A 252,496-nucleotide genomic window follows, 5' to 3' on the forward strand; every position below is an offset into this window, starting at 1 on the left:
CACAGCACTTCATGCTTCTTGGAGGAAATAAAGGTAAAGGTAAAGGGACCCCTGACCATTAGGTCCAGTCGTGGCCAACTGGGGTTGCGGCGCTCATCTCGCTTTATTGGCCGAGGGAGCCGGCATACAGCTTCTGGGTCATGTGGCCAGCATGACTAAGCCAGTTCTGGCGAACCAGAGCAGTGCACGGAAATGCCGTTTACCTTCCCGCTGGAGCGGTATCTATTTATCTACTTGCACTTTGACGTGCTTTCGAACTGCTAGGTTGGCAGGAGCAGGGACCGAGCAACGGGAGCTTACCCCGTCGTGGGGATTCGAACCGCCGACCTTCTGATCAGCAAGTCCTAGGCTCTGTGGTTTAACCCACAGCGCCACCCGTGTCCCTTGGAGGAAAGAGTGGGGTAAAAATTCAATAAAGCATGCAAGAGTTCTGCTGGATCAGGCCAGTGGCCCACCTAGTCAAACATTGTGTTCTCACAGTGGCTAAGCAGATACGTGTAGGAAACCAGCAAGCAGGATCCAAGCCCCAGAGCAGCTCTCTCCCCTCCTGTGGTTCCCAGGAAGTGCTATTCAGAAGCATTACTGCCTCTGACCATGGAGACAGAGCCGAGCCATCCTGGGTAGCAGCTGCAATACAAGCTCTATTTTAAATATAAGCTCTGTTTTTAAAAGGTAAAATGGAGAGAAAGGATAAAATGAATTACCGGGGTTGGATTCCAGGAAATCAGGGCAGATCCCCTGATAAACGTGTCCCGGGGGGACACCTGCCAAGCCCCCACTACATGACAGTGCCTTTTCACTTCAAGCCATCACCTGCAGGGTGAAGGGAATTAAGTTCTCGAAGAAAAGCAGAGAGCCAAATGGGAAGTGACGCAGTCAACCCTCAGAACCAGCCCGGCGTGAAAGCGCTGACATGACAGGCCCCTCAGGCCAGCCTCGTCAAGGAGGCAAGAGTTAAATGAGCATCTTGGCAGCCAAGGATGAGCCAGAGACAACCAAACCTCACGCCCGCCTTTTGCAAAATTAAAAACCAGCCACAGCCTGGCACCAGAACACAGAGAGACAGCATCCAGTAATTAAGCTTGTCTGCTTCACCTCCAAGGGGGGAAAAGAGGCCACGGGATGAAGAAGGGGGAAATGACAAAGGCTCACGAGCAAGCGAGACACACCAATGCCTTGCTCATGCGCATGATCACACAAGCCACGGATCTGGCATCTGAAGTGCTCGGCTTGCTGCCTTCAAAAGCATAAGAATGAGCAGACTTGGTATCCTGATGGTATTCGCCCTCCAGTTAATTGCACAATGCGGCATCTTGAAATATCAGCTTGCAAAAACAAGGCGTCAGTACTTATGCTAACAGAAGAACGCTCGAGTCCATTGCAGGCACTGTCCAAAAAGTGATTAGCAAGGGGCGTGTTCCTGGGCAAACACGGACACAGGAAACCAAGAAATATCAAATTGCAACTACCGGTTCATGGAATATGTATCATTGATCTACTTTCCTCTCAAAACAGGGAAGTCAGGGTGTACGTATTAGGTGCCTGAGATTTGGAAACTACAATAACTGGAAGTGAAAACATTTCTGTATCACATTACAGTGGTACCTCAGGTTACATACGCTTCAGGTTACAGACTCCGCTAACCCAGAAATACTGCTTCAGGTTAAGAACTTTGCTTCAGGATGAGAACAGAAATTGTGCTGTGGCGGCGCGGCGGCAGCAGGAGGCCCCATTAGCTAAAGTGGTGCTTCAGGTTAAGAACAGTTTCATGTTAAGAATGGACCTCCAGAATGAATTAAGTACTTAACCCGAGGTACCACTGTACATTACGTTACATTACGAGACGATATTATATTATGATTAAGTTAATTACCTGCCCTTCACCAACAGGTCCCAGGGAATCTTACAATATGAAATTTAGGATTAAAAACAGTTGAAGTATATTAGATTTGAAAGAGCAGGGTGGGTCCTAAAACACACATCTCAGCTGTCAAAGGCTGGGACAGAACGGTGACATTTGCCCAAAGCTGTATAGTGAAGATACCAGACTCAGCTCTGCAGGGAGTTCCACAACTCAGGGGCCACCACAGAGAATGCCCCCTCCTGGGCTACCCTCTCCATCCTCTGAGTTAGGTGGGATGACCAAGAGGAAGTATTGTACACACAGAGAGAGAATTCATTATTGCCCTCCCAACAGTATCTCCTACTTTGGCCTTATGGGTTCTGTATATGCTGTTAGATCAAGCTCCTTTCTGATATTAAGAGCTGTGTGACAGAAGAAGGGACTCTCTCAGAAGGTGGTGGGCTCTCCTTCACTGAAGGTTTTTAAACTGAGGTTGGATAGCTGTCTGTCAGGGATCATTTGGCTGTGATTCCTGCGTGGCAGTGGGTCAAACAAGCTGGCCCATGTGGTGCCTCCCATTTCTACAATTTTATGATTCTTCTTTTGAGGATTCCACAATCTCTGTCTACAGCAGGGAAAGTGAACCTGGTGCTCCCACTGGAGATTGCTGGAGTCTGGCTCTCAGCAGCCAGTATGATCAATAGTCAGCAATGATAAACATGTACGCGACAACAGCCGCACAGACGCTACTAGCTCAGAGATGGAAGGAAGAGACAACCCCAACCAGGGAAGAATGGCAAACCAAGTTAATGGACTGTGCCGAAATGGCAAAATTAACTGGGAAGCTCAGGAACCAAGAAGACAAGAACTTCAAAAAAGAAGGAGAGATGTTTATAATTTATATACAAGATCATTGTAAGCAGGTTAAAACATTGGCAGGATTTCAAACACACTTGTAATGTAACAGAATGTACAGATAATTTAGAAAGATAAAAAAATTGGAGAAGTATTGATATGCAGTGGAAAATAGGAGCAATAGGACCCATGGAAGGGATGGGGGGAAGTCAGGAGATTCAGAGTAATCTTGATACTTGGATTTGGAATTGGTTTTGTTGTATGTTTATATTCCTGAAAATCAAATTAAAATTTATTCCCAAAATAAAATAGCAATGATGGGAGTTGTAGTCCAGCAACACTTAGCGGAAACCACAGTTTCCCCCCTCCCCACCTGGGCCTTGGAGTTAGGTCACTGTCTTTCTAAATGAAGTGGATTCCCAGCACTACATACAGTGGCTGGGAACAATTCCACACCAAATATTTTATTTATTCAATTTCTACCCCATCTTTTCCTCCAAGGAGCTCAAGGTGCTGGCCCTGGTCCCCCCCCCCACTCCTCACTTAATCCCCACAACCCTGTGAGATAGGCTAGGCTGAGAGATAGTGACAGGCCTAAGGTCACCCAGCGAGCTTCATAGCTCAATGGAGATTTGAATCCCTGGTCTTTCAGGTCCTAGTCCAATGCTCTAACCATTACACCACACTAGCTTTCAAAATATCCTTCTAGCCAGCCTGGAGTTCACATATACTGTACTAGGATTCATTTTGCATGAGGGAGCAGTCCAGACATGCTCTGTGCCATGAAGCAGACCAGTCCAGGACGATAATTTTTTTATCACCTCATTTGCACTTCATGAGAACCAGGATAATGTTTGGAATGAATTTCCAGGAACCCAAATGTGGAAGGACCCCTATTCCTCTGTCCTGGGTTTCAACACACTTGAGCTGGAGACTCTTGCCTGAATCACGAGAGCTGCTGCCAGTCAGTGTGGACAAAACTGAGTTAGATGGACCAGTGCCTGTCCAGAGAGTGCCTTGGTGCATGGAAAGATATTGCCACCAACATGATGCTAAGTGGGTGGAGTTCCTTGATCCATGCACCTCTTCCCCCATAGCTGCAACGCAGTGTGGATCTTCCTGATCTGTCACCAGTCCAGAGGATGCTCCAGGGAATACAGTGGTACCTTGGTACTCGAATGGCTTGGCTCCTGAACAAATTGGCTCTGGTTTACGAACGTTTTTCGGAAGCCGAACATCCAACGTGGCTTTCGATTGAGTGCAGGAAGCTCCTGCAGCCTATCGGGCCGCACCTTGGTTTTCAAACTGTTTCGGGAGTCGAATGGACGCCCAGAATGGATTAAGTTCAAGAACCAAGGTACCACTGTATATCCATGTCTCAATTCCTTTCCCCCTCTTCTCTTTTTAAGCAGAAGTGGGCAATGCTGCTGGACTCCCATCAGCCTCAGTCACTATGACCAATGGCCAGGCATGATGGAAGCTGGGGTTCAGCAACATCTGAGACCTCGCTGAATCACCAGGGTAGATTAAGTGCTTGGACTGAGAGAGAATAGGGGCAAGAAAAGGCTCCAGAGCTCAGGAGGACCAATTTGAGGACACCAGTGGGGAAAAGGGTGCATGATCGTAAGAGCCAGGGTTCAAGGTCCAAGTCCCACCTCCCCACAGACTTGTATTCCTCAATACCTCACGGATGGCCTGAACCCCTCATACCCCAGAGCTTGATCATTCAGATTATCTGCAGGAGCATCATTGCCTATTTCCTGTGTTGGTGAGGCTCATTTGACAGTAACAAGGAACTGAGCCTTTGGTGTCATTGGTCCAGTCCTGTGGAACACACTGCGAACAAAGATTCGGCAGGTGCCTTCTGTGCCAACTTTTTAAACACTTGATGAAAACTTCTCTTTCCTCCAGGCATCAGCAGGCAATTAAGAATACACCTTTCCGCAATAATTAACTGATGTGCGTTTTCAACTCTTTTTAAGGGTTTATTGTACGGCTTATTGGATTTTAATGTTGTAAACCACTTTGATATATATTTTTCATGGCATACCAGTACTGTATATAAGTACTGTATTTTTCGCCCTATAGGACGCACCGTCCCATAAGGCGCACCTAGTTTTTTTGGGGGGAAATAAAGGGGGGGAAATTATTTTTCCCCCCCAGGCCCGAGCTTCCCCCGACCCCAGCCCCCATAACAGGCAACTCTCCGCATGCCGTGGGAGCCCAGCGCTGGGCTCCCGCGCCTTGGAGGAGAGCTGTGCGAAGCCTGGGCATGCTGAGCTCAGCGCACCCAGCCTTCGGCATGCAGGCAAGTCTCTGCAAGCCGCGAGAGCCCGGTGCGGGCTCCCGCGGCTTGCGGAGATCTGCGCGAAGCCTGGAGAGCGAGAGGGGTCGGTGTGCACCGACCCCTCTCACTCTCCAGGCTTCAGTGAAAGCCTGCATTCGCCCCATAGGACGCACACACATTTCCCCTTCATTTTTGGAGGGGGAAAAGTGCGTCCTATGGGGCGAAAAATACGGTATTTTTAGAAATAAATGAAACTCTGTGGCCTTGGTCAAGTCTCACTTACAGCTGAATACCTGCCCCAAGTGGCTACAAAGGGAAAGGGGGAAAAGTTATGAAATACTGTGTCAAAGAGAAGTTCTATGGCAGATGTGGGGAACATCTGGGGCCCTCTAGATGTTGCTGGACTACAACTCCCATCATTCCTGACAATGCTGGCTGAAGGGGCTGGTGGGAGTTTGAGTCTGGTAACTGCTGGAGGGCCGCAATACTCCCCACTCCTGTTCCACAGATATGGCTGGAAGTTGTGTGATGTAATGACCGTAATCACTTCTTCAAAAACCAGAAGAATTCAAGAGCCAAGGGTCACTGTGGGTGATAAAGATATAAAATCGGTTTATGGTTGGAAGGCTACAGATCATGGGTAGGCAAACTAAGGCCCGGGGACCCAATCGCCTTCTAAATCCAGCCCTTGGACGGTCCGGGAATCAGCGTGTTTTTACATGAGTAGAATGTGTGCTTTTATTTAAAATGCATCTCTGGGTTATTTGTTGGGCATAGGAATTCATTCATCCCACACACAAAAAAATAGTCCGGCCCCCACAAGGTCTGAGGGACAGTGGACCGGCCCCCTGCTGAAAAAGTTTGCTGACCCCTGCTATAGACAGTTGCTCCAAGGAACAGTCCTGTACTGCCTCCTAGTGGCCATCATTAGAAATACAGTGCTGGTCATGCATCCATTTCTTCCCAAACTATTTCAATTTATGCTCATTCCCAATGTCTTTTGCCATGTTCAAGATTTCTAAAACATTATCATCATCCCCAATTGATTTATCACCTTCTATAAGTAACTGTCTTACGGCAATTTGCACACTAAGTAACTAAAAACACAAAACAGCAAATACATTTAAAACAAGACGAAAACCTTGGAATCATGGAATTGCAGAGTTGGAATTGTAGACTTAGAAGGGACCGAGTTGGAAGGGACCCCCAGGGGTCATCTAGTCCAGCCCCCTACAATGCAGGAATCACAGCTAAAGAATCTTTTAACATGTGGACATCCAATCTCCGTTTAAAAACTTCTAATGAAGCAGATTCCACCACCTTCTGAGGTGGTCCTGTTCCACTGTCATGCAGCTCCCTCAGAAAGTTCTTCCTAATGTTTCATCGGAATCTCCTTTCTTGTCATTTGAACCCACTGGTTTGGGTTCTCCCCTCTGGGACAGCAGTAACGTGACACCCTCTTCCTCTCACCTCTTCCCCAGGCTAAACATACACAGCTCCCTCAACCCTGCCTCACAAGGCTTGGTCTCCAGGCCCTTAATTATCGTTGGTAACCCTCCCCAGCACACCTTAACTAAGTAGAGGCTCTTTGTGCTGCTGGACAACACCTCATTCTCTGGGACCATGGGCCATCCTGCCTGCAGCTGATGGGAGTGCAGTCCAGCAATCTAGAGGGCCACTTTCCACACAAAAAATAGCACATCCATATCAGAACAAAACCTGCAGCCTAAGTCCATGCTTAACAGAAGTCCCCCCCCCCACTTTCAGCGCTATATGTTTTGCAGATGGCAAGGGAAACAGCAAACGTCAGGATGTGAATTTCTGACACCATAACTAAATTTATTAGGAATATTTACAGAAATCGTCAATACTTAAACTTCCGTCACTCCTACTTACAGCCTCTCAGGAAGGCCCCTCTCTAGCTCAGCTAGCAGGGAGGAGGATGGTGCAGTCAGTCCACTCTTGATCCCCAGACAAAGACCCCACACCCACAAAGAGATCTTTGTTTCTTAACATTAGGCAAGTTCTGAGCAGGAATGGAGGCCTGTGTGGGCATCAATTGAGGGGTGGGAACGCCTCCTCCTTAGGTCTTTATGGCTGTGTCCCGAGACTTGTAGGCCACACCGCGACTCTTCAGTTCCCGGACGATGCCTGCAGCAATAAAAAAGCATGATGTATGTTTAAGGGGTGGGGAGAAGAGGCAAGGAAGGAAAAGGAAAAGGTGTGTAGCATTAGCAACCCTGCAGCTAGCTAATTAGCAAAATTCAAGAAAAAGATTATTCCCAAAGCTTTGTCATAGTGGGTTTTATCTACATCTCTGTGTGCAAGCATCATGTCCTGAAACTGCAAATTTCCTAACCAGCTGCAAGGTTAATCATGGTGACCGATTATACTCTTTCTGTGAGCCTAGTTCTTCCTTTCCCACCCCCATTATGTACATAAAATAAGATAAGAAGAGCCTGCTGGATTAGGCCAATGGCCCATAGAGATCAGTATCCTGTTCGCACAATGCCAAGCAGACACATTTTCTGGGAAACCCTCAGGCAGGATTTGAGCACCAGAGCACTCCTGCAGTTTCCAGTAACTGGTAGCATTGCTGCCCCCAACTGTGAAATCAGAGTATAGCCATCATGGATGGTAGACACTGATTTCCCTTTCCTCAATGCTTTTTTAAAAGCCATCCAATTGCTGGCCATCGTTACCTCCTGTGGGAGTGAGTTCCATAGTTTAACTATGCACTGCACGAGGAGTTTCTTTTGTCTGTCCTGAAACTTCTAAAATTCAGCTTCGTTAGATGTCTGTGAGTTCTAGTGATATTATGCAAGCTCTTCTCCTCAAGACAGAAATGCCCAGATGAGCACAGGCTCAACAGCAAAAAAGGTGGAAATGTCTGAGGTTATCAACCCAGGTTGACCTCATGTCCAGCTTTTTGGCTTCTCATTAGGGGATCTAGGTGGCCTGAAGAGGATGCTGTACTAAAAGGCCCTTGGGCCTGACTGAGCAGCTTAGCCTTGTGAGCAAGGAAAGACTTTTAATTCTTACTATAAGCCTGGCAAGTTACCTTGGGGTAGGCGGCCAGTCACAGACACTGCATACACACCGGGCTTGAAGTTACCTGGGAGAAGAGAACACGTTCTGGTTATGACTCCTTAAACCAACAACTTTATGAAAAGGGAGCCTGGGCCATCCTGAACAGCAATGAAGAAACACGGACAAAAACACTCTTACTCCCCACCTTGGTAAGCCTGCAGGGTTGCTGTGAGGAAAACTGAGAATCAAACCACTGCAAAAAGGGTTTAAAGAAAGTAATAATAGGATGGGGGGTGGAAGGTCCCCAGGTATGTGGGGCAAAACAATGGAAGAGGTTATAAAAAGCTGCTTCAACTGCAAATGGTAGCAGACCAAGAGGGAAACACAGAGGAAACAGCAAACAGCTTGAAGATTTACAGCCAGTTCCAGAGAAATTGGGTTGATCTGACTTTTCATTTGCCATAATTATGCTGAAGGCGGAGCGCGAAAGGACACAAAGGAGTGGACTTACTGATTCTCTGCCACTTGGAGACCCAGCTGTCCTCAGGGCTCATCATGGCAATAATGCTGCAAGAGGACAAGGAGAGTTAGAACTGCAGGAACACGTCACATCAACCTACGCTTACTCTGAGGACGATGCACTCTTGGGTTTCAGCCTGAAGGGGTCCCTCACCTCACTCATCCACTGAGAACACTGCTTGTTCACCTGGAACGTACAAGGCTGCTTTACTATGGGCCCATCTAACCCAGCACTGTTTATTTTGGCTGGCAGCAACTTCAGAAGGTCTTAAACAAAAGTAATTTCCTGCTCATTATCTGGAGATTTTCATAGCACATGCTTTGCCAATGAATGCCCCGTTCTCTCCTCACTGCATACATCCAATGCCCACAAAGGCACCAAGAATGATCAAAAGCAACCAGTATTCCAGCATTCTTGGGAACTTGCCTTCTTGGGGCATATTAATATACTAACAGGGCTACTACTATATTATGTGCCTAAAGCAGGTGTGAGGAATCTTTGGCCCCCCAGGTATTGCTGAACTCTAACTCCCATCCGCCCTGGAAAGTATGGCCATTGCCCTGGGAAGATGGGTGGTGTAGTTCAGCATCAAAATCTCTTTCCTGACTTGGAAACCATCATTGGATTTTGAAAACAGTAGCATCATCTTTTCATACCTAAATTCACTGGTTTCCTGAACTTGTCCATTATTTCTAGGCAGAGGAGAGGGCAACTCTTTGATTCTTTTCCTGTTCCACACAAGAGGCCACGGGACTCAGTTACACAATCCACAGGTGGGGAGAATTATTAGGCTGAGAGGCAGGCAACTGCTCCTCTTTGCCTGTGTCAGTTGCCTTCCCTTGCACATGAGCCCAGCTCATTCCAACATCTTGCATCTCTAAGGAACTCGGCTTCCTACTTAACACTGCATACCATGGATAATTGCCCTGCTATCATTTCCATGGTCATTCAGCTGGATGAGGGGACACCAGTCAAAAAACCCTTGGTCTTGTCATTGGCTGCTTACACTCAAATGACCAAAAAACCTTACCAGAAAAATGGCTGTGGGTGCCACACCACAGCCAAGCATACATTGCAACCTAGTGTGTTTAATGCTTGCCCCAAGCCTAATATCAGCAAGGGGTGAGTAGGGTGGTAGAAAAAGGTATTGATAGATAGCCTAAGATGTAAAGGCAGTGTGAAGAGGATATTGGGTGAAAGGATGTTGTAAGAGCCAAGATGTCTGTGAAGAAGTATGAAGGAATTTGCTAATAGATGAATCTATGACCTTGTTCTGCAATGTTACTTTTGCTCTTTTGATAGGGTTGTTAGCTAACTGCAACCTCTGCTTATTACATGACTTAATTTCTACACATGTGTAAACATAATACCTCTATATAAACCCATGTAACTTATAGGCCTATGGACCCCACTTCTTTGGGTTCCCAAGAAGCTGCTGTTGTTCTAACCAAGCAAAGCTGTCTTAAAGCATCACAACTAGGTGTGGTTTGGGTGTGGTTAACTGAAAAAAATCCACTGCAGTACGATGTGAATGCCAGAGATGACTGCAGGCACATGGGTGGCCCCCTGCTCTAGACAATCTTTTTTTGGGAGGGATTTCTGTAAGTTCTTTTAAGTGAGTAAATATTGCATTTTTATTCAGCCGTACCTTGGATCCCGAATGCCCTGGTACTCAGACGTTTTGGCTCCGAACACTGCAAAACCGGAAGTGATTGTTCCGGTTTGCAAACGTTCTTTTGGAACCCAAACATCCAATGGGGCTCCCATGCCTTCTGATTTGCTGAAGGCTGATTCATGCAGCCAATCAGAAGCCGCAATTTGGTTTCCAAACATTATGGAAGTCGAAGGGACTTCCAGAATGGACTCCATTTGACTTCCAAGGTACGACTGTATTGTTGTATGCTGCATTGGGACCTCCTGGTCAAGCAGGAGTAAGAAATCCAATAAATAATATTAGTAAGCAGACTCACCCATCAAAGGAAGAGCTGGTGCAATCATAAACCATCTCACGGTTCCCCTTCATCTGCAGGTAGGAGTCACAGTTGTCACAGCCATCAAACTCAAACTGGTCAATGGTCTGAAGAGCAAGATGAAATTAAATCAGGAAAAGGAACTCAAAAGGAAGCTTCTACAACTAGAGCTTGAATAAAACAAACAAAAAAACCTGCTGGAGCACAACCTTTTCAAGGAATCATTCCATCATTTCCTCACAAGGCAACCAATGAGAGTTATTATAAATAAATTCATTTATAAAATTTGTAAAAAAAACCCAAAAAATTAAGCACATGAAACCAATCCAGGCACCAACACTGTGGCCAAATCAAAAATGTATTATATGGGCACACACCTCTCATACATCTATCCACTTATTAGGTGAGTTATAAAGTCAAGTCAGGCTAAAGACCTGTCGAAATAAAATCTTTGCCCGATAGTGATAGGACATCACTATCAGAACAGGGTCCAGGTGCTGACAGGACTGGGGTACTGGCCTCCAAAGAGTCTCAAAGTCCTGCCCCAGAAGGGATCCTTCACACAGTGTTAAGTCTGAAAGCCAGTGGTGGTGTCATGGTCAGACTGTTATATTAGGGCCTTGGAGACAAGAGTTAGAATCCCTGACTCAGCCATGGAGCTCGATGGGTAATCTATGGAGGCAGTCAGTGCCTCTCACCCTAGCTCACCTCACAGGGTTGTTGTGGGGATTAAATGAGGAGGAGCAGAACCATTTGTAAATAAAAACCAAAAAATTAAGCACATGAAACCAATCCAGGCACCAACACTGTGGCCAAATCAAAAATGTATTATATGGGCACACACCTCTCATACATCTATCCACTTATTAGGTGAGTTATAAAGTCAAGTCAGGCTAAAGACCTGTCGAAATAAAATCGACAGGTCTTTAGCCTGACAGGTCTTTAGCTTGAGAACTTTGGAAGAGAAGTTGACATATACATTCAACACAATAAGTAATTAAATACTTATTAGTTGGTCTCTAAGGTGCTGGGGAAAAACTGGACAATTTTTTTTTTATTTACTTTAATTAAATACAGTACAGTAATAACTCCAGCAACTTCTACCATGAGCCACAATGGCTAAATCAGAAGCTCCATGGTCTGGAAGCACACCGTGAACAGGCAACAAGGGTAGGGGAACAGAAAGGGCTCCCCCACCCTGCTTTGTAGGGGGATCCCCGGGGCAAAGGACCCACACTGGCTCCCTCCAGGATGATTCCCCGTAATTAAAAAACAGGGACTTCCGGTTTATCCGGAAGTGGAACCGGACAACATACACGCTCACTCACCTTCACAAGCGAGCAGAGCAGGCAGGCCCGCAAGTGACGCAGATCTTTGGGCACCGTCTCCAGAGCCATGGCGGCGACCGACCGACCAGCGGCGAACGGGTCCGGCTTTAGAAAGGAAGAAATAAACAAAGGGATGGAGTGACGAAACGCGTCACTTCTGCTGCGCCAACACACGACTTCCGGCCCCTCTGCCCACCCAACAGAAACTCTATGGTTCCATCGCTTTCTCCTCCTGCACACACTCTCGCCTGCCTAATCTCTTTGTGCGCACGCGCTCAGCTCCTCGCGCGAGCTGGCGGGCTTCGCAAAATCGCTCCTCCCTTGTTGCCTTGGAGACGGCGCGCGGCAGTCGTTTAATTCGACGGCGGCTCTCGCGCGTGCGCCTTCTTGGGTGTAGCGACCGTTTTGTGGTTGTGAAGTGAGGGGGAGGCGGGGGAGGGGACAGGAGATTCGTGCCCAAATAAAATAAAAACATTTCAGGAGTGTTTCCTCAGGGAAAGTTTCCTCACAGAAACTGTATCGCCTTAAAATTGAAAGCACAGCGCTGGAACCTCTTTTTAAATTCTATTTTTTAGGTTATTCGAAATCAGTTTAAAAACAAAACAAAAAACAAAAAAAAACCAGAAATGGTCCTGATGTGAATTTGTGGGGGGAATCCTCTCATCGCCATTGCTGTATTTATTATTAAAAATAACTTCATATTGGTTTTCCCCCCACTTTTTGTATGTTGAGAAACTTAATGTTTTGAGATGAAAAAACCTTTCCCTGCATAACTCAGAAATGAAAAATATGTACATTATGCATATATAATATGCATGCATGTTATAAATGTGCATTAAGAACTCCAGACCAGCTTAATTAAAGACGTTCTGAAGCAAATTGTAAAAAAAAAAAAAAAGATGGAGAGGGGTTTTAATGCTATTTTTTAAAAAAGATTTTAATTTGTTATTGCTCCCAACTTTGTACGTTGATATTTTGTGATAAAATTGAAACCACTTTCCCCAAAAAATATTTGTCTCAGAAAACAGAAAATGGTTTGATGCATATATATACCACACACTCATAAAGAACCCCTGTACATATCACTTACTCTAAAGTAAGCTCCACAGCGTTCAGTGGTGCTTACTTCTAAGTAAGCAGACGGATTCCATGCACACACTTTCTTGGGGCTTGGAAAGATAAATAGGGGATACCTAGCTGTAATACTAAACTGAACAGAGTGGAACCTACTCCTGAATAAAGACACATGGACTAGACTGGAAGAATAAGATGGCCCAATAGCTGAGGCAGCAGAGGCAACGTTTTGGATGGAGAATAGGGCCAGATCTGACCAATGCGATTGAATGGGAAGGGGTGTAGCTCAGTGACAGAGCATCTGCTTTGTGTGCAGAAGGTCCCAAGTTCAATCCCTGGCACCTCCAGGTAGGGTTGGGAGAGATCTCCATCTGAGACCCTGAAGAGCTGCTGTCAATCAGTGCAGACAATAGTGACCTAATCCTAGATGGACCAATGGTCTGATTCAGTATAAGGCAGCTTACTATATGTAAGGTTTATGTAACCTTTATGTAAGGTTACCAGATTTTTTTTCAAAGGTTACCAGAATCTGGGGACGCTTTTTTTTTTAAGAGAGAAAAATATTATTAAAAAGAAAAGAAGTACTATCTTCTCTTCTGTGGTCTCCTCTGTCGCGCGACCTTCCTCTGGGCCCTGTCCTGCTCTCTTGGAGCGCTAGCTGCCATGGAGTAGGCTTGGGCCGGGCCTGGGTTCGGCCACATGTCCTTGCCTTCCCGGTACTCTCCTACCTCTCCTCAGCGGTGGCGCAGCAAGGTCAGGGCTCCCCTCTTTTTTCTCTTTCCTCTTCCTATTCCTTCTCCTCCTGTCCTTCTCCCTGCATCAGCTCCAGGGTTTTTACTGGCCCCGGAGCGCCACTGGGCAGTCAGCCAGGTGGCTGGGCGCTCTCGCTCCTGGCTTGATTTAGGTCACGGGGTGTGTGTCAGCAGTTCCCCCAGTTGACGCACCGGGCATCCCCAGTTCCCCCTCGGCAGCGGCAGCAGCAGTCTCAGCAACCCGGACCAACCTGGTAGTACAGTTGGCTCTGGCTGGCTTCAGAAGCTGCTCGCTGCCGTGGCGCCTGCCATTTTGCCTCAGCAGAAGTCCCCATATGATGTGTATTGTGTCATTGAACCAATCACGCAACATTCATTCCCTACTAATAAATCTACACCACTTAAAATATAAATCCAGGGACATTAAATGAAATCCGGGGACATTCCGGGGACAGATTTTGTCCAGGGATAGATTTGTAAATCTGGGGATTGTCCCGCGGAAATGGGGACATCTGGTAACTATACCTTTATGATGCAAACAGAGGTGCTCAGGAACACTGTGCAACCCTGTGCACCATGAGATTTAGCTGTGTGCTGTTTACAGAGTCATGTCTTCTGCCTCCCAGCATCCCCATTGTTGGCCTGAGGTGGACTCTGATTTAGATGATGCCCCACTTTAGGAGGAACCCTCAGCACCCGCTTCTACAGAGCATGGTGCTTCTTCCATCATCCTTGGGGTCCCTACAACTCTTCCCAGCTAGGAGGGCCCATTGGGAGCTGGCCAAGGTCCTGATGGACAGCTTCACCCTGAATGAGGCTCTGTTATCTCTGACCACTTGCCCTCCGGGCCCCAAATCCCCAGCAGAACAGGATATTTAGCAGAGGTGGGGCTGTTTCAGGGTGCTGCTAATACAGGAAGGCTTAGAAGGAATTCTTTTTGTCCCCCTGCCCTCTTCACACAAGACCAAACCAATCCCAGATCCCTTTTTAGCCCTTTACCTCATGCATATTAGAAGCCAATGTACAGAGATTAAAAATAATTTATTTCTGAGGAATGAGGAAGAGGCATCTTCTTGAACATAGGCACCCAGTGACTTTATACAGGAAAAAAATAACAGCCACATGAAGAGCGTCACATGTGGATAAATATATTAGCAAAATAAATAGGTTTGAGCATATCCCCATATTCAAACAATCTCTATCTCTTAAACATAAATATATCGTTTTGCATACTTATGTACATAAACATTATTTCTTCCTTTTTTTGGTTTACAAAAGTACCCAAGTGCCTGCAATGTAGACTCAGGAAATGTAATTAAAAAGTACAAAAATAAATTCCTCGTTCACATTTCAAAGGGTCTGAGGTTTCCAGGAGGAAGGAGCAGACTGCCAGGAGCTGAAGGCATCTTGGGGGAAGGGTGCCAACATCCAACCCCTTCGCTGGTTGCCCATTTGTAATAACTTTAACTTTGGAGCTATCGGCCCTGGACTGTATCCTGTAGTTTTATTCCCCCTTAATAACAGTGTGTGTTTGGATTTTGACTGAAACAGAACTGAAGTCAAAATAACACCCATGCTTTGCAACTCCTTCGAGAGATTACAAAACATCAGAAGGAACTCTGCCGTTTTGTATTGCCACATTTTGGCTCTGAAGATATTTTCCAGTATCAGAGCAACCCTAACAGAACGGAAAGGAAAGATGTACTCATTTTAACTTCCCTCTTACACGTGAGATAAATTGTGCTCCATTCAACAGGTACTCCTAGCATGGCAAAAATGGAAGCCACCCCATAGAACGGGCTTTGCCCAACCTGGCACCCTCTGTAGATGTTCTGGACCATGGCTCCCATCAGCCACAGCTGGAGGGCACCAGGTTGGCAACGGTTTTCAAATAACTTCACTATGAAGGCAGTGATTGATCCATAGACCACATGCCCTGTTGCTCTAGGGTGCTCCTTTGTTTTTGAAATGTTGATCAGGCCACCCTCTTCTTGTCTCCTAGCCAAGAAATTCAGATGCCCTCTGCCAAAAGCAACTCAAGGCCTTATTTCACGAGATGATGCTTTTAAATGCATCTCAGGAATGAAGAATCCAGAGAATCCAGTGAGCAAAATTGCAGAATCACAGTCCACAGTGTCAGTAACTGTTAAACTGGTTTAATTCTGTGGTGTGGACATGCTCTGAGGTGTGACCACAGATATACTACCCTTCAGGTTTCATTTCTCAGTGACGAAAATCCCATGGCTGTGCCTCTTTTTGCCACACATGAGATTATTTATAACAATGTTGTCCACATTCCCAAACATTCTGCGTGAACACAGACAATCATTTATGAACTGGTAAAATACCACAGCATTTTTGTGCCACTGAGTAAGCAGGTTGTGTCGAGATGAAAGTCTTCCAGCCAAGCAGCTGTTTGCATGGGGATGTGTTACTGCTTGCTAAATACCAGCTTGTATTCCCTCGTAGCTGCAATAAGTCCTCATGCAAAAAACATAAACATGCAAACCTTTGCTCTAACTACCAAGTTCAACTCCTTATCTTCCTCAGTTAAAGCAGAATATACTCTGCAGTGGATTGGATTTTTCACCAGTGTGTGCTTGGACATCAAGAAATAAAAGCTCCTCCCTCTGGGAAATAGTATAAGAGGGAGCTTGCATAATATTTTGGTAGGAAGGCAAAATTAACAGGATTTAAATCTTTGGTGTGGGACTACCCTGTGAAGAACTGAAATCTTGGGGCATCTGCAAAGTCAGCTAGGAAGCGTCTGGGTACCCGTGGCTCAAGCTCTGAGCGGTATATGCATCCAGCCTCCCTAAAGCTGACGCTCAGTTAGCGCATCTGATATTTGCAACTCAAATAAGCTCTGAGCAGAGACTGGCTCAGCCACAATGAGACTGATGAGAGTCCCACGTAACTCAAAAGTGTAATGCAGGTTTGAAATTCTCCTGTGCCACCATTGCACTTTCCAGAGTGTTGGCAGGGCAGCTTGTGTGAGTTTCTCCCATGCATCTGATTTGATGCAAAACTGAAAAGATGAAGAACATTCCCAAGTGGACAGGAGCAGGAGCTTAGCCAGGTTGGTGAGAGGGGATTATGTGCTTGATCCTTACAAATTACATTTGCTTTGAACCAAAACCTCATTGGGTGCCCCATCCCACACAGGATGGCAGAAAGAGGGACCAGGATGGGCTGATCTCTCTGCATGACCTCAAAACTGCACTGCATCATGCCTGATTTGTGTGGGGTGTGTATTTACCTGGGGTTTTCATTTTGGTATTCAGCAGTACACAGATTACCAAACTTGCAAAGAGCTGCAGAGTGGGGGGGACGACACCCTGTTTTTTCCTCCGCCCTTGAACTTCAGAAGGATTTGGCTCCTCCTGACACCAGGAACAAAAGGACCAAGTCTCCTCCTACCCCAGAAGATGGCAGCTTTTTTCAAAACAGGCAAGTGACCTTGGCAGCTTATGTTTGTCAAATGTTGCATACAGGTTAGGCAGGCAGGGAGCAAGCTGCATAACCATGATATTAACGTTGGGTGAAGCAGGGACTGTGTGGACAAGGAGCTTCTTATGACTGACAACCACACCGTGGACAGGAAAGGCAAGTCAGAAAGTCCATTCTCTTTGCTGAGTTTCTGCGCCGTTTTTTGAATTCTCTGCAGCTGCCTGACACAGCAAATAAGTTCACCTCGTGTCAAACCGAATGTTCATAAACATCTGGGATATCGTCTTTAGACCCTGCAATTAGAAAATTAAGGTGAGCAACCAGACTAGAATGTGCCACGTTGTTTATCTTTGATGGATCAATTTTCATTGTTGTACTGTGATGCTATCATCTTCACTGAATTTGCTCAGTTTGTATGCTAGATGGTGGTGATGGTGATTTTTTTAAAAAAATTATTATTTCTTAGCCACCCTCCAGCATGAGGTCCCAGGGCAGATTTCAACAATATTAAGACAGTTAAAATGAGATTACAGTAAAGATAAGAGTGCTTTTAATATATACTTCTCAGGTGTTCAAAGGCCAAGGTAAAGAGGTGCACCTTCAGCACCTGGCAGAAACTGCATAGTAAAGGTAGCAGACACACCTCTGTGGGGAGGGAATTCCACAACTTAGGGGTTGCCCCAGAGAATGCCCTCTCTAGGGTCACCATACCTCCCTCCCCCAAAGCTTCTGAGAGTGGAGAAACTACTAAGAATGCCTCCTCTTATCACCCAATAAGCTATGCAGGGAAGAAATTTGAGGCCCTAAACCAGTTTTATGTTGGGTCAAGTTTACAACTGCTGATGGAAGACAAGATTACAGAGGACCCTAAAGGAGGAATAGCAAACCTGTGCCCCTCCAGACATTGCTGGACTCCAACTCCCATCATTCCTGACCGATGTCTGTGCTGGCTAGGGCTGATGGGAGTTGGAGTTCAACAGGTTCCCCAGCCCAGCCCTCAGACCTGAGACTTACCCTGAAGCTCTTGCAGAATTTGGCAGCTGAGGTAAAAGCTGGCATCATTTCCCATGGTGTCCAGCCTCGGATATTCCCCAGGACACATGGCCTTGCATTCCAGCCTGTCTGCCTGCTCCTGAGGCTCTGTGGCCGAGTGTGACGAGGTTGCAGAATGATGTCCAGAGGGTCCAGTTTCTAAGAGAGGCTGGACCTCTGCAGAGGAGGAGCAGCTTCCAGAAGCAGGACCAGGAGGGTGGGGGACGCTGCAGACAGGGGACAGATTTGAGTCTTCGGGCAAAGAGGATGGGGAAGCCTTGAGGGGACATTTCCATCTCCTTCTACTGGGATGGATTTGCAAACAGCGTTTCTGAGACGTCCATGGCCCAAGGGCACCACTGTCTGCTTCTTTGAGGTTTGACCTGTCTGCTGTGGAAAACTCTGGCTGTCCTTGTGGCAAGCAAGTGGACTGTCTGGCTGAAGAGGCCTCCAGGGAGGCAGACCCACCTTCTGGCGAGGGCATTTTCTCTGTCCGTTTTTGCGCCTGGGCGCCATGAGATCCTCCCTTGGCCCTTGGAGGTTTTGCCTTCCGCGAACCGGGTTCTTGGCCATTGGCACAGTCTGGGGGGCACCGTCCGTAATGGTGGTGCCTGTGGAGGTGGTGGTGGTAATGGACATGGCTACTGGCCACTGGCGGCTGGCCTGCTGCCACTGAGTCCACCGGCGGAGGCCGTAGGTCCCTCCACGACGGAGAGGGCGCAGGGCAGCTTTCTGCAGCCGACTTCTCAGAGCCACAGAAGGCGAACGGGTCGTAATCGCTGCTCAGGGAGCTGCGGAAAGTGGAGCAGCTTCCGTGGATGGCCTGGAGGCTGACGTCCGTGCAGTTCAGCATGGAATCGCTGGAGGATCCATGGCAAGGACCTGAGCTGGAGTCACTCCCGGGTCCGTCAGGGAGGTAGCCACTGGGCTCCGTGAGGTAACTCTCCCCGGAGCCACTGCTGTGGTGGTGATGATGCCGCCCGTGGCGGATACCCCGGTGCGGAGGAATGGCACGGCTCGCTTTGGCCACGAGGGGCCCCCGGAGGCCTCGGCAGGAAGGCTGGTGCTGCAGCAGGCAGGCACGGCGGGAGGGCAGGCCCGGCTCACAGCCCAGAGAGTCCTGGCGCTGAGGAAGCAGCAGGCCTCGGGTGAGGGAGGGCTGGCGGCTACACCAAGGAGGCTCAAAGCCCACTGGCCGATAGGGCAAGTAATGCATGGTCCCCAAATCCAGCTGGGAGAGCTCCGGGGAGTGGAAGAAAGGGTGGCCATGGGGGAGCGTAGAAGAGCAGCTTCCAGGGGGCATTTGAGGGACCGTCCGCGGGAAGTGGTATAAGGCACGCCCAGGGTGTTGCCGGAAGAAGCGGGGCCTCTGCCCTGGTCCTGAGTTATGGGGGTCCTCGTGGGAATGCCTGGGCAAGGCGGAAGGATCCCGGTCTAGGGAGGGAGAGAAGGAAACCACTCCAATCAGTGATTCTAAGCGCCAACAAACCCTCTCCCTACAACTGGGTAATCCCATCAAGAAGTTCCTTCACCCAGGAAAGAAGTGATACCAGGCAGACCTACACTGGCTCCCAGTATGTTTCCGAGCACAATTCAAAGTGTTGGTGCTGACCTTTAGAGCCCTAAACAGCCTCGGTCCAGTATATCTGAAGGAGCGTCTCCACCCCCATCGTTCTACCCGGACACTGAGGTCTAGCGCCGAGGGCCTTCTGGCGGTTCCCTCACCGCGAGAAGCCAAATTACAGGGAACCAGGCAGAGGGTCTTCTCGGTAGTGGCACCCTCTCTGTGGAACGCCCTCCCACCAGATGTCAAAAGGAAAAATAACTACCAAACTTTTAGAAAACATCTCAAGGCAGCCCTGTTTAGGGAAGCTTTTAATGTTTAATAGGTTATTGTATTTTAGTGTTTTGCTGGAAGCCGCCCAGAGTGGCTGGGAAAACCCAGCCAGATGGGCGGGGTATAAATAATAATTATTATTATTATTATTATTATTATTATTATTATTATTATTATTATTATTATTATTATTATCCTCACTTCTCCATCTACTTCTCCCCAGGTGCCTGGCCATCAAGCCCTTATATACCCACAGGGAATGCCTCCGATATGCTGCAGCAGTTAGGCCATCCCATGGCCAAGCAGAAGGGGGAGGGCTGGGCAGGAATACAGGAAGTGTGCACTGTCTACCCAGTTCCCATATTGCTGTAAGGCAGTCATGGGGAAAACTGCGATTCCCCGGATGTTGTTGGGCTCCAGCTCCCACCATCCCTGGTTGGGGTTCACAGGAGTGAATACATGTGAACACGACAACATCCAAAGGACTGCATGTTCCCCATCCCTGCTCTAATGGGATTTCTTCACAAGCAAGGGCTGGGGAGGTGTTTAGGGGTTTTCGTTGCCGGTATGTGTGTGTGTTGTTGCTGTTCTCGATATCATTTTTTTGAATGTTTACTTTAGATCTTATGATTTCTGTGGAAATTGTTTAATTTGGTGGTGTACTTTTTGATGTTTGATTTATTGTTTGTGACTACTTTTGTTATGTTCGTAATTATGTGCTTTTTATGGTGTAAGCCACTTCCAGCATGGTTTTAATCATGGAAATGGTTTTTATCGTAGAGCCTTGGAGACCAGGATTCAAATCCCTGCTTTGCCGTGAAGCTCAGCTTGGTGACCTTGGGGCCAGTCATTCTCTATCAGCTTAACCTACCCCACAGGGTTCTTGTGAGGATGAAGTGGGGAGCTTTGAGCTAACTGAAGGAAAAGTAGGCTCATACATGTAAAAATACATACATGTATATATAAACTTCCTTCTCTGCCTCCATCCATATGAACCTACCCAGACCATGGTTTTAATGCATGTATGCTTTTTTGTAAGTTGTTTTGAGTTGCCGCAGCAAAAAAAAACCTAATACATTTTAATAATAACAACAACAACAACAACAACAACAACAACAACAATATCTTCTGCATAGCTGTATTTGCTTCTGGGGCTGTTATCTTTAGATATGTCTGTGTGACTCTCCTTTAAGGGAAGGGATGTGCTCTGTGCTCAGACCAAGAAGAATTTCCACCCGCTCACCCACTTGGAATTTGAGGTTTTACTATGGCAAATTTTCTTGAAGTGATTCCATGGGAATCCGTAACCAAGGGAGGGGACATCACCGCTAGTTAACTCCCCCCCCCCCATGATACATTCCAGTCCCCGGGATATACTGGGAACAGCTGATACACTTCACCCAGGCTGCACAGGGAGGTCAGGTTCTCCCCATGGAGATAGACCAGTGAAACATAGCCTTAGGCAGAAAAGCCATGTTATGGGCATAAACCAGCCTGACAAATCCAACACCCCATTTCCAGCCTAGGGACATAAGAGGAGCCTGCTGGATCAGGCCAATGGCCCATCTAGCCCAGCATCTTGTTCTCACAGTGGCCAACCAAACGCCTCTTCTGGGAAACCAGCAAGCAGGATTTGAGCCCAAGAGCCTTCTCCCTTCCTGTGGTTTCCAGCAACTGATATTTAGAAGCATTACTGTCTCCAGCCGTGGAGGCAGAACATAACCATCATGGCTCGTAGCCACCAAAAGCCTTCTCCGCCAAATATTTGTCCAATCCCCTTTAAGGCCCTCCAAGTTCCCCGCTTTCTTTTATCTGTCCTGAATGTTCTAACATTCAGCTTCATTGCATGTCCCCGAGTTCTGGTACGATGAGAGAGGGAGAAAAACTTTCCTCCATACGCTTTCTCCATGTCATGCATAATTTTACAAAATTATATCAAGTCTCTGCTTACTTGCCTTTTCTCTAGATAGAAAAGTCCAAAATGCTGCAACCTTTCCTCATAGGGGACTTGCTGCACCCCTTTGATCATTCTGGGGGCAATGTATGTGTCTGTGTATGTGTCTATGGCTGAACCAATGGCTGAGATATTGGCTCTGTGGCTGAATCAATGGCTGAGACTTTGTCTCTGTGGCTGAATCAATGGCTGAGACTTTGTCTCTGTGGCTGAATCAATGGCTGAGTCCTTGGCTCTGTGGCTGAACCAATGGCTGAGACATCTGCTGATACTGCTTTGAAAGGGCTCACTGGGCAAAACTAGAACCTCTCTGATCAGAGGCAGTATACCTCTGAATACCACTTGTTGGGGAGCATTAGTGGGCCAGTGTTGGCTCTTGCCTCCTGCTTTCCTTTTGGCCTTCCCAGACACCTCTGGTCAACCGCAGCATGCTGGGCTGCTTGGAGCTTTGGCCTGATCAGGCAAGTGTCCTTCTGTACTCTTATGTCACCAATCACAGAGGTTGCATTTCCCCTGCCCCATCTCACCAATGATGTTGAACATGCACAGTGGACACGTTTGGCGCTCGAGGAGCCAGCGGTCAACGCAGTGCCGGTGGAACTCATGGAAGCAGGTGATGATGCGGAGTTCCTGCAAAGAAAGGGAAGTCATGGAGAAATGCTGCCAGCTCAAGGGGAAATGCGGTACCAGTTGTTCTGATCTGGGCTGTACAACTGGTTTCCAGTGGAACATCTCACTGGAATTCCTTTTGGAGAAGTGATAGCCTTGCCTGGGTAGTGATGATCGGAAACCTCACACAAGAACCTAGGAAGAGCCTGCTGGATCAGGCCAATGGCCCGTCTAGCATTCTGTTCTCACAGTAGCCAACCATGGGGAACCAGCAAGCTGAATTCCTTCACAACAGAACTCTCTCCCCTCCCATGTCTCCAGCAATCTGCATTCTGAAGCATAACTGCTCCGGCCATAGAGCATAGCCATCATGGCTGGCAGTCAGCGATAGCCCTCTCCTCCAAGAATTTGCCGAATCCCCTTTTAAAGCCACCTGAGTCGGGCGCCACCACTGCAAACTGCTTAAACTGGGCCTCCCCAAGGAGATGACTGGGACCTCATCTTCCCCACGGAAAAGCTCATTTGCGAGAACGCACCGGGGCCACTGATCCCACAGAGTGAGGAAGGGTCGGTGTTTACCTGGCCCTCGGTGAACTCCTCCAGGCAGATGGCGCAGACGGGGGCCGAGCTGCAGGTGCTGACAGAGTCCCCCGTGGGGGCTTGCCGGCAGCGGGCTTGATACCTCCGCGTGGCCAGCTGGTTGATGGCTTGCAGGGTCTCTTCCTGCGCGTTAGTCTGCAGAGGCAAATTGGACAGTTGAGGGAGCGGAAATGGAAGGGAGCCAACATACGCAGGGGATCAGACTAGTCGGTCCTCAGGATTCCTTCCAACTCTACGATTTTATGACTCTACATGGTGGACAGGCGGGAAAGTGGCTCAGTTCTGGAGGTATTTGTTGAAATCCAAGTAATTGCAAGACAAACCCCCAAGAACCTCCTTCCACCGAGGTTTTTAAACAGAGGTTGGATGGCTATCTGCCAGAGATTCTTTAGCTGGGATTCCTGTATTGCAGGAGATGGGCTAAAGAACCTATGATTCTATGAGAGCTGGCTCTGCACAATCTTGTTAGGGGGAAAACACAGACCTGCTGCTCAAATCGCTAATAAGTCACCTTTTACTAGAAGCCAGACTCACAACAATGACATACTGGAAGAATTTGGAGGATGCCCTCTTTGACAAACTGGTGCCATGACATATGGCACCAGGCTAGGAGATGATGGTTCGTAACAGGGAGGGGGTAGCTGTTGCTGTCCAGATGTTGTTGGATGCTAATTCCCAGTGGCCAGCCTGGCTGGTCCTCAGCGGAGGATAATGGGAGTCCAGTGGCATCTCTAGGGCCCAATGTTTGCCATCCCTGGTATAGGCAGAATGACAACAGCAATTTCTGTCCTGTTCGCTGATGAAGTTTGCAGAAATGTATGTGCATGTTCTTGTTTCAGGTCAAAGATACATACTCCAGGAGTATTACAATAGCAAGCTACATGACTCCAAATATACAAATAGCATCTATATTATACTAATAGGACCACTGCACATTTTAAGCACATGACACCCCAGCAGTCCTGGGAACTGTACTTTTTTTTTTAAGGGTTGCTGCAAAACACCAACTCTGTGAAAGGCAAACTACATTTCCCAGGATTCCTTGGGGGAAGCCATGTACTTTAAATGTGTGTTGAATATACAGTACACAGCTAGTGTGGATCTGCCCTAAATAATGCAGAAGATTAACAACAGGAACATTTTGCAAACACAAAATCCCCATTCATTAACGCTTGCCTTGTTAAAAATATGCTGATTGATTGATTCCATTTCTTTACTGCCCTTCCTCCCATGGGAGCTCCGAGCAGGGAACAGTATTAAAATAAAACCTTTAAAAATGCGTTTCTAAAATCAAAAATACAAAGCAATACCAGCTGCAGAAATTTCAGTAAACATTCATGTCTCAAAAGCCTGGACAAACAGATACCTATTTCAACAGCAGGCGCGCAGGTGGGTCTGGGACTCTACCAGTCACTGATCTGAGCAAGGCATGAAGGATATTAGCACAGACAGATAAGGGCTCTTGAGAAGCAGTTTGGGGTGTTCAGAATAGGACTGGCATCTGTCCGAGGGCTCTTACCCGATCTCTGCTTGGCTGACAACGAGTACGGACAATGAAGATTAAAACGATCACCAGAACGGTGCTCATGACGGTGAGGAGTATCCAGACATCATAGTCGGGCTGTTGGAGAGAGAAGAGGTTAGATAAGCCCTATCTGGTTTAGCTCCAGGCTATTTGAAGGACTGTCTTCTCCCATACAAACCTGCCCAGGCTCTGGGATCTTAAGGGGACGCTCTTCTTTTGATCCTGCTACCCTCACAACCCCACTTGGTAGGGACGCGGGAGAGGGCCTTCTCGGTGGCTGCACCCAAGCTTTGGAACTCTCATGCACCTGGAGCCCACAAGAGGGCGCCACTTCTTGCAAGGCTGATTTTGGCCCAGCATAGAGAAGGGTCGAGAGAGGTGCAGCAGTGGGGCTAAGTAAGAACTCACCCAGGCCGCCATCTCCTTCACCTCAATCTTCACGTGGGCTTCTCGGTTGTTGTTCACCACGCCCATCAGCAGCTCGGCGTCGTGGCCCCAAATCAAAACAACGGGGTGACTGAGCCCTCGCGGATTTCTCAGCTGTGGAGAGACAACCTTTGAGGTGAGAGCTGCATGTCACCAGGTGCCATGGATCGATGTGTTGGGTGCTGGGAACCCCACTCCACACCCCAGTTGATAGGCTTGAGGAGAACTCCAGGAATCCCATCCAACCAACAGCCCAGGCAAGGCCTGGGTTTGAGATTCGAAGCTCTGCTGTGGCCTTGCCCAACCCAGCAAAAAAATGCTTGCATGGGTAACCTGGGAGTTTTTTGCGAGAAGCACAGCGGCCATGCATTTTGATGCCTGAGGCCGAGAATTAAGAACATAAGAAGAGCCTGCTGGATCAAGCCAAGAGGGGGCCCATTTAGTCCAGCCTCCTATTCTCACAGTGGTGAAGCAGATGTCCCACTGGGAAGCAAGCAGGCTCCGAGCAAAAAGCAGCCCTGTCTCCCCCTGCGGTTTCCAGCAACTGACATTCAGAAGCATTGCTTGCCTCAGACCATGAAGGCAGAGCATAGCCATTATGGCTAGTAGCCACCAATAGTTCTCTCCTCTTCCATAAACTTGTCCAGTTTTTGAAAGCCATCCAAGTTGGTGGCCGTCACTGCCTCCTGTGGCAGGGAGTTCCACAAGTTAAGTAAGTGTTGAGTGAAGAAGTCGGGTTTCTCTCTGTGTGTGTGTGTGTCTCGAATTTTCCACACAATCTGGATCTGGAGTGGAGATTCCCTGATGGTTATCTGAGGATATTTGAGCCCTGGCACTTATTGCAGAGCTGGAGACTGTGCTTCCCACACACCGCCAGGTTTCATTACAGGAAAAGGCCAGGCCAAAACACCAGGCCAAAACGAGGCCGCATGCCTCAGGTGGAAATATTTGGGCACTGCCATGTGGGGGCAGCACAGAGTCAGTGGTTTCATTTACATTTTCCCTGCCTGGGGGGTGAGAAAGCTGGGGATAGGGACTTCTGTGCCTCGGGCGGTGAAATGTTTTGGGCAGGTCTGCCTACCATCTTCTCTGGATCCTCATTGCTCACACAAGCAAAAGTTTAAAAGGCTGAGCTTGGCAAACCAGTCATCCATCATCCAGGAGAAACACTCCCTCTCCTTAGGAACTGGGAGTCAGTGTGATGTAGTGGTTAGTGTGTCAGACTGGGATCTTGGAGGCCAGGGTTCGAATCCTTGAAGCTTACTAGGTGATCTTGGGCCAGTCACTGCCTCTCAGCTTAACCTACCTCACAGGGTTCTTGTGGGCATTACATGAGGAGAACTCACAGAGGAAAAGGTGCGATATAAATGCAATAAATAAATAAATACACTGATAATAACAACACGGCTATCGGCTTTCCCTAGCTTACGGGATCTGTGCTTTTCTGTTCAGGGGCTGTCATGCCATTCCTTCTCATACCTATTTGTGAGTCTAGAAATCAATGCACACACTGCCCTGGGAAAGGGCAAAAAATCTCAGGGCAAAGAGACCCAGAAGCAAAGGAGCTGGGAAGGTGAGCAGCCACCTGGACAGGTAGACTGCAGTGACACAACGGAGGAGCAATGCCTGAGCTAAGGAGGATACCAGGTCCGAAGGCAGGAACAAAAGAGCTTGTGTGAAGCCAACTGGTTTGAAAAGTTGGGGCTTCTTTTGCGTCAACATGGGTAGCTCAGTTGGTTAGAGTGTGGTACAGATGACGCCGAGGTTGGGGGTTCAACCTGCATATGGGAGAGCTGTGTATTCTTGCATTGCAGGGGGTTGGATCATGGGTAGGCAAACTAAGGCCTGGGGGCCGGATCCGGCCCAACCGCCTTCTAAATCTGGCCTCCGGACGGTCCGGGAATCAGCATGTTTTTCCATGAGTAGAATGTGTCCTTCTTTTAAAATGCATCTCTGGGTTATTTGTGGGGCTTGCCTGGTGTTTTTACATGAGTAGAATGTGTGCTTTTTATTTAAAATGATCTCTGGGTTATTTGTGGGGCATAGGAATTTGTTCATCCCCCCCTGAAATATAGTCCGGCCCCCCCACAAGGTCTGAGGGACAGTGGACCAGCCCCCTGCTGAAAAATTTGCTGACCCCTGGACTAGGTGATCATCGGGGTCCCTTCCAGCTCTGAAATCCTATGGTTTATGCACATGACACCCCAACAGTCCTGGGAATTGTACTTTTTTTAGGGTTGCTGCAAAACACCAACTCTGTGAGAGGCAAACTACATTTCCCAGGATTCTTTGGGGTAAGCCATGTGCCTTAAACATGTGCTGAATATACAGTGCATAGCTAGTGTGGATCTGCCCTAAATATTACAGAAGATTAACAACAGGAACATTTTGCAAACACAAAATCTAAAATCCATTGACTCTTGCCTTGGTGAGCCGCACTGAGGGAAGGTTCATTAGGGGGAACAGGGAGCTGCTCATAAAGGATAGTCTGCTCTCATCCAGCCCTCACCCATCCTCTCATCCTCATCCTCCTCCTTAGTCTTAGTGTTGCCCCTTGTAGATCTCAGCAGAGGAGGATGGGGACAACACTGGACTTAGCTGGCTCTGCCTGCCTTTGGCTCTGGCGCCACCTGCTGTTGACCTCCTAGCAAAATTGTAAAAAAAGAGAGAGGGAGACAGCTGACTCCTTACCTGGTCGACAGCACTTTGGTCATCCGTGATGTCAAAGAGGACGGCGCGAGCTCCTCTCTCTCCTGCCAGCTTGGCCTGTCCAAAGAGAGCAAAGGGGAATCAGGGAATCATAGAACGGAAGAGTTGGAAGGGGCCCAAAGGGGCATCTAGTCCAACCCCCTGCAGTGCAGGAATCACAGGGAGGGCGCAGGTTGCCTGCTGAGTGATTGTGGTCCCCTGGGCAAGTGTATCATGGCCTGAGCAGCAGCAGTGGGGGGGGGAACGTTTCCAGCCCGAGGGCCACATTCCCTTCTTGGCAGCCTTATGGGGGCCGCATGCCAGGAATGGTTGGCGCCAGAGGCAAACGTGGGTGGAGCAGCGAATGTGAAGTTTACTTTTGTACAGCAGGTGTGTTTTTCCTCTCTCACACCCACCCACCCTCTGTGTCCTCCTTCCAAGCAAGCCAGAGTTGAAGGACACATCCCAGGCAGGCAAAAACGCTCAAGAAGGGTGTGGCCTGGAGAGATCCCTGAGGGCCGCATACAAAGTCCTGAAGGGCCTGATGATTCCTCCCACCCACAATGCTCTTCTGGGACAGCCCAAGACACTTTGTCCCCTGAGGCAGCCACATTCCCAGCTGCACTCCACGTACAGAAGCCAGCCAGACTCCAAGTTGCCTCTTCCTTCAGTGCCGGCAGCAGGTCAGCATCCCCCAGCAGGCCTGAGGGCTGCCGGTCGGCTGAAAGACGCCATCTTTGCTCAGAGTCCTTCAAGACCTGCCTCTCAGGATGCCTGCAGACCCTTGGAGCGGCGTATTGCCTAGGATTTCTTTTCTGTTGGGGTCAAGATCTAATTTTGGAGATGTTGATTTTGCTGTTACGGATATTAATTCTTGGTCTCCTCATTTGACTTATGTGGGGATGGTTTAATTTCGCCGCATACATTTTGAAGTGCTTTTATTTATCGCCCGCGGCTACTTTTGTTATAATTTGGCAGTCACGGAAAGCTTTTCGTGTTGCAAGCCTCCTTGAGCATGGTTTTAACCATGGAGGGCTCTTGACTCCCTGCCCTGCTCATGATGGGCTTCCCAGATACTGTCCTTTCCTGGGAACAAGACACTAGGCTTTGGTGTAACCCAGCAAGTCGGTTTTTTGATTCTCCCAGGCTAATAAAGTCATTTGCTTTGTTTTACATATATATAATACAACTGCAGAATTTCTCGACGGGCTAGCGAACAAGCCTCTCCATGCTAGCTGGTTTAAAAATGTTTGACATATTCCAACGATGCATTCTTCAAGGCACAGTTTATTATTCTTGTGGGGCTTTTGGGTAGAATGAAAATAATCTGATATTAGTAGGGTCATTTTTCCTTTATTCCCCTCTCTGACCCTGATTCTCTTATGACACTGGTTTAAAAATGTTCAAATAGGAAAAAGAGAGAGCCGTGGGGTCGGGGGTTGAACTTGACTCCCACCCCAGCTGTTCCCCCCCTGGGCAGAAAGCTGAACCCAGCAAACTTGGGTTGAGAGAGAGAAAGCTTTTGCTGTGATTTTCTCCTTGCAGGGGGTTGCGCTCGATGAACCTGGGGAGATCCCTTCACACTCTACAATTTTCTGGTTCTCATTTGGCAGGAGAAAGGCAGGAAAGCCACCATTCTCTGCCTCTCTGTATGCAATGCACAAAGCAGACCCCAAGAGGGAGAATGCGGTGCCCATTTCCCTGCCTCCTGGTGGGCCAGAGCTTTGCCACCCCTAGCTGAGGGCTAGCCAGGTGTGGCAACGGTGTTCCAAGGAGGGCTGTTGATGCCAGCCAGCCAGCCAGCCGACCAACCGGCCGGCCCCCTCCCCTCCGCTCCCTGCCCTGCCCTGTCTGCAGGAACAAAGGGCTGCTCTGTGCTGCTCCTGCCTTTGGTGGAGCAAAGCGCCCTCACCCTGCAAACGCCTGGCACTCCCGGGCCTACCTCAAGTCCCCTTCCGCCCTCCCTGGCCAGCCAGCTCACCTGCCTCCCTCCCCCGCCTCCCATTGGCACTGGATCCCCGCCAGGCCCCAGAGAAACCACCCGCTTGGCTCCACATCAAAGCCGGGGATTGGGAAGCGTAGGCCAGCCTTGCCGCAGCCCGGGGCAGCCTGAGCTGTTCCGTCAGGGCCTCTCGCCAGCCCTGGTGCGGAGAGGGAGCCGGGGCGGGAGACCTGCCTTCAGACGGAGGCAGCAAACAAAACAGAGGCCTGCCGCAGAGCCCCAACTCTGCCTTGCGCCTGCTTCTCAGGGCCCACCAAAGGGAACCTCTGCACGTGCTCAGAAGCACTCGCGGGTTTGTTTTTTTGCTCACTCTAGGATCTCCAGGGACAGAAAAGTCGGCTCTGGAGCAGAGCTGTGTCTCAAGGCATAGGGCACTCCGAACATGACCGGAGGCAGGGCACAGACGGCAGGTTATCGTTGTTATTGTTGTTCTTAATAGTGGTGTGGTGTAGTGGTTAGAGTGTCAGTCCATGACTCCAGAGAGACCAGGGTTTGAATCCCCGCTCAGACGGGCGCTCGCTAGGTGCTTCTCAGCCTAACCAACCTCACAAGGTTGCCGTGCAGATTAAAATGAGGAAGAGGGAGAACAGTGCGCAGGCCGCCTTGAGCGCCTTGGAGAGAAAAAGGTGGGGTATAAATGCAATAATAAATAAATTTAATGCATTTATAGCCCACTCATCTCCCAAACTGGGATTTGAGGTGCTGGCAAACTTCCGAGGCATCACCACGAAACACGAAGCAATAGAATCAGTAGTCAAAAAGGCATGAAAACCCACATTTAAATCCAGCATCAAAGTTACTTTGTCCTGATGGAAGTGCCCGGTGCTGATACTAGAGCTGATTCTCTCTGCACATGCTCAGGAGTATTGATGGAGACCATGCTGCCGCAAGGCTCAGAGCTGTTCCTTTGGGGGGGGGGATTACAGGGATGGGGTTTCAGATCAGGAATGGCGTTCCCAGGCCTTGACAACTGGTGGTTTGCACTGGGCCTTCTCTTCTGTGGGACGACACGTGGCAACTCCTCCTCTCCACTGGGGAAATTTAATGCAAAGGGCAGCCTGTAATCTACATTCTTCTGCAAATGGAAAGGGGTGGGGGTTCGGAAGGAGAGTGAGGAGGAACTGAGCAGCCCAGATCTTGTTGCTAAGAAATGCTGGCAGAGAGAGAGGGCCTCTCCTGGGCTGTGCCAGACCCATCTGAGAGGGAGACAGAGAGAGAGGCTGGCGGGTGGCACTCCTGGCTTACGCCCTCCCTGCAATTAGACACACACCGCAGCTAACCCAACAGCTCCTCTCTCTTCCCAAACCCGGGGAACTCTGAAGCCCAGAAGGGCCTCCCAATTTGTTTCCCAGAAACTTTTCTGCTGCCAGAGTTAGGAAAGAGCCAGTGGTTAGGACCTGGGAGAGACCAGGGTTCAAATCCCTTCACATACCCAGTTGACAGCTCACTGCGTGTGATTTTGGGAGCTGGCCACTGCTTCTCACCCTGACAACAGGGTTGTTGTGAGGAGGTGTTAAAGGAAGAGGTGGGAGAACAATGTATTCCACTTTGAGCTCCAGAGAGAGAAAAAGGCGAGATATGAATGCAATTTAAAAATGCAATGAATTGGGTTTTGCAGCCTGTCCAGGTGACTCTTCCAGGGCGTTGTGGAAACAAACAGCAACCTAGAAGAGGGCCCATCCACTCCAGGCAATTTATTTATTTACTTGCTGCATATAAATGGTTCTCCCCTTTCTCATTTAATACCCACAACAACAACCCTGTGAGGTAGGTTAGTTTGAGAAGCAGTGACTGGCCTCTTTCCCCCATGCCACCCATCATTTTATAAGCATCTGCCACGCCACTTCGTGCTCTCCTTTTCTCTAAACTAAAAAGTCCTGAATGCTGCAACCATTCGTCATCCCCTCATCTCTCCATCTCCTGGATGGTTTTTGCTGGCCCTTTTTGGAATCTTTTCCAACTCTGCCATATCCTCTCTGAGGCGAGGCAGCCAGAACGATGCACAGTACAGTGGTACCTCGGGTTAAGTACTTAATTCGTTCCGGAGGTCCGTTCTTAACCTGAAACTGTTCTCAACCTGAAGCACCACTTTAGCTAACGGTGCCTCCTGCTGCTACTGCGCCGCCGGAGCACGATTTCTGTTCTCAACCTGAAGCAAAGTTCTTAACCCGAGGTAATATTTCTGGGTTAGTGGAGTCTGTAACCTGAAGCATATGTAACCCGAGGTACCACTGTACAGAAAGCTTTCTCTCAGCCAGCAGAGTGTCGGTGTGTGTGTCTGTGTGAGAGAGAGCCCTCTTCACCCTTTCTAAGCTCCACACAGTCTCACGCCCAGATCCTGGCATGGAAGTAGTTAACTGCTGCCTGGTTAGGAAGGAAGAGAGGAAGTCTGATTAGCAAAGTCAGGGCCTGAACGATCTTAGCTCATGCCTCTGCCGGCTGCCTTTGATCTGGGCTTCCTTGGAGTGCGTGTGCAAGCAGGTACCTGCCAGAATAACTCCAGCAAGCTGGCTTGGCAGTTGTAGAGCCTGCCTCGAGCGAAGGGGTCGGAGGTCAGCAGCAGAGTTTCCCAGCTGGGAGATCAAAGGTGGAGGCGGCACTTTCGGGCTCCAGGGTTACCCTCGGAGAAAGAACCACACCACCCTCGTGAAAGAAAACAGAGGGCTCAAGGTTGCCATGAAGCGACCCACACGACCGCAGCCCTTTTCTACCAGCAACTAAAAATCCCCCAAAGGGTGGATTAACACTTCTCGGAAAGCCTCCACTCCCCGTCTCCACTCTTACATCCAAATTGCCGTCGCCCCAAACAGTCTTCATACAGCAACGCTTAAAGAATCACCGGCGGTGCAGGTAAATCTTCTGGCGAGCTTGCAACTGGCAAGACCTTTGAGCTGAGCTATCCTGCAGCTCCAGATTTGCGGATTCCGGCAGGTGAGGTCCTGCAGGCGTCCAAGAAACAAGCTTGCTGCTGAAAGCAGGTCTCCCACTTCTCTTCTCAAGCCGCCGGGGGCGCAACTGGCTGCCCACAGCTTCCTTTCCTGGCCACAGGATCGAACCCGTGCTCGGTTTCATAGGAGAGGAACTCTTACACTTGCTTGTGCAGGCAGAGGGGGACAGGGAAAGGGCTGCTACAAAGTGTTGCAAAGCGCAGGGTAAAAGGCCTTTCGGAGGAGCTGCGCCAAATTGCATGAAGTAGGCTGGTGAGCACATTCCCTTTGATCCACTAAGCTCCGCTCTTGGGGCTTAGCAGGAGAAGAAAGAGGCAGCATTCCTGTAGAATATTACGCAGAGCCTTTTTGCAGGTGCAAAGTTCGTAAGAGATTGTTCCACTGAATATAAGAAGAGCCCGCTGGACTGAGCCAAAGGGGCCCATCTAGGCTGGCATCCTGTTCTCACAGCGGCCAACCTGTGGGAAACCTGCAAGGAGGATCTGAGTGCAGCAGCAACTCTCCTTTTCCATAACTTCCAGCAACTGGCATTCAGAAGCATTATTCCCTCCAACCATGGAGGCAGAGCATAGCCACCGTAGTCATCAATAGCCTTATTGCCCTCCATGAATTTGTCCAGTCCTGGAACTGGAAACGAAGGACCGATCAGGGACTCCATCAGGGATGTCGCTGCAAATTGCACTGCCTTTTCGCAGCGAAATCCCAAGGAAACAGAGCCTATGAAGAATTGGAGAGCTATTTTACCTTGCTTACAGGGAAGCCGGATATACCACAAAGGGCAGTGCTGGAGGGACCCTGAGCCTCTGCCCTCTTAACTTACCCAGAGCCATCTATGCATATAAATTTAGCAGATGCAAATGGAATGCAGAATGGAGCCGCTGATTGGCAATATAGGAGTGTGGGAAGCTGATCACGAAGTTTTGCAAAGTGGGAGGAAAGGAGATTGTCAGGTCTGCTCTGATTGCAACGACATGCACACACATACCTTGTTGGCCAAGGACAGGCAGGGGTGGGGATCGCGCTCAGGCCGTTCCAGTTTGACAATGGAGACAAATCCTGGGACCGTGTGCTCATCCTCGCTGGTGTTGCACAGAGACAGGGGGTGGAACTGCAGAGAGAGAAAGGAAGGGGGAATCACCATGGAGATGCGGCAGAGAAAACTGCATCGCAGTATTAGGTGAAGCCACGAGGTATGCAGCAACACTTCAAATGCAACTAAGTATACAGTGTAACAGGCTTGACCTAGAGCTTTGTCAAAATGTCTACCATAGCTTCGTTTATATACCAGCGCCTTCTTGGGATTACAGTACTGGAATCCAACTCCCAGAAGCTCCAGCAGCTAGCTGAAGGATATGGGGTGATGAGAGTTGTAGTACAACAACATCTGGAGGGCACCAGTTAGACTTCTTTTATTTGTTTCATAAAATATATACTTCACTTGATTGGAAAAAAGCCCTCACTGTGGTTTACAAAAAAGATAAAACAATAAAATTATCAATGGGAATAATTAATAACAAATAAAGATTTGCAAAAAGTTAAAATAATTATAGACTAAAAGCAGATTAAAACTTGCGTCGACTTTCTAAACATCTGGGTAGGCTTGCCCTAACAAAAGTGGTTTTTAGCAGGCACCAAAAGGAGTACAATGAAGGCACCTGCCTGATATCAAGAAGCAGGGAGTTCCAAAGTATAAGTGCTGCCACACTAAAAGATGGATTTCTTACAAAGACAGAACGGGTAATATGTGGCACCTGCAGCAGTGCCAGTTCCGCAGATTGAAGTGGTTGACTTGGTAAGACGATCTCACAGGCAAAATGGTCCCATGTTGTTATGCACTTTACATACCAAGAGTAAAACCTTGAACTTGACCCACTAGCAAATAGGCACCCAGGGCAGATCTCTGAGCGGAGGAGCTATGTGCTGATAGGATCTCGGTCTCTTCAGCAATTGCGCTGCAGCATTCTGCACTAACTGCAGCTTCCAGATTGTGCAAGGAAGGCCTCACATAGAGTGGATTGCACTAATCCAATCTCTTGTGGCTTCCAGCAACTGGTATTCAGGAGCATTGATGCCATTAGAGCTATTAATAGCCTCCATTAATTTGTCCAGTCCTCTTTTAAAGCCATCCAAGTGTGTGGCCATCACTGCCATCTGCAGGAGAGAGTTCCACTGCTCCATCGTTCCACTATGTGCTGGAAGCAATGACTGAGGACTCAAGGTCGCTCCAAAGATTAGTTACTTTAGCCCTGGAATGCCTAGCTAGCTGGTCACAGCAGGTCCTTGGAGGCTCCAGAGGTCCCTCCCTCACAGTGGGAGTCAGTAAACCTCAAGACCGTCCAAAATAACTCTGCTGGCCAGCTACAAGAGGATGCAGTGCAAGCCACAAAATGAGCCATTTTCACAGCCTGCACTGTCACATGGCAGGCACGGTTTATGTGTGCTAATCAGTGTTTGGTCAGCTTTGGAGCACAACTTGAGCCACTTGCTTCATCGCCCAGAGCTCTCCATAATACCAAATTTGCCGCTTGGGCTTTCACCACGCTGCAGAGGGTGCTGAGGGGCAATTGTGTTGACTGCCTGTTTCACCTCTTCATTCCATAGCGAAACCAGGACTCGATCCTCAGCTTTCTCCCAGGAACAGCTCGGTTTGATATGATAAGATAGCCATCTTCAAATATTAAAATGGCTGTCCCACAGAAGATGGAGGCAGGCTGTTTCACGCTGCTCCAGAGGGGAGGGCCTGAACCAATGGGTTCAAATGACAAGAAGGGAGATTCTGACTGTTTATCAGGAAGATCTTTCTGACGGTAGGAGCCGTTCGACAGTGGAATGGGCTACCTAAGAAGGTGGTGGATACTCTTGTATTGAAGATTTTGAAGCAGTTGCATGGCTATCTGCCAGGGATTATTTAGTAGCAATTTCTGCCTTGAGGGCATCCCCTGGGGTCCCTACAATTCTATGATTCTATGGTTTCCATCCGCCTCTGAGGGCAGGGCATCCAAACCACTCTTATAGGGGGAAACTGCTGCTGCAAATCCAAACACCATCTGGTAACAGTTGGTCATCATCAAAAGCCTGAGGGAGAAAAAGAGTGAACTCACTTCCAGTTTAACTGATCCTAGTAATGGATGAAGGGCGGAACACAAATATTTTTTAATAAATGAGCAAAATAATCCAGTTTACGGGAATTTTCTTGACAGAGCCCACATAGAGAATTCTTACTGCAGATGAGGTAACTGTTTGCAAGTCACCCACCCACCCAGACGACAAGGACGACTTCATCTCATGGTTATGGTTTTGACTAAGCACCTCAGGTTAGAATCATAGAATTGTAGAATTAGCACCAAGGGTCATCTAGTCCAACCCCCTTGCAATGCAGGAATTGCAACTAAAGCACCCCTGACAGATGGCCATCCAACCTCTGCTTAGAAACCTCCAAGGAAGGAGAGTCCACAATCTCCCGAGGGAGACCATTCCACTGTCGAACAGCTCTGACTGTCAAAAAATTCTTCCTGGTGTTTAGTTGGAATCTCCTTTCTTGCAACTCGAAGCCATTGGTTGTGCAAGTTTATCCCAAGTGCTCATAATGGACACTTTGGAATTTCTTGTCCCATTCTTCCTTGGACAGAGATGGCTTTGACTAAGCACCTCAGGGCTTGCAAGTTCATCCCAAAGTGCACTTACTAATTTATTTCACAAATTTTAAGACTGATTGTAAAACAACAACCCTGAAAGTAATTTACTTGCCCTGTGGAAGGAGAGCTGGGTCCAGAATCCAAGTTGTCCGAAAGACCCAGGGCTGCTGAGATGTTGTACCATTGCACCAAAACTGCCCCCCTGATCTCTAGGGCATGGGCTACTTGGGGTGGGAGATTTGCTCCTATGATCATTACAACTCTACTCGTTTTTGGGGTGAGGGGTTGGAAATGCAAAATGTTCAGTATGTACATAGGTTGCCGAGCCCCTTCAAGGTGGAACGGATACAGGTATCCAGTAATGTAGTAATATAGGGCAGAAACTTTTCCGAAATGGAACCTCTTCCCAGCCCTTTATTTTTTTCCACGGAAAATTTTCCATTTCACAAGTTCTTTAGCAACCATTTGCAAAATGCCAGCTGCAAATTCAATCTGAGGCAAGTGTGGCCACGTTCAAAGGTTCTCCCTTTGTTTACTAAACGCAAGTAAAATAAACGCGCTAATTTAGATTGCTGGCTAGAGCAGGGGAAATCCCCCCCCCAATACAAATTCCCTGAATTTGCTTAGGGGGGTGGATCCAGAAAACCAACACCACAGCCAGTCTATCAATCAATCAATCAATCAATCAATCAATCAATGCAATCCATCGATCAGTCAATTCTGTCTTCACTAGGGTATCCGGAGTCCGGAAAGGAAACAAAACCAAGAAGAAATAGGTGGGGAGAAAGGGTGCTCCATCGGTCACCTCCCCCCAAGCCCCAAATATTTGCAGAAGATGCCAGTCTCATCAGACCTCCTCTCCCGCACCTGTCACCTGGGGGAAGTCAGTCCATCTTGCTGCCTCAGTGGGAGAGATGGGAAACAAGAGACCCACTCCATCAACTATGCTGGAGACACAGCTCCCATCAGGCACCTCCTGGCCCCCAAACTATGCCAGCTAGACATTATAGCAGCTATTTAGAAATCAGTGCCCAGGTTTTGATTTTTCCTCTTCCCTCCTTGTCCCTCTTCCCTCGTGTGCCATGTGTTTATTTATTTTTTAGATTGTAAGCCTGCAGAGTAGGGACTCTTGTTTTTACTGTACGTCAGTTGCTCTCGAAGACTTTTAGGAGCAGGGTATAAATGCTCTCAATGAATGAATGAATGAATGCAGGAGGCAGGAGCCATCTGCCTCACATCTGCTTTCCTGGGCCGCCTTGTCTGTTAGACCAAAGGTGAGCTCGCACCTGCTTCCAGGACCTTGGCAAAGGATCAAGGGATATCTCTCTTCCACTGGAAGCCTGATAGCACCGCTCTCCTCTCCCGCCTCGCTCAGTGGTTGGTTAAGGGGAAACTGGCACAAGCTTTTATAGAGGAGCTCTTCCGAGTGGACAGCTTATCTTCACTCCCAGCGGGGATGCAATCTGCGACATGAAGGGGCTGGACCCAGGCTGCGTAAACACCAAGGCAGGAGGAGGCGGCTATGGATGGCTCCACAATCAGAGGCAGCAACGCTTCTGAATTGCAGTAGCTGGAAACCGCAGAAGGGGAGAGGGCTCTGATGTTCGGATCCTGCTTGCAGGTTTCCCATAGGCATCTGGCAGGCCCAGGGGTGCCAACTATAGGGGGTGGAAGGGGCTTCAGCCCCCTCAATATTTGTGGGCAAGGGGGGTTGAGCTCCCCCCCCCCAATATTGAGGGGGCCATCATGCCCCGCCAATGCCAAGAGAGCGCTCATGCGCTGGGCAAGGGTGGCATGGAGGGTGAAGATCACGCTCCACGTTTCCTACCCCCTGCTGTTGCCGGGAGATTGCTGGTGCAGCGGGTGGGGGCAGAACCAGTCACGTGATGCCGTGCCCCCTCAATGTGGGGGGTAAGTTGGCACCCCTTGGTGGGAGAGGCAGCTATAACAGCAAGATGCTGGGGTAGATGGGCCATTGGCCTGAACCAGCAGGACTCCTTCGTATCCATTTATTTATTTATTTACTTACTGCATTTATATGCAATAAGCCTCTGATGAGATTAAGGTGGTGAACAATGTCCTCGTCCTCATGTTTAGCCTCACAACAACCCTGTGAAGCAGGCTGACTGGCCTCCAAGGTCACCCAGTGAGCTTTGTGGCTGAGGGAGGGATTTGAACCCTGGTCTCTCCCTGGTCTGGTCCAACCACTGTGCCACGCTGGCTCTCGTTTCTAAATGTGCTCATAAAAAAATTGCTCCCTCTCCTGTTCCATTTCTGCATTTTAACAAATAAAATCTGCACAGAAATCTATATTGAAATACCGTATTTTTTGCTCTATAAGACTCACTTTTTCTCTCCTAAAAAGTAAAGGGAAATGTGTGTGTGTCTTATGGAGCGAATACAGGCTACGCAGCTATCCCAGAAGCCAGAACAGCAAGAGGGATTGCTGCTTTCACTGCGCAGTGATCCCTCTTGCTGTTCTGGCTTCTGAGATTCAGATTTTTTTTTCTTGTTTTCCTCCTCCAAAAGCTAGGTGCGTCTTGTGGTCTGGTGCGTCTTATAGAGCGAAAAATACGGTATGTGTTTCAACCCATATTTATGTATTTTATCTCAGTATATGCCTTCCTAAATGTATTTCACCCTAACATACACACTTTAAATGTGTTTTAAAAGGGCATTTTCACACATGGGCTGAATAGGAATTATCCCATTTGAATAATGCAATGCAGATTCTTAATGTATATTCTACTTTTGTTTTAATGACACATTTTTTACTGCTAGCCGCCCTGGGCTCTCATGAGAGGAAGGGCTGACTGAGTAAAAGGAATTATAATAGTTTATTTTTCCTCTCCCTTCGGCTTATGTGAGGCCAGAGTGGTTAATAGTAAAAGTGCAGCATTATTACTACTAATAATAATCATAATGCCAAATTTGCAGAAGTGTGAAAAGGTAATTACAAGATACACTCATGAGAACCCAGAGCAGCTAACAGTAAAAATGCATTGTTATTACTATTATTATTACAACATTTGCAGGCGTGTGAAAAGGAAATGACATCCCGATTTTCACATTAGTCCAAATCTGATCAGATTGCATCAGAATTCACAGAGACTGAGTTTTTCGAGGTTCACCCTTCCAGATACAGAATGCACTTCGGAGCTGAGAGTGCCCATTTTCACGGAGGGGAAACTGAGGTTGAGAGGGCATGCTTGAGGCTGGACAACGGGTCGGGGGAACTATGTCAAAATCAAAATCCAGTGGTACTATGAGGGGACAAATTCCATCTGATATTTTCAGCGGCCACTTTGGCACTGAAGCCCACAGGATTGGGCCGGGGAGGTCAATCAGTAACATGTCAGTAAGTGAAAAGAATCAGGACATCAAAATGCTAAAGATGGAGGAAGGATGGCTAAAGGAGGCTGTAACCATAGGTTATTAGGCAGGGTCTGAGGCAAGCTGTTGGGCAGGTTATTAGGCAGAGTCTGAGCCATGTTATTGGGCAGGGTCTGAGGCAGGGGTCCTCACTCTGCCTCCCATGGGCACAAGGACATCATTGAGGTATTTCCCTGATGCTTGCAAGGCCTCTGAGCCCCCACCGTCACTTCCACACACTTCCTCCTTGGTGATGAAATGGTGAAGGTGGTTCCCATTTTCTTCCTTCAAGAAAATGATTATTCAAATTTGTATCCCTCCTTTCCTCCAGAAGGAGCCTAGGTTGGCAAACACACAAAAGATAAAGCGATGGCGACATATCGCAACAATCCCAGGACAGATGCGGACTGGGAAAGATCTCTCATTAAAAAGGCTTGTTAGATAAGGGCTGAAGGAGGAAATTAGAAAAGTGACGCTCTTTCTTAATCCCTCTTCCAGCTCTATAGGGTTTCCGGGGCTCCGGTCCTTTCGCAAATGGTGGAGAGCACCGTAAGCCCATGCAACGAGTCCCACTGGGGCAAGGGGTTTCCCCAATCAGCTCAAGGGCGTGGTCAGGAGAATCCCCAGAACTGTGTACAGTACTTGGGGATGGGCTGAGGGGAAGTCCTTCCACCTGGCCAGCAGAAATGTTTGCAATGCTTGAACCTGTGGAATGAGCTTAGTACGAATTTTTAGGATATTTCATTGGGGGGATTAATCAGGAAAGTAACCAAGTTCCAGGATGATTACGGTAGCAATAACTACAACAATAATAGCATACAATGGATGGAATTAACAAGAATAATGAGTTCCAGGTTTGAACATAGTCACTGAAAATAGGTGCTGGAGCTAAGTCTCAGCAGCCATTTAAGGCATGCAGTTCAAACCCTGGCAGCATCTTTTTAAAAAAAAATTATTGTGTTTATATCCCACCTTCTCTTTTTTTTTATAAGATATTTATTAAAATTTTCAAAGTATTACAAAGTAAAAATAAAAAACTAATAAGAAAATAAAAATAAAAATGGTTAAAAACAACTCATTCTTTCCATTACTTATTTTTCATTAGCTTATTTCCCGGACCTCCTCACGCCTCCCTTTTTTGTATTCCAGTTCAGTTTGTTGGTTCAGCAAATCCTTACCCTCTTTGTTTATCCTAATCATTGATCTTAAAATATTGCAACGTTAAATTTTTGCCTATTAATAATCCATTTTTCATATTCCCTTATAGTATTACAGCTGAAAACCACTTAATTTCTATCCAACATCATTCTAACATTCATTAATTTTACAATATTTCTGTAGATAGTCTTTAAATTTCTTCCAATCTTCTTCCACCGACTCTTCTCCCTGGTCTCGGATTCTGCCAGTCATTTCCGCCAGTTCCATGTAGTCCATCACCTTCATCTGCCATTCTTCCAGGGTGGGTATATATCGCACCTTCTCCTCCAAGGAGCTCAAAGGGGCATATGTGGTTCTGTCACTCCACAACAAACTTGTCAGGAAGTGAGCTTCATGGCCGAGTGGGGATTTGAACCCTGGTCTCTCCTGGGCCTTAGTCCAAGACTCTAACCACAAAAACCACACTGGCTCACTTCAGGTAGTGTAGGGATGGGAGAGAACCCTGCCTCTCAAATCCTGGAGAGCTGCTGCCAGCTGGTGCTGGCAACACTGAGCCACATGGACCCTGAGGGCCTGATTCAGCACCAGGGGCCCTGCCTGCTTCCTCTAGGCCCGCCACCGGGTTCAGAACTCGCCCTCGGCTCGGCGCAGCTTTGAAGGTGAGCCGTTTGGAGTTGGAGCTCCTTTGTCTGGCTGGGCCTACCTGGGAGCTGCCCGCCACCCCTGCTAGCAGGTCCCACAGCCATTGCGGCAGGGAGGCAGGAGCAACAAAAAAGGAAAAGGGGGGAGGGAGCCATGAGCCTGCCTGGCTGAGCGGGAGAGATGAAAAGCCGCCTGGCTCATGTAATAACTGATGGCCTCTGCAGTGCCGTTTTGAACTGTTTACAGACCGAGTTAACGATTACAAGCTCTGTGTGCTTTGGCCGCCTGCCCGAATTCTTACCCGGCCGTCAGATATTATTAAAGAGCCTTTCGATGCTTGCCTGGAGCCCGTCCAACACACCTCAGAGAGAAGCCGCCTGGGCTCGGGGAGGAGCCAGTGGCTGGCACTCTGTCTTTTTCTTGCTCTCTTTCCAGAGGCCCAGGGAGAAGTCCCAGCCTGGGATGGGCATCTGGCGGGATTTGGCAGAGACTGGGGCGCCTAGGCAGGAGGTGGAAAGGAGCGCCCAGTTGCCACTGGGGACCTCGTCAAATCATGGAGTTGAGAGGGACCCCCCCAAAGGTCCTCTAGCCCAACCCCCTGCAATGCAGGGATCACAGCTACAGGATCCCTGGCAGATTAACCTCTGCTTAAAGGCAGAGTCCGCCATTTTCCAAGGGAGCCTGTCCCACTGTTAAACCTCTCTTGCCATCAGAAAGTTCTTCCTGTTGTTTAGTTGGAATCACCGGAAGAGTGGTAACCAAGTACAGTGGTACCTCAAGTTACATACACTTCAGGTTACATATGCTTCAGGTTACAGACTCCGCTAACGCAGAAATAGTACCTCGGGTTAAGAACTTTGCTTCAGGATGAGAACAGAAATCGTGCTCTGGCGGTGCAGCAGCAGCAGGAGGCCCCATTAGCTAAAGTGGTACCTCAGGTTAAGAACAGACCTCCAGAACGAATTAAGTTCTTAACCCACTGTTAAAACTGTGGAACTCACTTCCACAGGAGACAAGGATGGCCACCGACCTAGATGGGTCAGAGGCAGTGATGCTTCTGAATACCAGTTGCTGGAAACCACATGGAGGAGAGTTGCTGTTGCTCTCGGGTCCTACTTGTGGGTTTCCCAGTGAGGCATCTGATTGGCCACGGGGAGAACAGGATTGCTGGACTGGATGGGCCCCTTTTGGGGCGGATCCAGCTGGGCTTGAGAAAGATCAGCATCAAACGGGTGTATCCTTATAACAAAGGACAGGATAAACCTGAATTTGGGATAAGCCCATGTAAACATGGATTAAAAACCCAACACTGGAAACCTAGTTGAGCGCCCAGTAAATGGAACTGTCTTGCAGGGGGCTGGACTAGATGATGCTTGGGGTTCCTTTCAGCTCAACAATTCTATACTTCTATGGGACTGAAGCAACTTCCCTCCAAGGAATAGTCACTACAAGTGGAGTTTTGTTTTTTAGTTTAGATAAAAGGCAAGTAAGGGAGGCATACAAAATGGGTCAGTGTAAATTATCAAATTAGGGAGATTTCCCCACCCCCTAAAAATTCTAGAACTCAATGGAGGAGGGGTTCCAAAAGAACAGGGCCTTTTCAGTTGTGGCTCCCCACTTGCGGAATGCTCTGCCCAGGGAGGTTCACTGGGCACCATTGCTCCATATCTTTAGGCCCCAGGTGAAAACATTCCTTTTTCATCAGGCCTTTGGGCTTTAAACTATCCATGATGTTTTTACATGGGTTTGAATTTTGTTTTTTAATGTGTGTTTGTGTGTGTCGTTTAGACTGGGTTTTTTTTATTTTTAATGCTGGTTTTAATATATGCATGTGTTATTTTGCATGTGTTGAGTTGCGGTAGCAAGAAAAGCGACCGATAAAATTAATAAATAACAGCAAAACTTAAGAACACAAGAACTTAAGAAGTCAAAGAGCTCAGTTGGTTAGAGCGTGGTTCTGATAACGCCAAGGTTGCAGGTTCGATCCCTGTATGGGACAACTGTATAATCCTGCATTGCAGGGGGTTGGACTAGATGATTCTCAGGGTCCCTTCCAACTCTATGATTCTATGAAGGGCCTTCTGGATCAGGCCCATGGTCCATCTAGTCCAGCATGCTGTTCCCACAGTGGCCAACCACTCAAGCAATATATACATTTTACGAAATAAGTAAACTAGAAATCAGGATTCGAACGCAAGAGCACTCTCCCCTCCTATTTCCAGCAACTGGTATTCAGTGGCATGACTTCCACCAACCGTGGAGGCAGAGCAGAGCCAGTCACCAAAGACAGCCTTATCCATGAATCTGCCCAAACCTTTTTTAAAGCCATCCAAGTTGGTGGCCATCACTGCCTCCTGTGGGAGGGAGTTCCACAATTTAACTCTGTGCTGCGTGAAAAAGTCCTTTTTTTAATTTGATCTGAAACTTCCAACATTCAGCTTCATTGTGTATGCACAAGTTCTAGTGTTGTGAGAGAGGGAGAAAAAGCTTTCCTCTAGCTCCTGTCTGCATGCCACATAATTTTATACATTTCTACTGTGTGGCCTCTTCCTCGCCTTTTCTCCAAACTAAAAAGTCTGAAGAAGGAGGAGGAGGAGGAGGAGGAGGAGGAGGAGGAGGAGGAGGAGGAGGAGGAGGACAGACAAAAGAAAAGTGCTTCTCTGCACAGCACATAGTTGAAACCATGGTATCCTTTGCTCCCACACGAAGGCCACCAGCTTGGACGGCTTTAAAAGCCAATTAGACAATTTCATGGCAGATAATAAAGCAAATCCATGGCTAGCTTCTAGCAGCAATGCCCGTGTCCTGGGCTTCTAAATCGTGTCAGTTGCTGGGAATCGCAAGCAGGGAGAGCGCTGCTGCACTCGGGTCCTGCTTGTGGGTTTCCCAACAGGGCACCTGATTGGTCGCTGGACTACATGCCCCCCCCCACCTTTGCCCTGATCCAGCTGCACGGGACTCTTCTGATGGTCCTCTGGCACTGCACAGGGCTTCTCCAAGCAACCTGAGACTAGACAAATGCATGGAGGAGGAGAGCTTTATCATAAGATTATCATGCTCCAGCAGAACCTCCATGTGAGGGGCAGTCTAGCTCTGAATATCACATGCAGCAAGGGAAGGTGGCGGCCTTCACCCCCCCCCCCACTTGTGAGCTCTGCTTGTGGCTCTTCTTGGGTTGCCTCTTGAGACACCCCTTTGACAAAGCTCCTACAGCGATTCACCACAAATTTTAAGCCTGGACAACAGCAGCTAGCGGAGAGGCTGGCTGAGACAGGGCGATGACCCTTTGGGTCCTGTCCAATTCTGCAGCTCTATGATTCCAGGCAGGGAAGGGTCTCTTAAAGGAGTCCGGGGGCAGGTGCGCTGATGTGCTCTCTCACACACACTGGAAACCCTGCTAGCTCACTCTTGGCAGGCTTCTCCCTCTCTCTCTCTCTCTCTCTCTCCTTTCGCTGTGGGCCATTCGCTCGCTGCTCTTCGCCTTCCAGCTTGTACAGACAGGCCTGCCCTGCTCCAGAGAGGGAGGAATCTGATTCTCACCCCCAGGCGCTCACTAAGTAACTTGCCCGCACTTCAAAGGAGCTCTTTATTTTGCCTGGGTGATCACACCCTGCAAAAATTTCCCACCGACAAAAGAAATGGTTTTATAGGCAAAGGAAGGGATTGGAATGTCTCTCTCTCTCTCCCCAGCCCTGATGAAGGAAGGGCCCAGCACACACCCAGGGGGAGCCTGGGGTGGGGGGCAGAGATGTTGCACTCGCTCTCCAGGGATCAAAAAAACCACAAGGGAGATTGGATGGTGGCCCACAGAGGCCAGCTGCATCAGTGGCCAACCAGAGGGCTCTCCAGGGCATGAAGGCACCCGCCTTGCCTTGTGTGATATATTTGGAGCTAGACTGCTCCTGAACATGGAAGTTCTACGCAACCTAATTACCTGGCGATGGACCTCTCCTCTTCCTCCTCCTCCTTGATGCATTTGTCTAATCCCCGTTTCAAAGCTGTCTAAGCCAGTAGCCGTCATCACCGCCACACCCTGCCAATCACACCCTGTTGCCCTTAATCCCACATGTGCCAATTCAGCATCAGAGGGAGAGGCACTCTGCACGTGCTCAAATTATTGGTTGTTTGCACCTTTGCTTTACTCTTTGGGAGTATGAGCCCTGGGACCAATCCAAGACCTCGCGTGTCCCTTTTTAAAAAAATAATAATAATTTTTAATGGAAATTTTATCTACAACATAACATAAACACCCCACCCCCCAATACAGAAATTCAATAAACATAACATACAACCAACCAAATAAAAGACTTCCTTTATCCTGTATCTGGCCTCCTTCTTTACTTCTTATAAGCTGTTTCCTTTATGAATAATTATTAAATTTTTCCTAATTATAACTTATATATCCACAAAGTCTCCTGCAGACATTAATCAAAATGAGTCCCTTCTTAAGAACAGAAGAAGAGCCTGCTGGATCAGGCCGGTGGCCCATTAAGCCCAACATCTTCGCACAGTGGCCGACAAGATGCCCCAGTGGGGAACCTGCAAGCAGGAATAGACTGTAGGAGCAACTCTCCCCTTCATGCCTCCATAGTAGGAGGCAGTGATGTTTCTGAATGCCAGTTGCTGGAAACTTCAGGAGGGAAGAGGGCTCTTCTGCTGGAATCCTGCTTGCGGGGTTTCCCAGAAGAGGCATCTCGGTGGCTAATGTGAAAAGAGGATGCTGAACTAGATGGGTCATTGTCTTGGTTCAGAAGGCTCTTGTGCTCTTGTTTTTACGTTCCCAGCAAACTTCACACATGGGATTAAACGGGTTCTAGTAGACAAGTCCCTTCTTACAATAAGCCACAACAAAATCAGAGTTGCCAGCCACCTGTGAAATCGATGTGAAGCCCAGTTCTTGGACTTCCGTTATTTAATTTGTTATGCCCTCCATCAAATCCAGCACCCTTGCACTTCCCAGGAGGCATTGCCTCCTTCTCCTCCATGAATCTGCCATCCCCTTTTAAAAGCATCATAGAATTGTGGAGTTGGAAGGGGCTCCAAGGGTCATCTAGCCCAACCCCCTCCAATGCAGTAATCCCAGCCCCTCATCATCTTGTGTGGGGCAATTTCTGCAAACGACCCAAAGTTCTAGCATTACAAGGGAGAAAAATCTCCCAAGTTTCCTTCACACTGGGCACTATTTTATACACCTGTGTCATCCTCTCTTCCACATTACCAAATGCTGCAACCTTCCTTGGCAGAGGAATTGCTCCGGTCCAAGCCTCTGATCATTTTAGCTGCCCTTTATTTCCACCTGTGCAGGCACAGCACAGATTCCAACTATTGCTTTTGGATGCAGTCTATTTTCTGCAAAGGAGGGTGACCTGCTCAGGAGGCATCTGAAGTATGACGCCCGGTTCTTTAAGGAAGTTGGCAGACTGTTGGGGAAGGTGGAAGAACACCTGCTTTGCATCCAGAAGGTCTCCAACAGCATCACCTGCTAGGGTTGAGATTCCCTCCCTGTCTGAAATCCTGGAGAGCTGCTGCCAGTCTGTGTAGACAATACTGGGTTCAATCAACCAATGCCCTGACTCGATATTAGGCAGCTTCCCATATTCCTGCTTAAACCAGCCCTTTCTTCCAAACCACAGCCCTTGCTTTATACACAGGGACAAGGCTGTATCTTAGTGACAGAGCATCTGTTTTTACATCCAGGTTCAATTCCAGGCATCTCCAGGAAGGCTGGGAATGTCCCCCCTCTTAGCATATACTGAGCTGAATGGACCCCAATGATCTGATTCCATATAGATCAGCTTCCTAGACTCCTATTTAAACCAGAGCTTTATTCATAACAATGAGGACTGGAGCCTTAGGCTGGTTTTAGAGGAAGGGCTGTACCGGGAGAGCATCTCCTCTGCATGCACAAGGTTTCCAAGTTCAATCTCTGGCATAGCTCAGTTGGTTAGACTAGAGCATGGTGCTGATAATGCCAAGACTGCAGGTTTGATTCCCATATGGGACGGCTGCATATTCTTGCATTGCAGGGGGTTGGACCAGGGGGTTGACCTCAGGGTCACCTCCAACTCGATGATTCTATGAAAGCTTAATTGACTGGTTATCTCCAGGGAGGGCAGGGAATACCCCCAGTCTGAAACCCTGCACAGCCATTGTTGCCCGTCAGTACAGACAACACTGAAGTAGATGGACCAACGGTCTAACTCAGCCTAGGGCAGCACCTGACACACCTAAACTGCAGCACACCCAGTTGAGGGTGTCCAGGAAGGTATGGAGTCTGGAAACCAAAAGACCTGGAGAAGATATGGCTATGATGGGATAATAAGGACCTTTAAGTATCTGATGGATTTTGGTCAAACAGAAGATGGATCAGGCTTGCTCTCTGTTGCTACATGGCTGGGAGCATTTGGGGGGAACTGCAAAGAGGAAGAAAGCAGCTAAACATCTGGAGGCATTTCTTAACATTGAAACCTGTCCAGCAGCAGGACCAACTCTAGGGAGGTGGGCTCTCCTTCCCTGGAGGTATTAAAGCTAAGGAGGTTGCAGCTCATCAGTATATTGTGGATCCTGCACTGAGATGTGAGCTGGAGACAGTGATGCTTCTGAATACCAGTTGCTGGAAACCACAGGAGGAGAGAAGGCTCTGGTGCCTGAGTCCTGCATACAGATTTTCCAGTGGGGCATCTGGTTGGCCTCTGTGAGAACAGGATGCTGGACTAGATGGGCCACTGGCCTGATCCAGCAAAGCTCTTCTTGTGCTCTTATGCTTCATGCTCATGAGGATGATTATATATGCCCAGGACTAGGTGATGCAGAAAGAAAGTTTTTCTCCCTCTCTCATAGTGCTAGACCGCAGCAATGTGTGGTCAGTGGACTGGGGGGGGGACTAGGCTAGTCCCCTTCCCAAAGCCTGGGAAGCTTCTGCCCAGCTTAGGAAGGGAGGGCAATACTCACACATATGATGTCACCCCCTCTGATCGCCCTCATGAGCTTGCGCCTGTGGCCCTAAATGTTCCCCTTATGAAAAAATTCATCATGCACCAGTGGCTAGACGTCAGGGGCATCCAGTAAAAATGAACATTGGGAGATTCTGGACAGATAAAAGGATATTCCTCTTTACACAGTGCGTAGTTAAAACTATGGCACTCGCTCCCACAGGAGACAGTGACGGACACCAACTCGGATGGCTGAAAAGGAGGATTGGACCAATTCATGGAGGGTAATGCTGTCAATGGCTACTAGCCATCCTGGCTCTGGTCTGTCTCCATAGTCAGAGGCAGTAATGCTTCCGAACACCAGTTGCTGGAGGAGAGAGGGCTCTGGTGCTCTTCCTTGAGGGTTTCCCAAAAGAGGCATCTGGTCAGCCACTGTGAGAACAGGATGCTGGACCAGAGAGGCCATTGGCTTGATCCAGCTGTGTTCTCTGTGTTTATAATCCCGTGCCCAGGAGGACCCTATGCGTCTTAACATGCAAGTGAGTCTTGCTGAACTCTACAAGGTTCTCTCTCCCAACCCGTGAGTGTTTAGGGTCGCAGCCCAAGATGCAGAAAACACTCTTGACCTGCCCTCCCCAGCTCTCTTAAGCAGTCCCTGCGGTCCCCTCCTCGCTGACCTTCCAACCTCAAGCATGTTCCTAGCAAGAAAGCATCTCTGGGAACTTCAAAGAAGATGGAAATCTAATTTGGAGACCCTGTGCCTTTTTTAAAAAAAGAAAAAGAAAAAGAAATAATTGTTAGAGGGAGAAGAAAAATGTGAGGAATATTTGTGCGTGCCTGTTCATGTTTTCGTAACAGCGGCGGCAGCGGCACCATCCTTTTAAAACTCGCTCTCATGTTCTGCACCAAGGGATGCTTCTATAAATCTTCCTGGATTCCTCTGCCGATCTGGGAGTTCCTGCTCACCTGCCTTTGCTTCCAAAGTAGCAAGCAAGCATTAGGAATTCTCAACGTTTCCATTTTTTAATCTCTTAAATCTGTAGCTTGAGACTCCTTTGCATCTGCTACCTTAAGAACATCAGAGCAAGGATAGCCCAGTTGGTATCGAGTGTGAGTCTCTTAATCTCAGAGTCATGGGTTTGAGCAACACATTGGGCAAAAGATTCCTGCATTGCAGGGGGCTGAGCTATAGACGACCCTCGTGGTCCCTTCCAACTCTACATTGCTGCCTCAAACTGTGGAGGCAGAGCTGAGCCATCATGGCTAGTAGCCTTCAATAGCCCTCTCTTCCATGAATTTGCCTAATCTTCTTTTAAAGCCATCCAAGTTGGTGAACATCACTGACTCCAGGGGGAGGGAGTTCCACAGTTTAACTATGAGCTGCATGAAAAAGTGCTTCCTTTTTCATCTGCCCTGAATCTTTCAACATTCAGCTTCACTGGATGTCTACCAGCGGTGTTCTAGTGTTCTCCATCAAATTTCTCCATGCCATGAGTAATTTTATAAATGGCTATCTGCACATGAAGCACAAAACTCGGCAAAACAACAACTCTTGCCACATTTCCATTTGCCAGTCTTCCCCAAGCTAGTGCCCTCCAGATATCTTGGACTACGACTCCTATCAGTCCTAGAATTTGGAGCTGTAGTCTAAAATGCACAGAAAGCACCAGGCAGGGTGTGGTGTGTGTGTGTAGGGTTGCTATATGTCCGGAATTTCCTGGACATATTCAAAATACTGCAGTTGGCAGCAGTATCCGGGCAGAAATTGGCCAAAACAAATATCCGGGGAAATCCAGATGTATGGGAGCCCATGTCGTTTTTGTCGTTTTTGCCAATTTTTCATAGAAATAGCTCAAAAACAGCATTCTTATTTTTTTTTGCGATTTTGCCAAAAACAAAAAAGCTCAAAAACTTCGCCAAAAAAAGATTGAAATATGGCAACCCTAGTGTGCAGCAGATATGGTTGTTATACAGTTGTTATCAAGACTCTTCTGTGGGGTGCACAAATAAAAAGAACCTTGATGCCACCTAAGGTTCGATCCTCACATCAAGAGCCAGTGTGCTATAGTGGTTAGTGTTGGACTAGGAGATCTGGGTTCAAATCCCCACTCAGCCATATAGCTCACTGGGTGGCCTTGGGGCAGCCACTGCCTCTCAGCCTAACCTACCTCACCCGGTTGTTGTGAGAATAAAACGGGAAGGGGGAAAGGCACATGTGCCCCCCTTGAGCTCCTTGGGATATAAATATAAGAATAAAATAATAACATAAAAAGGCTGCTTTTTTGTGAGTTGAGAGACGCCTGCCCCCAGGCACACTTGGTGGAGTTGCAGGAGAGGGCCTTCTCGGTGGCTGCTCCCAGACTCTGGCACTCTCTCCCTAGAGAAACCAGACTGTGTGCCTCCCTGCTGTCCTTCTACTGGCAGGTGAAGAACAGTTTTGTTCCGATAGGCCTTTGGAAACTGACTGGTTGTTGTTTTTTAAGGAAAGGGCTTTTAATTAGTGCTGGGCTGTTTTAATTATCTGCACTTTAATATATTTGCTTTTTTAATTCTACTAGAGTTAGAACCAAGTGGTTATCTTTTATGTGCTTTTTAGCTTTTTGCATTTTATCTGGGTTGTTTTGTAAGCCGCCATGGGGAAAAGGTGAGTTATAAATAAATATAACAGCAGCAGCAACAATTACGTATCCACACAGTGCAGAGTTAAACTGTGGAACTCGCTCCCACAGGAGGCAAAGATGGCCACCGACTTGGATGGCTTTTAAAGAGGATTAGACAAATTCATGGAGGAGAGAGCTATGGATGGCTAGAAACCACAGGAGCGGAGAGTGCTCTTGGGCTCTGGTCCTGCTTGCAGCTTTCCTAGGAAGAGGCATCTGGGGTCAGCCACTGTGAGAACAGGATGCTGGACTAGATGGGCCACTGGCCTGATCCAGCGAACTCTTCTTATGTTAATGATGAGGATGATAACAACAACAGCCTAGAGGCCTGTTTGGGATACATGCTCAGGCACAGTTGAGATCCAAGGCTGAGTCTTTTGCAGCTTTGAACAGCGAAGGGAAGCAAGAGGTGGAAACAGAGCTCCATGTTTACTCTTGTAGTACTGTTGGAAAAACTAAGATAAGAGCTCATAGTGTACAGTGTGTGTGTGTGTGTGTGTACACCTGGTTTTTATGGAGTGGGAGGGTGCGGGGCAGAATGCAAGCATAAGAAAGCCACATTTCCCTTTCCTCTTCTGTTCTCTAACCCAGTCACTTTGGGGACAATCTGATGGAAAGGCCTCCCCAGTAAAATGAACAGGAGCTTCCCACTGTGCTTTGCATCTCTCTCAAGAGACCAAGAAAGTGCTTTGTTCCCATAGCTCAGTGTCAGTGTGGCATAGTAGGCCCTAGGACATCAGGGTTCCCATCTCCACTCGGCTACAAAAACTCACTGGGTGACCTCGGGGGCCTGTCACTGCCTCTCAGCCTAGCCTACCTCACAGGGTTGTTGTGGGGATTTAATGTGGAGGGGAGCAATGTACACCACCTCAAGCTCCTTAGAGAAAAAGATGGGGTATAAATGCAATAAATAGAATAAGAAATAAGCTCAAGGGAAACGTTCTGCAATTGCACACCTTTAACTTGGGAGGGTAGGGACATCTCACCTGCTTTTCTGTATGCTTTTAAGTGGCCTATCAGCCGCCGCAATGCCTTGCATCCATAGTTATTATGTAAGCTAAAGGATGTTTGCCAGCGATTGCTGCACTCATGCCAAATACATTCATATCAGGGAAGATCCACACCGCAGACTTAATCTGGTCTAGCAGTCAATCCGTCTCCCCATGGAACTCTGGGAATTGTAGCTCTGTGAAGGATATAGGAGTGTCCAACAATTCCCAGCCCTCAAAAAACTACAGTTCCCAGAATTCTTTGGTGGAAACCATGACTGTTAATCGTATACAATCGTTATAAATATATTGTGTGCGTGTGCCGGAGAATGGAGGGTCTGGCCTCACGGCGGCATCATTTCAAAGCACTTTCCCCATAGGCCAATTGCACTTTGTGCCCCAAAGCCCACTGATTTGTTAATAATTATACAAATCAGCAGTAAGGAAATGTGGACAAGGGAAGCCAAAGATACCCATTTGAAAGTTTATGGCCTGTGTCATGTTCGGGGCAATTGGGATGTATTTCAGTATCGGGCAAAAGGAGATTTCATAAGAAGCAGTGGTCAATTGTAGCCTGGTGTCTGCAGGCTTCCAGATGTGTTGGACTACAACTCCCCTCAGCTGCCATGGCTGTGCTCCCTTCTGTTCCAGAGCATCATATGGCCATGCTAATATGAGAACACAGGAAAAGGGCCTCCTGGATGAGGCCTGTGGCCCATCTAGTTCAGCATCCTGTTCTCACATTAGCCAACCAGATACTCCAATGAGAAACCCACAAGCAAGATTTGAGCACAAGAGCTCTCCCGCCTCCTTTGGTTTGCAGCAACTGGTTTTCAGATGCATCACTGCCTCCAGCTCCAGGCAGAGCATACCCATCATGGCTAGTAGCCTAGCCCAACCTGCTGCACTGCAGGAATCACAAGCAAGGAATCCCTGACAAATGGCCATCCAACCTCTATTTAAAAACCTCCCACAAACTTCCGAGGGAAACCGTTCCACTGTCAAACAGCTCTTACTGTCAGGAAGTTCCAGCTGTTGAGCTAGAATCTCCTTTTTTGTCATTTGAATTCATTGGTTCTGGGTCCTTCCCTCTGGAGCAGCAAAAAACCAACAAGCTTGCTCCATCTTCCTTGGGACAGCCCTTTAGATATTTGAAGATGGCTATCCTATCACTTCTCAGTCTTTTCTTCTCTTCTCCAGGCTAAAAATTGGCTCGTCTATCACTTCAGAAAGTGCAAATTGCGTAGCGTTGCATTAAAAGGCATTCCCAGCTGAACCAATTTCCGGGGGGGGGGGGGGCAAAGGGATGTGGGTTGCGCTGTGGTCTAAACCACAGAGCCTAGGGCTTGCCGATCAGTAGGTCGGTGGTTCGAATCCCCACGACGGAGTGAGCTCCCGTTGTTCGGTCCCAGCTCCTGCCCACCTGGCAGTTCGAAAGCACATCAGAGTGCAAGTAGATAAATAGGTACCGCTCCGGCGGGAAAGTAAGGTAAACAGCGTTTCCGTGTGCTGCTTTGGCTTGCCATGCTGGCCACATGACCCAGAAGCTGTCTGCGGACAAACGCCGTCTCCCTCAGCCTATAGAGTGAGATGAGCACGCAACCCCAGAATCGTCCATGACTGGAATTAACTGTCAGGGGTACTTTTACCTTTACCCCTGTTTTACAACAACAACTATTGTAGTGGACGATTATTTCCCTAGTGCATGAGTGTGTGCAAGACAGAGAGATGGAGAAGGACAGGTCTTCTTCACCAGCAAATTAAAGTGTCCATTTTGGGTGTCACAACAGGCATCAGTCACGGTTCAGGATTGGCCAGACACCAATTTTGAGGCCTCTGCTCTTGGCTTCACTGGGATGAGTCGGGAGGCTGGGCAGGATCTTCAGCCCCAGGTATATTCATTCCAGTTCTTGTAGGGAACTCTCAACTAACTCGTGTAACCATTTGTAGGCAAGGCAGCTAAGTGTGTGGAGGTGAAGGTGTGGAGGCAGTTTAAAGTCTTCTTTGAAAGAAGGGATCCCATTTTCTGAGGCTAAACAAGCAATGCTGCAGGTGCCACGTCATACCCATTCTGCATTTATAAGAAATAAGAGTATTTATAAGAAATACTCAGGAACTCCCTGCCTCTTGATACCAGACAGGCGCCTTCACTGTAGTCTTTTTGGCTCTTGCTAAGAACATTTTTGTTTAGGCAAGTCTCCCCAGATACATAGATTGTGTATGTATGTTTTGATCTGTTTCTAGTTTTTTGCTTATTTTATCTTTTGAATGTTTTAAAGAGTTGCTTTTACTGATAATTTTACTGTTTTATTCTCTCTATAAACCACTTTGAGGCTGTTTTCTACAGTCATGCAGTGTATAAATTTTATGAAATAAATAAAAAGATAAACGTGGACCCCTGGACCCACGCTGCTGTCCCCAGGCAACGACCAGTGTCTGGAGGGGAATGTTAATCTGATTATTCTCCTGGCCTCCCTTAATAGTGATTGATGCTGACCATCAACTCATCCTGAACAATCTCAAAGGATATTGGGAAACTGCTGAGCACTCCCTTCTGTTCCTACCTGAGGGTTTCGGTCCTCAAAGGCAGTGTTGGGCAACTGCTGCTGTGCCCCTAGGAATTATTTTACCACCGCAAGATAAGATCTTGTCCCTGGTGCTGTTTAACACCTGTACTCAGCCTCTGGGGAAGTTCATTCATCAGTTCTGGAGCAAGAAGCTGCCAGGTACCCAGAGACTTGAGTTCACCCAAACGTACCATGTTCACTGCTGCTCTCCTCCTACAGCTAGGAGCCTCTGAAGGGTAGCTTTTCATGCTAAACCAGTCATGGGGCTGTGGTTAACCAATCTTTTCATGAGTTAAGAAACTAGGGGTGATCTTATCAGGTAGCAGGAATGTCAACTCACGACACACACGGATCATCAAAGGAACTGGATGCTTAGCACAATGGATATGGACTATGCAGGAAATGAATGCCGATGAACGTTTAAAATGCAAAAAATGTATGGTGTCTCTTACTTGCCTCCTCACTCCCAAATTCAGTGAGATTTCCTGTACTAAGACAATTGTCACATCCACCCACCCCCGAATTTGGTCACTGCATCCAGTGCTCCCCAGTGCTAAATATCATCCTCCCAAATATGGAGTTTTGCACCCATGAGGACTAGAACCTTTAACAAAATGAAAGCAAGTTTACGTACCCAATTCTACATCCTACACTTTTCTCTCTCCGCGCCAATGCCAACCAGGAGAACATATAGCAGCCCTGCTTATTGCCCTGGTGTTAGAGATCAGTCCTCCTGCCTTCAGGAAAAACTGTCAAAATGTTTTCAGCTGCCAATGAGCTTTGCGTTTGAGCCCTTATACGTTGCAAAGAATTATGGGGATGTGAGCAGTTCTAGGGCACACCCTTAGCTCACAAACAGGGTGCTGGACAGGTCTTGGGGTTGTTGTGCGTGAACTGTGAACATGCCTCACAAGTCACCAATCATTCCTCTGTGGTGGTAGAAATACAGGTACATGCTGAGAGCTCATCATATCTACATGTTTCAAGATGGAGCACAACTGAGAGACTGAAATGTATATTACAGCTGCAAAGAGAGGGGAAAGTTCCAAATGTGAAACTTGTGGCAATGCAGTCCCCATGCACCACCTGAATTTTGCAAATTTCAATCAGGCGTCACCCTGTCTTGCTTGTGTTATTTTCTTGAAAGCAAGCAGGTGGTATATCTATAGCCATGAAGGAAGCTGGGTGTTCACTAGGCGCTTAAATTTCTTGCTAAATTCAAGAGCGCAGTGAACAGGCCACTTCCTTCACAGCTATAGATATTGCAAAGGAATGTTGATCCGGATGAAGTTTCACTCTCTTTCCCATTGAAAAAAAAAAGAAAAGAAAAAGCAGTGGTTAGTCCAGAACAAATCCTCTAGAATAATATCACTTAATTAAGCAAGGTCTGACCAGGTAAGGCACCTACTTTTTGCAGCCAAAATGGAGAAATAGTGCTTTCCTGTCCCTGGATTTAGAAGTGAAGTGGAACTAAATATTTTCAGCCAAATGCAACCAACCAACCAACCTGCCATACAAGACACCCTAGCCTTCCTACAGTGTGACTTGCTGGGAGAGTGAAAGGCTTGTGTGCTTCTGCCGCAGAACTGTGCAAGGAGGAGGGGAAAGATGCGAAGGCAGGGAAGGGAAAGAGATGGGGATTACGAAAAAGAAAGACAACAAGAAAACCTGACTGAAGAAAAAAAGAGGCTACCGGAAGATGGAGAATGCAAACGTTACAGCATGCAAGGGGGTCAACAGAGATGGGGTATGGAAATGAAATGCGGTACTGAGAGAAAATGAGAGAGTTCAAAGGGGTTAAAATGAAAACACTAGGTTAAGACTGTGGCAGAAAGTTGTTGTTTTTTCCTGAGGTTACTGTAGCATTGAGGCTCTTTAGAGTACGCAATCTATATATGTAAAATATATGTGAATATATGCATGCAAAAGCCAAGCTGGGAGTGATTTGAGTTTAAACCTTTGTAGGTTTCTAATTCGCTCTCAGGTTGCATTAATGTAAGGAGGAAGTGAGCCTCCAGTCTTGGAAGCTTCCTATCTGGTTAAGCACTCTTAATCCAAAACTATTTAGGACAATGGGGCTGGCATTTGTGAAATTAAAAGCGGGGGATGGGATGGGATTGGGTTCTCTTCTGAATCATGGCCACAATCGGGGTTTAGGCATCACATAGCCTCTCCCACCCCCCACTCGTCCGATCTAGTGTTACATGGGACCATCACCAACCCAGATTAAAATGCAATTATTGGGCAGGGCGGGGGTTTAAGCACTACCAAACTCACTTTGAGAACTCTGGCTTGAAACTGAGCCCCTTTCTAACCCCCTCACCTCCTGCTTGTTTCCTTTGATGCCCTCCCAGCGTCATGCTCCTTCCTGCTCACAGCACACAGAGCAAGTCCAGTGGAGGATGACAAGCAAGTCCGCCCCCCACCCCGCTCCCTCACCTGACCAGGCAAACCCCAGGTTTACAGTGCTACACACCTCAGTCTCTCCACATAGACCCTCTGGCACTGGATTGGGGCTTAGAGTGGCAGACCTATGTGCGGAGGGCTCCCCCCTCCTTTGGTTCCTGGCCTGCTTCATCTCATATCAGCCTTTTGCATTTACACTATCCTTGATTTCCGCTCCTTTACCCTCCTAAATATGAGAGTCAAGGCATTACTCCATGTTGCCCACACCTTCAATTATAACTCAGAACCAATCCTTTCCCCAAGCTGCATGGGCATCCATCCCCTTAACCTAAACCGACTTTTGATTTTCTAAAACACTGTTCTGTCATTGAGCAGATGTCGCAGAAGCTCAACCTGGCAGGTTCTGCCCTGGATTTGTGCATCTTTTGCCATTCAGACAGGATGTCTGAATGGCAGCTTCCCTTCCCACCCCCAGTGTGGAAAGGATCCCTCAGAAGATCAAGTGCTTGTCCCTTGAAACAGATCTGTGCAACATAATGTGTAAGTTTTTAGGATGGACTGCTGCAATGCGCTTGCTATTGGATTGCCCTTGAAGATGTCGGAAGTGCTTCAGGTTGCATCCACTCAAAAATAATTAGTGAAGATTGCTGGTACATGTGGTGCAGCCAGCAATGGCCCTGTTAGATTCTAAGGATGCACAGAAGGTATCAGCCTGTTTAAAGTCCTGGACGCATGCAGAAGAGAGGTGCTGAGAGGTGCCACTACCCTAAAAAAAACAGTCACCACTGAGTCCTTGCCTTGCTTAGACAATGGATTCAGAGGTGGCCTTACCAGATGTGTAGCTGCCAGATTTTGAGCTTTTGACCTAGAAGTTATTTGGGGCAATTGGCCTCCAGGTATTACTGTGGGCTCCCAAGTTCCTTGTTGTTTATTGACTTCAAACACTTTCCAAATGAAAGACCTCCCGGGGTGGACTACCACAATAAAAAGATTATAAAGCAATTTATAACGGGCAGGAGGTCAAATCAACACAGCAGGAATAACGAATAGCAGCAGCCAACAGATGGGTCAAAAGGAAGCTACTCACAATCAGCCTGTCCTATCTCAATGCCTCCCTGTCCTCAATGAATAACTGGATTTTTATTGCCAGCCAGAAGGTGAACAGTGATGGAGACTGGTGTCCCTTGGGAGAGTGTTGCATAATGCCAGTGCCAACAATGGGAAAGCTTATGGGTTGTATCTAATGTTAGTCCCACTCAGAGTAGATTTCTAAATCCATGGTTCCCAATTTTGGGGGGGGCACTGTCTTCTTGGTTCCATACACTCATCCACAATGCCCCTTACCACACACTATAGGGCACATCCATGCCAAACTGGTTTAACAGTCAATCCCTCTTCCCAGGGAACTCTGGGAATTATAGTCCTGGGAGAGAGATGGGAGTCACTTCACAGTTTCTAGCACCCATAACAAACTACAGTTCCCAGGATTCCTTGGGGAAACCATGACTGTTAAAGTGGTATGAAATCGATATATGTGGATGAGGCACATAAAAAGAATTATTCAGAATAGCAGTTTGCATGACACACTAAGGAAGAGAATAAACACAGTAAAACGTGAAACGGCAGCAATTCAATGCACGCATATTCAAAATCCAGTTAACACTATGTAGTTTAGTTAATTCAAGTCCGCTAGGGAATCACACTGCCCCCTCCGGAAGGGGCAATATAGCCCACTTTGCGTCTGGCGGCTCCAAAGGCTAAAGCCAGCCCTCTAAATTGTAGGCTCCATATGACAGGCTCAGATAACATTCTGGCAGCTTATTCTTTAAAAAAAGTTTTTATTAAATTTGCCTGCAGCACCAACAACAATAAACAATTCATACTGAACACACAGAATGCAATTGTGGCTGTTGACCATCATTATGAGAGCCACTGCCATTTTTAAAGGCAGTTCCACACAGAACGCATAGCAGCAACCCTAACCTGTTAGTTATGAAAGGCACAAATAACAGTTGCAGAATCATGCTCTCTTCAGCACTGGGTCCCAGTAGGGGCCTTTCAGCTCATGACAAGATGTTTGAAAGCTGGTGTGGTGTACTTGGTGCCACAGACTGAATAAATAAATAAATATGGGCCTTGAATCAGCCACATGATGGGTGGGACCCACAGCTCTCTCATATGACCCCATCTTTTCTCCTTTGCTTGGACCTGCTCCCCCACAACGCATGGATGCTGCCATCTCTCACTTCCTTCAAATTCCCCCTTAATACCCAACTTTTCTAGGAAGTCTTCCGCACAACCATGCTATATTGTAACTTAGTCTGTCACCAAGCCTTAATATGCATACATGTTGGAGAAAGTTGCAGGAAATAAATCTAAGAAATAAATGGAATAATTGCACATTCTTTCCCTGCCTTCACTTCCCCTGTTGTCAAATTCCTCTACGTTCCTTCATCAGGCAGGGACTGGTCCTCTTGGACTTTCAAGCATATCGGTGGCATGAAAATAAATAAATAATAGGGGACCTTGGGCCATTTATTATCTCTCAGTAATAATGTATATCATAGGGTTGTTCTGAAGATAAAATAAGCTAAATTACTGTGTATGCCATATAGGTTTCTCCGAGAGCCTTGGACAAAATAAGGTGGGATACAAGAACTATGAGTAATATTAATATTACTCTTGCATGGATTCTTTGGCTGTAATCCCTGCATTGTAGGGGGTTGGACTAACTGACCCTTGGGGTCCCTTCCAATTCTGCAGTTCTAGGATTCTAAAAAAGATTGAGATAGTCAGATCAAGCTGACGGGACATTCTTTTGCTCTGGAAGTGTGCAGGAGGCAGCCTTATTCTCGTTTGCAATTATCAGAGATGTTCTATTCCAGAACCATCTCATTCCGCTCTGCGAGATAACATTCTGCATCTCCAGAAGGTAATCATTTGCCCCAAACTCTCTGAACAAGTATCCAGAGCCAACTTTATCACTACTAGCATCTAAGCTGTGATAATTGACTGATGTCAGCATCAGACATCTAGTGAACATTGCTGAAAAGTAAATAAATCCAATGCAATGTATGAAGCTGCCTTGTGCTGCTGCTCCTTGCAGCCAGTATCACTTACTCTGACTGGCAGCCAGGATCTCATGCAGAGAGAGGTCTTTCCCAGCCTGTTACCTGAGATCCTTTAATAAGTGATGTCAGCAATGGAGCAAGGCTCTTCCACATTTAAATAGGCCTGCCCCAAACAAGTACATGTTCCTTTAATCATATGAAGCTGCCTGGTGCTGCATTGAAAAATTGGTCCAACTTGCTTAACATTTTCTACTTTGACTGGCAGAGGTTCTCTGAGTCACAGACAGGGCTCTTAGCTCTACTCACGTCAGATCCTTTGTGATGGAGATGCTAGGAATATAAGAAGCAAGGACCTTCCACATGCAAGATGGATGTTCTACCAACACCACCAAGAGAAGACACAGGAACCCAAGAGAAGACTCGTGTTCTCTCACATGTTAGTGGGCAGTTGCATTCTTAATCCCTCAACTCCTGGACCTCAACAATTTGATCCATTGAGCCACAGGAGTGCTCTTATGTTTGTGCATTTCCCACAGGCATCTGGTCAGCCACTGTAAGAACAGGATGCTGGACCAGATGGGCCATTGTCCTGATCCAGCAGGCTCTTCTTATCTTCTTGTGTTCACATGGGCATTCATAAACCACCCAATAAATCTGCCACTTTTTGTTTCTTCTCTGTCTCCCAAGTAGCCCCCTCAAACCAGTGCAATCCAACGCAACTGCTCCAACTCACTTACAATTTTGGTTTCAGCCCAGCTAAATTCAACCACTGTCGGCAGCTTCCAACTCATTAAGGGTTCTGAACTGGATTTTGTAAACTACAGGGCATCGGCTGGGCTTTGTACTACTTGCCTTGACAACAATGAACTCAAGTCATGTGAGGACCCTGCGAGGTGAGTCACAGGTTGCGAGGCAAGATGGCACACGAACGCAGAGCAGCAGCTGTGCTCCATCACAATAGACTGGGCTTCACAACGAGGGGCGTTGGGTTTTCCCATTTGCAAGAAGCCCCTTCTTGCAGCTCTCTCTCTCATGACCAAAACAAGAGGACCCATGACTGAAGTTTCTGAGTCATCGTAGAAACTCGTGGTCAGAAGATACATGGCCATCACTTCAGAACACAGCTCTTTGGGACAGGAGAAGGGAGCAGATCACTGGAGGTGACTATTTGGAAACACACCTTGTCGCCAAAAGAAACCAAATGGGAGGAAAGATTTCTGGATGCAATGAAGACCAAAATGATGCATCCAAGAGAGAGAGAGAGAGCCTCGGGTTTTGGTGCCTTCACATTTCATTCACAAAGAGAATTCACACTTTTGCATGGAAGCCACATGTCCCTAACTTTATGCTTGCTTAGCAGCCGGAAGAGGAGTAATTCTATCATTCTGAAAAAAACGACACTGAAAACCAGACAGGTGGGCACCTCCACAAGAAAGAAAACTCTGAGGCTTTGGTTTCTTGGTGGAATGGAAGACCCCTGTAGTCAACAGACCAACCACTGGACAGAAGTGGGGCAGGGAGAGGGGCTGGGGGGAAGCAGAATAAAGGTCCTCTTACCTGCAGCAGTTTCCCTTCAGCTGGGGTGACCTCGGCCACACTTGCGAAGACTCCTTCCAGTGTGAGGGGCTCCAGCTTCAGAGGGATCACCCGGATGATTGCCTTCTGGACCAAAGAGCGCTCGGCTTCCATGGCCGCCACCAGAGCCAGTCCTGAGTAGCCCAGGCGTATCTGCAGCGTAGCCATTAGCAGCCAAGGCCAGAGGACTGCCAGCTGTAGCTGGGGGCCAACACTCATGCTCCCAGGTGCAGCAGTGCGCTCCGGCCACACATACTGCTCAGGAATGTGTCCTCACCCCGCCAGCAGGTTCCAACAACAGGCAAAAATTGTTGAGGATTAGAAGCCCTCCGTGTGGCGGCAGCAGTCAATGGGTCAGAGGAGAAAACAGAGCAGGGTTACCTGCCGTCCCTACCTCCGGGTTCTCCTTGTTTCCCCCGTGCTAGGAGGGTTTCTCCGTGCCACGTGTATGAAGGCCTCAAGCTCCACAAGATCACAAGGATCAGGTCAGGTTCTCCTCCTCCTCCTCCTCCTCCAGATGAACTCAGATGTTGTAAGCAGAACCAAGGGGGCTCGGGGAGCGTAGGGTACAAAGAGCTCTTGGGTTCTTCTGGGAAGGGTGTCAGAGCTGGCGGTTGGAGAGAGGCAGTTCCCCATGGAAAGACAATCTCTGCTTCCCAAATCCTTTTAGCCTCTTATATCCTAGGATGGCAAACAGGGCCAATCCCCTGATATCAGATGGCCTTAGCAGCCCTTGTTGACTTCTGACCAGTGAGTTACTTTTCCCATCTCCAAGAACGTTAACTATTCTTGTCTCTCTCTCCTTTCCATGCCACAGATGAACAGGCAATGGTGACTGGGAAGGGGCTCCATTTAGGAGTCAGAACAGTCAACCAGTTTTTTTCATGTTAAATTAAGATCACTGTCATCAGCTATGTCTTCATCTATTTCTCTCCACCTGCCTCTGGTGCCAACACCTCAGTCACCTGGTTGTGGGTATTAAAATCAATCTTCTAGGTTGGAATTTTCCACCCGTTTGTCATTTTTAATCCAGATGGTATAATCTGCAACTCCCTAAATTCATGAAAGGAACAAGACATTGCTCAGATGTTTTTCAGATCTCGAAAATTTAAAAAGGCCCCAAACAGGAAAAACAACTACGGAGAGAGACACCTGTGCATTTTATTCCATTCCTATACGAATCTCGGAATTAATATATCCGCTTTTAGATGTGCATTACTGAAAACATGAAAGAAGGCATCCTAAACATTAGAAAAAAAATATCCACCGGAAATCTTCATGACTGCAGAAAATCATAGACATTTATCTGCGAAAATGTTTGTTCAGTCAAGTAAAGGAGGGAAAATATTTTTTTTAAGTGGCATGCAAACCTGGTATGTAGTTTGCCTCTGAGAATCCATGGGTTTAAGTAACAGCTGGAAGGTTCACTACAAATCCTGGACAAAAAAATATTTCAGTAATCAATCAAAATGTGTGCTGAATCTTACTTACAGATTTCAGGGACTGAGGGGAGAGTGAGGAGACTTGCAGAGACATTCTATACAGGTAAATGTGAAATTCCAGTCTGAATCAGAAGGAAAAATTGACTCCAGGCTGAAGACTCGTGGGCCAGGCGTGGCGACAATCTAGCTTCCAAAGCAACCTAAAAAAAATCTTGCTAGGAATCCAGGAGCACTTCTGAAAACTCCTTTTGAGTTTGAGCAGAACAACCTCCCCTTCTTTCAGCGGATACAGTAAGCAAGTCTGAGCAGGGAGCAGGAAAGAAGTTGCTTCAAACAGCAGAAATCCAGCGGCAAACTTCGGAAGGTTGCTTTAAGGGAGAATGTGATCTTGTTCTTCAAAGGAGTAGCAGGGACCCGAGGGGTTGAGTGGACTTGGGCAGCTCTGCAGAGGTCGTGGGAGAGCTTCCTTTCCAGAACAGCACCACTGGATCAGCTCCTAGGAGGCAAAAACCCTTCCAAAAAAACCTGTGGCTCGTAGCTTGTACTCTCTGCTCTCTGCCTCCCTCCCCTGGGACTGCAAGCACTTTCTACCTGCTGACACAAAGTGAGGGTGGAGCAGCCAAAGGCAACGACCCCACCCCCTAAATCTGGTTTTCAGAGCTCCTAGACTCCCTCTCCTGATCCACAGCTAAACTGCATTCAAGTACAGCCTTCACTTCGCTTCTGACAACCGAATCATCTGTTCTATGTAAGCCAGATTTGCTCACTTCTCCCTTCCAAAGAACTGCACGCAACAAGAGCACAGATGGAAATTAAAAGTCAAATGAGTTCAGTCCAAAAAAATTGTTAGGGCTCCTTCATTTGCCAATGTAGACTAACCAGCTTCACTGTAGCACTTTAAATAGCACAGAGGCTAGTATCTGTAAGTCACTTCCACACAGGAGCAAGAATCAATTCACAGCCGGGAGAACTGTGCACCCTACAGTTTTTCTTCAGCTCTTGTTAATTTTGATTCAGGAGATGTTTCCACCACTGCCGCCACCTCACCCCATCCCGCCGTAGCCACTGCAAGGAAGATTTCAGGTCATGCTGATGTCAGAGACCTGGAATTCAACTACTGTATTATTCTCCTCTGACATCACTAAGAGGTGAGTAAGTTTGCAAGTGGGAGTTGTAACTTCTCATGTGATATACTGCACTGGGTTACAGCGTTCAGGTTACTAGAAAGTCAAGTATCCTGCAATGTACAGAAACTTGTGACAAAATCTATTTTTTCAATAAAATCTATTTAGGTACAGAGAAAAACTACATCATCTTAAATAAAAGAAGGAAAACTGCCAAGATCCAAACATTTAGCCAGCTTCACCTTTTGTACAATTGTGGCAAGCTGAATATGGATATTTTTACTAAAGTTCTGTGAACTCTGTTAGTTAATTATCTGTCATTATCTAGGTTGAAAGTGTTATGTACGATGGTTTCTAATTTATTGCTTTAAATAAAGAGGAGCAATACAGAGCAACAAATTTATGCCCACAACACACCCTGTTTCTGTCCAGATCATTCAGGATGTCGGAGGCTTCCACCAACATACTAGGGGAGGTCTGCCAGTGGACATATCATTCCACTGATGTGGCTTCATCTTCAGTGGCAGGACAATACCTCCATCACTTCCTAAGGCTTCTTGGCTGTTAGATCTTTAAGACAGAACTGTACAATTACGGTAGAAGGTTACAACTCAATGGATATGCAAGTCTTCTTTCACACTTAGTGGGTGGGATGTTTTTGTAATTCACTACTCAATTTAAAACAAACTACGAAACTGTAGACTTCTTTGGAGTGGGCACTTTATTGTTTATTGACTACATACATTAGGGCTAAAACTGTGGAAACACTGAGAAGACCTATTCTGGAGAGTTAACCCTGTTCTATTAGTTTCAGCGATACTGTGCAGATTTCTATGCAGATTTCTTTAGACAGTGTGAATGTCCTTTCTCTTTTGCTATCTTACAAATGCTCAAGAGCCAGTAAAATTAAATAATTGTGCCTATAAATATGGCAGGAGATCCAGCTCCTTGGCCTCTTTGTTTCAATTAGCTCATGGACAGGAGAAAGATAATAAATACAATTTCCTAATTCCGCTTTAAAACTACAGACCCATGTGAAAGCTCTTACTTTACTGATTGCTCATAAATGACTACTAGAGAAATTTTGGAATAATCCTATGAAAGAGTGTCAAAAAATCAGTTTTGCCTGCATTAATATGGATCAATACTAGTCTGGCGCCAAACACTCATCGCTAAGCTATTTTGGATTCAAGCAACATGACTACTACAACTCTTACCATTCAGTTTCAGCATCTCAGAGACCCTGCTAGATAGTCCCTGATTACAATAGCATTTCCCAGCTCAATTTGACCTGCTTGTTTTAAAATAATACTGAATTTCAAGATGGAAAAACAAGGTTGCAGAAGACTAATTGAGGGCTATCTCAAAGTATTCAAAATATCTGGTAAGATATGCAATGGCATTTCTGAAGGAAAAGACATAACATTAAGATCTCTGTCTAATATGAGGCTCCAGCCGAGTATGTACATCTGACCTTGGTTCATCCTGCTGTTCACATGGGTACTGGGAGATAACGAATGTAAGAGAGCAATAAGCTGCAGATCTGTTTGTTCTCTCTGCTTTTTTCCAAGTACTTTCTTGTGCATTTTTCACAGTGGCAGAAAATGACACTGAAAATATGAGTGAACTAGCTTAAAGCACATTCTCACTGTGCTACATCATTCACACACAAACACACACACATATATACCAATATACTTACAACACAAATAAATAGGAGTGCAAAGACATGACTCTTTAACATATATTATCAATAAATATAATTATGTTAAACAAGTTAAAATAGCCTGAGAAGATATATTTAAACTAAGCAATATAGTAAAACAACAATTGCCTTAACTAATTATTATAAAGTGCCTCTAGAATGAGGAAATTATTAAAACCCAAGAATGCTACATTAACATAAAATATGCAGCAGCTATTCTCTTAGACAAGATAATATTTGCTGTTGAAAAGGAACAAATGCAAAAAAGAAGAAAACTTCCTGTGCAATCACCTAGAATATGAGCTCATCATTCTGAGTGCCTTTCTAGAATTAATGACCAATTTGGACCTCAGATTTTGAGACCTCAAGTTCCTTTGAGTTCTGTTTGTTTTGGAAAACCCTCCACCTTTAAATGCTCTCCAAATGAATTTTAAACAGTCCTAAGGGTGGGAGAAGCTGCTGCTGCTGTTTGCTACAACACAGTGTAGACATTCCAGTGCAAAACAAAGAACATTCTGCAACTGGAACAGCTCCCTGAGAATGTTAAGTTTTTCTGTTTATCAAGAGACCATGTTTTCTACTTTTAAAGAGTTTGGGCAAATAAATCAGGAGAAATTGACCAGAAAAAATATTTAAACCTATGAAAGAGGTATAATAAAAACAATGACGGGACTATTTACATGTGAAACAAAAATGACCAGATAAGGAGAGTGTTTTGTTAATAACGAAGGAAAAGTATCCAAAGTCCTTTTGGAGTGAAAGGCACTGCTCTTCCCCAGCTGGCCACTACTCGGCATTTGCACACACTTTCCACCAAGTTCTCACTCCCTTAATTCTTCTTCCTTTGGAAAATGTTCTTGTTTGCAAGCCACATCCACTAGCAGATGTAGATCTAGGAGGAATGGAAAGGGCAATTCAATATCTGCTTTGGAGGGCACTGGAAATGCATGCTACATCTTAAGAGGTAGAAATGCGTGCTCAGGCCTTCCCTTGCCAGTTACTTTCCACATGAAACTCACCCACCAATACCTGCCTTTATCCTTGGGAGGTTCAAGCCCCATGTCAGTAAATTAAAAATGGTTCCAGAGCACTGGCAGCAGTAACAGAAGTCTACACTCTAACCAGCTGAGCTATCCAGCCAGCCCACTCAGTAGTAACTTAGAGCAGGGCTTTCAGGGTGGCTGCCCCTGTTCTGTGGAACAGCACACAAGAGGTACGTGGAGTCTGTACATTCTAGAAGCACTTCAATATATTTTTGTTTCTGAATCAAAAGGTCTCAGTCTTAGGTGTCCAGTTTGTATTATTTTAAAATCTATATTTTGTTGTTTTGTGTGGTTTAAATTTGTTTAGCAGTATTTATGGCATATTTGTTAACTGCCTTGAAACACTTGAAAAGGTGATTCATAAATTAAACAACAACTTCTGTAGGAGCAGAGTCCCAGAGAATGATGGAGCTCTTCCTTTTTGCCAAACCCTTGTCTAGTGCAGTGCATGCCTTTCAGGGTTTGCTCTGCAAAGGATCAGGATTTCATGACACAAGAGTGTAATGTAACACATAGTTCTCCCCTACTCATCTACAATGTGATTCATGTTAAAAATGTATTACTGACAGGGCAAACAGAGATTTAACTCTGTCCCTTAATCATTGTCCAGTGATCAGCAGCAGGTCAGCAGATCCTACACTCCCTCCCCTACCTGCTTGCCTCCCATGTTTAATGTCTTCCTCAGTCACTCTGATCACTGTTAAAGGTTACACTGGAACCAAGGTTAATCACGATGCATTCTCTAACCAGGATAATTAACCAGCTTCACACCTTGATTATGAATAAACTCGTTAGCACTAACCATCTTTAACACTGAGCCCTTGCTGGGGTGTGATACATGCCCACCCCATTCCTAGGGATATATGCTCTTTCTTCCACCACCATCCCACTCCATCCCCTATGTACCCGCCCCAAAATGGTAAATTCTGTCCTTGGAGGAGAATCACTACAGCCATCATTGTGAAATTAGGCAGGCTCCATTCCCTCAGAAGGGGTGACCATACCTGCAAATTGCATTCAACTATGACAGAAAATGAAAATGTAGACTTTCCCCTTTGTTTTAAAGGTGCTCTGCACAAAACCCCTGGATGATCTGCTATGCCTGCAAATTTTATTCAGTTCAATGAAAACGGGGGGAAAGGTATAGCCATTTTTAGAGGTGACATTATAGTCAATGTGGAGAACACAACACCCTCAGTTTTAACAAATCTAATTCAGTCCTGAGAGACACAGAGCAACAGTCAAATCTTATGGCTGGTACACATTCCTAGTATAAAAACTGCTTTGAGTTTATGGGTACCAGATCCCATTAATCCCTATATCCAGCAAATGTTAAAATCTAATCAAGGCAACCTAGCTTCCTGTGAGGTGATGGCCTGGGTGATGAGCTATTAAAGAGGCTTAGGGGCTCCATGGGAGACACAAATGGTTGGGGGGGCCCTCCCTCAACAGATAAAACCAGAATTTAGAGTTTAGGAGGGGTGTGACCTAGAAGAAAATCAGCAAGCTAGAAAGAGAGCCAAAAGCAATGTTTGGTGTCTGTTTGAATCCAAGCCTGTGGCTATGGGAGAAACAAAAACCTCTTGGGGTGCTAATACTGTTAACCCTTCCATTGTAGGCTCTGGTTGTATATATGTGTAAATAAACCATATATCATAAAGACACTTCAGTCTCTGCTGTGCCTCATTCCCAAAAGAAAGCACAACCCCTGGGTAAGCACCTGGAAGCCCAGGAATTTCACACAGCTCAGAGATTGAGGTGGCGCACAACAATACATTTGTTTCAACAAATCCTTAAAGCCTGCCATTCTTACCAGGGGATTTGCCCTTCTGTGAACTGCTCCTTCTTTCTCTGCATTTGGTTTGGATGGAGGAAACTGAATCTTTGGCACATTTGCTGAGAGGACCCACCTCCGAAAGGAGGAATCCTATCTGCTCTGAAGACACAACTGTCTCTGATGGATTTGTCTGACACTTGATACTGGGATCCTCCTTTAAAAAATGCACAAAAAATCCCCCATGAAGTGTTCACATAAATGTCCTTTTAACAGTCCCTTGAAGATGTTACTTTACACCATATTATTTATTTGAAACATTTATATCCTGCCCTTACTTTAAGGAGACCAAGAGTACATCTTATATGTACTCAGAATTTTGTGAGCGAGATTGGACTGAGAGAAAAGGATTGTCTCAAGGTCAACCAGTGAGAGCTTTCTGGCTGAGTGGGGACTTGAATTTAAGTCTCCCCAGTTTTAGCCCACTAACCACTGTACCACACTAGCTTTCTGCATTACGTCTCTCAGCAAAACTTATACAGTGATCTAAACAGTCTATGTGACATGCAATATGGAATATTTATGTTTATAACTTTGGAAAATGAACAATGCTGTAAATAGAAGTTATATTGGTAGTAATATAAATATTGGTTTGTCACATAAAAATATTCAGGCTAGGTTATCAATGCAGAATGTCGTACCCCTTTTCACTGCATTACACCATACCTGCGGCTGACTGAAGGGAAGTTCCTCCTGTACAAACACCATGGAAGACTGTGTTGAAGATTGGTTCAGCTGTTCTTTCAGCTTTGCTGGTGTAGGCTGCGTGGCTGCAGGCTGCTGCACTATTTGCGCTGTGGTATTCTCCACTGGTTCAGTGGTGTGGATAGTGTAAATAAACTCAGGAGACTGAGGCAAGGAGCATGCTATAGCTTGCTCTGATTCCACCACAAAGGATGTAATATCTGAGCCCACAGGTGTCAGAGGTTCTAGGTGGCTAGCCTGGCCTGAAGAAGGTGCATCATTGTTCCCCGGATTAACTAGTAACTGCTGGCCTCGGTTTGGCTGTGAAGTTGGACACTGGCTCTCCACTGGTTCCACCTTCACCATTTCCAACTTGGGGGATGAATGCATCTCATCTACAATCTGGAAGACAGCCTCCAAGTTTACTTCTGTCTTCTTGTTTTCATCAGAGGTGTTGCAGGACCAGTTAGAAGGTAGAAATTCAACAGGGTATGAAGATTGCATTGGTGGGTTCTGGCAAGGTAAAGGCAACAAATATATTTATTCCATTTATCTATTTGTTTTTGGCATATATGTTATGCTCTTTCAACAATGTCAACTGGGCCCTCCACAAACAATGTTAACCATGTTAACATTATCATTCTGGTTTGGCTTAATAAGTCAAACACTTCCATATGTCCAACCAAATGAACAATACGCCTTGTCTAATGAGGTGTAATTTATAAGTATGGAGCAGACAAGGGGCATGAAGCATTATTAACGCCTTTTGGGTTAGGAACATATGAACATGGAAAGCTTCTTATACTATGTCAGATACCCTGGTGTATCGAGATGATGATGATGATGATTTACAAAGATTTAGCTGGAGAAGCTGGGGATTGAACCTGATAACTTTTCAATGAGGTGTTCTACCACTGAGCTGCTGCATTTTTGATGTTCATTAAAAACAAAAATGTTTTATTTCAATACCATGAACACATCAGATGGAAAGGATTGTGGCCTGCACTGTGAGAGAAGAGAGGTAAACAGTCAAGCCAAGCCAAGTCCACCAAGTGTGTGTGTGTGTGTGTGTGTGTGTGTGTGTGTGTGTGTGTACTGGCTGCCTCCACTAAACAGCCCTTTAGCCTTCTGGAATTTAACTGACCCATCCTACTCCCTATACTGGGTAAAGTGGTATGGCAATGAGACATGGGGTGAATAACAAGCCCTCAGACAAAATGTTTCTAAAACAAAAGACAGTTTTAGTTAAGGTTTTTGTAAGGCAAAACGATTTTAGAAGAAAATGATTTTAAAAGGAAAAGTAATTTTACTTCTCTTTGAAACTTAAATAGTTATTTGTGAGTACTTGTTTATATCAGTCATTTGGCTCCAAAACAATGTAAAGAGTTCACACACTATTCTTTCATTTATGAATTATTTAAGCAGAGACTGGATGGACGTCTGACAAGGATGCTGTAGTTGTCTCTTCCATTGCAGATCTCACATTGACTTGATTACCTACAATGTCCCTTCCAGCTCTCTTATTATATGAAGTGTTTTCTTTCCATTTATTTTTCAATTTTGCAAAACAACACTTCTTATGCATTGATATGTAGCTGAAGTAGCGAACCAGAATGAAAGTCTTTTGATACACGGGCTATGATCCAAAGACATGTTCAATTTGTTCTGTGTGACCAAGGAAGCTTTGGTCTTGTGTTTCTCAATCTGCAGCTCCTCTCTGGCATATAGCAAGCCACTTTTGAAACAGAGGAGAACTTCAAAAACAGTTTGCGATGCGCACATCAAAAGAGTCTGCTCTTCAAAGTCAAATATTGCATTAGGTATGCCTAAAGTGGCTCATTAGATCATGGCCAATATACTTGCTTATTTGACTCACCTGAAAATAACTGCAGTGTGTATAGGTTGAGGCAGTAGGACTAGCACAGCCACTTAAGGGATCCATGTGGGTAGGTGGAGAGCAACACTGTAATACAGCTGGAAAGGGGAAGAAAAGGTAAAATAATAATAATAAACTTTCCCAACCATTAAGAAACCTCTCTGGATTGTATTTTTAAATACATACTATAGTTCTACTAGCTCCAAACTAGCACAAAAATGCAATATTCTATCTGCACATAATGGAGAAGGAACAGCCTGGTTTCAGAGAGGTATTAAAGAGGAGGAATGCACAGCTTGGCAAAGACGTACATAGAAAGCAAAAACACAGGGTTTCAAAAATAGCAGGGTACTCTTGCCAAAAGAGAGAATAGTTTTGCTGATGTTTGCTACTATTTCCGTTTTTAAAATCCCATGCTCTACTGAAAAGTATATGGTCCTGCTCAACAATGTCTAGATTTTGACGTATGAATAAATGTCTATCTTATTTTGTGTCCAGTTTTCTTTCTTAATTTAGAAGACATTCACACCATACATGAATATAAATGATAAAACTTATTTAGAACATCAGCCAGTGGGATGAGTGAATATGGATTTGTACTGCTTTTCACAGTGATCTTAAAAAGATACTTTACAAGGTATATAACAATCATGCAACCGTATTCCACTTTTTTGTAAACCACTTTGATGTTTCTTTGGTTTTACATCACTTTTGTTAAATAAATAAATTCCACGCTGTGCTCATGTATTATTTTTTTAGTTGCTTTTTCACTAGTGTCCTCAAGGTGGCTAACAGCACTTATAAAATACAACAGAGCTCTTCCACATTTGCTTGCACAAAGCTTACATGGAGGCTAGACTCTATCAAGTCTTTATTGGTCATGAGTTCTGATTTTGCAGAGAAGCTATTCAACATTGAAAATTCATTTTGATCTGCTTGTGAGGTGTTGCCTGTTAATCCCGTGTTCATCCCACACATTTTCCCATCACTTTTCCAATTGCAAAAAATCAGTTTTTTTTTTTTTTTTAAAGTGGATTTCTCTCACTGGGGCAAGAGAGCCCTTTAATCCACTTTACTTGTGCAAACCTAAATTTTCTGGTATGTGCTCGAATCCCTTCAGAAAACTAACAGTTTGGAGGTGACCCAAGAACCACACCAGCCTCACTGGAGCAGGAGCAGGCATCAGAGGTCCCTTCCCACAGGGCAGTTGCTGTAATTTGGCAACCAGCTTATGTTCACAAGTGTGGTACCAGCTCAAGGGGCAATTACATTTTCCTACTATTGTAACTAGGACCGGAAAAATCCTCAAGATCCTTACTCTCCCAACAAATGAGTGGCAATTGCAAACTTATTGTGTTGTAAACAAAAGCTCTAAAATGTAAAGAACTGCTTGTCTCATCCAAACTAAAATGAAATCAGTTCACTGCTGGCATTGCAGGCTGTAATGCATTCTAAATAAGAGGCAAGTAATGAATCTAGGCTAGAGGTGCCTGCTGCAGGTAAAACCTCATGTAGATAGCCCAAGCACCATGCTTTGAATATTGGCAAAAAAGACCCCATGGGGGTTACCTCTCTATATGACCCAGAAAAACACCTTCCAAGCCCAATAATGGTGATTAACCAGACTCAGGGCTGGTTTGCACAACATTTCTACAATAAATTGCGTCCCATAGGTCAGATCTATCTGTCCCAACCTGGCTCCAGTAGTGGTACCTAAAACCCAATCTTAGCAAGGAAGCCACAAGAAGAGACGGCTGCGTACCTGCTGCTCTTCTTGGGACTCCTCCAAACAAGCCTGCTGCAGAGGGATGTGTAAGCCAGATTGTTCTGCATGTATGCTTCCAATTAGCAGATGAATCTCTTCTAAGTGAAGCATCCTTTTTTTGTTCCCACAAGAGCTGATCTGTGCATAGAAACTTTCCCCCCATTATTGAATGAATGAATTAAACAATGGGGGACAAAGGTGGGAAGTATTGCAACATAATTTTCAGGTGAACAAAGGAAGAGCCATAAGCCAAGCCTGTTCCTTAGTGGGAATACACTTTGTTTAGAGTATCTAATTTTTTCTGTCCTTCTGTTGTGATGTTTTTGTTAAGTTCATACTTTTGTCTCTCTGCCCATATGTAACATATTATATTGTATATGCACAACATTATTCACATAATGTCCACTGTATTTCAGAGGTCACTTCACTTTATATATTCCTTCTTCTGAATCTGGTTGTGCGCCATTGTGGTAAGATCTGAATACATCCAGGAACACTGATCAGTTGAAGTTTGTCTCCCTGCTGGGAAAGCAGCACCAATACAGCGTTCCCAACCCATACACCAGAAAACAATTGCAGCAGATATGAAAAATGGTGATAGATTCCTCTGCCCACTATAAGCAATTAAACCACAACTTTTGAAAAGATGAAAAAGGAGCACTATGAACCATTTTTCAAATAGCCATAAGAAAAGCCTCCAGGAAAATAAGAAGATTGGTAGCGATGTTGTGTGGATGGACTGCAAAAAAATAGAAAATGAGGAACGGTGATTCCACCCTAAATGCCCTACAACAGTGTCACAAGTTTCCTTCCAAAATATATAACGAGGACAGTGGATGGGACTATGAGATGAAAAATAATCCACAATGGCCTGTGCCTTTTAACTAATGCCAGTCCAATACTAAAAAACCGTTCACTACAGAGAAAGCCTACTCTGTCACAAGAGACCAGGGCCTTGCGGGATTTGACATCTTTCCGCAGGGCCTGCAAGACAGAGCTGTTCCACCAGGCCTTTGGCCAGGGCACAGCCTGACTCCCTCCCTCGGCAATCTTCGCAGAGCTCTGGCCCAATGGTTGCCAGTGGCTTGAATTAATTAATTTTTATAATGAATGATTTTAGAATGTTGTTTATGTTGTACTTTTGTACTGTTTTATTATTGTTAGCCGCCCTGAGCCCGGCTTCGGCTGGGGAGGGCGGGATATAAATAAAATTTATTATTATTATTATTAACGCTCCTGTAATCAGTGTTCAATTGCAATGATATAAGTCTTGTATAAAGGGCCAAGCACTGTTCAAACGGGATGTATCTTTTGAAAAAAATTCAAGAAAAGAAATGCCTTCTTTTTGGATTTACTTTATTTGCATTTTCTTCTTCCCACTATATATAATATATATTCATCCTGGACAGACATTAGGCTTGTGGAATTTACTTTGATGAGAAATCCACCAAATCCTGCAACTAGATAAAGGTACAAAATTGTGTCTGTGAAGGAAGCCAGATTCAAAGTAGTGGTCCATGGGGCAAAGTAAATGGTCTACCCTATAATCCATGAGCCCTACACTTGAATACCCTACGTAAGTATCATTCTATATCTGAATTACTACAGATCAGAGCTTCTAACAGGCTTTTTTTTTTTTTTTTAGGTGAGGAGGGCGGCAGTCTGCTCTTGCTATTGTTAAACAACTGGGAGTCAGAAACTCTTCCCAATCTAGTCTGAATAATCCCGTTATCTACCATTTGCTTTCTGCCCACCCTGCATTAAAGCACACTTGTATGTTGTTGTTTTCTGAAATACCTAGATCAGGTTACCTGTTGGGTAGTAAGCTTGGGAGTATGGTGCTGAAGCTGCGTAACTGGTATATTTCTGGGGTGATGCAGCAATCGTCTGCGGTCCTTGCTGAATGTGCACTGAGGTAGCGCTGGGCTGCAGAGTGTAAGTTACCTCAGTTGGAAACCTCTGGAGCACAGGAAATGGAACTCCTTTGTCAGAAAAAGTTGATGTCTCCACCTGCCCTGGGAGCATCCCAAGGGAGTTCTGCCATGTTCTTGGAGGAAGAGGAGTCCGTTCTGAACCTTTCAGTGGGAAGGTATTTTGGTTGTGAGATGATGGTGACAGGTATGAGTATGGAGATAAATTATCTCGCCGAAAAGACCGGTGAAACTGTCCTAAAGTCAGTGGTGCTGCATAGGGAGAGGGAAAGAAAGTATTCACTGGATTATTAACAAGCATAAGACAGTAGATACCTCAATATTAGCTATAATTAAAATATTACAGAGAGCAAGCATTTTATTTCAGCAAGCATTTTAAGTTATTTCTGATTTAAAGGTCTTAATGATTTTTATCTCTATTGTATTTGCTGAGTTTGGGGAAAGTGTACACAAAAATGCACATATTACTGAAAATAACATACAAAAAACATATTCTGCATCTGGGAAACTGCTTGCAAAAAAATAGTCAAAACTGCATGCAAAAATGTGCTTATTATGAGAAATTCACATTAATAGCTGACACATTTTCTTGAGGATTATTTTAAAAAAAAATTGCTGCAGAAATGTGAACTGGATTTAAGATTGGAAAAATGAGGAACCGGAGAAACTGAAATTGACATATTTGTCCATCCATATGTACAGCCCTGATCCAGGATTTAACTGTGAGCCCAGGATCTCACTACAAAGCTTAAATTTTAGAGGGATACACAGCCTGAATTTCCAGCTCAGAATCAGAAGCTGCCATTTAGATAGCAGGCAGGACCATGATGCCAATAGCCTGACTTTACTGCCACATCAGTGTTGCAAACTCTTTTGAATTATATGTGCAAATTGAAACTGGAGGAGTGCAGTGTGATGGAGGCTCCTTGCATAGTTTTCATTTACATATTAAGGTATTTGTGTCCTGCACCCCAAAAAGATCCCAGGGAAGTTTACAACAAATATACACACTATTGTTATCAAATTTTAAAATAAAGAAACGAAAACGCAATAAAATCTAAAAGCAACAGAAAAGCAAATAAAAAACTAACCAGAAATTAATATTCACAATTAAAATAACTAAGAAAGAGCTTTAACTAACGCTAAAACAGCATCAGCGTGGAAAGCCAGGAGAGCATCTTTAGTAGGCATACCTTGGAAACGGGACACCATCATCCCTTTCTCTGGTTGACACTTGCTATATTATTATTATTATTATTATTATTATTATTATTATTATTATTATTTACAGTCTCAAACCCTGACGGGCTCTAAAGGTAAGCACCAGTATGCAGAGCTGGGTCTAGAAACAGACCAGGCCATTCAGACTACGTATGTCCCTGAATACCAACTGCTGGCTGCCAGGGAATCACAAATCAATAAAGTGCTGTTGCACTCATCTTCTGCTTGTGGGCTTCTTAAAGGCATCTGGTAGGCCACTGTGAGAACAGGATGCTGGACTAGATAGGCCTTCAGTCTCATGAGGCAGAGCTCTTATTATAACTCTCGCCCAGTTAACAGACTGACAGCTGTTTGGTTTTTTAAAACTAACCAGAGTTTTGACCATGAGAAGTTGTCCTTGTATTTTTATTTTTATTCGTATAGGATCTCTAGATAAAATATTTTTAATGGCAATTTGTTGTTTTATATCCTGCTGCTTCAGCATTTCCACTGTTAAAACAGCTAACATTGTTTTAATTCATTGTTATTCACTTCCCTGAGCTAAACTGAGGATAAGTGGATGTTTTAAATAAATTTGTTTAAAAAGAAATTAACAAGGGCCATGGCACAGTGTATGCAAAAGGTCCCAAGTTCAATACCGAACATCCAGAACTCCATAAGGGGCTGGGAGAGACTCCTTGCCTGAACCCCTGGAGAGCCCCTGCAAGTCAGCGCAGACAATATTGAGCTGCATAGACCAGTTTCCTATTTGTCACATTCTATTGTATTTGTGGGCTTTTCTTGTACGGATGTGGTATTTGTGTAGGAATTGTGTGTTGTGTGAAGAGTCCCTGTCTATAAGGTGTATATCTCAGGCAAATGCACTGCTCTTCTAAAGGGTGGGCCTTCTTTATCTCCCTGCAGAGGTTAGCAGTACTTTCACCCATTATTGATGTTTATACATTTCCTCCTCAGGCTGAGCTGGGGGGAAGATAGATATAAATTAAAAATGTATATTGTGTTAAAAATGGAGGAAGGGCAATCTCCAACCCAATGTTTTGCCTCCTGTTTCCTTTCCTTTTGTATCATTAACCTAGTAGGACCATCAGCTACACAACCTCCTCTTTGGGTTTGAGGCTAGGGCTCGAAATACTGTGCAGTCATTTTTGCACCCTACTGGGTATGCAAAAGAAGAGAGGCTTGTGAACGTTGCTTAATTGTAGCAGCTATAAAAATAAATATCATTATTCCTTGGGCTGAGGAAAGTAGTAAAGGAAGAGTGAGACAATGGCTAGGATAAGAAATGGTCCAATTTGTTTAGCAAGACTAATTCTTCTTTTTAGAGGTGCTCTACTTTTTCTTGGGGGAGGGGTGATATAAGATGCAAACTGCACCAGCTAATTGCAGTATACAGCGACAACTAGTGTACAAAATGAGCTGGTGCACACTTGCCCTAAAGGTTGGGAACAGATAAAATGTATTTGTGGGCATATCTACGCAGCAAAATTCAGTCCACTTAACCACCTGTTTCTCCTCAAAAAAATTTAATAAATTGTAGCCCTGACTAGGATCTCAGGTTCTTTATTTTCCATTGTTCTCTGAAGAAAGCAAATTTGAAATTTACAGTATATGCATTATGCAATAGGACAGCATCATGAAGGGGAGTTATTCTGCACTGATTTGCAATAGAAGAGACTCTTGCCCCACATCTCTATTGCAATGAGTGCAGCAGTAATGTAGATGGAGTTTGTGGTGGGAGGAGTCTTCTCAGCTAAGGCATTGCAGAGCTGAAACACATGAAGTGGGAGAAGGAAGTAGAGCACCTGCTACCACCACCAACCTTCTGGAGTATGACTTTGTGAATATCCTGTGATCTTGTTTTCTGAGGTTGCATGTTTAATTTTAGTTAATATAAATTAGATGCTTGTGGAGGTATCTGAACTTTCCTATGGTACTCAGAAGCTGGATAGCTTAAGATGGTAACAGAATGGATTTTCCTCTTGCCCTTTCAGTCAGTACATATGGACACAGTGGGAGATTCAAACAAGCGTTTTTGTGATTATAGATCCAGAGGATGAGGTTTAATCTGGACCAAAAGGCTGTTTCAGAGAATGTTAGAACTGAAGTGAATGGCATGATTACTTGAAAAGAGGCTAGATGAATTTCAAGTGTCTATTTTCATACCCTAGGAAATTGGGCAGAGGCATGTGTATGAATGGAACTATGTCCACATGTGGTACCAAGGTGCTTTCAACTTGTGGGAGGTGTTCATAGGGGGCATAAATCTGAATGCTAGAACTAAACTCTGGTGCGTGCCTGTCATATGCATTCCACATCAGCACTGAGTAACTGCAGCCACATTCACACATCCAACCATTATGTGGGACTAGAAGTTTCCATTTAAAAATGAAAGTGAATTTTGCTGTAAGGGGCCATGCTAAGAACGGGGGGGGGGGGGTGTCATTGTGTGTTGTTTCTGCAGCAGACCAAGTTTTGTGGCACCTTAAAGGCTAATATATTTATTATGACATGAACTTCCATCCTGTGTGACCATATACATATGTGTAATCTACACATAGACAGAACTGTCAACTGTGGGCAACACTTGGTGATTCTGTTGAAGCAGAATGTTTATGCCTTTTTTCAGTTTTAACATTTCATCTTTAGCTAGTTCATATTTGGAACTAAGGCATATGCCAACTACATATGCTAAAAATGTCTTAGTTCCATCGAAGCCTTTTCTATTTACCTGGTCTATATATTACCGTGACAGATAAATTTTATTTTACGCTGTTATTTTATATTGGTGGGTTTTAACACGTGCATTGAATGTTTTTTATTCTTTTGCACAGCGCACTGGGATTTTTAACTATTGAAGCAGTCTGTAAGCAATTTAAATGTCTACTCAGAAGTAAGCTCTACTGAATCCCACAGAGCTCACTCCTAGGTAAGTAGAGCTAGGACTGCTGCCTAAAGAGATCCATAAAATGGGTGCCACAAAGCTTTTTGCTGCCCTTGTTCAAGAAACTAAATGCTTTTTTGTGGGTGGGTGGGTGGGGGTGTGAGGTTGAACCCTGGAGGCTCTTTCGACGGCCCTTGGCAGGCTGTGGTTACTCTGCACGTGCTCAAGAGCCTTCTGGTCTTGCAGGAGCTGTTGCTGCGTCGCGCCGTCTCTCTCACCGGGCTTGTTGTCGCTGCTCTTGGCGGCCGCCCCGGCGGCGGAGGCGGCTGCTGCTGCTGCCACGGCGGCGGCGGCCTGCCCCGCGGGGCTGTTGTGCTGCTGGTGGTGCTGGTGCTGCTGCGCCAGAAGGGCCTCCCCGCCGTGCAGGGAAGTGCTGAGGAGGCGCTGGAAGCGGTTGGGCGGGCGGCTGGTGACTTCCAGCCCGGCGGCCAGCTTGGCTTTGTTGGCGCTGGTCAGGCGCTTGAGGTGCACCAACAGGTCGGGCCGGTCGCGGCGGAAGTGCGGGCTGTGGAAATGGTGCAAAGGGCCTCCGGGGGCCGAGGACGACGACGAAGCCGGGGAAGAGGAGGAAGCCGAGGAGGCCGAAGAAGACGAGGCCGACCCTCCTCCGCCTCCCCCTCCGGGCGGGCCCAGCACCACTTTTCGGAAGCCGTACAGGTTGAGCTGGCGGATGAAGCTGGTGAAGTTGGTGGTCTTGAATAGCTCCGGGGAGGCGGGCGGCCCTGAGGGGACGCCCGACGACGAGGCCGAGGCGCCGCCTCCATCGCCGCCTGGGCCGCCTCCCCCAACGGCCGCCACCGCCGCGCCTCCCCCGGCTCCTCCTCCTCCTGCTCCTCCTCCCCCGGCGCCCAGGAGCTCCGCCTCGAACAAGGGCTGGTCAATGAGGAGCCCTTCGCCGCGGGCGTCCCAGCGGATGGAGCGGAAGCGCGGGCTGTTCACCAGCCGCCACAGCTTGGCGGGGAAGTTGTTGGGGTTGATGGGCGCCGCCGACAGCAGCGAGTCCTCCATGGCGCTTCTGAGGAGGAAGAAACGGGCGGCGAGGCCTCGCGCGCACCTCAGAGCGAGACACCCCTCCTTCTTTCCCCTTTCCTTTCACTCGTTTCCTGCCCCCATGGCCCCCGCCTCAGGACGGCCCAACGGACGGACGGACGGCGCGAGGGACCGGCGGCTTTTTTTTCCTCCCCCAACGGCCGCCGCCGTCAATCACCCGCGGGGCCGCCGCCGACGAGGCAGAGGCGGGCGGGAAAGGCACGCGCCGAGGCCGCTTTCGTTGTCTCCCGCCAAAACCGCACAACCGACCCCCACAACAACGGCGATTGGGCAAACACATAAAAATCATAGACACAACAACAACAACAACAATAATAATCATTTGACAAAACAGTAAATAGTAACGATAACGTATTGCACACGCGGCGGCACGTGCCTCGTTTGTTGCGAGGCTATCTTTGGGATAGGTGACTTGATACCTGCGAAAATCTTATGGATTTTCTCATCCATTTCCTCCCCTCGCCCCCAAATCCGCATCTCGCAGTTCTTTGCTTCGTTTGCGTGCTATTTCTGCAAACTGAACAAGTGCATCTTTTAAAATAATAATCACCTCAGTTTTCAGAGTTCCCTTTTACTCCCTCCCTGAGATCATGTGCAAATGTCATTAAAAAACAAAAACAATTAATATACACCTTGGCTACGTAAACACAAATGCGCATCATGGAAATAGTTAACATATAGCAAATTGGTATAGGTTGTAACAAATGAGCCTCTGTACAAAGGATGCTTTGCCCTCACCAAGAGCACAAGATTCTGCACTCTTGGAATCACCTCCTTCATAAACAGGCTAAAAATACATTACACACAGCACATGAATAAAATTCCTGTTGGCTCGCAACTTGACATGGATACTACAATTTTTATTACCTTTATATCCCCTTTCCTCCAAGGAACTCAATGTGGTGTACGTAGCCTGAGTCCCATAACTTTTACAAATTAAAAAGGGTGCTCTGAGCCAGTGAATGGGTGGCTGGCTGGCTTTTCCTAGAGGATGTTACCATCAATGGTGAGAACAGGATGCTGGACTTGATGGGTCCCCTTTGGCCAAACACAGCAGCTGGGTTCCTATGTTCCTCATTCTCAAACTTGGTGATTTGAGGGAGAACTGCATGTGTTCAGGACACTTTCCCAACTTATGCAAAAAATGCATATACATAAACCATAGTGTTTGAACATTACCCACCCTTAACTGTAATTGCCACCTAAATCTGAAAATAATTAAATGTAATAAATGTAGCTCTGTGCATATACAGAGCTTTCCCCCTTGCCGCTAATAAACTAACAAACCCCGCCCCATGCTCTTAGAATTGTCACCCCAATTTATGTAAGTGCCAAAAATAAACTAGGTGCTTTATATTGAATGAAATGCACAGGGCCCCGCAGGTGGCCTTAAAATCAGCAGGGTTGCCAAGTAGGTCTGAGCCCCCACCCTCACACTTAAAAAAAGGGGGATATTTTAAGATGGCTTTTCCAAAATATGCTTTAGTCATTTGTCAACTCAGGCTTGGTGGCATGGGGTAGGAAACCTCTCCTGTAAAAATGCTGCTGCAGCAATGGCCTTCGAGTGCTTTTGCATGTCTGGAATACACCCTTGAGCTGTGACTGCTTTGCTTGCTGGGGTGGAAGCGTGTGTCTGTGTGGAAATTCTGACTTTTACATGGCTTCCCTTCTGTCCAAAGGGAAGAGTCATATCTGTTCCTCCAGCCACTTTTGCCTGTGGCATACATACAGGCCCTGGAAAGTTGCCCTGTGAGGGAATGCAGACCTTGGACCAGCTGGCTGGGGCTGATGGGAACAATTATCCAAAACATCTGAAGGGCACCAGGTTGCCAAAGGCCTTTGAATGATTTTATCTAAATAGCTTTGTTTTGCCTGAAAAGCCATATAAAAACATTGCCTGCCATGTGTTGAATATTCAGCTTGAAATTTCTCAAGCCAGGGACCTGTGATTTATTATTTTTCTGCAAAGTGCTGTGGAGTCCATAATGGCACTGATCCCAGCCTGCTCTTGACACAGTTAAATTAAGGGCCCTCTCCAAGTTGTTAACCACCAACCTTTTCTTTTGAAAAGCCATTTTTTCACCTAGGAGAAACAGAGCAGCCCCGGTTATATCCTCCTCTAGGAAAGGCTCCAGGAAGATCATTCATTCACTCATGATTAAATAAAACGGTCCAACAAAGCAGCACTAATATAGAGATTTTATTCAACTGTATTGAATTTCTTACAGCACATTGCCTGTCACAAAGCTATTGATCTGATTTTGGAGTTGTTTTTTGCCTGAAGACAGTGACACAAATTCATGAGAGCTGAAAGCAGTTTTGATTAACCACGACTTGGGAGGGTCTTATTCTACTTTTGTTTTCGGATTTTTGTTCAACATCTGTGCAAATGAGTTGGAACCAAACCTGAACTCTTCCTCCTATTTCCATCACTTCACATGGACAAAGCTCAGAATATGGCAAAATCGGAGATCCCACCTTTTAGCAATATGAGGTGTGTGGTGTGTTTTTTTTGCTCCTTGAAAGAGGCCACAGGGCAACTCAAGGAGATCCAGTGTCAGAGGATGATGCTGGCTTTTAGGCTTATGACCCAAAAGCAAGCTGAAATGTGGAAGAAAGAATAAGGTAGACAGAACCACTAACTTCACTGAAAGTTTTTTTTTATAAAAAAAATCAGCCAGGAATAGACAACTGGCAAGAATGCAATCTGAGTGTGGAGAGGGCAGTATTTTCGCATTCTTGAGACAAGATGTCTTGGCCCAGCCTATTGGTGGAGCATCTGAGAGCTCTTGGACCAGCTGGAAGAAACCCTCACAATCCTGTTCACTCTACAAACCCCCCTGCAGATGTACTACACTTCAGGAAAAAGTGATCATGAACATTGCGCTCATGAAAAGCTGTGGAAATGTTGGCCGCATCTCACTCCCCTTTTGTAAAGCATGTAAGTGCTCGTTTGGATGGAAGAGAAAGTATTAGGGAAAAGTAATTGATACAGTCACTGAAGTGAAGCATCTATAAATCAAGAGAGACATTTCCAACAAGGGGGTTTATTGATGTCAGAATGAGCTGGAGAGCAGTTTTGTGAAGGTGGTGATGATGATGATAGCCTTTTATATTACCCCTTGCAGCTTCTTGAGTGACAGGAACAGGAAGTCCCTGTCTGCAAGTGTTCGCCGCCTCCCATTTGTGAAATTGGCATTCTTCCCTCCCTCCCTCCCACCCCCACCCCCCACTTTTGTTCTCCAGACTACAGTTTTTAAGTGCAGAGAGAAATAACATTAGCAGCATTTTGGACTGAAACCCTCAAGCACACTATAAACAGCACATTCCAGGAGGTAAAGAAAACCTACACAGACTGCCCCCTCCAGGCACCAGGTTTTCAGGATAAAAGAGCAACCAGAAATAGACACAAGTGCAGCAATAAGGAGTGGAGGAGAATGACACACTGTGGTGTAGATCGAGGGAGGCTCGAGGTGTCTCCTGCGAAGACGCCAGGCGGGAACTGGCTGCCCAAAACCCACAGAGGGCAGGAAGTGTATAGCAAGCCAAACTTAACTGCTTTCCACAAGCAACAGCCCAGCTGCCGGGGCAAAGAGTCTTACTCCCTGAAGGGACACAGGGAAGGGACAGAGAGAGAGATGCTCTGCTTAGTATGGAAGTCCCCGCCCCAGCTCCTGCTTTTTGTACTAGTGCTGGCCTTGAGCCACTCAGGGAAATGGTTGGCAAGCCGAACACAACTGAGACGTGACAGACACAGCCAGAGTGAACTCCTGCAGATGTACAACTCTGAGGCTGCAGTCTTCTTCTTCCTTGCACAAGTCAACCTGCCTGCCTTTGTGAGGTGGGGGAGAAGAGGGTCTGGTTCTGATCATACCTTCCTATTGCTTTTGGGAACAAGGCAGTTGTAATCTGCACCACATCCCTTGCCAGCCCTCTGAAGTAAAGACACCGCAGTCTCCGATTTAGCCTCAGGTCTTCAGACCACAAACAGTACCATGAGGTGGGCCATATCACACTCTTTAATCCAATTTCCTCATCTCCAATACATGGGGCACCAAGTGGGGAAAATCGCCAACAGTGCATACAAGGCTTGGTGATCAAGTGCTGCGCTACAGACCTCCTCAGCTGCAGCAGAGGCAGCCCCTCCCCTTTCCTTCCAGTCTGCAAGTTGAAAAGGCCAGGCCTTGACAAGTTTTCCTCTGCTGGCGTTCAGCTAGAAGCAGTGGCAATGGGCTTCTTCAGATGCTGGCTCATAAGTTCCCTGGCACGGGATACCTGGATGTGATCGTAACAGGTGTTGCAGACGAGGACCGGGTCATAGAGCTGCTGATCAGGAATGGGCAGCTTCAGGTGGCAGCAGCTGGCACAAAACACATTCCCACAATTCCTGGGCAAGGAGTAAAAGAACACAAGGACAGCTGTCACCCTGGAGCCAAAGTGGTCTGGTATGGGGAGGATCTTGTCTAAAGAGAAGGGGCTTCTGTTATCTTGTTTGGCACAGTAATGGATCAGACAATGTCATCCAAGCAACCCCAGGTATTCTGCTGCACTGTGGTTCTTCAGTAGCCCCTGTGGCCTAAGGAACAGATTCTCCTGTGGGGGCACTGGGAATATATAGCATGAATTAACCAGAGCTTCTTACATCTGCTATGCACTACTTTTTGGCTTATAAGTGGGAATGGAAGAGCAGTTGCTTGCCCATAGCTCAGCGGCAGAGGACATATTTGAATGCAGGAAGTGCCAGGTTCAGTCCTTGGCATCTCAGTGGGGCTGGGAAAGACCTTCAGCTTTATATGTTCACATAAAGCTGGGCTAAAGCACTGACAGCTGATTTAGCCCACAACTCCTGCTCAGAAACCTTTCATCCCCACTCCCATTTTGTCCTCCAAGCTTTCCATTTCAGCTCTGCTCACAGTACTCAACTATCTCCTCACAGAATTCCATCTTTGCCCTTTCCAACTTTTTTCCCTTCCTGTAAGGCCTCTCACTTCCTCATGTATGCCGACGTACCTGTACTTTCTATACATTGGGCCAAAAAAAATCCTAACTGGGGTTGCACCAGATGATCCTTTGGTCCCTTCCAACCCTACAATACTATGATTCTATATACACTGATGGGGTCTGAGCAAGTGGTGACTGACCAGGAAAACGATCTGGTGTTGTAGTAGATAGCTCAATGAAAACGTCGACCTAGTGTGTGGCAGCTGTGAAAAAGGTGAACGCCATGTTAGGGGTCGTTAGGAAAGGGGCTGAAAATAAAACTGCCAATACTGTAATGCTTTATGGAATTCTACAGTGCAGCCACACTTGGAACACTTGTGTACAATTCTGTTCGCCACGCCTAGAAAGGATATTTAAGGGCTGGAAAAGGTTCAGAAAAGGGAAACCAAATTGATCTAGTGGATGGAGCAACTCCACTTTGAGAAGAGGCTGCAACATTTGGTGCTAGGGGCTCAGCCACACAGCCGTGTGCCCCACCACTTTCCCCCAGGGAAACTTGTGGTTTATTGCTGAATCGGAACAAACATTTGTTCTGACTTAAAACTAAAGGAGTGGGTTTTCCAGGGGGAAGCCATGAGGCAAAGGCAAAACCACTTGGACCCATGTCTAGAAAGCAGCAGACAAAACTGCTTGGAAAGAAGGACAAAATGGTCTTATGAATGAACACATGCAAAACAGACACAGACATCCATCCACCCCTAGGTCTGAACAAGCAGGGCTCTCTTCTTATATACCTATTATTTTATCTTGGTTATTAATACTACAGTCTTGTTAAGGCACTGATTTAGTACTTTCAGGAAAAACAAAAAAACAGGACTTAGTGGATTTTAATCCCACAGAGTTTTAAGAATGGCTTTTCTAGGAATATTCATTATCCAATTTTTCATCCGCAGAATCCTAAATTTTCCTTGTAAAAGCATAACATCAGGCAAACTGTTTATACAATTTTTAAGTATAAAGGATGTAATCTAAAAATACTGATGTAGTGAACATCTTTGTTAATTTCCTGAGAGCAAAACACCCTACACTCTTCCAAGCATTTAAGCAAATGGTTGGCAATTACACTGGCCAACCGTCCCATACTTGCCAGGAAAGAAACCATTCCTCCTGCTCTCCAGTGGGGAATCTGCTGCCCAATCCTTCTCAAAATTCTATTCACCATGAACATTTGAGATGTAGTTACTGAACTGAGGGGAAGAAAAATAAAACAGACAACTGACAAGGAAAAGTCATAGCAGTTGCTAAGCGTTACCTGCAGTGGTGCCTGCGTTTGGCTAACCAGAACTCACAGTCACAGTTAAAGCAGTGTGAGGCCATGTGGTCTGGAACCCAGCGAGTGACCTGCAGAGAAATCACAGTGTGTATCTGTTGGTTAGAAGGATATTCGTATACAGAGTCAGGGAGCAGCATTTACTTGGCACATTTGAAAACTTTGCTTGGAGTTCTGTGTTTCCAGCACTTCCAGTTTCAGAAAAGTGATTGACACACAGGAAACAATTCAGAAAGGGGCCACACTGACAGTTTAAGATGGGAAAAAGCAAACGATAAAATGAATGTTTTCTCTAGAAATAGGAAGAATGCTGAGTTTTCAAGCATCAGAAAGGATGTCAGAGAGTAATTGCTCCTTGGAGTAGGCATTCCCCATCCTGGTGCCTCCACAAGTTTTGAACTAGCACTCCCAACAGCCCCAGTAAACACAGCCATTGGGCAAAGATAATAGGAGTTGCAGTCCAAAACATATGAAGGACATCCAGTTAGGAAGTCCAGAGTAGACAAATAAGGGGTACTTCTAGACATACAGTTCATTAAACCCTTAATACATCCAGATATAGTGAAATGCAAGAGAGTTTGTAACACCAGATCTAGAATGGGGCAATAGCAGACACACACAAAATAATGGAAATACTGAGCTTCCCATGTCATGCTAGCCAACTAAGGAGATGCAACAAACCTCAGTTTCCCTTTTATCAACAGGCTCCCAGCTTGCTTCAGATAGACAGTCTTCACTGTGGTCAGAGTAGAAGTCCTCATTTTCACTGCCATCTGATTCCTTGAGGCAGGTCTGCAAGGAAGGCCACGACAGCCATTAGCTAATCTGTTACATACCACACACATTTCCACCTCCCCCTGAAACCTCAGTATCCTCTAATAGTGAGTTGGGAATAATTACGCTCACAGGGGCATCGGAAGCTGCCTTGTATCAGGTCAAGCCAACTGTCCCATCTACCCCAGTATCTACTGTAACCAGTAGCACTTCTCCAGAGTCTTAGGCAGAGGGTCCTTCCCATAACAGCTGCCTGATCTTTTTATAACTGGAGTTTCCAGAAATGGAACCTAGGATGGGACTTCCACATGCAAATCATGAGCTCCCCCACTGAGCTACAGACCCTCTTCAACCAGAACAGTGGAGTGGGAGACTGGGGAATTCTGGAATGCCTCTGTTGGAAAATGGGAAGAGAGGGGGAGACAAGAGGAGACGCAAGCAAGGAACAAATGATTCTCAGAACTATGTGAATGGAATCTGGCAGCGTGTACGCCTTATCTGCTCCACCAGAACCTCACAGCTTTGTAGCTATGTTCTGCTTGGAACCCACTAGGAGACAGAGATGCCTCTGAGGCAGGTGTGTTGTTGATGACCTTTCAACTCCTCCCATCTACAATTAAATGATTGCATGCCTTCCCCAGGGGCTGCTGAAGAAACCACACCCGCAAGCCGTCACTTACGAAGTCGTCTTCGTAGTCCATTTGCAGTTCAGCTGGAGGCGGGTAGCAATGGCGAATGTCCAGCCTGAGCTGCAGCTCCCGCACCTGCCTGCGTAGTTGCTCAACCTCCTGCTTGTAGGTGGCCTCGATCTGCCGCAGCCTGTGCTGGATCACGTCTGTTGGGAAGGGGAGCCCGTCGTCGTCTAGGTAGAGTGGAGGCACTGGGGAGGGGCTGCTCGGTGGTGCGTGCTTGGAGCCGAGGGCCTGCTTCAGATGGCAAGGGAGCCACAGCTTGCTGGACTTCCCAGCATAGCCTGCGCAGTGGGTGCCGGAGTGGCTGGAGCAGCCAGGGGGCTTTGCACTCTCTTTCAAAGGCCACTGACCACTGAGGCACAGTCCAGAGGCCCAGAAGTGCCTGCTGCTCAGCCTCTTGTTGCAGCAGCCATAAGAGAGGAGCCGCCGGGGACCCACGTCACCTCCGGGAAGCGACGTCCCCATTCCCTGAAAGCTGTCCCAGCTGGCTCCCAGGAAAGAAAATTCGCTCGTCTGGCTCTGAGAGATCCCTTTCCGCCACAACTCCGGCTGAGCCTTCCCTGTCTGGCTGCCCTCTTCCCCATGCCTGACGCGGCCACTCTTGCCGTCCTCCTCCTCGTTCTGGCATCCAGGAGCATCCTGCCTTGGAACACTCGGAGCTGGTGGAATCCAATGGGGGCCACCCACTGAAGGCTGGAGGGAGGTGTCAGGGCAGCAGGGCTCTGCAAGGTCCAAGGGGCTGTTAGATTCCAGGCCAACATCTTTTGCATGGTTGCAGAGGGACTTTCCAAGCTGCTCATCCGTTCCAGTCACTTCTCCCAAAGGCTTTGTCAACTGAGAAGCATTTTGAGTGGGGCAGGGACCTTCCACTGCTTCTGGACTTGCTCTGCTTACAGTTTCTACCTTGGGAGATACACCATTTAATTGCTGAGACCCTCTATGGTCTTGTGATGTCTGTGGCTGTTCAGTTCTGTTGTTTTCAGAGTTCCCGTCGCTGGCAACAGGCAAGGGGTGCACTTCTTTTTCTTCCTGCTGCTGTGGAGGCACCTGGGGAGGTTCCTCTCCCACACTCTCTTTGCCAGCTGCCGTCTCCTCAGCACCAGGATGCCTGGGCTCCAGGCTGACCCTGACATCCTGACAGTGGTTGTTCAGGTTCGGATCACTTGATGTGCGGGTCAGCAAGCTGCTGGGATCGCAGGCAGAAAGAAGATCGTCCATAGATCTGGTCTTTGGTAATCTGGAACCACAAAAGGAAACCTTAGGCACTGGAGAGAATGATCTCTCTCTGCCCGTGGAGGCCCTTGCAGGGCCTGAAACAGGATATGGGTTCACCATGGACGCAAGCAGCCAAGTGGCCAGAGCCTGTCCTCACTACCTGAAAGTCTGCCAACTAATCTCTGGCCCCACGTCAAGTGTTTATGGCCAATGGAGAAAAACCTAGATATTTTCCGAAGGGCTTCAGAAGCCTCACTGTTTCTAATGGTCTCTTCCTTTGATGTTAATGCTCAGTACACAGCAATTACGACTGTGTATCTCAGGATGAACAGGTTGAGGGGACCCTCAGCAACCATTTGGATAAGAGGCATTCAATCCTTACAATGCACCTTGGCATTTCAAAATGTATCTTATATGGTCCTTTCTCCAAAGTTTTGGAAAAAACAGTAAAGAAATCACCACATACATAGAAGCATCCTTTCTTGGTGTGTTAGATTTAAATGTCAGGTTCTTGATAAGCACTGACATTAACAACTCTTCCAAGATTTTTTAGGGCAGTGGGGAAGGTCAGAATATACAAGTGGATAATGTGATGGAATACAAAGTAGGTTGAAAGCACCAGAACCTTCCCTTGGACAAGACCCACTGTATATAGTGGAAATGGAAAATATATGGCAAAATTTGAGCTATGCTCTAGACCTAGAATCATAGAATGGTAGTGTTTGAAGGGACCCAAAGGGTTATCTGGTCCCACCCTTTACAATGCAGAAACCACAGCTAATGCAAGCAGGCATCCTTAGAAACCCTGGTGCAACTCACAAGACGAGGGTCACTTTATCCTACCTGTCAAGAGACCTGCTGCTAAACTCCTGGCTTTGGGATCCAGAAGGCAGGTAGAGGTCCATGCCCTCTTCTCCAAGGGGGCATGGGGAGGATGCCGGGAGATACACAGCCGTCCAGAGGTGCAGTGCTCGCACATGGCATACGGGGTGCAGCACCTGCCATGGAAGGTGGAGAAAAGCAAGCTCAGTCAGGGCAGGACACCTCCCCCTCCTCCAGCACCAGGGGTGGGAATCCCACTCACCTGTTCGCTACCAGGCATGTAGAGCAGGTTGTGGAAGTTCTTGTTGCCGGCTCTCAAGAGGGACCAGACCGAGCAGGTGCGCTTGGCGATGTTGTGGATCTCGCGCTCGCAGGGACTGTTCCCCAGGAAGGTCCCATAAAGGCAGGAGTAGGTGTGCTGCACCAATTTCACCTGGAGGAGATGACAGGAAGGGCTTTGGGTTAAAGCTTGCATGAGCCCATCTCTGGAAGAACGCTTTTCATGCTTCTGTGTTATTAAAAAAAAAATTATACACTGCAAGGTGTCTCAGGACACGGTCGGTAGAAATAAATATATGAGAAATAAATGTTTATAGACTTATATTTGGAAACTACCTGGAGTATTCTTGGCCCTGTGCGCTCACACTTCAGATGCTCATGATTAAAGTATAACTGAAACTAATGACTGGACCAGCCTACCTGCTGTCAAGGGCAGGAGAAAGTGTGTTGCATGAAGAAAGGGAAAACTGTGGTGTAGTATTTTATGCAATTTGAACTCTTCATTCTCAAATTATTTCTTATTATTAATATCTGATATTCTTTTATTATTATTATTTATCCTGTCTTTCCCCCGGATAGGGTTTCAAGGCAGCTTACACAAATGAAAAGAACACAGATAAAATACAAGCAACTAAAAACATATAAAAATTATAGTTAAAAGGTAATTAAACTCTAATAGAATTAAAATAATATAAACATTTAATCTCTTAAAATACAGGTAGTCAAAGAGCACAGCACTGTTGAAGGCCCTTTCCTGAAAGGACTGTTGGAATGGAACAGTCTTCAGCTGCTGGTGGAAGGACAATGACAGAGTCATTCTGGCTTCTCTAGGAAGGGAGTTCCAAAGCCTGGGAATTGCCACTGAGAAAGTTCCCTCCCACCAAGCATGCCTGCGAGGGTGGTGGGACTTAGAGAAGGGCCTTCTGGAAACTCTGTAAGCTAAGTGTCTGATTTATTCTAGCCTACGTATTCTCATGGGGATTGTTTATTTAAAGGTGGATAAGGGCACCAAGTTTCAACGTCCTTGGAGCAATCACCATTGTGCTAACTCTGCTATGAAAGAGTAAGAATCTCTCTTCCAAACTTCTCTCTCCAACAAAAGCAGGATGCTGTACAAATAAAATGATGAATGAATGCATGATTTATTCTTCAAACTAAGCTCTTGTGAGCCATCTTGACTCTCCCATTAGAAAGATCAGCCTGTGATAAAATGATGGGTCTACTGTGATTTGCCCCTCCCTAGGCTGTTGCAGGCTCTCTCTTACCAAGAAAGCTTCATTGAACTCAAAAAGGCAGGGGAACTGCTTGAGCAACTGGTGGACAGAATCCAGCCACTGCAGGAAAACGGGGCACTGCTCGTTCTGATCCTCCGCCTTCTCCTGGTGTCCACAGCGATCCCCAAACTTGTGGCCATAATCCAGCCAGTCTGATTCAACCAGCACCTGGAAACCCTGCCAAGAGGAAAGAGAGAAATGTCACCGCCGTAGACCCACTGGGCAGCCCACATTGAAGGGGCAGGAAGCTTCTAGGGCTGCCAAAGTCATTCCTCAGATTGTAACATTCCTCCTCATATCCCCTTCACTGGTGTTTCCAGCACAACCCCTTGCCTTAGCTCAGCGGCTATAGTTCAGCAGTAGAGCACTCACAGTAAGTCCCAGGTTCAATCCCCAGGTAGGGCTGGATGAGACTCCCTGTTTGAAACTCTGGAGAGCCACCACTGCCAATAGACAATACTGAGGAAGACAGACTAGTGCCTTGACTTAGTATAAGGCAGCTTCCGACCTTGAAAGTTCTCCACAGCCTTGCCCTACCCCATTCTTCTGCTCTCCTTTCCATTAGATCGCTTCCTGTGATCTTTAGTCCCAGTTTGGCCACCAGAAAAATCCCTTGATTCCAAATACAACAATGTCCATTCTTCCTTGCTGCTTTGTATGCTTGGAACACTTTTCCTAGGCAAATTGTGCAGTGCCTTCTCTCACTCGTCAGATCCCAACTCAAAACTCACCTATTCCTTGAACTGTAGAGTTGGGAGCAACACCAAGGGCCATCTGGTCCAACCCCCTGAAATGTAGGAAGTCTAACTCCATGTTACTGTATTTGCCCACTTTCTTCCCTTGCTGTCCCCATCTACCCTTCCCCCACCAGCTTCCTTTTATCTTCCACGTTGTTTGTTTTAGATTGTAAGCTCCTTGAGGGCAGGGTCCTGACTATTCTCATTCTGTAAGGTGCTGTGTGCCTATCTAAAAATAATATGAAGAACCATTTATCCGACCAACTTTATATGGCCGATGATGTCCTACTTTCTTGATTGAGTAACACTCCAAAATAAAAAAAGTAAACTCTTTTTAATTTCACAGAAAGGCACAAGCTTGTTCCAGAAGAGATAACAAGGTGAAAGCTCATTGCCTCCTGTGAGAGACTGCCCTATCAGTTGGAAAAAAGAGACATAGAGGACTTGGGAGAAGCATGAGAATAGGTTGTGCTTTGTCCACTTTGGATTATTATATAAAGAGGCCAAAGCAAGAGAATGCCCCACCCACCCAGGTCAGGTTCTCCTGAAAACTGCCCTTTCATCTTATGTTAGCAGGCAAAAGAGACATGATACCTCCATTGTCCGGTAGTAAGGGTCCAGAAGGATCTTTGCCAGGGTGACAATCTGTGGGGTCCTGTCCCAGCCGTCTGAGCAGTGAACCAGCACAGGGCGCCCTTCTCGGTCGACAGCATTGGAGACCAACACAGCTGCCTTCAGCATGACAGAAAGGTGCTGCAGCCACTTGGTGCTCTCCAGAGCCGACAGCCAGCTGGAAAGGGATACAGGAAAGGGAGAACATTAAGCTTCTGACAGATCTAAGGGAGCTGTGGGGAACCCTCAGACCCAGGGGGGGGGGGAGGAGGAAAGCAACTGCTCTCCAGGCCCCTCAATTCAGCCCTCACATACCCCCTTCTCTTTCTCAGCCACACTCCCTCTCACACAGCCACCCTCCGTCACTGGCCCAGCTCCTCTCCCTCCTTGGCTGCTTTTGCCCAAATGGAACATGTCCTTGAACTGTGATCCTGCTTCTGGCTGTTGCATGGCTGGAAGCCGCTAGTGTAGAAAGGGAAGAGTCATATCCATTGCCCTACCCACTTCTGCCTCTGCTCCCAGCCACCACTGGGCTGTGACCCCCGGAATGTGGCTCACAAGGGAATGTGGCGCTCTAGCTGACAACCACCCCTCGGCCCTGTCCTATCAGTTGTCTCCATGACCTGCTTCATCCAGAAATGCCTCCTCTTCTCTCTCAATCAGTAGCACCCTCATCAGATCCCACAAAGTTGGTTGTCCGCAGGGGTGGGTTTCCAGATGCAGGGCCAGTCTTGATAGTTTTTAACTAGCTGCCCCCCAACCTACACCCTGAACTGCTATCCTAGCCCACTCCTGCCCTTCCCTGTTCATGCCTCTTGCCTTGCCTGCGGGGAGGATGGAGAGATGTGTAGAAGTGTGTTTAGACACTTTCCTACTGTACAAAGGTACTGTCAGGGAACTGCCATCAGTGCCGGAGGGAGAGAGCAAAATCCGGAGGGATTCCAGAGAGCGTCCCGGGAGTGGGAGAGGTAGCCCATCTTCTGGGGAAGGGAATCAGCGTAGCACCAGTGGAGAAGGGGGGCAGATGGGGGAAGCGGCGAGGCGGTCCCATGACTCCTTGCCAGGGACCAGCGGGGAGAGTAGAGGTCCTCTGCTGCCTACGCCCTCCTTGCGCAGAAGGCTTTCGCCCAGAGAGAGTAGGAGGAGACTAGGCGTCAAAGAGCTGCTTTGCTGGAAGAAGTTTAAGAAACGCCCACTGACGGATTCTGCCAGCGATTGAGACAGCCACGGGAGAGTGGCTGTCCGGACAGAAAAGGTTCACTCAGGCAACCCAGCCAGGTGTTTGCACCGGCTTACGCACGAGCAACCCCTAGAACCACTACAGGTACTAATTATATTCATTGCTCCACCCACTTTCCAATTTGTCCCCATATGGCCCTTGGAAGGTTGCACACCTTCCAACCTGAAGCTCCCCTCCCCTGCGTCAAGGGTTGGAAAGCGAGGATCCACAGAGAGATCGACAGCAGATGCCACCTTTTCCAAGGAGAAAGCTCCTTACCAAGGACATGGCATGCACTTGCTGCAGCTGCTGGCAACCAGCAGCAGCACAAGGAAACAGAGAAAGCTCCCTCCTGCTCTTCAGACTGCTGGCCCTCAATAAGCTAGGAGGAAACATTTCCATGGCAACAGGGGAAAAGAAGAGTGATGTGATGAAGCTGGCCTAAAAAGACACAGCAGAAAAGGCAGGGGCAGAGAGAGCAGCTATCAATATTGAGGTCATTGCCCTGTGGGGTGGAAAGGAGGCAAGAGAAAGTGGAGCAGCTAGGAAGATCCCCCTGCCCTGCAAAAAAAAAAAAAACCCCAAAACCCAGAGAGACACTGAGACATAGTGGAGAGACTGTCAAGCCCTGGGTTCAAATCCATGCTCGGCCATGAAGCTCACATGTGACCCTGGAACAATCACCTCCTCTCAAATTCTCATGGTTGCTGGAAGAATGAATGGGGTGATGTTCTGAGCCACAAGCCCAAAGGAGGGCTTGTGGGAGTGGCTGGGTGCAGGGATAACCAAAGAAGGATGTCAAAAAACAACAGAACAGCCAGTTCTAGGGCTTTATTAAAGAAGGTGCAGACTTACAGCAAATCAACCTGCCAGGTCTCCCAACCTTTTACAGACGTGGGACAGACACTGCAGCAAGAAGATGCCTTGCCCGTGCCCAAGGACCTCTCATCACTTCACCTGACCAGATGAGGGCATAGGTGGCAAATACCCAAATCTTACAGGTCAGCTCCCCTTCTGGGCTCAGAGCCCAGCACTCCAAACCGCCCAGATAAGAAGAACTTCAAAGCAAGGCAATTAACTTGTATCAAAGCAAGTGAATATAGACATATGTGAGCTCACTGTTACAACTACCAGTTAATTATGGGGTGATCTTAACTACCAAGATGGCGTTTGCAGAGCTTCTGGAAAAGTTTGCCTTTGGTTGAACACAGGTGGGGAGGTGTTGGGCTGTGCCCCTGTGCTATCCCATCCTGATCAGGAGGCCCTGGGAAGAAACCTCACCCTAAATTGGAGTTAAAAGCTATCAGTCCCATTAACCAACTGAAAAGGCAGATTGGAACTTACTTGCTAGGGTCTGGCATCTGACTGCAGACAGCCCGCAGGTACTGGAAGCTGTTGCGGATGGAATGGATGTTGGCCATCCCCATGAACACCACTTCACAGTTTGGGTAATACTCTGAAACACAGCACAGAAAGGGAGGGGGTCAGCTGGAAGCTGACGCTGGCTGTCAAAGGAAATATCTCGCAGCAAAAAAAAAATATCTTATTCTATTTGTTATTGATCTGTCACAAACTAACACATAAACATGTAAACAGTAAGAGAACCATACACGGAACATATTCGATATAAAAAACAAATTACAGAGTTGCAATTACATATATCAAAGTTTTTAACATGAGCCTATATAACCCAACCACAATGATGCATGAATAATGGGAGGAATGCTTAAAATCTGACCACACATTGCAGATGCACCCTGCAACCTGCCTTACAGCTGACCCACTCACAAAGAATAGCATGTGTGTGAGTGAGTGAGTGAATAAATGAATAGCAGCAGAGACTTTTCTGAAAAGGACACCTTGTGACTCAGCTGTGGCAAAACAGGTTGGATTTGCCCTGGGCATATGCTCCTGTCCTCTCCCGTCCCCTCCTGACAAGTCAAGCACAGAGATGGGGAGCTGGGGAGCAGAAAGCCACACCAGCACTTCTCTTAGGGGCTTTGACTCATGTACCCCTATTGTGTGCTCAAATGCCCCTCGTACCTTCACATTCACAGCCTCCTCCCTTAGCTCGGTTGGCGACGGCGGCAGTGTAGGACCGGGCATCCAGGATCAGCAGCTTCTGAGGTGTTGCTGAACTCTCCACACTTGAGCACGCAGTCAGAGATGAATCTGCAAAAAGGACAGTTCAGTCTCCCATCTCCCGATCCATGTCCTAATTCTATACAATCTGCCCAGCAATATGGAATTCAGAAGAAAAATAAAAAAGCGGCCTCAGAGTGAACTTGAACAAAAGTACCAACAAAGGATAACTAAACAGCCTTTGCCTTCTTTGCAGTCATAATTCTCAGAAGCATTACATGATGCCATATCTAGAATACTATTTCTGGTTTGGGCCTTGTGAACAAGTGTTCAAGGAGGAGAAATTCAAGCAGAAATTGGAGGTGGCAAACAGAGAGCAGCTTTCAGGGATAAAGTAATGAGGAAAGGGTATAACTGCACTCCACAAGTCTGTCAGAGGCATAACAAGAGATGACAACGAACTACACTCTTTAAACAAAAACTGTAGGCGCAACCATTAATGTCCTTACACTGGCCATTAGCTGTTTTGATAGGGAATCAGAGGTCGGCTTGCAGCCTTCTCTCTATGCTCTCACAACACTCCCAATTGCAGTGTGTTCAAAGCAGAGCTGGGGGGGAAACGACTTATCAGCTCTCATGATCTGCTTTTTAGATGGCTAACTGGGATCATAATCTTGGAGTCTTTCTTTCCAGCTTCTGGCAGTAGCTGCCCTCCTAGAACCTTTCAGCAGAAAACCAGCTTGTGGCTTTATTTGCACAATTCCTATGTGGAACAGGGACTGGACTAAAGAGAATTCCGGGGCTACAATTTTAACCACACTTTTCAAGAAGACACTAGAAGTAAGGCCAGGCCTATGCTATCATGGTCAAGGGACCAAACTCTGCCGAAGGGCGATACAGCATTTAAGCAGCAAAAGTTGAGAGATGAGAACATGCCTGCCTGCCTTACTTACCAAAACCAGCATCACAGGCCTCGTTCCCGTCGCTGAGCCCAGAGTGCGGGGTCCCCCCTGCCAGCCTCTGTCCAGGGTTCAAGGCACAGGCTTTGGCGATGGAGGTTACGAGGTACTCGTCATCAGCGTTGCGCCAGCCCCACCAGCTGATCTCCGGCTGACTGCAGCGCGCAATCACCGCCCCGTTGCGCAAATGTCTGGGAGGGAAATCAAGGAAGCCCACTAGTCCCAGAGTACATGGACCCGTCTCAAGAAGCCACAGCTTCTCAGCCAAATAATAAGGATATTTTTTGATCGGGGAGGTCAGGGAGAAGTAGCATTTCCCAGGATCCCGTGAAAGAATATGGAGCCTTATTCCATATTGCATGTATGATCTAGTAGCTGGACTAGATGACCCTCAGAATCCCGTCCAACTCTACAATTCTATGTTTGCAGCAACCTTCCACAATGCCGTACCCTCCAGATGTTTCAGACTACAAATCCCATGATCCCTGTCCATTGCCTATGCTGGCTGGGGATGCTAGGAGTTGTAGGACTGAGAGACAGAGAGAAAGATCTGCAAAGCAACATGAGGAAAAGGTCCTCCCTGTTAGTTGAGTTATGAAAATGCAAAAATAAGAAGGTAAATTCTGTGTCAAAGACCAGACCTTGTGCTGCAGATGAGGGTACACAGCCCTGAACTCACTCTCTTTCTGCAAAGGCTCTGTACATACAACACCAACTAAATAACAAATAAATTCCCATAGCAACTCTAGAACCAAACCAGACAGCAACAAGGATGGTAAGGGTTTTGTAGATCAGGCCATGAGCCTACAGATCGTCTAGTCTACTTGGCCTATATCTAAAAACAGATGAATAATCCAATTTGATCAATCTTTGGCTGGTAAGATATAAGCAGGACCATGGTTTGCAGCCTTCAACCCACAGAATCTCAGTGATTCCCCTCAGCTGCCACTGGATCTGAAACCTTCTATAGTTGAAGCATTCTTTTTCGTACCTATACACAACTGCTGGAATTCGCTTCCACGATCGAAAGGAAGCCACATTCTCCAGCTCCTTGTCAGTGATCCAAACAGGAACCAGGAGTTTCTGCGGGTAGCTGGTGCACAACCTAAGAAAGAAAAGACACAGGGAGCTGACCATGGGACAGGAGTGAAAGAAATGAGAGCAAATTCCAGACCTTATTTTTTAAAAAAACTTGCAAGGCTGTGCATGTTTGGAGAGCCACTAAGAAGAACTTCTGAAATGTGTAGCAGCAGCAACAACAACAACAACAACAACGGGCTCTTCAACTGGAAATAGAAGGGGAAGAAAAGGGATAGGCAATCTTAGGTGATCACAAGTGGGGCGGGAGCAGGGGGCCTTTTTCAGCCCAAGGGTAGCACTTCGGACCTGGGGAAATGTCCAAAGGCTGCATGCCAGTGATGGGCGGAGCTAGAGGCAAAAGTGGGTGGGTCAAAGATGTGACTCTCACCTTTGTACAACAAGATGCATTCCAATCACACAAAACTGGAATTTTTGTGGGTTTCTACACACCTCACACACACACACGTCCTCTCTCCATCCAGACAAGCAAGAGGCATTGTCTCTGCTCCTATATTGTTTCACGTTCCTATATTCTAAAGCAGGGGTTCCCAAACTTTTTTGGACCACTATCCCCTTGGGTCCCATAAACTCATTCCCAGTATCCTACCCTAAAAGAAGCATTATTCAGAATAGCCATTTGGAGGACCCACTATGGAAGATAATAACACAATAAAATTCAAAGCAGTAACAATCTATTGCACATTTATTCAAAATCCAGTTAAAGAATTAATTCAACAAAGCTGATGAACTTGATCCAGTGATGCCAGCATTTGAAGTCTGATAGTCATATCTACCTCCAGCACCCCCCTAGGTAATCTCACCCTTTGGGAACCACTGTTCTAAAGAGATAGATGCCTAGCTAATGTAATGCCCAGTAACAAGGTGGGTGAGGGGCTGCAGATTATTTTTGCCTCTGAAGATGGTGAAGCCTTTATCGATGACTCACTTGTAGTTGTTATTGATGTCAGAAACCCTCCACACATTTTGCAAGTCAAAGCCCATCCGAGTCAGCTCCATCTCAAAGCGGTATTTCACATGGTCTCCTGTAAAGGGATAAGCAGTTTTTTAAAAGTCAGCTCAAGCACCAAGTGCCATCCAGAAGTTTGGGACTCCAGCTCCCACCATTCCCTGTCAAAACTGCCACATGATGCTGCAAAAGATGGCAGCACAGTCGTGCTGGCTGGGGCTGATGGGAGCTGTCGTTCAAAATCTCTGGAGGGAAACCAGGTAAGCAAAGGCTGTCAGAGCACAGCTCTGTCTTAAATTGGTGAGGAGGGGGTTAACGGGGCCCAGCATGGCAAGGCATGAAAAACGGCGGCTAGAGGCCCCTCTTAGATTTGCCTTAGAAGGTGTCCCTTTTGACCTACCAGGGCGGCAGAGGTGGGCATGCTGGTCCTCCTCATCAGCACAAACCCCCAAGCACCAGGCGTGGTAAGCAAACGCAAACAGGTCTTCCGGCCTGGTAGGGCGAGCGATGGCTCGGCTCAGCCTTTTCAGCCATTCCTGGCATTGCTTAAAAGTAGAAAAATGGCACCTGCAAGACATAGATGGGTACAGGCACACTTTGTAATGCTCAGAAAAGCAAGACAGACAAACTGAACTACAGGAATGAAAGGAGACATAAGCACCCACAATCTCTTTGATGTCTACTGCCTGTGGCCACTAGCTTAGAGACTCAATAAAAACATTTAACCACAAAAACTCTGTATAATGGGATGATATATCTACTAGACCTGTGACATGTACCTAAGAACAGCAAGGTTTGAACTCCCTTTTTCCTTTAACCGTCAACCACTTTTGTTCCTAGTGCTGTTGCTTTTTAAAACATACATATAAATACAACTTCAAAAAACCACTTAAGAACATAGGAAGAGTCTGCTGAATCAGGCCAAAGGCCCATGTAGTTCAGCATGTTTTCACAGTGGCCGACCAGATAGCTGTAGGAAACCCTCCAACAGATTCCAAGTGCAAGAGCCCTTTCCCTTCCTGTGGTTTCCAGCAACTGGTATTCAAAAGCATTACAGCCTCTGACCGTGGAGGCAGAGCAGAGCCATCGTGGCTAGTAGCCATCATTAGCCCTCTCCTCCATAAATTTGTCTAACCTTCTTTTAAAGCCATCAGCGTTGGTAGCCCCAAAGACAAATTTGTAGAGGAGAGTTCTTTGCAAGGTGTTGTTCGCCAGGGCAGAAAACTGAACTTCCATTTGCAGGGGAAGTCTACCTCTGAATACCAGATGGTGATGGAGGAAATAAAGTGGATGGGGGGGGCACTGCTGCCTTCACGAACTGCTTCTGGGCTGCTCCTCGCTGGAAAGAGAACGCTGGACAAGTTTAACCTTGGCCTAATTCACCTAGGCAATTCTTATGTTCTGGTGAGGGGACCTGGTTTACAGACCACACTACCAACACCATACGTTAAGAGGAGTGGTGGGGAATCCCCTGCATGCAGCTCACAGCCCGATTTTAACTGTGCCATTGGGGAAGGAAGAGGGTTTTGATGCCATGCAGCGTGCAATGGCAGCTCTGCCCATTACAAGTTCAAAGCATGGAAAGGCTCGTAGCTCAGTGGTAGAGCATCTGCTTTGGATGTAGATGGTCCTAGGTTCAATTACTAATGGCAGCACCAGGTGACTGAGAATGTTCTCTGTCTGAAACCCTGGAGGGCCTCTGCCGGTCAGTTCAGATGTAGACAATACTGAGCTAGATGGACCAAAGGTCTGGGCTTAGTGCAAGGCAGCTTTCTATGTTGGAAATGTCTTGGCAGACTCAGAACCCTTGCAAATATGCAAAAAGGAGTCCATGCATTTTGCAACTGCATGTGTGCAATTTCTGAGATGCAGCTGATTTCTGAAGTTTACAAAAACCGTAAGGCAGAGTTTGTAGTTCAAATGTGTGCGCTGAAGTTATTTGCATTCTTCCAAGGGGATTTAATGAGTTTGCATTTTTCAAAGCCAGGATAGATAAAGGGTGTTGAAGAGCTTTTTCTATAAATCTCTGTGCTAAAAAAAGAAAAAAAGGACTGACGAAGAAAAACGTGAAACATGAATGGCATTGCTAAGAATTAAATACATGCATCTGTTTCCATGGGAAATAGGTTTGTGTGATGGTGTGCATTAATTTTTGTTTATTTAATAACATTTATATTCTGCCCTTTCTCATAGATGATCTCAAGGCAGGTCACGACACAACAGGCAGATGTGTGGGTCTGGTCTGACCCAATACTGGAATGTATAACCACAACAGGTTTCCAAGGGGAATGTGGCCCTTCACCCAAAATGAGTTTCCCCCACCCCCTCATTTATGTTAGTTACCTGCCTGCTATAACCCTAGGCTGTCATCAGGTAGCACCTACCTGACTACTTTGGAGTCCTTGCAGACAATGTGAAGCTGGAACATGTCCCGACTCTCCACACTTTCCATCATTCTCAAAGGCACCTAGAACAAAAGACAAGGAATGAGTGAATCAGTGTGAGGTTGTGCGGTGTAGTGGTTATGGAATGTCAGACAAGAACCTTGGAGACCAGGGTTCAAATCCCTGCTCAGCCATGAAGTTCACTGAGTGACATTGGGCCAGCCACAGTCTAAACTACCTCACAGGGTTGCACAGGATAAAAGGGGAAGGGAGCACTATGTACACCACCTTGAGCTCCTAGGAGGATAGGTGGGATATAAATGTAATTACAGTGGTGCCCCACAAGACGAATGCCTCGCAAGACGGAAAACTCGCTAGACGAAAGAGTTTTCCGTTTTGGAGGTGCTTCGCAAAACGAATCTCCTATGGGCTTGCTTCACAAGACGAAAATGTCTTGCGAGTTCCTGCGGGGGTTTTTCCCCTCCCCCCCTTTTCTAAGCCGCTAAGCCGCTTATCAGCTGATCCGATCAGCAGATAAGACGCTAATAGCCGCTAATCCGCTAATCCGTCAATGGGCTTGCTTCGCAAGACGAAGAAACCGCTAGACGAAGAGAATCACAGAACGGATTCTTTTCGTCTTGCGAGGCACCACTGTAATAAGTAAATTAACTAACCAACTAACAAGGCAGGCAAATGCCAACCTCTGCAGGCAGAAACCTAACCAAACTTCCCACATTTCTAATATCCCAGATTAAGATATGCTGAGGTCCAAAGGGATGTCACATTAATGAGGCCCCACAGCATTAACAACAAAATCTGTATTATTCTAACACAGAGGTTATCTGTATACCACCAGTTGCCCACAAGTTTCACCCAGGCGGTCCAGAGGCATTCATATTGACTTTTAATTGCATTTCCATTGTTTCTTTTACTTCCTATATTTGCATATTATTGTGTTACAATTTTCAGTGAATCCTTCAAGAAGGAATTCCACGCACCTCACCCACAAATGTCAGATTGGTAGTGATCTTTCTAAGGGTGTTTGCGCATGTATCTTCCTCCAGAGGGTATGATTGTTCCCTCCCTTTGCTTGAGTCACCTGGGGCTGCTTGAAGAACAAACAGCCCAGACTGAGTGGGTTGATCAGGAATGCAGGGGGACAGGGGAGCAAGGAGCACCCAAATAGGACCATTTTGGCAGCAGGGTTGAAAAGGGGAGAATAAAGGACTCTTCCAATGGTAAGGGAGGAGCGACCTAATCAAAGACATTGCAGACTCTGCCCAAACAGACAGAGAGACAGACGTGTAGCCCCAGACGTACATTGATTACAGAGTCTTTAAACTTGATATGGAGCCGGTAGTTGGAAATGGCAATGATGGCGTCACTCGCATGGCCCAAATACTCCACACCCTCTCCCTGTAGCACTGAAAATGGAACCTGGAAGGGGAAAGGAGGAGTGTTAAAACCTTCTGGCTGAAGTTCCAAGGAGGCCACCACCCACAGCATCACTTGAACAGGTGACTAAGAGAGAGAGAAAAATATTGACATCTAAGTCCATGAGGACTTCCACTTGGGAACAAGCTGGAAAGTTCTCAAGGTAATGGAGCAGTGCTCTACAATCTGGAATCCCCTGAAGATGTTGGACTACAAGTCCCATCACTTCACCCCATCCCAGCTAGCACAGTCAACAGTCAGGAATGATGGAAGCTGTAGGCCAAAATCACCTGGGGACAAGAAGGGTTGAAGGACACTGCACTGGGATACAAAAAGAGCAAGGTCACTAAGCCTGTTCCTGGCTCTACAGTTCCCACCATCAGTCCAGCACTCTTCTGGGTGTCTGCAGTGGGAACAGGTCCCAAGAGATGCACGGAAGCAATGGCTTCAATCTCCTCAAAATACAGCCTCGGATTTCCTCTTCTTTTAAAACAAGGAGTTAGGAACATGAGGAGTGTGACACCACACACACAGCACGCAACGTCATGTTGCTTTTTTGGAGGAGCCCCCCTCCAAACATGTGACACAATGTTACACATTGTGTGTGTGATGTCACATGTTCGCGTTATGGTGGCTGGCACCCACAATCCCGAAGGTGAGATGGCGCCCCTGCTTCTTCAGGAAGGCTGGGAGAGACCCCCACAAGTCTTCACTTGCTACACTAGATGATTCTGTATATAAGGCAGCTTCTTTGTTTCTAATATGACCAGCCAACTAAAGTTACCTCCCAATTACTGTATCTCCCTGCTATGTTAAGTTACATACTGCACAAATACCATACAACCACATTTTAAGAGCTTTCCCCCCCTTCCCCCCACTCCCCCCCCAATCAAGGATGTGGGAAGAGATGATCCTCTGAACTGTTGGTCTGTACTGCATTTGAACCAAACTGCTAAATTGTGTTTGTTTCCTCCTGAAAACATCAAGGGGTATCTTCCCATGCTTAAATTTAGATCTCCTCCTTTCCTTTTTTCCCCTTTCTGCTGGTTAACTGGGAAGCTTAACACCTGAAGGCTGGTGTGAAATTGTGCAGGGGATGTGAAATTCTCACAGGACTGTGGAAATCAGAGGGGGAGGGTTTGGAGTGCAATTTAGCTGGCAGCATAAAAAAGGGACGCCTCGCTGCCTCACTCTGGCCTTTTAAGTTAAGGAACAAGAAAGTGTTCAGAGCTGGCTGCCTGCGTCTTTGAAACACCGCTGAGATTTTATGAAATGTGATTTTATTCCCTGGGGGAAGGAGAATATGAAATCGTGCAGCAGGATGCCCAGGCTGCCTCTCTCCCCCCCCCCCGCCCCCCGTTACAATTCTCTGTGGCAACACTGACACAGCAAAATTGAACAAGGCTCAAAGGCACATCGGCACATCACAGGAAGCAAATCACAGGGCATACTCTCAAAAGCCTCCTCCTGTAATTTGTTCTCACTGCCCCCATGCATAACCATGATAAAATATATGCATGAGCACACAGAAGACAGGGAGCCCCAATTCCATATGCAGCATCCCTCTGTTTTACTTGGTTGTTTGAGTTTAATATTCTAAGATCTAGAGTGTGTGTGTGTGTCAATGCACACAATTTAAAAATCAAGGCAAAGAAAAATATATGCTAAAAATTCAGCCTCATATTTGGAAGTGTAATCCTCCCATGCCAATAGCTGGCCCAAACAATAAATTATTACAGTCCTCCTCAGAGTATTTGGGTGGAAAGGAGGCGGCATCAGAGGGGAGCCACAGAAAATTCCTCTCTGTGTGGGCTCTGTTTCCCTGAGGTCACTTCACAGGATATTTAGCTATCATCCCCCCCAATCCCTTTTAATCCAATATATAATAAATGTGTTCAGAAGTGGTATTTTTGGGATTTTGCTTAAATCTGAACTGAGTTCACCAGACAAGATCTTGTTCATATGACATTTCAGTTACATTGCCCAATTACATGGCCCATGTTGAAATCCAGGTGCAACTAGGTTCTCTATTTATTAGCTTCAGCTCAGAAGGCCTCTTCTATTGTGGAGGTTCCCCTTTCAAAGATGCACAACACCTTACAGTCTATAAATGCATAGGGAACTTGGACAGTGAATTAACAGTCTCCCAGAACCATAAAATTGTAGAGTTGGAAGGGACCATGAGGAATATTAAGTCCAACACCCTGCAATGCAGGGAAATTTTGCCCAATGTGGTACTCGAACCCACAACCCTGAGATCACGAGAGTCTCGTGATATACCAACTGAACTATCCCAGGTCGACATAGAAATTTCTCAAACGCCTTTACAGACAAAAGGAAACCAAGGCTTGGTTGGCCCTCTGAAAGGCGTGCACAGAAAACTGTACAACTATTTTAAGACATGACAAAACATGTCTGGGGTCAATGCTAGTCTAGCCCAGTAACCGTTTTCTTCAGCCTTGAACACTCACAAAGATCTCTGTAACCCAAAGATTGAGCCCTTGATAATGTAAAAGCTTTTGTTGTTGTTTAGTCGTGTCCGACTCTTTGTGACCTCTGTTGCTACATATTTCTCATTCTGGGAGCCCAACGTGACTTTTACTGTGACAATAGCTATAATGTAATAATAAAGTCCAGGCCAGCCTGACAGCTTAGGTACGGGAGGTAGTTGTGTTCTTGGCTATCAGCGGCTGATAGACAGATTTGCAACATTTAAAGAGATTCTGCTTCTGGCTGTTCACTGTCCCAGTTCATTGCCAGGAGTGGCTTAGACTGGCACATTAAAAAACAAAAACTCAGGGTCATTAAGGACATTTTGAATTTTCAGTTTCTTTCCCACTATTTCTTTTCTTTTGGTGGTCACGAGTCTCCAGGAGACTGCACATTCCAGCAGATTGTGTGTGCTACTCTGTTTGTCCCTGTCCCTCCCTTGCAAAGCAGAAGAAATATGGTGCAGCTCTAGAAGGGACAGAGAACTAGCTCTGAGGAGCAGGGGAAAGGAGCAGGACTCACAGAGGTATGAATGACTCCAGAGTGATAACAGTGTGTCCTTGCAGCAGCAGCAGCTGTGACACAGCTTTGCACTCAGGCTGCAGGAAACATTCGCTTCCAGGAGTCTGGAGGGAGATTTATTACACACCCGCAGTCCTCACCCCTCCTGCCCGCCCATAAGGAATCGCACCAAGCACCACCCAGCCTGCCAGAGCCCCCAGGTAGCTTACCTGTAAAGACTCTTCTTCCTTGATCAGCTCTTTGTGAGGGAACAAGTCCTTGGCCTGGATGTATTCCAGACTGGGCGGGCCTTCTTCACCCTGGATGCCAAACACAAGAGCAAACGCTCAGAGGGGCACAGCACATTTGCCAAAACGCCACGGGATGCACATCCCAAACACAACACAGATACACTGCTTGCACACCTCCTGCTACACTGTCACACTTTGCCTCTCCCCTGCAAAAAAACAACAACAACCCGAAAACAATCTTTCTTTTGCCTACATACAGCATGTAACTTTGCAAGAACATAAAACGACACAGGTTTCCTGTGCAGGGATGAGCCAAAGAAGAGGACAGGCAGGGTCCATACTGTGGGGAGGCTTATAATACTGACACACTGATACTGAACCATCTGCTATAGTCCAAGACTCAGAATACATAGGAATAACCCTTTCTGCTGCCCCCAATTCTGCCCAGCGCGAATTTGTTTATTTATTTTTTACTGAGTAGATTTATGCAGCACCAGATTTTTAAAACATCCATTAAATTCTCTAAAATGTATCCTAAAATATGGTACAGAATAAAACATAATCAGCTTGGGGGCAAACAGCTGACAATATAACCACTCACAATCCAGTTAGCAACCACTACATATCAGAGTAAGGCCCCTTGCCCCCTTGCCCAGGAATAGGCTGAACAGCACAAATATTCCAAAAATGTAGAGGAGGAAACATTCCTAATTCCTCTGTATAGAAGCACTGTACTTGCGTTCCATCACAAGCCAGTGTGTGTTCCCCAAGATATGGACCGGATCTAGATCCCACCTCCCGAACTAAGCACCCCCCTGTTTTAAAACCAAGCAGGGAGATGTCTCTCTTAAAAATAAGACCTCTCCTGATTTCCCTCTGAAGTCTGGATAGCTTCTGTTCAACTCCCAGGCTCATCTCAGTATCCCAGCATTCTTAGAATCATATTCTGCATGCAGTCTCTAAAAATTCTCTAGCTCCATCTTCACTAAATCAGTTTGAAAGTGGCCCAGGGACTCTGGGACAAAGTTATATGCAGATGCTGAGAATTGTCTGAAAATAATCACGAGTTGTAAGAAAAAAAACCCAGGTCAAATAAGTCCAGTATTTTGTCTCTCCCCCCCCCCCTCCGTCCAGTGGTCAGCAAGACACTTTGGGGGAGGCCATAAACAGTGTGCAAAGGCAAGGGTCACCTGCAACTGGAATCCTGCAGCAGAATGCCTCTGAACATGGAGGTTCTACAAAGCCACTGTGATCAACAGAAACGCAATAGCCCCAGACTCTCAGTGCAAAGCAATGACCATTAAACAGCTTAGAGGTCATAATAATTCATTAAGCAATATATAAATCCTGTCAAATAAATAAATGAAATAAAGCCTGCTGTGTGGTTAAGCCCCCCCCCCTTTTTCCCCAAGGTAAATTATCTGCACAAAAGAAATGGGGAATTAAGCATTTTCTGAACAATAAATAATTTTTCCACAGTCTCTTGAGAGAAGGGGCCCTTCTTCTATTTTAAACCCATTTTTTACACAAAGGATGCCCATGTCTTTAAGTGTCAGGAACTACCAGAAGTGGGAAATATTTCAAATTCCTAGGAACCAGCATAAATTCTTGTAAGAAATGAAGAAATGGGGAGGAGTGGGCTTTCTAGTCCTGAGGTTAGCTCACTTTTTTTAAAGCTAGAAATGACCTTGTCAATGCCAGTATGACTCCCCATTCACACCATACACTTAAAGCACCCTTATACCCCTTTAACAGTCATGGCTTCCCGCCAAAGAAGCCTGGGAACTGTAGTTTGTTAAGGGTGCTGAAAGTTGTCACAGAGCTACAATTCCCAGCCATTATCAGTCGTAAAAGTTAATTTTCACTCTGAAAGGCCATCAGATAGAAATGGAGGGTATTTCCCCCACCCTTTCCATCTGATCTTTTCCCAATTGTGTTTTGTTCCCTCATCTCAACTGGAAGCATGAGAAGAATCTGAAGAAAGCAGGAGGGTGATCAAACTTCTTCCCCAGAAACCAATAAACCAAGGCATCTTACATAGTTGCACATAGCTAAGCTATGCAATTTGCTCCCACGTGATATAGTCATAGCCACCAGCTTTGATGGCTTTAAAAGGGAGATAACACAAATCCATGGTGGATAAGGATGTCAAGGCTACTCGCCATGCTGGCTTTGTTCTGCCGTCACTGTCTGAGTTGGTAGACTGTCTAGTTGCTGAGGAACATGAGTGGAGATAGCACTGCTGCCCACACGTCCTGCTGGTGGGCTTCACAATGGGGCATCTTGTTGGCCACTGTGAGAACAGGATCCTGGACTAGATTGACCCCCCCTCTGGCCTGATCCCAGCAGCCACGGTTTCCTTATATTATCTCATGACCTGGGTCTGGCTGGCGCATGTACACATCACAGTTTCAAAGCTTGGACTGGGAGGGTCATGGACACTGTACCGAGTTTTCAGACCTAGCACGGAACCTATTAAAATGTTGGGAAGGGACCAGAGCTCAGAGGCAGAGCATTCACTTTGCATTTGGAAGGTCTCAGGTTCTATGACCATTTTACAGATATAAGGCAGCAGGGCCAGGATGAATCTCTGCTAGGGGCTTTGGGGAGCCACTGATAGTCAGAAAAGGCATACTGGCCTAGATCAGGTTCCCCCAACCTGGTGCTCTCCAGAAGCTGTTAGACTACAATTCCCAGTAGCCCCAGGTAGCATGATGAAGGTTGGTTGGAGCAGATGGGATTTGTAGTCCAAAACTGCAGGTTGGGAGAAGCTGAAATTGTGGACCACTAACCTGACTGCATATAGCAGCTTTCTGTGTTCATGGGAGCATCTCCATCCTGATGTATACCAGGATGGTCTGGCACATAAAGGCAGTTGTCATATGTTCACATATTTCAATACTATTGGTCAAATCTAGAATCCACCCACCTACAGTAATACTCAAGGAGACTGCAGTGAAACTAGTTTTAATTAAAATGGGAGAAGCTTTTTAACGATGTGAAAGCCTTGTGAAGTTGAAGCATTTATCCCACCCACCCAAAAATGTTTTGGCCCCATGACAAAAATCCATTTTAAGCTCAGGAGATATTGATTCTGGATGCCCCAACATCTGATCTATTCTTGATCTACTAAATGACTGTGGTCTGCCTTCAGACACTGACAAAGACCAGAATTTCTAGGATGCATTAAAACAATTTCTTCCCTTGAAAAATGACATCATCCCTCATTGGAAATTCAGCACTGAGACATTCAAGTTCACCAGGCTCTTCTAAATAAACCAAACTAGGTTTTGCTTGCTTTCAAACTTCACAATATGAGCTGCTTCACCTATTATCAAGCACACATTTTATCTTCCCCCGAGAAGGTGGTGGTGATTGGGCGGGGGGAGACGTTTAATAGGACAAGGAGAAAAATATTTTAGGGAAGCTAGTTAACACTTTCTTCAGAGGCAACTTCAATCAGGGGCTGAGCATTCACCGTTTCCCAGAGAGATACTGTTCTTCAAATTAGATACCTGGAAAATGACTTCTTCTTTTTTTGCTAGTCTAAAAAAAGAAAGGGCTGTGTATGTAGCCCATGATAAATATAGGCCAAGATGGAGCTATTACCTCCTCAGTCTTGAGGCTGAGGAGGCAGTCTCTGAAGTTTCTCCCAAGTTCTGAACGAAGCTTTTAACAGGGTAGGAACTTATTTATTTCTTACATGTATATCCCACCTTTTCTTCCAAGGAGCTTGAGAAGGTGTACATGGTTCTCCCTCTCCTCATATAATCCCTACAACACATCTGTGCGGTAGGTTAGGCTGATAGGCAGTGACTGGCCAAAGCTACCCAGCGAGAGCTTCGTGGCCAAGGGGCAATTCGGATCCTGGTCTTCCAGGTCAGAGTCCAGCACTCTAAACACTGCACCTCACTGGTGCTCAAAGAGGTGCTCCCTGATGACAGCAGGGAATTCCAAGGGTGGGGTGAGAAGTGTATCATTCCCACCCCCACCCCCTTCTTGTGCCAGCTTAAGGTGGGGAGCGAGCAGAGAGGAGAGTGTTGCTGCTACCTATAAATAAAAGCTTGTCTATTTGGCAGATGGGGCTGGTTGTCTCTGCTGTATTTCAGGTCCGCTAGTAGTTATTACAGCCCCCATATATTTATTGTTTTGGTTTATATTGACATTTAAGGATAACTTATCTATCTTTAACTGTGATTTCTGCATTTCAGGGGGTTAAACTAGATGGCCCTTTTGGTCCCTTCCAACTCTACAATTCTACATTTTCTGCTGCGCTAAAATGTGGAACTTTTATTTTATCTTATTTGTGGGGGTTTTCAGATGCTGTAAACCCCTCAGCGGCTTCTTTAAAGTACAAAGCAGTATAAAAATTAGCTAAATAAATAAGGAAATATCGTTTCTGAGTCAGAATATTTTTTTTCCACAACCAGGTGTCAAACAATCCTTGGCGCCATTCATGGTCATTGTGCACACATGAGCCAGAAGAAGACAGAGGATGGTTGTCATGTACCACGTACCACGTACCTGTGGTCGTGTTCAATGGGGCAGCACACAATTTGGAGAGGATGCCCAGTAATGAAATTCATGCATAAGTCATTCCATGATAGCAGAGGGAGGTGGTCTAGGCACCCATATAGGACCTGGCAAGCAATCTTGGTCTCAGTGGTGGGTAGCGCTTTGACCTGACTATAACAGCAAAATCTGAACATGGGTAGAAATATCAATGGGAATTCAGCTTATCCCCACAAATTAAGGACTCTGGGATCCAAAATGAAATCAGGCTCTCTCTGTGACATACGTCTTTATAGACAGGCTTATAAAAAATTAATCCACTGGCACAAACCACTGAATGGCTTTGAAAAAAAGTGGCCTCGACATTTGCTTGCCAGTGCTAAGTGCAAAGTGCAATGTACGGAACAGCAAACACTGGCTGCTCCCGTAAACCATACAGCCAGAGCTGTGTAGTGGTTAGTGTATTGAAGTAGGACTTGGGAGAGACCAGGGCTCAAATCACCACTTGGCAAGAAAGTCCACTGGGCCTCTTGGGCATCTCAGCCTAACCTACCTCACAGGGTTGTTTGGGAATTAAATGCGGAGGGAGAATGTACACCACCTTGAGCAACTTGGAGAAAAGAGTGGGATATAAATGCAATACATGCAATTGCACCGCACCCCCCCCCCCAGCTTGCCCTTCCCCTATTCCTAAGAATTAGCACTGGGAGACCCTCATCCCGGCTTGTCTGCTCACACACACACCAATGTCCACTGCAGGATGGATAGTGCTAGGCGACTGCCAACTATAGGTACATGTGCACATGCACACTCACAACATGGATCAAGGATATACCAGCCTTCACCACCTCTTCCAAGAAGCTTTTGGTACAAACCCTTATTCTGCTCCCTAACACTGCCTTCGCTAACCTAGTGCCCTCCAGTTGTTTTGAAATACAACTCATGTGAGCACCAGCATCCTACAACTGTGCTGGCTGGGGCCAATGGGAGCTGTAGCCCTGTATATCTGGAGGGCACCAAGTTGGGGAAAGTCCAAGCACACTTAGCTGATTTTGCTCACTTTGTCCCCGTTATCCTTTCCCAAAGGCTGAAAATCATCTGTTATATTGAGGGCCTGCCTTTCTTCTATCACAGAACTCAAGGCAGTGCACAGAGGAAGGAAGGAAACTCAATAGTAGAGCATCTGCTTTGCATGCAGAAGGTCCCAAATTCAATCCCCAGTCTCTGAAGATAGGATTAGTAGAGACTCCTGCCTGAAACTCTGGAGAGCTGCTGTCAGGCGGTATAGACAGCAGTGAGCTACATGGGCCAATGGTCTGATAATACACGCTCCTAGGCACCCCAGGTAGTCTTCCATCCAGGCCCTGATCCACACCAATAATATGTGCCTTCATGGACCACATCCTGGTAAAATTAGGCTGCAAGCTTCTCAGGGGAAGGAAATGCCTTCTCCTCTCTCCTCCCCCATGTTGCTCTGTGTGCAACTATTTTCATAATAATGCCAAGAGGCACATTGTGATTCACCTAATTCTGCACAGGCCCCCATGTCTGCAAGCACTTGACCCACTGGACTAACCTATTATCATGTTTGCACACCTAACAGCCCTCCCCATATATACACACACACACATGCAAGGTACAGGCATCCGTGTGTGTGATAACAAAGCATCACTCAGTCAGGACAACAACATATAAAACTGCACAACATAGGAGCCAACTCCTAGGGGCCGTGGGGGCTTCAGTCCCAACAATAAAATATTTAAGGGGGGCTGGGCCTCCACAAAGTTGATGGGCATTCCCATTCAAATGGTGTGTGTGCACCACATCATGTGATCAATTATGCAGGGCGGGGCTTGCCTCGGCCCCTACAATATTTTACTCAAGTTGGCACCCCTGCTGCACAACTTGTACTGCATGATACTACAAGGGGATACCTGGCTTCTGAGCCACCATACACACCCACCCCCCTGGAGCTGGCTCCACATTCTACTCTTCTCGGGGACAATCTGTCCAAGTGACTTTCCATCAGAGCTCCTTCAAGAGACAACAGGCTGGAGGATGCACTCAGGAAGCCGGGAGGGAGGTTACCGTGCCGCCATGCTGAGTAACAGCATTTGGAGCTGCAGCCAGCTGCTGCTCATGAAGGGTGGGGAGTGGGAATCTCTTTCAGAGGACAGCAGAAGATGGGCGTGAAGCAGGCCGCCTTCTCATTTCCCCTCTAAAACCAAGCAGCAGTCAGTGTGAGCCTCTCCTGGTATCAATCAACACGAAGAGGGGGATTCTAAGGGGAAGACCGGTGTCTCAGCAAGCCAGGCCCCCTCAACAGCCACCATGTGGCTATGACCTAGAGAGAAGTACAAAGCATGAGGACCCACAGCCACCAGAAAGAGAGATTTACTCTTGCTGGGTGGATGCACCTTCCAGGCAGGAAATCAAACTTCTGCCTGCCTGCATCTTTGACCCCTATTGCTTTGCTCAGCGGGGGGCGGGGGGGTGTCTATGAAACCATTTTGCAACCCCAGTTGGAATGGTGACCTCTAACCTCCAGCTGAGGATGAGGTAAATGCTGGGGGGGGGGAGAGGGAGTCCACCAGATCAAGGTGAGAGTGAAGAATTGGAGATGGGATAGCAGAGCCACTCCCCAAGTACTAGGCTGAGAGAGAGCTGTACGGAAAGGCCAGACGCCTTCAGACAAGCAGTTCACAAGATGCTCCATTTCCAGACACCTCCTACCCCTCCCGCCTGCCCCCCCCCCCAATATCAGACACGAAGAGAAAAATCCAGACTGACAAGCAGCCTTGCAGGTAGGCAGACAGAACAGAGAATAAAAGGGGTGGGGGCAGGGAAAGAGACCCACTTACAAAGCAGTTGAGCATGGAGCATGAGACACGGCCCGGTAGAGTCATGGTCGCTTCCCGGGGAGGTCGCCGGCTCGGGGGCAGGCAAGTGGCATCGCTTCCCCCTGCCCCCCTAACGACTCAGGCAGGCGGGCAGGCGCGCCAAGACATGCAAAGGGCTAGAGCATCTCTGCCGCCGCTGCCGCCAGAGCAGGTGCGCTGGCTGCTTCAGTGGCTGCTGACAATGGAGGGGAGGGGAAGGAAGGAAGGAAGGAAGGAAGGAGGAGGAGGAGGAGGAGGAGGAGGAGGAGGAGGAGGAGGAGGGAGAGAGACTCCACCTCTCTCCGATAGAAGCCAGAGGAGGCTCTGCCATGCCAGGGGACTCCCTGACAGCCAAGCACAGAAAATGGAGTCCCTTACAGCAGGGTTCTGGGCTCGGCAACCCTTGCCCGCCCCCTTTGTCCTGGGACTACAGGGGCGGAAAGGAAAGGGGCCAAGAGGCATGTGCTGGAATGCACAGGGAACAATAGCAGCAGCGGCAGTGGCAGCCTGGCTTTGTGTGTTCCGGCAGGAGAAAGACCCGGCCAGGATTCCGCTCGGAGCTCACGTCCAGTCCATGCAGGACAGCCAAGCAGCAGGAGAGCAGAAAAGGGGCATGCCGCTGCTGTGCCTGCCAGTTCTGCTGCACGGCTACCCGGGGCCTGCAGTCTCCTCTGGCTAGGATCCAAAGACTACATGGTTGACATCTCAGGAAGACGCACACCCCGCAGTAAGGCACAACAACACAAGAGACTCAGGCCAAAGCAAGGAAAGGAGGGAGTGTGCTTAGACCTCGCTCTGGCCCCAAAGGAGCTGCCTCCTTCAGCACCCAAGGGAGGCTGGGCAACAAAGTCAGCTCAAAATGGGTGGGGGAATTCCCCAGATATCACTGCACTGATTGCATGAGAAGAGGGGTTCTCTGGACAGGTGGTGGAAGCTGAGGGGTGCCCAAGCCCGACCTCTTATGCAAGACTACAAGGGGAGTCTTGTTTTGTCACAAGCTAGGGGGGAAACCAGTAGCTTTTGTGGGGGTGAGAGCACAAGAGAGAGAGCAAGCGGGGTGTAGAGGTTCGAGTGTTGGATTAGGACCTGGGAGATCAGGGTTCAAATTCCCACGCAGCCATGAAGCTCAATGGGGGTGACCTGCCACTCAGCCTAACCAACCTCACAGGGTTGTTATGGAGATTAAATGGGGAGGGGGGAAATCAAGTAAGCCACCTTGAGCTCCACGGAGAAAACGGTAGGATAAAAATGCAATGATAAATAAAACAAACAAATAATTGCTCCCTTAATCTATGAACCTTGCCAGGGGGTGGGGGTGGGATTTCTGAACTAACAAAGCCACATTCTGTGAGAGGGTGACAAACCACCTTAAGCTCCTCAGTCAGGAGTAGATGCCCCTCCCATTTCTGGAGAACAACATGCTATACCATCCTCTTCTTAAATTTATTGGGACCATGAGCCCTCAGCACACACTGTCAGCAATCAAGTAGGTTATAACTACAAAACATCTAAAAATAGCCCAAATAAAGGAAAAAAGCCAGGCAAAATATAACACTTTTTAAACCCCACCTATTCAAAGATTAACTCTGCCCAAACGGAAAAGCACCACAATTCTTCTGCATGGGGCAATCTGGGGGACAGGGATTCTATTGCAGCCTACCTTAGCGGCAATCGGTTAAATGCTGAATAATGGTAGAACTTGGGCAGAAGATCAAGATGTTGCTAAGCAGCCTGAGTCCTCCGCTGACATAACTAGAGGACTATGTTGGTTCTGCCTTGTTGTTTCCTCTCAGGTCCCCTGCTAGATCAGGCATTGGGAATTAGGGTCCTGCTCCAGCACGAAGCAACGCAAGCCTAGTGCTGAGGACAAATCTAGGTGTTATGCAACAGTCCTATTCGCAGCTCTCTGCTTGCCTCTTTCAAGGTGGGAGTGGGGCATATATATGCAGGGGAAATGGGCTACTGGAAAAGGGAATCTCCTCTAAGAACTGGAGAAGCACCTATCCGCTGGAGATGCTTCAGGGTATCCCCAAGAGTTAGTTATCCAGCCTTTCCTTGAAGGCCTCCAACAAGGGAGAGAGCCCACCACTCCTCAAGCTGTTCTTACCAGGACAAATGCTTGTCCTCTTCTGTGGGACAGCCATTCAGGGGGTTGAAAATTATACTCAAGTTCCCTCCTCTGCCTGCCCTCCTCCAGGCTGAACATTCCCAGTCACTTCAATCTTTTCCCCATCAGACTTATTTTGCATGCCAGTGACCTTCTTTCTTGCCCTCCTCTGAAGCGGTTCCAATTTGTCTCATGCGAACTCTTACCAGCCTACTGGCTCTCTCTGCAAACACTCCCACCCCCCAACTGCTTTTATTTCAGGTCCTGGAGCCTTGCCAGAGTGCGGGAGGAACTGACTGGGAAGGGGGTGGTACTGGCCTGGGATCACAGCTGGGCCCAGGAAAGGTGAGGCTTCTATAAAACATCTCCGGGAACTTTAGGAACGTAAGGTAGACATGCCGTTTCACCTCAATTCACGTTTTACCTCACTAAAGAACCCTAGACAGTGGCTTCCTGCTTGAGGTGCCTGGATTGCTGTAAGCCGCCTTACAAAGAATCATAATACCATCACAATTTAAAGCAACAACAAGTCAAAGCACAATAGAAAAAGAGCTCCCTCATGTCAGAGGTAACCGGGGCTTGTGCCTAGCAGTTGTTCAAATGTAATGAAAGTGAAAGCTATCCAGCCAAATACAGATGAAGGCCATTTCATTAAGGTTCTATCAAAACACACCCATACTTCTAATATGACCCTCCACTAGACAACAGCTAGCCTACATTGTCACCGGGGGCAGCAGGGGCGGGATGTCACATACGTGTGCAGATGCCACTTCTAGTGTGCTTCTTCTAGCTCCTCTACAGCTAGAAGAGATCAATTCACTTGTCCTCACCACCTGCAGCCATCTCCACTCACCTGTGGCTCACAGAGGCCTTGAGGCAGGGGTTGCTCCCAGCTTGGCTACCTGAACACCAAACTATACCTGGCATCCATCAGGTAGTTTGCCCTTGAGTGGCAGGTTCCTTCATCACAAACAGCCAGCATTGGTCTGGACTAGAACTCTATAGGAGGTGGGGAGGGCTTTAATCCCTCCCCTCCCACCTGCCATTTATTCTAATGGGAGCTCCCCAGCTGCAAATAGCAGGCACAGGAGCCCCTTCAGGGCTGAGAGCAGAAGGCAAAGCCCTTTCTTCCTCCACATGCTAGGGTCTGATCTAGAACTCCTAATCACCCCAACTTTATTGGAAAACCTACACCTCCACTAAAAAGCAGACCACAGGATTAACATCATATGTAGCTTGGAACAGAAGATCTGGAGATGCCAAGAGCCTTATCTTGGGACCTTATCTCTGAAAAACCTGTGCTATTCCCCTCCTGCCTGTGATCTCAGGACAGTAACAATTTTCATTTTTTATTTCATTTAAAAGCATTCATAAACCACTTGATAGTTGAAAATGTTCTAAGTAGAATACAATGTAAAAAACCCAACAATATCACTAAAACACACAGTAAAAACCAATAAAACAATAATATAAAAGTATATTTTTTAAAAAACAAAACCAGGAATTCAAGGGATTCAAACACATAAAAACAGGGTCCGATTGTACGGGTCAGGGAATAGCAGCAAAGAAGCCTGCACATCTGCTTCTAGCTGGCCTAAGAATAGAAGAATTATTATTGGCTAGGCACTTATAAATTAGAGAAGGGCTGTACCAGGATAGAAAATGAGTCCTGCCCACAGGCTGACATTCTAGGGTCCTCCTTCTAAAGGCCTTGGGCAGAAAGCTGTCCCTCCCAAGCCCTCTACTCGCCAGCCCCTGGTCTCCCCCTACATCTTGTCTTAAAAAGACAGTCAAGCAAGGGGTGTGGGTCATTATGTGGAGAGAAGCATACTGGCAGTGGGCAGAACAAAGGTGGCAGTGGGTGGGGCCACCCCTCTCTTCCCCCCTCCCCCCCCCTCCAAGACATGTGAACTGATCATTTGCAAGGGACTTTTCTTTCCCATTTTTCTTTCCTCTCCCCACTCAGTTCAGCTTCTCCCCACCACACAGACATTCCCTCTGGACTCCAGCCACATGAAACCAGGTAGAGGCTGACCTGCCCTTCCTGCCCCCCCCCAAGCTCTTTAAAGAGGAATCATGTCCCTCCATAAATGACTGCAGCAAGAAAGCTGGGCAAGACCTTCCTACCCAAAGAGAAACATGCTGCAGCCGCCTCCATTCTGCAGCACTTGATCTCAGATCAGCTTTTCCTTAGGCCTCGGCACAGCATTTCTGCATCCTTCAGCTCTTATTGCAGAAGCCATACAGGCACAGAACCGGCAGCCTCCAGCCACCACCAGAGCGAACCTCAAAACAAATCCACAGCAGAGTGAGATGGAGACAAGGCAAAACAGAACAGAAAGCCCACTCACCATGGTCATTCTCCAGATGTCGGTTCTCTCTCCGGAGCTGCTGAAGATCCACCTATATTTTTGAGAAAAGGAAGCCTGTGTAGGAACTGGATGTGTTGGCTGCAACCAGAAGCAATGGTGGCTTGGGCCTGCTGTCACAAAGGCCTCCTTCATATGCTCCTTGACACAAAAACACCAAGTGCCAAACCGTGTGAATGCAAAGAGGCTGGCAAGGAGCACTGCACCCAGACTCAAAGTACCAAAGCTTCCTCAGAAAGCACACAGGGAGAGTGAATGTCTATCCTGCAACCCTCACCCCTGCCACGGTTTTACAATCCATGTAGAAGAAAGTCCACATATTAGCCTATCTTCCTAGCAGGTGATTCCGGTATGGAAACGTGACATTGCAGGCCCGGATAAGCAACATTAGAGGAAACTTGAGAGTGCCTTGGAGCAAAGGGAAGATCACTGTCCACTATAGAATGTATTTTGTGTGCCTTTTGTATATGTAAAAGCTTTGGTCCCAATCTGATGTGATGAAGAGGTGCTTCCCAGTTCACTCTAACCCAGTGGTTTCCAAAGCAGGCAATAGCATTACCTAAAATGCTAAGAGGTGGGGGTGCGGCACTGGAGGTTTATTTGACTATCAGACTTTGAAAAGCTGGTAACACTGAATCAGGTTTGGTTGAACTGATTAAACAAAATAGTTCTAATTGCATTTTCAATAAATGTGCAATGAATTGTTTTGAATGTTATTGTATCATTCTCTTCCTTAGCAGGTTGTACAAACCCATTAGGTTTATGAAATCAAGGGGGCAGTGATTTAATTTAAACCCATTAGGTTTATGAAATCAAGGGGGCAGTGGCCCCAAAAAGTTCAGGAACCGCTGCCCCTACCCCTTGCCTGCCCAATGCTAGCTCAGCCAGTGTTGCCATCCAGACTACTAACAACTAGGATTTAAGGGGGAAGAATCCTAGTTTTCCATATCTGCATAGCAAAGCCCTGCCCAATCTGGGACCCTCCAGAGGTTTTGGACTGCATGTTGGCTGAGGGCGATTTGGACTGCAAAACACTGGTTGGACACCACATCAAGCAAGGCTTTTATACAAATTAAGCCAAGAATGGAAATTCTATTAGCAGGGAAAATACAGTCTGTTATGTGCAGACCTGGAGTAACCTTGTGAGAAATATTGATTCTCTTTTCAAGATACTTGGCACTCGACATCTGCTTTTTGGTCACGACTGATGTGAGTCACAGTCCAAAGCATTTGAAAGAAACCAAGCTAGGAAAGGGTAGCGGTGCGGGGTTGTTTTACTATCATGGAAATTGTTTCATACTTGACCAGTTCAAGTATGGGGCTGGGAGGATTGTACCTCTACATCCCTTTTTAAATCATCTTGAAACGTTATTACATTCAATATCAAAATATTTATCAATGATTTAAAACCATTTGTAAACTGTTTTATATATTTAAAATTTCCGAGCAGAATCCGTTCGACTTCTAAAGTGTTCAAAAACCAAAGCACGGCTTCTGATTGGCTGCAGGAACCTCCTGCAGCCAATCGGAAGCTACAGAAGCCCCGTCAGACGTTTGTCTTCCAAAGGAACGTTCGAAAACTGGAACAGTCACTTCTGGGTTTCAATCGTTCAGGAGCCAAAATGTTTGAGAACTAGGCTATTCAAAAACCAAGGTACGACTGTACTTTTAAAACAATGATACAACCTAAAAAAAAACCCCAGAAATTTATCCAAAGAAGAAAGGCTGGGCTACAGAAAAATTGCAATATGAAAGAAAATTTCTTGAAATTATGCAAAACATGGAATTCATGGCTACCACAGTGTGCAGAGATGGCTGCCTTGTGAGGTTGTATGAAAATGAGACTAATTCATGGACTGAGAGACAGCTATCACTTGCCAATGACTAAACTGAACTCCCCCATTCAGAGGCAGTCTATCTATGAATACTGGTTGCTGCAAGAGCAACTTGTTTGATTACCCTGCCGATGAGTTTCTTGGAGGCATCTTATTGGCTGCTGTGGGACAAGAAGGGCCTTTGGTTTCATCCAGCTGCAGGGCTCTCTCTCTTCTTATGTTCAAAGGGCTTTAGGCAAATTAGGGGAGATTTCCACAAAGGCTTTTAATCATGGTGTATATATGGATATATGTTCTGAGGAAGTGCATGTCTGACTACCAGTTTCTGGAGGCTAGGGAACAGTGAGGAAGGGCTTTTGCCTTTATGACTGTGGACTTGATAGAAGCATCTATTTGAAAGCAGGATGCTGGACCAGATGAAACACAGACTGGCCTTATCCAGCAGGGCTCTTCTTATGTTTTTAACATGCTGGGAAAAGAGGAAGCCTCCCAGCCTCCTAATCAATCACAGAGAGGCTGACTGGACCCATCTGACATATCAACCACACCCAACACCTTCTCCAAATATGCAGACTCTACCTATTATGCAATTGTGTGTGTGTATGTATGTATGTATGTGAGAGAAACTGTATGAGCAGATTTATTGTTTCATTTATAGCTGGGTTCTGGCTCCCCTTTTTATAATAATTACACACTTCTTATGGTTGCTGTAGTTTTCAAACACTTTGAAATGTAGCCTCTGGAAGCGAGATACATTTCACAAAAGAAGCACTTCTGATGGTGCCTGTGCCAGTCCCTGGATGTATTCAATATAAGCCAGTGTTTCTGAAACCTGGGTCCCCAGCTGTTGTTGGACTACAACATCCCTGACCACTGGTCCTGCTAACAACAGCACACTGCAACAGGCCAAATCAAATTTGACATAGTTCTGGCCTACATTTAGGTTATAAATGTAAACAGGGACTCAGGCACTTTCACCTGTGCTATATGAACTCTCAAGTGGTTGTGCAGGAAGCACAAAATTACTCCAACAAGGCAGCGTGTGGCTTGAAGGCACATGATGCAGCCACCTTGTGAAAAGCTAAGCAGATCCAGGTCTGGTTGTTGCCTGGATGGGAGACTGCCTGGGAAACTGCTTTCTAACACCTCAAGATCCATTGTGGGGGGGAAATCAGATGTAAATGTAATGAATAAAAAACTGGCAGTGTAGTCATATTATTATGAGCATTAGCATTTTTATCCCGCTTTTCAGCCAAAAAAACCCTCCCACAGCAGTTTATAAATATCAGTGAAGAGACAATCCCTGATCTTGGGCTAACAATCTGACAGACACCCATGTAGACATTGGGACAGGCATGCTTTTTCTGTGCAATTCCCCCTGACGGTAATGGAATGCAAGGCCCTGTCACTCTCAGGGGGACTTGCTGTATTTGCATGCAAAATACATGGTGGAAAGGAACCTTGCACACTAGCCACTCCAGGGTGGATGACAGATTTTAATATTTTTTGTAAAGGAAAAATATTATCTTTGAGGAACAGAGGCAGTCCTGGACTGTCATATAAAGGAATCCACAGGACCCACAATGCAATCCAGGTCATGATTCTCCCAGGTTGAATCAGACGAATCCACTTTGGAATTTGAGTTTGGAAGATTACTCCCTCCTCCTTAGCCACAGATGAGGAAGGAGCCTGATGCAGAAGGTGTTTCAGCAAAGCCTGTGGAGAGGCCTTAAAGTCCCACATCTCTCTCAGCCTAATAGAACGGTACATTGAATGGGATTACTCTGAACTAAGTGGATTTCCCAGCAGGATATTTCTTCTACCCTTACCAATGATGAAGTTCAAATATTACCCCAAAAGATGAACCAATAATTGCTTGCCACTTAATGCCTAGATCAAGGGAAATGGAGCTAATTTACAACATGCTAGGAGAAATTATACCTGGGTCTTTGTTCAGCAAATGCAGAAATGAAACGCAGAACTGAAGACATTAGCCATTAAAAGTACCTTGCAAAGTCTCAATCTTCCTCGCTTCGCAGGCGTCCGATTGTACTGGAAACAGACATTTTCCTGAGGGAAGAAAAGTGAATGGAAATCAAGGGAGTGGGAAAGAATACCAAAGGACAACAACAGCTTTATCCTTGCATCTCCCTAATAAATCATGCCACACCAACTCCCTTCACTGTTGAAACACTCTAGCTGGTTTAAGAAAAGAAGAGCCCAGCAAACTGGATGCCGTAAAGCTGCCCTGTGCTGAGCTAGATTATTATTATTTATTGAATTTATATACCACCTTATACCCGGATGGGCCAATGGTCTCGCTCACTATAAAGCAGCTTTTTAAATTCCTGTTTGATGCATCGGCACAAACAAATCTCTCCCCAAGCAATTCAGTTACCACAAACATTCAAGCCAATCTGTCCATAACTTTACCAAAGTTAACCAAAAAGAAAAAGAAAAATCAAGGAAGTTTAAATAAGAAACTGCAGAACCAAGAATAAGAAATCTGACATTACTTCTCATGAAATAGTGGATCAGACGAGATTATAATTGAGGTTCCTTCCCTCTGCATCACAAAAGAGCTGCTGTTCATTTGAAGCTACATCAACTTTTTATGGTCATGCCTTGATGCTCCAGCAAACATTAAGGCCAAATAAAGATTTCACACCTACAGCTTCCTCTGTCAGGATGTGTTTTGCCTGTTTGACAAAAGTCCCATTTTACTGAGCTCTCATTGCGTTATTTTCCCCCCAGTATACCATAATCAGTGTGTGAGTGCAATATGCAAAGCTTTCCAATTCCGTAAGAACAGAATCAGACCAAGGTTCAGCCTAGGCGCATACAGTGGTGCCTCGCAAGACGAAAATAATCCGTTCTGTGATTCTCTTCGTCTAGTGGTTTTTTCGTCTTGCGAAGCAAGCCCATTGACGGATTAGCAGATTAGCGCTATTAGCTGATAAGCAGCTTAGCGGCTTAGAAAAAGGGGGGGAGGGGAAAAACCAGCAGGAACTCGCAAGACATTGTTGTCTTGCGAAGCAAGCCCATAGGAAATTCGTTTTGCGAAGCACCTCCAAAACGGAAAACTCTTTCGTCTAGCGAGTTTTCCGTCTTGCGAGGCATTCGTCTTGCGGGGCACCACTGTATTTTGTTTCTCTGTGACCAGTCAGATGCTTCCAGGAAGTCCGGAAGCAGGGCATGAGGGCGACAGCCCTTTCCTGCTGTTGCTCCCCAAGAACTAACATACAGTAAAAGACTCCCTCTAAACATGGAGGTTCCATACAACCACTATGGCTAATTGCCATAAGCCAGGGGTGGGGAGCTTTAGGCCTGAGGCCAAATGCAGTCCTCTGACCCCCTGTGTTTGGTCCTCAGAACAGACCCCAGGTTGAACCCCTGCTTTGCATCCTTCTTTGAGTGTTTTTACCTGGCTGGAATGTTTCCTTGAACTCCAAACATGCTTACCTGAACGGAAAGCAGAGAAGGGTGTGGGAGTGTGTGCAGAAACTAGCCTACTGCACAAAGGTAAAATCTGCATTCATTGCTCTGCTCACTTTTGCCTCTGGCCCTGCCCATCACTGGCATGCAGACCTCAGAAGGTTGTCCTGAAGGGAATGAGGCCCTGGGGTTGAAAATGCTGCACCCCATCTCTGCCATATCGACCCCTCTTCCTCCTTCAGCCTACCCCCCCATGATCATTTTGGTGGTGCCTTTCTGCAGCTTTACCAGCTTCACAGTGTATTTTTATTTTTAATGTGGCTCACCAGGGAGGGTTGTTAGGCTGCAGCCTAGAGATTCCCTGTGCACCTTTAAAATCTACCACTGAATAAGGAAATGAGGCAGACAGCCCTGTTATCTCTTTCCACCCCCCACCCCCCCACCCCGGCTGTGTTGTTCAGCCTGCCATATGGAGCAAGACTTTCTGTGTGCCATACAGCTATGTGGGAGGGGGCAAGTGTAACAGGACTGGGGCCTGGGGGTGGGAAACCATGCAGGAGAAACCTGGATGGCTGCTTCGTCTCCTGATACAGCGGAAGATTAAAAGGTGCAGAAAGAAAATCCAGATTGCAAATCTAAATTGATGCATCTGGTGGAACCAACTCCAACCTAAGAAAGGCCACACCACAAGAAGCCACATAGCTTTTAAGGTGCCACAGCACTGCTTATCTTCATAGGCAAAGATTAATTATGCTCTCCCAATGTGTCCAGATCAGTGTGGATGACAAAAACCCTTTCAAATACCTTGACTGCTAAATCCTTGTTATAAGAGACAAGCTGTTACCTGTGGTGGCCGGCTCATTTGAAACATGTGCGATTGAGGTGTCAACACTACTTTCAGCTCAATACTAAATGCACTGCCTTGATACGTAAGGCACTTCCAGGTAAGTGAACTTACAAGCAGACGGCACGATACAAAAACCTATTAATTAAAAATGGAATACTGGGCCAACTTCAACTGCTGTAGAGAAACAGGCATACTCATCATATCAACAGGCACTGGCACAGTAAAAAGAAATTTAGAGGCCCCACTGAACATCTGATTCACCAAAAAGCTGTTCTCAAGCTGGAGCATGTCCACAGGAGTCACAGGAATTGGCTCCAGATGACCAGGAAGTGAAAACTTAAGACTTACAAACTGGAAGAGACATGCCCCTTTTTTCCTTTCAAGTTTTCAATATGCTATGAATGATTTCCAGTGGTTGATGGGCAGCTGGGCAAGTGGCTTTCGCAGGGTCATTTGCTGGACCACTTAAAGAATATTAGTGAACCATTTGTAATATGAAGGAAGATTGGCTGTGTTTCCTTCAAGAAGATTCCATGAAGGATGGATATGAAAACTACAATAGATAAAATAGACATGTCCTTCTCTTTCTCTTTTCCTCCTGGAATGTTTGTGTTGCGTATATCTTATCTTCTAATTGTGTTTGATTGCTTTTAAAATATGAATTGTAAGAATGGCAGATGAAAGTGATTGACTACATGGAACTGGCAGAAATGACTGGCAGAATTCGAGACCAGGGGGAAGAGACGGTGAAAGAAGATTGGAAGAAATTTAAAGACTATCTACAGAAATATTGTAAAATTAATGAATGTTAGAATGATGTTGGATTGAGGTTGTGGTTTCTAGCTGTAAAGGTTAAAAGAATATGAAAAAATAGATTTCTAAATAGATTAAAATTTAAGATTATTATAAATATATACTCAGATTAATGACTAGGGTGTAAGAAGGAGGGAAAGAAATTGCTGAACGAAATAAATTTGAATTGGAATACAAAAAAGGGAGGTATGAGGAGGTCCGGGAAATGAGTTAATGAAAGACAAGTGACAAAAAGTTGGAATTGTTTTTAACTGTTTTTCATTTTTGTATTTTTCCTTTTTCTTTTTCATTTTGTAATAATATGAAAATTTCAATAAATATTTATATAAAAAAATAAAAATAAAATATGAATTGTAAGCTGCTTGGGGCAATTCATGTGAGCTGGAAAAACAGCATAATTTATCAAAGCGTAGAAGATGAATTTTATTTGAGAGGGGATTTCAAACTTTCAAGTGTTTAAAATAATGTAAAAAAAAAATTGCACACAAGACTCATTTCATGCACAACCCTGGATCTTGGTTGAACATCCAGATTCAGTAACAGAACATGTGAAGTAAGAAGGAGCGCCACTGCAAGCACAGGCTTTCCACTTACCAATGAATAATTACAATCATGCACACACATCCATCGGGGATTAGGACAAGAGCTGCACAGAAGCATACCAAGGGACAAACATCCTCTCCAGATGTTCTGGTGCCCAGCTCATTTCAATCTGCTGGATTTAACCTTTTTTTTTTTTATATATAGATTTTTTATTGCGTTTCTTTTCACAGGTTAACAAATTTGTTTACATGGCAACATACAAGAAACATTTTTTATATATATGTATATGAAGAAAAATAAACAAAGAAAAAATATTAAGAAACTTTCCTTAACGTCCTTCAACAGTCCTTCAACTTTTGGACCTCCTCACATCCTCTCAGCATTGCATTCATTGTTCTAGCCAGTTCAGCAATTTGTTATCTTGTTTCTCATCTTATTATACCTTTAAATATATTATGTTACCAATTTCAAAAATTTGTAATTTAATTTTAAGACTCTTAATAAACATAATATTTTGTTTCAAATATGTCTCGTTTTTTCCATCAATACTTACTTTATCATTTGCTTAAAATAAAATGCAGAAGCATAATGTTTCTTAATCGTGCGCTATCTTAACATTCAAACAACTTATAATGTTTTTGCAAATAGTCCTTAAATTTTTTCCAGTCCTCCTCCATTGTTTCTTCGCTCAGATCTCGGATTCTGCCAGTCATTTCTGCCAACTCCATGTAGTCAATCACTTTCATCTGGATTTAACCTTTAAAGCCCCAACAGTTTGGGTACAAGTTACCTGAAAGATTGTCTCCTCCCACATCTATCCACTCATACCTTTTCTCTGAGCAGCCTGCTAGATGAGGAAGCGTGATGGGTGGTTACTGGAGAAAGGGTCTTTTCAGTGGTGGTGCCACATTCCACAATGTCCTCCCAGGAATGCTCTCCTGGCACCCATGCTATGATCCTTTCTTTGCACCAGGTTAAGTCCTTTTTATTTTTCCAGGCATTTTAAACTCATATTTTAGTGCTTTCTAATACTCTTTATAAAGTTTGTTACTCGTGGCTTTAATTCTATTTTTTATTTTGATTATTTGTTTGCTTGTGAAGTCCTCCCCCCCTGCTGCCCCCGTCCCCACACACAAACCACCATGGCTTGTAGAATGTATTGTTCACCATCCAGATAAATTATCTGGGTGAGATAAATGGTGCAAGTAAATAAATAAATAAATAAATAAATAAACAAACAGCACAGCCTGACAGCTGGACAAGACAGGGTGGACGATGGCAATAAATAGTGATGTTGGGATAAGGAAGTCAGGTGGAAGTGAAGGATCTGGTAAGGCAAGATCAGGATTATTCAGAAGGTTCTGCTAAGAAACTGGAAACAGAATATAGAATACATTATGGTGTGTGAGAGAGAGTATGTTACAGCAAACAAACAAAACAGATCTATTGTGGCAAAAATGTTACTGGACTAGAGCAGACTTCATCAGATGCATGTGAATTGCCTACTCAGGACCTTCCAGTCTACCAGTTGTATAATTCTCATAATAAAAGGTCATCCCTGAACGATAATAAGAACCCTTTCCCTCATAAACGCAAGAAATACAGCTAGCCCCAGGCACATATCTGTGTTTAGAGGCAAGGATTCCACTGTGTAATTTCCAAGTACTTCACATTTTAGAAAATAAGCACAGAGTTCTGCATACACCCACACAGAGTCAGACCCCACCCTAGAATCTGTTTTGAACGCTATGGAATCAGACCTGGAACGCACGAAGTAAAAGCTGCCAGAGTGATAGCAAAAGCACCCCTAAGAATATGAAGCAATTTCCCTGAATCATCACTGAGCAGGCAACCATACAAACCCCACGTCCCTCATGCCTGGGGGACCGTTGGCATGTGGCCCGACCAGCCAGCACTGATTTTAGAAATTAAACTCATACTCACAGACACATACTCTGAAGGCCTTGGCCTCTCCCTTTAATGTTGTAGCTCAATCCAAGAGTGTATTAAATGGCAGAGTGAAAGTGGAAGCACCTCACAGTGTGTACAGTGTATCCCTCCCACACAGCTGCATCTAGGATTGAGGAAGGAAAGGGGGAGGGAGCGCTTTCAAGTCCTCTCCTTTTGGAAAGTGAGCACCCAGTGCACCCTCATCACACCACAGGGCCTTCATTAAGCCACAGATAATTTGCACCAGTAAGGGTGAGTGTGTGTCACAGTTTACCTGCACAAGGGTACAAGGGTAGGGGGTACTGCTGAGTGTTGGAAGTAGAAGGTCCCAGATTCATCCCCCAAGATTTCCAGTTAGAAGGTATCAGGGAGGAGATGATGTAAAAGACTCAGTCCAAAACTGCCAGACAACAGCAGCAGACACTATATCGGGTGAGACAGAGCGCTGCTCTGGTATCAGCTAGCTTCCTGTGACATTACAGCATCAGCTCAACCCTACAACAAGTGAAAAGAAGTCTCTGGGTGCATGCAGAATGTAGATATTGGTTGTTCCTTATACTCCTGTTTGTACTTGCACCATGAAGTATTTCTTCTTGAAATGAAAGGTGTGTGTGTGTGTGTGTGTGTGTGTGTGGTAATATTATCAGTAATAGGAGCGATTATGGTGGTGATATGAAATATACAAACATGTATTTTTCAGTCAGATAGCCATGGTCTAGTTCTCACAAACAGGAGAGGAGGAGAATGACAAAATATTGTTTTCTGGTACCCCATCACTTCAGACAGCAAATGTGGGGAGCTCACATTGCCAACTACTCCTTCATGCACAAACTAACATCATCCCCTGGAAAAAGGAGGCATTTACCCTGACACGCTAGCTTTCTTTTTTCATCTTTTCAGCTGTAAGCAGCAGCACTAAACACAGTGGGGCTGCCTTCTGAGTAAACATCCTTAGAACTGCCATTTAAATGTTTTCTGTTCAATTAAATCTGCCTAAATTTGCATACAAATAAAATAACGGTTTAGAACAACAACAAATCCCCATTGTTTTTAAACAGTGGAGTGCAAATAATCATATCACAACAGGCCTTCACTTCTCTGAGGGAAAAATGTTTCTTTCTGAAAAAGACATCAGCAAGCTTCACACAAACATTAAGGAAAATTATTTTAAAAAGTTAACTATTTAAAAGTGTGGCCTAGTTAACTGGGACTCAATCAAATGTTTTCTCAATGAATTGCTTAAAGACTGATCACCTAAAACTTGTAGTCCTAACCAAAAGCTACTATTTTACATTGCAAAACTGCCTTGAGCATGCCGAGTGTGAGAGGTAACATATTTAAATGTATGGGGCGTGGGGGTGGGGGAGACCAAACAATGGAACCCATGCCTGCTTGGCAAAACACCTTCTCCCTCCATCTTGGGGCTTACTCAGAATTCTGTGTGCCATGGACATGGTGTAGCTTCTAGGACCAAAAGAGACATGAGCTCTACTTGCTTTAAGAAATAACCTTATGGCAGGCGTAGGAAGCCTTTGGCCCTCCAGATGCTGCTGGACTACAGTTCTCAACAGCCCCCAGTCTTGGCCATGCTGGCTGGGGGTGATATGGAGGGCCACAGATGTCCCCCACCCCAGTGTTACCTCCAAACTCAGAGAACCCCCATAGGTTATTTTTTTGAATGTTTGCACCCCTTTCAGCTGGGAGCCAAACCAATCCTAAGCTTGGAGACCAAATAAACTCAGACTGTGAATCCATCTGCTAAATTTGCTTTCACCCTCTACACCCAAGCACCCACTCCAAGTGGTATTTGGGGCAAGAGTGGCAGGGGTTATGGACATAGCTGTCAACGTTTCCCATTTTTAAAGGGAAATTCCCTTATTCCGAATAGGATTCCTCGCAAGAAAAGGGAAAAGTTGACAGCTATGGTTATGGGCCATTAAAAGCAAAGTATAGCCAGACATTTCCAAAGAACATGGGGCAACATCTCTCCCCAAGATGCTGGGCTTTCTGCTTTCTGCCCCTTCTACTTTCTCCCATGATGTTGGAATAGTGCCCAGGACAGGCAGAGTCCCTGGAGCTGGGACACTTGGAGATTTGGGGCCTGGCATTGGTGGCATTCTAGAACCAACAGGCAAATGTCTCTGTATGTATATCAGCCTTTGCCAACCTAGTGTTCTCAATACTTTTTTTTTTTACTACAACTCCCATGAGCCTCAGCCAACACAGCCATGTGATGATGGGGCTGATGGGAGCAAGGTCGCTCAGGCTGAGGCGGATGGAAGTTGGAGTCCAAAACATCTGGAGGGCACATCAGGCTGCCATAAGGCTGAGTCATATGAGAATCAGTTTTCCTTTTAGCTGATCACTGCATGGACAGGCAGTGGCGTAGCGTGGGTTGTCAGCACCCGAGGCAAGGCAAGTAATTTGCGCCCCCTAACCCGTGGATTTTAGCAGGGGGCAGAGAGCTGCGAGTGTGAGCGCGCCCCCCCAGATGTTGCGCCCGGTGCGGCCGGCCCCCCTGCACCCCCCACGCTACGCCACTGTGGACAGGGACCATCTGTGACCCTCCAGGCTTCCCATTTGGGGTATCTGGTTGGCTGCTGTGGGAAACAGGATGCTGGATTAAAGCGACACCCTTTGGCCTGATCCAGACACAGGCTCTTCTGATGTTCTTGGGCTGCAGCTCCCATCACCCTTAATCACTGCCCTATGCTGGCTGCAGAGGGTCGGGAGTCCAGAAACCTCCCTTGGAAAAGGATAGCTACATTTGCTCCTTACAAACTGACAAGAGAAGAGTTGGCTGGGGGGAGTACTCTGCATGTGCTTAGAGGAAAGGGATATAACCAGTTTAGTAGGAGGATGAGAGAGAAAATGAGGAATCGTTCTGCACATGCTGGGGGTGCTGGGAAAAATCACTCTGCACATGCTCAGAGTAAGGACTACAGAGCCTTCCTAGAAACAGGTAGTAGGCCTGTTGAGGGGTAAGAGGGAGAGAAATCACTCGGCACATGGTCAGAGTGAGGGGGCTGCAGATGCATCTTAAGAAACTGCCAGTGCAAACGTTGGTGGGTGGAGAAATCACTCTGCCTATGCTCTAAGGGAGGGGAAATGTAACCCGTTTCGCAAGACGACGAAGCCTACTGTGCCGACCAGCACTTCCGCACACCCCTTGAGCATGTGCAGAGGGCAGAAGTGGGCGGGGCTTAAGAGAGGGGGGCTCCCAGGGAGAGGCGTGGCCTGGCGCGGGTGTGGAGGTGTGTGTGTGTGTGTGTATGTGGAGGCCCCTCCCTCCCTCCCTCCGTGCCCACTGGCGGCAGGCGGCGCTGGGGCTGGGCCTCCTCCTACGCCTGAGGCGCGGCCTGCTGCGGGCCTGCTGCGATCTTTGCACCCGGCCCGCCTGCCCCGTGGGCCAGCTGCGACTGAGGGGCCGGGGCGGGCGGTTCGGGGCGGGGGCGCGACGGCGGGGGTCTCCTCACCTGCGCTCCTCCCTCCCGACGGCGCTGCTCCCACCTCAGCTGCCGCCGCGCGCCGCTCCCGCCCACCGGCCTCGCAGCGCCCCCTCCCGCCACGCAGCCAATCAGCGAACGCCGTGAAGGGCCAATCCCGAGGCACGCGCTCGCCCCGCCTTGAGGGAGGGGGCGGGCGCTTCGCGGCGCGCAAGGCCCCGATTGGCTCGCCCCTCCCGTCGATCGACCCTTGCGCAGCTCTCCGCCCTCCCTGCCTGCTTGCCTGACATGAGAGGGGGAGGGACGCGCAGGAATAGGAAAGGGCGGGCCGCTGCGGCCAATGAGAAATCACAGCGCGTCCTTCCTGCTGTCCAATGGGGAGCAAGGAAAAAGAGAAAAAGGCGCGCCCACGTCCGTTTTCTGCTCGGCGCTGTCAAAAGAAAGGGAGGAGGAGAAGGAGGAGGAAAGTGAGGCGCCGGCTGATTGGCTGAAACGGGGAGGCGCGCCTGGGAGGCTCTCGGCTGGCAGGCGCTTCCGGAACTATTTTAGCGCCTCCGAGCATTGGCCACGCCCGCTCGCCCTCCTCGCCACGCCCCTGCGACGCCTCCATTTCAGTCCAATCAAAAGACGAGGCGGGGCGCTGCTCTGCCTGGACCAATCGGAGCACGTGGAAGCGTGAGAGTGGCGCTCCCTTTCTCCTTTGTCACCTCTGCCCTCCAGGTGGGGCTCCTCCGTGGGTGGGGCTCGTGCCCTCGTTCATTTGCATATTAATAGGAGGCATGAACCCTGGTGCGAGTTCAGATAACGCAATAGCTGCAGTAATAACAACGGGTATTCAACAATTGTAATAATGCTAATTATTTGTTGTTATTATTCTTGCAGGGGGCTGAACTAGATGACCCCTGAGGATCCTTCCAACGCTACACTTCTGTGATTCTATTATTATATTATTACTGTTCTTGTTATTCCAAGCAACTTTCAATATAATTTAAACATAAATTTACAGTATTATAGTATTAACACATACATTTTTTTAAAAATCCCTAGAGAAATCATGTACGTAATTGAAATGATTATGATGATAATGACTGAGGAACTTAATAAGCTAATATTTCATGAATATTAGCCTAGCAAGGGATGGGTGCTTGATGATTTAGCACTTTGCATGCAGATGCTCCCAAATTCATCAGGACAGTTTTGCCTCCCCCCCCCCATAACATATTCAGTGCTTTTTTCTTGGGGTACACAGAGGTACACATACCCCTAAACATTTTGTGAATATAAGTTTGGCCTCATTGAGGGGCAGTATTTCAATATGAGTAGGTAAATGAGAGTACCCCTAAACATTTTTTAAGAAAAAAAGCACTATATATTTATTGACAAAACAAAGGCAATCTTCAGGTTGTATCTCTTGTTAGTCAGACACAGAGTAGATCCACTGAAATTAACATACATGGCTAATTTTGATCCATTAATTTCAGTGGCTCTACTCTGAGTGGGGATAATTTCAATTCAGTGTGAATTAAAAGGCAAACCAACCTAAGTCACAGTTTCCAAGAAATACATCAACCGAAATATGACCAGCCTTTGAAATATGCACTTTTCTGAATTCTAAAAATTAGGGCTGACCTCCGTCTAGATTTGGGGCAGGATCTGGGTCTATGCATTTGAATTAAGGCAACATAACCAAATTTTGCATGATGGTTCCTGAGCTCAAGGAGCAGAATGTTGTCAATTTTTTGATACAGTTGGGTGCCATTTTGAATCAAGATGGTGGAGCAAAACCTGCACTTTTTTAGGGGGAGTGTCCTCAGACCTCCTAGGTGCCCCTGGATACATACTAGTGCTTATCCCACTGCATTCAACATGGTGTTGCATGCAACCCCAATCTCTGAGCAGTGAGTGTTCAGGAGTTCCAGGTGCTGGACCAGAGTTCAATTTCTTTGTGATGATGGTTGGTAGAGACTATTTTGCGGATATATGGTTTTATTTACACATATATGCAACCAGAGCATGGAGCGGCTAACAGTATTAACACCCCCAACAGATGCATTAGTTAAAGCTTTGGATCCAGGACAAAGCAAGCATGTCTCTGTGTCTTCAGCTTCCAGCCTGCTTCCAGCTTAGCTCACACACCCCACACTGGCTATTGTTCTACTTAGCAGCTAGGTGAGGTAGTGTGTGGCCGGGAGAAGGCCCACCCATTTGTTTTGTGGCACAGAGTAACTTTCTGCAGATGCTAATTGTGATGCTTAACTAGTCAGCCAAAACCCTTACCTAGACATAGGGACTGGTCTGGCAGGCTTGCTCTCCTACATTCTACTACACCAGATACAGGATCCCAAGTACTGGAAGAAATTCAGGGCATCAACAGAAGTATAGCAAGAGAAGTAAAACTGTATCACTCTATTCTGCCATGGTCAGACCACACCTGGAGTCCTGTGTCCAGTTCTGGGCACCACAATGTGCAAAGAATATTGACAAGCTGGGAAATGTACAGAGGAAGGGTGACCAAGATTATGAAGGGTCTGGAAACCAAGTCTTAAGAGGAACGATGAAAGATCTGCATATGTTTAGCCTGGATAAGAGGAGACTGAGAGGAGATATGATAGCCATCTTCAACTATCTAAAGGGCTGTCACATGGAAGATGGAGCAAGCTTATTTTCTCCTTCTCCAGAATAGGACCCAAACTCATGGCTTCAAGTTTGGAGAAAGGAAATTCTCACTAAACATCAGAAAAAACTTTCTGACAGCAAGAAGAATGGATTCCCTCGGAAGATGGTGGACAGTATACTTCATTGGAGGTTTTTAAGCAGAGGTTGGAGGGCCATCTGTCCTAGATGCTTTAGTTGAGATTCCTGCATTGTAGGGGATTGGACTGGATGACTCTTGGGTCCCTTCCAGCTCTGCAGTTCTATGATTCTGTGATCCAGACTGACCCTCCAAATTCATAACAATCTGAAGCTCTCCTCTGTTACACCAGCTTTGGAGATGAGCTTGATGAGGACACAGAAAGTGGGGTATTATTGGTAGCATCACCCAGGCAGTTTCTGAAAGAGGGCTATCATCTCTCTCTTGAGAGATTTTTTATTCTGCAGTGCCTTAAATCTGTCAAGACTGCTGTATTCATAAGGTAAAGGGACCCCTGACCATTAGGTCCAGTCGTGACTGACTCTGGGGTTGCAGCGCTCATCTCGCTTTATTGGCTGAGGGAGCCGGCATTTGTCCGCAGACAGCTTCCAGGTCATGTGGCCAGCATGACTAAGTTGCTTCTGGCAAACCAGAGCAGTGCACGGAAATGCCATTTACCTTCCTGCCGGAGCGGTACCTATTTATCTACTTGCACTTATTGGCCTGCTTTTGAACTGCTAGGTTGGCAGGAGCAGGGACCGAGCAACAGGCGCTCACCCCGTCGCGGGGATTCGAACCACCGACCTTCTGATCGGCAAGTCCTAGGCTCTGTGGTTTAACCCACAGTGCCACCTGTGTCCCCACTGTATTCATAAACAGACCCAATTGTTTCATGCCCCTCTTGCAGCTGTTTTTATACATTCTTAATCACTTTTATCATATTCTAACTATTTTTTAGGGGAGGATTCTAGAAACCACCTACGAGAGGGGGGCTTTTTTTGAATTGAAATGTGGAACAGACATTTTCTAAAATAAAACATACATTCCATTGCCGGCTAAGCACCTGCCTTTCTTATTTCAGAAACTGAAAATGTTAAGTTTCACCTTCCTCATTCCCATTCCACATTTTGAATTCCTCTTCAGTTCCACGTTGCCTCCTGTTCAGAAGTCCATCGCCCACTACAGGTTTCTAAGTGATGAGAGTTCTCATAAACAATTTTTTTCAAAGTATTGGACTCTTTCGTGAAAAACTGAAGCTTCTTAAAGACATTTAATAACTGGTTATCAATGTAATGAAGACTTAGCAAATCCCCGAATTGTTATAATAATGCGTCCTCATTTCATGAAACTGCAGTTTCTTTGCAGCAAAGTTTCAGCACTGTTAGTTTGGCAGTGATAATTATATGGCAACAGCCTGGCCAGGAACATGAAGAAATTGGTGGAATATGCCTTATGTTGTTAGAACGCCTCCAGTTCATTTTGCTCCTGGGTAAAATAATTAGCAAAGCATACTCGATTTATTCCCATACTTTTGAGAGGCCTTCTGAAATAGTTCCACACACAAAAAATACATTTTAAAATCATTTTTCCTGGTTAAAATGGTAGGTAGAATCACAGAAATTGACTCCTGAGGGTCATCATCCAGCCCCCCGCAACACAGGAAATCACAGCTCAAGCAGATTGTCTAATCCTGTGCTATGGACATCCCTAGACTTGGGAGTCTTCTACTGCATTTAAAGGGGTGTTGGGATTGTCTCCCTTTAGATATGTGGCTGAATGAAAAATGATATGAAATGAACCCTGAAGAGAGACAATTCAGCAAACCTGCAGACGGAACAGCAGGTGCCTCAAAGTTCTGAATAAACAAGATTGGCCCAGGGTCAAAGTGGGTGGGTTGTGACATTGTGACATCTCTCACTTCTCCCTTAAAAGCCACTAACTACAGGTGTCCATTGTGTGTCTACAGGTGTCTGCTTAATAAGAGTAGAAGCAGGGAAATTAAGGAGAAGTCTCTTGGAATAATCTTGGAAGCTGCTAAGGGATGAACTAACTTGTCCCCATGTCCTTCTCTTGTTGGTTGTGCCACAGCTCTTCAAGGCTTTTCCAGAGCCTGAGGTCAGTACTGGGGAAAACAAAAGAGTAGGGACTGGATTCCTCAGACCCACTGCCCATGGTCTTTGCCCCCAATTCTGCAGATGTGAAGAAGCCCTCACCTCTGTCAGCCTGACTTCTGCCATGGCTTTTCTTGGTCTGGATAATCAGGAACTGTCAAGCAGCTGTTCAGAGGGGCGTCCGGAGCATAGAAAGCTCAGAATAACTGGCTGCCAAGGCAATTCTAGTGAGTGCAAAGTTGTGTAAGTTACCCTCACCCTCACGGTGAGGTGGGTGGGAGGGCCAGGGATGGGATTTGGGGAACATTTTGTGAGTCTGTCTGAAACAAGGACCATGCAAGCATAGGGCATGGAATTGCCCATTTCTGTGGAAAGCAAAGCCAGGAGTTTGGAGTTGGGACCTTCCTCCTGAAGCTGAAGAGGCAACGGTTTAGTGAGCAGGAAGAGGCTGTGGCAGAGAGCAGTTCAGACCCTGAGGATGAAGCAGAGGCTGGAGAGGAGAGAGGTAAAGAGGTAGCTGAAGAATCTAGGGAGTCTCCCTCTCCTGCTGCAACCAGCTCCCCTCCCCGCTGGTCTCCCAGAACATGGAGAGGAATGAAAAGAGCAGAGCAAAGATAGGCAGGATGGAGGAGCCTCAGGTTGCTGGGGAAGGACCTAGGGGAGTGCGGGGAAGTGCCCGCAACTGCCTCAATGCAGCAAGACCTACTGGGAAAGGTTGCTGTGATCACTAGGCCTGCACTGTTTTGGTTTCTTTGAATAAAGAGTTAACTTCACTGTCACTGGGTAGACCTATCTCTGGCTCCTGACACAAGCAAAAAGAAAATCTGAGCAGGGAGACCACCACTGAAAGAATCACCAACTAGCCATGACATAGCTTCTCCGTAAGTCAGCCTGATATTGACATCGCTTCTGCCTCCATAGCTGAGATATGGGAACCCGACCTGGTCAAGAGGATCACAATTAACTTGTGAGGCGATTTCTAAAACAGGCAGCAAGGCAAGGAGGTCCTTATGGATATAAGGGGACAGTCTAGATCTGTGTCACGTGACAGAAGGCCCAGAGCCGGATCTGGGTTCTATGATGGACTTGTAACATTAGGAACCACATCAAAAATGCTTTCTCAAAACCGAGTAAGTGTTTCACACTCCCACAATGAATGTTTGAGGGTCACCCTCTCGTTGCAGCCCTACCAACTTTGAGAATAGGATCGCAGTGGCTCCACCACAATTATCTAAGGTGCTTTCCACTAGAGGACAAGTCTCTTCCCCTGCAACAACTCTGGAAAGGGGTGGCAATGGAAGGATAAGAGGGAAAGGGGGAAGAATATGCATTTATTTTGGATCATGTGCATGGGAAATAGGAGATTCTGGCACAGGAAAAGCAGGTTCACTGATCATCGTGTTACAATATTCTTTATAAAAAAAATATTGCGAAGCAATTCTGTCAGAGGTAGTATGTCTCTGAATAATACCAGTTGCTGAGAATCACAAGTGAGAAGAGTGTGGCTGCTGCAGTTATCTCCAGCTTTGGGGCTTCCCAGAAGAGACATCTGGTTGGTTGTGGGTGCTGGGCTAGTCCCTTTGGTCTGATTCAGCTGCATGGCTCTTCTTCAATCTGTGAGGAGGGATGAGAAGAGGTGGCATCTCTCAAGTGCAGAGAGAGATCATGATCATGATCAAGGATGTGCCGCAATAAGAGAGTTGGGAGTGGAAGGAAGATGTTCGAAGATGAGGTTAAGCAATGCTGCAGTCAGAACTTGCAAATACAGCCACACCTCGGTTTTCGGACGTCTTGGCTGCCAAACGCTTTAGAAGCTGAACGCCGAAAACTCATAAGTGAATGCTTCATGTCAGGGAATTGCCATCGGCTCAGGAGCAAGGGGGGAAAAGGCGGATGGATTACAGAGAGCCCCCAAAGATCATGGGAAGCAGCACTTCCTCAGTGGAGGAAGGAAGCCACGCCTCTAGTGGAGAGGAGAGGGAGGGGGCGGAGGAGGCAAGGCGGTGCCAGGACACCTTGCCTGAGCAAAGCGGGGAGGAGGGAGGTCCCCCCTTACCCAGGCCTTCCTTGCGCAGTAAGCTTCCGTGCAGAGAGGGGAGGTGCAGACTGGGGGTCAAGAAACTACTCTGCTGGGGAAGATTTAAGGACCGCCCACGCTCAGATTCTGCCAGTGAATGAGCAAGACATGGAATAGAGGTGCTCTTACATTCTAAAGGTTTTTACTACAAAGAAGAAAGCTTTAGAACAGACTATTGAGGCATATTGCCTGATTGCTCTCGAGCAACCACCCGATACCTCTAACACTTCCATTTTCAAACGCTCCTCAGAAGTCAAACAGCTTCTGAGACGCATTTTTCAATTTTCCCCACTGAACTTGCTGACAGCCCTTTGATCCTTGGTTTTTGAACATTTCAGAAGTCAAACGGATTTCCGGAACGGATTACGTTCGAAAACCGAGGTTCCACTGTATATGATTGTCCACAGCAGCCGGGAGGGACTCAGTTCAGAATGCTACCCCTTCGCCTGCAGGAGAGAGAAGAAAAGGAAATTGAGGAATGCCTCCTGATGTTCTGCAGCCATTCTCCACAATAATACAGAAGGCTCAACATTTGTCAGGTGATTCCAGGTGCTCAGCAACCCTGTGTGGTTACAACAACCCTGCAAAGTAGGCCAGTGTTATATCCTCCCATGGGGACTCCTGAGACTGAGATAGGGGGGCTTGGCTAAATATACCAAATGATGTCAGGGCAGAAATTGGAACTGGGGACCCCCTGCTATGTAGCGCACCGCACAATCCTAACCAGGCCCACTCAGATGTTAATCCTTTTGAATACAGTGAGTCTTGCTCCTAGGTAAATAGGGCCAGGAAGACAGCCTTTGCCTCTTCGCTACACTACAGAAATGTTTCTTACTTGGTTTTATTCAGTTCTACATTTATACCCCACCGTTCCTCCAAGGCATACAAAGTTCTCCCCATTTTAGTCCCACAACAACCCTGTGAGGTAGGTTAGGCTAAGTAAGAGATAGCAACTGGCCCAAGGTCACCCAGTGAGCTTCTTGGTGGAGTGGGGATTTGAACCCTGATCTCCCAGGTCCAGGACAAACACTCTAACCACTACACCATACTGGCTAATAAGCCTCCAGACTTGCCTGTCCCTCACACTGTTGCCCCAACACACACACACACCCCTGGCCAATCCAGTTAGGAAGAGGGAGAGCAGAGGCACTTACTCAAGTTTTAGTGCCCCGGGAAAAGGTAGAGCTTTTTGGTCAGGGTGGTTCGGTCCTTGGAGGGCATCTGGCATGGGTTTTTTTCAAAGGACTGCATGACCTGCAATGAAGAGGAGGAAAGAGTTCACAGCAGGTCATTCCTCCAAAACAATAATAATTAAGAAATGAAAAGGGGGGGAAATAGTATCCCTGTCCAGCTGGAGAAAGGACTAGCTCCTAGAACTTCCATGCACTCTTGCAAAAAGACTAGTTTATTTATTTTACATTAAATAAGAATTAATTAAGGCTGGCTGAAAAATAAGAATTAAGAAAGGCGGAAGCAACATCAGAGCTTTGCTCTCCGGCTTGAGCCCTGAAGAGGGAGCTTTGCCTTGCCTGGGGTCAGAGCAGGACACGGCCTTAGCAGGGCATACCTTTCTGAAGATCTCTTCCAGGTTGCAGTTCCAGGCATGTTCCTTGATATCTTTGATCAGCTGCGTGATGAAGACAGATCCATTTTTGGGGCTTCTCCAGGATACGTTATCTGGTGAGGAAACATGAACGTATGACGCTTAGGGCTAGGTGAATCTCTGAACTGTTGGTTTATCTCAGTTCCTCATTTTTCTAAGAGTTGTCAGCCGGCAACTCTGGGCGGCTAATGCTAACACAGCATCTGAGGCTGACCAGGGCAGCTTATCCAGTTGCCAATGAACAGGGCTAGATGATAACTTGCGACCAGTTTACCTACAAAATCACCTTACCCCATTATCTGCCCACTCCAACTGCTTTGATGGAACTGGCACTGTTAGAGAAGTGCTACATAATACTTGTTTTCCCTTTGTAAAAAGTTGATCTTTTAGTATGGCAGCACCTCCACTTTGGAACTCCCTGCCTCTTGATAATCAGGCAGGCGCCTTTACTGTACTCTTTTCGGCACCCGCTAAAAACATTTTTGTTTGCACAAATCTACCCAGGAGTTTAGTAAGCTGATGCGGGGCTTCATCTGTTTTTAGTCTATTTGTTATTTTAACTCTTCAAAAGCATTTAAGTTATTGTTCTTAATTTTTCTTCTTGGTAATTGTATTTTTTTGTATTCTTTGTAAACCTCTGTGAGAGGTGGTGGTGTTTTTCAATCAAGCAGTGTATTTATGAAACTAAAAAACAAGACCACAAGAGCTGCTTGCCTGGGGTTGTGGAATAGAAGCAGATGAAGTCGCTTTCCATATGTACTTTGCGAATGGCATCGCTCTCAAAGTCTTCTTCCTGCCACTGGACAGGGCTGAGGGGGGCGGCTGAAGGTGTTGCTGAGTCGCTCACAAATGCAAATCCTTTATTCACTGGGGAAACAAATGGAAAGAGCCTCTGTCAGGACTCTACAGTACTCCTCTTTTCTGGAATCATCACCACCTGTTGCTCAAATTTCATAGAGAATCCTGAGGTCATCTCCCAGTGTTTTCCATGATCTGACCACACCCCAACTTCTTTCCAGACCTGGTCTTCTGAGGCGAACCACAAAACGGTGCTCTCCCCACCAGGGAAAAAAAGGGGGAGTAAAGTTCTACGTCAGTAACGGGGAGCAGGAGGAGAACAGCAGTGCCTCCTATTCACCAAAAGGCTGCTGTGGAGGCGGCATGGGGGGTGCTGCCAAGGAAGGGGGCAGACCCAGTCTCCAAGGAGCCAGCTGCAATTGTCCTTGGCGCACTGCGACAGCAGCAGAGGACGATACATTCCCTGGAGGCTGGATCAGCTGTCCCTGTGGATCTTGCCACCCAAGGCAGCCATTTCATCTTGCCTCATGGGCAGACCAGCCCTGTCAGCAGTTTATTTGTGACAGAATGCAATTGCGGGGTTGGCTTGTGCAGCATGGAGCACTGCTAAGGTCCTGAAGGGCTGCTGTGCCTTTAATCAAAAGCTTCCTGCTTGCTGGTTTTGCGCATTAATTTTCCTGTTGTAGTGAAATGGTGCTATTTATTCTGGAAATTAATTAAATCCAGTTAATACAGGCCCCTACTCCCCACATCACTGCATGTGGAAACTGACTAATTCAGGGGCAATTCTTTTGATCCTGTTGACCAGGACCCAATAAAACAGCCAGTGCCCCTAAACAGAATTGGTCTGCTAAAGAAAACATGCTGCTGTCCCATCAACCCCAGTCTGCCCTCAGCCAACCACCTTCCTCCTGGCCGCCAATCAGGGATTGGCTCTGCTCATTATTGCCTCTGGCTCCCCCTACTGTTGGGCTCCCTACCTTCCACCCAACCAGTCCCAAAGACCACCACTACTTCCTGCTTAAGCACAGAGGTGCCTTGCGCTACATCCCAGGCAGGCGGAGGGAATCCCGGGTTCAACACCCCCCACGTACCGCCACGGCAGGCCTGGATGACGATGACCTTGGGCTTCCCCCTCAGAGCCGGGCAGTTCTTGTTGTTGAAGGTGGAGAAGACAGTGTCCACGGAGAGGATATCTGGACATGAGTCCTCATTCTTCACCCCACACAGGCCTTCCCGGAGGCCGTGAGACATAAGCACCACAAAGGTGCTGTCGGAGGTCTTGTGTTCCTCCTGGGCTGCGAAGCTCTTTAAGTGCTTGGCCATGTCCTGCAAGCAGAGAGAAGGGGGTGTTGGGTCAGCAGCAAAAGGGCAGCTTGCTTAGCTAAAAGGGAAGAAGAGGGGCAGCTTCTACTCCCCGAACCCCACCCCATGTCCAGGGAAGTGACCAAGGCTGCCTTGCAGATTTGCTTGGCTCCAACTCTCAGCAGTTGGGAGTGAGATAATATCTTTAATGCACCACACTGATCATCCCTGCCTTATGTCTGAAGTAAAGGTGGGATTGAAAATTTATTCCTTTATTTATTTGTATGTTTTCGATATCTCCCCCCCTTTCCTCCAAGGAGTTCAAAGCGGCACACATGCCCCCATTTTATCCTCACAGCAACCCTGTGAGGCAGATTAGGCTGAGAAGCAGTGACTGACCCCTAAGGTCACCCAGTGAGCTACAAGGCCAAATGGGGATTTGAACCCTGGTTCTCCCCCAGGTCCAACACTCTAACCACTACACCGCACTGCCAGGATTTAAGCACAGGGAACCTAATGTGCTTATTCTACTATGTTTATCCTGCATTGAACAGGGGGTTGGACTGAGCTGTATCTAAGGTACTTTCCAGCTCTGTGACATACTAGAATATATTAATAGAATATATACAGTGGAACCTTGGTTTTCAAACGTAATCCATTCCGGAAGACTGTTCAACTTCTGAAATGTTCGAAAACCGAGGATCAATGGGCGGTCAGCAAAATCCATTGAAAAAATGGAGAAACACACCTCGGAAGCCATTCGACTTCTGAGGCACATTCAAAAACAGAAGGAATCACTTCTGGGTTTTTGGCATTCGGGTTCCGAAACGCTTGAAAACCAAGGTTCCACTGTATTACAAAGCTTTTTCTGCATCTCAGTTCTGGCTGCTCTGCGTATCACAAGGTTTCTGACTCCGTCGGGCCTCAGGGTTTGTGTCTCTGTGTGTGTAGGAACGAAACTGCTGTGCTATTTGGTTGTTATAAAATGTCTGGCTTCTGTTTTGGAGGCTGTTTTGAGCAGGAATTTCAGGGAGTTTCCAGGAAGGAAGTTTGATGGCTAAAGGGAAATGAAACCTAAAGATTTAAAGGGAAGAGGCTTCTGGGGTAAAGAGAAGGTTAACAGGCTTTTTGGAGGATGGAAACTGAAAGCGTCTTGGAAAACTCCCCCCCACCACAACCACCTACTTGTGAGCATAAGTTGGTCTCAGTTTCCACTCTGTATCCCAGTCCTTCCAGGAGAAGCTTCATCTGGGCCAGATCCACCTCGGCTCCTTCCCTTTTGCTACAGTGCTCAAAATCAATGTTGCAGATGACCAAGGCCAGTCGGGTGCGTGTCTCTTTGTCCTTGATCGGGTAGATCTGCCAGGGAAGAAAAGTCAGGCTCACTGAAATCTGGGTTAAGGAGCCTTATCACACTTCTAGCTAGGCCAAAGCACTCAAGAGGGGCACAGAGCAGGGCTGGTGAGAGGAGGGGCCTGGGGAGAGTCTGAGGCCTCGAGGGCCACATTCAACTCTCTGGCCTGAGTCCCACAACCCACAACCCTCACCTTCACGAAGAGCGCAGGGAGTGAAATGGCACCTGGATTTAGCCAGGTCTGCCCACACCTAATTGTGACTGCGCACTTGGTCCTTCCTCACCTCATCCTTTTCCTCAGCTTGTATTTTCTGAAAGAGGTCCAGGGGGCAAAGCGTGAGCCCATCGCTGGTCTCCTGCAGCTGGGCTGCTTTTGCTGAGGCGGCAGCCCTTGGGCCGACTTCCTGGCGTGGCAAATGAGCCTGTTGCCCTGGGGACAAGAGAAATTTGGGTACCGGGTTAAACCTTTGGATGCTGTTGAGGATCACAGAAAGTATCTGTAAATATTCTGAATTTGGTTACATCATTTGGCTCCTTTTGGAAGGAGAACAGAATGCAATAGTAATTATAATAATATAGATTATAGTAATAGTGATAATAATAATAATAATAATAATAATAATCTACTATATACATTTTTAAGTGGCTTGTCTATTTGGCCATCTGTTCTCTATGGATTTGGCCCCCTCTCAAGATATTGCCATCAAACTCTACATCAGAGCTCCTGAGGTGGGAGCTAGGTGGTTTTTGTAAACGTTTGGATCAAGATGGTGGACCACAACACGATTTTTGGTGTGACATTGCCTGGTTTTTTGTTCCAAACGTGTGTGTGCGTGCGCGGGTGCGCGTGCAGATGCGCGCGCATGCACAGAGAAAGATAGCAAGCTTTTTTACGTCCAGTCTGAGTACTACCACCCCCCACTCTTAAACACCAGGCTGATTTCCCAAGGTTTATTTTCTACCAAAGACTCAGATGGAGCCTCTTCCTGTCAGTGACGCTAGAGAGTTTTTTTTTTGGGGGGGGGAATGCAGAGCTGCTTCCTGCCTCCCATCTGTGTGTGGGGGGGAATAAAAGGGAGTACCTATAGGATGAGGCGATGTGTCACAAGCAACTGAAATAGGGAAGACGGCTGCATTTCGTGTGACTGGGACTCGATAGTTCAACAGGTAGAGGTGCATTCCTAAGAGCGAGCAGCTATACAGAAAAAACCACAAGGAAATGTCACTTGTGCTGAGGTTTCCTTTCCACACTGATCATCGGTTTCCCCCACCCCAAAACTGGCCAGACTCATTAAAAAAATTGGGGCACAGATGGGACTTGAGGATGGCTGGGCAAATACACTGTAAGGGGGAATGTCTGGCCTTTATCCAAGGCAAGAGAACCAGAACTGCCAGTGGCACCAGCTGCATGAACTGCAAGTTTATGAACTTGTGCGTGAGGTTGCTCTTCCCCTCCTCCCTCCTTCTCTCGTTTTCCTCATGCATCATGCCTTTTTCAATTGGGACCTTGAAAGCGACTCCATGAGCCTTTTGGACTTCAAGGGTCAGGTATAAATGTCATCATCAAATCAATAAATCAGGTCACACTTTATTATTTAAACAGTGACTCCCAAATGTTTTTGGACCACCACCCCCTCAGTTCCATACACTCATCCCCAATGCCTCCTACCCTATGAAAAGCATTATGCAGGAGAGCAGTTTACATGACCCACTAGATAATAATGCAATCAAATGCCAAACAGTAACCATCAATTGCGCATTTATTCAAAATCCAATTAAAGCTATTTAATTAATTCAACAAAATGGGTAAACATGACCCGGTTGATCCTTTTCAAAGTCTGTTAGTCCCCCCCCCCCCTGCTGCCCCCTTGTCTCTTATTGCCCCCCTGGGTAATCCTCTCTCCCTCCAGGGGGCGCTGCCACCCATTTTGGGAACCACTGGTTTAAACAATGCATTTAAATTGAATTTAGCTGGACTGTAGTTCTTAAAATTTAAACATCTGCATAAACAATCCAAGGAGAGAAATCTGTGGCACAGTTGGTTCACGCGTCTGGTTGTTAACCAGGAGGTTGGTGGTTCAAGCCCACCCAGGGATGTCTGTGGGCAAAAAGATTCCTCCATTGCAGGGGGTTGGACTAGATGACCCTCAGGGTCCCTTCCAACTCTACAATTCTATGAACTGCTAAACTGGTTATTTAAATAAGCACCTGGCAGAGGGCCTTGAAGCCTCAGTTCTTCAGCCAAGAAGCTGTCTTGGTACCGGAGGGCCTGGATGAAGATCTGGCTGGCTTTGGGGCCCTTCCTCTTCACGTGGTCAATCAAGATCCTTGCCTGGTCCTGCTTCTTCTCTTTGACCTTCACCTCATCCGCCTCCTCCTCGTTCAGGACTCTTTCATCGAGAAGCCTATCTAGGAGCTGGCTGATGAGAGACTCGTTAGCACAGTTCACAAACTTTCTGCGGATTTCCTTCAGCTTCTCATCTGCAAGGAAAATCAGGTCACCAAAATTGGCCCGAGGTGCAGGAACGTAGGAAGTTGTCTTGTACAAAGCGAGACCCATAGGGCCCTCTAGCTCAGTACTGTCTACACTGACCGGCAGCAGCTCCCCATGGTAAAAAAACCACCATGCCAGGCTAACTCGCAGCCACTGGGCAGGCTTGGGGCACAGAAGGTTCTTGGGGCTGACGCAGCCCTTGGTGGGTGTATCCCGCCCCCACCAAAGCTGATTGGGTGGGCATTCAGTGAGGGGACCCAGGATGCAGTGGCAAGGCCAGGCCAGGCTCCAGGGCCCAGAGACCCCTGGCAGAAGGCAAGGCGGAATCCCTACTGGGGGGCTGGTTTGTGCCCCCCAAAAAACCATGCTATCAGAGCTACAGCCCGCCTGCCCCCTCCCACTATGCCCCTGCTCATGACTCTACATCAACGGCTGATTTTAAAAGTTGGCTGCATTATACTGAGTCAGACCGCTGGTCCAGCCAGTTCAGTATTGCCCACCCTGGCCAGCTGCAACACCCCAGAAAATATTAGGGGGGAAAGTGAACTGAAATGCACTTTCATGCCGAGGCTTTTTCCGTTTTTGCTTTGACTTGCAAAATGTATGGGGAAATGGGGTGAGCCAAGACTGGAGAAATGAGAAAGTGAAAAAAATGACACGTGTGGCGCTTCTGTCCCTTCCTAGCAGAGCATCGTCCTCAACGTGTTTCAGGAACACGGGGCAAGGTGCACAAGCAAGAGGAGGTTAACGTTAACACACACAAAGAGAGAAAGAGAATGAGGGAGGGAGGGAGGGAAGGAGGGAGGGAGCGCTGTCAGTCCAGGCTGAGAGCAACGCCGCCGTTCGCCAGAAATGGAAAGGAAGGGATCAAGCGGATCAAGATTCCTTCCTGCTGTGAGCATCTTTTGGAGGATGCCGAGGGAGGGAGGGAGGGGAAGACAAAGCGGAGTCAGCCTGGTCCCCACGCTGCCTCCCTCCGTAGTGACCGATCGCCCCTTTTAGCAGAAGGAAAGAAGGGGAAAGTTTGCGCGATCTTACCCGCCATGGCCCCTCAAGGCTCAACCAACTCGTGGGGCAGCGCCTCTGCGAGAAGGAACTTCACCTCCTTCTGACCGCGGTTGTGAAAGTAAAACAAAGTCCTGCTAGCAAGGGGCGGGGAAGGGACTGGCCCAGACGAGCGGCTGCCTCCTGGTGGAGGAGAAGCCGGGAAAGCCGGTGACTGAAGCATAGGAACCAGCTCCTGGGACTGAGGTCCCTTCGCCCCCCCAAAAAAATATTTGAACACCACCCCAAGTTGCTGGGCATTGCCATTCAAATGTCATGCTTGTGCCGCATCATGTGATTGATTTTGTGGAGCGGGGCTTAGCTCCCCCCCCCCGATATTTTATTCAAGTTGGCACCCCCGGGCTAAAGCAGACCTGCAGGGAGGTCTCTTCGCGGTCCGGCCTTTCTCTCTAGCCCAGGGGCCAGGCAGTTTCCCGGGCCGCCGGCTCTGACCACTCAATCTCCAAAAGCACATTCGCATCAGCATCACCCAAACAAGCCCTGCAAAGCCAGCCTACTCCTTTGCTTGCTCAGTCGTGGGACTTGGGATGCTACCGCGCAAATAGTTGTGCCCGCCGTACGTTCCGGAAGGAAGATGCAGCTGATGTGTGTCTCTCTCCCCTTTTTAATTTTTTTAATGTGTTTAGATTTGAAAAAACAACAAACATGCCGTCAGCACAGAGGGAGCGGCAAGGAGAAAGGAGAAAAGCATGGACGATAAAGCAGAAGGCAACACATCAGGTAGGGAGTATCTCGGGAACTCAATAAAGGAAAGGATGTGAAGTTGAAAATTATTAATATTGCCCACTATAGTGATTTTTACCAGGAAGAAGTGGTTTCAGGCATTATTAATTCATAGTGAGTTACCAAAGTCCATCAGGTGGCAGCACGGTCCAGTGCTCCTTGCAAAACCTTTAAACAGCGAGGGAGTTTTTCCAGATACAGCTACAGTGGTACCACAGTTTACGAACTTAACGTGTTCTGGAAGTCCGTTCTTAAACCAAAACTGTTCTTAAACCGGGGTGCGCTTTCTCTAATGAGGCTTCCACCATTCGTATTCCGTTCTTAGACTGAGGTAAAATTCGCAAACTGGGACACGACTTCCAGTTTTGCGGAGTTTGTAAACCGAATCGTTCGTAAACAGGACTGTTCTTAAACCGAGGTACCACTGTATATATAAGAACATGGGAAGAGCTCTTGCTGTACCAGATCAGTGGCCCATATAGCCCAGCATCCTGTTCTTACAGTGGCCTCTTTTGGGAAACCTGCACACAGGATCCAACCACAAAAGCACTCTTCCCTCCTGCAGTTTCCTGAAACTGGTATTCGGAAGTATTTACTGCATCTGACCATAGAAGCAGAGCAGATTGTGGCTTGTGACTTTTTAGGGGGGCTGTATATTGATCCCCAAAATAGGGGTGTTTCAGAACGCAGACCACAGTCAAGTGTGGTGTGTCTCCTAAGGGCAAATGATGATGGGGTGCTGCCTCCTGTCTCCTTGATAGCATCCCCCAAGCCACAAATGTTCCATGGCAGTACCCTCACTAAGGTCTTGCAAAAAAACTAATAGCGCTATCTTGGGATTTAAGTTATTTGATGTTTTACACACTCTTCCTTAATTAAGCAGTAAGAAAAGTGTAGCACATTATCTTCTCCAAGGTTCCTCAGAACCAGCAAGGGAGAATGGGCAGAGTCTTGCCCATGTTATATCTTAATAGGTATGAACCCCAAAGGTTCATTCTTGCTTCATTTATGTTGAAAGCATTTTGCCAGGAAAGGTAGATTGTGCAAGAGGGAATTTTTCTCTTCAAAAACTGCACTCACACAAAACATTGTGCAATGTGATAGCAAGGAATGTGATACCATTTCCAGCTAAACCCATCTAATGTCTCCATAAACTATCCTTTCAATGGGTGAGTCTGTCATAGAATTGTAGAGTTGGAAGGGACCCCGAGGGTCATCTTGTCCAACCCCTTGCAGTGTAGTCTTGCCTACAACTGCCCCTGGGTGGGCTCGAATCATCAACCTTCTGGTTTCTCTGAACCAGCCAGGGAGAATCAGTTTTTCTAGTTAAACCCAGTGACGGTTTTGGGGTGTGTGAGTGTGTGTCTGTGGTTTATTCACCTATTTACATCTTCAGTCTGCATGGAGTCCAGATCTTGCAGCATGGTCATTTCAGGTGGGGCTTGTCCCCCGCAGCAGTGCAGCCCTGGACTCCAAGGCATCTCTCCCACTTCCCAGCACACCTTGCTAAAGACTCTTTTCCTGTCACTTCAGACTCTGGCTGCAACTGGGCATTTTTACAGGAAAGTGGACACTAAAAGTGAACCAGCTACCAAAGGCATATTCTGTGTATCCAGTCCATCCCATGCAGAAACAAGAGCATGGGTGGGATGGATGCGAGGAATGTATTGATCCTTTTGGAATACAGTAAGCCCACAACTTTCACACATTTAACTTGTGCACTTTCAGCTTTATGAGCTTGAAAAAAGTTTTTAAAACGATAAAAGGGACGGAAAAGGGCCAGGCATCCCTCCATTACTAGAGGTAGGAAACCTCTCAATACCATCTGCTGGTAATAAGACTTCTAAGTTTTCGGAGTGACAAATCTGGAAGCCTTCTGTTCCATTTTCTCCTCTACCACAAAGGCACCCAGCATGGGGTATACAGGTTTGTAGTTTGTTGTCGTGACAGCAGCTATGCAGGACCTTTGGCCCTTCAGATGTTGCTGAATGAAAACTCCCACCAGCCCCAGCAAGCGGGGCCAATGGCCCAGGTTGACAGGGGTTGCCTGCAGCAACATCTGGAGGGGCAGAGGCTCCCCACAGCTGCCAGTGCCATACAGGGTTGTAGAACCCTCAAGGTCACTTGAGTAAGATGTTGCGCCTTCAGTATTAATGTGGGGAAGAGACTGTGGCAGGTAAGAGAGGCATTTCTAAATTCCTTTTCCTTTTCCTTTTCTCTCTTTTGCCAGCGTCCTCTGTGGCGATCGTTGGCACTAGCTGCCATTGTGAACAGGGGATCATGTTCAGCAGCAGTCTGGAGGCAGCTTCACTTTACCTCGCCTTTGAACCCCTCCACAGTCACACCACCCCTTTTCCTTCAAAAGAACCCACTGCCTTTTCTGCTGGGTGGGTGCCCATCTCCTCCTGTAAGTCGGCCAATGTCCATGGAACAGAAATAAATGCCTATCTGCAACCTCCACTTCTCTCTCCTACTTCTATTACAAGCTCATTCATCTTGATGGGGGCCACATTCTTTTGTGGGCAACCATCTGGCAGGGGGCAGAGCGCATGCCAGTACCGGGTGGAACAATAGGTGTGGAGCCTACCTTTGTAGAACAGGATGCATTCCAGCCATGCAGAAGTCAAGAGGCTTCTGCACACTCAGACCCCTTTCCCTCCTCCATCCAAGCAAACAAGAGGCACCACCAAGGACACATTAAAGCAAGGAAAAAGCAACATACCGATATATCACGATGTCTCAAATAAGGATGGAGCTATGTAGAGGCGTTGGCTGGCTTCATGGTTTGTTTCCTACATTGTGATTTTTGCATAGTACACACACACACACACACATGGTTTGCCATATATTGCCAGGTCAGAAATTACAAAACTGTTATCACAATATGGACCTCAAACCAGTTTGGGATGATAAACCAATATTATTGCCCTACACTAGCACTCACCAAGCTCCCTCTCCTCTCTGGATCAGATGCCTTGTTGGCTGTTTCTTTCTCTCCTGGCTCTCTGGAGGGTCAAAGATCATCCATTTAAAATGAAACGCTGTTTTATTTAATATTAAATACTGTACAGTGAAGGAGCCCCATGGAGTTAAGTGGCATCCCAGCCACTAGTGGGGTTATATTTGCAGGATTCCCACATGGCAGCTATGCAGGCCTCCTGGGGGGGGGCAGGGGGGCTCTTAACAAAGAGCACGTGCCAGTCTTGAGTTGGGGAAGCCAGTTCTGGAGAACTGGAGCCGTTCACAGGAGTAAAGTTGGCAAAAAAGGAGGAGGGGTATCCTGACTAGTGTCAGGAGGGACCTCCTTGTCTTTCCTGTTCTGGGAGGCCGGCTGGAAACTACAGTGGAAGAAAGCGAAGGAAGTTGCAAATGGCAGCAATGAATTCTTGGGGCTGATCCGCGTGAACCCAGTGTCCAGCGTCAGGGACATACTGTATCTCTGCCTCCGGGAAAAGCCGGTCGATCTCAGGATAGTCGTCAGAGCTGCAGAGAAGGGGAGGGAAAGCAAAGCTCAGCCAGAGGGATGGGAAAAGGAAACAAGCCAGTTTGGGTATCAGATTTTGCTTCATGTTACACTGAGAAGGGGACACAGCAGGGACCCTTCAACTCTCCAAAGGGTTTGCGCAGGAGATGGTGCAGACCCCTCTGCTGGCGACAGCTCACCTGATATAGCCGGACTTGGAGCCCCCGAGAAAGAGAGTAAGCCCTGGGTAGTCCACCTGGAAAGGAGGGAAGCCCATCAGTTCGCCCAGGTGCTGGGAAATGGCATCCAAGTTCACGCGCCACACAAACCGGTCCTCGGCGTACACCAGGTTGGTGAGCAGAAACTGGCGGATGGTTGGCTCCTGAGCAAAGAAGATGGAAGGGGCTCATGGGGAAACACAGGGTCCAGCAACAGGCACTGTGTGCTGACCTTGTAAGCATGGAATCTGTGCCCCAGAAACCCCTGCCCCAACCCCTGAGGTATGCCAGAGGAATGGCCGTAGCTCAGTGGTAGAGTGACTGCCTTGCACACAGAAGGGCCCTGGTTCAATCTTCAGCATCTACCAGTAGGACTGGGTATGTTCCTGCCTGAAACCCTGGAGAATTGCTGTCCATCACTGTAGACATCACTGAACTATTTTTTATCTATGGTGTTCTGTTAAAAAGAACTCTCAGAGCTACTAACAAAATAAATTACTAAGACAGTTCTTGTCCCTAGGCTCATAACTGAAAAAAGACACAGCGCATAAGGATAAAGGAAGGGGAGGGAGGAGGGGAAAGCAAGCTCAAACGCACTATCTTTCAAGTTAAAGGTAAAGGTACCCCTGACCGTTAGGTCCAGTCGCGGACGACTCTTGGGTTGCACGCTCATCTCGCTCTATAGGCCGAGGGAGCCGGTGTTTGTCCACAGCTTCTGGGTCATGTGGCCAGCATGACTAAGCCGCTTCTGGCAAACCAGAGCAGCGCACGGAAACACCGTTTATTTTCCCGCTGGAGTGGTACCTATTTATCTACTTGCACTTGATGTGCTTTTGAACTGCTAGGTGGGCAGGAGCTGGGACCGAACAACGGGAGCTCACAGCATCGCGGGGATTCGAGCTGCCGACCTTCCGATCAGCAAGCCCTAGGCTCTATGGTTTAGACCACAGCACCACCCACGTCCCTTTCTTTCAAGTTACGGTTCATATAATGCAGTTAGCTAGAGCTGTGCCCAACTAAGCCTTGCTCAGAGCAGACTCATTAATGGGTTAGGAAATTTAACAAAATGTAAATAATCAGTAAGTTAATGAAAACTTCTTGTTAAGAAAAGTTAAATAAAGCTAAACACCCACCTTGTAATTTATAATAAGGTCTAACAACAAAATATAAAAATGTAATTGAAAAAATGATGCACCACCAAAATTAAACCATAGCCCCCAAAGAATCGCATAAAGGCCACCCCACCCTGTTCCAACTGTAGAGGCAGAGCACAGCCATCATGTAGCCATGATACGCCTCTCCTCCATGAATCTGTCCAAGCCTCTTTTAAACTCATCTAGGTTGGTGGCCCTCGCTTTCTCCCTTTCTCTGTCCAAGTCGTCAGAACGATGAGGCTTGGGGTCTGGCCCATGTGATGTTGGACCTCCGAGGTGGTGGTGGTGGGGCATTACCTGAATGGCTGGGCGCAGTTGCTCTTCTGCCAGCCGGCGTGCGGTGGAACGAGGGATGCCTCGGGGGATGTCCACCGCCTTCATGGCAGCAATGAAGTTCTGAAAGCCTGAAATGGCCGTCGTCTCGCTAGGGCTGATGTCGACACACACCAGGCGCTCCACCAACTCTGGCTGGGGTGCAGAGGAAAGACAAAGGAGCCAAGGGGTCAGAAAAGCGTCAGGTGCAGGTACAAGCAGGGATGCCTGTGGACCACACCTTCCCCACCTCTGAGCTACCGGTCCCCACCATCCCCACCACCAGTTCCCAGTTAGCCCAGGAGATGCACTTGCTCCTTAAGCCACTGTCCGCCCCACTCCCACGGCAGGAATCCAGCAGCAGAACACAGGAAGGGCCACCAAGAGACTCCACCTACCCACTGCAGCGCCATCACCATGGCTGTCTTGCCGCCCATGCTGTGCCCGATCAAGACACACCTGCTGAGGTTCAGCTGGCGGAGGAGGAGGTGGATGTCGGCACTCATGGCTTCATACGTCATGAGCGGGCTGTGGGGGCTGTCGCCGTGGTTACGGGCGTCCACCGTCAGCACCTAACTGGGCAGGAGAAGAGGGACAGCAGTGGGTTGGCACAAGGTTGGCTTTGCATAGGCTCTGGATGATGCAATACGAAATCTTGAGGGGGCCCCGCAGCTTCTGAGCACCCAGGATTTCTACCCGGCTACATAAAAATGACCCCCAAACAGGCCCGGTCCAGTGGCGAAAAGATGCTGCTAAGTCAGGGCAATGGTTCCTCTAGCTCAGTATTATTCCACATCAACTGGCAGCAGTTCTCCAAGCAGTGTTCAAAATCCTCCAGGCACCAGGCACGTTTTGCTACTGGCATGGGTCCAAACACGACTACAAGGAGATTTCTGGGTGCCAGGTTTGTGGCCAGTTTAAAAATCTCTGCCTTAGTTCATAGCTAATACCATTTCCATGGTGTGTGTTTCTCCTTCTTGTATACCAGGACAAGTGAATTGTTGTAAGAGCAAGCTATAGTCAAGCAATGCAGTTGGGATCATAGAATTGTAGTTTTGGAAGGGACCACGAGAGTCATTTAGTTCAACCCCCTAGTGAACAAGACATTCTGTTGTGCAGACCATAACTTAGGTTTAAGGTGCCATTTTGCACCTAACTTATATATTTGTTTCTAACACTGTTTCCAGGGTTTCAGGCAGGAGTCCTTCTCAGCCTTACCTGGTGATGCCAGGGGTTGAACCTAGAGCCTTCTGCATGCAAACCAAAGCGCAAACCAGCAGCAATCACCTCCCCAATGTAGCCCAAAACCAATTCTCTCTCACCTTGCGGCCAGTTTGGAGCACCAGTTTCTTGGCCAGGGATGCAAAGTTAGTCTTGCTTCCAAACAGCCCATGTAGGAAAACGAGCGGGGGCTCGGGAGAGGGCCCATCAAACACTGCATACGATACGGGCACTGGGCTGCAAACAGAGGTGAAAGAGAGTTCATGTGAAGGAAAAAGCCTCAAGGCCTTCCTTCCAAGAAAGGGATGTCCGGACTTTGCCACAAGTGTCGGCAAACAGCTATAGGGTGAAAAACTCAACTCTGCTTAGATAAGAGCATATTTACAGTCGCCGAGCAACAGCTGGAAGAGAGCCACAGATGCTCCTCAAACATGTTTTAAATCTGTCTAAACTTGTGGCAGGTTATTCTGTCGTCTTCTGGTTGAGAAAAGGGCAACCAAAATTATCAAAATTATCAAAGGGGTGAAGCGACTCCCCTATGAGAAAAGGCTGAAGCATTTAGGACTTATTATTTTGGAGAAAATGTGAGTAAGAGGTGACATGATAGAAGTTTATACAGTTATGCATGGCATAGAGGAAGTGGATAAAGAGTTTTTCTCCCTTTCTCATTACATTAGAACTCGTTGACATCCAATGAAGCAAAATGCTGGAAGATTCAGGAAAGAAAAAATACAGGACTTATTCATGCAGCACATATGACCTATGGAACTTGCTGCCATGGGAGGCAGCGTGGAGAGGTTATTAAGCAAATTTTAAGCAAAGTGGGGATCTCTCTCCTGCACCTGCTTTCTCTATGCAACACACCATTTCCTAGGCCAGGCATCCCCAAACTCGGCCCTCCAGATGTTTGGGGACTACATTTCCTATCATCCCTGACCACTAATCCCGTTAGCTAGGGATGATGGGAGTTGTAGTCCCAAAACATCTGGACGGCCGAGTTTCGGAATGCCTGTCCTAAGCCTTTAATACCTATCCTGAGTGCACGAAAAACGGATGTCTTGCCTCCATCGGCCCAAGAGGGGGCGATGTCTTTCAGTTCCTTGTACAGAGACTATCCAGGAAAAAAATATGGCGCGCACACATCTCTAATGCAGTGTTTCCCAACCACTGTTCCGCGGCACACTAGTGTGCCGCGAGATGTTGCCTGGTGTGCCGCGAGATGTTGCCTGGAGGGAGGCGGGCGAGTCGGGTGACGAGAGGCGGGGCGGCGGCGGCGAGGAGAGGCCGCCCAGCGCGGGGCTATCGCCGTCTGCCTGCCTGGCTGCCTGCGAGCTCGGCGGGCAGCGCCTCCGTCCGCAGCGCCTGCCTCGCGGCTCTCATTCCCTGCCCCTGCCAAAGCTCACCCAGCCAAGCCGCGCTCTCCTTCCTGCCTCGCTTTGCTGCCTCCTCCCCCCCACCCCCAAAGCTTGGAGGTTCCCCGGCAAGGGGGAGGGAAAAAAATTGAAACTTACACTTTCGTGCGTCCCTCCTGGCGTGACGCTGCGTGCTGACGTCACGGGGCTGTAATGGTGGTGTGCCTCGAGATTTTTTTCATCAAACAAGTGTGCCTTTGCCCAAAAGAGGTTGGGAAACACTGCTCTAATGGTGGCTCCATCCGGGAACCTACAGGCCCACAGCTGAGCGCCAACGAGAGACACCCAGCGCCTACCTAGGCTTTTCAACTCTATGGTCCTAACATCCGGGTAAATGCAGGCTTCGAGCAGCGGCTAGGCCCCCCGCGGAGGATTACGGGAAACGTAAAGCCGCTCTCTCCCCCCTCGCCGCGTCCTTCAGCCTTCACCTCCCCCTCCCGGAGCGCTTACGTCACGGCGTGGCTGGCGAGGCCCTTCCTATCCCGGGCCGGGCCTGTGCGGCGGCGGCGAAAAGAATGGAGCCGGGACCAGCGGGGCGGGAAACTCGGGAAGGAGAGAGCGCGGAGCATCCTTGGGCGGGTTTAGCGGTCACCAAGGAGACAGGGGAGCGACGAATAAGCGGGGGGCGGGGCCACAGAATCACTTCCGGTCTGTTGCCACGGTTACAGGGAAGAGTGGCAGGCAGCAGTCCCGCCTCTTCTGGCTTTGTGTGGAGGCTCCGCTCCCTAGTGTCGCTTCGAGAAGGGATGCGGGCATGCGCCGCCAGGGGGAGCAAGAGAGCAGCGCGAGAGCGTCTAATACAGTTTGGCGACTGAGTAAGCTGCAGCTTTCAGAATCGAGCAGCGCTCTTCTTCTATTTAAAATAGAAGAATGTTGCGTCATTCAGAAGCTGGCATTTATCTATACATATATGCGTGAAAAGTGCTATACAATTCAAAAGCTTGCAGAGCGCATTATATATATACGTTGTTGTTGTTGTTGTTGTTGTACCCTAAGACTCCAACGCCATGACAAGTTCCAACAATTAAAACAAATTAATATTAAAGCACAATATTGCACAATATTAAAAGCAGCTTAAAACAAAATTACAAAAATAGGGTGGGTCCTAATATATATACGTGCATACATCTACATACACATACAGTATGTAGTGAATGAAATGGCAAGGAAATTTCATATTTAAAGCAGTTCACGCTCTTCCTTTCCAAAGGAAAGAAGGAAAGAGCTCTCCAGAGGATTTGCAGGGGTGTAGGAAAATATCAGATCTGGATACCAGGGTCTTTGCCATCCTATTACCCCTCTTTCAATCTCTTTCACTCTCCACTTTTCCTCCACATACAGGACCGAACCTAGGATGTTATGACAAGCAGTGCAACCAAGCATGTACAAAGTGCTGTTCAAACAGTACTGAGAAGCAGCAGCCCACAGATCTGGGTGTGTAGAGAGTGGGTTTGTGTGGAATGAAGCATTTTCCTTTAAAAAAAAAGTTTTCAAATGCTTTATTGATTGTAAACTGTATAACAAAAATGATCAATAGATGTTAAAGACAAAATAAAAAATAAACAGTCATTCATTCCTTAATTGGTACTTGCTTTGTACATGATTTTGTAATTAAATTTGATATGACCTCCGACCTTCCCATTATGTTCCCAAATTAGATTCCTTGAATACGCACTTAACTTTATTTTCACCATGTTGTTCAACTTACTTTAAATTTTATAAAATTATCCTATTTACACACAAAAGTTCAATCAAAACCTGCCAACAGATTGATATTTTGACAATGTTCTTTTAGATAAACTCTGTATGCGTCCCACTCTCTGATAAATTTTTCATCTGTAACGTCTTGTAACCTTGCTGATAGTCTCGCCAGTTCAGTGTACTCTCTTAATTTATGTTGCCAGTCTAATTTAGATGGGATATCCTCTCCCTTCCAGCCTTTTGCAATTACAATTCTGGCAGCAACTGTAACATACATAAAGACTTTCCTGAACTCTTTTGGAATTTCGTTACCCATAATTCTTAGCAGGAAGGCTTCAGGCTTTTTAGGGAAAGAGCATTTGAACATTTTCTTAAGCTCATTGTAAATCATTTCCCCAAACTGTCTGATGGAATGAAGTAATTTCCAAGCAAGATGACGTGCCACCACTCAGCTTTTCTCTGTTTTGTTTTATTTTGTAGATGGTAGCCAAATCAGAAAAAAGTAGAACACTTAAAATGACATTTGTAAAAAAAACCAGAAGCATTTTTGTTAGGGATTGTAGGACAAGACCTGCCAAGGGAAACAAAGAACTTATTTATGTATGCTATAACAGTGGCAAGAGTCTTGATAGCACAAGGATGGAAGAATGAAGAAACCCCAACAAAAGAACAGTGGCAAGAGAAATTGATGAACTATGCAGAACTGGCTAAACTGACATATAAATTGCGAGATAAGGACAACTGTGACTTCAAGAAGAATGGGACCTTTTTACAAATTATTTAAAAAGACAACAAAATGAATTAGACTCCTTGGAAGGCTTTGAATAAACATACACAAATTTATTGGTTGATAATATGGTAGACAGATAATATAAGGATTTATACAATTTTATAATATGCAGAGAATAATATATGTTGAGAAATCAGAGAGAGGAGCTGAGGGAAGTCTCTGGGGGGAGGGGGGCTTGATGGGGAGGTGGGAAAAAAGGGGAATAATGAATATGATATGTTTTGATATTTTGTTATGTTGAAATTGCTAATAAAAACATTTTAAAAAGAAAAAAAGTAGAACAGAAAGTGCTTCCTGTCCTGAACCTCCTGTAAGCTCAGAAGAAGTGTCAACACGGCCACACTTGTGGAAAGAAAGACCAGCTTTGGCTCCTCAGGGAGGGAAGTCAGAGTGCTACCAGAGTGGTAGAGCATCTGCTTTGCATGCAGAAGAAGGTTTAGTCCCCAGCATCTCCAAGCAGTACTGGGAATGTGCCCTTGTCTGAAACCCTAAAGAGCTGCTGCCAGCCAGTGTAGACAATACCAAGCTAAATCGATGACAGTGAGATTGTAGCTTACCGGTAGAGCATCTGCTTTACATGCAGAAGGTCGCGAGTTCAGTCCTCAACAGCATCGCTTGCTAGGTCTGGGAAACACTCCCTGCCTCAAATCCCGGAAAGCTGCTGCCAGTCAGTGCATAGGTAATGCTGAGCTAAATGAACCAATGGCCTGACTCAGTATGAGGCAGCTTCCTGTGTTCCTGTTAAAAAGACCCATGCAGAAAAGGCCCAGTCTCATGTTGCCACAAAGGAAGCCGACAAAGAAGGGCCTCAGATGATGATCACAGGGTCTGGGATGGTCCTTCGGGGGAAATGCAGTCCTTGACATATTGCTGTCCTGAACCATTTAAGGTTTCATTGGTCAAAACCTTCACTTTGAATTGGGCTTGGAAAGTATTATATGCTCAAACCCTTTTACCCTGAGGAGCAACCTGTCTGCTGAATGTGGCACCAACTGAAGTTTCCAAACCATCTTCAGAGGCAGCCCCACATATAACACAATGTAGTAATCTAACCTATAAATTGCCAGAGCATACACGATGGAAGTTAGGCTATCCCTGTCCAGATAGGGGCACAGCTAGGCCATGAGCCGAAGCTGATGGAAAAGCAAAACGCAGCCTGCATGTGCAGGGCAGACGACAGGAGCAATCAATGGGCATTTTTATCGCTTGTGAGCTCCCAAGAGGTATTTGGCTGCTGCTGGACCAGAGAGACCTCTGGGGCCCGATCCGTCAGGGATGTTTTTATCTTCCCATTCACAACGTTGCTTGGCTCGCTTCCTTAAGTCACCTGGAGCTATGTTGTGGGGCAACAACTTCTTGTACACTGGTGATTGGGACCACATGGATCTGTGTGGGCTGGTTATGACTGTCTTGCCTTTGGATTGGGTGGAGCATTGGTGGACTGATTGAATTGCTATTTGGTCCCATCCAACTATGAACTCAGAGCAAAACTGTGCCATTCCCCTTCCCAGGACTTAATTTGTGCCAAGACTCAGCTATGAGAAACGTTGTGGCATGTGAAGAGCAATGAGTTTGCCTCTGAGCATGCACCGGGTACCTGTCCCAAACCACTGCGTAATGCCTGCCACATGTAATTTCTTATATATTTATCCCATGTTTCATCCAAGGAGCTCAGGGACCATGCATGTCCCACACCCTATCTTTACAACAGTGGGAGGTAGGTCAAGATACATCTTGTGGGCATTGCATCACACTGTCAACTTTACGCACAAGAGGACTGTATAACCAGTGACAAGCTGTGCTGGTGGTAACTGGCTAAATTTCCCCCTGTTCTCTCTCCCCCCCCCCCTTCTATCTGACTCACTGCAAAACCAGGGAAATCACCCACAGCACAGAGAATAACCACAATGGCTGTGTTCCACCTTCATTGTGTGCTTCTGAATACCAGTTGCTGGAAACCACCGTGGGAGAGTGTACTTTTGCTCAGATCCAGATGAGGCATCTGGTGGATGCTAGACTTGATGGGCCAGCAGGGCTCTTCTTCTGTTCTTAATAACAACCTGGCAGGGTAAGCCACAGCATGTTGTGTTTTGGGTTATGGAAAGAAGGCAGTGCCATATTTATCCGGTGAGGCGGGGCAGAATGGGGGCTGGATGTCTTTCTCCTCCTCGCATAGTAGCCTGCACTATCGCCTAACCCTCAGCTAGCACCACCTAGCTCTCCCTAGAAAGACTTGCTGGGCCCAGGAAAGGGTTAAACTGAAGCGGCATGCACAGAGAGGCTGGCAATGGGCCAAGTATCTTGCACCTGTCTCAGTATCACAGGTATCGGTCATGTGCTTTGGGGTGTGACGGTCGCACAAACCCATTCTTTGTTCTGCACTCAGTTGCACAGAGCAGTCCTTGTGTCCTCCGCCGTTAGCCTGCTACGGAGCGTTTCTTAGGGTGCATCCACATGGCAGCCCCCACCCTACAGATGCCTTTGCTCTTTTGGCCAAAGCCACAACTCCTGCACCACCCATGCGCTCCTAGGCAGAGACTGGAGCAGGATAGCCAAGTGCTTGTTGTATTTTAAAGGCAACACATGGGACGAAGAGTGATTGCTGGGGAGCACTCTTAACAAAAGTGTGCAGTAACGGAGGTTTGCTGAGTATGTGCAGAGTGCAACCCGGCTAGGCGAAAACAGCCTGCCCAGATTCTCTGCCTTGTTTATGGGTGGCTGAACGGTGTGTGTGTGTGTGTGTGTGTGTGTGTACATTTCACACTGAACATCCTGCCCTCCAAGGGAAGAAGGTGATCAGCACATTTCTCAGAAAATCCTTCTGAGGAATGCTGAACCGTGCTACCTTTGAAGGAAGTGACAGGCTAAGGAAGAGAGGAATAAAAAGTGTGTGATGGGGGGGGGTACCTTCAACAATTTTTTTTGGGGGGGGGAGCCGTGTTACGGATTCTATACACGAAAGCTCATGCCTTCATAAAAACCGTTTGTCTTTTGGGCACCACTAGACTCTTCATCAGGGACGCGGGTGGCACTGTGCATTAAACCACAGAGCCTAGGACTTGCTGATCAGAAGGTCGGCGGTTCGAATCCCTGTGACAGGGTGAGCTCCCGTTGTTCGGTCCCTGCTCCTGCCCACCTAGCAGTTCGAAAGCACATCAAAATGCAAGTAGATAAATAAGTACCGCTCCGGCGGGAAGGTAAACGGCATTTCCATTGCTCTGCTCTGGTTCGCCAGAAGCGGCTTAGTCATGCTGGCCACATGACCTGGAAGCTGTACGCCGGCTCCCTCGGCCAATAAAGTGAGATGAGCGCCGCAACCCCAGAGTCGGTCACGACTGGACCTAATGGTCAGGGGTCCCTTTACCTAGACTCTTCATCAATTTTGCTTACACACACACACACACAATGAGTTGGATCCACTCTGTCCAGAGGACTGAGAAGTTGAAGTCACCCAATAGTCTCCAGGGAAGGGCTTGACTTTAAGAGAAATTCTCAGGAAAACATTTTTCAGACGTTTTGGCCACTTTCTAACCCTGAACAACTGACCCACACTATATATTTTAAGCCCACTGAATTCTCATTTAAAACACAAGACTCCCCCCCCCAAATCCTGTGAACAGTAGTTTACACCCCACAGAGCTACAATTCCCAGTGCCTTTAACAAACTACAGTTCCCAGGATGCTTTGGGCAAAGCCATGAACTTTCAATATGTGTAGGATGTGCTTTATGGATGTACAGTTCTGCTGTGAGTAACTGAAAGCCCGTCTTCCAACCTGAGCTGGAGTCCTCCCAGTCAGTCTTGAAGCATTTTACTAGCTTTCGATTGGCATTAAATGGGCTTAGCCAGGGACTGGATCTTTTATGATGAGGGTGAGGTCTTTGGGAACATGCTGTGCCCTGCCTGCTTTGAGAGCAAACACGGTGTCGTGAAGGGCAGAGTGCAGTTCGCTCCCCTGGATGTTTGAGACTGGAGAAGACAAGAGCAAACTGACCTCTGCAGCCTACGAATTCCCTCTTTAGCTGTGATTCTTGCATTGCAGGGGGTTGGTCTGGATGACCCTTTGGGTCCCTTCCAACTCTACAATTCTACGATTGCTGGCGTCCTAAGCTGCTTCCCAGACAGGCAACTCCTAGCGCTAGTAAGCTTCTGGCTCCTCCACTCTGAATTGCAAGCAGAATTGCAAATAGCTTTCTGCCCCATCAGTAGGGCGACTGCAGACTCCTTGCCGAGCATGAAGACTCGGTTTCGCGTGGATTCTGCATGTCCTCCTTTGTAAGAATTGCTGCACATTTAAAAACAACTATGATTTCAATAGAAATACCACCCCTCTCACCCTAGTGGGGAAGACCTGTGCCCAGCTGATGTGCTGTGTACCTGCTCGGTCTGTTGCCCAAGTGGTGCTCAGTGTAAATCCTTCTTGCGAAGGTCACCTCCAGGCTTGATTATTGTAACTCGCTCTACACGGGGCTGCCCTTGAAGCTGACCCAGAAACTCCAGCGGGTGCAGAATGCCGCAGCGAGGCTCCTTATGGGGTCCTTGCTGCGAGATCACATTCATCCAGTGCTTTACCAACTGCACTGGCTCCCTGTGGAGTACAGGGTCAGGTTTAAGGTGCTGGTTTTGACCTTTAAAGCTCTGTGCAGCCTAGGACCCTCGTACCTACGGGACCGCCTCTCCTGGTGTTAAGTTGTGGGTGAACATGTCAGACGACACAGCGATTCTTTAAACAGCTCTTCTTTATTCAGATGCCAGAACAGAACTAGGCTGAGGAGCTCAGTCAGCCTGCTTATATAGAGCTCCAGAACAATGCAACTGTTGCCATTTTCTAAAACTATCCAATCACTGAATGTCACTTTTGATCCTTCATTTGCATACAAAACTATCCAATCCCTGAACGTCACTTTTTGATCCTTCATTTGCATAACTGTCTACAGTATCCCCCTGCTGGCCCAGGGTGAGAACTTCAGTACATAACACCTGGTATACCCCGCGGAGGACCTTAAGGTCCACAAATGACAATATTTTGGAGGTCCCAAGTCACAAGGTGGTTAGGTTGGTCTTAACTAGGGCCAGGGCCTTTTCAGTACTGGCCCCGACTTGGTGTGATCCTCTATCACAAGAGACTAGGGCCCTGCAGGACTTGACATCTTTCTGCAGGGCCTGCAAGACAGAGCTGTTGCACCTGGCCTTTGGTTTGGACTCAGTCTGACCCTTATGTTTCCCTCCCCTTGTGGTTTTGACTTTTAAAATGAGGCTGCATTTTAAATTGCATTTTAAATTGTTCTTTTTATTTTTTCTTATTATGTTTTTACTGAAATTTTATTGGTGTTAGCTGCCCTGAGCTCAACTCTGGCTGGGGAGGGTGGGGTATAAATAAAATTTAATATTATTATTATTATTAGAAGCTTAGACAAATTCATGGAGAAGAGGGCTATCCTTGGCTGTTAGCCATGATGGTTCTGCTCTGCCTCCATGGTTGGAGGCAGAAATTCTTCTGAATACCAGTTGCTGGGAGCCACAGATCCTGCTTGCTGGTTTCCCACAGGCACAGGCTCTGAGAACAAGATCCTGGACTGGGGGAGCCAATGGCCTGATCCAGCAAGCTCTTCTTACGTTCGGGGTGGGTATCTTCATCAACTTCTCCCCACCTGCTCTTAGGGTTCTGTATCTTTATGTATCTTTAAACAGGACTGGGCCTGGACATCCATGACTCAAATAGAGGACACCTTCAAAGAGAGGACTATCCTCTGTGCACTAGGATAATGGTCACCCTAACTACTAGGGATATAGTGCTTTATTGTACATTTGTCCCACTATGAGCAGTAATTTGTGGTGGAGCTGAGATGGATGGGGAGGATCCAATTCACCAGAGTGGATATTTGTAAAGCGGTTGGGAAATCTGAGTATTCGTTTTTTTCAAAAAGCACTTAAATCCTGTTACTTATTTGTCAAAAGGACTTATTGATTTAAGAGTGATCGTCTTTTATTGCCTGTTAAATGTCAACAACATGGTGTTAAATGTTTGCTTTGGATTGGAAGGGATATTAATTAGACCGGGGAAACAGGTGCTGCCCTCTGGGCAGTTGTGCAGCTTTGTGTGTGTGAGAGATGGGGTTAGACTGGATGACCTTTGGGGGACCCTTCCATCTCTACAAGTCTACGATTGGGGGTGGGGGTGGGGAACCTGATTAAGGCTCCCTTGCTCAGCTCCCCTCTCCCCCCCAAATAATTCCTGGCACTGATGATGTATGTATGGACACCCCGCCCCAAAGAAATGTGAGTGAACAAGGCGCTGGGCCTTTTTCTCTCCCCAAACCACTCCGCCCTGCTTCTGTTTCTGCTGAGGATTCCCAGCCCCACCTGCCTCTCTCTCCCCACCCCCAACTCCGCAGTGTCCTCCTTGCAATGATTGCCTCATGCCAGTGTGCTGATCCAAGGAGGAGGGTGTGGGAGCCATCATCCATCACGCTCCCTGCGCAAGGAACAGACGGATATAAACAGAAGCTTGCTCAACTCACTCTCGTCTGGGAACACACCAGCAAAAGGTGGCCAAGGGCTGCTTCTCTTCCTTGTCCCGGCTGAAACGAAGCAGGTTTAAGCCACCCTCTGCAGGAAAACAAGGAACGGGCATATATTGCCAATTCACGTCCTGGTTCAACTGTCGAGATTGCCATTTGCGAGAGCCTTTTGTTTGAGAACCTGCATTCAGCGTTTGGGATGGAATGGGGAAAATAATAATAATAATATTGCATCACATTGCATAGAGCCAGTGGCAGTGTAGCTGTTAAGAGTGCTGGGAGACCAGGGTTCAAATCCCTAATCAGTCATGAAGTTCACTATTTGTGACCTTGCCTCTCAGCCTGTCCTACCTCACAGGGTTGTTGTGTGGGGATTAAACAGGAGAACCACGCACACCACTTTGAGTTCCTTGGAGAAAAAGGCCAGATATAAATGCAATAATGATATGGGGAAGAGTGCCTCTGATCATGTGCTAAGTGTATTGTAGACACACATGTACGGAGCTCACAAAGTTTAATCCCCCCCCCTTTTCATTTCCTAAACGGCCTCGGTCCAGTATATCTGAAGGAGAGTCTCCACCCCCATCGTTCTACCCGGACACTGAGGTCTAATGCCAAGGGCCTTCTGGCGGTTCCCTCACTGCAAGAAGCCAAGTTACAGGGAACCAGGCAGACGGCCTTCTTGGTAGTGGCACCCGCCCTGTAGAACGCCCTCCCACCAGATGTCAAAGAGAACAACAACTACCAGACTTTTAGAAGACATCTAAAGTCAGCCCTTTTTAGGGAAGCTTTTAATGTTTGGTGCATTACTGTATTTTAATATTTTGTTGGAAGCCGCCCAGAGTGGCTGGGGAAGCCCAGCCAGATGGGCAGGGTATAAATATTATTATTATTATTATTATTATTATTATTATTATTATTATTATTAGCAGACTCCATTTGAGGATCTCTCCCTCATTTCAGTCGATCAGGTATATGAAGACGAGCAGCAAAGTCAGTCCTCAGGGAATGTGCAGGCGACCTTGGAACGGACAGCTCATGGAAGAACCCCGACCAAACCTAAGAGGAGGCGTGTAGTGGTGATAGGGGATTCCCTACTGAGGGGAACAGAAGCAGTGATCTGTGGGCCTGACAAGATGTCTCGGGAAGTGTGCTGTCTCCCCGGGGCTAAGATCCAAGATGTAACTGAACGACTGCAAGGAATCATAAAACCCACTGACAAATACCCCTTCCTCTTGGTTCATGTGGGAACCAATGACACTGCAAGCAATAGCCTCCAGAAGATCAAAAGAGACTACGAGGCTCTGGGCAGGAAATTGAAGCAATTAAATGCACAAATTGTCATCTCATCTGTCCTCCCAGTTGAACGACGTGGCCCAGGGAGAGAGGGAAAAATAGTGGAAGTGAACAGCTGGCTTCGCAAATGGTGTAAACAGGAACGGTTTGGATTCTTAGATCACGGACTGCAGTTTCTTGAAGATGGACTTCTGGCAAGCGATGGGCTGCACCTCACAACGGTTGGGAGAAATGTTTTTGCCAAAAATCTCAGAAACCTCATCAGGAGGGCTTTAAACTGACTAATGTGGGGGAGGGAGACAGTGCTCCTGAAGGTAGGAGTCTATCAATTGATGAAGATGATCATCCAAATGTCATAGACCAAATGGAGCAACAAACAGCACGCAGACCTAGTGGTGGGAGGAAAAAATCCTTAAATAAGAGACATGGGGGAATGATTAATGGACTTCAATGTCTGTACACTAATGCGCAAAGCATGGGAAATAAACAAGATGAGCTTGAGCTCTTGGTACAGCAAACTAAATATGACATAATAGGCATCACTGAAACCTGGTGGGATAAGTCCCACGATTGGAATGTAATAATGGGGGGATACAATCTATTTCGGAGAAACAGACCAGACAAGAAAGGAGGAGGAGTGGCGTTATATGTCAGGGATGTGTATACCTGTGAAGAGATCCAAGATTTAGAACCTCAAAGCCAAAGTGAGAGCATTTGGGTCAAAATTAAGGGAGAGAAGAATAACAGAGACCTCATTGTGGGAGTTTACTATAGATCCCCAAGCCAAACGGAGGACATAGATGATGCCTTCCTGGAACAGATGGCCAAGCATGCAAAAGGAAGGGAGATAGTAGTAATGGGGGACTTCAATTACCCGGATATTTGTTGGATGTCAAACTCAGCCAAGAGCATAAGGTCAAACAGATTCCTCACTGGCCTTGCAGACAACTTCATTGTCCAGAAAGTGGGAGAAGCAACAAGAGGAACAGCCATTTTAGATCTGGTCCTAACCAATGTTGATGAGCTGGTTAGTGGGGTAGAAGTGGAAGGATCATTAGGCGCGAGTGATCATGCTCTTCTGAAGTTTACTATACAGCGGAAAGGAGCAGCCAAGCATACTAGGACTCAATTTCTTGACTTTAAGAAAGCTGACTTCATAAAACTTAGGGAAGTGCTGGGTGAGATCCCATGGACAGTAATACTAAAAGGAAAGGGAGTTCATGATGGCTGGGAGTTTGTTAAGAGGGAGATAGTAAAAGCACAACGTCAGGCAATACCAATGAGACGGAAACATGGAAGGTGCCTAAAGAAGCCAGGGTGGCTATCTAAAGAACTTTTAACTGAGTTAAGATTAAAAAAGGATGTGTACAAAAAATGGAAAAGGGGGGAAACCACCAAAGAGGAATTCAAACAAATAGCCAGCACGTGTAGACACAAAGTCAGAAAAGCTAAAGCACAGAATGAACTCAGGCTTGCTAGAGAGGTTAAAAGCAACAAAAAAGGCTTTTATGGGTATGTTCGTAGCAAAAGGAAGAACAAAGAAACAGTGGGGTCACTCAGAGGAGAAGATGGTGAAATGCAAACAGGGGACACAGAAAGGGCTGAACTCCTCAATGCCTTCTTTGCCTCAGTCTTCTCCGATAAAGAAAACAATGCCCGACCTGAAGAATTTGGAGCAAATGATTCAGCAAAGGAAACACAGCCCAGAATAACTAAGGAGATAGTACAAGAATACTTGGCTAGTTTAGATGTATTCAAGTCTCCAGGGCCAGATGAACTGCATCCAAGAGTATTAAAAGAACTGGCAGATGTGATCTCAGAACCACTGGCAGTCATGTTTGAGAATTCCTGGAGAACAGGCGAAGTCCCGGCAGACTGGAGGAGGGCAAATGTTGTCCCTATTTTCAAAAAGGGGAAAAGAGAGGACCCAAATAATTACCGCCCAGTCAGTCTGACATCAATACCAGGGAAGATTCTGGAGCAGATCATTAAGAAAACAGTCTGTGAACACCTAGAAAGGAATGCTGTGATCACCAATAGTCAGCATGGATTTCTGAAAAATAAGTCATGTCAGACTAACCTGATCTCGTTTTTTGACAGAATTACAAGCCTGGTAGATGAAGGGAACTCAGTGGATATAGCCTACCTTGATTTCAGTAAGGCATTTGACAAGGTGCCCCATGATATTCTTGTAAAGAAGCTGGTAAAATGCGGTCTTGACTATGCTACCACTCAGTGGATTTGTAACTGGCCGACTGACCGAACCCAAAGGGTGCTCATCAATGGTTCCTCTTCATCCTGGAGAAGAGTGACTAGTGGGGTGCCACAGGGTTCTGTCTTGGGCCCGGTCTTATTCAACATCTTTATCAACGACTTGGATGATGGACTCAAGGGCATCCTGATCAAATTTGCAGATGACACCAAACTGGGAGGGGTGGCTAACACCCCAGAGGACAGGATCACACTTCAAAACGACCTTGACAGATTAGAAAACTGGGCCAAAACAAACAAGATGAATTTTAACAGGGAGAAATGTAAAGTATTGCACTTGGGCAAAAAAAATGAGAGGCACAAATACAAGATGGGTGATACCTGGCTTGAGAGCAGTACATGTGAAAAGGATCTAGGAGTCTTGGTTGACCATAAACTTGACATGAGCCAACAGTGTGACGCGGCAGCTAAAAAAGCAAATGCAATTCTGGGCCTCATCAATAGGAGTATAGCATCTAGATCAAGGGAAGTAATAGTGCCACTGTATTCTGCTCTGGTCAGACCTCACCTGGAGTACTGTGTCCAGTTCTGGGCACCACAATTCAAGAAGGACACTGACAAACTGGAACGTGTCCAGAGGAGGGCAACCAAAATGGTCAAAGGCCTGGAAACGATGCCTTATGAGGAACGGCTAAGGGAGCTGGGCATGTTTAGCCTGGAGAAGAGGAGGTTAAGGGGTGATATGATAGCCATGTTCAAATATATAAAAGGATGTCACATAGAGGAGGGAGAAAGGTTGTTTTCTGCTGCTCCAGAGAAGCGGACACGGAACAAAGGAGCCAAACTACAAGAAAGAAGATTCCACCTAAACATTAGGAAGAACTTCCTGACAGTAAGAGCTGTTCGACAGTGGAATTTGCTGCCAAGGAGTGTGGTGGAGTCTCCTACTTTGGAGGTCTTTAAGCAGAGGCTTGACAACCATATGTCAGGAGTGCTCTGATGGTGTTTCCTGCTTGGCAGGGGGTTGGACTCGATGGCCCTTGTGGTCTCTTCCAACTCTATGATTCTATGATGATGATGATGATGATGATGATGATGATGATGATGATTATTCCTTGCTCTTAAACCTTGCTCTCAACCTCTCACTCCAGAACCTCTTTATTTTGAGAAACAAAGCCCCGGGCTTAATTTGATGCATTTTGTAATCCATTTCTGATATAACACGGCTCAGTCCTGGAATGATAAACAGACGTAGACAGTTGCCTTTCTGCCTTTCACACTTACAGTGGGACCCAATCCACCAAATCTTGCTTCAATTCACCCATTTAGCTCCTGTTGTCATTCGTTATATAATTGTTGACCCCGCTGCCACTTCCTCCTCAAAGGATAAAGGTTGGCTGCAGTTGAGGCATATCTCACCTCACCCTGACAACAAGCAACGAACTTTGAATTCAGGGACTTGCCGTAACCCAGAGTAAGGATTTTGGCCCGCAAAGCATCTTACACACATACACAAAACACACACAAATGTACGAATTGCCTGACAGGGGTGGTAGTTCGGGAATGGGGAGCTCTTTTCATCCCAAGGGCCTCATGTCCTCAGAAACCTTCCAGGGGCCAGATCCCAGGGGTGAGTGGGGCCAGTAGCGAAAGTGGGTCGGGCAAAGAATGAAGATGTTTACCTTTGTACAGTCAGGTTGTTTCCACTCACACACCTCTCTTTTCTACTTCCAGGCAACCAAGAAACATGCTCAGAGTTCAAGGACACACTCCAGTCAGGCCAAAACCCTCAAGGAAGGCATGAAGTGTGGTGGTCTGGGGAGAGTCCCAAGGGCCAGATAGAGAGGCCTGGGGGCCGTATTTGTCCCCTGGGTCTGAGATTCTCCACTCCTCCGACTGAGCATCTGTCTTCCAAGAGTGGCAACTGAGGTGCCTCTGGGAAGTTTCCAAGTGCAGTGATGGCTCATCCATCAGTGTCTATTCCCAGACATCTAATATTCAGAGGTAGACTGCATTTGTGCATGCATGCTCCATTTTGGCATCCTGGGTCCTCTTGGCCCAGTGGTAGGTTCTGCATCCCACATGCAGGGTATGAGCAAACATCTGGCACTCAAAACTATCCTTGACAAATACTGACATTCATCTGTTTAATTATCTGTCATGTCCAATAGCCTCCTTTCCTTTCCCTGTCCACACTGTATTTTGTCTAATTTCTTTTTCTCTCACCTCCCATCATGTGGCAGTGAGTCTCTCGTGTTAATTACATCTCCTGTGGAGAATGACACCTTTTTGCTACGTCCTGAACCCCTTGCAATCTGGCTTCCTTTGGGCGGAAAACATTCCACAGTCATCTTCTTACAAAGCTCCAGTTTTGCTTCAAACTGGACATTCTGGCAGCTCAGCCTTCGCCATCCTGGTGCCATCCAGATATTTTGGAGTACAACTCTCATTAGCCGCAATTAGCACGGTCGATGGTCAGGGTCGATGGGAGTTGTACAATGGGAGTTGTAGCATGGACATCTGGGGGGCGCAGTGGCTGGGAAGGCTGCAGTGGTTTATGCCCTATGGATCAGACCCGAAGGCTTTTCACTATACAACCCTTAACTTACTGTAAAGTCCTCACAATGCCACCTCCCCTGATTGAGAGCTGGATTATAGCGGCTGCAAGCTAGCAAAAATAAGACCTGCACTTTCTAAATCCTTTGTGAAAGCTGGTGGGTACTGTACACCAATTTCCCTCCCCCGCATCAGAATACTTCGTCATAGCCACTCAAATTTATGATTTCTAAATTGTTTGTAAAACAGGGCCAGAATACGTCATCATGGACACTCAAAGCTGCAATTTCTAGATCGTTTTTTAAAGGTGGTGCACCAATTTTTATCCCTAGCATTGGAATATTTCATTGTGGATGCTCAAAACTCATCATTGTACTCTGCTTATAGTATTGGGTGGGGGTCTGGGTTCCCTAAATTCCCTAACAGTTATAGTTATGCTTAGCACTGCGGCCAGCACAACACAAGCAAACTGTGAAGGTGAGGGGGGAGTGCTATGAAAAGATCCCCCCACAGATCCTCTTGGGACAGAGGAGATCCTCTTGGTAGTTCTACAGCCCTCAGAAGTTTGGGGTGGTGACCCTAAAGAGGGCATATTTTTTTGTTTCTGGATAATTCTCCCCTCACCAAACATACATACACATACACAGAAGTGCCTCTGGCCCAATGGCTGTACTGTATAGCTTTCATCGTAAGCTGAAGATGCACATTTTTACCCTGACCTTTGACACCCAAGAGATGCAGGTGGCCCTGTTACAGGTGCCACATACGACCCCCTCTGCATGTGGGTCATATGTGGACTCTGGAATTCCTTGCCTCTTGACATCAGGCAGACACCTCCACTGTACTCTTTTCAGCGACTACTAAAAACATTTTTGTTCAGACAAGCCTACCCAGACATGTAGAATGCAGGTGCATGTTTTATTCTGTTTTGCATTTATTGCTAATTTTATCTTTTGAATGTTCCAAAGAGTTGATTTATGGTTTTCACTGCTAATTTCATTGTTTTATTCTTTTTGCAAACTGCTTTGAGGATTATTGTTTTTATGCAATCAAAGAGGTATATGCATTTTGTGAATAAAATAAATATTTTCAGGCGGACCTACCATTTTCTTCTGATTTTAAATAATTATTACAGGTTTTAGTATTTTTTTCACCACGGGATCTCACAGTGGAGGGCAGCTAAGAAACCCAATTAATAAACACAATTACAACAGCAGCAACAGCAATAATAATAATAATAATAGTAAAACAAAGCTGGAGCAAAAGAACAACAGGGGAGCTCTGGAAATAAGGCCAGCCCAGATCACCGTTTCTGGAAGAATGGAATTTGCCAGTCCTGGATTGTCAAGTACACCAGAGTTTTATTGGCGTGAAGAAAGAGGGACGGGGGGCAAAAGACAGAAAATACCGCATAACTTAGCATATCACAAAGCAAAAGAGGGAAGCACAATTGCCCTCGTGCGTGTGTAACAAAGTTCACCACCACCAACATTGTGTCTCCTTTCCAGAGGAAGGTTGAGGGGGAAAAGGTGACAGGGATCCACCGCAAGTCAAGGTGAATTTTACTTGGCTTAAGCTGCCATTGGTGGCAGATGGTGACCACCGCTGGGCATCCTCAAGGAGCCAGACTTGCTGGGCCACTTGTTCCCTTGCGGCCGAAGGGAACTCACTCTGAAGGGCAGGAGGGCGTGATGAGGCAAAGGCTGTCGGCCATCTTTACCCCTCAGCTCGGCAACCTACAGCGAGCTTCCCCGCCTGAAGAAAACGCCTCAGGTGCTCAGACGCAGCCTCTCTCTTTTTGTTTTGTTTCGGTTTTTTGCCTCATAGCAACTGCTTTTCTTCAGCAGGACTGTTTGTTTTCTCTTGGATTTCTCTTCATTGCCTCAGGGCAAGAGATGGCAGCGTGGACTCTTTCCAAACTAGTCCCTGAAGGGTAAAGAGAGAGGAGGAGGTCTGCAGCCGCTAACCTTCTGCCATTTTGCTGACGGAAAAAGACTGGCCGTTTTTGAGACCGGTTTAGCCTCCTTCTGTGCCCTCCCCAAAGTGGTCTATTTTATATTCTCAAAGCCTGTTTTCTTAACAACTACCGACCTTCATTGGACCATTTCCCAAAACGGATCGGCTCAGGAACAGACTCGGGGGAGGGGGTCTCTTTCTGCGCCAGAAAATTATCACAGCCCTCCCCCACCCCTTGATTGGTTTCTCAAGTTACCCCTCCATGGAAAACAAAAAGACCCAAACCCACACAAAACAATCCATGGTAGAGAAAATGGAGGCCTGACACAAGAGTGGAACGGCATGAGGCAGGCCATCTGCTAGGAATCTCCCAGGCCTATACAAACCGTCGGCGGTTATGTCCTTCCCCCATGATGGGGACGAGAGGCAAAGTTTGAGCCATGGGGTTTGGGGGTTCAGTCTGCCAGGTGTTGGGTTGAAGTCCAATAAGGGAAGCAAGGAGTGTTCAGCTCAAAGGCAAACAACGTTCACACAAAAAAGGAGAGGACGACGGAGGCAGCCAAGTCCATTCCTCTCCTGAGGATGACTTTCAGGTCCTTGGGCGCAAGTCCAGTCCCTAAAGGGCAAGCTGAGCAAAGTCTCTGAACATCTATTCTCCCTCTCGGCGGCTGCTCTTTCCTGGAGGAAGCAAAGGGGAAGGTCTGGAGAGTGCCGGTGGGCACCTCAAACTACACCCTCCAACAGGGCTGCCCTCCCACTTCACACGTAGTTCTTCTTGTCGTAGCTGGTTGCTATTGACCTGGGTGCTGCAGTGTAAGCCACATTGGTGGGTCTGTACTTGTCCTCCTTGGGGGGGCAGGAGCAGCAGAGCAAGGCGCCCCCAAAAAGAAACAAAGCGGCGGCTGCCCAGCCGATGTAGAGAGCCGCTCCCAGCTCTCGCTTCTGGGGTTCGGGAACCAAAACGTTGTAGAATTCGCGGATGATTGTGTTGGCCGACCAGCAGACCGGGATGAGGGTCACAACGCCGGCCAGCAGGAAGATCGCCCCGGAGACAATGGTGACTTTGGCCTTTACAGACTCTTCCTCGATGCAGCGGGTGCACTGAGCCCCGGTAAGGAAGAGGAGCACCCCGAATGCCCCAAGGACAATGGCGATGACTATCAGGGCTCGGGCGGCTTGGATGTCTGCCCCCAAAGCCAGCATGGAGTCGTAGACCTTGCATTGCATCTGGCCGGTGCTCTGGACCACGCAGCTCATCCACAGGCCCTCCCAGGTGAACTGAGAGGTGACGATGTTGTAGCCGAGGAAGGCGGTGACTCTCCACATGGGCAGCCCGCAGCACAAGATGGAGCCCACCCAGCCCAAGAAAGAGAGGGAGATGCCCCCGATCTCCAGGCCCATCGACATGTTGCTGCTGCGAAGTCAGTCGCTGTTTCTCCAAGCACAGTGTTGCGGTGGCGGCCTGTCGCTCTCTTGGTTTCGGGCAGAGCCTTTGAGGAACCCAAGCTCATCAGGGTTGATTTATAACAGTTCTGCAGCCAGGGCGGGGTGTGTTAGCTCAGGCAGGGGCGGGGCGTCCCTAACGGACTCTCAACATGCCCTTTCCATGCTGCGAACATCCTCTTTCTGCGTTTGTTTGTTTGTAGAAATGGCATGCGTGAAAGATGGTGCTTTGCTAAGGAGGGCAAAGCTGGAAACGGGCCCTGAATTCCAGCTGGTTGCTTGCCGTGACGCTCTGGCTAGCAGGCGAGGGCAGGACCCATTTGCAGCAGAAGGCAGAGGCCATACCTGTCGGGGGGGGGGGCTCTTCATCTGTGGGTCTTCCTTTGTTGAACCTCAGCTTCAAAGCGGATGTTGCTAAAGGTGTGCTTCTGGGCTGATTCATGTCGTCATGTGGCTCCCAGAGGTGCTGCTCTATCAGGGACATCTTTTGCCTTGTGCTAGAAGACAAGCAACTTGAATCCCTCTTCAGACATGGGTGCAAATAGAGAGAGGTGCCATATCGGCCATTGGCAGGCAGTAGGAAGCCCCTCACTCATCTCGGCTTCCTATATAAATCAGAGGTGGGGAACCTGAGGCCCGTGGGCCACAGCTGGCCTTCCATGCTTCTCTTTCTGGTCTGCGGGACTCTTTCCATGCACACTACCTCACCTGCCCTGTTCCATGCTGTCCTTGAGTACCTTTTCCAGGCTAAAATGCATCCTTGAACTGTAATCATAGCTCCTGTTTGCCCAGATAGACGATGGAGAGATGCAGAAACCTCTGATTTTGTCTGGCTGGACTGTTGCGGACAATACAATGTTAAGAGTTGCACCTGTTGTTCTGCCCACATTTGCCTCTAGTGATCATACCCAACATGGGCATGTGACTATGGAAAGTGTCCTAAAGGGGATGTTCCCCTCGAGTTTGAAAAGTTCCCCCATCCCTGGTACTCGGGTTAAGAACTTAATTCGTTCTGGAGGTCCGTTCTTAACCTGAAACTGTTCTTAACCTGAGGTACCACTTTAGCTAATGGGGCCTCCCACTGCTATTTCTGGGTTAGCGGAGTCTGTAACCTGAAGCATCTGTAACCTGAAGCGTATGTAACCCGAGGTACCACTGTATATATACTGCCAGCTTCATCCTCTTTTTGTCTGTCCTACAGAGCCTGTTGCACTGAGAGATCCTTTCGCACAAGAATGGGGAACCTCCAGATGTTGCTGGACTCCATCTCCCACCATCCCCTGCTATTGCTCATGCTGGCTAATGGGGGTTATGGGAGTCCAACTATATCTGGAGGCTCAGAGGTATTCCCTGCCCTGCCTTTAAACATTAAACCGTTGGACTCAATAAGATTTCAAAGCATATGACCTTAATAGATGGCCAATAAATAAAGGTCCATACAGTATTTACATCATATGCACACCCACATGTATAGTGATACTTTCTTTTTTAAAAAAAAAAAACTAAACAGGTCAGAAGTCAGTCTCTGATTGACTCACTCACCGAAGGGCATCAGCGCTGCCAAGGGAATTTCCCAAAGGCTAGAAATCTCATGCACACATATACCGTAATCCCTGATTATAGAAAACCTGGGGAATGAGACATCTTTATGGACGCTCACCCCAAATGGGTGCCACAAAACTCCTCCATAATACCAGCTGGCCCCTCAATCCATGGGATGCAAGAGCAGAAAAGTTTTCCTTTCACACACAACACCTAGGGAGCATTTGCAGTGGCAGAAAAATCCTGGAACAGCAACCACATGCCACAGAATAGGGTCGCAGCGGTATGGGTGTCCCCCCCCCCCATGCATGCTATGGGAAAGGACCACAGTTCAGGGCAATAGGTTGCCTGCTTGGCATGCAAGAGGTTCCAGGTTCAAGGCCCAGGTATGGATGGGCAAAATCTGTCCATTTTAGTTTCTCTGAGATTTCCCCCAGTCTTCAGATCTCCACATTGGGTTGCAGATTTCTTTTTCTTTTATTAAGCTGCATTTCCGACTCCACAAGGAGAAGGGAAGTTGCCACCTCGAATGGTAGACTTCGGGGCATCAGCATTTTGCCAGTTATGGTGGTACCTCAGGTTAAGAACTTAATTTGTTCTGGAGGTCTGTTCTTAACCTGAAACTGCTCTTAACCTGTGGTACCACTTTAGCTAATGGGGCCTCCCGCTGCCGTTGCGCCCCCACCACCCTATTTCTGTTCTTATCCTGAGGTAAAGTTATTAACCCGAGGTACTATTTCTAGGTTAGCAGAGTCTGTAACCTGAAGTGTTTGTAACCTGAAGCATCTGTAACCTGAGGTACCACTGTATTTAGTTAGTTATGAGCACAAGACAATTTAAATGTTGCTGTTTTTTTAAAGTGCATAAAAACTGAGATAGAACAGATGTGTGATGGAATGCATAGGAATATAAGAAGCAGCTGCTGGATCAGGCCAGTGGCCCATCTAGTCCAGTGTTTCCCAAACGTTTTTGGGCAACGGCACACCTGTGAGCCGGAAAAAAATCTCGCGGCACACCACCATTAAAGCCCCGCCCCGTGACGTCAGCGCGCAGCGTCACGCCGGGAGGGACGCACAAAAGCGAAAGTTTTTTCCCTCCCCCTTGCCGGGGTGGGAGGAGGCAGCAGAGCGAGGGCAGCTGAGGCGGCGGCGGCTGTTGTGGTGGTGGCGGCGATAGCGGGCGGAGGAGGGGGCGGCGGCGGGAGTTGCTGCTGCTGTTGTTGCTGCTGCTGCCCGGACATGCCGGCCTCCTCCTCCTCTGCTGTCTCGCGATCCTCCCTTTTGCGCGCGCTGCCCCGCCGCTCGGCACCACCACCGCGGAGCCGCCCCCGGCTCGACGCGGATCCTCGCCGCCGCCGCCGCCTCTCACCGCCCGACTCGCCCGCCTTCCTCCCACGGCACACCAGCCGATGTCTCACGGCACACTAGTGTGCCGCGGAACACCGGTTGGGAAACACTGATCTAGTCCAGCATCCCACCCTCGCGGCAACCAACCAGATGCCCCAATGAGAAGCCCACAAGCGTGACCTGAGCACAACAGCAGTTCTCCCTACTTGTGATTCCCAGTTCGTATTCAGAGGTACGCCTGCTTTGACAATGGAGGGAGGACGTAGCCATTGTGGCTAGTAGCCATGGGAAAGAAACTAGGTGATCTATGGTCCATCCCCAGCTCTAAGAGACAACTGGCTGACCATTCTTGGAGTCAAGCATCCTGGACCACAAGCCTTTTCCTGCTCTGCCCCGGAGTTTATGTAAGTGACGATGACCTCTGCAGCAGCCTTGTTTAACAAAGCAGCCCGAGCAAAGACTGTTTGTTTGCAGTTGCTTTTATCCTATCCTTGAGTACATATTCCCAGGCGGTTTCTTATCAACAGTTTGGTTTCTCTATAGCTTCGTTGCCTCCTTAGGACCAGGAAACAGAGAGGAGGTGATGAACCATGTCCATTTTTCTTACGAGGTTGAAACCGTTCCCTCTCCCCACGCCAACTTGTTGGAGGTGGGGAACCAGGAAGTGAGTGAGTTTCACCCTCCGCATCACACGGCCCAGAGTTTTATGGAAAGGCCGATTGATACCTTATAAAAACCTTTTACAGTCTGGGGCATAAGGGATAGTTTTCTAAATAGGACAAAGGTGTTTTTCAGCCAACATTTATTGGATGAAAATAGGGACGTCCTAGTTCATACCCTCCAGCATTTCTCTGATGAAAATAGGGACATCCTGCCATACCCTCCAACATGTCTCTGGTAAAAATAGGTGTGTCCTAAGAGAAAGCGGGACATTCTGAGATCAAATCAGAAACTGGGATGAATCTGGGAGTGTCCCTAGAAAACAGGGATGCTTGGAGGGTCTGCTCACCCACGGAGCCTGATATATTATGTCATGTGTGGGACAAGTGTATGGTGGTTGGGGTGGGGAATTCAATACAATTAATTCATGGGCCAAACTGGACCCTGGCCCTTTTCTGGTGGACCAATGATTACCAGCTGGGTGTTGTGGTTCTCGTTGGTTGGGATGGGTCTTTGTCAGACCCATGTATGCAGTCATCTTAGACTTAAGTTGGGACTTAACGGTCTTATGGGCCCCCTCTCTTTAGAAGGTGTATGGCTTCACTATATATTTATATCAAGTGTATACCACTTGAACAGTCATGGTTTCCCTCAAGGAATCCTGGGAACTATAGTTTGCTATGGGTGCTAGGAATTGTCAGGGGATTTCTATCTCTCTCACAGGTCTACAATTCTCAGAGTTGCCTGGGAAGAAGGATTGACTGTTAGGCCAGTTTAAGTCTATGGAGTGGATGTGCCCTTAGGTATCCTGAGGAGACCCTGCGGTTGTTTCGTGACCTGAGGATCATTCCTCGGTGGTAACACAGAAGTCACCGCACACACCCCTCTGGAACGCCCACCCTTGAGTGGGGCGTGAGGCGGAGACAGTCATGACCTTTAAACACTTATTACAAACTCGTATGTTTACCCAAGCTTTCCTGGACTCTGACTCTTCCTTTTTTCTACATGGCCCAGTTTTTATTTGAGATATATGCAGTGGTGGTTTCTTAATCTTATTCTTAATCTGGTTTTCAAGGTAACTGCATTGGACGTTGTTTGCATTTTAATTGCCGCCATTGTATCTTTTATTGTAAACTGTTGGGATATTGCAATTATTTGAAGCAGTATCATTTTTAAAATTTGAATAAATGCATAAATAAGTAAAGCTTCCAAATGCGGTAATTGTATTGGGGGCCCTCCCTCATTCTCAGTCTGCTGAACAGAGGCCCCAACCTTTGCCCAAAAGTCCCGCCTTGATGGCCCCAATAAACAAGCATCTTGTGAGATGCTTCTGAACACTGGTGAGCAAGTGTGTGCTTAGCATAGGTCTCTTATAAACTAACCTCCTCCTCCGAGGTGGTGGATTCTTGCTCTGTAAATTTAGAAGACACCAATGGGACCTTAGGGAATTCCAGAAGGGATGGGGAGAGAAGCACAAATGAGGCTAAGGTGATGCTATCTTTTCCCAAGCGCCCGCGCTGCAACATCTTGTTGGCGCTTACAGGACTCTCAGTGGCTTATTGCTGCTACAGACTAAGGCCACATCCACACCATACCTTTAGCAGGTATGGCTTCCTCTGAAGAATCCCAGGAGCTGCAGTTTGTTAAGGGTGCCGACTTCACAGACCTACAGTTCCCAGTATCCAAACTACAGTTCCCAAGATTCTCCATGACTGTTAAGAACATAAGAAGAGCCTTCTGGATCAGGCCAGTGGCCCATCTAGTCCAGCATCTTCTTCTCACAGTGGCCAACCAGATGACCGTAGGAAACTCTCAAGCAGGACCTGAGCACAAGAGCCGTCTCCGCTCCTGTGGTTTCCAACAACTGGGATTCACTTGCTTCTGACTGCCAAGGCAGAGCACAGCTGTCATGACTAGTAGCTGCTGGTAGCCTTATGACCCTCTATGAATTTGTCCAGTCCTCTTTTAAAGCCATCCAAGTTGGTAGCCATCGCTGGCCCCTGTGGGAGTGAGTTCCATAGATTAACTATGCAATGTGTGAAGGGGTCCCTTCTTTTATCTGTCCTGAATCTTCCAACGTTCAGCTTCATGGGATGTGCATGAGTTCTACCATGCCATGCTTAATTTTATAAGCTGCTGCCATTTTATAAGCTTCTATCATGCTGCCTCATACAGTACTTGTCTTTTCTTTACGCTAAAAAGTCCCAAACGCTGCAACCTTTCCTCCTAGGGGAGTCTCTTTTTCCTTTATGTTAAAGTGCTTTAAGGGGGCTTTAAATCTGTAGTATGAATGTGAACCAAGACATTCCCTCTCTTGAAATCTGGAGGCCCCACCTGGTTTCACTTCACCGTTTTCCCAACGGGACTTTCTGAGCGCTGCTCCTCTCATGTAGCATATTTGGGAGATGAGAGAGCCAGGACCTGAGTCATGACGGCTGCTCCTGGGTTTCGAATTTCTTCACTAGAGCGCTGGTTTGCAAACATTGCGCCTGTCACTCTTCCGTAACGGCTGATTTGCTGTTGCTTAAGAGTGATGGCAGAGAGACAGGTGCTGGGACAGAGAGAGGGACGTTCTGGTTCACCTCCCTGAACCCCCTGAGGATTCATGAGGACTAGAATCAGTTAGAACAAACATCTCCCACGTGGCCGTGTGTGTTCCTCACCAGCTGTGGTTCTGTGACATGTGGGGACTGAGTGAGGGAGGGAACTATGGGAGGTGGAGACCCAAATGGGCAGGTCTGCAGAAAGCAACCTGTTGAAAGATGGCTGCGGAAAAAGCGTGCCTGGAAGGAAAAGCATGTTTGTGTGTAGGCCTGTTCACTTGTGGACACTGGACAAGCCGTCTCTCTACACATCTGCAAGCTTTTGTGTGAAAGGGTGCGGAATCATTGTATAGCTCAGCTGTTGATTACGGAGGACCACAGACACTACACTCATTGACAATTACCTGGGAATAATTCCAGTAGTAGATAGGTAGCCGTGTTGGTCTGCCATAGTCAAAATAAAAAAAATTCCTTCCAGTAGCACCTTAAAGACCAACTAAGTTAGTTCTTGGTATGAGCTTTCGTGTGCATGCACACTTCTTCAGATACTTCTTCTTCTTATCTGAAGAAGTGTGCATGCACACGAAAGCTCATACCAAGAACTAACTTAGTTGGTCTTTAAGGTGCTACTGGAAGGAATTTTTTTTATTTTGACTGGGAATAATTGTACAGGTGTTGGTTCAACTAGTGTATACAAAGGCGCACATATTGTACACTTGTTAAAGATATCATGTGGACACACCTTGTGTGTTTGGCTTTGTCTAGAGAGTAATTTCCCTTATTGGTAAAGAAGCCTAGGAGAAAGAGGGCAGGAAAACCCCAGAAGTCATCAGCAAGCTTAAATGATCTCAGGGCATCACAGCATGGCAATCCATTGCGACCGCAAAACTCTGGGTCACTGAACAAACAATTAGGGCACCCTTTACATGCTCAAGTGGGACGCGGGTGGCACTGTGGGTTAAACCACAGAGCCTAGGACTTGCCGATCAGAAGGTCGGCGGTTCGAATCCCCGCAACAGGGTGAGCTCCCGTTGCTTGGTTCCTGCTCCTGCCAACCTAGCAGTTCGAGAGCATGTCAAAGTGCAAGTAGATAAATAGGTACCGCTCTGGTGGGAAGGTAAACGGTGTTTCCATGCACTGCTCTGGTTTGCCAGAAGCGGCATAGTCATGCTGGCCACATGACCCGGAAGCTGTACGCCGGCTCCCTCGGCCAATAAAGCGAGATGAGTGCTGCAACCCCACAGTCGGTCACGACTGGACCTAATGGTCAGGGGTCCCTTTACCTTTACCTTACATGCTCAAGTATCAATTTTTGTCTTTTACTAGAAAAGGGCTATTTGGGAAAGCAAGTTCAAGACGTTCTTACTGAGGAGGAGCAAGAACATTCTGCCAAAGTGGGGTAACTGAGAAAACCTCCATGCTCTGGCAAATGGCTGGGGAAATAACAAGGCTTTCAAGTTGGTTTGAAACAGCTTATCAAAGAGGAAGTAGGGGAATGGTTTACAATTTTATGACTGTCAACTGGTCTGAACACGTTGAATATGATGCTTGGTCCTGCTCACTGACTACAGCAATAAAGATTTGAATTGATTTGGGTATTATCCTGAATGTTTCTGTTTGTGAATCACTTCCTGTGAAACATCCTGGAGCACCTCAACAATGAAAAACTCTCAAAAATAAAACATATATAAAGCAATTTTATGTATAAAGGCAATTAAAATATTTTCATGCACACACACACACACACACACACACACACACAAACATATATCAGATTAAGACAATTCCATATAAGGGTACAATTTCAAATTGAATACGAGTTCAGACTGGGATAAATAATCCCCACTGAAAAGGTTTGTTGGAAGAGGAATGTCTTGACTAGACCCCAGAAAGTCAATAAGAACTTGTCTGAAATGTAACTACATGGCACTCCAGAGGGCAGGTGCTACCACACTAAAAGCCCTGTCCCAATATTGTATGTATGCAGCAGACCTCCTGGTGGGCCCACCTGCTATTTGGGGTGGGTGGGTGTAGTTACCAAGGATCAACACATCTGCCGGCATTTTGGGACTCTCTTTGGGGGAATGGCCATGTGGGCTATAAGGTGAGCCCTCCCCTACTTCAGAAAGTCACTGCTAGGGATGGGAGAAAAATTTGAGCCCACTCACATTCGTAGATGAACTTAGCAAATCTGTGTTTTGCGAAATAACTTGCAAGCCGAAATGCAGCCATCCTTTGAAATCCTAGGGATATAAGAGATTTCTCCCCGCTGTCCATAATGTTATAGGCTTGGGGGGGGGGGTCAATCTGGATGACCCTTCAAAAGCTATGGCTTGGGGATCGCCCTGGAACTCTAATGGGGTGGGCAGATCTATTGGGATGTTAGTGCTGCGAGTTCCTCCGTACTATGCTCAGGCTGTATATATGTGTAAACAAAACTATATAATCCAAAAGATACTGCAGTCCCTGCCGACCCTTTCCCCAAGGACACTGAACCTGGATAGGTGCTAGAACCCCTAGTCTCTTGCTGCTCAGAGATTGGGGAGCATGCAACACTGGTGTCAGAAGTGGGCTTCCTGGAGGAGGAAGTATGAGCCCTTCCATCCCATGCTCAGGATGTATATATGTGTAAATAAAGCCGTATAATCCTAAAGACACCACAGTCTCCACCTACCTTCATTCCACAGAAACCAAAGTCTGAGTATGTGCTGGAACCACCAGATTCTCTTGCTGCTCAGAGATTGGGCTGTGTGTTCCCAGCTCTTACCTAATTTCTAAACATTATTATTATTATTATTATTATTATTATTATTATTATTATTATTATTATTATTACTCCCAGCTCTTACCTAATTTCTAAATATTATTATTATTATTATTATTATTATTATTATTATTATTATTATTTCAGCCAGCCTGGTGCAGTGGTTAGAATGCTGGACTAGGACTTAGGAGAGACCAGGGTTCAAATCCCCGACTTGGCCATGAAGCTCACTCGGTGGCCTTGGGCCAGTCACTGCCTCTCAGCCTAACCCACCTCACAGGGCTGTTGTGGGAATTAAACGAGGAGGGAGAGAACCATGCATGCCACCTTGAACTCCTTGGAGAACAAAGTGGGATATAAATGCAATATATCAGTCACAAAATAAAAAATAATCAAAGAGGTATCTGGGGTGGGAGTTACTCTCTGCGACAGCTGCTGCAGGAATTCCTGAGCGTGCACAGACATCCTCTCTCCAGGATTCACTGTTGCAATGCAGGATGAGTTGGGAAGCAGGAGCTCAGCCATGCAGGTCTTTGGTTGCACTCACGTCCTCGCTGGGCCTCCTTAGCCAAAGCTGCCTCCTTCCCTTCCCTCCAGGACAGGCTGTTGATTCCAGGCACACATTCCGCACACCTGCTCTTGATCCCCTGTGGCTTTCTCCGCCTCCCCTGGCGACCTGCCTGGCCCTGCCTTCCCCTCTCAAGGAGCTTGCTGTGCAGCTCCACTCCATGCCCAGGGAGAGACCCCTGCCAGCCGCCCCTTCCCTCCCGTCCCCTCCCTCCCTCCGCCATCTCCTGGGATCCTTCGCTCGCTGGAGGCCGCAGAGAGCTCCGCAGAGAGCTCCGCAGGTGAGTGGACCTCCCCCTATTTCCCCACCCCAGCCACGTCCTGGCCCAGCTGGGCATTTCAGGGGCTCAGCAAACAGGGGGCTAACCTTCAGTCTGCCTGAAGCACCCCAGATTGCCTTGGCAAAGGAAGAAGAGGTTTCTGGGCATCGGTGCCATGGGCCCAGCTGTTGTGGGTTGGGTCAAATGCTGCCTGAGACAGGCTGGGATCCCACCAGAGAGAGACTGGCACCCCACAGGGGTATTTCCACATGCTCATATAGATTCATAGAGTTGGAAGGGACCCTGCGGATCATCAAGTCCAACCCCCTGCAATGCAGGAATATGCAGCTGTCCCTTATGGGGATTTACCAGCACCATGCTCAAGCCAACTGAGCTATCCAGCTGATAGAATGCCCAGTATCATTTCTCCCCAGATCAGCCTTTGTGTGTTCACGTAGTCTTTGTTTGTTCTGAGAACTACCAAGTCAGACCCTTGGGTCCACCTAGCTCAGTACTGTCTACACTGACTGGCAGCTGCTCCTTGGGGTTTCAGGGGCAAGGGTGTCTCCAGGGAGGGTCTCCCAGCCCTGTCTGAAAATGCCAGGGATTGAATCTGTGACCTTCTGCCTGCAAAGGAGGTGCTCAACAACCAAGCTAAGATTCCAGTTCCAAACCAAGAGCTGCTTTATAGAGGATTGTAGAAATCTGCCTTATACTTCAACAGACCCTTAGTCCATCTAACTCAGTACTGTCTGCACTGACTGGCAGCAGCTCTCCAAGGTTTTAGACAGCGAGTCTTTTCCCCAGCCCTATTTTGAGATGTCACTGAGGATTGAACCTGGGTCCTTCTGAATGCAAAGCAGATGCTCTGCTGCTCAGCTACATGTCTTTATCTATGGAGATTCCAACTCAAACCCCACTTTTGTTTTCCTGCGGTAGCATCCTTGATTTGCTGCTGGCTCTTAGGCCTGGCGCTGTCCTGCTTGACTTAGCCTTGGTCAGGTGGAAGTGACGGCAGTGACCTGACCTTACACATTTATCTCCTTTCCCGACCTTTGACCTCTCCAGTTTGTCTTTTTGTGGGACAGTTCCACCTTTGGTGACATTTCCTGTTGACAATCTTCCTGGCTGCTAAGATAAGCTGTTCAGATGCTGTGTTTGCAAGACCTGAGCTGTGTTGCAAACCACTTTGCCTGGATCGATTCAGCTCACGCTTGACAAGTGCTGCAGAACTTTCAAAAACATATTGAGTTGTGGAAAGGGACTGTTCCAAGGCCTTGGGCACTCCGCAAACAGACGGAAATGAATAACTAGCTCAGCGCTATGGTTTTGCAAGCAGAACTGACGGCATGGGCCTTCTCAGAACGGTGTCACCATTACTGGTGTATGATGACTACTAGCTGCTAACTCGTTCTCAGAGCCAAAACTAAACCGCCCAAGCGGGGAAGTATCAGCAGGCTTGCATGAACCTCCAGTTTTGCAAAAGTATGACAAATATTTAGAAAATAAACCCCTAAGGGAGAGGGAACCTCCCCAAACAGCCCACAAAGACGTAAGAAGAGCTTGCTGGAACAGGCCAATGGCCCATCTAGTCCAGCACCCTGTTCTCACAGGGGCCAATCAGATGCCCCAATGGGAAACCCACAAGCAGGATTCCAGCACAAAAGCACCCTCCCCTTCTATGGTTTCCAGCAACTGGGATTCAGAAGCATTGCTGCATCCAACTGTGAAGGCAGAGCACAGCCATCGTGGCTAATAGCCCTTGATAACCTCATGCCCGATGGGACGCGGGTGGCGTTGTGGGTTAAACCACAGAGCCTAGGACTTGCTGATCAGAAGGTCGGCAGTTCGAATCCCTGCGACGGGGTGAGCTCCCATTGCTCGGTCCCTGCTCCTGCCAACCTAGCAGTTCGAAAGCACATCAAAGTGCAAGTAGATAAATAGGTACCACTCTGGCGGGAAGGTAAACGGCGTTTCCGTGCGCTGCTCTGGTTCGCCTGAAGTGGCTTAGTCATGCTGGCCACATGACCCAGAAGCTGTACGCCGGCTCCCTTGACCAATAAAGCGAGATGAGCGCCGCAACCCCAGAGTTGGTCACGACTGGACCTAATGGTCAGGGGTCCCTTTACCTAACCTCATGCCCTGCAAGCGTCCCAGAGAAAATGGCCACTGTGAGAAGAGGATGCTGGACTGGATGAGCCACTGGCTTGACCCAGCAGGCTCTCCTTATGCTCTTAGTTCCATCGCCTGCATGCCATAAGCATGGAGGGCAATGCTGGGCAGAGATCTCTGGAAGCCAACAAGCTGTGCAGATCCTCGCTGGCCCTTGTCCAGCCTTTCATGACAAAGAACTTTTCATTCTCGGCCCCTGCCCTTCACATTCCTTTGCCAGAGTACGTTCCTAGATAGGTATGCCTTGAATACCTGAGAATTCGCCTCCTTGAGAGGAACACCCGCACATTTGCTCTTGCAAATAAGTCTCCCCAACAGAGTGTTGCGCACTTAATGCACCCCGCGTGAGCCACACACTGTTTTCGCCAGGCGTCTGAATGCATTACCTTTATTTTATCTTCATCATCTATTCAACGTACATCCCGCCCTTCCTCCCTAAGGTGCCGCGGGCAAGAAACTGATCAACAACAACATCGTTTGGAAACATCATGCAAACAGCTTTAAACAAATGCATTCACTCAGCTGGTAGTTTCAGTGTTGTTTTACCCAGGCCTGGGTAAAACTTTAAAAAAAAAAAAATTCCTCCTGAAAGTCAATAATGAGGGAGGCAGATGCACCTCACGAGGGAGGGCATTCCACAACCAGGGAGCCACCACTGAATATGCCCTGTCATGGGTCAACATCAAGCAGGCAGCCCAAAGAGGGTGGGTGGGGATACTGGGCAGCCTGCACCCCAATGTTATCTACTTGGTCTATGTTGCTCCATGAAAATGTGAAGAATTAGAGCATGAGAGTGTTGGTCTAGGCCTGTGGAGACCCAGATTCAAAACCTGCAAGCAGGACCTGAGCACAAGCACCATCTCCCCTTGCAGCAGTTCCCAGCAGCTGATGTCCAAAGCATTACTGCCTCTAGCTGTGGATCCATGCTAGCCTTCTCCTATGAGAATACGGGGTGGGGGGTGTCTTTCCAGTACTCCGCTTGTGAGCTTAACAATGTGCTCAACCTTATTAGGGTGGTCGCTTGATTAAAGAGATCTTATCTAATTCACCGCGTCGCTTTTGGGGCTGTGATCCTAAAGATGTTTACAAGGGAAGGAATAGATGGCAGCAGGTTGCCTTGAGTGGAGCCACCCTCCACATTCCCTGGCTTCTATTTCCACAGACCTCTGAGATGATGGCTCACTGGCTGCTGCTGCTGCTGTTGTGCGGTGTGTCTGGTAACATTCACTGCCCAGACCGGTTTGGTGCTTTCAGTGGCAGGGGCGTGGCCCTGCTGCTTGTGGACCTCACGCCCTCCAAGGAGGACAAGACGATGTCTGGAGCAGACTGCATGGAAGTGGGAGGGCCATTGACCTAGATAGCTTGCTATCATAACACTGGCTGGCAGCAGCAATGTCTCTCTGTGGCAGGGAGTCTATTCCCCAGCTCTACCTGGAGGTGCCAGCAGGGATTGGACCCAGGACCTCTTGCATGCAGAGCAGATGTTCTACCGGCCAGAACTACAGCCTTTCCTCTATAAGCAGCCCAAGGCTCCAGTCCTCATTGTTCTGACTAAAGGTATAACACAGTAAGCTGCCTTTTGCCAAGTGAAACCACTGGTCCATCTGACTCAATATTATCTATACTGACTGGCAGCAGCTCTCCAAGGTCTTAGGGAGTCTTTTCCCAGTTTTGCTCGAAGATGCCAGCAGGGATTGGGCGCTTTGCATGCAAAGGAGACACTGTGTCCCACCCTGCTTGGTAATCCAATTGCTCCTGCTTTTCCTGATTGAACCTGGGAGCTTTTGTAAGCAAAGCTGATGCTTTGTCACAGAGCACCAGTCCTTCCCAGTCAGGAATGTAGAAAGCAGCTGCCTTAGAATGAGTCAGTCTGACTTTCCACCTAGTTCAGTATTGCTTGCAGTGACTGGCAACATGCAAAACAGGAGCTCAGTTACGGAGCTGCAGTCCTCCGCCTTTCCATCATCTCCTACGTGATTCTTTTTGATCTGGAGATCAATTCTGGGACTTTCCTTACTGAAAGAAAATCTTCTGTCCCTGAGCTACACACCTGGCTCCTGTCAGAAGCTTTCCTGTGGATGAGAGCCCACTTTTACCTAAGGCAGGGAACACGTTCCTCTATTGTCAGGTGTATCTCTCTCTATGCACAAATGGGTGATAAGGAAACAAAATGGCAAAGAATGGCATTAAATGGCAATGGCATGCAACAGGTACAGTCCGTGGAAAGTCGATCAGAGCCGAAACGTCAGCAAAAAGACCATTTGAAGCAGCTGTAATTAGTGACAACAGAAATCATTTCTATGTGGTGGAAAATAGTGCCAGAGCTGAAATTCTTGCAGAATGAACCCAGTGGACCTTCACAACCCAAGAGAATCACCTTAGCACTGCTGAGTAAATCAGCCCCTGGAGTGGGATAGGAAACTGTTGTCTTGATTCAGACCTGAATGTATTGAATCAAACTATTCAAGAAGTTACCCTAAGAACATAAGAAGATCCTACTGGATCAAGCCAATCTAATCTAGCATCCTGTTCTTGCTGTGGCCAGCCAATGGAAAACCTGCACGCAGGATTTGATCACAAGAGCTCTCTCTCCCATCTTGGCATTTCCAGGAACTCATATCCAGAAGCATTACTGCCTCCGACCATGTAAGCAGAGCAGAGCCATCATGGATATTGAGTCACTGATAGCCTTATCCGCATTGAATTTATCCAATTCTATTTTACAGCCATCCAAGTTGGTGGCCATCACTGCCTCCTGTGGAAGTGATTCCATTGTTTAACTATTTGCGGCGTGAAGGACTTTCTTTTCTCTGGCCTGAATCTTCCAGCATTCAGCTTCATGGCATGTTCATGAGTTCTAGCATTATGATAGAGAGAGAAGAAACTTTTCTTTATCCTGCAATGCAGAAGGTTGGATTAGGTGACATTTTGGGTCCCTTTGAGTCACTTTCCCCATGCCATGCATAATTTATTAAGTGTCTATCCTACCAACTCTCACTCACTTTCCCCCTGATCGACGGTGCCAAAAACACAGCAAAATCTTCACACCTATGGGAGTGGCTCCATCTCTGGATCATTCCGGATGCCCTTTTCTGAACTTCCCCCAGCTCTGCAACACCTTTTCTATTCAACAGCATCCGGCCAGCCTCTTTCACCCATCCCATCTCATCCCTGGCTGGTTTCCCCAAGCGATACAGGAACAGGGAAACTCAGCCCTCTTGTCCCAGATGTGCCGCAACGATCCCAGCCTATATGATGCAGAGGAATCCCGGGGAACAGGTTTGAGCCTCCGGGTCCTCTCAGCCAGGATGGAGCCAGGAAACTCCACCCACTGTTGCAGCCTATAATTTTCCCAAATTTCCCCACCTGCCTCACACTCCCAAGTCTTCCCGCTCACCATTCGGCTGCAGGTGCGCAGCAGGGGAGACCAAAGTTCCAGAAGCCATGGCCTCCATGGGAATCCAAGTCCTGGGCATCTCCCTTTCCATCATCGGCTGGCTGGGCTCGCTCGCCTGCTGCATTCTCCCCATGTGGAAAGTGGCCATCTCCCAGGAAGACAACATCCTGCTCTCCAAGCGCATCTGGGAGGGCCTGTGGATGAACTGCGTGATGCAGAGCACTGGGCAGATGCAGTGCACGCAGTATGAGGCCATCCTGGGCCTGCCACAGGACATCCAGGCTGGCCGGGCCCTGGTGGTCATCGCCATTGTGCTGGCGGTGGTGGGCACCTGCTTCGCCATCCTGGGCGGCAAGTGCACCAACTGCGTGGAGGAGGAAGTCCCCAAGGCCCGGGTCATCATCGCGGCTGGTGTCTTCTTCATCATCTCGGGATTCCTGCTTCTCATCCCCCTCTGCTGGACCACCCATGCCATCATCCAGGACTTCCACAACCCCTTGCTCGCCTACAACCAGAGGCGGGATTTCGGGCCCTCCTTGTTCATCGGCTGGGCCTCCAGCAGCCTCCTGATCATCGGCGGGGCCTTGCTGTGCTGCAACTGCCCTCCGAAAAGTGAGAAGCCGTATTCAGCAAAGTACATGGCGGCGCGGTCAGTGCCTGCCAGTAACTACGTCTAAAGACCGTCCCCTTTTCCTGAGGGACCTTTCCACCATGAAGGCGACTGAGTAGGTTTTACTGCGGATGGAGAGGGACCCTCCTTCGCTGCCTGAGTCTCTCTCCCACCCCCCGCACTTTGTGTCTTGACTCTGGAAGCAGCCTTTGTTTGCTGTGCCCACCAAATCCTAAAACGGGAACGCGGCTAGGTTGACCACCAAAGCAGGCCAGGAACTGGCTTCCGTCACACTGCCTTTGAGCTGCAGAAGCAGAGTGAGCTTCCAAACCACCCGGCAGATGTTAGATTTCTAAGCTGGACTGAAGCTTTTGAGGGAAGCTTCCTTGTGACTTTGAGACTCAAGAGCCACAAAGGGATGGGACTAACAGCCCCAGGATGGTGGGGGTTAAGGGTTTGTGTGTGTCTCTGTGTTCCAGGAGCATTTCTGGGTTTGCCTATTGTTAGAATCTGCATCTCGCTACCTGGCCTGGAACTGTGGAGTGGCAGGGGGAAGCCAGTGAGAGTTTGGGTGCTAAGACTCTGCATTGTAGTGTTGTGGTGACAAGTTAGGAACTAGAAGAGACCAGGGTTCAAATCCCCACTTGGGCACGAAGCTCACAGGGTGCAACCTTGGGGACCAGTCACTGCCAAAAATGTTGTATCTGGGGCTAGGGACCTCCAGAGACTCTTCAGGTCAATTTCTGAACCTCTTTCCCTCTGGTTAGTGGCTCTAGCCCATTATTCAGTCAGTATATTTTTGGGGAAGTGGGTGTTTTGACCTATGCGGGCCTTCTTAGTGTGGCACCTTTCCATCAGTGTCCCCAGCCAGCAGGGCTGTGTGCTCCCATCAGCTACAGTAACATTCAACTATCCTGTTTTCTGTGGCCCAAGCGATGCTCTGAGGCTGATCTCTCCTTTGACAGCCAGGCTTTTCATATTCTGCCTCTGCCTGAATCAGGGATGCCCGAGTAGGAAGAGGGGGAGAAAGGTGGGAGAGAGACAGAGAGATAGAGTATCTCATGTTAGGCATTCTGGTGTGTGTGCGTGTGTGTGTTTCAGTATTTTATTTTTGCATTTTCAAATTGCCTTTTATTTGATTGTAAATTCCATCCAGCAGCCTAGAAATGCTTTGAATAAATAACAAAAAAGAAGCATACCTTTCTGTCCTCTCCATTCCACATATTATACTCCTTTCATGCAATTTCTTTACATCATTTCTGTGCTGAGGGGGAAATGATTCACTTTCTCATTAACGGTTGCAAGATCCTCTGTCATCTTCTTGGGGCTGTGACGTTTAGCCTGTTAAGGGAGCCAGCTGTGGTGTAGTGGTTAGAGTGTCAGAATAGGACCTGGGAAAGACCGGGGTTCAAATTCCCCACCACCCCTGAAACTCACTTTGGGCCAGTCACTCACTCTTAGCCTCATCTACCTTGCAAGGTTGTTGTGAGGATTAAATGAGGAGGAAGAGAACTATGTAAGTCACTCTGAGCTCCTTGGAGAAAATAGGTGGGATGTAAATGTTACAAATAAATATTAAATAAATTATGGGGGCTCTTGTGCCCCTTTTTCAGGGATTGTTTTCGATCACTGACCCTTATATATTTCTCTTTAGTTGTTTTTTGCTAGATCATTAACAACCTTGAAGGTCCCTGAGGTGGGGGGGGGGCAGAATTGAATAAACCCTGGCTTGTGTCTAAGGACAGGGAGAAATTTGGTTTGGTTTGCATTTCACGTTGAGCCTGATTTGCTCTCCCAAAACATTTTGCAAATCAAAAGTCATCCTTTGAAATCTGCAGCTCTCTGAATTTTGCACAACCAAATAATGTGTACATGAGGGGAAAGGGCACGTTAAAAAATGCCAACATTCATGTAAATAATATTAAAATGCATTATATTGCAGGGGGTTGGACTAGATTACCCTTGAGATTCCTACCAACTCTACAAATCTATTATTCCGCAATCATTTTGTAGCTACTTCCCCCACCTCCACGATATCCTTTCTGTTAGGTGGGGCAACAAGAACATCAGGTAAATATTCCTAATAGGACTGAACCACCTTTCCGGCTGCTTAGTGGGTGGGTGGGCAGGGAGGCAGGTGAGTCTTTTAGTAACCTGATTGCTCTGCCACCTTTGTGTTGGCACATTGGTAATTCCAAGGAAGAGGAAGAAGACACCGTATACCAGACTGGGGCGCGTGTGTGTGCCAGGGGTGGGGATAGAACTGGTTTTGAGAGGTAAAGAGCTGAGATAGGGCTCTTGAGCAAGAAGAGGGGAAGTTTTGAGTTTGCAAACTGTTCAGAGGAACATCAGAAGCTGCCTTGTATGGAATCAGGTCATGGGCTCATCTAGCTCGGCACTGTCTAAAGTGATGGGCAGGATTTCAGACTGCAGCCTCCTGTGGAAATGAGTTCCATGGTTTAATTATTTCTGGCGTGAAGAAGGACTTTATTTTCTTTGTCCTGAATCTTCCAGCATTCAGATTAATGACATGTCCTTGAGTTCTAACATTATGAGAGAGAGAGAGGACACATTCCAGTCAAGCCCCATCAGCGGACCAGATGAGAAATTTCAGCAAAGCAAATGCTCGAAAGGAAATGTTTTCTCTCTGACTTTCTCCTCCCCTTCTCTCTCTCTTTTGATGCGCTAAACATTCACAGTAGAAAACCTGATCAGTCAATGGGGCATGGTCTGCAGATGCCGGTCTTATACTGGTTGGGATGTCTTGCTTCAGCATTATAGCGGGGGCCACAGATAGATCTGAAGTCCATGTTTCTATAAAATATAAGCCATTTGGAGCTGTGTGGAGGGGAGGCTGGGCAAGTCTCTAGTTGGGATGCACCAATATTAGTCTGTTTCCATTCTTCTCACATAAACAGTTCCATACTATGGAAGGGCCCTGCGGCCTTCTGAAGACTCCCAGCAGACAGCAGAGAAAATGGCGAGAGCCACAGTTTAGCACATGGGTAGGCAAACTGAGGCCTGGGGGCCGGATCCGGCCCAATCGCCTTCTAAATCCGGCCCATGGGCGGTCCGGGAATCAGAGTGTTTTTACATGAGTAGAATGTGTCCTTTTATTTAAAATGCATCTCTGGGTTATTTGTGGGGCATAGGAATCCATTCATTATTTCCCCCCTCAAAATATAGTCCAGCCCTCCACAAGGTCTGTGAGACAGTGGACCGGCCCCCTGCTGAAAAAGTTTGCTGACCCCTGGTCCAGCAACATCATTCTGGAGCAACGGCAGGTTATTTCCTCACACCTACAGCTTCTTTCTTAGGTGGAGATGTTTTTGAACACTAGATGTTTTTGAACACCACAGTTCCCATGCAAGGGCTGAAGGAGGCAGGCCGTCCCTTGCCTCAGGCCGCCTCATGGCTTCACATCGGCCGCCATCTTGGGTGGGAGGGCAAACAGAGAGAGGGTGCGGAAGGAGGCACTCCTCCCTCATGGTCAGCACCACAGAAGGAGACTCTTGCTCAAGAGGTGGCAATGCAACGCAGACTCCACGGGAGCGCTTGGGCCTCCTCCTCTCTGAGCCGGAAGCCAAGACTGGTCTCCTAGGGCTGGCGGCAGCTGAGCTACAACCCCCTGAACTACACCTCCTCGCACCCGCTCCCTGCCAGGTGTGGTGGCCAGAAAAACAGGGTGTGGGCATTTGGGGTGGAGGTGTTTGCTGAGATCTCTTTGATAACTCAGCAAATGATTGCTCCATCTTCCCACCTGGCAAATTCGAACCTGTATACAAAAATGGAGTGGGATCTGAGAAGTAAATAACTTAATATTCATCTCTCGGCGGCAGCCTGGGGCTGTGTTGCCGAATCCTGGAAAACCTTTAATAATTTGGATTGCTGGCGCTCTCGGGTTTGGCAAATTGCCCTTATTGAAATGCTATCTCATAAGCTAAAAGTATCTAAGGGGCAGAGCTCAAATGACCGTATATATACGGTCTGTGTGTGTATGTATGTATGTAGTGCAATGTTAAGGGGTGCTCTCATTTTGACTCAAGAAAATCACCATTTTATAGTTCAAATCGGGGAAAATAAATACAGTAAATGGATAAAAGTACAAAGATTCACAAAATGTTTAGGGGCATGCATACCCCTGTGTACCCCCAGAAAAAAGCTCTGTAGGTAAGTAGGTAGGTAGGTGTGTGCATGTAAACAGCCAGAGCTGTTTAGCTTCTTTGACTAAAGAGTCAACTTCACTGAAACTGGGTGTTGTATGGCTGACCTACTCCTGAATCTGGCTCCTGACAATATACAGTGGAACCTCAGTTTTCAAGCATCTCGGAAGTCAAACGTTTCGGCTTTTGAACGCCCAAAACCTAGAAGTAATTGCTTTGGTTTTCGAACGCTTTTCAGAATCTGAACGTGCCACATGGCTTCCGTATAGAGTTTTCTGGACAGAAATGCTTCCGGAAATGCACGCTTTAGGTTTCGAACGTTTTGGAAGTCGAACGGTCTTCCGGAACCGATTACATTCGAAAACTGAGGTTCCACTGTATTCAGAATCCCCTCAATCCAGACCCTTGAAAAGTTTGGGAAGCTTTATTTGGCATTCTCCCAACCCCAAGGCTCCTGCTTCCAACTAACCGCCCTCTGTGCTGTTTCCCCAGCAGGGGGGAGCACGATGGCGGTCCTGGCCCTGCAGATGGGAGGCCTGGTGCTGTCGGTCCTGGGCTTCCTGGGCGCCATCTTGGCCTGTGCCATGCCCATGTGGAAAGTGACGGCCTTCATTGGCTCCAACATCATCGTGGCCCAGGTCTTCTGGGAAGGGCTGTGGATGAACTGCGTCTACGAGAGCACCGGCCAGATGCAGTGCAAGGTTTACGACTCCCTGCTGGACCTCCCCGCTGACCTTCAGGCAGCCCGCGCCCTGGTGGTGGTCTCCATCGCCCTCTCCGCCCTGGCCCTGCTCGTGGCCATCACCGGAGCCGAGTGCACCCGCTGCGTGGAGGACCCGGAGGCCAAGGGGAGAGTCTCGGCAGTGGCCGGTGGGGGGTTCATCCTGGCCGGGCTGACTCTGCTTGTCCCCATCTCCTGGTCCGCCAGCGCCATCGTCAGCAATTTCTACAACCCCCTGGTGCCCGAGGCCTTGAAGCGAGAGCTGGGCATCTCGCTGTATGTGGGATGGGCAGCCAGCGCCCTCCTGGTCTTCGGAGGGGCCATGCTGTGCTGCCACTTCCCACAGAAGGGGAGCACCAAACCTTACCCAGTGAGATACTGGGCCGGGGGGAGGCACTCCACCCCGGGCAGCTATGCCCGGAAAGACTATGTTTGACTGTTATGTGGGGGCGCACCTCTCGCTTCAGGAGGGGAAAGGTTTCTCACTTCTATAGGATTTGTGCAGGGGGAGAACAAAGAAGCTGCATGTTGCTTCTTGAAAGTCACTCCTTGCCGGAGTATAAACTCAGGGGGTGTTTGGTACTAAAGGGACACCCATCCCTGGAATGACCCGTGATCAGGGAATGCTTGGAGTTGTAGTCAGTCCAGCAAGATCTGGAAGGCCACCGGTTCTCCAGCCATATCAACCTTTGGCAGATCGAATCACATACCCTCCCAAGTGTCCCCGTTTTCCAGGGTCAGTCCCAAAATTACAGAAGCAGTCCCAGTTTCTGTTTTGATCCCACAATGTCACGGTTTTCCTTTTTCCTCCCCTCCACACCTCGGAAAACAATTAAAAGTGGTGTGTGTGTGTAGTAGCTGCAAAAATGGAGTCCTGTTTATACTGAAAATAAAATTCCTGCACCAAATGAAATGGTGAAGCTGGCGTATGAATCCTTGAAGGAAAATGTCGCCAATCCACTTAAAATTGCAATGCTTCAGCAGCGAGCCATTTTTAGGAAACATGTTTATTCCTTGATTGTAAATGGAGCCTTACGCTGTCTACTGTAGAGAAGTGAGCACCACTGTATTCAATGGAGCTTATTCTCAGCTAACTGGGTAAAGACTGTGCAGCTTCACACTGAGATCCTAAACATTTTTACTCAGATCTAAGTCCCATTGAGTTCAATGGGATTTACTCTCTGATATGTTCCTGATCATTCTCACACTTACTATTATCATCATCATCATCATCATCATCATCATCATGTTAGTATTATATCCCGCCTTTTTTCCTGACAGGGACTGAACGCAGTTTACAGCTTAATTTTTTAAAAATTCCATTTATCTGTTGAAGGTGTACACACATTCCCTTCCCTCGCACCTTTTTTTCTTTACAACAGTCCTGTGAGGTAGGTTCAACCGGGAGATTGTAATTGGCTCAAGGTGACTGATGTAAATGTGAATATGATGTATATGTTTGCAGCGAGATCAACTGCAGGAGAAGCTTCTTGATGTGGAAGAGAACGTCAGAGAAATGTTGGAAGATATGGAATCATGGAATCATAGAATCACTGAAATAGAGTTGGAAGGGGCCTCATCGAGTCCAACCTTGCTGCTATGCAGGAGCCACAGCTAAAGAATCCCTGACAGACCCCCATCTAACCTCTGCTTAAAAACCTTCAACAAAGTAGAGCCTTTCTGAGAGAGTCAGTTCCATGTTGCTGGACGCCCAACTTCCATCAACCCAAGCTAGCATGAGGCTGTGTAACGTTTCCAAAAGCATAAATCTGCGCTCGCACGCCTTTGTTCAGCTTCTGCAAACCCCACCCACATTCGTCCTGTAAAAAGAGAGGAGGGAGAGAGGTGTCCTCCCTATGTAAACTTTGGTGTTTTAAAATAAGCAGTGACTCCTCAAAAAAAGAGCACAAGGAAGTTGGTGCAGGTTGTAAACCAGGTGCAAAATGCAAATAAAAATACAACTTTAATGGAGCATTGATGTATCACCGCAGGGCTGTGCTGTGGCAATCTTGCCTTAAAGGCAAGAATCCCATTTGGCCGGGAAGACTCCCAAGCTGGGGCTTTTCTGCCCACAAGGAAGCTGTTGGAGCCAAGAGGTCCTGCGACTCCATTAATTGTGGGCAGGAAGTCAGTATTTATCTGGAGCCTTGATCTCCTTTAAATGGCCCACACCCATTGTTCTTTAGAAGGCATGCATGCACATTGTATTAAATCGCCAGGAACTGCTTTTATATATCCTCCTCTTCTCCATTAGGCTAAGTCAACTTTAGTTAAGCCCTTTACAGAAAGAAGCATTTTCTCGCTCTCTGTCTCGCCATCCCTTCCTCCCTTGCAGACCTGCCAAACTGAGTTATAACCCTCTTTTGCCCACTGGGGAACCCAGTTTGGCAACACGGAACTCACCCTTATCCATATTTCTGCAAGGATTTGCCGCTTTCAAGACCCTTGTTTCAGATTGTTTGGAGAGAGAAGGTGCAAACATTCACACATTTGGGCTTCCTTTTACGCTTCCCCATTTGGATTTAATATTTCTCTAGTTCCACCATTTTCTGAGGGTTTGTAGAGACTGTCCTGGGTATATAGGGTGTTAGGGGAGGGGGAGCAGCTCTGGTGAGGAACAGATTGTGCTCCTTCCGGGGTAGCTTGTCCACGTTTGGTCCCCACCCTGCACTCAGCTCTCACATGTGACTCCCAGATCTTTTTCAGCATGGTGATAGTGGCCACAGCCCTGCAATGGCTTCGACTGGATGCCTATATCAAATGAGGGTAGCTGGTGGGTCTAAAACCCTTGGCGAGTTAGGGGCTTTTCCTGCATGCAAAGACAGGCTCCAGAAGATTGAACGGATGAGACCAGCTGTGGGTCCAATGGTCAAGAAGGCAGTTTCTACACGTGCTGCAGAAGAAAGTGAGGGGCAGATGGGACCGTCAACCTGGGAAGGGAGCCCATCTAGGAGAAGGGAAACTCTGATCCTAAACCTCTGATGTCTTGCAGGATATCTTTGAGAGAAGAAAGGCTAAGGAAAGGGGCATCTTGCCCATAGAGGCTAGTGGCGCAGGGCGCCAGGGTGCAAAATTCTGGAGGGCGCCAGGGAAGAGGCGGAGGCTGGACGCAGCGCCTCCCGGCATCAGCTCGCCACCCTTGCCCGCATCCACCATGCGGCCAGCTGAGCCGAGAGCTGCCACGTCCAGCCTCCGCCTCTTCCCCGCCAGAGGAGCTGCCCTCCGGCCACTGCCTGCCTCCTCCAGCCCTGCAAAGCTGGCCACGTCGCCGGCAGCGCCATCCTCCCTAAAAAAGGTTGGCAACTCTGGGAAAGGGGGGGCGTTGCTTGGATCTTCGCACCACGGCACCGGATATGCTTAAGACAGCCCTGGCTAAGGAGTAAACCCTACTCAAAGCTGGAGTGCAGCCCCTGAGACAGTTGGATGGCGCCTTGTACGCCTCCTTCTGGCAACTCCTGCAGCCAAGCTGGTGCCAAACGTCTTGCTCTGCCTTTCTGTGGACCACATCAGTGAGGCTGAGAGGGGGGTCTTGTCATCCAGGCAGCCTAGGACCTCCATACACACTGCCCAGGCCTGCGCCCCAGGGAGGTCACTTTGGTGCTGCAGTCTGACTTCACCCCAGAAGGTGCACTCCATTGCCTCTTGAGACAGACAAATGCCAACAACAGAAACTGTCTACGAAAATCTGAAGAGTGTAAGAAGAGCCTGCTGGGTGAGGCCAATGGCCCATGTAGTCCAACATGTAATAATGTTCACACAATGACCCATCTAGTCTAGCATCTGTTCTCACAGTGGCCAACCAGAGAAGGAAAGGGCTATTGGTGGCTAACTAGTCACGATGACTATACTCTTCCTTCCCAGTTTGAGGCAGTAAACCCTCTGAATACCCTTTTCTGGAAACCACAGGAGGGGTAAAGGGCTCTTGTGCTCAAAGTTTGAGGCAGTAAACCCTTTGCTCTCAGCTTTCCCCACAGGGATCTGTTCAGCCGCTGTGAGGAGAGGATGCTGGATTAGATGGGCCACTGGCCTGATCCAGCGGGCTCCATTTATGTTCTTAATGCTGGTGCCCTCCCTGCCTTCTCAATGACTCTCCGCTCTCCTGTTCATTTTCAAGGTCCTTAACCAGGTATCCTTCCAGCTACAAATGTTTGCTTATTTTGGTTGCTAGGAGAAGCAATGCCAGGGCCAAACTAACAAAGGGTATATTGCCTGAGCTACAAATGAGGAACAATGAAGGAAAAAACCTCACCACCACACACTTCCTTTTACTGCACCGAAAACTGATTTTGCTCAGAAACCTTGATGCCTCATTCATACCACGCATTTAAAGAACTACGGTGCCACATTAAACTCTCATAGATTCCCCCAAAGAATACTGGGAAGTGTGGTTCGTTATGAGTGCAGTTGCTAGGTGACCTCCAATTCCCCTCAGAGAACTATAGTTCCCAGGGAAGAGGGGTTGACTATTAAGTCACTCTGGGAGTTGTAGCTCTGGGAGAGGGGAATAGGGGCCTCTCCCAGCAACTCTTAGCACCCTTAACAAACTACAGCTCCCATAATTCTTTGGGAGAAAGCCATGGTGGCATTGCAAAACTCGGAGAATTGCAGATTTCTGAGGATAGCTATGCTTCAGTTCTCATTGTTTTGGAAAATGCGACATCGATAAGCTGGGCTTTAAATGCAAATTGAACCCAATTTCTACCACGTTCTGAATCTGAGCCACTGCAGGAGGTTGAAGGAAGGCTGACCCAGTAAAAACCGAAATCTGCCTGTCCTAGCTGGGGTTGATGGGAGTTGTAGTCCAAAACGACATCTATGTGTATGTACCAAGTTGGAAAAATTTGCCTTTAAGATATATGAATGTCCCATGGCTATAGAAGAAGAAGCTGGGGGGAGGGGGTTCACGGTGATTATTTAGTGTCCAAAGGCACTCTGCACATGCTCAAAGGCACAGACTGCTTTATTAAATGCTCCACCCACTGGATAGCAAAGTTCCAACCTTGCGGGGTCTCTCAGCAAGTAGAGGAATGGCAGCTTTTCCTCACAAGACAGGGCTCTTTTGATACAGGTACACTACGCCAGGGATATACTCCACACACTGTGCAGACTCCTTCTTCGATGTCGCCCGCTCCCATGCCTCAACTTCCTGCTCCATGACTTTTCGCCACAGTCCCCGCTGCTCCAGCTCGTTCAGGACTTGCTGCAGTTGGGCCTTGTATTCCAGGTTGCCTGTGTTGCTCCGGGTGGTCAGGCACAGGTAGCCTCCTGTTATTAAAGGAGGATGTTGATCAGGTCCAGGGAAAGCCCTGACAGCATCACAGGGGCTTTTCCACACTTGTCCTGCTGCTTTTCCCCCAGGGGAAACCGCTATTCCTGCCCCCCCCCCAAAAAAAAACGTTGGTGAAACTGACCCCAAAAAATTCCTCATCTGTTCAGATTCATTGGAGGACAGGATGAAGGGAGAGAGAAGGAAATCTGCATTGGCTAAACGGAGAAGGCCTTTCTCCATCACACTTCCATACAGATTAAAATGTGGAGATTAAATGTGTCCAATCCTGTGGGGAACATAGTGGAGGACTGAACATGAAATTTCAAGGAGAGTACAGCTCTTTAAGGGGGGCATTTCTTTTTTTAAAAAACCCCCACAATACCATAGCAAAGTTTAAGAAACATGGCTGTCAATCCTCACTCCTGGCTGTCAAAACAGTTTTAAAAACTCCAATATAAACACATGTTAAAAGGCATTTATGCCTTTCATACATTCACTTGAAGAGCATGGGAGAGGCTTAAAAGTGGTTCAGTGTGACTGGTCTGAATTCAAGGAAGTCTTTTCCAAACAACCAACAACAACAACAACCAACAACCAACAACAAGCAAGTGAACTATTCCTCTTCCCCAGCTCCACTGGAGTAGATCTCCTTGGCTGTGGCTGGTTAAAAAGGTCTCCCAGCACCATCTAGCGGCCACAGATTCATGGTGGATCAGCCCAACCGCTTGCAGTGCAGGAATCACAGCTGAAGAATCCCTGACAGACCCCCATCCAACCTCTGTTTAAAAACCTTATTTGAAGGAGATTCCATCACCTTCCAAAGGAGCCCATTCCGCTGCCGAACAGCTCTAGCTGTCAGGAAGTTCTTCCTAATATTTAGTAGGGATCTCCTTCCTTGCCATTTGAAGACATTGGTTTGGGTCATCCACACTGGAGCAGCAGAAACAAGCTTGCTGCATCTTCCATGTGACAGCCCTTCAGGGATTGGAAGATGGTTATCCTCTCAGTCTTCTTTTCTCCAGGCTAAACAGACCCAACTTCCTCAACTGTTCGTAATCAGGCTAATTTTCCAGGCCCTTGATCCTTTTGGTTGCTTCTCCTCTGCACACATTCCAGTGATGAACAGTGATGAACCTAGGTGATGCTTCCTGTTTTACACACACACACACACACACACACACACACACACACACACACACAACCCCCACTGCAACAGGGCATCTCCGGCTAAAACCCCACCTGGTCTGGTGACACGAAGCAACTCTGGAACCACGCTGGTGGGCACCTGTCCTTCGCTGAGCGCCCCCACGATCACAACAGCGTCATAGCACCCTGGTCAGAAGCAACAGCACCGGTTATTTATTTGTATTTTTTCCTTTTAAGAAATAGCCTAACACTTTGAATTGGGGCTCAGGGATGAACAGGCAAATGGCACAGGTGTTTAAGGACAGGTGTAACATGCTCCTTGGCAGAAAAGCCCATCAGGTTTCTGGTCGCTGTGTTTTGCACAAGCTGCAGTCTCCAAACCATCTTCAGATTGGGGAGGTTATTGTTTTGTTTTTACTACAGCATGAATGGCTGTGCCCAGGAAGAGTTCGCACTGGCAAACCGGACGGAACTACGAAAACAGCACTCTGCATTACTGATCTCACTTGGGTCTCAAGTGATGTAATGGGCTGGCTAGATCACGCCTCCTCAACCTCGGCCCTCCAGACGTTTTGAGACTACAATTCCCATCATCCCTGACCACTGGTCCTGCTAGCTAGGGATCATGGGACTTGTAGGCCAAAAACATCTGGAGGGCCGAGGCTGAGGAAGCCTGGGCTAGATGCAGAGGAATGGTGGGAGGAAGCAGCTGGGGAACTCCCCAGGGAAGAAGGCTCATAGCCAGGGGATTGGTGGTGGGACGATGCTGAGTGGTCAGAGGGGGAAGACTAGGAAGTGAAGGTGTTGGAAGCTGAAGAGGTAACAGGGTTTAGTGAACAGGAAGGGTCTGTGGCAGAGAGAAGTCCAGAATCAGAGACAGAAGCTGAAGCAGGGGAGGAGGGAGGCCAAGAGGCAGAGATCAGGCAGGCTGATTAAGAGGCACAGGTGTCTTCCCCTCCTGCTTCCCCCTTCCCCTCTGGTCTCCCGGAACCACATAAGAGGTATGAAGAGGGAGGAGTAGAGTTGGATGCACCGGTGCAGTCTCAGATTGCTTGGGAAGGACCCGGGAGAGGAGGAGGTTTGGCCAGCTGTGGGAAGGCAGGGACCTTCAGTCCCCACAACTGACTCATAGGGGCAAGATCTACTTGCTGTGCTCATTAGGCCTGGTGCTACTGAGCAGACCTTGTTTCTTCTCATAGTTAACTTCACTTGCTCCATGTGATTTATTGCTGACCCACTCCTGACAAGTGACAGACTGTTGTCATTCTGGGAGTAGCCCCAGACGATGCACCAGGTCCTTTGGGGTGAGTTCCAGAGGTTAATGCAGGGAAGAAGCAGCAGCAGCATCACCTTGTCCACCCCAGCCTCACCTCACCCCCTGCACCCTAACCCACACCCACTCACCCACCCACTCAACCCATTTCTCAGGAAGTGGTGCACCCCTTGGCCCTGTTACCTTCAGGAGCTGGTAAGGCTTCCTGCCCCAAGAGGCACCTCTTCAGATCCTGGTAGATCCCCTTGCGACACGCGTGTTCCAGCATCCCCTGACTGCCATCCAGGCCGTGGAGGCGGCAGAAACCTTTTGCCTGCAGCTTAGAAGGTGCAGCTTAAGTCACATGACATCAGCCTGGAACCACACCCACTCCTGCTTGCCAATCAAACGCGAGCTTACTGGACACCACAAGAGCAGGAGCCAGATGGGGATGGTGTCAGGGTAGCTGGGCGATATCTGGTTTGCAACATTGCGATAGATCACCAGCTAAACATCATAATATACTGATACAGTGTCTGAAATAAAGATGGGGAGCTCTGTAGAGCTACCAACTTGGGTACTTTAAAAGAGGACTAGGCAAAATTGTGGAGGATAATAAGGGTTTAAATGGCTACTGATCACAATGTCTATGCTCTGTCTCCACAGGCGGATGTGGGCCCCAGGCTGCAAAATATTCCATGCCCCAGTTTAACCGATGGATCAACTCCAAACAGCAGCACAAAAATATTAATGAACCTCCTAATCCATTAAAAACTAGATTCAATGAAATAAGACCCTGTGACTCAAGTGGCAGCCTCATTAAGATTTCCCAGAGATGAGAGCACCATCAGACTGGGGCAGTTCACAGCAGGGTGAGATCACTGTGCCCCAAATAACCTGATACATTAGCTGATGGTCCCCAGGCCTGGCCAATGACACGGGTAGAGACACACCCCATGATGCCCTCTGCTGAGATTGGGCTGGGGTGCCCCAGTTACCTCCTTGGCCACAAGTCCTGTGCCACAGGCCACATCGAGCACTAGAGCGTCCTGGAGGGGTTCCTGGAAAACGGAGGCCAAGCAGGCAGCAGCCAGTCGGGGGGCTTGATACTGCAAGACAGCAACATCCTACAGGGGAAAAGAGGTCTAGTCAGGAACAGGGTGGGGACCGAACTTCATAAGTAGGAGCCCAATGGATCAGGCTAATGGCCTATCTGGTCCAGCATCATGTTCTTACAGTGGCCAACACAAACACATGAGCACCCTCCCCCTACGGTGGTTTCCAGCAACAGGTTATTATTATTATTATTATTATTATTATTATTATTAGTTTGTACCCCACCCATCTGACTGGGTTGCCCCAGTCACTCTGGGTGGCTTCCAACAGATATAAAAAACATAATCAAACATCAAATATTAAAAAAAACTTCCCTGAACAGGGCTGCCTTCAGATGTCTTCTAAAAGTTGTATAGTCATTTATCTCCTTGATATCTGATGGGAGGGCATTCCACTTCTCGCAGTGACGAGGAAACCACCAGAAGGCCCTCGCAGCTCGACCTCAGTGTCTGGGCTGAATTCAGAAGCATTACTGCCTCCTTTAAAGCCATCCAAGTTGGTGTCCAGTGCTGCCTCCTGTGGGAGGGAGTTCCATAGTCTAACCATGCATTGCACGAAGAAATCCTTTCTTTGACGAGTTGACATTCAGCTTTGACTTTGACATTCAGCTTCACTGGTCCACAAGTTCTAGTGCTATGAGAGAGGGAGGCAAACTTTTCTCTACCCACTTACTCATTGTATAAACTCCTATTATGTCAGCTCTTTTTTCCAAACTAAAAAGTCGCAAATGCAGCAACCATTCTTCATAGGGAAGTTGCTCCACCCCCTGTATCATTTTGTTGCCCCTTTCTGAACGTTTTCCAACCTCCCGGCATTGGTACTTTTAACCCCTTGCAGCATACGTCTAATAAAATACCGTGTTGGCTGCAGGAAGTGAAAGGAAGGTTTGTCTAACACAGAACTTATGGCTCTGCTAGGAATTGTACTTTTGGCCTTTTCACATCCAAAGAAAACGTTCCATTCCCCCTGCTGCCCCGATTTTATTGATCCAGGTGTTCCACGGCAGTTGGAGAGCAGGTATCTTGGGCTCTGCCCAGTTCCAGGGAACCTTGGCTGAGATGGAGACATTTGCGGTAAAAAAATCCTCCTTGCCCCAAACAGGTTGAGCCTGGGGAGGAACTGGCAAGGCGGAGCAAAAGCTATCAGCATTTCGGATTTTTCAGTCTAGAGAAAATGCGAGCCAGAAGAGACACGGTTAGGCGTTTATAGGATAGAGAATGGTCAGAGGAAAGTTTTCTTCTCTCTCCAGGGAAACCAAATGTTGGAAGTTTCAGGACAGAGAAAAGAAAGTCCTTCACACAGGGCATAGTTAAACTATGGAACTCACTGCCACAGGAAGCAGTGAGGGCCACCAACTTGGATGGCTTTAAAGAAAGGATTGGAGGAATTCACGGAAGAGGGAACTATTGGTGGCTACTAGCCATGATGGCTCTGCTCTGCTTCCAGAGTCGGAGGCTGCGATGCTTCTGAATACCAGTTTCTGGAAACCACAGGAGAGGACAGGGCTCTCGTGCTCAGGTCCTGCTTGTGGGTTTTTCATTGGGGCATCTGGGTGTCGGCTGTAAGAACAGGATGCTGGATCACATGGGTCATTGGCTGAATCCAGCAAGTTCTTAGTACATGGGAGATGAGTGGAGAAAAGGATGTGCTTGTGGCTAAATGGCCATGGTAAGGATGGATGGAGGATGGACCTGTCATTTTCAGACCTCTCTTTCTCATTTGTCCAGTCTTGAATTCACTTCTCTGCATTTCAGCATACATTTGCATTAAAAAAAAAAATCCGCAGGAAAATTCATCACCATTTTTGTGTGAATTTCTTCTAATATACCGATTTTTCTGTATGCAGTTTTGACCAGCAAACATTTCTGAAAGCAATTTCCCCTAATATAATCCATTTCTGTATGTTGTTTTTAGTGGCATATTTATTCTTACGCACGTTTTCTGCTAATATATGCATTCGTGTAACCGTTGGGAGAGCTGCATGGCAAGATATGGAGTACTGCAAATTTTGAGGGGTGGTTGTGGTTTGTATTGTTCTGGAAAGAACCTGTTCACCTGCAAATGTGAACTGAATCAAAATTCTCCCCCAAACCTAACTGGTAACTGACTCCTTTTTAAACTCCCGTCCTGATTAATTCTCCCTCCTTTTGATATAAGCAATTCTTCTCTCTGGCCTCTTCACTTGGTTGGATTCCATGTGAGGCATGGATAGTCAAATTGCGGAACCCGTGGCCACAGGAGGAAATAATGGCCACCAAGTCGGATGTCTTTTAAAAAGGATTGGATAAATTTGTGGAGGTCAAAGGCTACAGACGACAATGGCTCGGCTCTGCCTCCACAGTTCAAAGCAGCAATGCTTCTGAATGCCAGCTGCTGAAAATCGCAGGAGGGGAGAGTGCTGCTCCTGCGGTCAAATCCTGCTTGCGGGTTTTCCATAGACATCTGGCTGGCCACTGTAAAAACACATGGATCACATGGGCCATTAGCCTGATCCAGCAGGAAATACTTATAATATTGTGTGTGTGTGTTGAAATATCTTCTTTTCATTACCTGCTACCTGCTATTATTTATTTTTATACCACTCTTCCTTCCAATGGGAAAGATCCTTTTGATTTTTCAGCCTTCCCCAACTGTCCAGATATTTTGCACCCCATCAGCCCCCAAAGCAAGCCTGCCCAATGGCGGACTGCCTTCCTGAGGCTGGCACTCTACACATGCCCAAGAACACCCTCTCTATTATTAATTATTGTGCCCAGGTGGAGAAGATGGGTTTGGGGGGATTTAAATTCAGAAGGGGGGCCTTTGCCAAAATTGGCCCAAAAATTCACCAAGCTAGGTATCCACTTTATTTTAGAAGCACCAGCTGCCTCTGAGAAGCCCACAAGCAGGCCTGTTATTTGCCCAACTATCTCATGCATCCTGTGGCTGCAATGGGTGTCAAGGTAGATTGCCTCTGAACATGGAGGTTCTATTTAGATGAGATGATGGTGGGACCTCTAGCCATTAATTTATTACTTATTTACGTATTCCTTTTATATCTCAGCTTCCCCTCCAAAGGAGCTGAAGGTGAAGCAAATGGTTTCCCCTCTCCTCATTTCATATCTACAGCAACCCTCTGCAGTGGCGTAGCGTGGGGGGTGCAGGGGGGGGCCCGGCCGCACCGGGCGCAACATCTGGGGGTTAGGGTTAGGGGGCGCAAATCCACGGGTTAGGGGGCGCAAATTACTTGCCTTGCCCCAGGTGCTGACAACCCACGCTACGCCACTGACCCTCTGAGGTAAGGGCAGGCTGGGAGACAGCGAACCCAAGGTCTCTGAGCCTCATGGTTGAGTGGTAGATTTGAACCCTGTTACCCCCAGGTCCTGATCCGACACTCAATTTCTCTAATCCCCACCCCCAGTTTGCCCTTTAAAATGATGGCTGACCCGGGATTCGTGGGAGGAGAGAGAAAGGCAGAACTCTGCACGCGCTCAAGAGTCTCCTTAGGGAATGAAAGAAGAATGGTCCCAGGAGGCAGAGGGGACGAACTAAGGGCAGAAGCGAAGCGGGGTAAGGAGGGGGTGGAGGAGGAGTAACCTCTTCGTATTCCGGAGCCCAGCCGTCGTAGAAACGGAGCTGCTGCTCCGGATCGCCTTCGTGGTGCACCCGGGCGACGCGGCGTTGAACCTCGGCTAGGCGGCTGCTGCCTGCGCGGTCATCAGCCATGTCCGATCCGCCCCTCCGCGGCCGCCTCCTTCCCGGCTCCTCCTCTCTCGCCCGCCTCTCTCCTTGTCCTTCCCCCGGCGGCAGGCTTGGGGGAACTCTAAGGAGTCGGCTTTTAACTTGTGCTGCACTCTTTTGTGCTAGTTGTGTTTCTTAAAGCATGGTTTTAATTTTGTAATAATTGTTTTTTCAGCGGTTATTTCCCACGTTTTCTCTTTCTGTTTCTGTGCCTATGTGCCGTTTTAATTTGTGTAACCCGCCTTGAGTCCCAGTTTGAGGAAAAGGTGGGGTATATAAATGGATCTCAGGTCATAGATTCCAACCTCACGTTGACATGGGCTTAACCTGGATTTTTGTGGAGGGGGGCAGGCTTTATCTGTTAGGGGGGCAGAACCTCAGTTAAGTATTTCTATTGCTTTACTTGATGGGGGCAGCTGCCCCCTCCCTGCCCCCCTTGGCTATGCCCATGCATGTTGGGCAAAAGATTCCTGCATTGTGCGAGGTTGGATTAGAACTCTACAATTTTATGGTTCTATAACAACATCTGGCAGCCCAGTCCCCCATTCATGTGGCCACACTCGGGATTTTGGCGATGGCATATATATATATATATATATATATATATATATATATATATATATATATATACACACATACACACATATATATATATGGATGAATTAAATGTTAGGACATTTCAGCACTGAATTTACTGGGTGCCGTGACAGCAGTCTTTTGTGTGTGTCCCCTAAATTGGCTGTGCATTTTTTCAATCTGCCTGAGAAACAGCAGAAATGGGGGCTGTTCAGCCCAGCATCTTTGGAGGCTGGGGTAATAGGGCTCCCATGGCAACCAGGGTACCACTCTCCATGGCAACCATCCCATATCATTTGTACAGGGAGTCAGAATGCCAAGGCCTTATTTGGTGGGACACAGCGGGCGGGGGGGGGGTGCACATTTGACCTGGAGTTCCAGTGGGGGGGCTGTCTGGCTCGGGACCGTAATTAGAAGTCTAAATTGTAGATCATGCTTGAGGATGCCTCTGCAAACCATTCCTCTGTTTATGTGGTGTCCAAAAACATTTTGCTACCTTTGTGAGGTGTAGCAACAAATCCCCACTCAATTCTGCTTTGCATGCGAAGTCTCTCATGTTGACAGGAGGCATCTGGCTGGATCTCATGGGAATGCAGGCAGAGATAGGCCTTTGGTCTGGACCAACTGGACCTCATAAGAGTCCAGAGCTGTGAGGACAAGGAAATCTACTCCAGGACGGTCTAGGGACCAGAGTGCATGATAACTCAGTGGTGCATTATGACTCAGTGCAAGACAGCTTCTTATGTTCATTTTCCACTTTAAGTACGGCCCCTGTTTTAGTTTTGAAGGGTGATGTCATGCGCCGCCAGCCTTCCTGCAACCCGGTACTTCTTATATTTCAGACCACAACTCCCCATTGTCCCCGATGTTTTGGAGCATGTATTCCACTCACCTCAGATGTTCTGGACCACAACTCCCATCAGCCCCAGGAGCTTCAGACTACAACTCCCATCAGCATGGCTGGAACCAACAAGAGTTGTAATCCAAAATATCTGGAAGGATGTTGGGCAAAGGCTGTCCATACATATTCCACCTTTTCCAATTGTGTGTGATCTTGGGAAGTGCCAGACAAATCATGAAACTAAATTTTGCCCGAGAACTTTTGTGTTATTGAACCGAAACAGCCCTGGAGGATGAGAACCCGGTGGTGTGAAGGGACTCTGCAGCACAGCAGCAAACTCTGCCCAAGATGTTTTTGGCTACAGAGGAGCTGACATCCAGGATGGCGGTGATGGAAAGCCCTCAGTAGGTGGTCATTTCTTCAACCTGCAAGATAACAAAAAAGGGCCTTGAATCGTCAGGACAAGAGGCTCCCTGGCTCGGCACAGTCAACCCTAATTTGCAGTAGTTCTATAGGGTATTACTTGGAGGCTGGCCTTTGGAAGCAGGATCCAGGATCTCTCTCACCCTGACCCCAGATGCTATGGGCACTTATGATGCAGATACCTCTCTGGAGCCATGGAAGGAGAAGTCCTATGATTGGAATCCTTCATCAACTTGGTGCCCTGAATATGTTTTACAAATCTCTCCAGTGGGGGGCAATTGAGGTGATGATGTCCCTATGAACCTACTTGATGGTAGAGATTCTAATTTTGAAAAGCCACGGAGGGGGAGCTATTTTGGCCTTTGAGGGAGGTGTTATTGCATTTGGGATTCTCGATCGCACCAAGATTCAATGGAGTCATTTGGGTATATCTGAACTCACAGAATTCACAACCACAAAATGTAGAGATGGCCACCAACTTGGATGGCTTTGAAAGAGGATTAATCGAATCCACAAGGGTAGTCAATGCCTAGTAGTCACAATGGAGATGCCAGAACATAGGCAGTTGCAAGGGAGATGGTCTATCACTGAGCTGTGCCTATGAATAACAGTTGCTGGCAATTGCAGTAGGTTGGGGAAGGCTGATTCTACTTCAGATTAACTTGTCCCAGCTATAGGGAACTACCTTTGGAACCTGATACAGCAAACCCAAGCCTAAACCCCAAGGATTATTGCTCAGTGGTATAGCATCTGCCTTGTAAGCAGATCTCTGGTTCAATCCCTGCTGGTTTCTCTAGGTAGCATTGCGAGAGAAACTCCTGCCTGAAATTCCAAACAGCCACTGCCAGTTAGTGTATGGTCCAGTCTTCCTATCTTCCTATGAGCTGCAGCCACCAGCTTAAATGGCTTCAAGAGGATCAGACAAATTCACGGAGGATAAGCAGGCTATTGACAGCTACTATCCACAATGCCTATATTCTCCCTCCACTGTCAGAGACCATAGGGCTCTTAATACTAGTTTCTCAGAATCACAAGTGGGGAGTGTGCTGCTGCTCTGACTTTTCAGCTTCCCATTGGGACATCTGGTTGGCCACTGTGAGATGATGATGCTGGACTAGATGCGCCCCCTTTGGCCTGATCTAGCAGGGCTCTTATGTTTTTAGCCCCATTGACCAGGATTGACCAGGTGCCTCTCAAAGATGGGTGTAGAATACTGAGGGGCCCATCCATATTTCTAAGGATGTATTGGAATCAAGTGTGGTTGCATTATTGCATAGAGCATAGTAGCCAACTCTGGGGACCGAGGTCCCTTTGCTCCATGAAATATTTGAGGGGGTGTATTATTGCATAGAGGGGGCTAGGTGTGTGCATGTGGGTTCAGCTATTGCAAGGGGGGGTTGGGGAGCCACAACATGCGTACAGGATAGGAGGCGCATCGTTGGTCAGAACAGGGTGAAGAGGCTTCCTCGCTCTCCGATGCTCCTGACGGGCACACCTGCTGCTGGGCAGCAGAGTCGGGGCCTGCCGCTGCTTCTGGCCCCGGGGAGGCGGTGGCGGTGCGGCGCCGGCTCCTGCTGCGGCTCCGGAGCTGGGAGGATCGGGGCCCGCTCTGCTGCTGGCGGCGGCGCTTGGCGATGCTGGCGCGGATCTTGGCAGCGATCTTGCGCTCGTGGCCGGACGGGGAGGTCCAGTTGGTGCGCTGCTCCCTCTCGCGGCGGCTCCGGCCCTTCCCGCCCGCACCGGGCCCCCGCGGGCCGCCCTGGTGCGTCCGATCCCGCAGCTGCTCCACGCGCTCCTCCGAAGGCGACGAGGAGCGGCCCGACTCCTGCTCTTCCCCGTCCACGCCGGCAGGGGGCCCAGCCGACACAGTCGCCAGAGCAACCTTGGACCGGCTGCGCTCACGCCGCATCTTGGCGCCGCTCTTCCTCCTCCACGAGCTGCCCGGCTTCTGCTTCGCTATTGGCGGCGCGCGGCGCAAATACAGCCCTCCCCCAGGTTGCGTCATAGAGCCATCACCCCCTCCCTCGCCGCAGGGTTGCCATAGCAATGCGTTGCCAAGGCCTAGTGTGAAGCAGGCCCGGCCTTTGCCAACCTGGTGCCCTCTAGGTGTTTTTGGACCACAGTTCCCATCAGCCACCTCGCAGTCCAAAACACCTGGGGGGGGGGGAGGATCAGTTAGCTACCCTGGGCTTGTGCTGTCATAGCAGGTCCGCTATATATATCATATAAAAAGCTGCATATGAACATTGCAAATAAATAAATTTTATTTTATTATTCTATATTATTGTAGCTTTATGAGGCTTTGCCCTCGGGTGAGAAAAATATTGCGCCCGGGAAAGGGAACTGGGAGTCAACAGACACTCAAGGAAGAGTTTCAGAGAAAAAGCTTTATTTCTACCATCCATGAACTGGTAGAAGGAGCAAGTGTGATAACTCACCAAAAGCATGCACGAGTTTACAGTCATGTGCACAAACATATATACCCCTTTCAGTTCCCTCCCCCTTTCTCCTCCTTCTTCCATTGCTTTTATTATCATTACATTTTTGCATGATAGATCGATGAGATAAATGAAATATATATATATGTATTCCATGTACAGATTTGCGATGACCGGTGAGAGGGGTGATCCCATAGGTGCTCCTTCTATCTGTTTGTATCTTTGTCCATTGTGGATGAAGTACGTGTTGGTTAGGCAGTGGTTGGTCAGGTCCAGGATGTATTCGGGGCGATAGATTCTGCATAGGGCTGAAGTTGCTTAGCGAGAAATTTAGCGAGACTTCAAGTCACCAACATCCTCTGCTCCAGCAAACCACCCAGAAGCAATTTACACAAAGAAGAACAGAAAGCACTCACCAACCTGAGGAAAGACAACAACATAATCATTCTCCCAGCAGACAAAGGTAATGCCACTGTTGTGATGAACACATCGGACTACCAAGCAAAACTATCAAATCTACTCCAAGACCCTACCTACCAACCTATAAAAACAGATCCCACCACCTATCTGGAAAAAACCACCAAATCCAAAATAAAAGCCTCTCCTATCAGTGAAGAAATCCAGCTAAGAATCATCCCCAGAGAAAAATCATCCAGATGCCCCAAACTCTACGGTCTCCCCAAGATACACAAAGAAGGAACACCACTCAGACCAATAGTCAGCTCCATAGGCTCACCTCTACAAAATCTCGCTAAATTTCTCGCTAAGCAACTTCAGCCCTATGCAGAATCTATCGCTTCACACGTTACAAACTCCTTCCAGTTCATAGAAACAATAAAGAAGCAAAACCTACATCCCGATGACCTACTTGTGAGCTTCGATGTTGTATCTCTCTTCACACAAGTGCCCATTAATGAAGCCTTGACAGCCATTCAAAACAAATACACCCTCTCACCGGTCATCGCAAATCTGTACATGGAACACTTTGAAACCAATGCTTTAGACAAGTCAGAACACAAAACCAAACTTTGGCTCAGATATGTTGACGACACCTTTGTAATTTGGCCACACGGGAAGGAAAAACTAGATAGCTTCCTCACACATCTCAACAGCCTACACCCCAAAATACAATTCACTATGGAAATAGAAGCCAACAACCAACTTCCCTTCCTTGACGTCCTAATCTACAAAAAACCTGATGGCTCCCTAGGACACACTATCTACCGGAAAAAAACACACACCAACCGCTACTTACATGCACAATCACACCACCACCCTGCACAAATAAACTCCGTAGCCAAGACTCTCATCTCCAGAACCAAACGCCTGGCTGACAAAGACCACTTGACAACTGAGTTACAGAATCTCTCAAATGTGTTAATCGCCAACGGATACCAGCAAAACAGGGTTACGAAGCTAATCCAAAAAGAAACACCCCCCAAAAACCAAGACACAGAAGAAAACAATGGCATGGCCCTCCTTCCTTATATCAAGGGCACTACAGATAAAATTAGCAAAATCCTCCATAAACACAATATCAAAACAGCCTTTTGCACCAACCAAAAAATAGCCAATATCCTCAGAAACCCAAAAGATAAAATCCAGTTAGAAAACCAAGGGGTCTATGAAATACCCTGCAAAGTCTGCCCAGCCACGTACATTGGACAAACAAACAGACGAATAAATGCACGTATCGCAGAACACAAGAATGCCGTCAAAAAAGAAGAAAAAACTTCCTCTCTTTACCAACACATGAAAGAAACAGGACACGAAATTAATTTTGCAGATTCCAAATTGCTCTTTAACATGGAACATCACCACAAGAGAATAATCATGGAAGCCATCGAGATAGAGAAACACCCTCACAACATGAACAAGCGTGACGACACGTCCCGCCTGCCAGACATCTGGAAATTAGCCCTCCCCACAAAAACCGACACCAGAACCAGAGGCACACAGAACGCCATCTCCAATCAACCACACCAGACCCAAACCCAGACCCTCTCCACAGATAAATTACAGACACCATCCAGTAGCCAAACCATAGTGGCACCTCCGGATGCTGCACCCCCCTGCAATCCCTACACAGATCTGGCTGGCACAGGGCACAAAACCACAGCTCGCCCCTATACACGAAGCCAAGCCAGAGCACAACTAAGTGCAGTACAGCCATCTTCTCAGAAAAACTCTTCACAGGGTCAAGAGGTCAAGACACGAAAGCTTTAGCAACTAATCCACACCTAATGACCCTCCTAAGTGGTACTCAGAATATCACTCAAGTAATCACTCAAGATATCCCTCAAGTAATTAATGAACAAAAGAAGAAAAGGCACATTAACCTAGGAACTTCCTATCTGCCCAGAACGTTGGAGGCTATACACCACACCCCCTCAACAGTATTTATAGGAACTCAAACACTGAGATCCTGCTCTGTTCTAGTAACAAGAAGCCGAAAGCACCAGCCTGAAGATGACGAGTGAGACCTCGTCGAAACGTCGCCTAGACACCCCAACTCTTACACGGGAAGACACCCGAAGACACCAAAACCTACATTCCTGTACCCGTGAAAATCTACGAAAGCAGATACAGGAATGTAGGTTTTGGTGTCTTCGGGTGTCAGGAATGTAGGTTTTGGTGTCTTCGGGTGTCTTCCCGTGTAAGAGTTGGGGTGTCTAGGCGACGTTTCGACGAGGTCTCACTCGTCATCTTCAGGCTGGTGCTTTCGGCTTCTTGTTACTAGAACAGAGCCCTCTGTTCTAGTAACAAGAAGCCGAAAGCACCAGCCTGAAGATGACGAGTGAGACCTCGTCGAAACGTCGCCTAGACACCCCAACTCTTACACGGGAAGACACCCGAAGACACCAAAACCTACATATATATATATATATATATATATATATATATATATATATGTCTGACTCGGGGAAAAAATAAAATGTCATTTTATCATTACATATTATCATTACATTTATTATTATTTGAACATATTTATATATGATGTTACTCTATTTTTGTATAATTATTTAAATCCATTTGATACCACCTTTTATTAAGAAATAACCCCAAGGTGGTTTACAATGATAACAATTCAATGAAGATATAAAACACTGATCTATTTAGAACAATTCTCAACATTTTTTTAAAGTAGGGGATGAATTTTTAAACTTCATTTAAAGCCATTGTCATCTCTCCTTTCATTAAGAATAACTCCAAGGTGGTTCACAATAATGATGCAAAATCATTCTCTAAAAACATAAAACATTTATTTATTGGTGGTGGGGAGCACAAGCCACTTAAAGTGGTGAATATCACAAAAAGTACAGTAGCCAAGAATCATTCAAACTGTTAGCAGTGGCCAGGAATTCCCTGGCCAAAAGGTGGCAAAAGAGCCTATTACATTCCTCACTACGGAGATTACATTCAAAAAAGATGTGACCCAAAGTTTTGACAACTTCACCTCTACAGGGACACAGATGACCCTCCTATGGGACAGCTCAGTAACACCTTTCCAATATTGTGGAAGGGAGACAGTTAGATCTGGCCTGGCAATATTTGGGGATTGTCAGATTATTTAGATACAAAAGGCTTGGTGATATTTGGGGATAGTCAAATTATTCAGATATCTAGCATAACTAGGAAATTCCAATGTTGAATCAAGATACAGTGGTACCTCGGGTTACACACGCTTCAGGTTACATACGCTTCAGGTTACAGACTCTGCTAACCCAGAAATATTGCCTCAGGTTAAGAACTTTGCTTCAGGATGAGAACAGAAATTGTGCTCCGGTGGCGCAGCAGTAGCGGGAGGCCCCATTAGCTAAAGTGGTGCTTCAGGTTAAGAACAGACCTCCAGAACGAATTAAGTACTTAACCCGAGGTACCACTGTATATCGGAGAGCAAGTTCTATGGGCGTATGATATAGAATATTGGCAATCAATATCCTTTGCCCGTTGTGCTGGGAGAATTATTTTGTGTGCAGGGGTAGACCACAGAGAGGCCTAATATATGCAGTTTAATAGTATACTGATGGTTTAAAGTCTAATTTTAGATTCTCCCTCCCCCCATGACAATTCCCTTGGCACAGTTGGTCATACTTAGCGGATGGCGTTGCAGTGCGTCCATAGAATATTCACTCCCATCTTTCTTCCTGTGGTTCAAGGGACAATAAAGTCGCACAAGGGTAGCATTCATGGCTCCAAAGGATGTCATCAGGACCCTCTTTGTTTCTCTGAACAAAAGGGACTCATAATGCGGAACGGCTGTCCAGCAAGCCCCAGATAGAGCCAAACAACAGGGGACCTACTGTCTGGATCCAGTGTGTAGATAGTAACTATGCCTGATGTCTTTGAATGCTCTGTCCTTTCAGTATGAGTTAATATAAAGACTGGATGCTGGGAGAGGGGAGAAAGTTTGACCTAGAAAATACAGAATAATAGAATTGCAGAGTTGGAAGGGACTCTTAGGGTCATCTAGTCAACCTCCTGTTTCCCATGGCTTTTAACTGAAAAGGCTACTGCTGCATTTTGTTTGCTGAATTTTACAGTACTACTGGCTACATTTAAAGTGACTGAGTTATTGTGATTGAAACTGTATGTTATAGAGACATTACAGATTTGCTGTCAATGTAAGCTGCCTTGGGAAGTCTTGGAAGAAGGGTTTGGAAATCTCAGGGATAAATAAATAAAATTGGTTAAACAAGAACTCTACAAAACAATATTTATAAAATCTCAAATTCATACATTCAAATAAAAAAGCCACACATTAAAAGTATTTAAGACATAGGGATTCTGCCTGTTTTTAATTTATAATGTTCAAATTGTTGTAACTTGCCCTGGGGCCTGCTGTTCAAGGGTGGCTGATGCATTTATTAATAAAAATAAAAATAAAACTCAAGAGCAGATCAATTAAAATGAATGTCTATGACTAATTTAGGTTGGATACAGCTCACTATCAGAAGCATCAAGAGATAATAATCTAATCGGGCCACACACTTGCTGGATTAAGTGGTTGATAATTTTCAAAATAAGATCATTATCATATTTATCTACTGCATATCCCATATATTTAGCAGAATCTATGCTGCTTACACAATTTAAAACCACACATATAAAATAAGAAAAACTAAAAACGTATTTAAAAATAATTAAAAACTGTAGTGGAATAAAAATAACACAAAAAAATTTAAGTAACCCCCTGCCAAAGGATTCGAACTTTCAACCCCGCCAGAATGTAGCAGTGGAGGACCACGCCCATTGGCTTCCCTTGCCACGCACAAGCCTCGCGATATCCTCCTATCTAAGCGCTGCTAGCGGTGCGGTAGGTGGGGCCGGCCGGTAGGATGAGAGTGGGCGGGGCCATAATAACGCACGCGCCCGTCGTTCTGATTGGCCGGCTGGCTCCGCGTCTGAGAGCGCCACGTTCAGAGAGGAGATAGAGAGAAAGGAGGAGGAGGAGGAGAAGCCGCAATAAGAAGCCAGGCCGAGGGGCGTGAGGGGGAGGGGGCGTAGCTCCTCTCAGCCAATAGGTGGGTGGGAGGCAACACGCGCGGGCGTGGCGCGACGTGGTTTGCGTCGTGGCGTGAGCTTGCGCGCGCGCAGGGGCGAGAAGTCTTCTGCCGGGTCCGCCTAGGCGAGGGCTGGGCTAAGATGGCGGCGCCCGTCCTCCTGCGAGTCTCGGTGCCGCGCTGGGAGCGGGTGGCCCGCTACGCCGTGTGCCTGGCCGGCATCGCCCTCTCGCTCTACGCCTGCCACCTGGAGCGCGAGAAGGGCCGCGACCTCCACTACCGGGCCCTCTGCGACCTCAGCGACCGCGTCCGCTGCTCCGCCGCCATCGCCTCCAGGTCAGGCGGGCCGGGGAGGAGACCCGCTCGGGGGGAGAGGGTGTCCTCGAACGTGTGCAGAGCGCGTCTGACCTACTCCCCCGCCGCCCCCCGCGAGGGTCTGGGGTGGCCTGAGTTATTTCCCTCCACGGTGCGGAAGGGCCCCTGAGCATGTACAGACCGCACCTGCCCCTTCTCTCTCGCCAGTGACGCCCCGACGCGTATGTCCTGCTGCTTTCACGTTCTTGGGTGGTTTCGGGTCTTGCTGGGCAGGTGCAGAGGGTGCAGTTCCTATTCTGCCCATACTTAGGCCGGGACTGATAGCACCAATGAATTTGGGTGATAAAAGAGTGGAAGGAGTTAGCTGTGGGTAGAGGGTCGGACTGGGAGACCAGGGTCCGCGTCTCAATTCGGCCATGAAGCTTATTGTGTGACCTTGGGTGCCAGTCACTGCCTCTCAGCCTGGCCTACCTAACAGGGTTGGTGTGGGGATTAAATGAGGAGAGGGGAAACCATTTATGCCACCTTGAGCTCCTTGGAGAAAAAGGTGGAAAATAACTGCAATAAGTAAATAAAAAATCTTGGGTCTCATCACTATATAACTGCCCTAAGGGGGTGATTAATGTTGACCTACAGGGTTGCAGCTGACAGGTCTTGGAGCAAATCTTGGTCACTGCTCTTCGATCTAAGAGCTCTAGCTCATCATAGGATATTGTGGGAGAGGTTTTGTGGACAAGAGTGTGCTTCATCAGATATGTGAAGTGGTTTTAGTTACAGAAACAGTACAAGAGTATGAGGCCAAAAGACCACCTGTGTACATGAGAGAGGATACTGTACATATCACATAGGAAGAAGAGAAGCTGTCAGAAGAGTAAAATACCCAGTCAGAGTGGGCGTAGCCTTCCATAAGATGAACAATATCTGCTAACACCTAAATAGTGTGTTGCATTCTGGAATTTCTGCTGAGGTCATTTGGTGACAAATCTGCAACCACATTATAGTCAAATAACCCCTAAGATTAGCACGAATAATTCCTGTCCTACAGGGAGTGGTTTTAGGGTTTTGTTTTTGTGGAGAAACTTAAGTAAATTGATAAAACTTTTAACCTGAGGACAGGGACTGATCTTTGTAGTTCTTCTGATCTACTACAGTGGTACCTTGGTTTGCATACATCTTGGTTTGCATACGTTTTGGATTACAAACACTTCAAACCCCAAAGTGTGTGTCCCAGTTTGCAACCTTTTTTTGGATTACAACCCCTTTTTTTTAGAGGCCCCATTGGTGAAAGCGCGCCTTGGGTTACAATCTGTTTTGGTTTACAAATGGACCTCCGGAACGGATTATGGTTGTAAACCAAGGTACCACTGTATACTGATATTTGTAATGAATTCTGGGAGCCTTTTTCAACTAAAGAGTGAGATAAAAGGCTTCAAATGTTAGAAGATTCAGTTACTGAACCAAGTTGTGTTGGACCTGTTTGGGAACTTTTTCCAGCAGAGAGTGAGGAGGAGAGGGAAGGCCCTCTATACGTGTTTGGGTTGTTGTATTTGAACAAGTGTTCTAGATCTAGACTGTTGGCTGAATGTAGCCTCTCGTTTTCTCTCCACACCCTTGGAAGAAATTCTTTTGCAAAGAGGCTTGGGCTCCAGGATAAGAGCTGTGCATGCCAGGAATCTGTATGTGTTGAGCAACATTTTTGAGTAGGAGATGGAGTGGCAGTGAATGAGTGCAGGGTGGAAGCAGAGAAGGGGAAAAATGGGTGAGGCTGTGTTAGCTGATGGGTGTGTGTCTTGGACTGTTTCGATTTTGGCTTTGATCTACTGTGTGGGTTTAGAATGTCATGACAGGCGACATCCAGCAGGCCTCACTGGGTGGACTGGGTGACCACTGATAGAAATTAGGCTGTGGGGAGGAAGCAGGAGGTGTCAGCTGACAGATTTATTTGGACTGAGACTAAGTTCCGCAGTAACCATGTGTATCATTGTTAAAGCAGGAACTTGCATGGTGTCTCAGAAGCTAGCAGGTGGGGTGAGGTTGGGTGTGGGAAATGTTTGGGAGGTAAGGTTGGAAAGGTTTATTGTGGAGTGTGGGTTTGGGCAAGCAGCAGTGAGAAAGGAGCTTGTCAGATTGAGGGATGAATTAAATGCGCTTATCCAGATAATGTCAAAGAACCTTGTTTATTATGCAGATACAGCCTGTGTTCCTGCAAAAGCATTTCCCACCCAATAGTAAGAGAACTCAGTTCTGTCTTGATCTCCACTGGTGAAAGAGGCCCCAGTACAGGGCAGTTTGAGGCATTGTTAAGCCTTCGGCTCTTGGAGATCACTCTCCTAATGCAGTGGGGTTTGCTCAAAGCTACAAATTCCATTCTCCCAAACTCTCATGCTTTTATTACTGCCTTGTATTTATCAGTAATATTGTTGACATCGGTTATAAGGAACTATATGTGGGTGATTTTCAGTGAGCAGATGGAAGGAAGAGGACAGAGTACTTTGACTTGCCTGTCATGAGAAGCACAACTATGCAGTGGGCCAGTGCAAGCAGAACAGAGCTTTCCAGGCCTCCTCCACCAGGCTAGTACATACTTTTGCAGGCGAGTGGTTTTTCCTCTTTTATGCAGATATCCCCCAGGTTCTGCACCAAAGTCCAGTGCGTTATATTGACACTCTGCATTTTGCCACAGTGCTAGCTTGCTTGGTGTCATAATACTTTAATCCTTTTCAAAAAGATTTTGTAAATTCCTTGTGCTTTCATAGGGAATTGTGATCCACTTCCTAGAGCCAGAAGTGTTGTGCATGCTCCCTAATACCATGGACTTTTATAAGACATGCTATAGATTTTGCAATATTCAGATACAGTTTTCACCACATTTTGAGCAATTCAGTGAAATAGATTCACTTTTTTTAAAAAAGACACAGCCTGTGCAAAAACTTCAACTTGGTTTTAAAGCCCTGTGTCTATCTTATGGTAATGGGGAGTGTTGTCAGACAAGAGGCTTACTAAACATCATAAGATTCCTGAGGAAATCTTATTTGTATGAAAGATTTTCATCAGTACACTAGCAGTCTCAGAAAGTCTCCGTTTTGCACTGTTGCTATTTATCATGTTGACTTGCTGATAGTTTGGCAGGCAGCAGCTAGGGGTTTTTTGCCTGTATTGTGTGGAGGCTGGATTGACAGCTCATTCCTGTTGGAACAGGGTAGGGGCCCTTTGGTTTGTTTTGTCAAACAAATCCCTCAAGTAAAAGCATATTTTCTCCACTCCTTAACAATAGTGTGCTGTTTTATCTTTTTAGTTATACTTTGAACTGAGTTTCCCAACCCATTGTCACGATGACCTTCAGCTCCTATTTGCTGCTAGGCTTCCTGACCTTTCTGATTGACCTCTCCTGCCTCTTTTCCCGTCACATCTTTCCCTGCTGCCCTACTTATTGAGCATTGCTTGATTCCTAGCTGTTGTTTGCCAGAGTTGGCCAGTAGACAGCTGATAGAGTGAGTCGTGGCACAGTTGGATTAGCTTGGCATGCAGGACAGTGTAGAGTCCACCCAGAGGGTCAGTTGAAAGCTAGAGCACTGCCAGGTCAGGGGCTGGCCCAGCAAGCCCATCTAAAGACAGCTGGGATGTGGCTGAAATGAAAGAGACGCTAGCAGACTGGAGGAACAACAGTTCAGTTGGTTAGAGCACAATGCTGATCATGCCAGGTCACAGGTTCAATCCCCCATATGGGACAACTGCATACTCCTCCATTGCAGGGGGTTGTACTAGATGATCCTCAGGGTCCCTTCCAGCTACTATTCTACTATATAGCTTGGCAAAGATACAGGCTCTGGGGAAGGGCCATAACACAGGGATGGAGCATCTGCTTTGCATGCAGAAGGTCCCAGGCCCAATCCCCAGCACTCCCAGGTAGACCTGGGAATACACCTAACTTGAAATGTCAGTCGTTGTTGACAGTACTGAGCTGGATGGACCAGAGGTGTGACTCTATGTAAGGCAGTTTGCTGTGTCACTATTGTCCCAACACCCACCCCAAGAATGAACATTTTCATTCATCTCATTAGCTGATGTGTTTGAAGCACATTGTTGCTCCTGCAAGGGAACTCCCTGAACATTACAGGGGTCACAGGTCAAGATATGCTCCTCTGGCAGAGCCGAGCAGGAGATCTTGTGCACTGCTGGATGAATATCATTCTTCTTTTCGCCTTAATTGCAGCCAGATATGAAATTTGATGCCCTGGTAATAAATAGAAGCAATATGGCACAGCTAAAGGGAATCATAATCTGGAGACTGGAAAACCAGAAGGAATGATTGATTTAAAGACCTCCTTCATTGTGCTGTGCAAGGATGTCTTCTGCTCAGAATCCCCCTCCAACTTTTTCAGATGGCACACAAAGTTGTCTTGCTTCTCATTTGGGACTGGAGAAGACCCAGGTGTGTCGTTGTCTAGAAACAGTGGAATTTTTCATGCCGTGTCTTCTGGCTAGTTCCTGGAAAATCAATCTTTTTTGGAAGCTGGCTCCCAGAGCAGGTGTGCTAGATTTAAACATACAAGGTGTTCTAAGATTTTCACAATTAAACTATAGAAGTACTGTTGTTGTTTAGTTGTTCAGTCGTGTCCAACTCTTCGTGACCCCATGGACCAGAGCACGCCAGGCACTCCTGTCTTCCACTGCCTCCCGCAGTTTGGTCAGTACTGTACTGTACGGGACCTTAAATATACTTCCTAAATTGCTGCCAACTCCACTGTGTTCAAGGTAAAGCTGGATGCTTGCTGGAAGAAAGGAGGTCATCCTAGCAGGTGTAAGCATAGGAAAGTTACTTGCCTTCCTCTCCACACATGCTGTATGTTAGCCATTTGTGGCGTTAAAAGGAGCCAAGCTTTCTCTGCATGGTGGCCTAGAGATGAGATTGTTCATCATAGGGGACCAGGCAACTGATTTATTTTCGGCCCTTTGCTACAGTTGAAGTTAGTGGACTTTGCATTAATCACATATGGAATTTCTGTTGGGGTGTGTGTGTGTGTCAGGTGTTTAACCTTGGCAGCTCCCTGCACATTCTCCTGAAATATTTGCTAGCAGACGTACCTTCTGTAGGTGAAATGTTTTCTGAAGTTGTGTAATGTTTTAGAATACTTCTTCCCAAACGCATCATGGGTTGGGCATTTGTGTGCTTAGGTGGTGATTAGCAGTGGTTTCCCAGTTTGGAATTGGGTAATATGGGTGAAACTTGAATGGGAGTGTGAGAAAATCCTTATCTTGTACAGGAAGCCTTCCTCAAAGTTAGGCACTCATTGCACTTGGAACCTAAGAAAAGACCTACAGCTGGATCGTGCCAATAGTCCAACATACTGTTCCCACAGCAGGTAACCAGATGCCCCAGTGGGGAGTCTGCAGGCAGGACCTGACTGCAACACCACCCTCCATGGTTTGTGATTCTTATCCTCAAGCCCAGCTCAGGCAGAAGTGGAGGGCCAAGGATCATATCCAGTTTTAGTCATACTCAGAGTAGAGCTACTGGAGTTAATAGAAGTGGTTAATGTAGAGCCACTAATTTCAATAGGTCTCCTCTGAGTTGAACTTTGATACAGTCTTGAACTTGCCCCCTGCTTTGGATGGCATTAAAACAGGATTAGAGAAATTCATGGCAGCAAAGAGGGCTACTAGCCAGGACCGCTCTGCTCTGCTTTCACAGTTGGAGGCACCAATTCTCCTGAATTCTCTTGCTGGAAACCCCAGGATGGGAGAGTGCTGCTATGCGCGAATTCTGGTTGCGGGTTTGGCACCTGACTGGTCAGTGTGAGACGAGGGTCTCTGGACTAGATGGGCCATTGGCCTGATTCAGCAGGCTTTTCTTACGTTCTTATGAACCCCTTTGTCAGCCCTGCCCAATTTAACAAACTCAAATTCGTGCATGGCCCATTCATGGCCTCGCTGGCTACACTACAGTGCAAAAGGACTTGCTAATAGCTGGTGCTGCTCATCTGAAACCTGAGTGATTCTTTTAAGGGCAAGTTACATTTCATCTGATGTAAAACCAAAACAAAACAACCACAAAAAAGCTCCAATCCAAAAACCATCAAAAACAAGTAAAGCAGGAAAATTAAAGAGAGCAGCTGACAGAAGACCCGCAGTTTCAGTAGCAATGGAAACAACACAGCAAGTTTATGGACTTACTAATCCCCAAATCCTTTATTATCCCATAACAAATTTAATTACTGAGCAGAGGAGCCACAGAGCATCCCGGCAAGAATTAGCAGCAGCAGTTTCTCTTTGAGGTTTGCATAAAGGGTTCTGTTTAGCGGTGGTATGAAGCTGAAGGCTCACCACACTTGCCTGAACTCCACAAATGAGCCCTCAAGGGCCATTGAGGGCACTGCCTGCATTCCTAATGCTGCAGAAAGCCTTCCTTGGCTTGTCTGGAATCATGGTCAGAAATTAAACTGTGAGGTCATGGTTTTAATATCCTTAAACCACTGGGAGAAATGAGGTTGACAAAGCGGTGAAGTCAGGCTCAGTCTTCGTTAGGGCTAGGCAATATCTGCTTTTCAACTTCGTGATACATCACCAGCTAAACATCACAATATTTCACCCTCAAAGCCAGCCACTAGATGAAAGGGAAGCGCTTATTTCATAAAATTTATACACCGCTTGACTGTAAGGGAGAAAAGCCCCTTTTAAGTGGTTTACAAAAAGGAGACAATAAAATTCATAAGAAAAATTAATGGCAATAATTGAAAACTTTCACAAAGTTAAAATAATGATAGACTAAAAACAGATTAAAACTCTTCTCAACTTTCTGAAGATCTGCGTCACCTTGTCTAAACAAGAATGTTTTTAGCAGGTGCTGAAAAGAGTACAGTGAAGGTGCCTGCCCGATGTCAATAGGCAGGGAGTTTCAGAGTGTATGTATTTGTTTTATTTATTAAATTTGTATACCGCCCTTCCTCTGCAGATCACAACATAAAGTGCAGGTGCTGTCACACTAAAAAGTTGACTTCTTACGAATGTGGAATGGGTATTGTGTGGCAACTAACAGGGCCACTTCCGCTGACTAAATGGTGGGTGAATGGTTCCCAAGTTGTTACGGGCTTTATATGCTAATAGTAGTACCTAGCAAATTGGTAGCCAGTGAGATCTTTGATCACAGGTGTTCCATGCTGTCAGCGATCGTGCCACAGCATTTTGCACTATAACTGCAGCTTCTGAATCAAATGATTCCAGTCTTCTCTGTCATGTTGTATGTGTGCGGCAGATGTGGCCGAGCTGTGTGTGCAAGGCCTCCTTACCCACTCGCCTGTCTTACTGTAGGAGGAGGCAAAATAATCAGATTCATGCAATGCAGGCTAACTGCTCCACTGTCTTTCAGATGGGGTCGAGGTTTTGGCCTGCTGGGTTCCATTTTTGGAAAAGACAGTGCAATAAATCAACCGAACAGCGTCTTCGGTCTTGTGTTCTATGTTCTACAAATGTTACTTGGTAAGTGTCAAAACTTCCCTCCCTCCATTTTCCATTATCTTTTGCCTGTGGTGCTCAGGGTCACACACCTTCTGTTGTATAAACTTTGTTCCTGGCACAGTTGCATCCTGTATCCTCACTGAACTGCCTTTCCTATTCCATGGTCTGAACAAGCAGGTCAACAGCTCATAGTCCTTAACCACAGTAACACCCACAAATCCTGAAGCAGAGCTGGAAAGAATAGTCAATTCCCAGCCATCAAAATTAACACACATTTGTTAGTTGTCAGCCATGTTCAGGGCTGGGGAAAATGTCTCAGCTGCATCAGAAATGATGGGGAATGTGGCAGCAACCATCCCCTGTGTTTCTCACTTCGGATTCCCTCCCCAAACTCCCTTCAGATAATCAGAAACCATATTTTCAGTGAATGCATAGGCTTGCAAATAGCCACTTGCCTGGTTGCCTTTGGTGAGCTGGAATCCATTCCAGGCAAAACCAGGCTGTAACTCAGAAGGAAGCTGGCACTTCTTGTTTTCAGGCTCCCAGCGGGTTGCAAATCCTTGGAGTCAGTATAATTTTGATGGGGCTTCTTTGCAAGCCTGAGTGGGTGTTTTGCAGCATTTGCTCTCATTAACCCTTCCTTTCCTCCCACCCTCCCCACTCCTGCTGTTCCTGCTCTCCCAGCTGTCAAACTTCAGGTTGTCAGCGTCTTGTGGCAGTGACCACTCTGTGCTTGCAGCTGCTTTAAAATGCTGTGCCCGGTGTTGGCGCTGCATAATGTAACAGAGGAAGGACTTGCACACCTTCTCTGCAAAGGTGCTGTGCATTAAATTTCCTCGCTGGATATCCCGGGAGCCTCAACTGAAGTGTTATGGTAATTGGTGGTCTTTGATATTTTGGTGGTGGGCAGCATTGTGAAGTACCTTTTTGGGGGGAATAAGCTGAGGACAGGCCCCTGCTTCTCCCTCCATGAGTTTATCTAATCCCCTATGAAGGCCTTCTGAGCCTTACTACTTTTTACAGCCAGTTTCCATGAATCGAGTAAGATGGAGCAGACTTAACATTGGCACCAGGGCTTGGAGCTCGTAACCTCTGAGGCTTTAAACATTTTAAGAAAGCAAAAATCCTTTGAACAAATCCTGTTTCTCTGCCTGACAGTAGGCGGTCTGTTAGTGATGCGGTGACTGACCTATTTGTTTTATTTGTTTCAAAAAATTGATACAGTACACCACTTGATTGTAGTAAAACCACAAAGCAGTTTACAAAAAAAGATAAAGCAATAAAATTATCACTAGGAAAAATTAACCAAAATAATTGAAGACATTCAAAAAGTTAAATTAGCAAAACCAAAAACAGGGAGTTCCAAAGTGTAGGTGCTGCTGCTGACTTCAAGCTTCCAGCTGGTGTGTGTGTGTAACAAAACACCTCTCCATCTTTCCAAGTCTGCTTTTAATGGTATATTAAACGTGTCTTTTTAAAAATGAGAAATAGGAATGGCTCGGCTGGGCTGTGTTGGGCAAAACTGTGCCAAGTAACTGCTTTGTCTTTTCAGGTATGACGGCAAGTGCGGTAGCGGCGCTAGTCCTCATGATGTCTTCCATAGTATCGGTAATAGGATCCTTGTACCTGGCCTACATTCTGTACTTTGTCCTGAAGGAATTCTGCATTATCTGCGTTGTCACGTACTTGCTGAACTTCATTCTCTTTATCATCAACTACAAACGACTAGTTTACTTGAACGAAGCCTGGAAGCGGCAACTCCCGCCCAAACAGGATTAACCCCCTCCCCCATCCCCATGAAAACTTTTGACTGACAGTCTGAAGACCCGACTTCCGTTTCGAGTTTATTTCACAGTAAAAGAAGGTTTTTGTTGTTGTTATTTTTCTTCTCCATATCAGATGCTTTCCCCCAAGGAACCTCACTGGTTTAATGACAGTGAATGCAAAAGAACCGGGCTCTGTGGTAACTTCTTTCCAATGAATTCAGGGTGGCATCGGTGGAAGTCCTAACCCAATCAAAGACCAGCTTTAACTCTACGCTGAAGGAGTTCTTAGCTGCAGATTCGTTGCACCCTCCTACTCTGTCCTCCCCCCAATATTTCAGGTTGGTAACACTTGCTAGGAAGCCCCTGCATTCTATGTATAAATTCAGTTTTGGGAGTCTTTAACAGAAGATCATGATAACTTTATTCTAGACTTTAGAGGTACCGTACGGAAATGTTGCTGTTTACATTATGTGTATTTGTAGCTAAGGGGATTTCACTTGGAAGACTTACTGCAACATTGTACATCAGGCTCAGAAGCGCTGGGCAGCATCCGTGTGAAACCAGAAGCTTATCACGGCTCAAATCGGTTTTTGCTCAGAAGCTTAGCGACTTGAAAAACCTTCCAATTCTCGTTGGAATATTTTATTTTTTAATGGAGGATGAAATGAGCCCATCTCTCTGGAGAAAACTGTTGCAACGAGGGAGAATTAGTTGAGATTCCTTCTTCCTTCTTTTTCTTTGGACATGAAAATGGAATTTGATGCGGCAAGTTGTGCATGTCTTCAGAAAGCGGCAGGACTTAATACAGGTTCCTGTGCAAGACGTGAGCTGTTTGGCGTGGGTGACAAAAAGATCTCCTGGGAGGACACTAAGAAGGGTTTGGCCTGGGGGAATGGAGGGTCATGGCATTGGGAGAGCCATCTTCTCAAATAGAAAAAGGGGTGAGCCGCCCTTGCGCTCCAAATCTATGTCAGGCGGCCAAACAGTATTAATGGTTTGAGGTATATTTCAAGCTGCTGCGTAGAATTACAACGTTACACTGGATCCCAGTGACTTACTGGCAAACTGATGCACTGAAGTCTTCTTATGCAAGCCAGAATGCAATGGAGGGCAATGTCCAAGGGCACTTAGAGTTTCCCCTGGGCAGTTTCCCTTTGTTTCAATGAGGCTGGCGCATAAAATGATTGTGACAAACTTTGTAGAGACCTAGTGATCCCGGATCCTTTTATACAAAATTGGGAGTGAAGTTTAGGGTGGATATTGAACTCTTCCCCCCGCTCCTGAGATGAGGGGCAGGAGGGCTAGGGATTGTGTTAGAAGAAAATGGGCAGGCGAAATGAATAGGCTCGGTTGAAAGGGAAGGCTTAGGATTCCGTAACGGTTCTTGTTGGAAACTGTACGTTCAAGCGAAAGAGCGCATCACTGTGGGTTATTTTCCTTCATTCCATGGCGTCCTGAAATGCAGTGTTTCTTTTTCCTTTTAAAAAAAGTGCCTTCTGTCCTTAAAAAAGAAAAAAAAAAGAAAAAAACCAAATATTGGGCCACGGGGTTGGAGGTGTTTGAAATTGGCAGGCAGAAGTGTTCGTACGAGAGAGATAGATATATATATGAAACAAACCCTTGCAGTATGTAGAAAGTGTTTCTCTTCCCATTGGGGCTCCCCACATAACCAATGACCTCAGATGGGTTCCTCCTATGATCACTTTGACTAACCTCATGGTTTGGACTATGGTTGAGGAGAGTTGTAGTCCGAAAGCGCCCAGGGGGAAGGCACTCGGCTGCTGTGAAGGCCTTCCAAGGACGTTCCTATGAAGCCTGGTTGGAGGAGGCAGGAATGTCAGTTCAGTTCTTTGGCCTCCCCCCAAAACTGGTCTTTTCAGCCAAGTCAATGCTTGGTGCCCACTGCTGACAAGGGCAGGCTCCACAGTCTCTGTGACTGGCTTCTGCTGGAGCATCTCCTGGCGGGAAGAGGCTACCTGTCCTTCCTCCCCACACTACATTACCTAACCGTGGAGGCTTTGCCCGGCCAGTTTTGATAGGAAGGCAGGAGCCTGCAAATGGACCGTTTTGCAGGGCTCGAAATCTGGGAAGGCAGGAGCAGCTTCCAGTCTTGACACAGCCGCCACACTCAAAAGATCGCTCCTTGGAAGTGCTTCTGTCTTTCCTACTCCACACCCACCCCACCCGGCACTTTTCCGGAGCGGTGGGGAAACGAGGTTGCCACTTTGTTCTCGTAGAGGTAGCAAGAAGGCAGGTGTTTCTGGAGAGTGAGAGTGTGTGTTTTAGCGGTGCTAAGGAGGGTTTGGAAGGGCAGTCTCCATGGGTGACCGTAGCCCCTGTTGGAACCGCACAGCTGCTACAGTCACCTGGAGGCTTCTCTGCATGGGAGGACTACTTGAGGCTCCTGTATGAATTAGCCTGTGGCATTGATATAGTCACAACTATGCTTCATCCCCAAATATCTCCGGCAGTTGCTTTGGGTGTGCGTGCCTACGCATTCTTGTGCAAAAGTATTAAGGGTAGCGGGTTCATTGAGCTCAATGGCATGTGATCAGAGCCCTGGCACCCGGCATTGTTTCCTAGGCATCTCACAGTGCCTGTCCTGGGTTGCACAGGACAGTGAAATATCTTGGGGCAGATCTGAATGTATCTAACCAACCCCAAGAGAAACTGAGAGGTCCCTGTTCTCCCAAGCGTGTGATGCCAAAAGGATAGCCCTGCGCTATTCCCACTGCCCACTCTTAGTGCAGGGCAGACTCTTTCTTGCCTTCGTATCTGAGAGGGCTGAAAACGTTCTTTGAAGAACCTCCTTCTAGAAAATTCCATTCCGTCTGTGTCTAAATACTTCTCGTGAGTCTGTGTAAGAAGTCCTCGTTTTGATGTACCATTCTCCTTTTTAAAACAACAACACAAGATTAAGGTGTTAGAATGAAATCCTCTTGTGTCTTGTGAAAAACGCAGTGTGTTTTCAGTGGGATCGGCATCTGCCCCCAACCCCCGATGGTCTTTTTCGACAGTATTTTTAAAGCCTGCCAAATGAACAGTCTGGTTCTCACAAGGGGCCACAACCGGGTGGTCGTGGAAGCCTGGTCATATGAGTACTGTTTGATATGTATATGTATTTGTGTATATGTGTGTGTATGTATGTATATATATATATATACACATATATGCATACATGCAGTGTATAAAAGAAAGAAAAAACACTAATAACCGCTCGTTGTCTTCGTCAGGGTGGGGAAAAGTTTCTCAAAAGACATCTTGTGTTAACAAGAGTAAAGCTGAAGCTTGTCTTGAAATTTGTCGGTGGTATAGATTTTTTTTGTTTTTTGCCCTTGCTCTGAAAGACTTTTTTTTTTAAAAAATATCTTGTAATGATGAAATGTAAGGGTTTATTTATTGAATATTATTATTTCTTAACATATCTGAGGGCGAGAGAAGTCTTCACTTTCCTTGAACCTTTGGTCAAGGAGAAGAGTTCCATTTGTACACGATTGTAACCTTGGCCTTTGTGTTTCCTCCCTGCTTCTTGGGACCAGCTTTTCCTGCTTTCCGGGGCCAGCAAGCCTCATTGCTCCCACGCAATTTGGCCTGCTCTGCCTGCTGATCTTAAATTGCAGAATCAAAACCTTGGGTGTTGACTTCATCCCTCCCCATTCATTTTCTCCCCGATGGAGAGAAACCCACCGTTTTGTTAAGTGTTCTTCGCAGGCTCTGTGCATCACAGATGTTCCCAGCCTGGTTTGTTTTGACCCCTGCGTAACAGCCACCCAGGGCACTCAGCAGTTGACTTATAGCTGCAGGAGAGCCCATCCGGCTCCTTCCTCCCACTCCTATCACCCGGGGGGACAGAAACCCTTCTCCTTTGGAGGAGCCAGGCCCCTTAACGCACTGTGGTGGCTGGACCTGCCTACAGGGTTGCAAAAAGTGTGCACTCTTCCTTATCGCCCACCCCAGTGGGACCCCCAAAAAGCCCCAGCCAACTCTCCCCATAATGTGTGATTGTGGTACCCAGGTCTCAGCCATGAGAGGATAGGATTATCCATGCAAAAAAGCAGTTTGAGTGCAGGATGCAACATGGTGGTGCCCCATGCAGCACCAGTTGCAACTTGCTCACATGACTTTCTCTTGAGGTCAGCAGACTTCATGGACCTATGTAGAAGAGGGAACCCTTGCCCCCTTTATCCCATGCACCTGCCAAAATCCAGTCTTTTTACACAACCATGCTTGGCCAGTTGCATCTGGTTGTGCAAGCTGCCTCATTTTATGCCAGAGAGAAACAGAGAAATGCTTGTTGTCTTTCGGTGATTTAAAGGTTCAAGTTCGTATTAGCCCTATGTGTGGGGAAGCCAGACTTTCTGGAGACCAACCTCATTCTCCTCCCTCGCCTGTCATTCCAATCCAACCCCTGAAAACTGTGGCCAAAGGGCCTCAAAAATTGAGTGTGGCGTGTCCCTGCAGACAGGGAGCAGGCAGCTTTTTGCTTAGTGGGGAATGGGAGACAGGGAGCCCTTGTGGGTCGGAGAAACCCATTTTTGTATTACACGTGGGACCCTTCTCAGTGGAGTAGGGGGTAGCTGTTGCGTCCAGGAGCTTGTGAGGTTAATTTTGAATGAAGGCATATTATTTGAGGCAGACAATAATCCAGCTTCCACTCACCCCTTCAAGGTTTTGATCTAGATGAACTGACGTGCTCATGTTGCTTTTGTCCTGCCTTCACCAACCTCGTCTGGAGGGAGCTGGTGAGAGATGGGGGGGGGGGGCGTCCAAAACATCTGGAGAGCATCAGGTGGGCAAAGGGCGGGATAAATCTGTGTGTGTGTGTTTTTCTATAAAGGTCCGCTGCTTATGGAAATAATGTTAGCAGACCGCAGAATCAGAACATCTTTTGAAAGGGGTTTTCTTGCTGCTTCATGTGGTCTCTGATCCAAAAAGAAAGCTAGGATTTCAGCTAGCAGCTCCTGGCCTACCTGGATTTAAAAATAAAATAAAACACTTTGGCCTCTGTTCTGCCAACGCTATTGAAACACACCCTTGCAAAACTAAGGAAGCTGAAGTATTCCATTACCATTTTTTTAATTAAAAAAACAAACCTGTATTAAGCATGGACTAAATATTCAATGTGTGTTCTGTCTCGTATGTTTTGATCTGACAATTATTATTTCTTTTTCATGTGTTTCGAACTCGCCACCTGTGTCTAAATTGGAGTCGTCCCGTTTTTCTGTTCAACCTAAGACTGCGACATTCTAAGGTCTGGGGTCCACTTTTTGCTAATGCGAAATTAAAACAGAAACCATGTAAATAATGTAAGAATGTTTTATTTGTTGCACATAACTTTTTTGGTATAAAAAACAAAAATAAATGTAGAAATTATCTGTGGATGTCTTTGCAGTGTTGCTTCATAATCCGTGCTGCTGTTTCATGCCCTTCTCCCCAGTAAGGCCCCCAATTCCTTGACGTTTAGTCATAGAGAGCTATTAGCCCCTCAGAGTTTGTGTGAAGTGTCCGCATTACAGTGCATAAAGTTATGCACTGTGGAGAAAAATGGGGAGTTTTTCTCCCTCACATATAATGCTAGCACCCAATAGGGTCATCCACTAAAGTTGAATGTTGAAAGATTCAGGACAGACAAAATACCGGTAATTCCTTCACGCAGCGCATAGTTAAACTCTAGAACTCTCTCCCACAGGAGGCAGTGATGGCCACCAACTTGGATGGCTTTAAAGGAGGATTGGACAAATTCATGGCGGTTAAGGCCACCAATGGCTATGCTCTATCAATCGCTGTGAATTACAAGTGGGAAGATTGTGTCTGTTGTGCTAATCTCCTGCTCGGGGGCTTCCCAGAATAGGCATCTGGTTGGCCACTGAACTAGACAAGCATTTCTGCTGATCCAGCAGCTTCTTGCTCATACACCATACTTGTCAAAAAGACCCAAGAGATTGTGGTGATCGTTACACAAGGCTACACTGGCTTTGTGTAAACCAGAATCTATAAACATGTTCAAAATGAGAATGTCATGGATGCTTTAGTTGACATTCCTCCTGCATTGCAGGGGGTTGGACTAGATGACCCTCAGGATCCCAACTCTACAATTCTATGGTTCTATAAGAAAATCTTTGTCCGTATTCATTTACGTTCCTTTGGCTTTATCGTACGGAAGAGCAGAGCAGAGCTGCGGTCCCTCCCCTGCTTTCATGAAGAAAACAACAATCACGGAAATTTAGTCGCTGTTTGGATGCTCAGTAGTGCCTCTCCTTGAATTTCTTCTGCTGTGCTTAATGTAACAGCGTAAGTCAAGTGCACTTGGAGGCCTGAGTTTGGGGCAAACCAATGTCATGGTAATTGGGCCGCGCAAGGGGCCTGCATTCCTCAGCCAACTTCCAGTATCTCTCCCTTAGGACGAAGGCGGCCGATTTGGGTTGTCGTTGGCGGGTGAAAATACCTTTCTTGTTGCCCAAAACGCGCATTGTGCCTGCAAGATGGGGAAGAAAGTTACAAAGGGAAGGCCCAACGGCAACAGCTTTGTAGAGCTGGGAAGGAACTTGCAGGTAATCCAGACCAAAGATGGGGAATCTGTGATGGCTCTCCATACATTGTTAGACTCCCAACTCCTATCATCTCTCAGTGCTGGCAAAGCTGTCTGCCTGGGGCTGATGGGAGTTGGAGTCCAACAACATCCAAAGGGCCATGCAGGTTCCCTGTCCCTGATCTCTGGGCCACTTCCTGTCTAGTACAGGATGCCCCCCTGCCAGATGTGGCCAGCCTCTGCTTAAATTCCTTATGTGAATGAAAACCCCTGCTTCACCAGGCAGTCTGTTCTCTTGCCTCAACAGCTCTTGAACACCGGGGAGCTGCCGTCTTGCATTGCCTATAGCAGGACAGTCCCAACGTTTCATACCAACTGGGCCGCAAAAGTACTTAGACACAGAACCCGCGGGCTGCACACTGCCTTGTTGTGCTGGAAGTGCGAGCAAGACTAAAGTTTGAACCCCCCCCCCCACAAGGCTCTGGCAGGGTCCAAGAGCCCTCCCACCTCCTTTCTAAACTGGGAAAGTGCTAACTAGGCTTTTGGAATGAGGCAGGAGGACTCTAGGACCCTGTCAGAGCCTCGGTTTTCGAGTGTCTCGGAAGCCAAAGGTTTTGGAACCCGAACACCGGAAACCCAGAAGCAATTGCTTCCGTTTTTGAATGCGCCTCGGAAGTCGAACGGCTTCTGCTGTGTGTTTTTCTTTTTTCTCCGTTGACTTTGCCGACCGCCCTTTGTGCCTCGGTTGTCGAACGTTTCGGAAGTTGAACAGTCTTCCGGAATGGATTACATTTGACAACCAAGGTATCATTGTACCTCCAAACCAACGTCAAAAGTTTCCAGAGATTTAAGACTTCCGAGGAGCTGTCGCCAGCGGGCAGCGCTGACTCTAGCATTTGTTTATTGCTGATGAATATTCTGCAGGATGCTGGAAGCAAATCCCAAGAATTCTAAGACGTCCCTGCCCCATTCCCACCACACCAGAGAAGCTGGCTTGTACATTTCGGCACAAGCAAAGGTAGTCAAGAACCATAGGGGGTCAGGCAGGTGTAGAGGGAGAGAAGGGGTTGGCTAGATGTGGGTGAAGGAGCTTTGGGAAAGCGATAGATGGAGTTAGCAAGGCAAAGTGAAAAAGGGCAGCATCCCCTAGTATTAAATTTATGAGTTGCTTCCCAACGGCAGAGTCCTAAAGAAACTTGGGAGTGGAAGACTTTCGCAGAGGACACGGCAACTTCAACCTGAGACGCCAGTACCTTGGTTCGTCATGAAGTCGGCAAAATTCCAGATGAGTTCTCCAATCACATAGTCCTTCCTCTTTTGGTCTAGGACAGCATGATACTCCTTCAGCATAGCAGCCTGGTATTCCTCAGAGAACATGAGAGGCGGGTCCTGCGGGAATAGGGAAAGGAAGAGGCCTCTCAAGCGAGATGAACGGGAAGGAAGAGCCCTTATGTGCATGGAACCAGTGCAGGCTGTGCAATGAATGAGAGCAGCCACCCAATATTTGGGTCACTGTCGTGCGGAAGGTGGAACGCTCTCGTTCTCTGTTGCTTTAGAGGGGTGGTGGACCTTTGGCCTGTTGTGGGCCTCAGATTGGCCTGCAAGAGCACTTTCCCCAAGCAACGCCCACCTATCGATCAACTGATGCGGAGGCGAGGTTCAATCCTGCTGGGTGCTGTCTCTCCACCATGTTCCCTGTGGGGGAACACCCTGACAAAGTGGAACTCTGCATAGAGCAGGATTGAACCCTCCGCTCATCACCTGATAATAAAATTATTATTTGTACCTCGCCCAGCTGACTGGGTTGCCCCGGCCACTCTGAGCAGCTTCCAGCAGATAAAAGAACATAATTAAACATTAAAAACTTGCCTATACAGAGCTGCCTTCAGATATCTTCTAAAGGTTGTACAGTAACTTATCTCATGATAAGTGGAGAGCTCAGTCCTGCTGGGTGCAAGTTCACCAGGGTGTTCTGGGGGTGGGGGTGGAGTGCTGCTGGCAAAGCAGACCCCTACCCCCACCTCCCCATGGGTCAATTTCAGATGACTGGCAGTGGGGAAGGACCCAGCTTTCAAACTTGGCCCATGAATCAAAAAAGATTGAGCCAAAATTTCCCACTGCTGATCTAGAGCAGTGTTTTTCAACCACTGTTCCGCGGCACACTAGTGTGCCACGAGATGTTGCCTGGTGTGCTGTGGGAAAAATGGAAAAATTCGAAAGATTTTTTTTTTAAAAAAAATGTCAAATTTTCGCCCACTAGGCGGGCACCCTATTTTCCATCCGTCCTGGGTGGGGATCAGATCGGATGGGATCGGATGAGATCGGACAGGCAGTCCGCTCTCATCCGATTCCCCATAGAGAGCAGCGGGGCTCTGACATCTCCCTCTCCGCACACAGTGGTGGTGTGCCTTGTGATTTTTTTCATGAAACAAGTGTGCCTTTGCCCAAAAAGGTTGAAAAACACTGATCTAGAGGACAGGACTTTTTGTTTGTTTGACTTTTAAACCACCCTTCGTCTAAGCAGGATTCCAAAATCCTAATTAAAATGCCACCTTTATTTGCTTATTTTTACTTTGATATCCCACCCTTCCTCCAAGGAACTCAAGGTGGCATACATAGTTCACCCTCTTCCCATTTCATCCTCACAGCATCCTTGTGAATAGGTCAGGCTCACAGACTGTGACTGGCCCAAGGCCACCCATTGGGCTTCCTGGCCAAGTGAGGTCTTTGTCCAACACTCTAACCACTACAACACACTGGCTTAGCTAGGTATCTGTGAATGTGCACCAAGGAGGGAAGAGGCCTGAAGAGTTTGTGATGGACTAGAAACTTGCTTAAAGGCATAGGCTACTACTGTACCAGTATTGGGTCAAAGCCCAAAATATATATTGAGCATTATGAGCACCCACAGATCAGCAACAAGCAGCTGCTCAGTACAGTTCTCCTCTCAGACGTCTGCCATTCTTCTTTGGAAAGAAATGTTTTCCGCCTACTGGCAAATGGCCTCAGAAGAGACGGACTCACCATGTGGAGGCCAGCGATGGCATCTGCTCCGTACTCGCTCTGGATAATGGGCTTCTGGTGAGTTTGGTACCAGTTCTCAAACTGAGAGTTCAGCTGCAGGCGGATGACCTCCAGGTGTCCAGGGTCGTGGTACCAGGAGAAGTAGCTATTTACGCAGATGACGTCCACGTAAGGGGCCTGCAGAAATTTCAATTTTGTTTTTAGCTGATTTTGAGGCGTGTTCCCTAGACGGCAAGCGCTCTCTCTCTCTTTGCCCCCTTTCCCCCATCCCTAAACATAATGGGGGAAAGAGAAGGGTGCAAGCAACTCATTCTTGCATAAGCTTCATAGAATTGTAGAGTTGGAAGGGACCACGACAATGGACAAGACCTGTATCCAGGTGGAATCAAGGTCTCACCTAATTATCCCTGGACTAGATGATGCTTTGAGCTCCTTCTGACTCTATAATTCTATGAGGACTTGGGGTCGGAGATTCCCCACCGCTTGGCCTGGATATTCCATGCTGAGCATCTTATGAAATATTGGCATAAAGAAAGTGTTCTTTTTTGGAAGGACAGAAAGCCAGCCTTAAAGGTAAAGGGACCCCTGACCATTAGGTCCAGTCATGGCCGACTCTGGGGTTGCGGTGCTCATCTCACTTTGTTGGCCAAGGGAGCCGGCGTACAGCTTCCGGGTCATGTGGCCAGCAAGACTAAGCTGCTTCTGGCAAACCAGAGCAGTGCACGGAAACGCCGTTTACCTTCCCGCTGGAGCGGTACCTATTTATCTACTTGCAGTTTGACGTGCTTTCAAACTGCTAGGTTGGCAGGAGCAGGGACCAAGCAACAGGAGCTCACCCCATCGCGGGGATTCGAACCGCCAACCTTCTGATCGCCAAGTCCTAGGCTCTGTATTTTAACCCACAGCACCATCTGCGTCCCAGCCTTAAATAACATTAAATAAGCAACAGAGACAAAAGGGATGGTGCTTACTCCAAGATCTAGAGCGTAATTGCTGTTCGTGATGAACGTGACTGGGCGCGTGGGGTCCGTGGCTTTGGTGTGAGCAATCACCGTCCTGCGTGCAAAGGGTGAAAAACAGACAAAACCACATTCGCTGTGCAGAATTAATTCAGCCACATGTGATTCCACCCTCCTGCACCTCTGAGGCTCTGCATGGCAACCTGGACGGAAGGTTAGTTTGCACTACAAATTATTAGTTAGACTTGAGAACATATAGAAGGGTCCCATCTAGTCCAGCATCCTGTTCTCACAGTGGCCAACCAGATGCCCTTAATGAGAAACTGCCAAGCGAGATTAGAGGACAAGAACCCTCCTCTCCCCTCCAGTGGTTTCTGGCAACGGGAATTCAGACACATTACTGCCAGCGACTGGAGGCAGAGCATGGCCTTTGCAGCTAGCAGCCATGGATGAATTTGTCTCATCCTCTTTTAAAGCCCTCCAAGTTGGTGGCCATCCCTGCCTCCTGTGGGAGGGAGTTCCATAGCTTAACTCTGCGCTGCAAGGACTTTCTTCTATCTGTCCTGAATCCTCTTAACATTCAGCTTCCTTGGCTGTCCATAAGTGCTACTCTTCTGAGGGAGGGAGAAAAACTTTTCTCTATCCGCTTTCTCCATGCCGTGTGTAATTTTCTAAACTCCTTTCCTGTTGCCTCTGACTTACCTTTTCTCTAAACTAAAAAGTCCCAAACACTGCAACCTTTCCTCATAGCGGGTGTCCCTCCATCCTCTCTGTTAAACACTTGGTACCTGTGGGTCTCCAAGCATCTAACAATACTGTTAAACACACAGACATATGTATAACGTCTATTTATTTAACGTTTGAGGTACCGTTTGATTGTAAAAAACAACAACAAAACAATTCCCTAAGTTGTTTACTAAAAGAAACATTCTAATTAATTGATAAACAGTTAAAAACTTTGAAAAGGTGATCAAGAGTAGCTAAGAAGGAATACAACATGCCTAACTTATACAGGTCTGAGGAGGCGTTTTCTCTAGATAAATAATAAATTTCTCTAGATAAATAATGTTTTAATTGGGGAGCAAAAAGCACAGCAAAGGTGCCTGCCTGGTGTCAAACATCCCCTCAGGTCTATTAAAACCTGGCTGAGGGAAGCGAGAAGTCTTTACCTGGCGCCAAAAGTAAGTCAACAAAGGTGCCTTTGCTGGGCACCTTTATGTGATACTTTATGTGATGCTTGAGTTCCCTTTGGGCAGGCTGAGTGCTAGGGTACAGACTTCACAGCACAGTTTTGTGTGTGGCAGATACTCACTTGAAGTAGTAGCCGGCTGGGGGCAGCCAAGAGGCCGGCTCATTGGCGACAGACCACATCACGACTGAGGGGCGGTTCTTGTCCCGGCGGATCAGCTCCTCCATCACGATGAGGTGGTGCTGGAGGCTTTTGTTACCAAAGTTCATGCTTAAATGGAGAGAAGCAAAAAGGGGGGACAAGGGGTCCATCATAAAGCACACTTTTTGCCTCTTTTATAATAATCGTAATCATATTTTATTTGTATCCCACCCTTCCTGGCCGAAACCAGGCTCAGGGCAGCTAACATCAAATATATAACATTGGTATAAAATCAATGGTAATTAAATTACCTCCTAAAAACAAGTCAGGATCAAATTTAAATCCAATTAGATGGTTTTCTGCAGGATTAGCGTTGGGAACAGTAAATGCTCATCAGGCCCAACTGTTTACGCTGTTCTTATATGGGCCTGTGAGAATGCTGGGAGGCCTCTTTCATACTAGTTCTTATACAAAAATAGAAGGGGAGTCAGGCTGAGCCCTGACCAAAGGCCTGGCGGAACAGCTCCATCTTGCAGGCCCTGTGGAAAGATGTCAAATCCCACAGGGCCCTCATCTCTTGTGGCAGAGCGTTCCACCAGGCCCTGGTCGAGGCCAGCCTAATCTCCCTGAGGCCCGGGATCTCCAAGGTGGTATTATTTGCAGACCGTAAGGTCCTCCGTGGGGCATACCAGGAGAGAGGTCTGAAAGGAGCAACCTAGCAGTAAATCACACCATGCAAGTTGGAGTTAACTCTTCATTAGCGGAAGCAGAATCTGCACAGGAGTGTCAGGCCTAATGAGAACAGCAACTCATCTCTAGTAGGTCTTGCCTCATGGACTGAAAGTCCCTGCCTCCCCACAGCTGCCTAAGTCCCCCCTTCTCCAGGGTTTTCCCCAAGCAGTCGGAGACTGCGCCTGCACATGGCCCATCTCTCCACCACCCTCTTTGTACCTCTCTTAGTTCTAGACCAGGAGGGAGAGGAGCTGGTCACAGCAGGAGGGGGAGACACCTGTGACTCTTCTCTGCCTCTTGGCCTCCCTCCTCTCTCACTTCAGCTTCTGCCTCTGAGTCTGGACTTCTCTCTGCCACAGACTCTCCCTGCTCACTAAACCCTGTTGCTTCTTCAGCTTCCGACACCACCTCTTTCCCTCTGACCACTCGTCACCATCCCACCACCAGTCCCTGAGCTCTGAGCCGTCTTCCCTTGGGGGTTCCTTAGCGGCTTCCTCCTATCATTCCTCTGCATCCAACCAGTCCATGGCATTCTCATATGCTCCTTCCTCACCTCATGCACAGCCAAATTATTCTGGTCTTCCTCCTCAGCCTACTGCCTACTAAGGCCCTTACCGTAGTTCCCTAAGTACACCTGCTCCCACTCAACCTCTCGGCTCAGGGCACCCAAGCCAATGGGAGCCTTGGATCCATCGGCCAGGCCCGCCCCTTTGTGATGTGAGACCAGCTCAGCCAATCATTCCCAAACACTTCACCACCACTTCATTACCTCAGTGCATCGCTCTATAAATCGCTGGGGAGCTCGGAGAAATCGCCGCTCGCTCACCTGTCCTTCATGCCCACGGCTGGAGACTCATCGATCACCACGATGCCGTAGGCGTCACAAAGCTCCATGATCTCCTCGGCGTAGGGGTAGTGGCTAGTACGGAAGGAATTGGCGCCCAGCCACTGCAGGAGGTTGAAGTCCTTCATGATGAGGGGCCAGTCCAGCCCTTTGCCACGGATCTGCCGCAGGGAACAAACCCGGGGAAACGGGAGAGGCTACAAGTTAGAAGAGCAATGGTCCTTCGCCAACATCAGGCTCCCAGCTGAGCTGCCACTGAGTTACGGTCCTCCTCCAAGATTAAAGCAAGTTTCTAGTCCTCATGGGTCTGAAGGGTTGATTTGATGTGGGAAACTGTCTCATGCAGAGCCAGTCCGTTGGGCCACCTAGCTCGGAACCATCTAGACCAGGGGTTGTCAACCTGGTCCCTACCGCCCACTAGTGGGTTGTTTCAGGATTCTAGGTGGGCAGTAGGGGGTTCTAGGGCACAAGCTGAATCCTCCTTCCATCGAGCCCTGGTGGGCGGTAAGGAAATGTTACCATCAGGAAAGATGCTTTAGTGGGCGGTAGGTGTGAAAAGGTTGACTACCCTGATCTAGACCAAAGGCTCCCAAACTGGGCGGTACCACTCCATGGCAGGGTGGGAATAGCCAGGGGGGAACTAAGAGGCAAGGGGGCAGCAGAGGGGCCCTAGAGATGGGCCCCTCCGAGTGTATTCATCTCTTATTACGGCTGACCACGCTAGAGACTACAGCAAAGCACTTTCCTCACTTTGTATTTAAACTTTTGCCATTCTTATCGCTTCCCAAGCTATTTCCTTGGGCCATGTTTGTTTGTATTTACAATGCTAAGTTCTCACAAGATAGCCAAGCTGTTGATTTTCTTATAAATTAGTTACAGCACATCTGTGACAGGTCCATGTTTGGTAAGTGATTACAAATAAATATTTTGTGCTATAAACTTCCTAGTTAAGAATGTGTAAAAATATTTTTCCTACAGTATCAGGTATCATGGGATCATCGGTTTTCTTGAATTAATTAAACTAAATAGCTTTTAACTGGGCTTTGAATGAATGCTCAATTAACCATTACCGTTTCGAATTTAATAGTGTTATTAGCTTCCTTAGTGGGTCATGGAAACCACAGTTCTGAATGATGCTTTTTACAGGGTGGGGGACACTGGGGGTGAGCTTATGGAACCGGGGGGGGGGCAAAAAGTTTGGGAACCATTGATCTAAACCCAGGTTAAGATGTTTCTGGGTGAGGCCCATCCTGCTTCTTAACCCAGCCCCCCAGCCCATCACCGGTGCTCAGCAATAAGAGATCCGAAAACAAGGCGCCACTCAACTCACATCAGAGTCTTCGTGCTTGTTGACCCCGTGGAAGTAGAACGGTTTCCCGTTGATTAGGAACTTGTTGCGGGTGACCTGCACAGTCCGGATGCCTACCGGCTGCGTGTAAGTGTCTTTGAAGACCGTGCCGTCCACCTCGGCAGAAAGCGTGATCTGTGGTCCGAAAAAGCCACCCTTTTTGTGTCAGCTGTCGGAGCACGCAAGCCTACACCCCAACAATCACCAGCCCCCTGAATCTGAGATGTAGCATCCGGGGAAGGAGAAATTTCTATGCTGTGCCAAGGTAACCCGTAATCTGCACCCTGCATAATTTGCAGGGAATTTGCTAGACTTGAACCCAAGGCCTTGTTCTCCAACCTAGGAGTAGGCAAAAATGTGCTGCAAGGGTCAGATGTGGTAGCGGGTGGGCAGCCGGGACCACACCCCTTCTGCCCTCTGTGTGTTGTCCTGCCCAAAACAATTGCCCCACAAAACTGGCAGAGTTTTTCACTGGAGGGCTCCCACAAGGGCAGTGGATGGGAAGGATCATAGGAAGTCAGATTGTTAGTCCACCGAGCTGAGCATTGTCTACTCTGGCTGGCAGCGGTTCTCCAGAGTTTTGGGCAGCCCTACCTGGAGCTGCCACTGGGGATCAAACCTGCTCTACTGCTGAGCTACAGCACTTCCCTAGAATTTGAGTAAAGCGGGCAGGGAGGGACGCAGAGATTTATAAAAGTGGTTTTAAGCAACGCCAGAGGTAAAGCAGGGATGGAAGGACACTTTTCCCAGTTCCCTTCTCACTGAACTCAAACCGTGCTTTAAACTGCCATTGCTTTCTCTCCTCAGTGTCTCCCCTTGCTCACTCAAATCTCTGCCATGGTTTAAGACCATCGCTTTCCCCCTCTCAGTTTCCTTCCATTCCTGCTTTATTCAAACCTCTACTGAGGTTTAAAGCCAGTTTCCTGTGTGTCCCTCCATCCCTTCTTTTCCTGTTGGCAGAGCAAGGCAGGTGCCCTTCCTTGGATTGCTCTTAACCACTGGAAATCCTGCACAGCTGCCTTCTGGATTTTCAAGTCAGCATCCTTCCCTACTCAACTAAGCCCTGAGCAGGGGCCAGAACGTTAGTTTTCCACTGGGGGACCATGCAGATCTGAGGATCCTGGACAGGAACCACATGCAAGATCTTTGCCTTTGTTTCTCTCCCTCCCTCCCCTCAGGATTGAGTCCAAATAAGGCTTAGGTTACCTTTAGGTAGTAAAGGTATCCAGGATGTTCATGCATCAGGTATGGCCACCAGAGTAGAGGGTTCACCACTTTCATCTCGCCAGCAGACCCGTTTCCACTTGCCACAGTGACGCCATCTTGGTCACGCAGTGTCAGGGTCAAGGAGTAACGGGGGCTGCCCCGGACTGAAACCAAATACTGCACCAAGCCTGTCCCAGCAGAAGCAAAATAGGTGAGTTGGCGAAGACAGTGGGCTACAAATCAGAACCACTCCGTTTCGGATCCCACGGCTACCACCAACTGAATCCCTTAAGCATCCTAAGGTAGGCCATTTTCTCAGCTGCTGCTCCCACAGCAGTTTGGGGAAAGCAACCCCAGGCTACCTCACAAAGTTGTTGTGAAGACTGTGGGATAAACAGCTTTGAAGAGAGAGAATTGGGGCCATCGCTTGGTTAAATAAACTTTAGCCTGTGGGGTTTGGATTTGATATCCCGCTTTATCACTACCCGAAGGAGTCTCAAAGCGGCTAACAATCTCCTTTCCTTTCCTCCCCCACAACAAACACTCTGTGAGGTGAGTGGGGCTGAGAGACTTCAGAGAAGTGTGACTAGCCCAAGGTCACCCAGCAGCTGCATGTGGAGGAGCGGAGACACAAACCCGGTTCCCCAGATTACGAGTCCACCGCTCTTAACCACTACACCACACTGGCTCTCCGTTTGTGCCATTTGGTGGCTAAAACAATCGTTCGGAGACTTCCTGAGGTTGTAAATGGTGTGAATATGTCACAGCGAGAATATTCAAAGGTGGTCACTTTGATAAGTGAAATCATTAACAGGTTTCCAGCCACAAGCAGCTTGTTCCCACAAAAAGCTTTTCCTCCATAGATACTGCAGGATCGTCGTCCCTGCCCCCCCCCAACTTTCCAAATGCTGTTTAGCTCTGGCACTTCAGATACCTACCGACGTTTCCCATCACGTCTGTGGTCACGGTGATGTCATCAATGTAGGCTAAGGGGGTGGTGTACAGAAGGACAGGTCGGTGGATCCCAGCGTAGTTGAAGAAGTCAAATTGTATGTCTTGAACAAAATAGCCTTTGGGGTACCTGGATCAAGGGGGAAGGGTTCAGGAAGAGAGTGAGGGGGGTAGGAAATCCCCACCCTTGGAAACGGAGGGTTGAAAGGCATGATGGAAACAACCAGGTCTGATTCACTGAACACCTGAGGTTCCACGTATTTACGCTGAAATGATAAGTTCTTATCTGGAGGTTGTTTCCTGCAGTCTTGCATAAAATATGGATGTTACAGTTTTATTTTAAGTGGATCAGGGAATAGAATTATAGATGTGCTTCTACCGGTTCTCTGCAAATTTTGCTGTTGATCCGTCATCAAAAACTCTTTGAATATTCAGCGAGTCGCAATATTTGATTTTGCTATTATGTACCTAATAATACCCAGTTTCAACAGCTGATGTATGGAAGGTTTTGATAATTGGTCTGTAACGTTTGTAACATTAAGAGTTGAAAGACAGCTGACATGTAACAACACATGAAAGTTTGACAGCTGAAGAGACTTCACAATGGACGGAGAGCAAACCAATAAGAAATGCCAACATGCCTAAACCACTTGGTAAAGTTGAAGCACCTGGGATTAAATTACACAAAATTACAAAATCTGACTGAGGGAAACTGGATTGTTCTTCCTGCAAATAATATGCTTAATCCTTTTTTTAAGGGGGGAGAAGGGAAAACCCAAGAAAACACCCAAGATTATGTGCAAGATGAAAGCCTCTTCCCTACACCAGTGGACCATAATGGAATAAAAGCAGGCAAAACGCATTTCAGAGCGACTTCCTTCACTGTTCTAGACAGAACATCCCAGAATCTTTGGCTAGAGGGTTGCTGGGTTCCTCAGTGAGGCCTTCAACTCACATAGACTCGTTCTCCATATAATGGATGGTCCCCGGAGGCAGCGTGTGGGGAGTCAGGGTGTTGTTGACAGCAATGGTGATTCGGCAAGGCTCTCCTGGAGAATCGCGGAGGAGGTGGTTGATCTCGGCTTCAAAGGGGAGGTGTCCACCCTCGTGCTCAGTCACCTGGACCCCGTTAACCCACTACAACAGAAGAAAACGGGGTGTCTAGGTGCAAAGACTCCAAACAAACAATGGGGCCTCAAGGGAGGCATGCAGGTCACATGACTTGGAGCAGCGGGAAAGCTGTGGCTGGACTACAACTCCCAGCATCCCTTGCTATTGGTCATCAATACCCAGAGGGCCACAGGCTCCTCATTCACATGTAATAACTCCTGAACTTGAGATACAGTGGTGGTGCAGTGGTTAGAGTGTCAGACTAGGACCTGGGTTCAAATCCTCACTCGGCCAAGAAGCTCACTGGGTGTGTCTGGGGGGGGGGGGTGATAGACTCGTAATCTGGGGAACCGGGTTCGCTTCCCCGCTCCTCCACATGCAGCTGCTGGGTGACCTTGGGCCAGTCACACTTCTCTGAAGTCTCTCAGCCCCACTCACCTCACAGAGTGCTTGTTGTGGGGGAGGAAGGGAAAGGAGAATGTTAGCCGCTTTGAGACTCCTTCAGGTAGTGATAAAGCGGGATATCAAATCCAAACTCCTCCTCTTCTTCTTCTCTCAGCCTATCCTACCTCACAGAGTTGGTTTTGGGAATTAAATGAGGAAGAGAGAACCATACACACCACCTTGGGTTATTGGAGAAGAGTGCAGGACATAAATGCAGAAAATTTTTAAAATGCAATGATTCCAGAAACCAGGCAGGCTTCCATGGGGAGCTGCACTGCCCAGGGAGCCGCATACTCACCACGATCGAGTAGTAGTTTGCACTGCCAACCCGGAGCACCACTCGTGTCCCAGGATCTCTCAGGAGCCAGCGGGCTGGCGGGAACACCTCCTTCTCGTACCAAACCCAGCCGATGTACTGACGCAGCTTTGGATCTTGCGTGATCTCGTTGAAGCTGGCGGGGACTGGCATGTCAATCACTGGCCCAGACTGAAAGAGACGAGGAAGGAATGCTGGGCATACAGGGCAGAGATGTTCTCCCATGCAGGCCTGGAATTTGGTACAGACACAGCAGCTCTGGGTTCACTCACTGAAAACATGTTGAAAAGGTTGCACTGGCTGCCAATTTGCTACGGGACAAGATTCAGGGTTTTACGGCTGGGGCATGCAGCGCTATACCAGGGGCATGATTCTTCTGGGTTTTATTACGGTTTTATGACCTGTATTCCATTTTGTGATTCATTTCTACATAGCACTCGTATATTCTCCAAAACTAGAGCAGTTTGTACATTCTGACAAACAAGCAAACTCCAGCAAACTTTTATCTAGGTTGTCAAAATATTTTGTTCTGCTCTTCTGCTTTCAGAAATCTGCCTGATGCAGAGCAACTTAGCAAGTTATGATTTTTTTCTGGATAGCTCAGTTGGTTAGAGCATGGTAATGCCAAGGTTGCAAGTTCAATCCCCGTATGGGAGAGCTGCACATTCCTGCATTGCAGCAGATTGGACTAGATTAGAATGATCCTCGGGGTCCCTTCCAACTATACGATTCTGTGACCTGTTAAATCATGTCTTGGCCTCAGGCTATTCCATTTAAAGTACAGGATCAGTTTGGAAGATTAAATGTGGCATTTGCACCCAAAAGCCAGTAGAGGGCACTAATGTACAGGCACTGTTTTCCATTCATTGAAGCTACAAAGAGCTCACTTGCACAAGCAATCCACTACAGTGGTGCCTCGCAAGACGAAATTAATTCGTTCCGCGAGTTTTTTCGTCTAGCGAATTTTTCGTCTTGCGAAGCACAGTGTCGGAAAAGATTTGGAAAAGCTTCAAAAATCACCAAAGACCTCAAAAAAGGCTACCACACCGCGTTCTTTGAGTTGCTCCTCGAAGTCAAGTCGCAACTGTATTAACGGTGTTAAGAAAAAGGAGTCGGCTAATAAATGTGGGAAATTGTTGGCTTGGCAAATGAAAAAAAGACAAAAATTAAATACGGTTACAAATTTAGAAGTGGAAGGAAGGAACCCAGCTGAGATTAGAAACTGTTTCCAGAGGTACTTTAAACAACTATATACACAAGGACCACAGAAAGAAATTGATTTAGATCAATTTTTGAAAACAAATGGATTACAAAAAATCTCTCAGGAAAATAAATTAATGCTGAACTATAAAATAACTGAACAGGAGATAGAAGGTGCCATTCAGAACATGCAACTAGGCAAATCTCCAGGACCGGATGGACTGACCTCTAAATATTACAGATCCTTGAAAGAATGGTTAGTACAACCTTTGAAGGATGTCTGTAACGAAATAATGGGTGGGAAAAGGGCACCAGAGTCGTGGAAAGAAGCGTATATTACACTTGTACCGAAAACAGAGACTGAAAAGACGCAGCTCAAGAACTACCGCCCCATATCATTGCTCAATGTGGATTATAAAATCTTTGCAGACATTTTGGCTAAAAGTCTTAAAAAAGTCTTAATGGAAGAGATTCATAAAGACCAAGCAGGCTTTCTCCCGGGTAGACATTTGTCTGATAATGTGAGAAATATAATCAACATTCTAGAAAAATTACAAGTGAACATAAATACTAAGGCAGTTTTGATATTTGTGGACGCGGAGAAAGCTTTTGACAACATTTCTTGGAGTTTTATGAAGAAGAACCTACAGGGGATGGGGGTAGGCCAAGGCTTTGAAAACGGTATAAGTGTAATTTATTCAGAACAAAAGGCTAAATTAATTGTAAATAACGTGGTGACGGAAGAATTTAAGATAGAAAAAGGGACACGACAAGGTTGCCCAATCTCCCCATTGCTTTTTATATCGGTCCTGGAGGTCCTGCTGAATATGATTAGAAGGGACCAGTTGGTCAAAGGTATACAAGTCGGAGCTAAACAGTACAAGTTGAGAGCATTTGCAGATGACTTATTATTGACGTTACAGGAGCCAGAATCTGGTACTAAAAGGGTTTTGGAACTGATTCAAGAATTTGGTCAGGTTGCAGGATTTAAACTGAATAAATTAAAAATTAAGGTCTTAGAGAAAAATTTAACACCGATTGAGAGAGAGAGGTTTCAGAATGAGACAGGTTTAACAGTGGTTAAGAAAGTGAAATACCTGGGGATTAACATGACAGCAAAAAATGGGAATTTATTTAAAGACAGTTACGAAAAATGCTGGGCTGAAGTGAAAAAAGATTTAGAAATTTGGTCAAATTTGAAGCTTTCACTGCTGCGATAAAAATGAATGTATTGCCTAGAATGTTGTTTCTGTTTCAAACATTGCAAATTTTGGACAAAATGGATTGCTTCAAGAAGTGGCAGAGAGATATCTCTAGATTTGTCTGGCAGGGCAAGAAGCCTAGAATAAAATTTAAAATACTAACAGATGCAAAGGAAAGAGGTGGATTTGCCCTGCCAGACCTTAAACTTTATTATGAATCAGCAGCTTTCTGCTGGTTGAAAGAATGGCTGCTTCTTGAAAACACAGACATTTTGGATTTAGAGGGTTTTAATAATGTATTTGGATGGCATGCATACTTGTGGTATGATAAGGTCAAAGCACATAAAGCATTTAAAAACCATATTGTCAGGAAAGCATTGTTTAATGTTTGGATAAGATATAAGGACCTACTGGAAAACAAAACCCCAAGGTGGCTGTCACCAATGGAAGCGAAAGCTCAGAAAAAGCTCAATATGGAGGTCAAATGGCCGAAATATTGGGAAATTTTGGAACAAGAGGGAGATAGACTGAAATTGCAGAGTTTTGAGAAATTAAAAAACAAAGTGCGAGACTGGCTTCATTATTATCAGATAATGGAGGCATACAATTTGGACAAGAAAATTGGCTTCCAGGTGGAAAAATCAAAATTAGAAACAGAACTGCTAGAACCCAAAACTAAGATTTTGTCACAGATGTATAACTTGCTGTTGAAATGGAATACACAGGATGAAACGGTGAAATCTGCTATGATTAAATGGACACAAGATGTTGGACATAACATAATGATGGCTGACTGGGAACAGTTATGGACCACAGGTATGAAATTCACGGCATGTAATGCCTTAAGAGAGAATATTATGAAAATGATATACAAGTGGTACATGACACCAGTCAAGCTTGCAAAAATCTATCATTTGCCCGATAATAAATGTTGGAAATGTAAAGAAACTGAAGGTACATTCTTTCACCTTTGGTGGACGTGCCCAAGGATTAAGGCTTTCTGGGAGATGATTTATAATGAAATGAAAAGGGTATTTAAATATACCTTTCTGAAGAAACCAGAGGCCTTTCTCCTGGGCATGGTCGGCCAAATGGTGCCAAAGAAGGACAGAACTTTTTTTATGTATGCCACAACAGCAGCAAGAATACTTATTGCAAAGTATTGGAAGACACAAGATCTACCCATTCTGGAAGAGTGGCAGATGAAGGTGATGGACTACATGGAATTGGCGGAAATGACTGGCAGAATCCGAGACCAGGGAGAAGAGTCGGTGGAAGAAGATTGGAAGAAATTTAAAGACTATTTACAGAAATATTGCAAAATTAATGAATGTTAGAATGATGTCAGAATGAAGTTAAGTGGTTTAAGCAGCAATGTTATAAAGGTGTATGTAAAAATGGATTGTTAACAGGTGAGAATCCAAAGTTATAATATATTATCTTAAAGGACTAAGATAAAAACAAAGAGGGAAAGAAATTGCTGAATTAACTAACTGAATTGGAATACAAAAAAGGGAGGTGTGAGGAGGTCAGGGAAACAAGGAAATGAATGTAAGGTATGGAAAGACTGATGTCTTTTTAAAGTGTTTTTTATCTTTTTTGTATTTTGTATTTTTTCTTTTCTTTTTACTTTTGTCTTTCTTTTTCTTCTTTTTTTAATTCATGTAATTCTTTTCTTTGAAACCTTAATAAATATCATTAAAAAAAGAAAAGAAAAAAGAAAAAGGAAACAAACTTGCAAGACGTTTTCATTTTTCGTCTTGCGAAGCAAGCCCATAGGGAAATTCGTCTTGCGAAGCAGCTCAAAAACTGCAAAACCCTTTTGTCTAGCGAGTTTTTTGTCTTGCGAGGCATTCGTCTTGCAGGGCACCACTGTATTTCCATTTCTATTTTCTTTGGCCTAAATTCTAACGTGTAAACAGTGGAGAACTACAAACCCAATCTTTGATTTTACTCACCTTTTCTGAAACACACAGTATGACTTTTAAACTGTTGCTAGCAAGTTACTAATGATCATGCACATTCTGCTTTTCCAAAACCTTTCAATTCCAGGTGATTATTCATTCAACTGTGCCAGAGTTTGTTTTTCCCCTCCTCCTTCCCAAAGCCCTTTCCTTTAGTGTTGCATACTTGAGTTTGGAAAACTCAAAGGCACAGACTATCTTAATATTGATATTTGCGAAGTGCTCTTGGAAGACTTTTTCAGCTGAACAGTGAAATAAAACAATGCAGTAAATAACACCCTTTCTTTTCCTGATTCACAGATGCACATGCCTACCTCCTGCTCTTTGGGGAAACAATTATTTCACCTGCTTTGCACGTAACAGTTCATTTCCTCGCTCTTGCGCATAGAAATGCTGAGCCACTTCCTGATATTTGAAACTTCTCCTTTCTGTTGGAGCTGAAGGGCAATCAATGGCAACTCCTGGCTCTCTCAGCTTCTATCTTTCCAATGAAACTGTTCCAAAGATCCCAGTGCACTGTTCACAAATACAGAAAGCACACATCTACCCAGCGGCTGTGTGCCCAGAAAGCTAAGTCAAACCTCCACATTCAGTGGCAGTTTACCAGATGTTTGGGGGGACCACAGGGACTGGACATTGCATTCCCCCCAAACACCCCCCCCCACTTGTTGGCTCCCTCAAAGCATCTGGGCAGCCAGAACCATGGATGTAGCCAGGATTTTTGTTGGGGTGGGGCAGAACCTCAGTTTGCTATGTATTTTTATTTATTTAGGGGGGCAGCTGCTCCTCCCTCCCCCCTCTTGGCTACACCCATGGCAGCCTCTGTGTTGGTTATTTAGATTAACAGGGCTTTTGGCTTGACCCATTAGGGATGCTCAGATGTTGATATCAAACAAGAACTAAAAAGCTAAACCCATTATTCACTATACTCTTTTTGGCGCCTTTTTTGTTTCGGCAAAACCTACCGAAGCATGTAGAATATCGACACACGTTTCAGTTTGGTTTTTCAGCTTATTGTTGATTATTATTTTTTTAAGGTTTCCAATGGTTGGTTTTAACTGTTTCTTAAGCTTTAGCTGTGGCTCCTGCACTGCAGGGGGTGGCTGACCCTTGGGGTCCCTTCCAGCTCTTCAATTCTACGTTTCCACGACAAGCTTATTGCTTTCCTTCTTTTCGTAAACTGCTTTGAGGTCGCTGCTTTTGCAATCAAGGGGGACGTAACTTACTTAACAATTTATTTATTTCATAAAATTTATCTCAGCAACTTTAAAAAAAAAATCCCGCCTCACCTTGATGGTGCCCGCCTTCTCCGCTCACTCACCTGGGAGAGAGGCTTCTTGTACCAGCCTTCCACAAACCCCGCATCCCTGCGCTCTGACCAGTCTGCCCTGAAGCTCCAGAGGCCTCCCAGCTCCTTCAGCTCCCTGGAGGGAGATTCCCGGGGGTACAGCATCCCTCCATCCAGGGCGGCCCCCGGCTGGCAGCACCCCAGGACCAGGCACAGGACGTAGAGAAGCAGCACCTTCATGCTGCCAGACAGTCTGACCCGCTCACTGCTGAGGCTGGAGAGGCAGTCGGCTGATCTCCAGCCCAGCTGACTTGTCGGGAGCCAATCCGAGTCTGTATGCTCAGGAGACGCCCACTTCCCGCCATGGGGAGGCAGAGGCAGCCATCTTGCTTGAGGGCACTGCCAGGGCTTTGCTAGAACTGTATTAAGGTTTTCATTTGTCAGAGGGAGTAAAACAGACTGAAAAAAGAGGCATTTGGATGACTTAAAATATTTATTTCCAGGAACTAAGTAGGGTCAGGGAATATCTGTGGCCTTCCTCCCTATGTTGCTGGACTCCAATTCCCATCACCACCCCGAGAAAATTAGATGATGGGAGTTGTAGTCCAGCAGCAATTAGAGATTACCAGGTTTGTTTTATTTATTGATTGTATATCCCACCCTTTTCTCCCAAGAAGCACTTGCCCCCCCCCATTTAATCCCCACAACAACCCTGTGAGGTAGGTAAGGCTGAGAAGCAGTGAGTGGTCCAAGGTCACCCAGTGAGTTTCATGTGGCTGAGTTGGGATTTGAACCCTAGTCTTCCAGGTTCTCATGCGACTCTCTAACCGCTACGCAACTTTGCCTCCCTATGGAAAGCTGACTCCACAATAAACCTGTTGATTCTTTTTTCTACTGTCGCTCAAGTTCAGTGATCAGCAGACTGCGGAGTTAAGCAGTTGTTACTTATTTATGCAAACGGTCCAAACCAGAATCAACAGCATGGATTGCAAGGTGAGGGCAAAGTCTGTGCCTTTCATGCGTTCTTTATATCAGTGTTTCCCAACCACTGTTCCGTGGCACACTAGTGTGCCGCGAGATGTTGCCTGGTGTGCCGCGAGATGTTGCCTGGAGGGAGGCGGGCGAGTCGGGCGGCGAGAGGCGGGGCGGCGGCGGCGAGGAGAGGCCGCCCAGCGCGGGGTTCTCACCGTCTGCCTGCCTGGCTGCCTGCGAGCTCGGCGGGCAGCGCCTCCATCCGCAGCGCCCGCCTCGCGGCTCTCATTCCCTGCCCCTGCCAAAGCTCACCCAGCCAAGCCGCGCTCTCCTTCCTGCCTCGCTTTGCTGCCTCCTCCCCCCCCCACCCCCAAAGCTTGGAGGTTCCCCGGCAAGGGGGAGGGGAAAAAATTGAAACTTACACCTTCGTGCGTCCCTCCCGGCGTGATGCTGCGCGCTGACGTCACGGGGCTGTAATGGTGGTGTGCCTCGAGATTTTTTTCATCAAACAAGTGTGCCTTTGCCCAAAAAAGGTTGGGAAACACTGCTTTATATTTTCCTGCTTTGTATGTGTTGTCTTTATAAAAGAAGAGAAAAGGTGGTGCTTTTCAAGAGGAGCGATACTTTGTATGTGCTTAAAGACACTCTGCATTTTTATGCTTTTATGATATTTATTTATTAACCTTTTATTGTGGCAGTACCTACACTTTGGAACTCCCTGCCTATTAAACACCAGATAATAGCATTTCCTGTACTCTTTTTGTTGACTGCTAAAAAACATTGTTAAGGCAAGCCTACCCAGATATGTAGTGTGTTGACATGTGTTTTAATCTGGTTTTTAGTTTACCACTGATTTTAATCATTAAGATTTTAAATAGCTGCTTTTAAAGTGTTTTTTTCCAGTTATTTTTTTTGTTTTATTATTGTAATCCCATCATTCCCCGGGTGGTGGTACCACCCAATT

The 252,496-nt window shown here is 47.1% G+C and overlaps 11 protein-coding genes, 2 long non-coding RNA genes and 2 pseudogenes across 27 annotated transcripts; 5 read left to right on the plus strand and 10 right to left on the minus strand.

The window, feature by feature from the left end:
* Window positions 1–6,799: 6,799 nt before the first annotated feature.
* On the minus strand, window positions 6,800–12,008 carry SUPT4H1 (SPT4 homolog, DSIF elongation factor subunit). The gene is made up of 5 exons (XM_081173254.1): window positions 11,834–12,008; window positions 10,506–10,612; window positions 8,527–8,582; window positions 8,047–8,100; window positions 6,800–7,136 (listed from the first exon to the last, which is right to left on the minus strand). Exons 1-5 carry the CDS (start codon window positions 11,900–11,902, stop codon window positions 7,069–7,071), a joined length of 354 nt encoding a protein of 117 aa, XP_081029380.1. The 5' UTR covers window positions 11,903–12,008; the 3' UTR covers window positions 6,800–7,068.
* Window positions 12,009–14,681: 2,673 nt separating this feature from the next.
* Window positions 14,682–64,543, minus strand: RNF43 (ring finger protein 43). Of its 3 annotated transcripts, XR_014002579.1 has the most exons (10): window positions 61,720–64,543; window positions 33,716–33,838; window positions 27,784–27,858; window positions 25,075–25,206; window positions 24,661–24,762; window positions 23,121–23,276; window positions 22,460–22,562; window positions 18,124–19,575; window positions 15,203–17,402; window positions 14,682–15,134 (listed from the first exon to the last, which is right to left on the minus strand). XR_014002579.1 is itself a non-coding variant. In XM_081172955.1 (9 exons), the coding sequence occupies exons 1-9, from the start codon at window positions 61,954–61,956 to the stop codon at window positions 17,359–17,361; spliced, it is 2,424 nt and encodes an 807-aa protein (XP_081029081.1). In that variant the 5' UTR covers window positions 61,957–64,543; the 3' UTR covers window positions 14,682–17,358. The 3 variants fall into 3 exon arrangements, 2 of the variants coding, with proteins under 2 accessions (XP_081029081.1, XP_081029082.1); XM_081172955.1 differs by having other exon boundaries at window positions 14,682–17,402; XM_081172956.1 differs by having other exon boundaries at window positions 14,682–17,402; window positions 63,229–64,542.
* Window positions 64,544–65,006: 463 nt separating this feature from the next.
* HSF5 (heat shock transcription factor 5) lies at window positions 65,007–80,546 on the minus strand. 2 transcript variants are annotated; one of them, XM_081172994.1, is made up of 6 exons: window positions 79,456–80,546; window positions 75,022–75,393; window positions 71,446–71,543; window positions 69,552–70,082; window positions 68,865–69,042; window positions 65,007–66,900 (listed from the first exon to the last, which is right to left on the minus strand). In XM_081172994.1, exons 1-6 carry the CDS (start codon window positions 80,309–80,311, stop codon window positions 66,830–66,832), a joined length of 2,106 nt encoding a protein of 701 aa, XP_081029120.1. In that variant the 5' UTR covers window positions 80,312–80,546; the 3' UTR covers window positions 65,007–66,829. The 2 variants fall into 2 exon arrangements, with proteins under 2 accessions (XP_081029120.1, XP_081029121.1); XM_081172995.1 differs by having other exon boundaries at window positions 79,522–80,543.
* A 1,992-nt stretch (window positions 80,547–82,538) lies between these two features.
* Window positions 82,539–131,245, minus strand: MTMR4 (myotubularin related protein 4). 2 transcript variants are annotated; one of them, XM_081172881.1, is made up of 20 exons: window positions 131,163–131,245; window positions 122,106–122,168; window positions 118,246–118,297; window positions 106,376–106,465; window positions 103,041–103,157; window positions 101,721–101,803; window positions 99,737–99,903; window positions 99,316–99,412; window positions 98,281–98,394; window positions 97,284–97,480; window positions 96,292–96,420; window positions 95,593–95,704; window positions 93,012–93,207; window positions 91,672–91,857; window positions 90,390–90,560; window positions 90,149–90,303; window positions 88,079–89,327; window positions 87,306–87,416; window positions 86,607–86,695; window positions 82,539–84,740 (listed from the first exon to the last, which is right to left on the minus strand). In XM_081172881.1, the coding sequence occupies exons 3-20, from the start codon at window positions 118,252–118,254 to the stop codon at window positions 84,563–84,565; spliced, it is 3,450 nt and encodes a 1,149-aa protein (XP_081029007.1). In that variant the 5' UTR covers window positions 118,255–118,297; window positions 122,106–122,168; window positions 131,163–131,245; the 3' UTR covers window positions 82,539–84,562. The 2 variants fall into 2 exon arrangements, with proteins under 2 accessions (XP_081029007.1, XP_081029006.1); XM_081172880.1 differs by lacking the exons at window positions 118,246–118,297; window positions 122,106–122,168; window positions 131,163–131,245 and adding an exon at window positions 113,770–113,968.
* Window positions 131,246–137,185: 5,940 nt separating this feature from the next.
* LOC308574818 (caspase-1-like) lies at window positions 137,186–146,861 on the minus strand. Of its 3 annotated transcripts, none has more exons than XM_081173119.1 (9): window positions 146,545–146,861; window positions 145,221–145,493; window positions 143,297–143,442; window positions 142,844–143,017; window positions 141,448–141,682; window positions 140,270–140,422; window positions 139,520–139,629; window positions 139,107–139,206; window positions 137,186–138,398 (listed from the first exon to the last, which is right to left on the minus strand). In XM_081173119.1, exons 1-8 carry the CDS (start codon window positions 146,549–146,551, stop codon window positions 139,114–139,116), a joined length of 1,191 nt encoding a protein of 396 aa, XP_081029245.1. In that variant the 5' UTR covers window positions 146,552–146,861; the 3' UTR covers window positions 137,186–138,398; window positions 139,107–139,113. The 3 variants fall into 3 exon arrangements, with proteins under 3 accessions (XP_081029245.1, XP_081029247.1, XP_081029246.1); XM_081173121.1 differs by lacking the exon at window positions 146,545–146,861 and adding an exon at window positions 144,095–144,207 and having other exon boundaries at window positions 145,221–145,287; XM_081173120.1 differs by lacking the exons at window positions 145,221–145,493; window positions 146,545–146,861 and adding an exon at window positions 144,095–145,191.
* Window positions 138,359–149,754, plus strand: LOC308574906. 2 transcript variants are annotated; one of them, XR_014002614.1, is made up of 3 exons: window positions 138,359–138,491; window positions 148,828–148,980; window positions 149,525–149,754. It is a non-coding gene; the product is annotated as an uncharacterized lncRNA (long non-coding RNA). The 2 variants fall into 2 exon arrangements; XR_014002615.1 differs by lacking the exons at window positions 148,828–148,980; window positions 149,525–149,754 and adding an exon at window positions 140,575–141,006 and having other exon boundaries at window positions 138,365–138,491.
* Window positions 149,755–150,321: 567 nt separating this feature from the next.
* ABHD11 (abhydrolase domain containing 11) lies at window positions 150,322–155,698 on the minus strand. 2 transcript variants are annotated; one of them, XM_081173170.1, is made up of 6 exons: window positions 155,525–155,698; window positions 153,764–153,899; window positions 152,840–153,013; window positions 152,427–152,597; window positions 150,958–151,013; window positions 150,322–150,777 (listed from the first exon to the last, which is right to left on the minus strand). In XM_081173170.1, exons 1-6 carry the CDS (start codon window positions 155,641–155,643, stop codon window positions 150,633–150,635), a joined length of 801 nt encoding a protein of 266 aa, XP_081029296.1. In that variant the 5' UTR covers window positions 155,644–155,698; the 3' UTR covers window positions 150,322–150,632. The 2 variants fall into 2 exon arrangements, with proteins under 2 accessions (XP_081029296.1, XP_081029295.1); XM_081173169.1 differs by having other exon boundaries at window positions 150,958–151,139; window positions 155,525–155,695.
* A 13,007-nt stretch (window positions 155,699–168,705) lies between these two features.
* Window positions 168,706–171,193, plus strand: LOC308574941. The gene is made up of 2 exons (XR_014002653.1): window positions 168,706–169,222; window positions 169,327–171,193. It is a non-coding gene; the product is annotated as an uncharacterized lncRNA (long non-coding RNA).
* A 296-nt stretch (window positions 171,194–171,489) lies between these two features.
* On the minus strand, window positions 171,490–173,617 carry CLDN3 (claudin 3). Its single transcript, XM_081173212.1, has one exon. It carries the CDS (start codon window positions 173,509–173,511, stop codon window positions 172,864–172,866), a length of 648 nt encoding a protein of 215 aa, XP_081029338.1. The 5' UTR covers window positions 173,512–173,617; the 3' UTR covers window positions 171,490–172,863.
* Window positions 173,618–183,136: 9,519 nt separating this feature from the next.
* On the plus strand, window positions 183,137–195,205 carry LOC308574865 (claudin-4 pseudogene; annotated as a pseudogene). 3 transcript variants are annotated; one of them, XR_014013430.1, is made up of 3 exons: window positions 183,155–183,250; window positions 191,351–191,478; window positions 194,064–195,205. The product of XR_014013430.1 is annotated as a claudin-4 pseudogene (transcript). The 3 variants fall into 3 exon arrangements; XR_014013428.1 differs by lacking the exon at window positions 191,351–191,478 and having other exon boundaries at window positions 183,137–183,250; window positions 194,067–195,205; XR_014013429.1 differs by lacking the exon at window positions 191,351–191,478 and having other exon boundaries at window positions 183,146–183,250.
* LOC308574867 (claudin-4 pseudogene) lies at window positions 188,627–190,606 on the plus strand (annotated as a pseudogene). Its single transcript has one exon. The product of its transcript is annotated as a claudin-4 pseudogene (transcript).
* Window positions 195,206–199,234: 4,029 nt separating the features above from the next.
* On the minus strand, window positions 199,235–206,831 carry METTL27 (methyltransferase like 27). Of its 2 annotated transcripts, XM_081173208.1 has the most exons (5): window positions 206,652–206,825; window positions 202,958–203,086; window positions 202,164–202,299; window positions 200,801–200,893; window positions 199,235–199,557 (listed from the first exon to the last, which is right to left on the minus strand). In XM_081173208.1, the coding sequence occupies exons 1-5, from the start codon at window positions 206,778–206,780 to the stop codon at window positions 199,334–199,336; spliced, it is 711 nt and encodes a 236-aa protein (XP_081029334.1). In that variant the 5' UTR covers window positions 206,781–206,825; the 3' UTR covers window positions 199,235–199,333. The 2 variants fall into 2 exon arrangements, with proteins under 2 accessions (XP_081029334.1, XP_081029335.1); XM_081173209.1 differs by lacking the exon at window positions 202,958–203,086 and having other exon boundaries at window positions 206,652–206,831.
* A 1,626-nt stretch (window positions 206,832–208,457) lies between these two features.
* Window positions 208,458–210,655, minus strand: LOC308574873 (uncharacterized protein). Of its 2 annotated transcripts, none has more exons than XM_081173221.1 (2): window positions 210,131–210,655; window positions 208,458–208,637 (listed from the first exon to the last, which is right to left on the minus strand). In XM_081173221.1, exons 1-2 carry the CDS (start codon window positions 210,638–210,640, stop codon window positions 208,614–208,616), a joined length of 534 nt encoding a protein of 177 aa, XP_081029347.1. In that variant the 5' UTR covers window positions 210,641–210,655; the 3' UTR covers window positions 208,458–208,613. The 2 variants fall into 2 exon arrangements, with proteins under 2 accessions (XP_081029347.1, XP_081029346.1); XM_081173220.1 differs by having other exon boundaries at window positions 210,056–210,655.
* A 5,980-nt stretch (window positions 210,656–216,635) lies between these two features.
* VKORC1L1 (vitamin K epoxide reductase complex subunit 1 like 1) lies at window positions 216,636–231,492 on the plus strand. Its single transcript, XM_081173232.1, has 3 exons — window positions 216,636–216,913; window positions 224,259–224,368; window positions 225,900–231,492. The coding sequence occupies exons 1-3, from the start codon at window positions 216,720–216,722 to the stop codon at window positions 226,124–226,126; spliced, it is 531 nt and encodes a 176-aa protein (XP_081029358.1). The 5' UTR covers window positions 216,636–216,719; the 3' UTR covers window positions 226,127–231,492.
* GUSB (glucuronidase beta) lies at window positions 231,416–250,847 on the minus strand. Its single transcript, XM_081173008.1, has 12 exons — window positions 250,594–250,847; window positions 244,889–245,077; window positions 243,992–244,173; window positions 243,024–243,166; window positions 242,086–242,273; window positions 240,862–241,014; window positions 239,514–239,692; window positions 237,938–238,084; window positions 236,638–236,722; window positions 235,667–235,843; window positions 233,896–234,031; window positions 231,416–232,588 (listed from the first exon to the last, which is right to left on the minus strand). Exons 1-12 carry the CDS (start codon window positions 250,798–250,800, stop codon window positions 232,410–232,412), a joined length of 1,965 nt encoding a protein of 654 aa, XP_081029134.1. The 5' UTR covers window positions 250,801–250,847; the 3' UTR covers window positions 231,416–232,409.
* Window positions 250,848–252,496: the final 1,649 nt, after the last annotated feature.

Source organism: Podarcis bocagei (genome assembly GCF_964188305.1).
Source record: "Podarcis bocagei genome assembly, chromosome: 15".
NCBI lineage: Eukaryota > Metazoa > Chordata > Lepidosauria > Squamata > Lacertidae > Podarcis > Podarcis bocagei.

What these genes read in the sequence shown, in the direction of transcription:
- CLDN3 (XM_081173212.1), bottom strand. Translation starts at nt 173,511, where the DNA reads ATGTCGATGGGCCTGGAGATCGGGGGCATCTCCCTCTCTTTCTTGGGC.
- LOC308574818 (XM_081173119.1), bottom strand. An exon ending in GCTTCAAGGCCCTCTGCCAG is followed by an intron (nt 143,443 to 145,220) that starts GTGCTTATTTAA and finishes TCTTGTCCCCAG; the next exon opens with GGCAACAGGCTCATTTGCCA. An exon ending in AAGCTGAGGAAAAGGATGAG is followed by an intron (nt 143,018 to 143,296) that starts GTGAGGAAGGAC and finishes CTTCCCTGGCAG; the next exon opens with ATCTACCCGATCAAGGACAA.
- RNF43 (XM_081172955.1), bottom strand. Translation starts at nt 61,956, where the DNA reads ATGAGTGTTGGCCCCCAGCTACAGCTGGCAGTCCTCTGGCCTTGGCTG. An exon ending in AGGAGTTCACCGAGGGCCAG is followed by an intron (nt 22,563 to 23,120) that starts GTAAACACCGAC and finishes CTTTCTTTGCAG; the next exon opens with GAACTCCGCATCATCACCTG. An exon ending in AATTCTGCAAGAGCTTCAGG is followed by an intron (nt 17,403 to 18,123) that starts GTAAGTCTCAGG and finishes TTCTAATTGCAG; the next exon opens with GGTCTAAAGACGATATCCCA.
- SUPT4H1 (XM_081173254.1), bottom strand. Translation starts at nt 11,902, where the DNA reads ATGGCTCTGGAGACGGTGCCCAAAGATCTGCGTCACTTGCGGGCCTGC. An exon ending in TGCTCTGCTCGCTTGTGAAG is followed by an intron (nt 10,613 to 11,833) that starts GTGAGTGAGCGT and finishes CTTGCTCTTCAG; the next exon opens with ACCATTGACCAGTTTGAGTT. An exon ending in CTCCAAGTGGCAGAGAATCA is followed by an intron (nt 8,101 to 8,526) that starts GTAAGTCCACTC and finishes CTCTTCTCCCAG; the next exon opens with GTAACTTCAAGCCCGGTGTG.
- ABHD11 (XM_081173169.1), bottom strand. Translation starts at nt 155,643, where the DNA reads ATGCTCCGCGCTCTCTCCTTCCCGAGTTTCCCGCCCCGCTGGTCCCGG. An exon ending in TGCTCCAAACTGGCCGCAAG is followed by an intron (nt 153,014 to 153,763) that starts GTGAGAGAGAAT and finishes CTGCCCAGTTAG; the next exon opens with GTGCTGACGGTGGACGCCCG. An exon ending in TCCAAGTCCGGCTATATCAG is followed by an intron (nt 150,778 to 150,957) that starts GTGAGCTGTCGC and finishes CCTTCTCTGCAG; the next exon opens with CTCTGACGACTATCCTGAGA.
- HSF5 (XM_081172994.1), bottom strand. Translation starts at nt 80,311, where the DNA reads ATGGAGGACTCGCTGCTGTCGGCGGCGCCCATCAACCCCAACAACTTC. An exon ending in TTCCCTTCAGTCAGCCGCAG is followed by an intron (nt 69,043 to 69,551) that starts GTATGGTGTAAT and finishes CATTTTTTAAAG; the next exon opens with GAGGATCCCAGTATCAAGTG. An exon ending in ACAGAAGGGCAAATCCCCTG is followed by an intron (nt 66,901 to 68,864) that starts GTAAGAATGGCA and finishes CATTCCTCCTAG; the next exon opens with ATCTACATCTGCTAGTGGAT.
- LOC308574873 (XM_081173220.1), bottom strand. Translation starts at nt 210,640, where the DNA reads ATGACGCAACCTGGGGGAGGGCTGTATTTGCGCCGCGCGCCGCCAATA. An exon ending in AACGATGCGCCTCCTATCCT is followed by an intron (nt 208,638 to 210,055) that starts GTACGCATGTTG and finishes GTTATCTTGCAG; the next exon opens with GTTGAAGAAATGACCACCTA.
- METTL27 (XM_081173208.1), bottom strand. Translation starts at nt 206,780, where the DNA reads ATGGCTGATGACCGCGCAGGCAGCAGCCGCCTAGCCGAGGTTCAACGC. An exon ending in GGGCTCCGGAATACGAAGAG is followed by an intron (nt 203,087 to 206,651) that starts GTTACTCCTCCT and finishes TTTCCCCTGTAG; the next exon opens with GATGTTGCTGTCTTGCAGTA. An exon ending in CAGGACTTGTGGCCAAGGAG is followed by an intron (nt 202,300 to 202,957) that starts GTAACTGGGGCA and finishes GCACCTTCTAAG; the next exon opens with CTGCAGGCAAAAGGTTTCTG.
- GUSB (XM_081173008.1), bottom strand. Translation starts at nt 250,800, where the DNA reads ATGAAGGTGCTGCTTCTCTACGTCCTGTGCCTGGTCCTGGGGTGCTGC. An exon ending in ACAAGAAGCCTCTCTCCCAG is followed by an intron (nt 245,078 to 250,593) that starts GTGAGTGAGCGG and finishes CGTCTCTTTCAG; the next exon opens with TCTGGGCCAGTGATTGACAT. An exon ending in CCAGCCGGCTACTACTTCAA is followed by an intron (nt 236,723 to 237,937) that starts GTGAGTATCTGC and finishes CTTTGCACGCAG; the next exon opens with GACGGTGATTGCTCACACCA.
- MTMR4 (XM_081172880.1), bottom strand. Translation starts at nt 113,814, where the DNA reads ATGACTCTACCGGGCCGTGTCTCATGCTCCATGCTCAACTGCTTT. An exon ending in AAGGACTCCAAAGTAGTCAG is followed by an intron (nt 99,904 to 101,720) that starts GTAGGTGCTACC and finishes TATGTCTTGCAG; the next exon opens with GTGCCATTTTTCTACTTTTA. An exon ending in TGGACTACGAAGACGACTTC is followed by an intron (nt 87,417 to 88,078) that starts GTAAGTGACGGC and finishes CCTTCCTTGCAG; the next exon opens with ACCTGCCTCAAGGAATCAGA.
- VKORC1L1 (XM_081173232.1), top strand. Translation starts at nt 216,720, where the DNA reads ATGGCGGCGCCCGTCCTCCTGCGAGTCTCGGTGCCGCGCTGGGAGCGG. An exon ending in TCCGCCGCCATCGCCTCCAG is followed by an intron (nt 216,914 to 224,258) that starts GTCAGGCGGGCC and finishes ACTGTCTTTCAG; the next exon opens with ATGGGGTCGAGGTTTTGGCC. An exon ending in TGTTCTACAAATGTTACTTG is followed by an intron (nt 224,369 to 225,899) that starts GTAAGTGTCAAA and finishes TTGTCTTTTCAG; the next exon opens with GTATGACGGCAAGTGCGGTA.